Genomic DNA, 288,358 nt, shown 5'->3' on the forward strand with positions numbered 1-288,358 from the left:
GCAGCAGAATGAAATGCGGCCTCAGGCCAGCCTCGCCATTCTTACGTTGGAGGCCGCTGATGGCGACCCTGTGTCAGTGTATCTTGTAGAAAGTCCTCTTCTGTTTTCAGTCTCATTAACTTTAGGAAGCATGACATCCATGGATGTATTTCTCCCGACAACATGTCTAGCATGCATTAGGAAAAGTTTCTCCATCCATGCCTCCAACGAGCATCCGGGCTGTACTTCATCCACAAAAGGTTTATTTGTCCTTTTGACAGTCTATAGGATCTGCAATATTCTTTGCCAGTACCATAATTCAAATGCATTGAAATGCCTCCGAAGTGGACGGCCTAATCCTTCTTCATATCATCTTCTGTGTCTGGAAGCTCGGCTGAAACCTGTTCATTTTGTGTCACCCCACTGGTATTTGAAATACCAGACACATATCTGTCAGCATCATAGCAACAAGAAAGCTACCACAATATAACACATCAACCGAGAAGTGGTGGAGAAGCAAGGAATGTAAGAGCTGGCAAAGGTATGATAGACTTCAATTGCCAGAATCTAATGACGTTGGCGAGTTTTCCAATCCTCCTTTCTGCTGGCAGTGGGCGGTTCAGCTTTTAAAAAGTGGGGGAAAAAAGGTAAGTACTTTAGCTCTATAAGGAATGGGTTAAATAATACATAGGCAGAGTTCTAGTGAACTCTTTCTTGTGGTCAGACCACTCCCCTGTGTGTTGTCAAGACTTAGGGGAGAGATCACAGGGTTGGTGGATCTATTTGCACTCTTTTCTTTTTCTTTTTGGGCTTGGGGTAGAGTTATAACCTGAGGTGGTGTTAGAAACTTAACTCTTAACTCTATTTTCCTGGGATTCTGAGTATCCAGATCAAAAGGTTTTATTATAACTGCTTATAACTTAAAAACAAACAAACAAACAAGCAGATTTATCAGCATATACTTCATATACTATACAATTTAAATGGTCAAACATAGTATGAAGATGTGTGCAGTAATCACCGCACAAAATTTCAGAACATTTTCTTCCCAATTCATTGTTAGCTTCCCATTTTCTGCCATCCTCCCGTCTTGTACCCCCACATCTACCAATTCTGGATTTCATCTAATAAAATCATATAAAACACCAACAGGAAACAAACAAAACAGACACAAAAACCCAACAACAATAAAGTGGAGTTGGAGGCCAGCAGACAGCAGATTTTGCCCCCAAGTAAGATGAGCAAGCTGGCCCACAGGTGAGGTGGTGCCCCAGCAGCAGAGCAACAAAGCAGTTCCCGAAGGAGCCTCAAGCTCTAGCAAGGCACAGCTTGGCTACACCATCCACAGGTTGGCTTGACCCCCAGGTAGCACAGCACAGGGTTGAAGCCAAAGAGCGAGCTCTGGTAGTAGAGTACTGGTCCATCACCAGGACGAAAAAGAGGAAGCATCCAGCCTCGCAAAGCCATCTATCTTGGTCGCTCCCCAATCCAGCTTCAACTTGAGTAAATTCAGCCCTCAGGTTCCTACAGGAACATCCTTGGCACTAAAAGCCTAATTACCACAGTCTCCCCCTTACCAACTTGTCATTTGTACACAATTCACTAGCCAGATATAATTTCCAGACATTAATGAAATCATACTTACATCTACATAATATAGCTAGAATACATATAAATGTAAAACACTAAATCTGTTTGTATCTACTAGATTATACATGAACAAGGGAAAGATATTCAGTAAGCACATGTAAAGAAGAAATACTGACAATCATAGGAGTGGAGAATGTATAGGCATTTGGGCTACTTCTTCATGCCTTCATGCCTTCAGGTCCTATTCTAGCCCAATTTTGCATATACCACTTTCATTTAATGATGGCGGGTTGCGTATGTTTAAGTTTATGACTCTGGGGTCAGTTCAGGCCTCATGGTGACTTGGTGGATTCCTGGGACTCCCAGACCTGGAGAGACAGGAAAGTTTCCCTGCCTAGAGGCTTGGGAAAGACTCTTGCCCTGCTAATGCTCTGAAGTCAGATGATTAGCCTCTATAACTGAGACAATACAGTGTTGTTGCTTAAAACCACAGAGCATAGCCAGCCTGGGGACACATGGTTTTTGAAGGCTACCCTTATGGTTGCTGCGCTGCCACATAAATGAAGAACTCTGGGTTCACTCCATTTAACCTCAAGACATAAATACCTTTTAGATTCATGAGTGAAATGAACAGGCATGGTGTATATCATGAAGACTAATTTGGGTCAGTTTAAAACAGATACTTCTGAAAAACTTCACAGGAATAAATGCAGTCATGTTGGCCTGTTAGCAAACCCATGTTGAAGAAGTAATCTAGGACTAGTATATGGTTCTAGGTCAATGATCTCACTAGATCCAAAGGATTCTAAAATTGAAAAGTGGGATTGAAGGCCCAGGTTAGGCCCAAAGAATGTTGATATCAATAAAGTGTGAATTGGTGTGGATCAATTCCTGGCATTCACATTCAGTTCCCAATGTAGCGGAACCGTTATCTGGAAACATGACTAGAGAGTTTATGAAAGAAGACTCTGGCCACAGACACTTTTTGGCTTGAGTAAGCCAGAAAAGCCATAAGCACAGCATTTTTCACAAGATTGTATTTCATTGTTTGGACATCTGGCTAATCTGCTGAAAACATATATTTGTGAATAATATACAAGAAGCCTTTCTTTTTGGTAAATACTTGACTAGAGGTTTATTTTTGTGTTCGTTGTGAATGCTATTTGATTTCAGCAATAATATTGTTTCCCATTCTCTTAGCTTATATCAAGGGTGCAAGAAGACCCATGTTTATTGTTACATCGCAATTGCTTCTATGTTTTAATAAGTTGCTCTTAGAAAACAAACTAGGAAGCCACATGCATTGTTTCTGTATGTCTCCAACTGTGTGGAAAATTAACATTTGAAACCTCAGTATATTACATATAAATAAACATACCCCATTCATCTCACAGGTAGCTCTGATGTCTTTTTGGATAAATGACTGGATCAAGTAGTAAAGCAATAGACAAAAGATTTGCCTCTGAAAGAGTGTTCTGCTAGAAGCTGCTATTTCTCTTTGTTTGGTTACTGTATTAACAACATATTTCTCATTTACATTCTGAAACACATTCATTTTTCTTCCAGATTGAGCTGTTTCTCTAATCCAATCTGTGTCTGTAGGTGGCAGCGATCCTTCACCTTCAAAGTGTGTGGATTTAAATGTATTGAATTGCAAATGGAAGATGAATTTATGAAATAAAAATAAACCTTGGGAATTTTTTTGTGTGTTTTCAGGAAAGGTCGCCTAGTTTCATGAAAGTATAAGCTTATTTTGTTCAAATCATGTTGGGAGCGGTAGGGTAAATGATTTGCCAGTCTTAAAGGCATCCCGCCTTGTTTTGGACCTTGGATGTAGGTGGATTCCTTATGAATAATTGGCATCTGTTCTTAGTACACCACAAACAAAATAACAGACCCAGTGCGCACTGTGTTTCCTCCCTGCCTTCTTCCACAATGTCATTGATAGCCAAATAATAGTATGTAGAAAAAACTTTTATACACACACATGCATACATACATATTCCTTTACATGTAGAACATGTTCTAGAAAGAATAATTGTTTATGACATCATTCATACTGTCATCAGTGCTGTAGTGATTCTATGGATTCCTTAAGTATAGTCTGTTATAACAGTGTTACTAAGGCTCAAGTGTTTCTTTTTCCCACAGAATCCATGATTTAATCTCCAACTTAATAGGAGACATAAATTGCAAAATTTTATTCAGCATCTAACTCTCTACAAATATTTCTCTCTTTTTTTGTTTTTGTGGATGTTGAGTTTCATTGAATTTATTCTTCATAGCCACACCATGTAGCCGATCAGGACTGAAACAGGGTTTTCTAGCTTCTACAGTATATAATAACAGCGATATATTATAGACAGAAGACAGCCCGATCTTTTCCCCAAAGAGTTGCTGGGTAAGTTCAAGCTTCTAACTTTTTAACTACTGATCAAGTGCTTAATTTTGTACCAGTAGGGCTACTTTTCTTCATTGTTAACCAAACCAAATGGTGACGTTTATTGTAATTCATAGTGAACCTAAAGAACAGAGACTAGCCTTACATGGTTTCCAAGTCTGTAATCTTTACAGAAGCAAACTGTCAACTCTTTCTCCCTAGGAGCAGATGGTGGGTTTGAATTTCCAACCATTTGATTAGCAACTAGCACTCAAGAATTTATCCAGAGAATCACCAGGACTCCTTTTCTTTAGTTTAAAGAAGACCAAAATAATATCAACTAGTAGCCATCCCCAAATTAATTATGGTAACTAAATAATACCAAGGCATGTTCAGGACGTGCTAGGAAAAATGGTAACGGTGCACCTTCCTGGACTGCTTGCAATGCGTATTATTAGTAGCTCTTTAGATAGTTTGGCTTATTTACACACAAGTGCTTTACTCACTAGGCATTACCTTTTTCCATATACTCTAAGACGAATTTTTCAGATTTTAACAATTTAAAAATCCAAACTTGTCTTAAAATGATTACTTCCTACAATTTGTACCTGTAAGGCATGAGTTGGGATGATAGGTAAATTATTACTGACAGTAGTGAAACAATCAAAGTCGTCATTTCCCCAAAATGCAGAATAGATGTCAGAAATTAGGAAGAAAATTCCAGGAACAACCAATGAAGCATATTTTAACTCATAAGAATCAAATACTTGTTGTTTTGAGGAAGAGAAATAATGACTTAGACATGTTTTCCCTGTACCTGAAGCTAGAGGAAAATATATTCTGGTTCTAAAATTGTAAAGCCAAATAAAGATTCCAGTACAAATGACTTTTAATAATTGTATGTATTTCTTATCAGAAATGTAATACCACCAACTCATTTGATAGCTCTACAGATAAGGAAAAAGACAGTCGTTAATGGACCTGATTCAAAAAATAATTTGGATGACCAATAAGCACATGGAATGTTGGTTACCACCACTAATCATAAGGAAAAAACAAATTGAAACCACAATGGGAAAACATTTTATTTTCACTAAGGTGACTTTTATTTGAAAAATAGAGAACAACTAATTTTGGTGAGAATGTAGGGAATTTGGGTCTTTATCAATTGTTGGTGAAACAGCTATAGAAAGGAATTCATCTCATTAAGGGCCTTCCTTTTTATTTTTTTGACTCTGTTTTACCAACACAATGTCCTTCTTCATCGGCTGGCGTCTCCTGATAACACTGAACACGTTATGCTGAGTGGAATGTCAGACAAGAGAAAAAATACAAAGCGGCTTTAAAGAGATCATGGAAACATGGAATGAAAAGATAATGGAATTTTGCCATGAAACTTTTGAAATTCCGATGTCTTTTATGATCCCACTGTTTACAATGCACAAAATATCTACCTTTCTACCTTACACTAAAATGGGGTGAGGGAGTTATTTAGCTAAGGGCTACTGGTTTTTGCTCTAAGGAGTCCTGGTGGTATAGTGGTTATGCGCTGGACCGTAATCCTCATGGCTGGCAGTTTGAAACCACTGGCAGATCTTCAGTACAAAGACTGGGCTTTCTACTACAGTAAACAATGACTGCTTCAGAAACCCATAGGCAGGGTCACAATGAGTAGGCATTGACTCAAAGGGAAGAAATTTTGTTTAGATTAGAGTTTCTGTTAAGGTGTATGGCAAATATTTGAAATTTCTAGGGCTGATGATTGTATAACATGGCAGATATAATTAACAGTTTACATCTAAAAATTCAGTTGTACAAATCATTGAACTGGTAAATATGTTGTATATAGTTTCCAATAATCTTCCTTTAAAAGTGAATTCTTAGTTGAAATCTGAATGTGAAGAAATTTTAGAAAATTGAAGCATATTTACTTTGCTTACATTATAAATGTATATATATGTGTGTATATATATGTATTTGTGTGTATATATACATGTGTGTGTATATACACTCTGAATCTGTCATTACTGTCATTTTCATGACCTTTGTGTGTGTGTCACACACACACACAAAGGTCATGAAAATGACAGTAATGACAGAGAGAATCAAAATGGATACAAGAAGAGACTCGGAAGCTTGCTTTTGATGATAGGATAGCTAACACAAATGGGAGAAATGATGATGTAAAGGAGCTGAACAGACAGTTTCAAAGCAGCCTTGAGAAAACAAAGTATTATAAGGAAATGTCCAAATATATTGACTTGGAAAATCCAAATGGAAGAACACACTCAGCATATCTGAAGCATAAAGGATGGAAGAAAAAAAATTCAAGCCTTGAGTTGTAATATAAAGTCAGGTAAGTAGTCGAAAAACTTGCTTCACCTGCAGGACCCATCCCTACGTTCATCCCAAACTTTCATTACTGCAGCAGGCACTGCATCTTGATTCATCTCTGGCTCTTGTGCAGAAACATCACGTATGATTGCACAGGTTATGTCTCTTTTTAATTGGTTCTGTTCGTCTGTCTATTTTTAATCAGTTTAGATTCTACAGAGGAATGTGGATGAAAGATTAATTCCCTCATCTCCCTATATATTTGCCTTACTAAGTATATGCCAGAAGAACAAAGATATTTCATTTTAGGTTCATTAGGAAAAAAAACAACAACTATATAAAGAGAATGTAAAACATCTTTCTTGCTATGTCTTCTAATGAAATATGACTTGCAGAAAACCTATTAAAATGAGAATTGTGCTTTGGGGTCTTTATAATACATGTATAGTAGAAATGATATCAGACTTTTGGGTCTTCAAAGGAACACATAAAAGCAAGTTTTTATCAATACAATATTTTTCTTTTAAGTATTATGTGAAAGTCTCATTCCACACAAGTATGTTGCTCTAAAAATGAATAGAAATTGTATATTTTCACTGTAAAGTATACTTTACTAGACAAATATATAATTCAGCTTTTTATGGGGTAAATTTACTCCTAAATTTTTGAAACAGAAACTTATAATTGGTATACTTTAATTTTGAACATCATATCTCTTTCCAAGGTTACACCAATAATTGAAATTCATAGTAGTCTTCTTTTTAGTAAATTCAACCAGCCAATCAATAAACAAACAAATAATAAATATATTTTATTGTAGCTCTAGAAGCACAGGAGAACAAGTTTGGTATAAATATTTGCTATGTAATTTACATATACGCTTTGTCCTCTGATTTCAACTTGCATTTGTTACAGAATTGTTAATCAATGGTATACGTCAATCCAAGTTATTGTAGCAATGATTTAAATCAATACAAGTTACTATGTCAATGATGTGTATCAATAGCACTGAGAGCATCATTGGTTATGTGATTATATAGCAGGTGATTTCCAGTACGACTTTCCATCATTTTCAAGTGTAGCACACAATTTAATGGAGACAATTATTATTTTCCTTTCACCATGTTTCTGCCATATGTAAAATTATATTAAGTACTATAATCCATAATAAGAAAATGTTATTGGTTAAGCCTTTAAAAAGTAAATTGTAGGAGAAATTAATATCAAATGCCGTCATACTTACTGTTTGCTTTCCTTTATCTCAGAAATCATCTGACATGCATTAGACACAGTCCATAATTTGGCAAATGCAACTTTTGGAAAAGCTGCAATGGGGAAATAAATGGAAATTAGAGGAGATAATATATACATATTATAAAACTTAATGAAAGCCCTACACATAAATGTATACTTAACAGCAATTGGGACCCTTTTCTTGGGCACAAATATTCTGATATTTGAAGAAAATTGAAAAAGGGGGTTGCTTGATCAATGGTAATATTTATGGGGAAACAGGTTCTTCCATTGATATGCCTTTATTTAATATTCCACAAATTTTATGACAACTGAAGTGGCACATAGGAAAACTTGATATTCTTCTTTTCTACAAAGTCCCACACTAGTTATCAAAGCTTCCCATCAAATGTATCTGGAAAAGAATGGGTTGACAGTAGTGTACAGTCATGTGATTTTTAAAGAAAAACAATGACAACGTAAGGTGTGACCCGTGCAGCTGTGGATCGAACCAGGACCTCACAATCAGTAGTTTTTTTTCCCTGTTAATGTAAAGGAAGATCAGAACTCTTATAAGTGCCCATTCACATTGCCGACTCCTTAAGGAAGATACTGCTTTCTGGTCACTGTGTGGTTTTTGAAATATCAACAGTCTCCTCACTACTGATGATTTCTGTGCCATGGCTCTCACATTAAATTGAACTTCTACATAAATGGTAAAAGATATGGTTTGTATCCGAGTTATACATAGTGCACCTCTCTACTGAAACACAACAACAACAAATTAAAGGGCCTCTTCCAGGTACACCACAATATTGTTTACAGACACAGGGAAAAATCAGGTTTTGCGTCCGGGTGGGGCAGTGGGTTATGACTTTGGCTGCAAACTACCAGGTCAGCCAGCCGTGGTTAAGCGCTAGCCATTCTGAGGGAGAAAGACGGAGCTTTCTACTCCCATGAAGAGTTACAGGGTCGGAAGGAAGCCCACAGGGCACATCTTGTCTGCCCTACCAGCCAGCTGCGAGTCAGACTGACTCAATGTCGGGGAGTTTGATTTTGAACTTTTGATGTGTGTTGCAAAGGAGCTTCCATTTGCTGTTGTGAAACAGTTTACGTGCATCAACATCCTAATGGAATACATTTCATAGGGGTTAGTATCTACCGATTAAAATCAGGAGACTGCCCTTACCTACTTAAGATAAGCAAGGAGAGTTGATATTTTTGTTACACCATAGGGATTTAAAAAACCTCTGCATTTTTGTTCAGTAACATCTCCGTGCTTTTCACTGGACGCAGTCATTCCTGCTTGTGCCATTGGACCCCTCCTTTCTTGTACATTTGGACCCACAATTGACAGGTTGACACACTGGCACCTCTACCAGGCTCCCGTTATCTGACTGGAGCTGTGTGTGCACCTTTAATGAAGAGTTTGTAATTTTACTAATTAATGGACAACCTGGGTGTGAATGGTGTGTGTGTGTGACTTTGCTGATAAGAATAAAGACTGGCATTAATTATCTAATAGCCCAGGGGTCATGGTTTTATCACTGCTCACTATTTAGTACTGCGTCTGCTTCCAGGCATAGCTGCAGGATTTGAGTGGATTTGACCGAGAGTAAAATATTTCCTGAGAACATTGATAATCACATGTTCATAGTCCACACATTCATCCCTTCCACTCAGAACTCTTCCTTGATGATTTCAAAGGTCCCATACTCTTTGCAGGAGAAGAGTTCTGTGTAAGAGACGTAATTGGGATGAGCCTGGCATGGGAAACACTGGTCAGATGGGCTCGTGCTAATGCGCTGATTAAGAGGAAATAGGATTCAAGAAAATGTTAACACAATGCTTCTGTCCACGCTCCTAAAAATATTTTGAAAGCTTCATAATTTCTTACTCCCAGATGTTAAAATCAGGGCTTTCTTGTACACAGGAAATGCTAGAGGAACTACTAAGATTAAATTTGCGTAGTCACTTGTTTTTGTTTTGTATCAATTTCTAACTCTCTTCTGTTAATCACTGATAACAGGCATCCCATATTTGGGACCATATTCGTTATTATCGACAAATACTTCAGGAATATAAAAGCAGATAAAACTGAAAGCAGTTTGAATTTACTCATCTAGTGTTTATTTCACATTAACTGACCTAATTGAGAATTGACTTTTTTGGGAGTTGCAAAAGGTCAATGAAATTCCTTCAGGAAAATCTCAGATCTGGAAGTTTCTTTGAAGTTGGCATGATTAAAAATCCCTCTACCCTTTTTATTTTATTAGTATATAATTTTTCAATGTATGTAATATTGTTACTAACAATAACTCAATATATAGTATCTTTCATCAGCTATAGCGTGTTTTTAACCTTAATATTCATATTAAATACAATATCATTTATGATCTGGTTATCTGGCATGCCTGTTCACCATTGAGACTAATTGGATTCTCAAAAATGAAAACTTCATGTACCAAATTTGTAATGCGAAATCTATATTTTGAATTAAAAATAAAACTCAGTAACTTTCAGTGGATGTTTTATATTGCTCGTGGGTAGTTTTTGAAATGCATGCAGCTTCTGTATTATTGGCCCTGGAGATATAGTGATGCATATAAATGTAGCTACTTTAGCATCCATACCCAAGTGTTGCAAACTACTGCAAAATGAATGCCTTTAAAGCACAGAAATTCATTTTCTCAATGAGCTGGAAGGTATAAGTTATATTTAGTAGTATCAGCTTTGTTGATTCCTTCTGAGAACTATGAGAAAGGAACTGCCCCATGCCTCTCATTGTTTCTAGAAGTTGTAGCAATTCATGGTATCCCTGGACTGTTTGGAGATGTAGCTACCTCTGCCATTATATGGCATCGATCCTAATGTGTAACTTTCTGTTCTGTAATATACAACTCAGAAAGGGTTATGATCAAGAATTAACTTTTCCAGTATGACCTTTAATTGAAAACAAAGACCTTTTTCAAAACACATTAATCTGTACAGGGCTGAAGACATGAACCAATCTGTAAGGACAGAGTTGGAGAACGTCACACATGAAAGCCATATAAGACCAGCGAAATAATCAATACCAGCTAACATCTCAAGCCTCATTAATGGAAATCAGTTCAAACCATCAGTGGGGGGAGTTAATTAAATGTTTGACCAATATGACCTGAAAATTTTATTATAAATATCTAAATTGTCCATGTGGAAAAAGTTTTCCAGCCCTAGTTTAGAGGAAGACAATTCAATCTATAATGCCTGTCTTCGATGAGCTGAAGGACTAGGTAATGCCTGGCTACCACCCGACCGGATTTCCTGCCTGAAGGGAATCCTAATAGAAGGTAACAGAAAAGAGCGGGAGAAAGCACAGCTAAAAACCACAGAAAGGCCAGGGTGAGTGCTCTGACAGAGACCGGGGGAACCTCCAACATTGGGAGCCCCAGATACCCTGCCGGGAACCTCCAACATTGGGAGCCCCAGATACCCTGCCGGGCTGGCCCGGAACTCCTCTGCAAGGCTCAAATTTGAGTGAGACAAAAGACAGGACTACGTGTGAACACCACCACCAGGAGGTTCATGCTCCTGAGAACAATCGACCGTGTGAGATCAACATAGCATTTGTCCGGAGGTAAAGCTCAGAAAGCAGGTAAAGATAGGAAAGAAGGATTAATGGAAATGAAGGATGTGGGAAGAGTGTTTTTACATTGTGGGGATTACAGTCAATATCACTAAAGAAAACATATATGAATCCTTGAAGGGAAAACCAATCTGTTCTTTAAACTTTCACCCTGAACACAATAAATAAATAAATAATGTTTGGTGAAAAATATGCTTCCACTTAAGCAGGTGCACACTCCGCAAACAAGTTAGTAAAAGACACCATCTATTAGAAGGTGAACAATACAATGGAGAAAAATGAGGCCGAGACAGGTATTCAGCAATAGGCAAGGGGCTAGGGCCTGGGTGGCTAGGACTTGGTCACCTAAAGTATCACTGAGAATGTTCCAAAATACGTGACCTTAGAGACACAGGTAACATATCATTTAAGCAAGGATGTAAGAGCAGTGACAGATGATTCATGAGACTCTAAGGAGGCTGCAGTGTGAATTCCATGCTATAAGGAGAACTCTGAGATGCTTTTATAACATGAGTAGATAATGACTTTGCAGTGTGACTATTCATACCGCAGTGACGTCTCACCTCTGAAGAATGAAGCGTATATGCCCTAAACCTGTTTATGTGCCCACAGCTTAAGCACAACTCTTCCTACTGCACATAGGTTTGTTAAAAGTCTAGGGAAAGGGATTTGGAGAATGTTTTGAATCAGGTTCCAAGCAGATACTTTCCTTACAGAACACCAGCAGAATGATGACAATTGTGTCCCAAATGGATTTTAATTTATATGAGATTTGTTTAGTTTTTATAACTTCTTAATATTTTAATATGAAGATCAAGCAAAATAGTATGTGTGTCAGGGTTGGATATATATATATGTATATATATATGTATATATATATATATATATATTCCACTATGTATGGATGCAACATTAAATATTCTATGGTCAGATAAGTTTAGGGATGATCAATCAATACTCAAATGAAGTTAATTCCTAAAATCTGTTCAACAAAAATAGCATTGTAAAATGATCAGCAAATGTCTGCTTGCGAGGAATTAGTAGAAATATAGATGGATTTTGAAAATGTTTAGAAGAGAATTTAGGGATCTTAGATATAAGGATATTTTGTTTTTCATTTGAGAGGCTGGAGCTCTGAGTAGGTGACACAGAACACACATGGATGCCAGATATTCTTGTAACTGCGAAACAGAAGTCTCATTGTAGAGAAGGCTCTGTACCAGGATAGAAGAGAATGATTCGTAGGCTATTATTCTGTGTTTAAACTGGGCCCGAGTTTGTCTGGGAGCTTGGAGTGGAGCAGACACTGCAGGTAATTTATATGAGTCGGGAGACAAAGAGCCAAGTAGTCCATTAACCTGCACATGGATTTCTGAGAGTTATTTATAAGGAGGAAGAGCTTTTTCAGTGTGTATCCTTGGGAAGTGAAAAACTTCAGGAGGGGGGAAAAAAAACCCTTCCTGGTGATAATTTCAAGTGAGTCGAATTTAGAAGAAGTAGACCATTGACTTATAAATAGTTTGGCAGACCTCGGTTGCATCCATTTGGGGTAATTAAACTTAATCCATTTAGGATGCAGTCCTCTTTTATTTGTTGGTATTTTAGGAACTGGTTTCTATTTACAGAGGTAAGTGGAATGGCCACATATTTTGTACAATCATTAAACTGTTTATAGTAAAGTCATTATGGCACCGCCATCGTAAACAAATTAGTCTATTCAAATGGACTAAAACGTGGCGATATTGTTCAATTTGGGGATGAGTGAAGATTGTCTTTGCCTTAAGTCAGTGCGTAGATAAAGTAGATTCATAATATATTCTGTTGCTTAAATCTACTTTCTGAAGGACCTGGGAGGGTGATACAATGGCTTTCTCTGTTCAATCCAAGAAATATCATGAAAGTACTCCCCAACCCCAGCCCGCCCCCAGTGCAACTCAAGTCCATGAATGCGCTATTAGTCCACGAGTCCTTTATCAGACTCGCATAGCCGCGAGCAGTGGTACAGATTTCGGGGAGAGCACAGGCTGGGCGGTGCAGAGCTGCGTGGATCCAAGGTCGGCGTGGATCCAAGGTCGGCGGAGACTTGGCAGGGCTTCAGCAGCTGCCAGGGTGACCAGGCAGGAGGAGGGGAGAAGGGGGAGGCAGAGGGGAAGAATGGCACACCCCTAGGAAGATAGCATCAGGTTGTGACCTGATTGGTAGGGTTGACTCCACCCCTATCTAGTTGTGTCCAATTGGCCAAAAAATTTAAAAAATTAAAAATCATCTGACTACCACAGCTTCCCAAGGGATCTGGTGGGTCAGTTACATGAAAGATAGAGACATCCACTCAGCAGAATATGGTGATTGTGAGTGGTTCGCCCTTGGAGTCCCTAAAAGTGTCTTCCCATGAAGAATCCCTGAAGGACACAGGAAGATCTCAGGGACCTAAAATAAAAAGGTCTTAAGAAAAATAAAACTTCACTGGCAATACAAAGAGAAGTAAAATGGAGCTGACGTTTCATTGTTGTTGTTTTTCACAACAACAATTCACCAGAATATGCTCTGAGGAGGCCAAAGTATGTTCTATTAGATTTTCACTGCAAAACCATACCCCTATTGACCCTGCTACCCTGGTTTGCCACTTCAAAATTCTTTTTGTTCCCAAATGCAAAGGACATTTAAAAGGAACACGATTAAGTATTTTGAGGGTGCCTAAACTGCCATTTTTATGTGGTATAAATTGAAGAGCACAGAATCCTTTGGATTACTGAGAATTAGGGGTAAAAACATCAATTTCAGAAGTTGATAAACCTACTCAAAGAGAAACATCAACACAAGTCAGACACACATACCTTAGAATAATCAGTATTTGAGAGCAAGATGGTGGCGTTAGTCCAAGGACAGTGTTTAGAGGGTTAGGCAAGAAGGAGGCGTCAAGTTAGAAACTCAAGAAGTGTGTGTGAGTACTGTTGTGTGGAGATGGTTGCCACGGAGGAGTTGAAGCAAAATCTGTGCAGATTGTTGAGTGTAAAATTGAATGTCCTATTTTATCATTCACCCAATTTAAAATAAAATAAATGTAGACACTTCAATGGTCTGCCAAGAGACCAAAGCTTCACATTTTGGTATGGTTGCCTCATATGATTGTGATTTTGTAGCTGTAGGAAGGATATTAATTGGACATCCCTTTACGGAAGTGCCGCAGGGAGGAGATGAGCCAGTCAGGGTGCGATGTAGCAGCGATGAAACATACAACTTTCCTCTAGTTCCTCAATGCTTCCTCCCCCACTATCATGATCCCAATTCTACCTTACAAATCTGGCTAGACCAGAGGATGTACACTGGTACAGATAGGAACTGAAAACACAGGGAATCCAGGGCAGATGATCCCTTCAAGACCAGTGGTGAGAGTGGCAACTGGGAGGGTGGAGGGAGGGTGGGGTGAAAAGAGGGAATTGATTACAAGGATCTACATATAATCCCCTCCCTGGGGGATGGACAACAGGAAAGTGGGTGAAGGGTGACGTTGGATAGTGCAAGATATGACAAAATAATTTATAAATTAACAAGGATTCATGAGGGAGGGGAGAGGGGGGAGCTAGGGGAAAATAAGGAGCTGATGCCAGGGGCTTAAGTGGAAAGCAAATGGTTTGAGAACGATGAGGAAAATGAATGTAAAAATGTGCTATACACAATTGTTGTATGTATGGATTATGATAACAGTTGTATGAGCCCCTAATAAAATGATTTAAAACAAATAAACAAACAAAAACCATAAGTATTTAACAAGTAGTGTAAATGAATGTGTGGTGTATCCATCTCTTTGAGAACTAGAATGTCAGTCCTACAAAGATGAGGGGAAATAGACAACATGGATATTTTAATAGGGAAGAAGCGAATTTGAAAGAAAGAAAATATAGTAAATAATAATTTTCTATTGTCTAACTTATCGATAAAGATTCATGATACCAGGTTGGATTGGTTTTGGTCTGGTAACAGAATGGTTGGAGATTAAAACCCACTAGTTACTCTGCATGAGAAAAATGGGACAGTCTGATTCTATAAAGATGTATAGCCCCAGTAACAATTTGGGGGCCTGTCTGTCCTGCAGCATCACTATGAGTTCTCTTGACTCAATGGCAAGCGATTTCGTTTTGTACCTGCCCGCCCTCCCCACCCCATGAACCAGTTTGTTAGGAGCCCTGGTGATGTTGAATGCTAACTTGGTAACTGCAAAACAACAGTCCCTCCGTGGTACAAACACAGGCTTTCTGCAATCTTAGAAGCTGACAGGGGCACTTCCACTGGGCCCTGTATTGATTTGATGGCACCAAGTTGAGTTTTTGAGCAATTGCCCAGTTTCTCATCTACTAAATAGGAATACTATGGTAACTGCTTCATAAACTTATTTTTCCTGAATACAATTTATAAATTATTCTATACACATAATGTGCCTAGAGCATAGTAAGTTCTTAAAAGCCTATTATCAAGCTATTTTATCATCAGAGGTATTATATATTTTATTTGAATTTAGACAGTTGTATATCTAAAAGAGTTGTATTACAAAAGATCTACCCTCATATATAGTCTTGGTATTGAAGGTGAGTTATTTTGAGATTCATTTTTAGAAACTAGGCACATGTCGAGATCTACTATTAATTGAAGTATTCCATTTGATTAATAAAATTTCTTCAAGGAATCATAAACTTCAATAAGCAATTTGCCAAAAATTCCTTCTATTGTAAGCTGTGATTTTCTAGAAAGACAGCCTGGAGAATTCAGCAGATAGGTGGTCTCAGGGATCACTACTGAATTTCAGGTGTAGAAGCCCCCTTCTTTATTTAGTTAGGTGATGGTAGTTTCAGACCCCTGATCTTGCAGACTACAGCCCAATGAATAACCACTAAGCCACCAGGAATCCTTCTTTATGATTAGACAGTGTAGTATGTTCATATGAACCACTATTTAAAGTGTGAGATGAGACTACTTTAGCTGAAAATTCATTTCATTTGTATACAAAATTCTAAACTCCAAACTCACTCCCTGTTAGTTGAGTCTAACTCATAGCGGCCCTCTAAGACCGGGCACACCTGCCCTGTGTATTTCTGAGACTGTAACCCCCTCCCCTGTAGTTTTATTCAGATATATAACAGGCCATATGCATCCATAATTCAGTCATATTTAAGAGTTGTATATACATCACACAGTTCTAGAAATCCTTCCCTATACTTATATCTATTATTCACCCTTAATTTCTCTCCACCCTCTCATCCCCAGTAAGCCAGACACTAATTACTGTCTCCATCCATCCATCTATCAATCCATCCATCCATCCATCCATCCATCCATCCATCCATCCATCCATCCTGTGCTCCAGATACTGTAAAACATACTAAGACCAAAAAAAGACAAAAAATGAAAACAGCAAATGTATTTTTAAGAAAGAAGAAAGAAAAGCCAACTACAATAATCAGGCAAACAAGAAAAAAACCCTTTATTGAGAAAAAAAAAGCAGGAAATATGGAAAAAGGGAATGAATCCTAAATGGGTCAAGAGGGAGATCGAAGATATAACATAATTGACTACCATAGTGTGAACTAATGTAAAGTGATTAATTCAAGAATGGAAAAGAATGTTTCTTTAAGGTGTGTTGGCCTACAGACTATCCATTGCTAGTCTGACAGAACTTTCTCTCTCTGATTTCACGGTGCATGGTTTATGTTGCCTGACGTGCAGATCTGACATGCAAGCTGGCAGCAGTCTCCAGCCTGTTGCCTGACCTATGCATTTTGGACGTGCTAGGCCCCCCATGGGAGCCCTGGTGGGGTATTGTGGATGCATTCAGCTCCAATCCACAAAGTCAGAGAGGGCTTTTCACTCCCTTGAAAATTTAACAGTTTCAGAAACAGGGGCAGTTCTACCCTGTCCTATAAGGTTGCTATGAGTCAGCATCTACTCAATAGCAGTGAATTGCAGTTCCCTGAGTGTATCTGTGTCTCTACATATTGCCTATTTATCTAGACCAAAGAGCTTTACATGTTTGTGGAAAAGCCCCATTATCTGAGTAGTAAAATACTTTATCCATTCTCTAAAACTTCCAGTTTCCCACTAACTTTTGGAACTCCCATTTAATTTATTTATGTTTTTTTATGTGTTTCCAGATAACCATGATTGGAAACAAACCTGTTTTATTAACCAAATAAAGCTTCTCTATGATTGATAAAACACACATAGTAGACAAACAGGGATGGAGCAATGAAGGAAAGGAAACAAGGAGCTGGCCGTGATCAGCCAGAGAACATGTTATTTGTGCATCTTTCACTTAAGGTGTGTTAAAACACTGATGCATTTTTAAAAGGTGTATTTAAATTGTACACTTGAAAGTGTCTTTAATTCTGCTTTACTGTTTGTATTATTATCACTTTTAATGAGATCCTTTATATACTAGTGGCTTCATATTAGCCAGGTTTTCAATGATCAAATTGCTCCTGTTCCCCTTGTTCTTTGCTGATTGAGAATACCATAATGTGATTAGTTTCAAATGGATATAAGAATAATATAGATGGGATTTCTGAGTCCTACCTAGGGTTTCCTCAATAAGAGGCTCCAGACCTAATTATAGGGACTGAAAGCCTTTGCTGACCTAGAGAATGAGAGGAAAACTAAAATTGTGGCAACAGTTTCTCCAATGGTCAAATTATCGTAAGATGCTCAAATATTTTAGTGGAGAGAATAACGAAATAGGGACTATGGATTCTAGCCCTATTTCTAATATACTTGGTAGTTGAATTATCATAACTATCCAAAATGACGTTAAATAAAGGTACCATTTTTGTTATTTTTGTACTATTTAAAATATTTTAATGATGTATACTCTTCCTTAGATAATCTCATTATAAATTAAGAAAAAGTCTGATTAGGTTAGAGAACTCTTCTTAAAATGCATCTCACGAGGGTTCATCTTACATATTTGCGCATGCTGTCAGGACACACTGGTGTGCGGAAGAAGACACCACGCTTGGGAAAGCCGCCCCAAAGCACAGACGCGGAGGGCGCCAAGGAGATGGGTTGCCGCAGTGCTTGCTACAGTGGTCGCGAGCACAGGGACAACTGTGAGGTGGCTCAGAACCTGGCAGTGCTTCGTTCTGCGGTGCATGCGTTCATTACGGGTCAGAACTGCCTAGATGGGACCTAAGAACAGAAGTACAGCAACAGCAAGATGCATTGTGAGCAGCAATGATCGTGAAGGCTTTTTGAAAATGGAAATGTTTGGAATCCTCGTGTAGAGGTTTGTTTCAAGAATTGTAGGACAGAGTTCAAGGTGGTCATATTTACTAAACATGGAATCATTTGGATGCAGGGAGGGCATTAACACTCCCCTGAGAAATATCTTTTGAGGATTCAAAAATACTGTTCAAATTTATCTTTTCTAGCATAACTGCCACTGAGTTACGATGGTGAGTGTAGCATGGATTGAGGGTTCCATCGGAGCCAGCAAAGTTCTGCGTGTTTTACATGCATTGACCTCGATAATCTTTCATTCCTCCTATAAATTCCAGTGCCTCTTATTAACATTAAATCCCCAAGAGTTGGACACTGCTCTGATCACCTTATTGGTGAGTAACAAGTAATAACTTCAAGCCAGCTGTCTATGAGTTGTGGATCTATGAGAAATACATAATTCCAAGCCTCTTAAATTAGTGTTTTCATCTGTGTATTAGGAGCAAAAGAGAATCCTGGGAGAATTCATGGAGAATGGGCTTGGAGCAGAATGAATGACCAATTACCCATCTCCCCCTTCCCACTCCCACACCCACCCACTCATCCACCCAACACACACACACACACCCACACACACACACACACACACACACACTCACACACACGGAACTTCTCACATTATGGTTTTGTTCTTTCAAATACCCTGGACAGGCACTGTCATTTTTCATTTTCTTTTCTGATGCACATAGAGCTCACCCATTTCCCTCTACTCTGTACATTGCCAGTGGAAAAAAACAAAGGATTAAATCTAGTAGTTATAGCAATAAGTGATCATTTCCTTTTTACTTTTATTTTTCTAATAAGAGTTTCAGAACACATTAAAAAATCAAAACAATATAGTGATATTTGGAGCCAGATTAGGAGAAATCTGGGCTTAATTTTCTGAAAAGAAGCTGAATAGGGGAAATGTATTTCTTTACAAAATACATAAACTCACTACCCTGCCATCGAGTCGATGCAAACTCATAGTGACCCACAGGGCAGGAGGGAACTGCTCTGGTGAGTTTTCAGGATGATCGTTCTTTAGGGGAGTAGAAAGCCCAGTCTTTCTTTAGGGGAGTAGAAAGCCCAGTCTTTCTTCCAAGGAGAAGCTGGTGGTTTCAAACTGCTGACCTTGTTGATCATAGCCCAATGGGTAGCCACTACACCACCAGAGCTCCTTTCAAAATATATAAGGTTATCATTTCACCGGTGTTTTTCTTTCTAAATTGTGTGTGTGTGTGTGTGTGTGTGTGTGTGTGTGTGTGTGTGTCTGTTAGAGCCGTCCCCTATTAATAAGCCTATTGGTGATAGTGGAAATACACATTTACTTCAATTATGGGATTTATGGAGTCTAATGAACAGAATCAGCAGGGAGGCAGTGGTGAGGGTTAGGACAACCAAGATGGAAAGGGAAAGCTAATCTGTCTTGAAGCATCAATTAAGTTTAATGTTTTGAATAAATGGACAATCTCAAAACGATTAGCTTGACTGAAATTGCACATTTAAATGTTTCTATTTTGCCGTCTAAGCCCTTGACAAATGAAACAATAACCCTGACTTTAGTTTGCAAATGAAATGCTCTCATTGATTTTTTCCTCTCATAAAGTGTCTACCATTGAATACGATTATGCGCTCCACTATTGAAGCTTACTCCTTTACGGGCTCCCGAAGCTCTTAAATTCACACACCTGTCTTCTCGCAGGAGCGGTGGTGTCAGCGTTTCTTTTCTCAGTTCCTGATCGGTCCCTGTATCCTGCTCTCATTGCCCATCGATGTTTGTCTCTTCATCTGGTTTTAAAAATGACCATTTATTTTTAAACTACTGATAGCAATATTTAACCACTAGAGCTTTTAATTACACACGCTGTTACAAGCAGAGCACATTCAGAGTTGGGGACAAAGAAGCTCGGGGCGCAGGAAACCGGAAACAAACCAGCAAATGCTCTTACCTTTGCCTGCGATGTGCTGCCAACTTCACAGCACAGGAAGGAACCCCAAGGCCAATATTTGCAGCACCTGAGGGCATCCAGTCTGTTTTCAGCACGGGTAACCTGAGGATGTAATTGACATGTTCAGTGTGATGCAAGAATAAATCCACAAGAATGACAACCACACAGAAATCTGCTCCCTAGTCCAATTAGGAACTTCAATCAGATGGTTCTTCTAGTTTACATTTGGGCAAATTTCGGGGTTGTTATCGGTTTCTGTGCTTGTGGAATGAATATTCAGATTACATCACTCGTCTCAATTCCTGAGATGACAGGTAGTGATTTAACATACCTTATTCATTTTAGAAACTCCTCAAAAATATTAAATTCTGCTATGATTTCAGGCAGCGTTTATTAAGTACCGAAAGTATGCTGTGTTCACCACGTTGTCCTTGCGCCTTGTATTTGCATAATATATTCATTTCTTCTGAGCAACATCATCCAATATTCACGTGGTCAAGGTCAGCGAATACAAATGTCAGGAGGCCCATAAGAAAATTAGATCACTGACAGTTTCCTGTGTAAAAGAAACAAAGTTCACCCAGCTAAGTCCTGGGACTAGAGTTTGGCTCCGAGTTCGTTCTTAGTCTCAGAAATAGTCAATGGATGAAAATATTCATAAACTTATTTCTTAAAGATAAGCACAATACATAGTTTTGTATATTTCATTATTATTTATTTTTTATGCGCATGAAGGGTAAGTTAAACAAATAGGATTTGAGAGGTGGTGGTTAAAAAACTAATTTATGTCTCATCAACCCCTGTTACATTTACTCTCTTGATTACTTATTTATCTACCCAAGATGAAATCTTAGGAATCTGCTTAGTCTTTCTAGTAACATGGAAACACATAAGAGTCCAACATAATCTCTTTTCATGGTTTCTGTCACTCTTGCACTGTATGTGATACATCAGTAGTCTACTTGCACAGATGTAATTTGGTACCATACGTGGATCCAAGAGTGGTATCGGAGACAATGTCTGACCTATGACTTCAAAAGAGCACAATCAAAATAATTAGTCCAAGGCTGTTCCTATGAAGCACATGTCAAACTCGCCTCAACTCTCCAACCCTTTCACCAATTCGAACACCAGCCATTCCTCTCACAACACTTTCTTCTGCTCAGATGGATTTGATGTGAGTTCAGTGACCACATATAACTCAGTCAGGGCTCCTGATTTGGGGGTTTCTTGGGGAAGGTATCCATTTATAATTTAAGATTAGAAATACTCATGGTCAATGTGAATGAGGAGTAGAGTGGAGTGGAGACTCAAAGCCCATCTGTGGACAATTGGACGTCCCCTCACAGAAGGATCGCAAGGAAGAGATGACCCCGTCGGAGTACAAAATAGCACCAACAAAACATACACAACTTTCCTCTAGTTCTTTAATGTCCCCCACCCCATATCATGACCTCAATTTTACTTGACAAATCAGGCTAGATCAGGGCATGTACACGGGTACAGATAAGAGCTTGCAGCACAGAGAATCCTGGACAGATAAATAATGAGAGTAGCAATACCAGGAGGAAAGGGCACTGATCACAATGATGGACATATAACCACCTTCCAGGGGGACAAAGCACAGAAAAGTTGATGAAGGGACACAGCAGACTGTGGGAGACAAGAAAAAAATAATTTATAAACTATCAAGGGTTCATGAGAGAGGGAGGGGCTGTGGGGTGTGTGCTGATACCAAGGGCTCAAGTAGAAAAAAATATTTTGAAATGATTATGGCAACATATGTACAAATATGCTTGACACAAAGGATGTAGGTATGGTTTGTGATAAGAGCCCCCAATAAAATGATTTAAATAAAGGAAAGAATAAAGAAATATCATGGTATAGATCTTTATTCAGGATAGCCTTTTTGTCAGTCATGCCAGCTGGCACCCCTCTGTTTGGTTCAAGACGTCTCAAGGGATTGTACCTGCTTTGACAAATGTACCTACAATAATTAAGTTCCCCTTTTGCTAGTAAGCCTTGGCCCAAAGGCTTAGGTCTAGTTCAGTGGGCTGGCAAACAACAATATCCCCACTCCCACCCTGCCCTGAACCTACTACCTTAAGAGATGGGAGGCAGTCTCCTATAGAGCAAGACTTACCGAAAGCATTCAGTGTCTTTGTTCCGTGCATGGGGAGCCTATTATTTGTCTCAGGATCTTATTTCTGCTATCACTAAAGGCCACTGCTTCTCTGCCACTTCACTGCCACCTGTGATGCCACTGCTCTCTGTCTCTTGGATTGATAACATTCACTACAGGAATTTCAGGGTCCAAATTAAATGCTCCTGGTAGGGGGATTCCAGTTCCTGAATCAAGAGATGGCTTATTTGAACTAAAGCATGGTGGCGAAACTGACTTTATAACTGATTTGCTTCATCCAATCCACATCTACCTCATTTAAATTATTATCAAGCTGTCAATCCTCGTGGATCACCACAAATACCTCACATTTGCAGAGTCACATTTGACAGCGTCTCTGGATGGCACAGAGGGCTCAATGCTCAGCGACTAACCCTAAGCAGGTAGCTCAGATCCATCCTGAGGATCCTCAGAGAAAGACATGGTGAGCTACGTTCCATCAGTCACAGCCTGGAAACCCCCTGCCAGGGTTTCAGTTACTAGTACACTGTGAAACAATGAGGTAAACATGAGTCGGAGTCTACCCTACAGCAATGTTTCTTTCATTTAATTTTCAAAATAACTATGAAGTTCAGTTGTTTTAAACTTCAGTGCTTTGCATTTATTTTTGATCTGGAGAATTAGCATCACAAATGATCATATTTTCTTTGAAAAGACACATTTTTCTGTTTCATGTATTATTCAGGGAGCAGAACTCCAATGATAATGGTAAGCAACTATAGCAAATGCAAGTGTTGTTAAGTGTCCGTGACTTGGTCCCTACTCACAGCGATGCTAACTACAACTCTGTGTACATCAGAACACTACGGGGATGAAGATCCAGGATTTAAGCTTCAAGTATGGATTACAATTCAGTGTAAAATGCACCAGAATTCTCACAACTCAACCCATATGTGGGATAAGTGGAGAAAAGGTTGAAGTTGTCGAGGAGTTTGTCTTGCTTGACTCCGCAATCAACACTCATGGAAGCAGCAGTCAAGAGATCAAACAACATTGCATTGAGCCAATCTTCTGTATAAGACCTAGTTACGTTGTTGGAAAGCAGTGAGGTGACATCGAGGACTAAGGGACACCTAACCCAAGTCACATAATTTTCAATTGCCTCATATGCATGTGAAAATTGAACATTAAATAAGGAAGACTGAACAATAATCAATGTGTTTGAAATATGGACTGCTAAAATGACTAACAAATCTATCTGGGAGGAAATAAGGTCAAAGTGCTTGTTCAAGGCAAGGATGTTAAAACTTGGTCCCATGTGCTTTGGACATGTCAGGGAGACTAGTCCCTGAAGAAGGACATCGTGCTTGGTAGAGTGGAGACACAGAAGAAGGGAAGGCCTTCAACAAGAACACAGTGGCTGAACCATGAGCTCAAGCACAGCAATAGTGGTATTAGCCTGGAGAGGGTTTCGTTCTGTTGTGCAAAGGGTCGCTAAGGGCAGGAATAGACTGGATGTTACCCAACAACAACAGCATTTTAAGTATTGTATTTCAGCTCTAGTGTACTTGTTTTAATTTTCTTCAGCTTCAATCTGAATTTACCTATGAGAAAGTGATAGTTTATTTCACAGTCAGCCCTTGGCTAGGTTTTAGCTTCTGATATTGAACTTCTCCATTGTGTCTTCCAATAGATGTATTCAATTTAAAATATGGGTATTCCATCTAGATAAGTCTATGTCTATAGGCATCTTTTGTGTTGCTGGTAAAAAAGGTATGTGCTAGGAACAAGTCGTTGGTCTAACAGAATGCAATCGTGTGGTCTCCAGCTTCATTTCTATCGCAAAGACCATGTTTTCCAATTACTATTCTTTCTTTGTGTTTTCTACTTAGCATTCCAATTGGCAGCAATTCATCAAGCATCTCGATTGCATGTTTGATCAATTTCAGACAGAAGAGTTTGGTAGAATTCTTCAATTTCTTTTTCACTATCTTTTGGGATTGGTGCATAAGTTTAAATAATAGTTGGATTGTTTGGATCTTTTTCTTGGTGAGTAGACATTATCCTTACACAGACAGCATTGTGCTTCAAGATAAATCTTGCAATGTCTTTATAAATGATGAATGCTATGCCAGTCTTCTTAATTTGCCCTTTCTAGCACAGTAAACTATTTGGCTTTCTGATTCAAAATGGCCAATATCAGTCCAGTTCATCTCACCACCACCTAGAATATTGATCTTTAGCTTTCCATTTCATTCTTGACAAATTACTTTTTCTCTTGATTCATACGTCTCATCGTCTCATCTTCTAAGTGCCAGTTATTAGTCAAAGTTTTCTGCCGTTTCTTCTTATTTTTGAATTGTGCCACATCAGCAAATGGACGTCCCAAGGCTTTGGTTCCACAGCCTTTTGTCCACCCGTGTCATTGTGACCGAGCCTATTTTCAGAAGGTGGGTTTTCTCGCTCCTAGTTTGGTGTCCCAGAGACTCATCTTCTGGCCCTGTTTCTCACGGTGTTCTGCTTCTATGCATGACATTTTCATTAACTGACAATAGTTTGCTGCTCTCTGTAGGATTTTCAGTTGCTAATTCCTGTGAAGTGGGCAGCCTGTTCCTAGTCTGGAAGCTCTTTTTGAGACCTGTTCACTTTGGGCGACTCTGTTGGGGTATGAAAGAAATCCTAGCAACATAGCCTTCAGAATCACAGTAATACCCATGCCCCCCAGTATGACAAAACGAGAGACAAGTGGTGGTATTTTCAGATTATTTCTATAGTATATCTATCTGTTTTCATTTTATTAATGACTGTATATTTAATTTTATTCTGAGGGTCACATTTCTAATTTTGTGGTATTTGTTTCTAGTTCTTGAATTATCTTTTCTTTGTGGTATTTTTATTTTGCTTTTACTTTTTGTTTTTATTTTTCAATATAGTGTGGAATTCAATTATTTTCTTTAATGTAAGAATGAATAAAGCTAAAACTTGGGAAACCTGTGTAAGTACCTGTAGCTAGTTGCCAGTGCTCTGGGTTGATCGGCAGGAAGGCGCCTGGATTCCCGGGAATGATACTATTATCATTCAAGGGTCTTTGTTCTTTGACTTTTCTAATGCACTATCTATTATATTTTCCTTTTTGGTTTAGGACATCTATAGCAATTAATCATGCTTCCTGTACGTCTATAGAGCACTATTTTCTTCTTTCTTGGTAAGGACAGATTTTATCGTTCTAGCTAGTTGGGCTTTCGTTCTCTCGGTGTGGCGCAGGCTGTGGCAGGGTGTTCCATTTCCTTTCAGTACACATTGCAATCGAGTAAGGAGTAATGATTTTCTCAGAATTTCAGCTAGAGGGAAGGTTTATGTGACTATTGCCTGTTTAAAACACTACCAGCATGTCGGCAATTTTGCAGTATATTAATTTAAGGCTGAGGAACAATTTTTCTCTCTATCCTTCTATCTGCTATTTCTGATAGAATATTATAATAATATCTAGATGCTTTTAATGCCACCAACATATATATTTCTGTGATACACTCCTCATATCCAAGATACAAAATTATATTTTCACTATCCACTCAGGTTTTACTTATTAGTTTATGTAAAACATTGAAATGAATTTTATAGCAATTATTACGATTACGTTTAAAAATATGCAATATAATGCATGATATAAAGCACAACATGTATTTATTTTGTTTCCATTTTGTATTTTAACCTCTATAGATAAGCTTATGAGAAATAGATTTCATTTTTAGATCATTAGAAAATGCATTAACTACATTTCTTACCACAAGTCAGTCACTGTCTTATTAAAATCATGCCACTTGGCAAAAATCTATATTTTAATATCCTTTGCCTTGAAATTGTTTCTTCTTTATTTAAAAACATAAGATTTATAATTTTGTGATATGAAGAAGTGTTTAAGATAAACAATATGCATTTTATAATAGACAGTATGAAGGTAATCCAAGTTTTTCAATATGCACTTTTCTTAAAGTACAGGATTGGTCTCATAGTTGATATTCTGTGACAAAGGGCCATAAAAATTCTCCACGATAACATCTTTGTCTTGAAATCCATGAGCTAGGTCATCATTTACTCTGAATTCATTTTCAAGTGACATGTACATGAAGTGATATATCGATATCTGTAAGAATTAGAATACCTAGTGGCACAGTGAGTTAAGCACTGAGCTGAAAATTCTAATCCATCAGACACTCCACCGGAGAAACCTGAATCAGTGTCCTTTCCTAAAGATGTGTGGAAACATACAAACATCCTGTAGAGTCGTTCTATTCTGTCTCGTATGGTTACTTTGAGTTGGTGTTGCCTTGACAGCAGTTAGTTGGCTTTGATTTAGTTTATGGGATAAAAAATAACACAAATCATTTATATATAAATAATTGTATACACATTTATAAATTCATAAACGAACACATTTAGTATATATGCATATTTCCATCTATGCATATTTAATACATAATTGATATATAGGCATATCTAATCAATTATTTGAAATTTTCTGAATAGATCAATGGATGTGAAGCCTAGTTTGAAGTGATTCAGATATTCTTAAGGAATCTCCAGGGGGGCTGGGGGGTGAGCCTTGGACAGCGAACTGCCAAGAAGGTAGTTTAAAGAGGATATCTGCTCCCCTAAATATTTACAGGCTCTGAAACACTATATTGTTTTTATTCAGTGCCCTGGGTTTGGTTGCAACCCATATCAAAACTATGCTTGACAAAACAAAACACTGCCAGTCCTGGGCCAGCCTCATGACAGTTCCTACACCTGAATCCATGGTAGCAGCCACTGCGTCCATTCATTAATTGAGGGCCTTCTCTTCTGTGTCCTTCTGCTTTATCAAGCATGATGTGCTTCTCCAGGCACTGGTCTCTCCAGACAATCTGTTCAAAGGATGTAAGATAAGAACTTGCCGTTCTGGCCTGTGAGGATCGCTCTGGCCACACTTCTTCCAACACAGACCGTTGTCCTTTGAGCAGCCCATGTGGCTCTCTGTGTTCTTCTCCGGGACCGTAATTCAAACATATCAGTTCTTCTTCAGTCCTCCTTTCTCAATGTGCAACTTTCACATGAACATGAAACCCTTGAAAACACCAGGTCGTGGGTCAGGAACACCTTATTCTTCCAAACAGTGTTAGATTTTAATAGTCTAAAGAGGTCTTGTGCAGCAGATTTCTCAAATGCATCTTAGCTTTTGATCTCTTGACTTCTGCTTCTATGAACCTTGATTGTGATCCAAGCAAGACAAAGTAGTTAACAACTTCAAAATGTTCTCCGTTTATCATGATGTTTCCCATTGGTCCAGGTGTGAGCATTGTGGTCTTCTTTACACCGAGTCACAATCCACACTGAAGGCCGCGATCCTGGATTCTCATCGGAGAGTGCTTCAACTCCTCTTCATGTTCACAGGCTAAGTTGTGTCATCTACATATCTCCCATGGAATAAGTCTTTTTCCAATCCTGATGCCACATTCTTCTTCATATAATCCAGTGTCTCTGATTATGTACAGACCATATCAGGTTGCTCACAGAAACACTATATCAGGTTGTTATGAGTTGGGATCAATTTGAAACTAGTGTTTTGTTGTGATTGTTTTAATGAATCAGAATGGACTCCACGGCAGTTATACGTAGTAAATCACGGTATTTATAGAACATGTTTAACGTGGATTTAAGAAACCAGAGTAATATAAAGAACCCCATGTTGCATGGATGACCACATTTCTTTTACTATCTTCTATCACTCATGCTATTTTGAAGTAAATCCCAGACACATAATTGTATTGATAAACATTTAAGTTTGTATCTATAAAAGATGATTCTTTTCTAAAACTTTTTGGACATGCAGAGTACCTGAACTAAACTTCAACCAATCTCTTGATATAAATTAGCCAGTCAATGATTATATTTCTAATGTTCTCATACATATCATTATTTTATATTCTAATTTGATTGGGATAGAAATAAGGACTATATATTTTAATTTGTTGTTAATGTTTAAAATTGTCGTTAGCATTTATTCACCTCCTGGAAATTTGATTGCTGATGAATCTGAGTCATTTGTCACATTTCTACACAATGTGGCTATTGCTAACTACCTAACAGTGGTGTAATTATTTTTCAAAGGTCTCAGTATTTCCTCTAATTTTTTTCTTTACCATTTGTTTCCCAAATCAGAATTGCCATACTTGTTCAGTGTTAATGCTACCTTAATAGAAGTATATAATAAGAATTTCAGCCTAAAAAATCCTCATAGTTCCTTCATTAAAATTTACTTTTTTGTTTTCTTATTTATGAGGTTTCAGAAAATATTAATAAATAAGGTTTACTTGAGAATATATTGAAGCATTTTCAAAAAATTAGTTTATTCGGGATCTACTTAACTTCTGTTTACATTCTTATCCTTGATTTTGTTATTATGGAGCACTGATTAGAGTAATGTAGATGGTCTCTGATAAATACAATCATGTGTATATTTGTCTGGCTCAACAGGTTCCATATGGAAAATATTTGCCTTGCTTTTTATGAATTCTTGATTAATTGGGATGCTGTGGGTACTTACCATGGTAAGGTAGAGGAATTCAATTATCGCATGTTTTAATTCTCTCAGCTTTCATGTAGTGTATTAATTCAGAAGTATTTAATTCTGGTACATCTTTATCTGAGAAAGACTTATGATCTTTTGAACATTAATTTTCATATTTTCTGTATCTACATTCACAAATGATGTTTTTTTCTGGTTTCATATACTGACATCTCCTATTTTCCATTATTACTTTTATTATAGCTATATATTAATACTATTTATTCTCATTTTATTTTTGATTTTTAAAATACTTTTATTAGGAGCTCTTACATCTCTTACCACAATCCATACATTCCTCTAATGTGTCAAGCACATTTGCACATATGCCGCCATCATCATTTTCAAAGCATTCTCTTCCCACTTGTGTCCCTGATATCAGCTCAAGTGATATCTTCCTCTTCCCTCTCCTGCCCGCACCCCCTAACAAACCCTTGATAAAGTATAGATTATTTTTTCCATAGCATATATCATCCTTCACCCACTTTTCTGTTCGTCCCCCTGGGAGGTAGTTCTAGATTGGTCCTTGTGATTGATTCCTCCTTTGTCCCCCACCCTCCTTTAATCCTCCTGGTATCTCTACCCTCCTTTTTGGCCCTGAGGGATTTATCTATCCTGGATTCCCTGTGTTTGGGGCTCTTATCTGTAGCAGTGTGCACACTCTGGTCTAATCCAATTTGTAAGGTAGGATTGATGTTATGATAGTGATGTGGAAGAAGCACCAAAGAGCTAGAGGAAAGTTGTGTGTTTCATCAGTGCTACACTGTACCCTGCCTGGCTCATTTCTTCCCTGTGACCCCTCAGTGAGGGGATGTCCAATTATCTACAGATGGGCATTAGGTTTCCACTCCATGGCCCACCCCTATTCACCTTGGGTTTGGTTTTATTCTGGGTCTTAGATGCCTGTGTGATCACAAGGTGCCAATATTAATACTATTGATGATAGTAGAATGAAATATAGCTGTTATTTCTGACAGAGTCAGATTGGTTTTTTCTTGCGTCATTCTTAAGTCAGAGTTATAAAAATATCAGTGATTTTTTTGGTAAAACAGCTCAACCACATTCATTTATGAGTAAAGTCTATGTCTGTTTGGCTAACTCAAGGGCACAGAAAGTGATCTCAAGTGAAATAATCATTCAGAGAAGAAGCAGATGCAGAGTGATTCAGCAGGGTTGTTCCTGGTGGTGCTAGCTCTGCCTTCAAGTCCTCTCATGTAAGAGACAGGATATTTTTACAGCCAAGCATCGCTGATACAGTCGTTCCAAAAACAAGCTTTGATTTCGTGAGTGATCATGTCCATTTACAGGAACGTGGATAAGTATCGAACCTTCCTTTTATATATAAAAAAATTAACAATAGTCTCAATAGCCAGATTCTCATTCTTGAGGAGAATGTGAAGTTAGAACTCAGATGTTTTAAAACATTTCTCTGCTCCCTGATTTCCAATATTTTAGCCAAACCTCAAATTTGATTGCATATATCCGAGAACATTTTCCTAGATATTATAAATATATCTAAACATGACTATATGAATAGGTTATAAGGCAGTAATAATGCTTCTGAACACTTACTAGATTTCTCATTACTTTTTCACTCTATGGAGAGCCTTGTAGATTTTTAATAAAATTAGCACATATACCCAGAAAGGGGAAAGAAGCAAGAAGAAAAGAAACAGCAAACATTGGCAGACAGTAAATCCATCTCTCTCCATGCTTATATGGAAGTTATATTACTCCAAATGTATCATCTGGGGAAATTATCACTGCTAAAATATAGTCATCTAATGAGGTCAATGTATTTTGCAACATAACCTCCAAACAACATGCATAAAAATATGAAACAATTCAGAGAGTTTTTGATGACAGCTATTCCTTTATACTTCAAGCACTGCAACAACACAGTTCAAGAGCTTTGGGAATTAGTCTGCAAAGTCCCCAAACCATAAGAGGCATGTCCGTATTTTTTATTTATCCAGAGTTTGAAGTCAAGGAAAAATGAGTGATTCAGAAACTAAAACTAGGTTTGAATATTATCACTATCTTTCCACTAATTAGTAATGTGATGTTGGGAAGATAAATGTATCTTTTTAGACATCTTCTATGAAATTTATATAAAATAATAATGTTTATCTTGCAGAGTTATTGGTAAATTAATTAAATGATTTAGGAAAGTGCTCATATGACATGCACTAACTCTTCAATTATGTTAACTTTATTATCAATGTTATACTTGTTATACTCGATTGTATAGAGTAATTAATCAGTTAATTGCTCCCTACATATATTTTCATAATAAAGTTCCAATTCTACAGAGGGTAAAGCTTTAATATTTTTGAAATTTATTAATTTTAACATGTACCACTTATTATTAACCAAATATTAGTTTTTTCTCAATGAATATCTAACAACTGAGATTACCAATATTATATATTCATACTGTCACTTACATATGAGATGTAAGGAAGGATGAATCAGATGAATGGTGAATGGGTTTGCTTTTTACCCAAAGAATTACATTCCTTTATCTCTATCTCTATCTTGATTTAGAAACTTGATAGATATATAGATGGATGATAGGTAGATATATTGATACAGACCAAAACGGATAGATATTTAATTTTACTAACCTATATGTCAGATAAGAGTGCTTGAAAATGTTTCTAGAAAATGTTCATTATATTTCAATTCCATTCCACCACAAACGTTTTGAAATTCTCATATTTTAGTTTTATTCCATTTGGTTAGTAGTAATCTGAACTCAGATAATTATATTTCAAATAGAACTACTGTGTTATTTATATAATAAACATTCTGCCCTCAATTTAAGTTGTTGCCTTTTCACATACGGAATTTTGTTAAAATTGCCATTTTTTTAAATTGTAGGAGTTATATTGTGAGATAATGCTTAGCCTGCACCACAATACATTTATATAAAACCAACAGGAAGGAAACAGAAAGAAACCAGCAACAATGCCAAAAAAAAACATCTTCAATTGTAAAGGAGGCAAATAATATTAAAAATGGAAACATTTTTCAAGTAGGTCAAGAGGAAGATCAAAACAACATACCTGTTCATGTAGAATAGTTTATACAATGAATTGTAACCAGAAATAAGTTTTACTTTTACAAAATAATCTAGAAAGCCTCGTTCAAGCAGATGAAAACTTGTTTTTAAGTGTTGATTTCGAGGTCGAGAGGTGAGTTCCGAAAACCCAGGTGCCTGTTCAGGGTGTCCAAAAGTCATTGGCAAGCATCTTGAAGAGTGCAGAACAATCACATGAGCCATTATGAAAGTTTGAAACACTGAAAACAGCTGAAGAAAAGGCCAGGAAAGATGCACCAACGATGTTTCCCCATCACAATTCCCATGCATCAAGGTAGCAAGGGATGTCTTATAAGAATTTACTTGGGGAATCGTATCCTAGGTACCCTGTGTCCCTAACCTTGCCCTTCGGACATCTTTTTGTACCAAAAACTCAAAGAATACTAAAAATGAAACCAATTTGAATCTTTCAAGGATGCCGAATTGTTTCAATTGAATTGTGCAGAGATGAAAGTATCATCTTGCAGGATATATAGACCTAGATGAAGGATTTGTTGAGAAATAATAGCTTCTTATTTTGATATTTCTGTTCAATAAATGTTTATGATTCTTAGCAATGCTTTTGGTTTGCCCTTATATTTGATGTCTTCTATCTCTAACTACATCACATTTTTATTATTTAAATGTAAATACTACACTTTAGCAAATACAAAATGTGTACTATACACTTTTTTTACAAAGTGTATGTTTAAAAATACAAATACAAAAAGCAAGTGATGAGTTATAAAAAGTACACACTTGGAAAACAAATTGTATTTTATGCATATTATGCTTGTTTATTAGACAAAAAGTTGACATACTTGAATTTTCTACTGTAGAGATTTACTATTGGTTTTACATGTGTTACTTAAGACACTAAAATTTTCTACCTAATTATTATATGTGCCAGTCTAGGTAAATTAGAGAAACAAATCCACAAAAACTCATATACATACATATATATATGTATATATATGAGAGTTTTATATAAAGGTTAAGTGTACATTAAAAAAGAATTCCAACCTAGTGCTGTCCGGGCCCATAAGTCTAAAATTAGCCCATATATCTGACACCAATGCACAAAGTCTCCTCAATCTCACAAAACACACTAAATGATGCCAACTGCAGGAGGAAAGTCGAGTCAGTGGATGTGTAAGCATCTCAGCGCTGGCAGGGGTCTCCACACAGCTGCTTCACCACCTAGGGCTGCATCAGGGTAGGTCCATGTGGCTTCTCCTTGGGGATGTCTTTCAGGAAGTGAGCCTTGCCAGCTGAAGCAGGGAACTGGCTCAGGCAGATGCACTCTGGTCCAACCATCACAAAGCAAGAGACCCGAGAACAAGAAAGGTGAGGCTCACCAAGCCATTTATCTCTCCACCCTTGAATTAATCCCTCATGTGTTTATTGGTGACACAATAAACCTTAACGATCTCATTATAGCTTACAATTTCATACATTTTAGTATATAAGAATACCTTATAAACAATGTATAAAGAAGTATTCAGGGAAAACATTTTATCAGAGAATGATAGCTTCACATTTCTAAACCACACATAAAATTTAGTCCTAAGAACTTTTAAAAATGTAATGAATTAAATCAATTTGGGCAAATTTTACTGGAGTCTTAATGACTTTTTTTGAGTAAGGAATAATGCTAGCTTACTTAAGAGTTATTTATTGAATATGAACATGAAAAATGTAATTCTAATTAATTTACATTTGTCTCAAGAACTGAATTTAATGCAATTTATCTATTTCTCCAAATGAATTTACTTGTAACACTATTATAAATGGATGGTTTTTAGGACAGACACCTAATCAATAGAATTTCTATCTGCAGCAATGACTTGATATGTAATTTTTGTTGTAATTTTAAAAGATTCTTTTCCCCAACTTTTCAAGATGGATCTGTATGTTCATTTATGATATTAAAATGATTCTGAAGTATTAAACTCTGACTTAAAAACTCACAGCTATTGATTCGATGCCAAATCATAGTGACTCGCTAGGACAGGGTAGTCCTCCCACTCTGAGTTTTTGAGATTGTCGTTCTCAGTGGAGTGGAAAGTTCTTTCTCTGATGGAGCAGCTGGTGGTTTCAGATTGCTGATTTTTCAGATTGCAGTTGAAAGGGTAACCACCATGTCACCAGGACTAAAGTATTAGTTGACATGAATTTGGTTAGATCATGTATGAGACATATAGTTATAACACTATTGTAGAGAAAATGTAAACTGTATTTAGTTTATGATTAAAAACAATTTGTGAATGATACCTTTATAGTGAGCCCCATGGAAACCCTGTTCAGTGTTACTAATGCTTGTGCACACCATCGTAAATGGTACCCAAGTAAAATGCAGTTTTCTGTGCTATAGGGTCACTGTGAGTCACAGTGGATTCAATTGCACTTGGTTTGGTTGGTGTATTTGGGTTTTTTTTTTTGTGAGATCTTATAACACTGAAACTATTCTGGAAGAATTTCCCATGTGTAATAACAGAAAAATAGTAATCACAAGAGGTCAAGCAGAAGTATGAACAAACGAAGGTAAACTGGTAAAATCAAGCTGTCGATAGTAATAAAAACATACCCAAACCCCAAACCAACTTTGCTGCACTGAGTAAATTCTGGCCCATCGTGATCCCACATGGTTTTCACGGCTATCAGTCTTTACCAAGGCAGATAGCCTCATCTTTCACCCCATGAAATATGGACATGAGATTATTTATTTCCAACTGTGAAAATATGGTCATGTATTCCACAGCTATTATGTGAAGGTGACATATTGAAGCTCAGGGAACTGAAAAGTAAATGATTGACATATCTCTATGACTTAGATTTCAGGCACCCTGGTGGTGGTCGTTAAGGGATCAACTGCTAACTGAAAGGTTCACAATAGAACCTAGGAGCTCCTCTGTGCTTTGGGTGATACATTCAGCCCTGAAGAGTCTGCGTAACAAGTCTACTCTGTCCCGTAGGGTTGCTATGGGTCAGAATTTGACCCAGCAGCCATGAGTTTGGTTGGATTTTTGATATGATCTAGAGAGTTATAAGATTTTGACATTAATTAAAAGATCCTATAAGTCAATCAATCCCTCTAGTTTTTTTCACATGTCTTAAAAATTAAATCAACGCCCATGGGAAAATAAATTTAGATATCAAATTTTTCTACTTACACTATTGCATCGTTATATTTATCTTTTCCTAAAATTGAAGTTCTGGATTGTACAATAATCAGAGTAGAAAATGTAATGTCATCGGTCATCTGTAATTGATAAGCTCTTTTCAGTGTGTTAGAGCTTATTAATAATTAATTGAAAAATTCCAAGAAGCTTTCACAAACAAGGCTTAGTTGTTATGGTTTATGAGACATGGTGAAGCTTTTAAAAACATCCATGCCAGAAATATTGAAACCATTGACATAAACAAATGCTATGATTACTGCTGCAAAAAACATAATACTGGGATTTTCAGGGGTTTGTGGTCCTGCAATTAATTCCTTTTGATATTATGGATTGCAAATTTGAATTGTCAAAAGGCAACAAAAGGGACTGATTTCTCTAATTAGATAATATATTTAGAAACTTCAGAATGTTAAAAAAAATTTTTAACAGCAGCTTGGTGGGTAAATATGTATATTTACCTAATAGGATTTGTTTAGTCTACAAATTGAGATTCCAAGAGGGCTAATTAAAATAGAAAAACTAAACTTGATTTCTTTTTTGTTCTTTCTCCGTCTGTTGATTCATTTGTTTCACTTGTTCAGTGTGGAAATCTCATTTTAGCTCGATGTACTTTAGGAATATCAAATGTGTTCTATGATCATAAAAAGAAACACATTGAGACCGATAAAGTATAAAATTGCACTATCACAGTAACGACTTTTCAGGATGCTGCTAGTTTGAAAACACTTGATAGATTCCCTGTCTGTGTCCAGATAAAAGGATGCTCAGAGTGGCCTGGTCTCAATGTTCTATAAAAGGTCGTAATTGGAGACTTGTCACTTTAACTCATCCCCAGGGTCATGTTAGGACCATGTCTTCCTTGAATATTTTTGTTACAGTGATACTTGCCTTACATTTATTAACAAAATGGAAAATCAGTTGTGCTCCATGAACTGAGTTCACCCTGCAGGCAAGCAGGCCCCTTGAAGCTCAAGGCTTTCATGCAAAAGCTTTCTGTTTGTGCTGTGCTTGTGCTTGTGCTGTGCTTGCTTGTGCTGTGCTGTGCTGTGCTTGTGCTGTGCTGTGCTTGTGCTGTGCTTGTGCTGTGCATGTGCTTGTGCTGTGCTGTGCATGTGCTGTGCTTGTGCTGTGCTTGTGCTGTGCTTGTGCTGTCCTGTGCTTGTGCTGTGCTTGTGCTGTGCTGTGCTTGTGCTGTGCTGTGCTTGTGCTGTGCTGTGCTGTGCTGTGCTGTGCTGTGCTTGTGCTGTGCTGTGCTTGTGCTTGTGCTTGTGCTGTGCTGTGCTGTGCTGTGCTTGTGCTTGTGCTGTGCTGTGCTTGTGCTTGTGCTTGTGCTGTGCTGTGCTTGTGCTGTGCTTGTGCTGTGCTGTGCTGTGCTTGTGCTGTGCTGTGCTGTGCTTGTGCTGTGCTTGTGCTTGTGCTGTGCTGTGCTTGTGCTGTGCTTGTGCTGTGCTTGTGCTGTGCTGTGCTTGTGCTGTGCTGTGCTGTGCTTGTGCTGTGCTGTGCTTGTGCTGTGCTTGTGCTGTGCATGTGCTTGTGCTGTGCTGTGCTGTGCTTGTGCTGTGCTGTGCTTGTGCTGTGCTGTGCTTGTGCTTGTGCTGTGCTTGTGCTGTGCTGTGCTGTGCTTGTGCTGTGCTGTGCTTGCTTGTGCTGTGCTGTGCTTGTGCTGTGCTTGTTCTGTGCTCTGCTTGTGCTGTGCTTGTGCTGTGCTTGTTCTGTGCTCTGCTTGTGCTGTGCTTGTGCTGTGCTTGTGCTTGTGCTGTGCTGTGCTTGTGCTGTGCTTGTGCTGTGCTGTGCTTGTGCTTGTGCTGTGCTGTGCTTGTGTTGTGCTTGTGCTGTGCTTGTGTTGTGCTTGTGCTTGTGCTTGTGCTTGTGCTGTGCTGTGCTGTGCTTGTGCTTGTGCTTGTGCTGTGCTGTGCTGTGCATTTGCTCTTTTTCTAAACCTGACACAATGGTTAAATTTTATGGTGAAGGATAACAGAAGTCACGGAGAAAACAATTAAGCTACTATCAGACAGAATGCAATTACCTTTAAAAATTCCTAAATAAGAACAATAAAGTACTGGTTCCTGTTTCAGATATTATAGATATCGTTTGAATGGGATTATTTTTCTGGATTAAGGATTCAATTTAATCAGTTATACAAGGAAATTGATGAATAGAAAAGAGTATAAGGAAATTAAGGCCAGGCCAATTGAGTAATGTAAAAATTGCAACTCATTGCCTTTAAGTTGATGCTGACTCATAACAACCCTGTCTTAGACGCTATAATTCTTTATTGGCACAGATTGTCTCAGCTTCTTCCCTTAAAACCTTTGGTGGGTTTGAAATAACAACCTTTCCGTTAGCAGTGCTATGTTTACCTGACAGGCTCATAATGGCTCTTTAATTCAAATATATATAAAATTTTTAGGTTTTTATATTCAATGTGGTAGTTGATTTAGTTCAATAAAGTAGACACATGAGGGAATTACAGATTATTCTCCTTAAAATAATAGGTAATTTTCCTTAAGGAGATTAAAAATACAACAAAAATTGAAATTAAAGTTTTGTGTAGCATGGTTTTTTTTGTGTGTTTAGCATAAGTCATTTATAAAGAGTATTTCAGAAGTCATAAAAATCATTTTTTACATATTCCTTTGCTTGCTTTCCAAATCAGGGAACCAAGAAAAAAATGCGTAAAATTAGTACTTCTTATTTGTCAAGGGCTGCCAATTCAATGGCAGAGTGCAAACAATTTGTTTTCTTAGAAATGTAAGTGTTGTGATCATTTTTAATATCAGATAGCATTCACAGGATAAACATCATAGTATTTCTTGAAGAACAAGTTAAACATTTCTGAGGTGTTTTGTCTTCCCAGAAATTTTGCTGGTTCAATTTGCTTTTTTTAAAAAAAATAGTTTTTTATTTTCTCCTGGTGGTGGTGGTTACATCTCATACCAGTGGAAAAGGAGAGAAAGTGATAAAAGTTTCATGAGTTCATTAAAGGTTTACGAGCACCGCAGTGCCTGGCAAACTAGTTGCTGCTATAATCCCCTGCAGTAGTTCTGGTCGGACAGCATCGTATTCATTATGGGATAAGGGATTGGGGAAGGAGAATGCAAAGGGACAAAGGAGGTGCCAAAGCCACACACTAATATGATATTTAGACTTGGAGGTCCCTGTGCTGCCATGTGTAACTTCACAAACACGATGGAAGACAAAATAGGAGTCTTGGAACTTAACACCAAGCTCGCCAACCTATAGAACATCATAGGGAATCGTTCACGGCTAAATCTACTAAGAAGAGGCACTGTTTGCTAATTTCAGCATCAAACTTAAAACTGATGGATACATTTATTAATTAGATCTTAAAACAATTACAAAGGGGCACCCACCTATTTTTTTCCAAAGCAATGTTTTTAAGGGTTTTTTACAAAACAACCTCATCACCTTCAAAGTACACTCCATTACACTTAACCTATTTGTCATAGCTGTGATTCCGTTCCTGGAAACATTTTTCAGACTCATCTGTTTCTTCGCCTCTTCTACGTCATCGAATCCCTGTCTTTTCAAGTACCTCTGCATTCAAAGAAACAAGAAGCCACATGGAGCCAGGTCAGGTAAATAACGTTCCGTGGCAAAAGAGACATACTGTTTTACGTCTTGCCAAAAACTGAAGCCCTGAGATAGCTGTGTGAGCAGGCGCATTGTTGTGGTGGCAAAACCAGTCCCTCATGTTCCATCTTCAGAACTTTTTTGTAGCACACCCTTATGCAATATTTTCACAACCTCTAAATAGAAAGTTTGGTTAATGGTCTGACCTAGTGGAATGAACTCCAAATGTACAACAGGTCAACATTTTCAAACATTCAGGAAGTTGACAGACATCCAGAAGGAGGTTTGTCTTCAATGGACATTTCACCTTTTGAAACTAGTTTTTTTCATAGCCCATCCTTGTCAGTTGTATTTAACATGACAACGGTTTCTGTAGTTTTTACCAAGTAGGAAACAAAATTTTATAGCAGCATGATGTTCTCTTAAATCAGCCAATAACAAAAAAATGAGCTTTGAACAAAACAGTTTTTATGAAAAAATTCACTGTGACTTCCTAGATGACACCACTGGGTGCACTAACTCAGAATGGGTTGCTTGATGCTATCCTAGTGGGGAAAAAATGCATACTATGGAAACTCTGCTCTTCCCAATGCAATTCAATTTGGGGGGATACCCCATCATAAACTTATTTAACTTGCATATGCTTAAATGTACCTACAAATGCCCACAGATAAGTTCCCCCATGAAATTGGCAGTATATGGTTTTATTCACTATTACGTGTCTGTCAGTTTTCTGCACTGTAGTGATTGGTTTATTGCTGTGATAGTAGAAGTTATGCCACCAAGATTGAAAATATTGAGTTTCCCCTGATGGACAAGGTTCAGCAGAGCTTCCAGACTAAGACAGACCAGTCTTGAAGACTGGGTATATACTTCTGGGGGGTAGGGGGGAACTGGCCAATGAAAATCTGATGAATAGTAATAGTTAAAAAGAACATTTCAAGATCTATCCTGAAGTAAAATGCAATTCATGAAAGGATATTATCCATATTCCTACAAGGAAGACCAGTTTATATGAATATTATTTGAATGTGCAGCCTAAATACTAATTCCAAAGATGAAGAAATTAGAGTTTTACCAGTTTCTGCACTGTAAAATTGATCAAAAATGCAATCAAGTTGCACTGATAATTACTGATGATTGGAATTTGAAAGTTAGAAATAAATATGAATCAGTAGATGAATAAGAAATTGCTGAGTCACATGATAGAAATGTGCAAAACAGATGGCTTATTCATTACAAATATGTTTTTCAACAAGTTAGACTACAATTACACATGTGAACTTGGCTGGATGAAACTCTTTCAGAGAACTTTGGCCCCATCTGCGGGGGAAGACTATGGAGAAGCTCGAATATCAGCAGTCAAAACAAGGCCTGGACTTTACTGCCGTAGAGAACATCAAGTTGATGATCTGCAAGTTCAGGTTGAAACAGAAGAAAATTAAATCCTGTCCACTCAAGACAACATATGTATGTCCTTGAATTTAAATTTAGAGATCCCACCTAAATTTAGAGACCATCTCAGGAATAGATTTGCCTTCTGGAACAAATTAAGTGAGTGAAGACCAGATAAGTTTGGTAATGATATCTAGGACATTATTCATTAAGAATCATTAAGGTAATTAAAAAGATGGGGTAAAAAAGGACCAAAAATATATATTAGAAAAAACGTATAGAAGATTGCTTTAGAGCTTTTAGAAGTTTAAGTAAAAGGAAAATAATGAGGAAGCAAAAGATTTGAAAGATTTCCAAGGTCATTTTGAAGAAAGACACCAGTAAAGTCCTGTAATGAAATGGGGAAAAACCTGGACTTTAAAAATTAAAAGGCAAAAACATGAAAGAACCACATAAACCTGCCTTTGGTCTTGAGTTACCATCTTGAAGGATTCTGTGGGTGAAATATGGAATGATACAGGAAGCCATAAATAAAGATGGATGGAATACAGGGCCACTGACGCAAAAACAATTAGTCGATATCCATGTAAGAAGGTATTATCATAGGATTATGATTTCATGACATTAAAGGGGAAAAAATCCAAGCTGCACTGAAGGCATTAGTGTAACACAAGACTCCAGAAATTGATACATTAAATGTCTCCAGAAACTGAAGCACTGCTAAAATGTTCACTCCTCTATAACAAAAATTGAGAGACAGATATTTGGCCAACCAAATAGAAAAGATCTATATTGGTGTACATTTTGAAGAATAGTAATTCAATATAATGTGGAAGTTATTGAGCAATTCTGTGCTCTGTCTCATGCTCACCTACTGCTTTTCCTACATTCTACAGACAATGATCTCAATTATAGGATTATCATGTAGGTAAGAAATGCTCAGGATGCAGTATTCAGTCTGGACACATTATCAAATTTTTTCTGGACTGCTAATACATGCCACAAAGACATAGTATTCTGCTACAAATAGCAATGTGAAGGCATTCAGTCCAAGCCTGTGGGTCAGCTAACCCAGATCCCCAATAAGTTTCCCAGAGGCAGCTCCACCACCTGGTTCACCAAGACCAAATTCTTCAATTATGCTCCCAGAGGCACCCGACTCTACAGGCCAGCCTACTGCTCAAAGCACTCAGCTTGCCTTGCTGTGTGGGCTGATAAACCCATCACCCTGTCTCATGAACTGGCGCCTGGTTCTGCGGTTGCTACCCATCTGCCACGTCTCAGATTTCACGGTGCAGCAATGTCCAGGCTCAGAGGACGCACCCCACTCCAGTCCTGGCTCCTGCACCGCAGAGGGCGCATTTTGTGCCCAGGGAGATGAGAACAAAAGTGAATTCTGTTAGTTACACGTGAATCCTATTGGCATTTTCCCTTACCTATGTATTCAGCCCACTCAGGAAAAGATCCTTTCCTGGGAGTTAGAGACTCTGGCTATAAGACCACATTAAATAATGGATTGCCAAATACAGTGTCATTAATATAATATGCAAATTCTCCCCAAAAGACAAATAGCAACAGTTGCAACAGTCCTTCAGAGGAAAGTAACAAAAAATGAAGCCAGATTCTAGAAAGGGCCCGGGTTAGAGATGTCATTGCTAGTATCCGATGGATCTTGGCGGAAGGAAAGAATGCTGTGGAAACGCTTACCTGTATTTTATTGGCTATCTAAACGCACCCAAGCGTGTGGCTCATAGGTGATTCCGGATTACTTTGCAAAGCCTGGGAGTTCCAGAACGCTTCATTGTGCTCTTGCGGAACGTGTGCATAGACTGAAACATACCTGTACACGGAGCAAAAGGAGGCTGCATGGTTTAAAGTCAGGAAAGGAGTGTGACAAGAATGTAACTTCTAACTATATTTTTCAATTTGCTAGCTGAGAAATCATCTGAGAAGTAAATATGTGAAGAAAGCAACATCAGGATTGGAGGAAGACTCGTTGACATTATGTAATATACAGATGGGATGAGCTTACTTGCTGAAAATAAAGATGACCTAAATCCTTTATTGATGAAGATGGAAGACTGCATCGATATGGATTATATTCATCATAAAGAAACCCCTCACAAACGGGCCAACATGCAGCATCATATACAGAAAAGAGAGGGTTGAATCGTCAAGGGTTTTATTTTAATTGTATACACAATCAGAGATCAACATCCATCTAAACAGCAATTAGAAAACCCGGGCAAATCTGCTGCAAAAGATCTCATTAAAGTGTGAAAAAGTGAAGATGTGACTTTGACTAATAAGTTGCTCCCGACATAAGCCAAAGTATTCTCAATCATCGCATCTGCATGCCAAAGGAAGACAATGTAGAAAAAATGACTGAGGAAAAATTGATACTTGCAAATATGGTTGATGAAGAATATTAAACATATCACTGACTGCTAGAATAATGAATAGATCTGGTATGAAAAAGTAAAGCCTTAGAAGTGAGGATGGTGAGACTTCGTCTCTTGGACTTTGGACATGTAATCATTGTGGACGATCTCTGGTTAATAATAGCATGTTTTGTGTAATGTATGCTCAGGAAAAATGAAATGGATTTATCCCGTAGTTGAAAAATGTGGTCAAACAGAGTGTGAGGATAGGGCAGGACGTGGAGAGTGCAGAAATGCTTTTTTCTATTGGTCTATGTGAAGTGCTAGTTTGCTAGGCTTTGGAATTGCCTAAATGGCAGCTAACAATTGTTTTATTAATGTAATCCTAAACCTAACTGTCCTTATGTATGCAGGGGACCAGGGACACAGGTCTCTCCTTACAATATGTTTAAGGACACTCTATGAAGAAGTATTTGCAAAGGACAGAGCTGCTGAAAACCTTACGCAGCGCTCACAGTGTCCTTATTGTGAACCACAGTGAAACCTGTGCAAATTGTGTGACTCTGTTGACCTTTGAGATACCAATTTCATAACTTCACTGCAACGCATAAGCCACTACGCTATGACAAGCTGACAAGGTTAATCCTCAATGTCCTGAGAGCTCCTGTCATGCTCACCCACAGAGACCCAAAATGGCGATGCTGTCTGAAGTCAACTGGTATGGCACCTTGCTCTATCTCCTCCCTCATTTATCATGTTTTTGTTTGTTTGTTTGTTTACACACCCAGTGGTTATCTAATTTTTCATCCTTTCATTTCATGCGTAGGTGGCCAGTATTTTCATCTGTATTTGCTTCACATGGTTTCTTGAGTTATCATTTTAGAAGCATTAAATAGATTTTTTCACTGAGAGAAAATCTTGTCCCAAAGCCTCCCCCATAAGGTTTTTTATGAAGATTAATTAGAAAATCTCTTTGAAATAATTAACAAAGAGGTACAGCAGTGAAATAAATAATGAATAGATTTGCAAAACATAGTATTGTTCCCATGTCTCCTATATTTGAAAAACTATCAAAATCAATTAGAGGACCAAAGAGTCACTATTCAATTTTCCAAAATTAAAATTAGTTTAGAAGTACCTAATATAGTAAAACATTGAGATTAGCAGCATTTTAATGTCCTATTATTGAGTAAAATATGTTTATTAAAGACAAGTTAACATTAACGTAATTTTGTAAATATGCAACAACATGTGTTTTTGTAAGTAGAAGATTCAATCTATTTTGTGTAAATAACTTCCTTTTAGGTATTGTCTATATTAATATAAGCTATATATGTAGTAGATTATTTTTCTACTACAAAGGCTGTTAGCATAGAGATATAGTAAGAACTCATCCCACTCAAACTTATGGCTGTTATTTATCTACTTTTTATTCATTATGTTAGAAATTAAACAGATGGAATTTATTAAAGTAGCCCTATATCATCCATTCTTCTGATAGTTAATATAATGTAAGAAAAGATATATCTGACTGTCGTATATTGTCAACTGAAATCTAAGACTGAATTTTGTAGAGCATGAGCATATTTTTAATTAATTAATTTGTTATTCAATCATTTTATTGGGGGCTCATACAACTCCTATCACAATCCATCCACCATCCATTGTGTCAAGCACATTTGCACATTTGTTGCCATCATCATTCTCAAAACACTTGCATTCTACTTGAGCCCTAGGTATCAGCTCTTCATTTTACCTAACCATCATGAACACTTGATAATTTATAAATTATTATTTTCTTGTCATATCTCACACTCTCCGATGTCTCCTTTCACCACTTTTCTGTTGTCCATCCCCCAGGGAGGAGGGTATATGTAGATCCTTGTAATCGGTTCCCCCTTTCTACACCACCTTCCCTCCACCCTCCAGGTATCGCCACTCTCACCACTGATCCTGAAGGGATCATATGTCCTGGATTCCCTGTGTTTCCAGTTCTTATCTGTAACAGTGTCCATCTTCTTGTGTAGCCAGATTTGTAAAGTAGAATTGGGGTCATGATAGTGGGAGGTGGGGAGTGGAGGAAGCATTTGGGAACCAGAGGAAAGTTGTATGTTTCATCATTGCTACACTGCATCCTGACTGGCTCTTCTCCTCCCCATGACCCTTTTGTAAGGGGAAGTCCAGTTGCCTACAGATGGGTCTTGTGTCCCCAATCTGCATTCCCCCTCTTTCACAATGATTTTATTTTTTTTGTTCTTTTATGCCTGATACCTGATGCCTTCAACATCTTGGGATCACACAGGCTGGTGTGCGTCTTCTATGTGGGCTTTGTTGCTTCTGAGCTAAATGGCCATTTGTTTACTTTCAAGTCTTTAAGACCCTGGACATTATATCTTTCGATAGCCGGGTACTATCAGCTTTCTTCAACACATTTGCTTATGCACCCATTTGTCTTCAATGATCTTATCGGGAAGGTGAGCACACAATGCTATGAGGGTTTTTTCTTTGATGTCTGATACCTGATCCCTTTGACACCTCATGATCACCCATTTGTCTTCAGTGATCATGTTGGGAAGGTGAGCATCATGGAATGACAGTTTAATAGAACAAAGTGTTTTTGCATTGAGGGAGTACTTAAGTGGAGGCCCAATGTCCATCTGCTACCTTAATATTAAACCTATAAATATATGCACATAGATCTACTTTCCAATCCTCATATATAAATATATTTACAAATGAACATAACTTTATTTAATCTCTATAAATGCCCGTTGCCTCCTAGTTCTTTCCTCTATGTCCTTTGACTTTCCCCTTGTCCCACTAACATGCTCAGCTTCCATTTGGGTTTCAGTATTCCTATCGATTACATTACCCTTGATCACACACTACCAGGCCTCCTACACCCTCCTCACCACTGATTTGGATCACTTGTTATTCCCTTTTCCCTGGGTTTGTTAACACCATTTCCTTTTCCCCCACTTCCCCTTCTCTCATGTCCCCCCAAACCGTCAGTCTCATTGTTTTCTCCTCCAGATTGTTCATCCAGCCTATATTATTTAGACAGATCTGAGGACATAATAACATGCACAAAAACAAGACAGAGCAAAACAAAGCAATAAAAAAAACATGGGTAACAACAAAAAAAAGCCAATGACAAAACAACAACAAAAAATAAAATTCTGTAGTTAGTTCAAGGACTCTTTGTTAGCCTTTCGGCGTGTTTTCCGGTTGAGTCTGATGGAGTGCCAAGCCCTGTCACCAAAGTCTATTTTTGGTATTCCCTGGGGACTTTGTTGCTCTGTTCCCCTTGCTGTTCCATTACGCACCCTTAATGTTTTGCCTCGGTGTGATGGGATCAGATCAGGCAGAATTCCCACACTGTGTCTCCTATGTTGTCCCCTGTAGAGCTATAGGTCAGTGAAGGATGTCATGTCTCATAGTGGGGCCAGCCATATGGTCTTCTCTGTGGATTGGCAGTTCTGAGTGGGACTATCATCCTCATGGCTTGGTGGACCAGGATGTGCTCCACTCTCTCTTCCTCCGCCATCATTTGCTCCCATGTGCTCTGATCAGACATGTCCCTCTCCCTGAGCTGCAGCTTCAGTGCTGTCCTCTGAAATACATTCTTCTGTGGGGAGGGGCAGGTGTTCATGTAGTTGGGATTGGAACCAGCCCCTCAGATCTCTCCACTTGTTCCCTACTGCATGCTGGTATGTTGTATTCACATCTTGGTGCACCGGGTTGAAGTCTGGTCCCTCTTTCCCTGTGGAGATATAAACAATACCTTCCCCTTGGGTAGGTTAGTGCTCTGTTTCCCTGCTACCCATTTCATTTCCCACCCCCCTTTTTTTTTAGTTGGCTACCATATGTATCCCTGGATTTGGTCTGACCCCTGCCATATAACCTGGTCCTTACCCCAGGAAGGTTTGTATACAGTAGATTTTTCCCTATGCCACTTTTGCATTTGTTTAAGCTTATCTCAGTGGACTCATGTTGTACTTGTCCTTTTGTGCTTGGCTTACGGTGCTTGGCATGATTTCCTCCAGTTCTTCCAATGCAAGCAATGTGCTTCATATGTTCATCACTACTTCTTAGCAATGTGTAGTACTCCATTGTATGTATGTACCACAGTTTGGTATCCATTTGTCAGGTAGTGGATATTTGGGTTTCTTACTCCTTGCAATTGTGAACTGTGCCGTGATGAACATTGGAGCACAGATGTCTGGCCACGGTTTGTTTCTCACCTCTTCTGGGTATATGTCCCATAGGGGGATTGCTGAGTCACATGGTAGCTTGATTTCTATGTTTTAGATATCGCCAGATCAATTTCCTTAGTGGCTCTACATACTAACAGGTTCATCAGCAGTGGATGAGAGTTCCTGTCTCCCCACAGCCTCTCCAACACTTGTTGCTTTCTGATTTTTTGAATTGGGTTATCTTTGAGGTTGTTAGGTGGTATCTCATTGTTGTTTTAATTTGCATTTCTCTTATGGCTAAAGATCGGGAACATTTCCTCATATGTTTATTGACCATTCAGATTTCTGACCCTGTGAAACTTCTGTTCAGGTCCATTGTCCACCTCCTCTGTGAGCAATTAGTTGTTTTTTGGTTTTGTTTTTTTCTTTTTGGAAGCTAACAAAGTATTGTAGATTTTAGTAATAAGGCCTTTGTCTGATGTGTCATTGCTAAAGATGTTTTCCCAGTCTTTGGGCTCTCTTATTACTCTCTTGGTGAATTCTTTTGATGTACACAGGTGTTTTATCTTCAGTATATCCCACTTGGCAATTTGTGCCTCCTCTGTGTTTGTGTCCTTTCCTATTTCTGATAGCCTGTGTATTCCCTGCGCCAAAGTTCTCAGGTTTGTCCCAATTCCCTCATTTATGACCCTAATAATTTGGGGTTTTACTTGAAGGTCTGTGATCCACCTTGAGTTTATGCTTGTGCATGGAGTGAGATAAGGGTCTTGCTTCATTTCTCTGAAGGTAGATATCCCTATTTTCCAGCACCACTTGTTAAAAAGGGCATATGCTTCCCATTGGATAATTTTTGGGGCCCTTATCAAAGATCAGTTGTCTGTGTGCTGTTGATTTTATTTCTAGGTTTTCAGTTCTTTTCCATTGGTCTGAGTGTCTGTCATTATACCAATACCATGCAGTTTTGACAACTGTGGCTGTATATTATGTGCCAAAGTCAGGTAAAGCAAGCCCTCCCACTGTGTCCTTTTTCTTGAGAGTTCTCTGCTAATTCTGGGCTTCTTCCCTCTCCATATGAAGTTGGTAATCAGTTTTTCCATTTCTTTGAAAAAAGATGAGGGTAATTGTATCGGGATTCCATTAAACTTATATAGTACCTTGGGCAGAACTGACATCTTTACTATATTGAGTCTTCCAATCCATGAGCATGGGACATTCTTCCTTTGTTGAGGCCATTCTTGGTTTCTTGTAATAGTGTTCTGTAGTTTTCCTCATATAGATTTTTTGCTCTTTTATTCAGGTATATGCTATATATTTCAATTTTTGCTGGCTATTGTGAATAGTACCACCTTTTTATCTCCTCTTTAGTGGCCTTATCATATATATCTACATCTATATCTATATATCAGTCTGATGGACTTCTGTTTGTTGATCTTATACCCTGACACTCTGCCAAATTCCTCTATTGCTTCCAGTACTCCTCTTGTGGAGATTTTGGGATTTCCCATATATAAAATCATATAATCTGCAAAAACTGATAGTTTTACCTCCTCCTTCTCCAGGCTTTCTTTTCTAAGCTGTTAGCTTAACCCTCCAATATGATGTTAAATAAGAGTGCGGACAAGGAGCATCCTTGTCTGGTTCACCTTTTCAGTGAGATTGTGTGTGTCTTTTCTCTCTTGACTACCACATTGGCTTTGGTTTTTCATATATAGCTTGTGTTGTCTTGAGGAATTTTCCTTCCATTCCTATCTTCTTGAGCATATTAGCACATTTTTTACCACATTCTATACCTAGTCTGAGAACAAATTATTACTGAAAAATATGATTACTTCTGTAAAAGCACATTTGAGCCCTTTTAACTATAATATTTGAAGATACTATAAAATAAACCTCCCCAACTCAAATTCAAGTTCCAGCAAATAATTAATTCTTATTTATTTAATTTGAAATCCTCCTTTATTTCCAAATCACAGAACTTGGCTTTATATATAGTTCACAATAGGTGATGTTTTATTGAATAAACAATGAAATGTTGCAAGTGTTTTAAAATGAGAAATTTGCAATATATGAAAAAGTTTGTGTACTGATTATAGCAATACTGGCCATATAAAGCTCAGTTCTCATTTTATACACTTTAATTATCTGCTATATAAATATAGCACCCTATATTTAAAATTAGTGTAATAGCAATTAAAAACTCAGAAGAAATTAAACAAAGAAAATAATGTCAAGACCACAATAGGCTAGAAATATTTGGTATAGCTTATTTTAAGCAAAATATTATGAAATATTGATTTTCTTTAATGAATGTGGTAGAAGTGTTCTGCCATTTTCATAAAAGCATTATAATTAGTCAAATAATTTTTCTGGGCTATATTTCGAGTTAATTTCCACTTTGAAGGCAATTAAAGTAAATAATACGCCAGCTCTCACAAATGTGTGCCTTCCTTGGTATTCTCCTGGTGGTTGCTACTGATTAGGCCACTAGACTATTACTCATGTCATTTAATATAATTGTTTTATTAATTAAATTAAATCCTACAAGCAATATCTAGTCAATCTACTTTCTGACTCTATAGTTTATCTTATCCTAAAAATTCTTATAATTGAATTCATAATGTAAGGCCTTTTGCAACTTTACCTTCTATGTTTGACCACTGTAAAAGTACATGTTTTTATATTGTGCCCTAAATTAGGAGGAAACGTGCTAAAAATAATAATATTGAATGTAACTTATTTCTAAGGACAACACTGTCGTCATTTCAGGAACACAAATATAAGTGGTTACACTTGAGTTGCTAATGACAAGGTTAGCATTTCAACCCCATCAACTGATTCCCAGGACCAAAAAGAGGCTTGTGGCTTGGGTGGATAAATTTAGTCTCAGAACTCCCAAATAGCAATACTTCTCTGTCCTCTAGGTTTATTATAAGCCTTAATAAAGTTAATGGCAGTAGAGTGGTAGTGATAATTCTTCTCCCAAGTAATTTTTCCTCTCTTCTGTCATTTTGGCCTACTGTTGTGGCTTGGGCATTGCTGTGATGCTCTAACCTGTGCCATTGGTATCTCAAATACCAGCAGGGTCTCCCAAGATGAATAGATTTCAGAGGAACTTACAAAGTAAAATATATTAGGAATATCTTAGGAACAGGCTGCCTACCTTTAAGGAATTAAATACAAAACTTTATGAAGTAGCAGAACATTATCTAAGAGTATCACCTTAGGGTGGATGGAGTCAAAGTACTATCAAGGAGGGACTGTCTCCTGAAAGTAGTCGCATTGTTAATGGCATGGGTGGAGTAAGATGTTGAACTTTCATTTGTTGAAGGAAAATTTCTTAAAATGAAAAGGGATAACTCCAAACATCTATAAATCATTGGAACATGGAATGCATGAGGTACAGCTCTAGGAGAATTGGAAATTCTCAAAAGTAAAATGGAATGAATAAAGTTTGATATACTACCTTCAGTGAGCTAAAATAAATTGATATTGGCTATTTTGGGTCAGATAAATGTATAGTGTACTCTACTGGAGTTACAAATTGAAGGGCCATCATGTCTCCCTTCCTGTTAAAAAGAACATTTCATAAGCTCTCTTAGAGTACAATGCTGTTTGTGGAGTGATGATATATCTATACACCTAAAAGGAAGTTTTGTTAACACATCATTATTCAAATTTATGTACCAACCACTAAAGCTAATGATGAAAAAGTCAAGGAATTCTATCAACTGATGTCTGACATTGATAAAATATTCAAATAAGGTGCTTTTTAAACTTTTGGTGATTGAAATGCAGTAGTTGGTAACCATGGCCGTGGTGACAGAAACGAAGCTGGTGATAGTACAGAAGAAGTTTTCAGGATGAACAACTCCTTTGCAAATGCCATTTTTTTTAGCAAAATAAACAGTGACTGTCCACAGGCATCTAACAATGTAGAATACACAGGAATCTACTTGGCCACATCTATGGGAAGAGACTATCAAGAAATTTCAGCAGCCAGTCAATATTAAGAGCCATAACAACAGCAAAATAAGGTCAGGGACCACAGGTGGAACAAGTCATCAATTGCACAAATGTCAACTCAGGCTTATACAAACTGAAGAAAACTCAAACCCATCTATAAGACCCAAATAGTATCTTGAGTATATCCTATTGGAATGTAAATATTATATTAAAATAATTTTTATGTATTGAAAACTAGTGAGGAAACATCAGATCAATTGTGGGATAGTATGAAGAGCATCTTCTATAAAAAGGCATAAGGTCAGTAAAAAAAAAGGAAGAAGAGAAAATGATGGGTGTTAGAATAGACTGAAACTTTCTCTTAAAGGTACAGTGGCCAAAGCAAATGGAAGAAATGATAAAGTAAAAGAGCTAAAAAGAACATTTCAAAAATATTATTCTGAAACAAGTAAAGACCTCGAACTAAAAAAACAAAAAGGAAAAGCGGACTCTTCATTTCTCAAGCTGAAAGAACTAAAGAAAAAGGCAAGCCTTGAGCTGCAATATTGAAAAATTTTGTAAGTAAACGGTTGCTTGATGCAGAAAGCATAAAAAAATGAAGATAATATACAGTCACTGTTCCCCAAAGGATTGGTCAACCTTCAATTCATCAAAAAGGCAGCATTTGATTAGGAATCAATGTAACGAAGAAAGTCCAAGCTTCAATGACTGCATTCCCATAAAACAATGCTCCAGGAATTGATGGAATATTAAATGAAACGTTTCAACAACCTGGTGACGTACTGAGAGTATTTACTTTTCCAAGCCAAGAAATGGAAAATACAGCTAGTGAGCCACCTGACTGGGAGACTCCCTGTTCTTGTCCTTCCCAAGGAAAGGTGACTGGAGAGAATTTAGAAAATGCTGAATAATATCTTTGTCATGTGTGCAGGGAAGTTTTTGTTGAGGAAAATTTCTTAAAAATTTAAAAGCAGGAGTATATCTACAGGGAGTTGCCATAAATTCAAGCCAGATTCAGAAGAGAACATGGAAAGAGGGATATCATTGCTGATGTCAGTTGGATCTTGGATAAAAACAGAACACATTAGAGAAATATAATTGTGTTTTATTTACTACGTAGTAGTCCTTCAACTGTGTGGATCATAAAAAACAAAAGGTAATACGGTGAAGAATGAGAACTCCAGAGCACTTCCCTTTGCTCATATAAATCCTGTACATAGATTAAGAGGCAGTCACTGGGACAGAAGAGGATATTGCATGGTTTAAATTCAGGAAACGTAGGCCTCAGGAATGTATCCTTCCACCATATGTATTCAATCTGTTTACTGAACAAATAACCTGAGAAGCTGTGAAGAATATGGCATCAGGATTGGGGAAAGACTTAACAGCCTGGCATGTGCATATGATATAACCCTGCCTGAAGTACTTGATGAAAATCAAAGACTGTAACCTTCAGTACGAATTACAACTCAATGTAAATAAAACCAATATGTTCACAAATGAATCAGTAGATCGCATCATGATAAATAGAAAACAACACACCGAAGTTGCCAAACATTTCATCTTTAGGGGGCTCTGCATATGTTTTGGATCTTTAATATGATCCGTCTACCAACAAAACAAAACAAACAAAACACTGTCTTAGAAGAAATACTACCAGAATGTTTCTTTGAAGCAATGATGAAGAGACTTTGTCTCATGGTCCCTGAAAAAATTCAAGAACATCAGTGATCTGAATTGATTCAATGGACTGTAACCATGGCCTTAAATATAACAATAAAACTCTAAGCACTTGTATATTTAGATTTTCCAAATCACTCTGATTATGTTCTCACCTATCTTGTAACTTCTATAAACTTTGCTGAAACTTCTCATTTGATACTTTTCTTGTTTGTATTATATATCTCTCCCTTATACTTTCTGATCATCGTGATCCTGCAGGACAGAGTAGACTGATTCCCATGGATTTTGAAGGTGAGGTTTAATGGAACAGATTGAATCATTACTCCCTTGTGGAGCTGGTTTTTACGACTGACCGGGAGCAGCACTACACCGACTTGCCGTACCTCCAAGGTTCTGTGAGTTGGAATGGACTGAGGCAGTGGTTTGTGTTTTTTAAGTATCCTCTACAGGAGCCCTTAAGGCACAGTGGTCTTGCCTTGTGCTTCTAAATGAAAGTTGTGAGCTCAAACCTACCAGTTGTTTCACAGGAGAAAAAAAAATGATGCATCTGCTTTTGTAAAGACATCCAGCCTTGAAATCCAGTGGAGCAGTTCTCTGTCTTCTAGGGTCACAATGAATCAGAATTGACCCAGTGAAGTGGGTTTGGGTTTCGCATTTAATTTATACCTTCTAAGCTACTGAATAGAAAGCACTATATTGTGTTCATTTAAATTTACTCCCTTATGACCTTAAAATGATAGAACCCCCTGTTGTATGGGAAATTGAGGAGAAGAATGAGAATTGTGAAATCATTATTATGCACAGCTGTGGTGTACATCCGGTTGCAACAGTCAAATTGTAGGACTAAAATAGATTCTGTATACTCACAGAACCCCAATGCCAAGTGCTTCAGATCATAGGCAGGCATCAGAGCCAAGGTGAATGGTGTATTTACCAAGTAGGTCAGGGTGTAAGCTGACCACAAACCCAATATGCAATTCCCTAGCAGATGGAACCAGAAATATCAAATTCAAACATACCCAGCTTGGGCAAATGTTGTGCACGAGAGAACTGATACAGAAAGCCAGGGGGGATAAAATCTAAATTAGAGGCGAGATCAGCCATGGAGTTGTCCTTTCCTTCAAACATGATTTCCAGAACTTTGGTCTATGGATTTACAATGTGGTTTAGCTGTAATATGTAGCATCACAGTGACCAAGCATTGCACTGTACTTAATGACAAAGATATGTACCAAGTAGTAATAAAGCATCCATGAACCAAATGGATCTTCATGAGACAACACACACACACACACACAAACACACACACACATTTTCAATATTTATGGCTACAGTCCCCAAGTAAACTAGAGGAGAGGCCTCAGGAGGATGAGGAAAGATCTACGCCCTATTTTAGTTTCACAGAGATATCATAAAATTGGATGTCTGGGACTCTTCAGTGTTCTGACCAGTCTATCTCAGCCTCCTTGTGGTTTTGCTAAATTCTAAGTGAGGCCTGTGTAACGTGTTTGTTAGCGGAACAGAGTAAAGGCGCAGCGGTGCATCTTGTTCACGGTATGAGTCTAAACAATGGCTGTGGACCCAGCTTTCTCCTGGTTCCCAGCCCTGGGAAATCGTCAACTTCTTTTATTTTTTCTTTTCACTATCTGAGAGATCACATTTTTGCCGTATTTTTTAACCCATCACTGCTATAAGCTCTATCTTTCTGAAAAATTCTGGACTCACACCAGCTACCTCACCCATATTAAAATTTAGCTCCTAGAAGTTTCACTCGTAGGAGTGAAAGACTTGGTAGCTTCCAAAAATGGCATGAGCATCTATTTAGGATATATCTCTATAGATTAATATGCATATATGTGAGTTTAATGAAATAAACTCACTTGGAATGGTGCTTCTGTGCATAATCTTTGTAACTCCCACAAAATGACTAGGTAGGATCACACAGATCATGCGTAGCAGACTCAATCAAAGGGACTAGATAGTTTGCCAGTCTGCTAGGTATTAAGGGAATGATCTTAGAATCAGGAACCAAGAATCTTATGGTCGAAAAAATAGAGCTAGGAGTAAAGTGGGTCTAAGATCACTACTTGGAGGGGCGGCCAGAAGAGCCACTCAAGACCTCAGGAGAAAGCAGAGGAATAGCACAGAGATCACGGGACAAATGATGGGCTTCCTGGCCCACATTGTTGTTGTTGGGTGTTGCTGAGTTGGTTCTGACTCACAGAAATCCTATTTCCAACAGAATGAACCACTGGCTGGTCCTGCACCATCCTTGCAGCCACTGACCATGTGCCCAGGTCATGGAACAAATACAGTTGAGTACCTTTGGGCAGGAGGCTGTCTTTCTGAATGTACCACTTGCTGGAGCAGGGCAGAGCCCAAAGACCTTGCGGTTCTTAGTCGGAGGACCCGGGAGAAACAGGCCTACAAGCATGCCTGAGAAGAGGCACTACAGACAAGAGAACTCTACCCTTAACTTTTGGGCATCTGTTAGCTTCCCTAATAAGTGTCACCATTGTGAGTATTGTCTGTGATGGATTGTCAGACACACCACAAAAGGAGAGTGCTGTAGGAAAGACAGTTGGTGCCAACATTGGGTCAAGGAAGTTCCTGGGTAGAGACATGATTGATTTCTCCCAGATGAGAACCAAGATTGTGCAGATGTAAAGCTAGATTTCCCTTCTCTTTCCCATAGCCAGTGGAAGTCAGACATGGCCTCCTGCGTGTCATTTCCCCAATGAGCTTCACGGAGGTCACTTCTCTGGGGAACCTGATTTTATGAGCTATAATAATTTTAATCTGATTGAGCAATTGTGTTGAAACGTAACTCTCTGCAGTGAAGTGAAATTACTTGGTATGGTTCTTCTATCCATAGTCTCTGCAGCTCCTTTCAAATGACCAGGTAGGAACATGCAAATCAAGTGAAAAGGACTCTGCGGGGGATCTTGGTCAGTTTTGCCAGTCCTCCACGTATGCATTGAGTCATCAAAGAAGTAGGAGGAGGAACAGCGAAAACAATCAAAAATGTGTCACGAGTGAGCATGTCTGAGGCTCCTGCATGGAGAGGTAGCAGAGGGGCCGCTGAGACCATGACCTGTAACAGAAGAGCAGGGGAGGCGTGAGACAGAGCTATGAGGCAGATGGGCAGGCTTCTAGGTCCATTGAACAGGGGAGTGCCATTGGGAAGGATGGGGTGCCCTTAAGGCATTTCTCAGCACTGAAGGAGCGTTGTAACAGTTTGTTGAGCAGGGAAGAGGCCAAGGGGTCTTATAGCTGAGATAAGAAAGACAGAGAGACCTGCCTGCCAGTATGACTAAGAGAGTCAGAGCTGTGGATTAAGAGAGTCATAGCTGAGAGTCATAGTGTTTTCTGATCCTGAGTTGTTACCTATTAATCAGCCTAAGAAACCCATATAATTGTGAATATTGTCTAATGTTCTGTGTGGCCACTGCTACAGATTATTGAACCAACAGAGAAACAAGATGTCTTGGGAAGGAGGTTTGGGGTTAGAATATAGTAAAAAATGTTGGAAGGTGAAGTCTGTCCAATTTCTGTCTCATAAAACAGGTTCTCTTCTCTCTTGTATAGCAAGAAATAGTTGAATTTGCACACCATTTGTTAACTCTACTATTGCTATGTCTTCTTGGTGGAGCTTTAGTGACTATAAGTCTATAGCCTTCATTTGATAATTCTTGCAACTCATGAACACTTGATTTCCTTGAAAAGGTTCAAATGAGTGTATAGAAATTGATCAGGCTGATGGCCATGTTATTGTCCCCTGATCATGTTGGGAGAATGTATTCGTGTATGGATGTGTGTTTACGATGCATTTCATGAAGGAAATATGCTCAGAGAGAGGTTTATGTATCTGTGATTATTATGTTACCTTGCCCAAATATGTTTTGATAACATTCAGAGCTGCCCAAATATATATCATTCAAACAAATTTCTTACAACATATTTTAACATTTTACACTCTTATCCAAAGGCTCATTTTTACATACTTGGCAAAAAATAGACAAAAGCTGTGTCCCACTGTAAGAAGAGGCTTCTGTAAAATGCTCAATGTCTCTGAAAGTTGTAGACCAGGTGTTGGGTGGTCGCTTTAATTAAGGAAACTGTTGCACTATACATTACAGTTCCCTATACTACACAATTACAGATATCAATTTCCATTAGTTTACAATTTCCAGGTGAAGAATTTTTACAAAATTAGTATAAAGTCAAAGCTGTTCACTTAATTAATTACTCTATTTGGTATATATGCTAGGTAGAAATCTAAAATTATTCCAACCTAAGTAGAGACAACATCCTTGGAAATCCACAGGGGCAGGTCGATCCTCTCTTATAGGTCCCTTGAGTCAGAATCAACTCAATGGCACTGAGTTTTGTTTTGGTTTGAGCAATGAACAGTTAGACACATAGTACTGATGTTAGCTGGCCTAGTTGAACCGCTCAGTGAAAGAGTCGAAGACCATTCTAACAAATTCTGGTGTTACAGAACCAAGTCATTGTAACCATAATACTGCATGGAAAGGTGCTAAGTGATTACAGATAGGGATATGGGGAGATGTAGTGTGTTCTGCATTTATTTTAATATTGCCTATTATGACTTCTTCATAGAGACTGAATAAGAAAGCACATAGAGAGATGAACTATGACTGAGAAAAGAAGCTGCCTTTGATAATGTTAGACCCTGCTCCCCTCTGGATTTCTTCAACACACATCTTGAGTTTGAGAAAAATACTCTTGCATAAGGTTGCTTTTTTTCCATAAGGCTACTGCTCCAGTGTATGTGCCTAAAGATCAACAATGAGAAATGAATCTCTGCTGATGTGTGCTTGGGTTCTCCTAATTAAGTACAACATAGTCACCATAGTATGATAAGCATTCTAATATTTCATTATGATCTCCCTTTTCAGGAAATGTTTGTTGTTATTGTTCTTCCCCTCAGAGGAGCCATCTAATCTTCCAGTACCCAAGGATGTAAGAGAATTTAAACAAATAAACTAATGTGAGTATTTTCTAAACCAAGAAGGAAACAAAAATTTAATCAAAGAGAAAATCATGGTGTCCTTGAAAGTTTCTTTATTGTTTTACTTTTGTCCTTGAAATTAGATTCCTCAGTTTCTTTCTCTTTCTCATCCTGATTTCTTCCTCAGCTTCTCAGTTAGTATTCCTAGGGCCCAAGGCTTGCTTTAAAAAAAAATTCAAGAGCTTTATCTCTGCACAGAGTGTAAATTAGCTTTTTTCCCTTCAATCTCAGTATCACCCAACTGTGTCCTCCAGCATCAGTGCTCAGTACTTCAATCACACTGCGCTTGCCTGTTGTTGATAATTTCAAGGCAGTTCTGTCACACCTGGGTGGTGATCAGATCCAATTCTCTCTCCCCCTTTCCTTGTATCTGTGTCTTCCACGTGCCTATTAGATGCTGTTCTTTTCCTACAGGGTAACTATTTAAAGCTACACTGACTGTGTCTCCTGGAGAAGTTTTCTGAAGTGTTTAGCTTTTTTTTTTTTTTTTTAAAGAAAAGCCATTGACTAAATCATAGTGATTCTTTTAACTTGGAAGATTCCAAATTTGGGATGCATAGTTCTATTTGTGTTTGAGGTCAATGTTTTAACTCTACCGTAACATCTAAAAGCAGTGTGAGATTACTTTCTCAGGGAGAATCTGTGACTTATAGGAATATATGTAATGCAAAAGAGAAATAGGGAGAGGAAACTCGCTACCTTCTTAGAATATTAAATAAAAAATGTGCTTGAAGTTGGAAAATTTCCCTTCTTGAAATGATCTCTGATGTGTTCCTCTTATTAAAGTAACAAAGTTGGGCCATCATGATGCAACCGTGTTAGAACATTTCTCCAGATATATAACTCTTTGAAGAAGTCCTTATGTTATCACAAGGGGATTGATTATTTGATTCTTAAAGTTCAATGGTGGTTAATGTCGAACTTTTCAAAGTTCCTATGACCTTTAAATGAAAATTAACTGCACGGAAACACTTTGAAGTTCTGCCTGGTTCTTTGAGTAGATCTACTCTGTTTTATGTAAGTGCATTTTTCTCATTGTTGTCCACCCAAATATGTGAATTACTATGAGCCCCCAAATAGCTTAGAATGGAATATTTGAGAAATAATACATGTGTTCAAGATATTTTTTATGACTCAACAAATAATTGAGAGTTTAAGGGTAAAGGATCTAGTTTCCTAAAGCCTGTTTCCTTATGCCTAAAAATTCACATAATTCTTACTCTACATTTTAAAGACAACATAGTGTTCAAAATGGAATATTCATGAAATCACATAACATTCATAAGTATTATGTGATGTGTGTATTATCAATAGAATATTTTTAAACATTTTATTAGGGGCTCATACAACTCTTATCACAATCCATACATATATATACATCAATTGTATAAAGCACATCCGTACATTCTTTGCCCTAATCATTTTCAAAGCATTTGCTCTCCACTTAAGCCTTTTGCATCAGGTCCTCTTTTTTTTTCCCCTCCCTCCCCGCTGCGCCCTCCCTCATGAGTCCTTGATAATTCACAGATTGTTATTTTGTCATATCTTGCCCTATCCGGAGTCTCCCTCCCCCACCCCCTTCTCTGCCGTCCATCTCACAGGGAGGAGGTCACATGTGGATCCTTGTAATCAGTTCCCCGTTTCCAACCCACTCACCCTCCATATTTTTATACCTCATGAAGTTTTGGACATATATTTAAAAATTAGAACTTCTGGGAAACCAGTCTTTCTTGTGTAGATTTCTCTAAAATAGACATATTCTTTTTCCTTCCATTTGTTTTCTAGACTTGTTTTTCACTTAAGACCTTGGATTATTTATAAGTAATATATACTCATATTTCCTGCTATGAGAACCTATTTTACCATGAATTGCTTTTTACTGTTTCTATTTGTCCATATGTCCATTTACTAAACTACCAATGTTTTATACACTCTTGAAATAAAATGTATCATATTTAGGAATTAGATAGACTATTTCACTATATGTAAATTAAAATTAATTATTTGAAATGTCTTTGGTTTATAGGCATGGGTTTTGTACTATTTAATTTAGGAGAATAATACAAATAAACCTGACTTAGTCTGGGTTTTCTATAGAAAATAAAACAAATGGAGTTTATATGTGTATACATAACAATAAATTTATATCAAGAAAATGGCTCACACAGTTGTAAAATTGGGCAAGTTCATGTCCAAACAAGTTCCAAGTTAGTGGATCAGATGATAGGCTGGAGGTTTCTGAATTGAGTAGGTCTGGGCCTAATAACCCAACATCAGCGGGAAGAAAACAGGCTTGCTGGTGCAGAGGGAACTAAATCCACCATCCCCAGGCCAAGCTTGTGGCTTTGGAGGCAAGTGAATTCCAGGTCATTAGGACAAATGGCAGACCATGGATGACTCCCAGATGGTGGTTCAAAGAACAGGAGGTTGATGATTCAGATGTATGACTCAGATCAAGCAAAAAGCAAGTAACATTTCTCTCAGTATCCATTGAAATTGGAAGCTGGCCCAAACCTCAAGGAACCATCCTTTCAATGGATTGAATTGGGCTGTGATCGGAGCAGCTTTGAGAAGAATGGGAATTCCAGAATCTTCATGTCCTCATGATGAATGTGTAACATGGATCAAGAGTCAATTGTGTAGACAGAATAAAGGAATACTGCCTGGTTAATAAGAAAGGGGAGCATCAGGCTGGTATCCTCCCCCCATGTTCCAACTGTATGCACAGCATATCATCAGAGAAGTTGGGTTATATGAAGATGAATGAGATATTGGAAGAAGGCTTATTAATAACCTGAAATATGCAGATGATACAACCTGGCTTGCTGAAAGTGAGGAGAACTTGGGTCACCAGCTGATGAAGGTTAAGGGTTGCAGCCTTCACTATGATTACAACTCAGTGTAAGGAGACCCAAATCTTCACAACGAGACCAAAACATCAAATGGGGAAAGAGTTGAAATTGTCAAGAATTTCATTTTGCTTGGATTCAAAGTCAAGGCTCATGGGAGTAGGAGTCAAGAGATCAAAAGACACCTCGCATTAGGCAAATCGGTTGCTCAAGACCCCTTTAGAGTGTTGGTAAGCCAGCATGGTTATGTTGAGGCCTAAGGTGTGCACGACTCAAATGCTGGTGTTTTTAATTGCTTTCTATGCATGTGCAAGTTGTCCATTGAATAAAGAAAACCAAAGAGGAATTGATATGTTTGAATTGTGGTGCCGGAGAAGAATATTGAAAGTACTATTCACTTCCAAAAGAACAAGTATGTTTTAGAAGAAGTAACGCTAGACTGCTCCTTACAGGCAAGGATGGCAAAACTTTGTGTCATATACTTTGGACGTAGGGACCTGAGAGACCAGTCCTTTGAAAGGATAAAGTAGAGGGACAATGAAAAAGAGGAAAACCCAGAAGGAGGCAGACTGACACCGTAGCTAGAACAATTGACTCAACCACAGGAACACTTTTAAGAATGGTGTAGAATTAGGCAATGTTCCATTTAGTGGTGCATAGTTTCACTATGGGTTGGAACTGAATTCATGGTACCCGATGACAACAACAACAACAACAATATCCCACCCAAATATTTTTACAACTCATTGGCTGATCATTGAAGATCTCCTTATGGAGTAGATTGCTTTGCGATAGGTCACATGCTAAGATGTGATTAATAGGTCTCACTGACAAACCACTGAAAACGCTGGTAGAGTCAAGTTGACACAAAACCTACTATCACAAAACTGTCTTTATTAATAGTCATTTTTAAGAAATCATTTTTTCTCCAAAGAGTTTCGACCTTCTTTAAATAACAAATCTTGTACTGTGAATATAAATAATACAAATTGTGGCCATTCAGTTAGACTTTCCCTGGTTTTTGTGCTTAAACTTCATTTCACTTTATTGTGAATATTTCCTTCTTAAATTTCCATATATCATTACTTGGGTGTCCATTCCATTCAATTCATTTTGTTTAACAGTATTTATTTATCCCACTCCTAGACACTAAACAAACCAAAAGCACTGTTACCAAGTTGAAATCCCATCCCTATAGGACACAGTACAATATTCCGTAGATTTTCCAAGGTTATAAGTTGTGAAACAAGCATAATAACATCTTCTTCCTAGAGAATGTCTAGTGTATTTGAACCTCTGACCTTTCAGTTCAGAGCCTATCGCTCCATCCATAATATTATAAGGCTTTAATCTGTGTAAAAATCAAAGGTTAAAACTGGATGTCGCAAGTTTGTGGGAGTGGAAGTAGGGAGAGTGAATTGCAAGGAGAGTCACTGGCTAAGGGTAGGTAGAATTGGTTATATAATTGTTTTGTGTGTATTACTGTGAATTTTACGCTGAAGAAAATGTCTAACTATAATGTTATTATTTTTATGTGTTATTTCACTTTGAAGATAGTCCCAGAATTTGAAAGCATTAAACACAGCAGCTATTTAACTCGTATTCTTATCTATTAATAAGATCTTTATGGTAACATTTTGAGTAAAAGCAGAGTCTAATAAAGAGCTGAGATATGTTTTTGCTTATTCATATATTACATGGTTTTCCTCTTTAAAAAGACTAGATATTTTAATACATTTCTTAAAACTCAAGGGATTGTTTAACTAACTAGTAAAATTCTACAAAAATAATCATGCATGACATTGCTTTGCTAATTTACATTAAGACTGCAGAGGAGAAATTTAAGTAACCAAATATGTCAGCTTGGATGTTTCAAAATAAAATTTAGAGCATATTGATGTACATACTGCATTGCTGTATTAATTCTCAAATGTCATAATAAGCATTATTGTATAAAGATTATCAATATTTTATTTCAATAAATTTTCATCTAAATTAACTGGTAATTTCTAAAAGCATATGTGTACCTTTGCTTGTTTGTGGTTAGGTGCTATCAATTTGGCTTGGATGCATAGTGACTCTGTGCACAAAGAGAACAGTGCTGTGCATTCTTCTCAAGCGTTGTTCCATTTCGACCCTTTCTTGCAGTCACTGTACCGACTCATTATGCTGAGAGTCTTATTCTTCATCGCTGACCCTCACTTTACGAAATATGAAGTCCTTTCCTAAGGAATGGTCTCTTCTGACAACATGCCCAAAGGAAATGAGACAAAATTGTACACCCTTTCTTCTAAGGAGCATATTCTTTCCATGACAAATGTATTCGTTCTTCTCTCAGTTCATGATATTTCAATATTCCCTGCTAAAACTTTAATCTAAATCCAATCACTTTTCTCCAGTAGTCTTGCTTATTGAATTTCATCTTTGCAGCTATTGAACATACCATGACGTGGTTAAGGAACACCTTAGGTTTCAAAATGACATCTTTACTCTTAATACTTTAAAGAGGCCTTGTGCCCAATTCAAGTACTTAGATTTTTTGACTGCTCCTTCTACAAGCATTGATTGTGGATTCAAGTAAAATTAAGATGTTGAAAAATCAACCTTTTATCCTTTTAGCATTATCTTCTTTTGTTCATGTTAGAAATATTTTTGTTTCTAGTACACTTAGTTGTAATCCATACAGGAAGATGTCATCTTTGATTTTCATCTGTAAGTAAAATTACTACTTATTTTAGCAATCAGGGCTGTGTCATCTGCACATGATAGGTTGTTAATAGGTCTTCCTCCCAGTCCTGATGTCATATTCTCTTATAGTCCAGCGATTAGGATGGTTTGCTCAGCATACAGACTGAATCGAATAAGATGGCAAAATGATACAACCTGGTCACAGTTTTTCTGATTTTAAACGATATACTATCCCCTTGATCTCTTCCAGTGACTCCCTCCTGGTCTCTATATACCTTCTGCTTGAATCCAAAACAGTTCTGAAATTCCCATTCTTCACACTGATGGCCATAGTGTGCTATGATCCACCCAGTCATGCCTTTGCACAGCCATTAAAATACAAATAAATGTTTCTATTGTTCTCTGCTTTCCATTCAAGTCCATCTCACAACATTCCACACCCTCTGCTGAGTCTGCCTTAAATTTCTGGCAGTCCTTTGACAATGTTGAAATCATACATTTCTTCCAAACTACACTTACAGCCATCGAGTCAATGCTGACTCCTTTGACCTCCTGTGGGCTTTTGGCTTCTAAGACTGTAACTGTTTACGGAGTAGAAAGCCGTCTTTCTCCCGTGGAGCTGCTGGTGGTTTCCAACTGCTGACCATGTGGATCGCAGTCCAGTGTGCAACCATGACACCACCAGGGATCCTATACATTTCTTAGGATATACTGAAAATATTTGGTGATTATATTTATAATTTTAGGACAGCAAGAAACAAAGTAAAAATCATTGTAAGCTAAAGTTTTAATTCTAAAATGTATTTTATAGATAGACAGAAATGATCCATCCATTCAAATGTCTATCACTATTGACTGGGCACCCTGACTTGTCCTTATGATTCAAAATTTATGCAATATAGCTGAGGATTTTGAGTGCCTCATTGAAATGAAGCAGATAAATGTATGATTGTATTTTTTTTCAGTGTAGTAGTACCATGTGTAAAGTTAATATTCTCACAATCAACTGAATATCAATGGGAAAGAAGAAGAGAAATATCTCTGTGAATGGTGGGAAAATAATCTGCATGCTACCCCCTCAATTAACATATGTCATGTAATGAATGCAGGAAAGGAAAATGTATGTCGATTCTTTTCTCTCCTGTGTTTTATCAATGGGTAATATTTCATAATGCTGAATGTGAAAGTGCTATCTATATATTCATGTTATGCTTATGTATAAGTATATATATTATGTATGCATGTATGTAAATATGTGCTTATTAATACATACAAGGTTTTAAAAAATTTGTGAAAAATTGGGATTAAAAGATAATGACTATTGTCCATGAAACCAGGATTCTTAATGATGCTGTCTAGTTGGCTTTGGATTGCTAAATCCGTCTGTTTTTCTTCAGAAGAAAGTTGAAGCCATTTGCTTCCCTATAACAGGGTTGTTGTTAGTCAGAATCAACTCTGTGGCATGTTTTGTTTGTTTTTAATTTGTGTGGTATGTGTGTGTGTTTGTGTATATATATCCACATATATGTAAATACACATACAAAATATACTCATTTTACCCAACTTAGTCCTATGTGTAACAAAATGATGCTCAAGTAAAGAAATAATATTTTTTCCTAGAATTTGAGGGAAGTCTGTTTTACTGAATATTTAAGGATTATTGTGTCAGTCTATAATGCAGAAACTTCCTAATGGAGTTTTTTGGTTAATTTCATATTTTTGTTATTTTCACCTTATTCTCTAATTTATTGTTTTTGTTCTCATTTTGAAGCCTAGTCATTGAATGCGCTACCACCATAGAATAGTAGAAATTAAACTACATAGACTTGTAGCAAGTTATGTGTCCATTCGCAATTGACATGAGAAGGTATGAAAATATGGAAAGGAACTATCCATTGGCCTCACTTGGTCAGCCTTACGGGAGCGAGATCTCACAGAGTACACAACATGGGAAATGGAGGATATGTTGAACTGCAAGTCAAGTTGGAACAAGTCTTTGTGGACAGAGAGAAGCAGCTTGTGGAAATGCAGGCTCTATCTGATGAGTACGGCTTTCAGCATGGAAGATTGGCAAGAACGAAGAAGAGAAACTGGGGAAATTTGATACAGAACTCTTAACACTTCACTAAAATATTTTTACTTTATGCTCTAAGAAGTGAAAATACATGCCAAGTTGGAGGATGGGTAGAGACATATGTAAACAGCCTTCAAAAGGTTGTAAACAGATCCCATTATCTTTTAATTAGATCTTTTCACAAACATTTTCAAGGCTCTCTACACAAGATGGTTTTGATATCAATACAGTAGAAAGTAAAAGAATAAGTCTTTGAAATTGTATTTGTTAAATTGAAAGAAGCAGAAAGCTGTGGAAGTGAAAAGTAAAAAAGAAGGTGGATGGCATAAGGCATATTTTTCTAAGAGAAATGTTTTCATATCTTATAAGTGGGGCATTGAAAGTCACTTGGTATAATAAGAAATGTTACTACTAGAAGTAATTATTATGGGTGAAACAAAATTGAAACCAGGGAGAAAAATGACGAAGACCTTGAAATAGAGATAATTGAAGTATATGCGTACAAGAAAGAAGAAAATGGAGAATGTCTTTGATGATGGAAGGGGAGAAAATACCTCTGTTGGGATTGGTAACTCAGAAACACGTGGGGTAAAAAGAGATGTCTGATCAGAGATTTCCAACGACAATATGATTGCATCACTTTAACCCTTCTCAGCAAATGTAGGTGAAATTTCACAAGAAAGCAGGAGTGCTGATGAATCTCAAGACTGATACAGAAGTGGGTGGGTGGAAGCAGTTATAATAACTAGATTCTCAACTTCTTTTATTTTTTTAAAATCACTGTGTAGTGTGAGATTTGTGAAGCTTAAACTGTATATTTAACAAAATCACATTCATTCAATTGAACTAACTTCAGGGAAGGCAAAAATATCCAATTTTTAAAAATATATAAATTCACAAAATTATTTACTTTAGCTTAATAATGAAAAATCAATAAGATCAATAAAATCAGTAAGATCAATATCGGAGCAAACAAGAGGCCCCAAATCTTAGCTATCTACTTTATACAAAATGTTGCTGTTAACCTTTGAACCTTAGTAAGGCTTAGTCTAACTTTCTAAGATAAGCCCCACCCTGTGCCTGGGGTGCTCAAGGACATTTGCGTTTGAAAAGACTTGCTGAAAGAGCTGTTGGCAGACTGAGGAGGGGGAAAATGACCCATTGGCAATTCTGGATTTTGAACTAGTGATTTTCTCCAGAAGCTGTAAAAATCTGGCGTTCTGAAAGAACTCTCCTCTAGGATTGAAAGTTAAAGAGAGCCTGCAGGCACCTGAAAACTCACTAGGGACCACCTGGATCCACTTGAGTGGAAGTGCGAGAAAAGCAGTGCTAGAGAGACAGCTTGAGTCTGGCCACTGGCATCCATGCTGTGGACCTGGTTCAAAGGAACTAGAGGAGCGATGAGTGTGGGTTGGCTGGTCTGAAGTATAAAGAGTTGTACATCACCCGAGCCTATGGCATGACCTTGCCCAAGTGGGTTAGGGTTATTGAGAAATTGTGAACATGTCCATGTTTGAAAGGTAAGGCAGCCAGTGAGCACCCTAGTGAGGCTAACCAAGACAGTCCCCATTGAGTTGACCAGCCAGATGTGGATACTATTTTTGAGCCTGTGAATTGGTACATATTGCTGATGACTATATGGATCGCCCATCCTGATTTGACTTTGGTTATAAATGTGGACTCACAAGGTTCCAAATGGAATGAAGTTTCTTCACATTAAAGCTGATGCTTGTCTCCTCACAGTTGGGATATACTCTGGGTGGATATAAATGGGCAGTATATAAATTGGATACTAGAAATTGAGGGGATAAAGGCATGAAGTGACTGGCTTAAAAACTTTAATGGGTGCGGGAATATACTGATATAGGATTATGGTTTAGGTGCTAACATAATTGCAATTAATAAGGATCTAACATTTTTGTTTTATTTGCTTATAGAGTATTATGTTTAAATGAGGTTGGCACATTTTCAGTTATATGCATTTTAGTTTTATCTTGTTAGGTACAAATATGATGTTACTATTGTCTTTATTTTAAAATTATATATGACTGAAGAATTGTGTATAAGTGCCAAGTATGAAAGGGTTGGACTGTGATAATTTTTAGTGCGTGTGCTAACATGGCACCTCTAAGAAGATATGGGTGGAGTTTAGCCTGTCAAATAGGTCACAGCTTGATGACCTGCTTTGAAGCTGTGACCAAGATAAATGCCTCCCCTTCCCCAGCCCCCACCTTCACCTTTCTGGTGACAAGCCAGGTGGAGACCTGCCAGAGCCCTGTGAAGCTTCCACCACCATTAGATCCACAAGACTTTGTATCTACCAGCCAGTGCTCTTCCTGCATTCTGCATCATAGCATGTGGTTTTGTGAGCCTGAGGAGGGATTTAAGAACTAATATTAGACTTATGGACTAGTATTCAACTTATGTAATTACTCTGGACTGGGCTGAGATGTTTGCTTAGTATATAGCTACTTATTGATATAAAATTCTCTATTACAGATATATGTTTGTCACTGAATTTGTTTCTCTAGTAAACCTGGCCTAACACAATATCATTTATGAAAAAAAGCAAATTATAATTTATGAAGAAAGCAGAAGGTCCTAAAAAAGACAGGAAAGATCAAAGTGGATGTCAGAAGAGACTCTGGAGCTTACGCTTAATCACAGAGTAGCTAAAGCAAATGGAAGAAATGATGAAGTCAATTTCAAAGGCTGCTTAAGAAGATAAAGTCAAATATTATAATGAAATGTATGAAGACCTAGAGTTTGAAAACCAAATAGGAAGAACATGCTCAATATATCTAAACTGAAATAAATGAAGGAAAAATGCAAGCCTTGAGTTGCAATATTGAAAGGTTCTATGGGCAACAATATCCAATGCTTCAGAAAGCATCCAAAGCAAATGGAAAGAATGCACAGTCACTGTACTAAAAAGAACTGACATTCCACCATTTCAGAAGTACTTCCACAAGATGGAAGTACTTCCTTGTTTATGCCAGGAAATTTGGAAAACAGCTTTTGGGCCAACTGAATGCATAGAATATCAGAGTTGGTTGTTTACTTGTGTGCGGCCCACTCAACAAAACAAAAGTAAACAAACAGCTTTCCTGTATTCTGTGCTTTCAGCTGTCTGACATAAGCGATGCGATCCCTTGTACCACTGTCTCTTCCAAATCTGCCTGAATCTCTAGCAGCTCTCTGTCGGTGTACACAGACAACCACCGTGGGATGATCCGCAGAATATCACTTACATGTGATAGTCATAATATTGTTCTATAGTTTGAGCATCCTGTTGGGGCACCTTTCTTTGAAATAGGTACAACAATGGATCACTTTTAGTCAGTTGACCAAATAGCTGTTTTCCAAATTGCCTGGAAATAACTTGTAAGTGCTTCCGGTGCTTCATAGCAAACTGTGGATGGCCTTGGGAAGAATGGGGATCCCAGAACATTGCATTATGCTCATGTGCACTGCTGCATGGATCGAGAAGTAGTGCAAACAAAACACGGAGATTCTACAGTTTAAAATCAGAAAAGGCGTACATTATGGCTGTATCTTCTCACCATACTAATTCAGTCTGTATGTAGAGCAAATCATCAGAGGGTGGTTCGTATGAAGAAGAATGTGGCATCAGGATTGGAAAAGGCTTATTAACAGCTTGCAATATGCAGATGAAGCATCCTTTCTTGCTGAAAGTAAGGAGGAATTGATGTATTTTCTGATGAAGACAAAAGATTGCAGCCTTCAGTATTGATTACCATTCAATATAAAGAATATGCAAATCATCACAACAGGATCAATAGTAACAACATGTTAAGTAGACAAAAGGTTAAAGCTGTGAAGGATTTGGTTTTGCTTGGCTCCACAATCAGTGCCCAGGGAAGCAGCAGTCAAGAGATCAAAAGATGAGCTGAGTTAGATAAATCCTCTGCACAAGACCTCTTTAGCAAATTGAAGTGCAAGGATGCTACTTTGTGAATTAAGGTGTACATGACCCCAGCCATGGTGTTTCCCGTTGCCTCATCTGCTTGTGGAAGTTAGATACGGAACAAGGAAGACCAAAGACGGATCGGTGTGTTTTAATCATTTTGGGGCTGGCGAAGAATCATGAAAGCACCGTGGGCTGCTGAAAGTAAAATCCGAGCCTTCTTGGAAGAAGGAAAACCAGAGTGAGTGCTCCCTAGAGGCTAGGAAGGCCAAGCTTCCTCTTCATACTTTGGAAATAAGGTCCGGAGAGACCAGCCCCAGAGAAAGACATCATGATTGCTCAAGTGGAGGGGCAGTAAAGAGAGGAAGATCCTTGATGAGATGCACAGAGCCAGTGGCTCCCACAATGAGCTTTGGCATGGAAACAATTGCAAAGCTGTGAGATAGTTAACGTTTATTGTGCCAACCTGGCCAATGAACACATGTGGGATTAATTGAAGGGCGGAGGGATAAATGGCTTGGTGAGCCTCGCCTCTCTTGTCTTTTGCTCTGTGATCATTGGATCAGTATGCGGCTGCCTTGCTAGTTCTGTGCCTCAATTTTCAAGCTACACTATCTGTGGGACATCTAACTCGTGGACTGTGTTACTGTAATTTGAGGTTCCTTCAAGACCTGCTTCGCCACACCATAGGAACTTCTATCTCTTCAGCTGGGGACTCTCAGACCCTGTCATCTGGCTGACTGTTGGTGACCTGCCTTGCTGTTTGCGGCCTGGGCCCGGACTGCTTGAATTGCTCTACAGAGGACTACCTGGCGGCCCTCGAGACTTGAAGGACTGCCAGCGTCTCACAGCTGCCTCATGGGAGTAAGTTGCACTGAGCCATTTGTACTACTTTATAGCTTGTTTATTTTTTATGTTATATATCTATATAAATAGATATTTATAACATTATTAGCATTCTGATTTTGTTTCTCTAGAGAACCCTGTCTAACATAGGATGGCACAGGATGAGGCAGTGTTTTGTTCAGTTGTGCATAGGGTCGATACGGGCAGGACAAATATAACTGCACATAACAGCCACAAAACAAATACATACATTTCCATGGAGTGCTCAGATGCAAACTCATGACCTAAGAAAGTAATATATATAGATGATATTTCAACTGGACTAAAGGTAACAAAATAAACCAAACTGTATTTTAGCTAAAATATTTAACAAGTTAATTCCTCTCTCTTGTTGGTGAGAGATTAAATGATTACTTTTAGAAAACTTATCACCAATTATTAAGATAAGCATATATACATCTTATGATATAAATGTTATTATGTATTTACCAAAGATAAGTTAAAATACATGTCCACCAAAAAAGCTTGCACAGAACACCCACTGTAATTCTAATTATAAGGCCCCTCATGCAAATAATCTAAATATCCATCAATAGAAAAAATAACTACTGATAATTACTGATAGGTGTACAGTAACATGAGCAAATCACACACACACACACACACCCAAAAAACAAAAATGCTAACACTGAAATTTAGGTACCTGTTATGAATTTTTCAAAATCAGGCCAAACTAACCTATAGTAATTAAAATAAGAGTTCTGAGTGTTTATGGAGAAGCATAAAGAGCACATGAAGAGAGCTTCTGGGTAAATGAAAATGCTCTGTTTATTGTTTGGAGGGTTATTTATTTACTTGTGTTTTATTGTCAACATTTATTGATGTGTGTGCTTAAAATATTTCCATTTTGCTAAGTAGAGTTTTACCTAAAAAAAAGGTAGGAATAGTGATATAGTACCTGCCTGTAGGAGAAGAGTCAAAATAAAAACAAAATCATAAAAACATGGATATATTATGTATTCCTGCAATCAACTTTCTTTACAATTATATGTGGATAAAATTGTATTATAGGATACTATATAAACATTTATAGTATAAGTAATACATTCTCAAGTCTTGACATAGCGAAATGAAATGTTTGTGCATATCTCAGCACAAAAGTCACGTCTTGAATATTGACTCAAGATGAAGAAAGAGAATTATAGTGCTGTGAATTATTTAATATAGTCTTCAAACCATAATCTCTGAAACTCACACCAAACATTTTCCCCCTGATGAGTCTTGATAAGAGATGGTAGAGGACAATAATGATAGGATCATATGATTCAGTTGTGTGTGATTTTCACAAGTGATGCGATCAATAATTTTGTAATGCTCTTTCACATTTTTGAGTGTTCGGTTTATTCACTTCAAACACACATCTAGCAATCTTAAAATTAACTTAAGCTGTTAGCTACAAGGGTACTACAAGGTTAAGTCAGCATCTTATCAGTTACTGACCCTTAGTCCTGTTAGGCATTGCCTTCATCAGTGACTCACCTGGGGAGAGCTGGAGAGAGCTGATGTTGATGTCTCTTCCTTAGTTCCCAGCTCTCTGAGTCCAGTCTTTCTACCTGGGCCTCTTATAGGAAGTCTTGCTGGGTGATGGAGCTTCTGTCTCTTTATAGAAGTCTGTCTGGGGCTGCTGCTGCTGCTCATTCCCTTCCTCCTGCTTTGCATCAGCTGAGTAGGCCAGACTTCCCCTCCACGCAGTTTTTGCAGAACTCTATGGCTTATGCCCAATAAAAGATCAATCTGAATAAAAATTATTGATAGAAAGGCAAAATTCAGTGGGATAGCAAAAAGGTGGGTAGGTTTAGAATATATTAGATAACAGAAGAAACATCTTTGTAGTATTCTGTTATCATTGCACCCAAAGTCCTTAATGGTTGGGTAGGTGTCCCTTAAATTGTCCCCAGTAACCTAGCTCTTCCCTTTATCACACTTCTTAACTCATCTTTTGTAATTCCTCATACATGTATATAACTTGTGTCAATTGAAAATAACTCAAAAATTATATAAAAAATAGTTTAGGAACTAGGTGTCAAATAATTTTATTTTTGCTATCAATTACAGTAAACCGGTAGTTTTTGCCTGACGTTCAGCATTAAGATGAGATGTGAAGGCTCATCTAGGCTCATGGCAAAAGAATATCATGATGGATATAAATATCTGCAAAGTGGACACAAAGGGAGCATATAATTGGGAGAGACTAGATTAGAGGACATCTCCGCTTTGAGGTGTATATTTTTAATAGCACTTTTCTAGAGCAATATCTTTTCTTAAATGGCTTCATCACTGTGTCAGATGATGGAAAATACTGTCCACCAGAGAAAATTTTCAGCGTCTTGCAGAATTGTGCACATTAGATTATTGTCTCTCTGTAGTTTTTCAAACTGTTGGTCTCAACTTATGAATGAGACATGACATCAATTTCATGGACTGTAACTATCATATTTTATTGAACATAATATAAAATCTGAAGTTCAAATTACATGTACTCACATCTTTAGTTAACTATGCTATAACATCTATTACTATGGGAAAGTATCTAGAATGTTCATAATCTTCTAAATTTTAGAACATACCTAGTAGAGTGACTTTAAACAAAAAATATTTATTAGTACTATGAATTATGCACCGAAGGTATTCTGAGAACTGAGGCATAGACTAAGGCATGTACATCAAAACTGTCATACTAATATTGTAATTTCCTAAGTACAAGACCAAAATAATCACCATAAGATTTTAACCTGAAAAGTTATTAATGACTAGCTCTTGTGCTCTGAGTTTTAGGTTAATAGAGTAATTTGGGATATACTTGTGAGGTGTACACGTTCAGATGGACAAACCAGAATGAGGCACAGATCCCATAGACAAACTCAACTCCAGGAGGATGCTCTCCAGAAGGCTGAGTAGTGAGGAGAAGACAACAGTTCATCTAGGTTCAAAGCTGTGACTCTACTATAGGAACGCTGTTTATGCCTTAAAGTGACAGATCATTTCTGGGAAGATTACTTAAGCAGAATGTCTCCCGCCAAAGACATCATCACTTCAGGGCCTTGTGAGTCAACTCAAGTCCATCAGTTAGAAACTGACCCCGGCATGCTCTGAGACTTCTGGGATGTCTCTGGAGATATCTTCACGCTGAGAGCATTCATCAAGTAAACGAGGGCTCTGGGAACCATAACATACTCGCTTCAAGAGGTAATGCCTGTGGGAACATCTTGATATTACTGTTTGGCTGAAGAGAAAAGCACAGGTCTTCCCCAGAGACTCTGCTCAGCAGTCATTTCCATCTATAAGGGATGTTTTACAGCTGTGCCAGGGACGTAGAGAGAAGTTGTGAGGCTGCTTTAGCATTTCTACCATAGAATGACAGTGACAGTGCTTCCAATCTGGGCAATGCTTTTATTCAAACTTAGCCTCCTGCGTGCCAAGCACTATTTTCCTATTTCCCAGTATGTTTATGGGATGCAAAGGTTAAATGTCTGCCTTTAGGAAATGCTGGTGGTTGTACCTTAACATTTCTGGAAGAATGATTCTCATTTCTGCATGGCACTTCGCACTAGGCTGAAGCTAGAAGGGAAAAAACAAAATATTCTACCACTGGACTACTTGTTCTATGAGAGAGAACTGAGAAATGGTGTGTGTAATGGCAGCGTTGTTTTGGAAATTATGGGAGCTTTATGTAAAGATTAATATCTTAGCTTCAGAGGTTACAAAGGGTGTGTTTAACACATTGGAGGAGATAAGTCATTTTCTAAGAATGAAGTGAGAAGTTGCTGATTTATACTATCCATTACATCAGTGGTGCTCAACCTTCCTGGTGCTGCAACCCTTTCATACAGTTCCTCATGTTGTGGTGACCCCCAACCATAAAATGATTTTCATTGCTACTTCATAACTATAATTTTGCTACTGTTATGAATTGCAATGTAAATATCTGATATGCAGGATGTGTTTTCATTGTTACAAATTGAACATAATGAAAGCATAGTGATTAAACACAAAAACAATATGTATTTATATATTAAAAATATTGATTTCTAATTAAAAATAAATGAAATTTTGTCTTGAAGCATGGTGTCGCATGGGTAACAGTCTTCACACCGGTTACTCATATGTGGGCGTATCTGCATGTGGGCGGACTCGGCTGGAGACAGCTAGAGGCATGGTCTCTCTGTTCCTAAGACCATCCGAAATATGTGTTTTCCAGTGTTCTTAGATGACCCTTGTAAAAGGGTCAGTTGACCCCCCAAAGGGGTTGCAACTCACAGGTTGAGAACCATTGCCTTATATGGACTCTACCATGACTGGATTTATATGGACGATACAGGACTGTAATATGTTCTCTTGTGTATAAGATCATCATGAGCTGGCATTAATTAAGTCTGTAACTGTGACCTTTTTAGCACTAACAAACATTGTAGTTTTGAGATCTTTCACATAGATATATTAATATAAAAATATACTTTAGATCATATCTATGAGGGGACACACACACACACACACACACACACACACACACACACGTACCGCCTAAACTCAAAATTGCTGCACTAGGTGGGGCAGAGCTTTTACAGTACATGTTTTTCCTGCTAGGCAAGCATCAAGCACTCACTCTGAGTTAGTGCACCCAGTGGCATCTCTTGTGAAGAAGCTCTCTGGTTAGTGAATACTATTTTTATAAAAGCAATTTCACTTGAGATTCATTTTTTGTGATGGCCAATTTAAGAGAACAGCGTGTGGCGGTGAAATTACGTTTCTTGCTTGGGAAAAATGCCACAGCAACTGTTGTGAAGAACTCAAGTGTACAAGTGGTTATCTCTTTTCAAAAAAGGTGCAACGTCAATTAATTATAAACCACATTCTGGATGTCCATCAACTTCCTGATTTGACAAAATTGTCCACTTGTAATGCATTTGGAGTTTCTTCCACCAGGTCAGACTGTTGGCCAAGCTTTCTATTTAGAGTTTTTTTTTTTAAAGATTGTGTGACAAAACAGGCCTGATATGTGGCAGACAGACAACTGGTTTTGCCACCACGACAATACAACATACCTGCTTACTCAGCGATCTCAGTGCACCGGTATTTGGACATAAAACAGCAGGTCTTCATTGATCTCACTCTATGCAATCTTATGTTTCTATGAAAGCAGAGGGTCATGAAAGGACAGCCATTTGACAACATAGAAAAGATGAAGGAAAACAAACACGGGAGGTGCTGGCATTTATCCAAACAGTTGAGTTTGAAGAACGTTTCCAAGAGTGAAATTTAAGATTTGACAAATGTATTAAGTGTAATGGAGAGTACGTTGAAGGTGATAAAGTTGTTTTGTAAATGAAATTTAAATACATAGCATAAAAAATCCATTTTGAGGGGTACCCAGAGATAGATGATAGATAGATGATAGAGAATTGATTACAGTCATAACTGACTTTCTTACAATGAAGGAAGAAGAAAAGATTTTATGTGCAATGTAAGGACTGACCATGGAATTGTTTGTTTCACAGATATATAAAATATATATATGCCATAAATTTTTTGTGAGACGGGAAAGTCTAGCAATAAATGCCCCCTCTGTTTCCCTGTCCGCCTTAAGAATTCCTCAGTTAGCTCTTTAATTTCCCCACAAACAATCTCTGCTTTGCCCTCTACTGCAGCCCAACCCTGAAGAGAAGTGGGAAGTATTTATCAGTTTCACACTGCTGATATTCCCTAGAATGCCTTCCTCCGTGCCGTCATGCCTTGTTTGAGATACCCTAGGGATTCCCCTCTCTCTCTCTCTCTTTCTGTGTGTGCCTGCCTTCATGGGTGACCTCATGAGAGTTGTCAGGGTCCTGCCATATTTCCACTGGCTTCGTTTCATGTGATTCTGCACACACTAGCCTGTGTTCTTCCTGTGTCATCTTTATGTGTTATCAGCCTGCAGCTATATGAGTTTGAAGAGGGTTCCAGCTATCATCGGACCTGTGGACTTGAAGTGGACTGGGCTGGAATGCTTTCTTGATATTGTTACTCATTGAGATAAAGTCCCTTCTTATGTATGTATCAGTGTCACTTGTTCTGACTTTAGACAACAAAGCCTAGTATAGTTTTACTGAGGTATTTAAAATTATTTATTTCAAACTTCACCTGGCCTGATGATCTCAGTAAAAACATCTGAAATTCTTTATCATTCTCCAGTAGAAACCTATTTTCTCATTTCTCTGACTCAATTGTTCTACTTTGGTTATTCATTTCCTATAAGAGTGAGTTGCCAAATGAAAATGGTAATCACATGCTTAGAACACCAACAGAACACCGGTTGTCCGAAGCAAAGACCCCTCGATATCGGGGACAAGAATACAGGGAACCTGAGCTGTGGACGAGAACTAGATGACACAAAATGGAATTGATACCAGCTCCAGTGTACGGAAACAAAGCTCAGTCAGGGTCACGGGGCAACCATGTGCAAGGCTAATGAAGCTATGAGACCTCTACTTCAATATCTTCATTAATATCTGTCTCCTAATGTGCCCTTCTCTGTGATTGAACTCTATTATCTTTTTTTTAAACAATTTATTAGGGGCTCATACAACTCTTATCACAGTCCATACATATACATACATCAATTGTATAAAGCACATCTATACATTCTTTGCCCTAATCATTTTCTTTTTTTTCTCCTCTTTTTTTACATTTTATTAGGGACTCATACAAATCTTATCATAATCCGTACATATACATACATCAATTGTATAAAGCACATCCATACATTCCCTTGCCCAGAACTCTATTATCTTGATGGGTCTCGGGTTACACTCTCTTTCTAGTGAACTACGTGGAGATTGGCGTCATCGCACGTTTGCTATACACACCCTTTATGCACCAGGATCCCATCGGAGTGGCTACTGGACAAGTATGGATTATATTACTAGATAACAAAGGTCTGATCCATTTTGAGAAAATCAGCTTGTGTGCCCAGGTGTGCTGTTCCAGCAACCCCAGCCAAGGAGGATAAGAATGCTCGGCGCTATCATTTTCTTTCTTAACCAAAGTAGATCTAACTGAGGAAGAATATATGAAGGAATCAGAGAAGTAATACTTATTTGGATGATGTCAATACAAACATCTATGGAGAGGTGTGACAATTTCCTTCTTACACGAGACTAAGTTTAGGAATTTAGGGAAGAAAAATCTTGGACATGTAAACATGCATGGATCTGTGATAGAAAAATTTTAAAAATGCATATTTTTGAATGTTAACATTATTTTATGCTTATTTTAATGATCACAATTATGCAATGAAATGTTTGATTTATATCCTAAAAAATCTCAAAAATAATTAGAGTACAATGGCTCAATAAAGACTAGATGTAAGGCACTAGGTTTATTATGTGTGGATGCAGATATTGTTTGACTCTTCACTGTGGGAAAAAATCATTCAAGAATTTGTTAAGAGCAAAAAAAATTAAAAGCTTTAACTAACATGTGGGACAGAAAATATCTACAATGAAATATACTTATTTGCATTAGTGTTTCATTGCAGATTATTTAGTAACTTTTATGGTAGACTTTCAATTGTCCAATTTGATTATAACATTTATTAGGAAACATATAAAAATGAAGTATGAGTTATTTAAAGAAACATAGGTGAATGTCATTTTTTTTGTTTGTGGCATATCAATAAAATTTTATACTCTATGTTGATTCACTAAGCTTCATTGACTCATTTTATGTATTTTAGGATATGTAGAATAACCTATTTGTGGAAAATGTGGTATCTAATAATTTTTTAACCCTAAAGTCACTAAATTTTTATAATCCAATTCCTCCCATTCCATTAATTGGTATGATTCATATTTTTGGTCAATTACTGATATTGCAATCACTTTTTAAAAGCAGTTACACCATAACTAGCTAAGAAATACACATAGGTTGTGTGTGTGTGTGTGTGTGTGTAATCTCATATGAATGCGTGAGAATGAAAGAGGGCACTGTCGATTATCAGTGTTTAGGGTCCTCATCTGCCTAACTACATCCACTAGCTGTCATCTTCCAATTTGTTTTAGTATAGTGACGTCTATGTTGCTGTAAAGTTGGAATTTATCCTAATTGTATTTTGAATATGAATATATCATGGATAGGTTTCAGTAGAGCTCAGGTGAAAGCAGAATAGGAAGAAAAATCTGGCAAAAACTACCTTTAAAATTAGCAAACAAAGTCTTTCTGGATCACTGTAGAATATTGTTTATCCCGTTTACTTTCAGCATGTCATCAGAATAAGTCAATCACAGAGGGAGATAGCAGTCTTGGTGAAGCAGAGTCAGCAAGAGCGAGGGAGACCTCCATGATGTGGATTGGCAGAATAGGCATAAGATAAACTGCAGCATGCCAGCAATGGTGAATGCTTGACAATGTCTCATTCTGTGTGCGCATACGTTGGAGCTGAATTGATGCCAGCTATTTCCCTGTTTATTTAAGCATCTCAGTTGAATCTGCCAACTTGACTAAAGGTTCACATGGGTGGGGTGAGGGTTGGGGGATTTGGAGGGGGAGAAGGTGAGGGAAAGGAAGCGGTGCACCAATGACAACAGGGACAGGGACTAGAAAGGGATCTAAAAGTGATGGTAAGGAGTGGATAGTGTTCCTGGTCATGCTTGATTAATTGAAATCTACCTGAGAGAATCACAGAGAGGCAAATGATGGGTGAATATGATAGTTGGGCAGGAGGAAAGAAAAGAAATAGAGGAAAGAATGAGAAACTGAAAGTTATAAATATAGATATGTAGACGTGTAAACATACAAAGGTAGGTGTATTTGTCTATGTGTGCACACACACACAAATACAAGGGAGCAAAGAGACTTCGGGCCTCTATTTTAATCTTACCTTAGTACAAGAATGACTTGTTCTAATAATGTGGCAATAATGATACTCACCTTCTTGACAAGATGGCTGAAGACAAAATAGGTGCATAAGCAAGTGATAAGAAAGCTGATGGTACCCTTCTATTAAAAGATATAGGGTCTTGGGTCTTAAAGACTTGAAGTTAAACAAGTGACCATCTAGCAGGGAAGCAACAAAGTCCACATGGAAGAAGCACATAAGCCTGTGTTTTCAACAGGTGTTAAGGGGAATAGGTATCAGAAGTTCAAAAACAAGCAACCAAGTTGATGTGAAGGAGCATAGAAAAAGTGGAGACCCCAAACCACCTACAAGATTATTAAGATAATTGGACAATCCCTCACAGAAGGGCCACATGGAAGGGGTGATATATCCAGGGTACAGTATAGCACAGTTGAAACACATAACTATCCTCTAGTTTTTTAATATTTCCTTCCCCTATTATTATGGTTTTAGTTTTACCTCATTAATCTTGTTAGACCTGCATATGTTCATGTGTATGATTAAGATCGTTTGATGCATGAAATCCAAGCTAGATAAACCCTTTAGGAGCTGTCATGGGAACAACGATTCTCTGAGGGTACAGAAAGAGACCGGAGAAGTGGGGAGGGAAAACTGATAGCAATGATGACAATAGAACCCACTGAAGGGAAATGAACAACAGAATGGCAGGTGAACAGATACATTGGACGGTGAAAGATAAGAGGTGGGGGGAGGGGAGAAATAACAGTGATGATGATATTTAATATAAGAACAAGGGCTCTTGGGGAGAGCTCGGGTAAAGGGGAGCGGTACCCAAGAGTGCACGAAAGACATGTTTTTGAAAATGATGGTGGCAACAGTCTAGTAATCATGCTTACTCTAATTGAACTATGGATTGTTATACTATCTGTAGAGCTCTCAATAAAATGGAAAAAAACCCTGCTTGACCAAAAAATACAAATCATAACATTAAAGTATGTATTAAATGAAAATGTTAATTAAATATCAAAAGGCATGAAAACATATAATGTGCAATGGGAGGAATGTTTTATTTAATAATTTTGGATACAGTTGGTAGATCGTTTTACTAGAAAATGTAAAGATGTAAGGGACATATCCATATGTCGTGGTCCATTAAATTTATTAAGTGGTTAATGGTAATAAGGGAGAAAGACTGGCCTTGTGTGTAGCTGAGTTTGTACCTTTTGCTTATGACCTGTTTAACATTTTAGAATCACTTATAATTAGGTGGTAACATCACGTTTGTGTATGTCACATACGTTTGTGTATTTTTCCCTTTTTTCATAAAGATGCTGGGTGTACCGTATTTTGTGAGGACAGCACTCTGAGAGTGCCTCTCCTTTCTAGCCATAGGGATTGTACATTCCAAGGAAAAGTATCCATGACCCAGTCTCTATAACAGGAAATTCCAGCGGGGAGGACAATTTGGAATGCTCCAGGAAGGAAATAAATGCTTTCTTCTCAAATGTGTCATTTTGTATTAGTAGAAGGAGGACAGGTTGAGAATTATTGTGTGTATACCTGGAATTAAATTTCCAACGCTTTGAATGCCCATCCTTTACCGTGGAGCCGTGTGCCCTGAAGTTTATCCAGCGATAGCATTTTCTGCCACAATAAATATAGGTTGAGGGAAGTTCATCACAGCCACGCGCCTTCTTTATTGAACCAAATGAAGGATCATCCATTGCACAGATAACAAAGCAATCAAGACAGAAACAATTTTTAGGCTTAAATGGAAGGCGGTGAACATGCTAGCTGAAAACTGTGTGGCAGAAGAAAACACTAAAATTAATGGGTGGGTCTATTCTTGCCTGGAAGCAGTAGATTTCAATATTATGAGGCGCCTTTCTGAAGTGGACAAGTTGAGAGTACACGTTGTGCAGATACATTATGAAATTTTGATCCATGAAACATAAGTGATTATTTTCTCTCTCCAGAGTTTTCGCTCATTATGCATATGCATGGCTCTGTATATCCATAGGGAAGAAGGGAGGGGATTGTAAACAACAAGAAAACAAAGGATTCACTTTATGCCACTGCAACAATGATTTTGAGGTTAGGGCTAATATAAACGGTTTAACAAAATTCAAGTTGACATATTCGCAAATCACTGAAGCTTTGAAATACAGTTATAAAAATGTTTCTCCACATTAAATCAAACAAGCAAAAACCACACCAGTGTTCAGATGGATTAAGGCCACGAAGATCTTCCAAATGAATTCAGGAAGAGAGGTCAGCTCAGAAAGTTAGGGCCACTTGTCTTGTTTCTCTTTAATTCCAAAGGTGTCAACTTGTTAGTCTTTCTTAAAGAATACAAGGTGATCATGGCTTAATAGGAAGACATTTTAAGAGAACAGAAAACAAAAATAGTAAGAAAAAGGTGAGAAAATTTGAGTTGAGTTTAGTTGTGGGTTTTGTTTTGTTTTCCCTTCATGACAATGTACCTGCTCATTCCTGGAGTACAGCAAAGGATTCCCTACAAGAATTTCACTGGGAAACCTGAACCATTCGCCTACAGCCCTGACCCTGCCTCATCAGAACTTTTTAAAGGAACATAACTTATATTTCTTAAGGATCGCCAAATTTCTGTTTTGAAATGGTATAAACCAGAGCTCAGAATTATTTGAAAAAAGATTTGAACTGGAAACACTGCCTATGCATAGACCTATGTGGACAAAAGATAGCTTCATATTTTGACATTTTTGTTTAATAAGTTCTATGAATTTGTAGCAGTGCTTTTTAAATTCCTATTATGTTATTAAAATGGTGGCTTAAACGGAACACTAGATATATAATTTTGGGTAAGTCACCTAGTGGAGTTATATAAAAAATGACTGGAAATAATATTCGAAAGGGGAACGCATATCTTCTTTTGTGAGTGTGAGATAGCATAATAAGGTTTCCTATGCTTGCAAGTGGGGCTAGGGGGAGTTCGTTGGTAGACCTCTCTGTAATGGCAGAACATGGTTTCATTTCCGGTAAATGGACTTAAAGTGCAGCAACCAGGCCTACAGCAGTTGAAGTTGTGTGTTGCTAATCAAGTTTCAGTTAATCTCCCAAACTAAGATACATGAGGAAGAAAGACCTCATTATCTACTTTTAACGCTCGCTCAACAGTCAATCATGAGGACGACAAAATGGTCAGTGGGGCATCATTTGTTTCTGTTTTGCACTGCTTTACAACGGGCCTGGGGTTTTCCTGGAGGAAGCTGATATCTCATCAGCACTGATACTAATTTCCAAAGTTGCTACTTTCAATTTTCTGTGACATACTCAGCAGAGGTCTGGTATATCTCTTGAAGTGTTTTTTTTTTAAAACTAAAAACTTTCTTAGCAAATTATTTTCTCCAACTTAAATAAAAAAAACAATTCCAGTGGCATTATATGCATACAAAATAAATATTTGGTGGGATAAACAGGTTAATCATGGACTGTTGCTTAATCATTCTTCCTGAGTTAGAGCCAAATTAAATGTGAGCATGCGGGTGATAAACTAAATGTAATAATCGATTATGTCATAGTTGATTTTGGTGATGTCATTGTAAAGACAACATTATTTCAGAGCTGTCGAAAGATCAACATTTGGTGACTATAACTTTAATTTGGGGAAGATTATGTGTACTAAAAACTAAAAAATGTTCTTGAGAAAATAATTAGTATCAGAGATTTTTGTTATTAGGTACTGTGAGTGAACTTGAACTCACATGATGCCATGCAACAAAGCAGAACTTCCCCATGAGCTTTTCCAGGCTGTCTTTCACAGGGGAGCACATTGCCAGGTCTTTCTCAGTTGGAACCACTGATGGGTTTGAACTGACTGCATTTAGAAACAGTGCAGTGCATTTGATGTCAGATATGGGAGATGAATGCATGTGAATTGATTACTTAGAGGTAATGAATGATAGGAGAGAAGAAGAGATGGATTTGAGCAGAAAAGATAGTAAAAAAGATTTATGAGGAGTTACACAAAGGTACTCAAGGAATATATATATATATATTTATATATTTATACAGAGTAGAAATAATCATTAGATGTAGAGGAACAGATACCTGAGTTTATATTTTTGTTCTGCTACTTTGTGACAAATATTTAACCTTTCTTAATCTTTCTAGTTTGGTGAACATTGTGATCTCTAATGAAAATTCTTTCCTTTATCTTTTTGAGACTTACAAAACACCAACTTTAAAACTATAGCTTGATTTGTATTCATTTTCTCCTTACAATGAACATAGAAGATGTAAAGATTTCACAAGTCCTGAGTTGACAAAATAGACAATAAACACATTTTATAAATTAAAATATACATTTATATAAATGCTCTTATTCTTAAATAAACATCCATAAACAGTTAATTTTCTTTTCTTTCCAGTTCACTACCTTTCCCAAATCATTTGAATGTGTCATTGAAAATGGAAGAGAAATTGTTTTCTTTGACTCATATTCAGTTAATGGGAGACACCATTGAGGGGAAATAATACTTCAAAGTCATCTATAAGACAAGGAGCCATCTAAGTGAGATGTCAACTAAGTCCACACCATCATCAGTGACTGAAGGATTAGAACCCATACAATCCAAAGTCAGTATCAGAGCCTAAATTGTGAAAGTCTCGTGTGTAGGAGGTGATGAAGGACAGCGGGAGCCCAAGATTCATTTGTGGAACTCTATAGGAATCAGCCTCTCGAGAGCCCTGCCCCCCTCCTCTAAAATTGAGTGATAGGAGGAAGGTGGTCACTAAACAGTTTGGGAGAGAGGCGAATAGAAGATCAAAGGCATAAATCTGACTGGAACAGTTAAAACTTTGTCAGCAGATCCTACCTATGATGCAGGCTGGACCTGATCTGGTCCAAAATGTTCTGTTTTTTTGGTTGTGTATTATCTACTTTGGATTTTGTTCATAATACAGTGTATCTCAGAGATTCTGTCAGCGTAGATCATCCTCTTGAAGCTGTGTTACATGTTTTTCCATTGTTAAATATGTGAAACCCAGACCTGATGAACCTAGAGGGACAACTAGAAGAAGGGGTTTTGTGGGAGGGGGTACAGTTATGGTGGGGGGCAAGAGGGAGACAATGGGGATCCATGGAGAAAAAGAAGTTTGGAAACAGATTGTGGTAGCAATTGTACAATTCTGCTCATGTTTGAAATATGGTATGACAGGATATATGTATTAAATCGCAACTAATAATTTTTAAAAATCAGCTATAATTTTAGAACTCCATAAATTACATATTATCCTTCTTTGATTTCTGTGAACTGTTTGTTGTTTTTCCTCCCACCCACAATCAGCATGTTTATTCAGATTGACATTTATTTCCAGTGAATTAATAACTCCTTCAGACACTTAGGCAATTATCCACGTTTTAGAAGAATTTTAATAATATAAAGTATATATTAGACAAAGTTCATAGCACATTTTTGGTTCTTTGACACAAATTAGCACGAGCTGTTTAGCACTTTGAGGGTGAGAACCTCTACCAACAGAAGTGCCACAAATGTGAGAGACTCAATTAGAACAGTAACACGGTCATTCCGAGATACTGACAGATTCAGAATTTTCCTTTCTGATGGACAGTTAGGAATGTACTATTTCGCATCAAAGCCCTCTTTGGGTGATCTAATACTACAGGAACAAAAATCCCACCAGTGGGCCACTTTCACACACCAGTGCCTGTGCTCTCCATTCAGGAGAGTGGAAACCTGAATTCAGGACAGGGGCCTTGGTGGCTTGGTGGTACTCTCGGTCCCTTTTATCTTAATGTAACCCTGATCCTTATTTTGTTCATCTGCATTTTTTCTCAGAAAAATAGAGAACTCAAAGTCCATTCTCAATTAATATTGTTTTATGACCATAACAGAGAAAACCCATTCCCAAATGGGATTAGGAGCACTCTAGTGGTTAAAATGAAAAATCTTATTAGGATTCGAATTTGAATCCAGAAGAATCTCAATTAAGCTTATTTTGGAAGTAAATTCTTTCAGATGAGAGGAGAAATCTGGTAAAGTTGCTGGAATTGATTAGATGGCTGTGAGCTTGCTTTGGCTTTGGATCCCTTCAGAACGATATATCCTTCAGCAATGGCTCTGAGTACCAACTATCTCCCTGAGGCGGTTTTGATTTCAAGTTGACATTAAAAAGGGAAAATGCAAACATATCTTGAGAAAGAACCAAATTATTGGAAGGTACTGTCGTAGCTTTGGAAATACAACACACTGTATATGTCTGTGGGTTTGTTGGATTTTTTATTTATATCTTAGTTATCTACTTATTTTATTTGTAAATATTCTCTGATAAAAGGAGCAAACCCTGCCATACAAACTCAGGGATGTCACTACTTTATGAGGATGTGTGAGAAATGAGGACTAGATGTATTTAAAATGTAAATAACTTCCAGGGACAATGGACTCATAAGCACAGTGAGTCTTTTCAATAACTCAAACTCATAGGAAGTGACTTATTTTTCCATCTTTCCCATAATTCTTCTTGGGGTAAAGTGAACTGAGGTAAAGGGCACATCCTTTCTTGACTTTAGTAACATGCATACTGAGCACAATCAAGGAAGCAGAACTTTTTAAAGGCAAACCGATTCCTGACATTTCTTAGAATCCCTCACTCTGAATCAAAATCGGCTTTGTGAGTCTGCTTTGAGTCCAGTTAGAGGGGAAGACTCAAGTTGAGTTCCAACCCAGAAATTGCATTTTTCAGTCTCTCTCTTTGTCGGAGACTCTATAATTAACTAGATATTCCATTTAAGAGATTTACTATCGAGTTTGTTTGTCATAGATATTTAAACCGGTAGTGTCAGCCTGAGTTCCCAGAGCGCTCTATTAATAATTAAATATGGCAGTTTAGTCGACCCAGTGATGGAAGAAACTCCTGACGAACGTTCTCTCCCAAGATGGCAGTCACTAAAACGCTACGGAACAAGTGTACTTCGGGTCTATGAGGTCATCGTCAGTTGAAATAGGTTGTTTTTCCTTGAATTTGTTTTTTGTTTGTCTTTTGAGTGTCATGTCATTCTATGAGAGCAGTGGGGGGAAAGCTACTAAGATGTTTTCAAAATTTAAGAACTGATTTAAATTAATAACATAAATGTAGAAAATAAATCTTTTATTTTTGCAAACACCCATTTACCCAGATACAACTTATTAGATATTAAATATTTTTGAAGAAGCTGGGGGCACAAAACAAATAGATAACAAAAATATTCATTGGAAACATGCACTTTATTAAGTGGCATGTTTGGGTAAACATGATTTAGAAAATGTGTAAATTTCATATAAATTGAATTTTCCATGCAACCACACATATTTGATAATGTCAAAGCATTCAGAGTGATTTGGTTGACTTTTCATTTATTTAAAATGTATTGAGTGTTTTCTGTATGGCCAGAAATTGTGCTAAATCTTTTACAAATATTAAGTCATTTATTCATCCTGTTAATTCTTAGGAATAGAAATTATCCTTGTAATCCTTTCTTAATATAATGTAGAAAAACCCTGATTATCAGCAAAGTGACTTAAATATATAGATTATTATTGAAGTGACTCTCATACAAAAAGTAATATAGTACAATGATCTCTAATTGAAATGAGATTTATATTTAAAAAGTAATTTATGAGAAAATTGAAAAAGTCAGAATCTCTCATCCACTTGTGCAGAACTCTGAGCAAAGACACAGACGCATTTGTTTGTACAAGAAGTAAGGTCAGCGTGATGAAATTGTGTATAACATTTTGTTGGATGGTTTAATGTTTTAAAACTTATGTTGCGTTTAATGGCAAACTAGAATGAATGCATCTTTAAAAATGTCAGATTGCTGAATCATGGAGAGGCAATCTCCCTAAAATACTCAAAGGAGATTATTAAGAGAAGCAGAGGCTTGTGATATTTAGCATCTCTTTATTCTCAACAAACCAAAACAAAAAGACAACCTCAAAGTGATCTGAGAATTAGTCCAGAATACGAGATATTATACACAAGTTTTCATAAGAATATGAGATATTATACACAAATTTTCATAGTCTCTTAAATAAGTACTTCTCATCTTAACTTGCCAATGGAACTGAAGACTGAAAAACAATTCAGAACAATTGGCAACTACTTAGAAACTTAAATATATACAAACCATATGACATGCATTACCACATTGAAGACCAGACAGAAAGGATCCACAAAAAACTGGCTATTTAAGGGTTGTTGGGTGTGGCAGTTCATAATCTGGTGTCAGTTTAAGGGTTCAAAGTGAAAGGGTGCTGCCTAGGCTGCCAATGAGGCCTCTGTGTGGGCATGACCTTCTCCTGAGGATTCTGGGAACTCTTGTATTCGTCCTTGGAGTCAGGAGACACACTCTCTTCACTCCCCATGAGACATCTCTGTGGAGAAAACACATGGAGAGATGCTGATGGAGCCAGACCTCTGGAGCTAGAGAAGCCATATTTAGACTCCTGTCAGCGCTGAGATGCTTACAACACTAGATCCACAAGACTCCCCACCCACTGGCTTGTGATCTCCCTGCATTCGGCAACATTGTATGTGTTTCTGGAGTCTGAAGAGGACATCATGGGAGTGGGTCTAGAGAAACAAAATCATAAATATAGGCTCCTCAAATTGGCTCTCCAGCCTGATTACTCTTAAAAGCACTGACAATGCTGTCTCTACCCCAATAGGCATGGATAAGTCTGCCACTCTTACTAGAGTGGGTGGTGTTAATGCATGGGGTGAAGTTTCAAAGTCAATATCCACAGTATCACCACTGATAGACGATGTGCTGGTGAGAGGAGAGGCTCTGGGTGGTCGTGTGTTTGATATTTTCCAGCTCTTTTGTCAGGATAAGAAGTATAGGGAAGCTGGTTGGCTGGTCCTCTTAGAAGAGAAAATGTCATCAAGAAAAGGGATATCTCAGAAGCACGTCTCCAGTGCTGAATAACAGACCTCAAAGCTTCTGCACGTGCTACAAAGGAGAGTCTTCTCTCCTAGTTATAGAGCTGACATTGCCAAAAACCAAATCCAGATCTCAGCATAGGCATAGCTGAATGACAGCATCAGTTGAATTGCAGGTCTAGAACAGTGCCTGATATTAAAGTAAGGACATTAATCAGAAAGAATTGTGACCCTGAAACATGGGATGGGAACATATGGGCTGATGACCCAGAAGAGGAGGATATTGAGCCCCTGGAGTCAATTGAGACACCCCAATCAATAGATCCACCCCTCCCGCCTGACGGAATTAATCCATTATCATTAAAATAGCTCACACCTTAGCAAATTAACCAAACTGTTCAAGCTGAAATGTCAGGTGGGGCTGCATCTGTAGCATTGCCTGGGGGAGATGCCTTATAAGACATTGCTGAGAGCACCCAGGAAACACCCCACAACCCATAATTTCCTCAAGACCTGTAACTAGAATTAAGTCTCAGAAAGCTCCTAACGGTGAGGTTTAGATGATGACTCAGGAAGTAGTGTGCTATCCTCATAAAAGATCTAAACTTTTCTAATACCTACAAGCAGAAGCCTGGGGAATATCCCTGGGAAGGTTACTATGGGTGTGGGATACTGATGCAAGGAATGTAACATTAGACCAGTCAGAGTTTCTTGATATGGGCCCCTAAGCACGGATTCTTCTTTGAATGTCTCAGAAAGAGGGGTTAAGAGAGGATGTAATTGCTTATTTCGTTGGTTCACTAATTTGAGGTACCTCACCTTCCTTGGTACACTGTAGAAGAAGGCATCCAAAAGCTTAGGGAAATTGGTGTGTTGGAATGGATCTATCAGAATAATCCTATAGGCCCAAAGAGGGAGTGTCCTGAGGGACAGACCTTTCACCATAATCATAAGGAACAAGTTTGTGAAATGGGCCCCAGCATCTCTGAAAACTCCTGTCATTGCTATTTTATGTGCACCAGGATCAACAGGAGGAAACACCCTAAGTGAACTCCAACATTTGCCTACAATTGGGGCTGACTGGGTCCCATGGTGGTAGAGGACAGGTGTCAGCACTAAGTCAACAGAGACAGGGTAGGTGTGGTTTTAGTAATGGACAACAAGGTTTCTGTAGTAATCAAAGCAACCTGTGTTGTGTGGGTTTCTGGTATTGGCTACTTAGCCACAGTGTCCCTAAGAGTGAAATAGATTGGAAACCTACTAAATATTGATGTGATCTATACAGGTAGAAGAATGCTTGATCAGGTGAATAGCAGAATAGAGAATCATGGCCGCTCAATCAATTCCTAGACCAAATCCAGGTTATAGACCCTCAACCCCTTGAAGGAGGGAAGGCTTTGAAGATGGACCCTGCCACGTCATTAAAGGTTACACTGTTAGTTTTTCTTCTAGCCATCCCCAAAGGGACATACAATCTTTCACAAGAGTGACTGTTCATTGGGGGGAAGGAAATAATCAAACTCTTCAGAGATTATGGGACACTGGCTCTGAAATGACAGTAATTCCAGGAGACCCAAAATGTTTTGAAGACCTGCCAGTCAGTGTGGGGATATATGGAGGTCAAGTTATCAATGGAGTTTTAGCTCAGGTACGCCTCACCATGGGTCCAGTAGGCCCCCTTAACCTTCCTGTTATTATTTCCCTGTTTCAGAATGTACCATTAAAATAGACATACTTAGTAACTGGCAGAACCCTCATATTGGATCCCTGAAATGTGGAATAAAGGCTATCATGGTAGGAAAGGCCAAGTGGACACCTTTAGAACTGCCATTGCCTAGTAAAGAATAAACCAAAAGCAGTACCGCATTCCTGGAGGGATTGCAGAGACCAGTGCCACCATCAAAGACTTGAAAGATGCAGGGGTGCTGGTTCCTCCCACATCCCCACTGAACTCACCTATTTGGCCTGTAAGGAAGACAGAAGGATCCTGGAGAATGACAGTGGATTATCCTAAATTTACCAGGTGGTGACACCAATTCAACTGCTGTTTCAGATATGATTTCATTGCTTGAGCAAATGAATACTTCTCCTGGTACTTGGTATGCAGCTATTGATCTGGCCAATGGCATCTTCTAAATACCAGCCTTGAAGGCCCATCAGAAGCAGTTTACCTTCAGATAGCAGGGGCAACAGTACACTTTCACACCTCTCCTCCAGGGTACATCAACTCTTCTGCCCTGTGACATAAGTTAGTCTGAAGGGAACTTGATTGCCTGTCTTGTCTTTAAAATGTCATGCTGATCCATTATATTGATGACATTATGCTGATTGGATCCACTGATATGTATCAAAGACTGGATTCATTGGTACAATATCTGCGTGCAAGAGCTTGGGAAGTCAACCCAACAGAAGTTCAGGCACCCTCCATCGCAGTAAAATGTCTAGGGGTCCAGGGCATGTTGAGACATTCCTACTAAAGTGAAGAATCCGCAGTTTCTTGTATACATATGAGTGTGTCTATGAATTTGTTTCTCTAGTCTACCCAGACTAATGCAGTGGGTTTTTGAACAGCACCCAAAGCATTGCAGATAGCAATGCATAGCAATGTGGTTGTAAATAAAAAAATAAACACAATGAACAATTAATGCACATATAGATATAAAACACATTTCTAAGTCAAAGAAGCAAGGCACCAAGGAAGAAAGTAATATTACGTGATACTATTTATGAAATTCTCAAGGATAATGACAGTGAGGGAGAACAGGTAAGTGACTGCCTAAAAGCTGTGGGTGGCTCACTGCAAAGGAGCAGGAGAAAAGGATTTTGGCATTAGAAATCTTCATCTTGACTGTGGTGAGGTTCTATAATTCCTGCCAGAACTGTTTGAATTGTACATTTACATGGATATGTTTTGTGCATAAAGTAAAATGTAGCCAATTCGTATGATCCTTCCAGCTATAATTCTGTATGTGATGCACCATAATTTGGGGCTCCACACCTTGGTTATACGCCCTCTTTGGAGGATGGTTTGGAGTAGATCAGCTCGGCAGGTTTCTGAGACGATAAGTCTTTACAGGAGCAGAAAGATTGATCTTTCCCTTTGGGGGACCTGTTTGGTTCAAATGGTTGTGAATGTGACAAACAGCGCAGTGTGCGACCAGTAACCAATAGAGCTCAAAATAAGGTATTCTTAGAGAGAGTCGATGAAAAAATCCTAGTAATCAAGTGCTAACCAAAATCAAAGAATTCTTTATCACCTTTCACAACTACTATAGTGCCGTCTGTCTAAAATTTTCTATATTCTTAAAGTAATGTTTGTAGGATTTGCTACATAGTGTTAGTATTTAATGACTAAGGCAATTGCCATTATTTTCCCAAATATAAATGGTGATTGTGGAAATTTTCTGATATTTTAAATTCCCACAGATGAACAGCTAAGACAATTATTGTGAAAGATCACCCAAAACTTTATCAATCATTATTAATTGAGAATGAACTGAGGTAAAATAAATTACTTTGAAGAATTTAGGAGTAAGTGATAGAATATTCAAATTCTTAAGCCCAAGGATTAAACCTGCAATCTCTTCTTGGATGTAGTAGACAATGAAACAGAGATGGGCAAAAACCATTATTTCAGTAGACTTTTGGTGATGATGCAAAGGTAAATAAAAATATTGCTGTAAAATAATAGAAACATTTATTCAACAAAGTCAAAATGTGATACTGAACCATCCGTCTATGTCCACACACTTCTCCAGGCAGGCTGCCTTTCCAGCTCTCTTACCTTCTCCTACCGCAAGCATTCTGAGCTTGCTGATTTCTCTGAAACGTTGACTTCTTTGAAATGTTCTTTGAATTTTGGAACACAGAGAAGTCTGACGAGGGCAAGATCAGGACCATAGGCTGGATAGAGTAGGATTTCCCAGGGAAATTCTGATCAGAGCTATTCTCAAAGAATAAGCTACTTACATGTTGGACTCCATTGTCTTGATGGAAACAAATTCCTCTAGCAACTTTCTTGTTTTCTCCTCTCAATAATGGGATTTTCTAGGTTTTATTTAATTCTTCCTAATAAAATCCCATGATCACCTTGTATCCTAGGGAAAATCTATCCATATTACCCCTGTGGGGGCCTAAGAAACCGTTGCTGTGACCATCAGAACTGTGTTCCTCTATCTTAAATTTATCTAGCCACGTATACATTTATCTGGCAGTGTAAGCCATTGCTTTAATACAGCCTACTATTCGAAAGGACCCTGGAGAAACCAGGACCGCGTGTTACTCAGCAATTTTGTCTTTAGCCATCCACTCATCACAGAAATATCTTTAAACATGTTTTGCAATGTGCTCCTGTGTCCATTTAGCATCTCAGAAGCCCTATGGGCAGTTCTATTCGGTACTACAGGTGCTCCAGAAGCCAGAATTTGGCTTCACTGTATTGGGTGTGGTGATAAATTAATGATTTCAACATGCCTTCTACCTCAATGTATCTTAACATATATTCTGCCTCAAGTATATGATACAAAATGAGAGTCCATCATAATTCCCTAATGAAGATGTTTTATTAAAGGCTCTTAACCATTAAATAGCTGAAGCTCAGGAAATATCCCCAACTGATAAAGAAGCATAGTTCTATTGAGCGAAGTATTTGCTGTCTGCTCTAAATGTTCTCCACTGAGAACAGACTTATATGGAAAAATGTGATGTAATGAAAATGTTAAGTATGAGGTAGATGAGCCAAGATCACCGATGGTGGGGAAGGAATTTTGCTGGGTGCTTTATAGTGCTTGGTTAGAATAGAGATGTGAAACTATGAAAATACTTGTGTGCACAATGCAGTTAGTGAGATATTTAAATGACTGTTAGATGAATAACCATGGCAATTCCCTTCTCCAAAATGGAACAGTGTATAGTCAGCCAATCAATCCTATCTTTTTATCGTATATGTGTAGGCATTTTACTAGGGAATAAAAAAGCTATTGTAACTTTAGGGAATTTAAAATACAATTTCATATATGGAATTTTATTAAAAGAAACATCACCAAAGAAATCTTCCTCCCATAAGTGAGCTTTCTTTTGTACACTTGAATAATCTAATTGAAAAATTGTGTGTAGTATTGCAGTCTATGATATATCACAGCCCTGCCAGTTTTCTTTGATTGAGCTGGTGTTTGTTTAAGGAGTACAAACTCTTGGTTTAGTTTAGTCAATTAGAAAAGTAAGTTTGATGTAAGAAAAATTAAAATAATGCTAAAATAAATTGTGGAACAGTTATTTTCAATTAAAGTATAACTGAACCAACTATAAGCCATGTGTGAGGAATATTGCAGTATGTGTGACCTTATAGGAATTTTGCAAACAAAAAATAAAGATTACTAAATTCTCTCTTTTCACAGAATCATAAGTTTTCTTTCACATACAGTCCGTAAAGATGTCTTCTGACATTTGTATTTTTCTTATTCGTAGGCAATCATATGAATTCTGATCCAAACTATCATGCTTTGGAAAGGAAAATAGCATACTAACCAAATGAAACAATACATTAAAAAGATCTATCCAGGAGAGATCAAATGTACTGTAGGGTCATCCTATTACCTACTCATAAACTATCTGAGACATTATAAATACACCCTTTATGTCAACACTCAGCTGTTTGAAATTGACTCCTGAAATACATCAATTCTTTTTCATTCCACTGCCCTACACACAAGAAGCCCCGGTAGAACAGGAAGTTCCCACTGGGCTCCTAACTGAAAAGTCAGCAGGTCTGAGTCCTGATTCACTCTGCAGAAGAACGATGGGCTTTCCCTCCCTGATAACAGTTAGTCTCAGGGACTCACAGGGGCAGCTCTACTGTGTCCTACGGGGTCACTAAGAGTCAGAATGGATTCGATGACAGTGAGTTGTTTGAGTTCATCTTACGCAAAACTTACGACTGTTCTTCATTGCCATATCGTGCCATTCAAGATTCCATTATTTAGCCCAGATTTCCATTTCCATATGATTCATTCTCCTCTGCCCCAACATATAACAAATTCATAAAACCAAACTGGATTGGCACCGTTCTATTATTTCGCTGCCCAATGTGTATGATTATATTGTTTCATCCATCTAGGATTTACATATGCACTTCTCATTTATATTTTTATTCAAATTAAAATAATTTTAATTCTTGACTCATCTTCCTGAATTATATTTGCATATTTTTCTTGATATGCCTACATAAACAGGATGAGTGCTTTACCTTGTGTTAGCCTTGTTATATATATGTATTATATTCTTATTTTAGTCTTTTGTCATGCATTTCATTAATATAACTTTCAAAGTACTTTATAAGCTCCTTATGAATTATGTACTTTAGAACACATATTACTACATGAAAAACAAGTCAATTCTGATTCATAGTGAACCTGTAAGACAAACCAGAACTGCCTCTGTGGGCTCCCAAAGCTGTACATCTTTATGGGAGCAGAAATCATCTTCCTCCTGTAGAACTGTTTGGGGCTTTAAATGTTGGCCTTAGGCTTAGCGGCCCCATGTGTAACTCACTACGTTTCAGTGCTCCGGTATCACCACATAGTATTTTGTTTGGCTTTTTTTGGTTGTTATACATTGAACAAAACTACCCAAAGTTCTAGCCAGTTTCAGAAGATGACATGAAAGGAAGGATGCCATCTAGTACAGCAGAGACCATAGATACTCGTGTATAAGACACATTTTCAGCACATTTTTAATGTAGTTTTTGTGGTAAAGGTAGGTGCCTCACTGATAGTCGAGTCGACATACTCAAGTATTTATGGTACATTGGCTGAAAGCAGAGACTATCAGAAAGCTGTTTCCCTGTGTGTTCTCAACTATATGAAGGTTTTCTACTGTGTGGACTGTAACAAGGGAGGAATGAATCGCAACTAGAGAATGTCAGAACGCCTAATTGTGTCCATGCCGAAAATATAGTCACTTTATTTAGAACAGAGGACTCAGAATTTCCATCCTTTCCCCCTGCAGTCTTATACTGAACAAATAACAGTTTGACAGTGCTAGGAAGAATGAGGCATCAGGATTGGAGGGAGATACACTAACATTCTGTGATTTATAGGTAATAGAGCTTGTTTGTCAAAATTGAAGATAACTAAGAGCAATTGTTGCTGAAAATAAAACACCATAGTTGTCTGCATGAAATGTAGTGGAATATGAAGGAAAAATCCTCACAATTGCTCTTGAGTGGGGTAAAAATTTGAAGTGTGAAAAAAGGAATTTAAAATTTGTGTAGATTTGCTTTTGAATGTCTACTTGAAGTGGCCTATTACATAGATTGTTTTTTAGCATTTACAAATGTATGGAATTATTCCAAAGAACCCTGTGAATTCTTTTTTAAGAGTGTTAAACTTTATTTTGGCAAATTGTTGTTGTTAGTTTATGAGCGATTGAGTCTGTTCTGACTCATAGAGACACAATGCACAGCAGAACAAAACACTGCACGGCCTGCACCGTCCTCACGATGGTTCCCATGGCTGAGCGCATTGTTGCAGCCACTGTGCCAGTCCGTCTCCTTGAAGACCTTCCTCCTGGCCCTGCCCCTCCACTTGGCCCAGCATAATGTCCTTCTCCAGGGACCAGTCCCCCTGCCAACGCGGCCCAGGCATATAAGATGAAGTCTTGGATCCTTGCCTCTAAGAGCAGTCTGGCCATATTTCTTCCATGGAACATTCAATATTCTTTTCTACCACCACAATGCAAATGCAACCATTCTTCTACAGTCATCCTTTCTCTTTTAAAATTATTTTATTGGGGGCTCTTATAGCTCTTATCACAGTCCATCCACCCATCCATTGTGACAAGCACATTTGTACATATGTTGCCATCATCATTTTCAAAACATTTTCTTTCCAGCTGAGCCCTTCATCCTTTTTCAGTTTTCAACTTTCACATGCTTATGAGGCAATGGAAAATACTGTGGCTTGGGTCACATACACCTTAGTCCTCAAAGTAACATTCTCGCTTTTCAACACTCTAAAGAGGTCTTGTGCAGAAGATTTACACAATACCTCTCATGTTTTGATCTCTTGAATGCTGTTTCTAGGAGCATTGATTGTGGAACCAGGAAAAGCTAAATCATTGACAACTTTAGCCTTTTCTACATTTTTCATGATGTCACCTATTGATTCAATTATGAGGATTTTTGTCTTTTTTTAAAACATTTTATTAGGGGCTCATACAACTCTTATCACAATCCATACATATACATACATCAATTGTATAAAGCACATCTGCACATTCCCTGCCCCAATTGAGTCTTATCCATACTGAAGGCTACAATCCTTGTAGCTTTCCTGGGTAAATCAGCAGATAATGTCTGTGCTGTGACAAAAGGGTTCCAACTCTAGGTAGATTTTTTGCTTGTGTTACTAAATATTTCCTGCATGTAGAGTTGATCAATTTACCACATAGGCCAGAATGTGGATACAGTGACATTCTTCTTGTTATCCAGCTGTTTTATGTCTAAACCTCCATTGCCATTGCCTGGCCAGATAGACATGAGCAAACCTCCAGACCCAGCATGGTTAGACCGTTCCATGCTTTTCTACAGAACTAGCTTAGATGAACTGTTTTCTAGCTTCTGTCAATACTGCCAAGGCAGCCGTGGCTGAGTTGCAGAAATATTTCCCTTCCTGTGGAAGGTCTGGCTTCAGTTTCTGGCCCATGTACCACAGAAGCAGACGTCACCCATGCCTTAGTGGAATTGCATCTTGCCATGATGCCAAACATGTTCTAGCACAACTTTGAAAATTCGGTGGGCTAGGAAAAATAATTTGGTGATCTATTACTAAACCAGACAGTGTTTTAGCCTAGGCTTTCTAGAGAAGTGAAATTAATAACATACATGTGGTGTGCGCACACACACATACACAGGGAAAGAGAAAGATAAGAGTGAGAAGGGAATTTGGTCCAAGAAAATGACTCACATAATTGTGGAAGCAGGTAAATCCAGTCCCATTTAAGTCTGTGTGTCTGATATTAAGCTTACGGCTTCTGCAGATTCTCATTGCTGTAGAGGTTCAGGAAGCAGGAAGCAGGAAGTACAACCAGGAGGGAAGAAAACAATTAGGAAGCAGGAAAACCACAGGCTGATGCATGTAGAGGCAGATGAACCCAATGTCAGCAGGTCAGGCTGGTGGGTCCAAAGTCTGAGAAATATAAAGTTAGCAAGTCAATAGCAAGCTGTTGATGGCTCCCAGGTTCAGCGGGCACTATGGTGGACCACTAACCTAAATCCAAAGAATTGGAGGTTGATGAGCCGTATTCAGGATCCAGACCCAACAAGAAGTCAACAAGCTCTATACAGAGTCTACTTATACAAGAAGTAAGCCACATCCTCCCACCCCCTGCAAAACTTCATCATGATTCTGTCCTGAGTAAGGGGGTCGTATTCCAGAATAATCTTCTTATAAAGATTAGATGCTCACAGAAGATGCCATTATGGTGCTGATCATACTGTGTTAAGCCACATCATGATGTATTAGTAGGCCAAATCTGTGAGTTACCTGGCTCAGCTAAATTGACACAAAACCAAATATCACAAGAAGGAATTTGTTTCACTTTGGATGGGATTGTCTATGGTCAAGGACTACCAGGCAGCAGCTAACAGCCAAACATATTTTCTTTCTTTCTTAATCCACGGTTTATCTCATCAATAATAATATGAGGCACTTTCAAATGTAACATGTCAGAGGAAATCTACAATGAAGGAAATATTACTTACTGAATTATTTTATTATCATGGGAAGTGGAAAGAGTAGTCTTTTTGATGATCACTTGGGGAGTTATTGGGAATGATTAGCAAGTGGTAAGCTCCGTGTATTTTTAGGTACCGGTAATTTCCTAGCAGGATTCAGAAGGGGGTACCAAGGCAACCCCAAAAATCAGCCCGTTCTCTATGTTACTGTCTTCACTGTCCAATGGTGACGTTGCTGTAATGAGAGGTGTTGATGGTATAACGCGCATTTGAGAAGGCTCCATTATTTCCCCGCAGCTGGCTTTTGAGAGATATAAATTCCACTAATATGGGAAATCCAAATGTGATGTTTTCCACCCCCACCCCCATGTAATATGACTCATTAGGACAAGCAGCCATGCTTGCGTTTTGAAATTGCCCAGTGACCTACATTAGCATGACAGGCACAGGGAACACGCTTCAAAACTCAGAAAAACAGCGTTCAACTTAATGGTGTCTATACAATGATTAATAAGTAGATGCCTAGCCACAGCCTCTATGTTTCCCTGTTCAACCCTTGTAAAATTAGCTCCTTTTATCTAATCACATCGACAAATAGAAATAATTTTATCCCCACTTATCTAAAGACAGGAGCCCTGGAAAGATAGCACTCATGTATTGGGCTAACTGCAAATTCAGCAGTTTGAAACCACTAGCCTCTCCTCTGGAGAAAGATGAGGTTTGTCTACTCCTAGAAAGAGTTATCGTCTCAGAAACCCACAAGGGCAGAGCAAGCCTGCCCTTCAGGATTGATGTGAGTCAGAATGGACTTGGTGGCAATGAATTAGTTAGTTGAATTAATCATGTAGGCATCATTGTTATTAGTGTAAATGTTCTGCTTTTTATTGTAATGTGTAACCTCTATTGCCAATCAATCAGCATTTATTTGTTGCAAGGTGGACGTTAATTAAATTGTTACATCTTAGTTGCAGTCGGGGTCCTGTGCTAAATTCAGTTATTAATCAAAATAGAATGCTAACCTTCGGGACCTTACAGTCTAGGACAGAGAACCCTTTATGCATACAAATAATAATTCCAAAAGCTCAGAGCTGTAGCATTTATTCTGAAAAATTGGGAAAACAAATTATCACTGGTTCTTTATTATATTCAGAAAAAAGTAGGCGATACCCTTGACTAAAAGTTTTATCATTCTACCTTGGAGACTGAGTTTTCCATTTTCTGTCAGTGCATTGAATTGCCAAGAATGGGAGCCTAGGGGAGAGAGCTATTTCTGTAGTTGAATCCATTAATGAGTTTTAATGGATATAAATGTTGTAGCTGGAACCTCTTTTAGGCAAATTATAGAAAGCAAATCGATCAACCTAGGAAGAGTGAAAAGAGGTGGAGGTTGAAGATTATTACCAAGTAAAGGGGGAAATAAAAAAAAAAGAAATTCTCCCATAAAATGGTGATAATGTAAGGCTTTGATGATAAGAACAGAAGACATGATCTTAAAGCAAAACAGTTTATAAAAAAGTCATCAAGTTAATTCCAACTCAGCACCACTGCACATAGGTCAGAAGAGAAACAGAGTTTTCCTGGCTGTGATCTTTGTGTGTGTGTGTGTGTGTGTGTGTGTGTGTCCAACGAGTAGATTCAGACCACCTTTTATTATTGTTTGTTAACATCAGAGAACACACCTTTTGGACCTTTCTGAGCCTGCAGGAAGTGGATCATACATGTTTAGGAGATTTTAATGCCAAGCGTTGAAGTACAGAATGATGGCATTCAAGAAACCCTCTTCTAAAACACAAACTTAGAAACATCTCTTTTAATTACTTCATAATTTTGGTAGTAAGTCTCTTGTCAAAATAATGGAATTTGAGATACAGTCTTTTAGGATTTTGTTAAGAGAAAAAGGAGAGCAGAAATTAGGATGGGACAGAGCAGGGATAAAAAATATCCAAGCCAGAGATTGTTGTCATTGAGTCATTGTGATTCATAGAGACCCCGTGGGACAAAGGAGACTTTCTCTCTAGGGGGCAGTTCTCAACCTTCCTAATGCAGGGACCCTTTCATACAGTTCCTTATGTTGTGATGACTCCAAACCATAAAATGATTTTTGTTGCCACTTCATCACTGTCATTTTGCTACTGTTATGAATTGGGCGACCCCTGTGAAAGGGTCCTTTGACCCCCCAAAGGGGTCATCACCCACGGGTTGAGAACCACTGCTCTAGGTTTCCGTGTCTGTGAACCTTTTATGGGAGCAGACAGTCTTATCTCCCTTCTCTAAAATGTTTGGTGGGTTTGAACCACAGACATTGACCCTACTGTGCCACTAGTTTCCTTGGAAATGATAATTGAAGGAAATCACTTAAAAATGTATTTCTAAAAAGGCCACCAGACCTCAAATATGTCAAGTTAGTAAAAGAAATGTAGAATTTCACCGGTTATGGTTTGGGAGTCTCTTAAAATAGTTTAACTGGGTATAAAAATAGAGCACAAGTAAGAAGCCTTAGGTAATGTCTGTGCTATAAAAAATATCTGGGTTAAGGCAGAAGGGACATCTAAGAGTCAGACCGAGCTTGAGTGTTTGCGCCGTGATCTTCAGCTGTGGACGCTGCTGCCCAGAAAATTCCTGAGCGGTTTCTTCTTCAGATTGGGTGCCTTCTGGTCTATTTTCCACAAGTGATGTTTTCATTTAAGACTTTTTATTAAGTGTTTCTTTAATGGGTGTCCTGTAAGGATTGTAAAGTCAGGGGCAGGCCCGGTGGCTTTTTTTCATAAACAATATACATGGAAATGATAGTAATTTTTTTCTACTCATCATGCTTTACCACAATCTAATTTAATCTTCAATCCATGTGAAATAGTTTCTTCTTTATAGACATACGATAGGAAGTTATTTGCCCCTAATTAATGAATTCAGTTGTCAACATTCTAAACTTCAATGTACAAAATTAAATATTGTAGACAATACATAAGGAGCTCCAGGGAGGCACTGGTCAAGCAAAGGGCTGTTGGCTGAAGCCGTGCTGGATTGGACCCTGCCCTGTTCATGTTCTGAGAGAGAGCAGGCCCTCTGCCTGTGCCGAGATTACAGCAGTTGCACTCTGTCCTGTGGGTCAACATGAATCTAATGGATTCAATCGCACACACTGGGTAGGCTACAAGGCATTTACCCTAGACTAGCGATTTCCCTTTTCTTACTTTTTCACCCAGAATGCATATAAATGGGATTTGCATGAACCACATTTAGCACAGAGGAATGAATATGGCCACATATAATTTAAATAAGTTATTCATATGGTATCGTCAAATGCTAGTCTTTTATCAGTCACATATTTTGATAAAATCTTTATGTGCTAAAGATGATTTTTAAAAATCAGTTCCCATTAATAGTGAAGGTCATTGTCAATTTTAGAATTTTTTAAAACTTCTTTATTTCTACTACTGACAATCATAATGCTATGCCTGTAATAATTGAGATATTCTGCACTATAGTTCTCTTATATAGATATTGCACTTTTATTTTACTGATGAAGAAACAAGCATGGAGGGAATTAGATAATTCTCTCAAGCCATCTAGCAAACATGCACGTGAACATAAGCAGTCTAACTCCATGTTCATATTTTTATGCATCAGATTGTTAAACACATGCTTATATGTTGCCATGTATTAACTTCCAGAAGTGACAATACATAAAAAAATTTTCTCACAAATCATTTAATGCATACCTAGTAAGTGTCTAATTATCTTGAAGACTGGTGATATACACACAGGATACAATAGTGTAGTGGTTATATCTCAGGCTGCTAAATGCATGTGAGCAGTCCAGAACTACCGAATGCTCCTTGGGAGAAAGACTGCCTTTCTCCTTCTAGTTTCAGTCTGAGAAACCCACAAGGGAAGCTCTTTCCTGTCCGATGGGGACACCAAGAGTCTATATCTCTTTTGGCAGGGAGTTTTACTTTTTGACCTTTTGTAAGACACACACCTTACTATCGTCAAGACCGCTCCTGTGAGTCCCTTAAAATGAACATTTCTGGGCAAGACTCTCAATTATATTTTTACTACATGGAAGATTCAGATGTCTCTGTGGCCACTGTATAACAGAGCAGGTAGCTGTGCTGAAAATACACTGGTTCAAGTATATGTCTGCTTTCTTGTATAGGTCGTTACAACACTTAAAATGAAAGGTTCTCCCCACCCCCAACCGCAACTCCCCCAGTTACTGATAACACAAGGAGAAAAATCCCCTATACTCACTCTTCACCTACTTCCATCCTCTCATTAACTTTGCCTTTGGGAGGTGGAGTGTCCGATGTGCCCGCACCGTTCAGACCTGTCCATCTCTTTGTGGTGAGCTGCTAGTTAGGAGCTGGGCTCTTCTGCTCAGTAATCTCTGCTCCTGAGGAGGAGACACGCTGTTAGGACTACATGAAAGTGCCCTTTAGGGTTGCCCTTCAGTATTAACGTATCTGTTTAGCCAACAGGCCACCAGCACCTCTTCAAACAGATCTCTCTCTTCCCAAGGGTTTGGGGTAAAAATCTCCAATAGCCCATTGTCATCAAGTCAAACCTGACCCCTAGAGAGTCTTTGCTGGATTTCCAATCCTGTACATACTTACTGGAGCAGACAGCCTCAACTTTTCCCCTGAAGAATAGCTGATGCGCTTGTACCTCTCATAGTAGCCCGACATCAAATCCATTAAGTCATGTTCAACCCTACAACCATTCACTAAATGTAAGTCTACTTAAAAATGGGAACAAGTGGTCAAGTATTAAAAATAATTATTCTCTTCTAAATATTGAAAATCTTCTAACAGTTGCCATGCATAAAAAATAAAATGTATAGACATATATAACAATTTTGTGTATTATATATTCAGTATGTATTTAAAATATTATATATGTATATATTAGAGTAGTGAAGAGTAATAGCTAAATTCTTTTCTGTTTCTCTCCTATAAATTTTCAGTGTTTTAAAATTAAAATGCTCAGAATCACCTGATATAAACCAACTGCATGATATCCAAGATCACATAAAAACAGATGACAAACTATTGGGGACACCAGTTACAGCAAATGTATTAGTTAAAAGGAATTATATATTTGCCATAGATCGTTTCCGTCCATGTCTGTAGGCTAGCTTCTCCAGTTGTTGCTTTAGGGAAGTGCTACCTCGATGGTCTCCACTCACAGCAACCCTATTCTCAACAGAGAAGACATTACCCAAACCTGCTACATCCTCAACATCGTTCTTGTGTTTGAGTCCATTGGCACAGGCACTGGGTCATGCTATCTTGTCAAGGGCCTGGCTCTTTTGCACTGCCCTTCCAACTTATGAAGCATCATGTCCGAGATAGTTAAAGCTTATTGTGCCAACCTGGCTAATAAACACATGTGGCGTTAACTGTAGAGCGGAGAGATAAATGCTCCGTGAGTCTTGCCTTTTGAGTTCTTGGGTCTCTTGCTTTCTTATGGTCAGACCAGGGTGCAGCTGCCTTAGCCTGTTCCCTGCTTCAGCTGGCAAGGCTCGCTTCCTGCAAGACATCCCAGAGGAGAAGACGCATGGACCTACCCCAATGCAGCCCTGGATGCTGGAGCAGCCATGTGGAGACCCCTCCCAGTGCTGAGATGTTTACACACTCACTGACTTGGTTTTCCTCCTGCAGTCGGCATCACTGTATGTGTTTTGTGAGATGGAAGAGGACTTTGTGGATTGATGTCGGAAATATGGTTCAGGTTGGACTTGTGGGCTTGGCCAGCAATGGTTTGGGATGTTTACTTGATATGCACTCATCCTTTATAGAAAACTCTCTCTTATACATGTTTCTGTGGATTTTTTTTTCTCTAAAGTACCCAGACTAATACAATGTCCTCCTACAGAAACTGGTCTCTGTTGACAACATATCCAAAGTATGTAAGGGGAAGTGTTGCCATCCTTGCCTCTGAGGAGCACTTCAGTTGTGCTTCTTCCAAGACAGATTTGGCTTTTTTTGGCAGTTCATGGTAATTTCAATACAATTTTCCAGCACCATAGTTCCGATGCATGGTCTTTGTAATCAATATTCAACTTTCACATGTGTATGCGGCACTAGAAAATACCATGACTTGAGTGAAACACACTGTGGTAGTTACATAATCTGGTGTCATTTGGAGGATGAGAGTGAAGGGGTGGAGTCTAGTCTGTCAATCAAGTCATAGCCAATGAGGCCTCTGTGTGGGCATGGCCTTCTCCTGAGGATGCTGCGAACTCCTGAATTATCCTCCTTGGAGGTGGGAGATATTTTATCTCTCTGCTCACTTCCTGAGAGATGCTCTACTTACAAGACACATGGCACTATGCTGATTGACAGTGTGCCCTGGGAACCGGAAGAGCTACATAGAGACCCCTACCAGTGCTAAGATGTTTCTACCACCATTGGATCCAAAAGATTTAGCACCCACTGGCCTGTCATCTTCCTGCATTCAGGATCATTGCATGTGCATCATGAGTCTAATGAGGACTTTATCAATTGATGTTATACATGTGGGCTAATATTCGACTTATGGTCCTGATCTGCACTGGGCTGGAATTTGTTCTCAATATTCAATTGCTCTTGTATATAAACCTCTTTCCTATATACATATGAATGTCCATGAATTTTTTTCTCTAGTCCACCGGACTAACATACATACCTTAGACCTCAAGGCACCACTCCTGCTTTCCAATGCTTTCAGAGGTCTGTGCATCAAATTTTCCCAATGCAGTGTATCATTTGATCCCGTGATTGCTGTGTCTGTGAACATATACTGTGGATCCAGGCTATCTATCTATCTATCTATCTATCTATCTATCTATCTATCTATCTATCTCTTAGTCAACTTTAATCTTTTCTCCATTTATGCACAGTTGTTCATATAAACCAGCTTCTTTGATTATTTGCTCAGTGTACAGATTGGACAAGTATGGTTAGAAGCGGCGACACTGGTATGCACCTTTCCTGATTTAAAACATCAAAAGATTCTCTGGACTGGATTAAATGAAGAAGATTGGAGGAAAGTTTATTAACAACCTATACCATTCAGATAACATTCAACATACCGCTACCTTGCTTCCTGAAAGTGAAGAGGATTTCAGACACTTGCGGATGAAGATCAAGGCTTACAACCTTCTGTGTGGATGACACCCAATACAAAAGACCAGAATGCTCACAGCTAAATGAATGGGTCTACCATGGTATTGGAAAAAAGATTGAAGGTGGCAAGGATTTTGTCTTGTGTCAATCTACAATAAATGTTCACGGAAGCGGCAGTCGAGAGACAGAAAGATGTGTTGCGTTAGGTAAGTTTGCTGCACAAGATCTCTTTAGACTTTTGGAAAGCAAGGATGCTACTTTGAAGACTAAAGTGGGCCTGACCCAAACGATGGTATTTTTAATTGCCTCATAAGCATGTGAAATTGGGACATTGAATAAAGAAGACAAAAGAAGAATTGATGCATTTGAATTGTGCTACTGGAGAACAATTACAGTCCCCAGGACTGCCAACAAAGGACAAACAAGTCTGTGTCCTGTAAGAGGCACAGCCAGAGTGCTCTTTAGAGGCAGGGATCGTGAAACCTTGTCTTACATACTTTGGGTGTGTAGTCAGGAGAGTAAAGTCCCTGGATAAGGGCATCATGCTTGGTAATGCAAAAGGGCAGTAATAGAGAGCAAGGCCCTAATGGTGATAAATTGACTCAGTGCCTGCAACAATGGGCTCAGCCATAGGAACAATTGTGAGGATGACAAAGGACCATGGAGTGTTTTGTTCTGCTGTGGACAGGATTGCTATGGGTAGTAATGCCTTGATGGCACCTAAAGATAAAACATAGGCACAATATTGAGTAATTCAGGAAGCATCAAATGAAGTTGGAAACAATACACAAAGTTACTGTATCAGACAGAACTAGTTGACATTCAACCATTTCAAGAGGCAGCAACTATTTTTTTTGAGGTAGCAACTATTTAAAGAGTAAGAACCAATGGTACTGAAAGAAGACCAAGCTTCACAGAAAACATTAGCCAAAAAGAAGGCTCCAAGATTGAGGAAATACCAATTAAAATGTTTCATTAACCTGATGAAGCACTAGAACCACTTACTCATCTAGTCCAGGAAATTTTGAAGAAATTACTTTCTTCAGTAGATGGGCTCATCTCTATAGTAACTCTACTTCCAGTGCCTTCGTGTAAGTTTTATTTTTCAAATTGTACCTATGTTATAAAGTTTATAACTCATAGATTTTGAGTGCAGTATCGTAATTATTTAAAAGGGATCATTAAGTAGGCTGGCTAAGGTGAAAATACTGTACAATGAGCTTGTATTCAACTCTGGCAATAAAGGCAAATGAAGTATTCTCTGCTATAGAGCCAGAGGAAATGGGACTTCATTGTTTGCCTTTATCCTGAAAGTAGTAGTGACTGTTTTGGTTCCGTGGCATCTGTTTTCTGTATAAAACTCACTACTGTGAAATTGGTTCTACCTAATGGTGACCTTATAGGTACAGGACAAAGTAAAATGGCTCTGTGGTTCTGTGAGACTGTGAATGTTTATGGGGGAAGAAAACCTTACATTTCTCCTGTGGAAGGACTGTTTTCTTTTTGTTTGTTTTTGTTTTGTCATGTTTTGGGGGGTGGGTTTATTTTTTGAAATGCCAACCTTGTAGCTTACACCAAATGTATCATTCACTTTGGGATCAGGACGTCTATGCCTTTAGTGTAGAGGTATGAGATTTATATTGCTACACATAGCAGCCATGTGGTGTCATTGAAAACATACTGAATTCAAGTGCTCGTCTGTTGTAGTTACATAATTTCATGTCAACTTAATAAAGTGAAGGGTTAGACTTTAGACTGTCCATCAGGTCATAGCCTGGTGATGCCTCCTGGTGGGCGTGACCTTCTCATGAGGATTCAGAGGACTCCCTTCCTTTCTCCCTGGAGGCGGGCCACACTCTCTCTTTGCCATGGTATTCCTGTTGACTAGCCACGTGGAGACTTGTACCAGGGCTGCGACGTCTTCCACATTTGGCATCATCACATGTGCTGCGTGAGTCTGAAGAGGAATTTATGCACTTGTAATGGACATGTGGGTTAATATCAGACTTAAGGACTTGATCTGAACTGGGCTGAGCTGTTTTCTCAATATATAATTGTTTTTTTATATATAAAGCTCTCTCTTTATGTATATGAATGATTCTGAATTTGTTTCTCTAGTCAACATGGTCTAATTAGTCTGGGTGACCTAGAGAAACAAATTTATATACAATTGCTTTTGTATATAAAGCTCTTTGTTATACACATATGAGTATCTATGAATTCCTCTTCAGACTCTCCTTTGTGCCTCCAAATGAGGTCATCAAGCTGTGATCTGATTGACAGACTAAACTGTACCCCTTCACTCTTTAGTCTCAAATTGACAACAGATTATGAAAGAACCACACACATCTTCCAAGCTGAAAGGCAAATGAATAGTATTCATTATAGTGTTGATTTATAAAGCAACTGTGTACCAAATCAAGGTGATTTAATTTGCTTAGATTTTTCTGGCAATCATACATCTCAACTCAGAAAGGAAATACTTTTTCTTTCTTATTTTTCTGAATAGAACCTAACAACAAACAAAAAGAAAACATCCAATTTGAATTCAATGCAAGTTTTCCTATGCTAATATTTTAAGGTATCCTACAAAAGTACTGGCCAGATTGAAGCATCTTTAATTGGAGTAATTCTATTGAAACAAAATCTAATCATTTTGCCTCTAGAATTTGATCACTAGACAATGAAATGCAAAAGCTGAAGGAAGATATAACTCTATTTATAGTGGGGCTATGTGAAAAGGAAGGTGTTTAATCACGGAAAGACCAAGCATGTCACCTACTTGTCTCTCATGCCAGTGCAAGGGTGCTCCCTCTGGCACAAGCACACTCTTGCTCTCTCTCTTTTTTTCTGTTCAGTTCAAAAGCGAGTGATGCCAGATGTTAGCTGATGAAAAATATTTTGCTATTTTCTTCACTTGAAGTCAGATTTCTTTTTCCTACTCTATGAATCTCTCCATTTCTTTAATCTCTCCATTCCTTTCTCTAACATAAAGTGGTCAAAATTTAACAAATTATCATTAACTTCAGCTTATAATGAGTTAAAAATTGATTACATGCTGCACCAGATATTTATTAAGAAGTCACTTTGAACAGGATATCACACCAGGGTCAATAAGATCCCAATGTAGAATCCAAATATTTATATTTTTATTTGTATAAACATATATTTTTTCATAAAATGTTATGAAAACACAGTAGTCATAAAAATTTAATAAATTATATTATATTTTAATTATCCAATAGGATATGTTATACATTGTCTTGGGTCAGGTTCCTTAGAGAAGCAAAATAACTGAAGCTTTATACACACACAAAAATTTATATCAAGGATTTGGCTACCATAATCATAGACCAGGACAATTTCCATATCTGTAGTCTGAAGGTTTCTCCTGATTTACTACAAGGCTGTTGAACCCAAGATATGATCCTCAGAGGGCAGGCTTCTGGCTATAGAGGTGAATTAATCCAAAGTTGGAGAGTCAGATGGCAGAAGCTGTTGAAGACTACCAAGATCAGCCGCCAGTACAGCAAGTCACTGGTTTAGGTCTAAAGAACCAGAGATCAAATAATGAACCAGGAGCAAGCTCCAATGCTAATAAAAAGCAAGCATTTTGTGCTACTGTAGTCCCTTAAACTGGAAGCAGGTCACATTCCCAAGGAAATCCCATCATATCTTAACTGCCAAAATACTGAGAATCCTAGTCAAGTCAAGGTGACACAAAATCTCAACAACATGTAAGTAAATTCATGAATGAAGCAAATGATATGGCAATAAAAATTAATGTGCAATGGTCTATTGTGGTATTAAGGAGCATGGGTTTTAGGGGAAACAAAATTTCCTGAGAGGGTGAAAAATTATATGGAGATATAAGGTTTGTAGAGGTTACAGATAGGGTAAGGTAAACAAAACAATAATAGCCTAGCCAAAGATTACTAATATAGTCAGAAATCCCATATCCATAGATAGCAGCCAAGCCAGGTTAAAAATATGCTGTCCACATGCCTTTTGCTAACTAGCTCATGTTTTATAAGCCCCAGAAATGAAATTAACCCCGGTAATGCAGCGATGCATCATCATCATGCCAGTGATGGCAGCATGTTTGGGCTGTTTATGAGTAAGGGTGGGAGCTGGACACTATAATATGACAGCATCCACCGCAGAGGGACATAAAAGCACTCAATACAGCAGCTATTGCTGTATTTTTGGTAATTATTATTAAATGTTACCAGTCCTAAATGCATACTGAGACTACAATATCATAACAAATCTCACTGCCATCAAGTCAATGTGGACACAGAGTGACCATATAGGTCAGAGTAGAATTTTCCCTGTGTTTCCCAAACTAACTATATACAAGAGTAGAAACCCCATCTTTCTCAGGGGAAGCAGCTGGTGGTTGTAAACTGTGGACCTTGCCGATCACAGGCAAACTCTTACTGTGAGACCAAGGCTCCTTCCCACAGGGAATAAGAACAAGGAGAGGTCCATGTCGTCAACAAGAGTTTGTACTAGGATGTAAACAAAGCAAGAGTCAGATAATAGAGGGTATTAACAGGAAGTCGATCCTGAAGGATACACAGGATTTGAATAATGAGGAAAGGAAGTGTATTATGTTATTCCAGGAAGTGGCGGTATGACTACAGGTAGGTAAGTAGAAGTGAATGAGATCGATGTGAAGTGGGGAGACAGGAACCTAAGCCAACTAGAACAGTTCTCTGGCAGGTTTTGACAAATCAGCTCAGCAATCCCAGTGGAAGCTGAGTGGAGAGAGTTGTGTTTCCATAGTAGGGGGTTGATTTATTGCATAAAGGGAAGCCTTTGTGGCAATTTCCCACCGGTCCAACATCTCCTTTGTTTGAAGTTTAAGGACAGTGCCGCAGACATTGTTCAAGGGTCTGGCAGCCTCAGATGTCATCAATTTTCCTTTTAGCTAGTGTTAAAAGGGTTTCTTTTAGCTAATATTTCTTTTTCTTCAGCAATCTTGGTAGTACATTTCTTCCTTCATATTTGTCTTCTGATTTAAAAAAAAGCTATCACAGCAAACCCCTCTGCTAGGTGTCCTTTCATTTATAAAATGCCTTGTTACAATACAAAGCTTGTTCCATTAGTCTTTCAAATTTTGTCATGATATAAATCAGTTCTGATTGCGACATGTTTTTTTTTTTTGCAAGTAGAAACCATGAAAACATAAGCAAGTTACCGCAGCAAGTTGTGGCATACTGAAGTTTGCAAAACACATCAATTTGTGAAGTCCACATTGGATGTCTGTATGGAACTGCTAACTGCAAAGCCAGCAGTTTAAATCTAAAACAATAATGACAACAACTTGAAAAATCTATCTACATATCTGCATATTTTTAACTTAGTCATTTTTTCTCTTAAATATCCTAAAGAAATCACAGGATAAATGAAAAAAATAAACATTAGTCACAAAGTTGTTCCACTCAGTATTCTTTATTACAGTAAAATTAAAATATATTGCATGAGATACATCCATATTTAAATAAAGCATGGTACTGTCTGGTATTCAATAAAGTGCTAATCATAAAATCAGTGGTTTAAGCCCACCAGTCACTCCACAGGAGAACGAGGAGGCTATTGGCTCCTATAATGATTTACAGCCTTGGAAACGCTGGACAGTAGTTCTCCTCTGTCATATAGGTCACTGTGAGCCAGAGTTGACACGACAGTAGTGAGTTTGGGTTTTGTTCTAGTTGTAAAACAATAGAGAGGTCTGAGGGGCTAGTCCAAATCCCAACTATGTGGACAGCACTCCCTCCCTACAGAATTCACGTCAGAGGGCATCACTGAAGCTGTAGCTCAGGGAGAGGGACATGTCTGATCAGAGCACACAGGAGCAAATGAAGGGGGAGGAAGAGAGAGTGGAGCGTATCTGGGCCCACTCAGTCCTGAGGATGATATTCGTGCTCAAAGCCATCAAAGCACAGAGAAGACCATAGCGCTGGCTCCACTATGAGACAACACATCCCTCACTGACCCATAGCCCTATGAGGGTTAACACTGGAGACACAATGTGGGAATTGTGCCCAATCTGGCCCCATCACACTGAGGCGAAACACTAAGGGCGTGCGACAGAACAGCAAGGGAAGCAGAGCAAGGAAGTCCCCAGGGAATACCAAAAATAGACTTTGGAGCCAGGGCTTGGCACCTGATCAGGCTACACCAGAAAACACTGCTGAAGGTCAACAAATAGACCTGGAATTATTTACAGGCTTCTCTCTCTTTTTTTGTCATTGTTTTTCATTTGTTGTTGCTGTGGCTTTGTTTTCTTTTGTTGCTTTGTTTTGCTCTGTCTTGTTTTTTGTGCGTATTATTATCTCTGCAGGTCTATCTAGATAAGATAGGAGGGATAAACAATCTGGAGTAGAAAAAAACAACAATGGGCCCGGCAGTTCCATGGGGACATGGGAGAGGAGGAGGAAGTGTGAAGGAAGTGGGTGTTAACAAACCCAGGGACAAGGGAACAACAAGTGATCCAAAATTGATGGTGACAAGGGTACAGGAGGCCTGGTAGGGCCTGATCAAGCACAATGTAACCGAATTACTGAAACCCAAATGAAGGCTGAGCATGATAGTGGGACAAGAGGAAAGTAAAAGGAAATAGAGGAAAGAAGTAGGAGGCAAAGGGCATTTCTAGAGGTCTAAATGCAGGCATGTATATATGTAAATATATTTATATATGATGATAGGGAAATAAATCTATGTGCATATATATATATATATATATGTTTATGATTAAGGTAGCAGATGCACATTGGGGCTCCAATCAAGCCCTCCGTCAATGCAAGAACATTTTGTTCTATTAAACTGGCATTCCACAATGCTCACCTTCCTGAAAAAGTTGCTGAATGCAAAGCAGCTGCATAGCAAATGTGGTGAAGAAAGCTGATGGTGCCTGGCTATCAAAAGAGATAGTCTCTGGGGTCTTTAGGAGCCCATCGAGCTGAGAAGCAACAAAGCCCACATGGAAGAAGCACATCAGTCTGTGTGATCGTGAAGTTTTGATAAGATCAGGTATCAAACAACAACAAAAAAATCATATCATTATGAATGTGAGGGAGTGTGGAGAAAAGACCCAAAGCTCGTCTGGAGGCAACTGGACATTCCCTTATACATGGGTCACGGGGAGGAGCCGAGTAAGTCAGGGTGCAGTGTAGCAATAATGAAACATACAACTTTCCTCTCCTTCTTTAATGCCCCCCCCTATCATCCCAGTTCTACCTTACAAATCTGGCTAGACCAAAGTATGTACACTGGTAAAGATAAGAGCTGGAAACACAGGGAAGCTAGGACAGATAAACTTTTCAGAACCATTAATGAGAGTAGTGATACTAGGAGAATAAGGGAAAGGTGGTGGAGAAAGGTGGAACTGATCACAATGATCCTCATATAACCCCTTTCCTGAGGGACGGCCAACAGAAAAGTGGGTGAAGGGAGCCATGGGTCAGTGTAAGATATCAAAAAAATTATAATTTATTAATTATCAAGGGTTCATGAGGAGGGAGAATGGGGGAGGGAAGGGGAGAATGAGCTGATACCAAGGGCTCAAGGAGAAGGAAAGTGTCTTGAGAATTCTGATGGCAATAAATGTACAAATGTGCTTGACACAATGGATGGATGTATGGATTATGATAAGAGTTGCACGAGCTCCCAATTAAATGATTTTTATAGAAAGATGATATAAGGTTTATCTTTTTAAAAAGTGTGATGCATTTAGCTTGTTTTGTTCTAGATGAAGGTCACACAGATTTATGATTTTTAATAGGAAATATATTGAATTAAACTTTATAGAAACCAAAATTAACCCCTTAATTTCTTCTCTAACTCCTCCTACTCTAATAATTGCCTCTGCTTTTGATCTCACGTGAATCCTCAGTACAGCAGTGCACTGAAACACTGGCAGTCAGTGAGAGACTCAGCAAGATAAATCATGTCTCCATTGAAAACTGTATGTCTACACCTGCGTTCTTTTGCCATGTGATGTTGGTGCACCTGTTATTAGGAGGTAGGATCTCTTCACCTATCACCTTAAAACTAGGCTATATCATAAAATCCCTTGTGGAAGAAAACATTGAGTTTATGTTCAGGACCTATAATTTAGTTTTTAAATAAACCTTAGATATTACACAAAAAACACAAGTAACCAAGGATAAAATAAAGGAAATGTCAAAACTGACAAAATATGTCCAAGAAAGTAAAGAGACAATCACATAGAGGAGGACCATTTATTGAATAAGGATTTAGCATTTATAATATGTAAAGTACTCCTACATTTTACCAGCAAAAAAGCTAACACAACTGAAATGTCAGCAAATACCTGTAGATATTTCACTATTGAAGATATGAAAGTTACCAATAACCACCTGAGAAGATAATTATCAGAATTTTCCATTAATACATCTGCTATAACATATACTCTGACTCACTGATACTGTAGGACAGAACACTATAGGACATATTCTTTGGCTTTCAGAGATTGTAAATCTTTACAGAAACAAACAGTCTTACTTACCTCCTAAAGTGCAGTTGGTGGGTTTGAAATGCTGACCTGGAAATTAGTAGAGCAATGCTTAAACTATTGTGCCAGGAGGACTCTTTCTCACTGTCATCGAGCCAATTCTACTCATCGCAAACCTACTGGACAGGGTAGAACTGTCCCTATGAGTTTATAAGACTATCATTTTTATGAGGAAAAAAGTCTCAACAAATAGTGACTGAATGGCAATATGGGTTATACAATACAGTAAAAAACCAGAACATTTACATTAACAACTATTACACCCATATGATTAGCTAAAACTAACTCACACCAGCGAGTCAACTGTGATTGATGGTGACCCGATAGAGCAGGGTTGAACTTCCCTTCTGGGTTTCCAGGACTGTAGCTCTTCACAGGCATAGAAAGCCCTATCGTTGTCCTGAGCAGAGGCTTGTGGTCTTGAACTGCCAACCAGTCTGTTTCAGTCCAACATGTTACCGCTATGTATGGAGGATCCTTCATTAAGGAATTTCAAGCTACAATGAGATACTACTTCACCCCAACTAGAGGAAGAGGTATTTTTAAAAAGTATACATACAGGACAAATAAAGAGCAAAAAGAATAATAAATAAACATAGATATGTTGGGGAGAATTAAGAGATATCTGTAACCTCACTAACTGCTGCAGCTGGGAATGCTAATGGTTGTGGAAACAATTTAGTGCTTTTTCAGAAATTAAGCATGACACTATCATGTAATCTTATAATAACACTTCTAGTTCTATACCTGAGATACCGGTAAACTGCAAGAATGTAAAGAGAGCTGTACACACCCATGCTCATTGCAGCATTTTCCAAAATATCCTAACCATTGTCCATCAACAGATAACTGAGTAAATACGTGGTATACACACACAATGGAATATACAGTACTCTGATGTAGCAAGAAATGCTATCCTAACACATGCCACCAGATGAGTGAATCTTGAAAATTCAATGAATAAAATAATCCAAAAGGACAAATATTCTATGATTCTCCAGTATGAGACAGAATAAATGAAAAAGAATCAGACATAAGATCGTAGAAAGACTTGTTCGAATGCACAATACGCACATGGCACAACCTTGTTTGCAGAACACCAAGAGGTCTTGCAGCACCTTCTGATGAAAATTACAAGATGCAGCCATCATTGTGCATTACATCTTAGCATAAAGAAAACAAATTTTTTTATAATGGGGCCAATAAACAGTTTCTTGATAAACAGAGAAAATATTGAAGTTGTCAAGGATTTCATTTTACTTTGATCCACAATCAATAAAAGCAACAATTAAGAAATCAAACCACATATTGAACTGGGGGAGTCTGTGGCAAAAGGCCTCGTTAGAGTGTTAAACAGCAAACATGTGACTTTGAAAACTAAACCATGGCCTTTTCAGTTGTCTCATGTGCAGAAACATCTAGGCAATGAATCTTGAAGACCTCAGATTTCTTGTTAGGTTGTGATTAGATGCCATTGCGTGGATTCAGACCCACCGCGACCCTGTGCACAGAACGAAACCACTGGCCGGACCTCTGCCATCCGCACGATTGCTCTTCTGCTGGAGTACATTGTGGCAGTCACTGTCATTCCAACTGTTGCGGGTGTTCCTCTCTTTGGTTTCCCCTCTACTGAGTCAAGTGTGATGTCCTCCTTCAGGGACTAGACTCACCTGCAACATGTCCAAAAGTGAGTAAGGAAGCTTTGCGGTCCTTGCCTCGCAGGAGCACACTGGCTTCACTTCTTCTTAGCCACATTATGTTGTCCTTTCTACAGTCTATTCTACTTGCAGTAGTTTTCACCAGCGCCACAAGACTTGGGGATTTTGAATTATTTGCAGAGGAAGACTATTAAATAGATCATTGACTTTCAGATCAGGGAACAACAAAGTTGTCTTGGAAACAGTTTAGTAAGAATGTTTCTTAGAAGGAAGGATGGTAAGAGTTCATCTCATGTAGTTGCTGTAGATTGTTAGGAAAGATCAGTTCCTGCAGAAAGACCTTAACCCTTCCAGAGCAGTGGTTCTCAATCTGTGGGTCGCGGCCCCTTTGGGGAGGGGGGGGGTGTTGGTAAACAAACCTTTCATATGGGTTGCTCAATTTGTAACAGTAGCAAAGATACAGTTATGAAGGAGCAACGAAAATAATGTTAAGATTGTGGCGTCACCACAACATGAGGAACTGTATTACAGGGTTGCGGTATTAGAAAGGCTGAGAACTGCTGTTCTAGAGGGTCATCACAAAAGAGCAGGAGTGATAGAAAATGTGGCAATGACTATTTTTCACCATACTTGTTTAATCTCATCAAATTATACATATGAAAAATGTTGAACTGCTAAATGTATGGCGGCAGACACTTGAGTGAAGTCAAACTAGACCAGCATGAGAACTGCTCTCGTTGCTGACCCAAAGGGTGCTTTTGCTTTTCAAGTGTTTTAAAACATAAGCCATAGCTCGCTAACATATATGTTCAGTGTTTGACAAAATAATTTCCCATTGGCATTATTCAGTCCAGTCTGTGTTTGTAATTATAATCAATGTGAGTCATTTTAATTATCTGCCATTTATGGTACTTAAAAATCTATAATAGATATACCACTTTTATGTATATATATTTTATCCTCATTTTTATATCTTAAATTGTATTTGTAAATGGATATACTGAATATATATCAGGCATAGAATATTGGTTCCTACTACTCAATCATATAAACTCCAAAACCAAATTCAGTGCCATTGAGTCGAGTCTGATTAATGGTGACCCAATAGAACAGGGCAGAACTGTTCTTTGGGTTTCAGAGACTATTTACCATGTTATTTTCTTAAAATGAATTTTTGACTGAGAAAGGGACAAAATTGCCCACTTCTAATGAACAGAAATGTATGAGTCATGTATGGTGACCTTAATTAAAAGCAAAAAGTCTTTGAGGACTATAAAAAATAATATGGGATGATGTTACCATATTCAAGATCCAGATGCACATTCTCAGTAATAAACAATGGAATCTTATTATCCATCCCACCAGACAGATGCCTGCCCAACCCCCACCTCTAGACAGAACTGGGGACACAATGACAGATGCTTGTTCTTGAACTCTACATTTTGAGATTCCACAGGGGCTGCTGTAACACCAGAATCATGCCATCTTGCTGTCATTGCATTTTTCTCCTGTGTTTTCTGGTGCACTCCCATGAAGACGTGGGAAACTTCACTCCTACCACATTTATCAATGCTCTTTAATAATTGCTTATTTTAGTTCCTAATTACTTGTCCATGAATTTGAAGTCATTATGCTCCTTCTAAATATTATCAATGAATTCATTTGAGTTAACTTTACCATTGACACTTCTACAAAGTTTATATAATTGTTTACATTGTTATGAATATTTGTAAACTGAGATCATACTAATTATACAGGGCTATATAGTCCTTTAATAGTAATACTTTAGTGTATTATTTTAATATAATAATGAAGATAAAATATCATTTAAAAATATGATTTAAAAGGACTCAACTCTACTAAATGTATAGCTCTCTTGAGCAATTTATAATTACTAGATATTGTCCCAGTAGGAATTGATATTTCAAATATTGTATTAAGTATTTTTCTTCAAAATTAATGTCTTTTCTTATTTTGGAATAGTTTCAAATTTGTATACCAATGTTGCCACTTCTATACCTTTCAATAAAAATATTCTACTAACTCTGCTTTCTCCCATCAATAAACAAAATAAATAAATCAATACATGTAGGAATGGATACATGGGTAAGATAAAAAAACAGTCAAAAGTGAGGAAGGCATCAAAGTGGTTTGTAAAACTTTTATCATAAAGTGTACTAGTAAACTTTCTTAATAGCATGCTGTATTTCTTATGACTTATATTTTTAATAAAAGCAAATGTGGTTCAAATAAATAGTATAAAAGAGAAAGATTTCTAATCACTCTTTCACTTTCCCAATTTCAAGTGTGACATTCTATAACTATATAATGAAGAAATATATACTTTTTAATTTAAAATATTCTAGTATAATATTTAATTTTCAATTTCTTATAATGAATGTTAGGATGTCAGAAGAGACCCTGAAGCTTGCTCTTGAACACAGAGTATCTAAATTGAATGGAAGATACAATGAATAAAAGCTAAACAGAAATTTTCAAAAGGCAGCTACAGAAGACAAAACAAGGATTATAAAGAAATGTTCAAAGATCTGGTGTCAGAAAAGCAAAAAAATAAGTACACACTCAGCATATCTCAAGCTGAAAGAATTCAAAAAAATGTAGCTTCAAGTTTCAGTACAGAAGGACTCAGTGGGCTAAATATTGAACAACTCAGGAAGTCTCAAAAGATGAAAAGAATGCACAGGTCACTGCGCCCAAATAGAATTGGACAACATCCAAGCATTTTCAAGAGGATGCGGATAATCGGGAACCAATGGTGTTGACGGAAGAAACCTAAGCATTATTAGCCAAACACTAGACACCAGGAATTGGCAGAATATCAGTTGAAATGTTATAAACACAAACAAAAAAACAACAACCAATACTCTATTAAGAGAATCCAATAGTCTATACTAAGACTTTCAAATGTAAATGGTCAACAGATTGGAAGAGATCCATCTTTGTACAAGGATGACTCAACAGATTGAAGGAATGGAACAACAATATACTTAATGTTATATCCAAGTAAAATTGTATTGAGGTAATTCTGAAATGGTTGCAACAGGCTATCCACATGGAACTGCCAGAAATTCAAATCAGATTATGAAGAGGACGTCGAACGAGGGAGAATACTGATGACGTCAGAAAGCATACAATCCCAGAAAGGTGTTTACTTTTGTTTTATTAACTATGCAGAAGTATCTAAATTGAAAAGAATGGGAATTCCTGAGCACGTTATTATGCTCATGCTGAAACTGTACAGGGAACAAAAGATACTCCTTTTTCACATAGCAAAATAATACTGCATGGTTTAAAATCAGGATAGGTGTGTGTCGAATCTGCATCTTGTCATTGTACTAGTTCATTCAGTTCAAAAAACCCAATAAACAGGCCTGTATAGAAAAGAAAGGAGCTTTAGGTTTGGAAGAAAGCTTATTATCAACTACATGGATGACACAAACTTGCCCTTTGAAAATTCATAAGATTTGAAGCACTTACTAATGACACTCAAAGATGGCAGCCTTCGGTATGGATTACAACTCAAAAGGTGCCAAGGTACCAGGTATAAGGCATCATGCAAAAAAAAAAGATATAAGTGTGTGTATATATGTGTATATGTGTGTATATGTATATATATACCATATTAAATGAAGGGGGAAGTGCAGAGTGGAGACCCAAGGCCCAAGTGTTGGCCAATGGAGATCCCCTCATAGAGGGGTTTAGGAGAGGAGAAGGGTTAATTAGGGTGCGAGGTAGTACTGATGAAGAACACAGCTTTCCCCCAGATCCTGGATGCTTCCTCCCCCCAACTACCATGATCCGAATTCTACCTTGCAGGGCTGGATAGGACAGAGGCTGTACACTGGTACATATGAGGGCTGGAGGTACAGGGAATCCAGGGTGGATGATACCTTCAGGACCAAGGGTGTGAGGGACGATGCTGGGAGAGTAGAGGGTGAGTGGGTTGGAAAGGGGGAACTGATTACAAGGATCCACATGTGACCTCTTCCCTGGGAGAGGGACAGCAGAGAAGGGGGGAAGGGAGACTCCGGATAGGGCAAGATATGACAAAATAGCGATGTATAAATTACCAAGGGCACATGAGGGAGGGGGGAAAGGGGAGGGAGGGAAAAAAAAAAGAGGACCTGATGCAAGGGGCTTAAGTGGAGAGCAAATGCCTTGAGAATGATTGGGGCAGGGAATGTATGGATGTGCTTTATACAATTGATGTATGTATATGTATGGATTGTGATAAGAGTTGTATGAGTCCCTAATAAAATGTAAAAAAAGAAAAAAAAAAGAAAGCAACACGACCAATACATAGCATCATGATAAATGGAGACAAGAATGGAGTCACGTGGGTCTCCTTTTGCTTAGATCCACAATTGACATTCATGGAAGGAACAGCATAACCATTTGAACACATCTGCTCCACAAGAACCTCTTTAATGTGTTGAAATGAAGGATGTAATTTTAAGAAGTAGTTGAACCTGACCCAATCATAATATTTTAGTTACCTCATTTGCATGTGAAAATTGGACCATGATAAGATTAGAGAAGAATTGACACTTTTGAGTTATGGTGTTGGTGAAACATACAGTTCTATGGACTGCTAGAAAAAGAAAATATCCATTTTGGGAGTACAGTCAAAATGCTTTGTAGACACGAGGGCGTATTTTGCATACGCTATCAGGAGAGACCAGTTGCTGGAAAAGGACATCATGATTCATAAAGTGTAAGGGAAGTGAACAAGAAAAAATACACTCAAGGAGACGGATAGATACATTGGCTGCAACAATGGGCTTGAGCTGAACAATAACCAGGAGTGAACATTGGGTCTGTACATTGGGTCTCTGTGAGTCAGAACTAACTCACTGTATAGCACAACTACAGCAACAACGGACTGCACCAAGAATGAGCTGTTAGCTTTTGAACTTGTACAGTCAGAATGCTCCTTCGAAGAGAGGATGTTGAGATTTCATCTCAAGTACACTGAGCAATTTATCAGGAGAACTCCGTTTTTAGAATAGAACATTTTGCTTGGTAAAATGGAAGTTCATCAAAAGAAAAGAAAAGAAAGGCACTAATTAAGATGTATTAACACAGTGGCTGCAAGACAAGACGCAAACATAAAAACTGAGAATTCTACAGGGCTGAGCAGTGTTTCCTCCTCTTCTACAAGCTGTGTACATGAGTTGGAATCTAATTATACAACAAGGAGAAATTCCCTTTGGGAAAGATTGAAGCTAATATTTTATATATTTTGAGGGATGTTCATCCAACATAGGTTATTAGCACTTAATTGGAGTGGTACACCCATTTGGATTCCTAGATATTTCACATATATTTTTGTGGTAAGAAAGAGCTCAAGAGTTTAACGGTGAAATAACCACCTCTTTTTTACCTCGATTCCAGCAATAACCTGTAAGAAGGATGTTTATTGCCATCATCCCTTCTTCATATGTTCTCCTTACTCATTGAATGAGTAGAGAATTTTCTGTTCAGCAGCTCAATTTTACCATGGACTCAGTGGTGACACATAGTATCAACTTATGTTCACTATCCCAGAATAATCATTAAGGTCACAGAAGCTATTATCAAGGTCAAAAAATGGTCCTGATAGTGACTATTATTATTATTGCTGTGAACTTAGATAACAAAGCTACAGTGACACCAGAATTTAATTCTGTGTGTCAAAAAAGAATCAACCTATAGACATCCAGAATAATCAAGGACTTTGTTTTAAAGGGTTAAAAAAACATAAGCTTACTAAAAATTTTTATCTATTTAGTTTCCATGATGTGTATATGTGTATGTGTGTTTCCTTAGACATTAGTATATTATCTTATTTTTAGAAAAAAATGCATATTTTTAAAATGGCAGCATGTTAGATTTTGGCAGACAATGTCTGGTACCCATTTGTTATTAGAGTATATAATTCCCGGGATTGTCCATTTTTAGCATTTCTACAGATTTACTTCTGAACTGGACAGTAAGTACTTGAGTCCAGAGACCTTGTTTTGTGTTTCATTGTGGTTGTTTCCGACTGTCCAGTCAATTCTGACCCAAGGTAACCCCACAGGTGCAGAGTGAAACTTCCTTAGGAGGCTTTCATGGCTGTGACCATTTAGAAGCTAATTGTCAGGTGGTTCCAGGTAGATCCCAATGGTCAACCTTTCTGTTCCTAGTAGAGCACTTAAGCATGAGTGCCATGCAGGGATCCCTCCGAATAACAAGTCTAACCTGAGTAATAAGCACAGTGACCAAATAACTCCCATTTATGGTGTTTTTACTTTGTTGAGGCACACTTATTTTATGTATGTCTTGAAATTTTAAAATCATTCTAAGGGTTAGCGATGCTTCCATTTTACGGATGATGGAATTGCAGCGATAAATGGCTCCTCAGTATCACAGGTTAACACAGAAAAAAAATCTATACAAAAAGTGCGATTGTAGGTCAGCTCCTTTGGATGAGAGCATCAGCAGCCACTGGGAAGGCAGCAGCGGTAATGCTAACAGTGTGCTGTGCACTTCCCTTCTCTCCAGCGGCAATGCTAACACTTCCCTTCTCTCCAGTAGATAGCTCATATCTGAAACGCCTCTTGTTCCTGTTTTCACCCCTAACAGCCTGCAACCTCTCAGGCATGCTTTCCTGGATGAAGGATGAACAGGAGTGTCATTGTGCCCCCTAACTGTAGCCCAATTCTGGAGGATCGCTGCTTTGTAAGAGGAATGTGGAAGTTGGAGGTTTTTGGCTTATGGGAACCGCTAAGTGCAGAAACATTATGAAGAGTTGTCGTTGTACATACTTGGTAATGATTTGTAATATTTGCTGAAATACATATTCTCATGGTAGAGCAATGACACAGGTAATAAACTGTGTATCTAAGAATACAGAAACCATAACAGCTAGTCTTTTCATGCACACTTGATTTCCCTGATTTTTCTTATTAAGCATTGCTTTGTATCTCACTGCAGCATGAACTTAACCAATCAACTGGTATATTAATGTTCTCTCATGATACTTCTTAATTCTACATTTGCTTAGAATAAACTGTGCTTCTGCTTTATAGCTGACAATATCGCTTAGCAATCAGGTAAGGAGAAGAAAGCAGAAACACACAGAAAGGACATTGGAAGGGTGATTGAAACCAGTGAACTAGAGATAAACTCGTGTCAATTCTCTCTCTTGTAGTAATGAGTTATAAGCACATCAACACATTTTATGAAGCACAAAATAGCATTCTACAAAGGTGTTTCCCATGTTGTATCAAATGTCTTGCTAATCCTAACTCAATCATTCTATAAGTGACAAATGATAGAATACGGGAAATTTTATTTCAAGTTTTTTAAAATACAAATGATAAAAGGATCAAAGTCACTGGCATTTTTGGTTTATAAGTTAATTTATTTATCTTTCTAGTTAAATTCTGTGAACGAGTTCTCGACTTAGTTTGAGTTTTTGTTCTAAGAAGCTTCTTCACTAGGAGAGCAGAAGAGTGGCCCATGAAGGTGGGATTTCCTATTGGCATTGTTCTTCATCAGCAATTAAGGCCATGAAAATGATCACTAGACAAGAAAAGTAAAATTTATTTGGAATCATATTTCAAAGTGCAGTTACAGATAATAATCTCTCTTGTGTAATCCCCCAAAAGACATTTTCTATATAGCCAGTAAATATTAGAGCAATGCAGTTTTGGAATGGAGTGTTTCTCTTTAAAGATTGAAAAATTGCCATTTTGGATGTATGTAAATATATGTTAATCAAGAAGAATTGCCAAGGACTAAGATTTACATATGGTTCACATTCATGACACTATAGTCAGACTGGCAAACAAAAGAGGACCATAGTTATGTAGTACAAATATCTCCTTCCTTTTTAAAAAAAGGATTCGGTGTAGGAAGTAGAATCTGGTGTTAATATTGTAATTTATCTGGAAACTTTTCAATTAAAAGGAAAGCTTTTTCCAAATTTAAAATTCTACATTTTCATAATTTTTCTATTAAAAGTAGATGTGTCCATCAAGAAATGAGGGTAAACCTTTATTAAAGACATGCTGTTCACTCAGTGGAGATAATGGAGTGGAAACAGACTGAACACCTGGCTAGGAGTCTGAGGTCTTGCATGTAGATTGACCTCTGCCAGTAATATTGGTGTCAACAATTTGGACACTCACATTGTCTGTGTTTCCTTTTAACAAATATTTTGATTGAAAACCTGACACCCGGGAAGGAAAACAACAGCTCAATAATTAGTGTAGTTCTGTGGATACATGGATTGCACTTTCATCTCTGTACAGGTAGTCCGGCCAGTTCCAAACATAGTTGATTCAGTTGTGCTGAAGTAGAAGCTTTCTGGGTCCTGAGTGTACCTGCTTGAGAGCCCATCCTGACTGCGCTGCCATGAGTTGAGTGGGACTCATGGCAATGCTACAGGACAAGGTAGCGCTGCCCCTACGGGCTTCCAAGACCATGGTTGTTTAAGGGAGGAGAAAGCCTCACTTTTCTTTTGCAAAAAACTCACTCACAAAATAGTTGGAGTTCAAGTTAATTTATAAAAGGGGGGAGGGGTACGAATGATATAATCTCTATCCCAAAAGATAACCAGAGTGATTAAAAAGTCTCCATACAAAAAGGGCATTATTTTCAAGCATTTTCCCAAAATCTTCTAATACAATCCAGGTAGTTTTTTCTGCTCCGGAGAAGAAATCATGAAATCATAACCTACTTTTTTTTAAAATGTTTATCAGGTTACTATGTATAATTTCCATAAATTGAAAATCTATTGCTATAATTGGTGGAGTTCATAGAGTTCCTTTCCCATGTGTGTGACTTTATGTCCCTCTCTATCTTACTCATTATAAATGCTACTCTAAAGGGATTAGGGTGAAAGCCCACCTGAATCCAGTGTGTCTTTATTAAGTAATGATCTGCAAAGAGAAGCTTTATTTCCCTGAACGTGGTCACATTTATGAGATCTGGAGTTCGGATTCCAATGTACTTTGAAGGGGACACATTTAATCCCTTACCATATAAGAGCAGATAGAAATACATAGGAAATGCAAACCCTAAATTTAGGCTGAAGAATTCTAAGTTGTTGATCATTTTAGGTTACAATTATTAAATCAACTTGAAGGATTTGAGTTGTTCTCTTAAATTAGCTCCCAGGGGAAATCATGCTCATTTGTTGAGGTTCTTAAAGTATTCTATTTCATTGGCAATCTAACCCATTTTCTTTTCTACCTTAAACATAAACAAAGAGCAATAACGATAGCAAATAAATTAACAAAATCTCTCAAAGAATCATAGCTATAACATAACTAACTTCCAACATGATATATTACTGCTTTTAAATGACATGAAATTTACTTAAATGTTTCACACAATGCTTCAATAACTTAAAGAATTATAGATCAAATAATACATAAATTATTTTAATAATTTTAATTGCTTGTTGTATGACAGGTTTGAAAACATCCTCCTGTAGTTTTTTTTTGTTGATTTTTAAATAGCAAGCCTATAATTCCCAATTGGAATCAAATATATTTATTGGAATCAAATGTATTTTTTAAGTTCTTAAAAAGATTAGTCATCTAAATCTGGCCCTAAAAACCAAACCGGATGTTCCCTGAAGAAATGTCAACATGAAACACTAGCTCTGACCTACCTTGGAACTAGTCTTTTTTTTCTAGAGAGGGAAAATAAAGTGAGCATGTTTCTTTTTCCACCTTCCTGATGTGTTCTATTTTGAGTAAGAAGACCGTCTTTGCATTTAAAGTTTTTCTTCAAATTGGTTACTCATTTCAGAACTTAAATTACTGGGAATCAAAACATAAAATGATAAATAAATAAAAAGCCCGCCTGTATTTGAAGGGCACCTGCCTAAAGAGTCACAGGTTTCCAGCATCTATTCTGTTTCTTGCAAATGCTGCATTTTGAATCTGTTTGGCAACCACTTGCATAACAAGAGCAGGTGGCTTGCAAGACTCATTCCGTTACAGGTTACACATTTAAGAAAGGTTGTTCAAAACAGTCTTTTTGGTGGAGATGAATTTATATTCGTTGGATGTTTTGGTTATTAGGTACAGAAGATCAAACCCATATGCCTTAAATAGCATGGGCTTTTTATTGGCTCTCCAACCCAAACATCCAGAAATAGAGCAGACTTCAGTCAAAGCACGAGAAGCCCGCACTCCCCATTTTCCCCATTCCTCCTTATTTCTACCTGCCCGCTTTGTTTAGTGAGAATCTTGTACATCTACAAAGGCTGCCAGTTTTGCTTACACATCCAATGTGTCACGTATGGCCACGGCCAGTCATAATTGAGCACATGTCCCAGGCGTTCTCTCATGAAACCATCTAAAAGTGCTCAGAGTGCTCGATTTATTTGGCCCAATTAGTTGCTGTTCTTCATTCAGATCTGAGTCAAATACTTTTCCTTAAGCAATCTCAATAGTGAAAAATACTTAGAAGCCCTTTGTCATAAGGGAACGGGGGTGATGATGTCTGACCTTCTTTATCTTCACAAGGGAGGAAAAGTCCAAAGTCAGCTAAAGACTGCTTCCGCCGAGGTAGGATCAGCCATACCTCCAAGCTTGTTCCTATTTGGCCAATTATGAGGCCAAATATCACTCACACTTCCCAGCCAGGTCCCATAATTCATTGCAATGTCGGTACAGAACTCAAAAAACAAACTCACAATTAAGGGATTTATTAAGGAAGCTAACAAGGTACAATTCAGGATTATAAATCTTCAGGATACAGGTCTTTGGTCAGGACAGCTTCTTTTGTACACTTCCAGAGGCGGGCCTCTCTTCATCCTTGGCCTCCACAGTGCTAAGGCAATGTTACGAAACACCTTAGGTGTATGAGACCCAAAGGGCACGCTCTGCAGTCCCGAGACGCAAGAATGCCTCAGTGTACAGGCACCCAGCTCCAGTTCCCTGATCAGCATACCGACCTCTGCCAATTCAGTGCATGGAATCACTGCTCTGGAATGAGCCTTGTGCTTGATGGCGCTCAACGGTTTTTGCTCCAAAGGCAGAGAAAACCTCCCCCTCTGTCTTGTGTCTGGAACATGGTTCTGCAACCATATCTCTACCATCCATTTTTTTGCCACATTGCTGGTGTCACAGCCTTCTGCACATTGATCTCGCGGTCAGAATGACACACTGAAAGCTTGACTGTCCTTTCTGGGTCCCAGCAGAAAGAGATGCCCTCTTTCTGCTTCTGAAATGGACTCACTGCACAACAGAATGGCAAAATCAATCACCAGCCTAGAGTTCCAAGATTTTGCAATAGCAATTAACCCTGTTGATAATCACTGCCATTTAAATGACACAATCTTCTCAGCGCCTCCTCACCTTCTCTAATTCCGACTCATTGGGAAAATGCCAATGGTAGGGTTAAAAATTATGGCTGGAAGAGTTAGATAAGACATTAAACCACACCTTTAGATCTGAGTAAATCCTGCGCAAACTTCCTGGGTGATACAGAATCAGGGCAAAGTCATATGCTCGCCATGACCACTTCAGAGATCTCCTGTCTTCATAATTCTTATCAAGTGCAATAAGCCTCTCCTCTAAAAATATGCAAATGTGGGCTTCATGTATTCACAGAAATATATTTTAAAATATTAAATATAAATAGGTCTAATTGTCATGTTTACAGATAAGGAAACTGATATTCAAGATGATTAAATAGTTTGAATGAATGCAGCAGAGCTGGAATCTGTATCACCGACTCCAAGTTCATTATGCTTTATTGTACAACTGCAATTTTTATTCAATGCGTACAGATCTTAGCTATTCCAAGTGGCCTATTGGAAAGTGTCTTTTTCGCACCCAACTTCAAATGGGATCTCTTCCAAGATTAATATTGTTATTATTCTAATAAAATAATTCTCTCTTTATATTATGTACTCTCATAGCATTTGGATCTCAAACATCCTCTATTTGTTACAAAATTTATTTTTTATTTTAATCTGATTTTCACCACTAGATTTGAGGTTCTTGAGCAAAACAGCTAAATCCTATGCAATTTTTATAATATTCAAAGCACTGACTGAAAGTTTATTGTAGAAATGTTTAAATATATGTATAAATAAGTGAAAGAAAATAAAGCTGTGGGCAAAAATTTGCCTTAGGAAATGGTGTTTCAAGTGATTTTTAGGAATAGATATTCTCCCCTTTGTATGATTTGCCAGAATCACATGGCCCGTGAGCATTTGGTCTATCCCCAAGTGGAACCTTGCCTTGTTTTCACTGCTGATAATGAAGATGCCCATCCTCCCTTTCCACGATGTCGTTGATTTGATTCCTATGTATGTCAGACCGTGAGCTCCACATGCACAGTCACCGTGGTAGTCCCATAATCTGTTGTCAATTTGAGACTTCAGAGTGAAGGGGTAGAGGTTAGCCTGTCAATCAGGTCACAGCTTGATAACCTCATTTGGAGGTGCCAAGAAGATAAATAGCTTGCTGGAGGCAGGGTATATGTTCATTCCCATGAGACATTACTAAGCACAAGCCTGATGGAGCTACATGTATGCAGCCAGAACTCAGAGGCTGTAGGAGCCATGTGGAGACCCACACCAGTGCTGAGATGCTTCTACCACCACTGGATCCATAAGAACTTCCACCCACTGGCCTGTGATCTTCTATATTCAATGTCAATACATGTGTTTCATGAGTCTAAAGAGAAATTTATGGACTTAATCTGGGCTGGGTTGGGATGTTTTCTCAATATTCAATTGCTCTTGTATATAAAGCTCTTTCTTATACACATATGAGTATCTATGAATTTGTTTCTCTAGTCTACCCAGATTGACACAGTCACCCTTTTGTTAAAGGTATTTTCCTTGAATAAATTGCTGGTCTGCAACATTCTATCATGTGCTCGCCAGAATCATTTCTATCACCTCGACCATATTCGCCATTCCTGCTTCTTAGTTTCTAACTTCCTCATTCCATTCACCGAAAGTTATCAATTCATCTTGATTACATGTTTGATAAATTTCACTACACAGTAGCTGTACCAGATCTTTGATTTTTTTTTTCATTTTTGTCATTAGTGGTTGCAATGGAAATCTGAGTAATTGTCTTCCTGTAAGTGTATGGCTATTATTCAATCATTGTGAAAGACCAAGAAAAATCTTGAAATCTTAATGAAAGTAACAGTATTTTGATTCATTCAATAATTCCTATCAAAGCAGTCTATATAAGTGTCTGACTCAAAATAGCACATACCAGTTCATTTTATCTCACCAATTCCTCGGACATTGGTCTTGTTATTTTCCATTGTGTTTTTCACATCTACCACTCTATATGACATGTGGAAATATTAATAGATGTTTCAGCAAGTTTATATTGAAGATGAAGAAAAGAAAAACAAATGCATGTCAGTCAAAGTACCGTCTTGAGTATTTCAAACCAAACTCACTGCCGTTAAATTGATTCCCACTCAAAACAAACTCATAGGACCAAGTAGGACTGCCCTGCCCCTGTGAGTTTCTGGGATTGTAGCTCTTTTCTGATATTGTAATTTATGGGAGTCAAAAGCCTCACCTTCCTCCAACAAAGCACTTGGTGGTTTTGAACTACTGACCATCTTGCAGTTTTCAGCCCAGCACACTGTATCAGGAGGTCTTGAGTATAACTCACCTCAATATAGATATCGCTTCAAACACAGATTTGAAGTAGCTGACAAAAGAAGGGAAGGAAACTGATTTTTAAGTACTATATAAGCCACTATTAAATATCTAGTCTATGATTCTTTTACTTTGTTTATTATGTGTTAGATTACATTGAGTAATTATTTCTTTCTAATAATGGGCCATCCTTACATACCTAGTATGAAGTTGGTGACAATATGTTAATTTTTGATATGTTGGTAGATTTTATCAGGATTTTGTTGAGGTTTCTTGCATCGATTTTTGTAGGGATATTTATCAGAATTTTCTTCTTTTTTGACATCTTTGCCTAGTTTCATATCAAAGTTATGCTTAATTTATAAAATAAATTCAGAAGTATTCCTGTTGAATTATTTTTGTTCTCTGGAATAGTGTGAATAGTATGAAAATAATTGATGTTATGTCTTCTGTGAATGTACGATAAGATGAAAAGAATGCACAAAGTCCCTGTGCCAAAAGAGTTGAGTGCTATTCAAATATTTCAAGAAGTAGCCTATGATCAAGAACTGAAGGTACTGAATGAATAACTTCAACATGAATTAAAGCATTAGCAAAAAGAAATGTCCAAGAATTGAGCAACTACAAATAAAAGATTGCAGTAAATACAGGCAGCATTGGAGATTTTCACTTGCCATGTTAAGAAATTTATCAGACAAGTAATTAGATGATAACGGAATTTGTGCCCATTCCAAGGAAATGGTGCTTTAACAGAAACTAGACATAATTAAACAATATCAGTATCACAAGCAAGACAGGTTTTGACGTAGGGAAGATCCTAACTTACAGCCAGATCTGGAAGATATGGAATAGGGAAATCATTGCTGATGTGATACGTACCTTTATTGAAAGAAGAAAATACGGGGCAGATGGTTATCGTTTTAAAATTGACTATGCAAAGGAATTTGCTGTGTGGATCACAACAAATGGTGGCTAACAGTGTGACAGATGGAAATTCCAGAATATTTCATTGTAGTGAAGCAGAGCCTACATGTCGACTGTGATAGCAAGATGGCATAGCCACCTTTGTTAAAAACAAGGAAGGCTTAAACTCCTACACAAATCAAAGACTACCACCAGCAGTGTGAATTACAGGCTTCCCTGAAATAAAGCGATCTTTCAAGAGTCTGGTGACACAGTGGGTTATGCAGTGGGCTGCTAACGACAAGGTCAGCAGTTTAACATTGCCTTGCTTTTGCCCCAGGAGAAAGATGAGGCTTTCTACTCCCCCGTAGAGCTAACTGCTCAGAGATCCACAGGTTCAGTGCTACTATGCACTATCAGGTTTCCTTGAGTTGATGCTCAATGACAGTGACTTTGGGTGGTCCTGGTCCTCGGACTGGGATAGTTCTTGATAAATTCAAAATTGTTTTTGAATTTTGAAATTGTTTTTATTATGAAGAGAAACTGTATCTTCCAAGGAAGAGTCAAAACTATAGTAACACGAGCTGTTTTGAGATGAATCTCAGGTTTATTACTAAGCCACATAATTAAAAATATATGGAAGTGAGTTAAATTAAAGAGAGGCAAATTAAGGCATATTTACATGTGCCCCATCCATATATCAAAATTACCCTATGATAACTTAGACAAGGGGGCACATACGTAGCTACATAGAAGATGTCTAAAATTTAGCTGCTTTCTTTGTCATTTTAGTACCAAATATCATAACCAGCACCTGCCAAGATAATTTTTTTTCTAATTCTCTAAACTAGCTTTCCCTACAGCATTAGAATTTGCCAACAAAATGTAAAGGAAAATTATTCTGAGAATTCACTATGTAGAAACAAACAGCTGCTTTTTCACACTTCACCCTTTAATAAATGTTCTTATTTTCCTGTAGTTATCATTACACTCTGTCAAAAAATGGATTTAACTATTAATATATTTTCAACAACATAAGCTTGGACATAAAAATAAGACCCACAAATAAAGAATGGGGTGTTATAATGGCCAACATGATGAAACAGTGTGGCTTCAAGCCCCCTGTATGATTCTATGTTTTCAGCGCTTTGGTCATTCATAATCCTTTTTGCTTTAGAATTCACCCTTTCCACACTTCATCTAAGTGAGAAGGTGTTTCTTTTGGAAACCTCTAAGAAAAATAATCCTTTCAGTTATTTTGAATTATGAAGGGATGGGTGCCCCAGTAACTGAAATGACTGCACAAAACCGTTTCAAATCTGGCATGTGGCAGAGCTTCCCAAGTCGGAGTTGCAAGGAATGAGAAGAAAGTCGGCCAAAGAGGCCGGATGAAACAGCAGTTTCTAAGTGCCTGGTTGGCATTTAATGAAGTTTGATTCAAAGTTAAAAGAGACATTGTCATTACTTGTGCTTTACTTCTGAATAAAATACTTAAGGGCATAATATTCTTATAGAATGGTAATTGGAATTTTGATGAATTGTGGGAGAAATGATCTGCCTGAATATCATCCAAAAGTACACTTTTGATGGCGCTTAATGCTAGACAAGAAGACAGAATGCTCACACATTTTTTCAGAAATCCTCAAATCTCGCAGCCCGTCTTACTCCCTTCTTCCTCAACACTTTGAATCTTGGAAGAATCCATTCTACCATATTCTTTTTCTAATGGAAGTAAGCATAAGCCAACAATCTCATTTTTATTTTCCTGTGTCATATATGAATTAATATTCTCTACTTCTCCAGATGTTAGTATCCATTGTAATAGTTACAGGTATATAGAACTCACAGACAAAATTCATGATTAAAGGGTTTATCAAAGAAGTTAACAAGCCTTAATGCCAGTATGAAAGGCTTTGGACTGAGTTGTTTATCATGCATCTTATAAAATTATTTCCAGTCAGGAATAAACGCACCAAGGGGGTACCACTCCAGTAAAAGGCTCAGTCTCATAGCCTTCAACTGCAGCTCCGGGATCAGCAAATCCAGCTCCCTGAAGCAAGAGCCAAGAGGCACCCCATGCAATACACTTTCTGATGTGAGCAGCCCATCCACCGGCACTCATCTCCGACAAAGTTCTGCTTCTATTCTTTAGGCCTCTGTATGGGACACTGCTTAGAAGTTTTGCATTAGGTTTGTTGGTTTTCTTCCTGGGAAGGGAGTCCTTCCTCATAGTCTGTTCTCTGTGGGGGACCCTGCAGGCTTTTGAAATACCATTATCGTAGCTTCCAGCAGCACAGAAGCACAGTAGCCACAGCAGTCTGACTAACTGACAGACTATTGGTTTGGCAGTTCAAAATTTTAGGATAAAATATTTTATCATTTAGAGCGATCGAAGAGATTATTTAGTTTGGGATCAGTGGGATGTACTTATATCTGCTTTTTAATAGAAAGACAATGTCACTGTTTATAGGAATTGAAGGTATTTTATACAAACATAGCTTTTACCCCTGTATTTTAACTAGAAATTTTAGATAAATTAGATCAGAAGTATCTTTGATATTCATTCAACTTTTTCCATCTTTATTCTTCTCATGATTAAGGTAAAAATTAATGTATTTTAGAAATAAAGGAAATGTGTAATTCTGTATATTCACAATATCATACTCTGAGTGAAAGAGTCTCTCTACAATGTTTAAGTAAATATAAGTCTTCCAGGTTTACTTTTAGATTCTTATTAACTTGCTCAATGTTAGTTTCAAATTTTAGAAAAAGAAAATGCTTTTTTAAATGAACTCCAGACAAATTGCCTTTATCAAACATTTTTAAAAGGAGGGTGAGTGGGTTGGAAAGGGGGAACTGATTACAAGGAGCCACATGTGACCTCTTCCCTGGGAGAGGGACAGCAGAGAAGGGGGGAAGGGAGACCCCGAATAGGGCAAGATATGACAAAATAACGAGGTATAAATTACCAAGGGCATATGAGGGAGGGGGGAAAGGGGAGGGAGGGGGGGAAAAAAGAGGACCTGATGCAAGGGGCTTAAGTGGAGAGCAAATGCCTTGAGAATGATTGGGGCAGGGAATGTATGGATGTGCTTTATACAATTGATGTATGTATATGTATGGACTGTGGTAAGAGTTGTATGAGTCCCTAATAAAATGTAAAAGAAGAAAAGAGAAAAAAATGATTAGGGCAAAGACTGTACAGATGTGCTTTATACAATTGATGTATGTATATGTATGAACTGTGAAAAGAATTGTATCAGCCCCAATAAATTGTTAAAAAAAAATAAAATAAAATAAAAGGAGGGAATTAAAGGTTACTTGTATTATTTGTGATAAAAATGTGAAAGAAGGAATATGAACCCAATGTTAAAAACGACAACAGAAATGTCCTGCTATGTCAGCTCTGGGCAATTATGTGCCCCGAACTCCACGCTGAACCAATCTAAGCCAGAGACAAGCACAGCAAAGTGTTTGTTCCCTCCTTGTAAGCAGCAGCAGTGGCACTGTGGGGTAAGCGTCAGGCTGTTAAATACAAGGTCATCAATCCAAAGCTCCTTGGGCACTCTGTGAGAAAGACATTTACATGCTTGGAAAAAGTATGTACGAGAATCGTTGTGCACGGGGTATATTCAATGGCAGTCGTTTTGAAGTTGGGGGTGCATTTCCACAGTCTGAGTTACCGAGTGCGACCACAAGCTATGGTTCAGTTTCTGGGAGTTCATCTAATGTGCTCGAACCTTAGAAAAAGTACTGAGCAGAGTGAAAGCAAATGTAATTAAAGCTGTGTTCTCTTGTTTGAGGATTCACACATGTGGTGATTAGCTTTATATGGCAATGTTGCTAAATTATAATATCCAGTTTGTTAATCAAATATTTTTATTTGAAGATATTTTACAGATATACTTAGTATCTACAGTCATTTGGTCATTGACCTAAAGTAAAGAAAATCACTCTTGAGAATATGTATGGCCTTCAATCAAGTAGATGGGGAACTGAGCCCAATTCTGTCCTGAAATAATCTAAACAGGAGACAAGAACAATACATTTGTGTGAAAAATGAGCTTCTCTACAGAGACATTGTCTCATGGGTATAACCATCAAATTTATCTGAATTTCCTGTCTACCCAAATAATTTCAGATGCATTATTCCAGATTCCTGCGAGTCAATTGTTTAAAACAATTTTATTATTCCAGTTCTTTGTAGATCCCTATTAGTTATAACACATAATGATATTTATGCCTTACATAGTTTAAAAAATTTGCTAAGGCTTGCAATTAAGTTTTGTGAAATGATATGTATATAAATGAACTATAATATGAATGACAATTCAAGGCATTAAATATTTACCTTAAATTTTATAGTAATTATTAATAAACTAATCATTATTGCAATGATGATTACCTTCCAAGTAAACTACCATATTAGTTCATGTTATTACACCAATCAGAAATTATATAATCATGAAGGAAATATCAGTAGTATAAGAAAGAAGTAATTTCTATGGATAGATGGAAAAACACAATTAACACCTCTTAGCCTGATCTTACAGGAGAAAGACAGGCTTCCTGCTTATATAGAGTTACAATCTTGAAAACTCACAGGGCCTGTGGTACCAGGTCCTCCAGGGTTGCTATGAGTCAGGAAACAATTGAGTGATGGTGAGTTTGCTTGTTTGGTTATGGATATCTTGGGATTTATAACTAACTATGATTTTATGATAAGAAAGATGCAGAATGAACCAATTAGCACAAGCACAATTGGAATTGTCCAAAAATTGAGGAAATTCCAACTGACTAGAATTCTACAGACTGTAGCTATTAAGTATTAAGACACAAAACATATTAATAAATGAAGACAAGAATCCATAAAAGTTACTGTGCATGGGAATGAAATATCTTTATTATTTTAGCACTGAAATTATATTAGTATATATCGGTTGGAGCCTGACAACTCCAAATGAAATAACACAGATTGGATGAAGATGACACTATTCAGTATGGGACTTATGAAGAAACTATTAGGACGGCTATCTGTCCACTGGTGTTTCTAACTAAATATTAGCTTCAAATTATGAAATAGAGATAAATTAATAGTTTTAACCTTCATGTGACAAAAGAGCATACATTCTGATATTTTGATGTAACTGTGAATTGTGTGGAGCCCTGTTGACATATTGGTTAGACGTTGGGTTGCTCACTACAAAGTTTGAAGTTCAAGACCACCAGCTGAACCAAGGGGGAAAGATGAAGCTTTCTACTCCTGAGAACTGTTACAATCTTGGAAACCCACAGGGTAGTTCTACTCTGTCTGAAAGGGTCACTGGGAGTTGGAATAAATGTGCTGGCAGTGATTTGGGTTTTATGACTTAAGGATTATGTGCGAGGCTGCTAAGTGTAAGGTCAGCAGTTTGACTCACAGTTGTCCCCTGGGAGAAGGTGAAGATTTCCACTCCTGTAAACTGCTAGAAAGCCCAAGGGGAAGTTCTACTCTGCCCTGTAAGTCATCAGAATTGATTCAGTGGTATTGAGTTGTTGTTTTTGTATCACATTTAAAGAGAATTACTGACTCAAGCCACACTCTTACATTCCATTATATACACCCTTATCTTTCCGTACAGGCATTTTTCCATACTTTGTAGATGTTGCAAGTGTTTCTGTTGTCTCATATATTAAGAAAAACCAGAATTCTTAAATATCCGATCCACATATATAATGTTTCATTTGATTTACACCATGTGAAAAAAACGAGTTTTTAAAGGTTATCTCAGAGGTATTATGCCATTGGGGTTACTGTCTTGAAGTTGAGTTATATGTTCTTCTGTTTTTTGGTATATTAAACCTAGAATTGAAGAACCTATAAGGACAGCAAGTAGAATCAGAGTTTGGGGGTGGGGTACAGTCGTGGTGGTGGTGGTGGTGGTGGTGGTGTGTGTGTGTGTAAAAAGGAGACAATGTCAAGGAGTCCAGGAGGAAAAAGAATGTTTGGGTTGTATAATACTGCTGGATACAATTGAACTATGGAGTGATACGATATATGTATGGACACCCAATTAATAATCAATTTTTAAAGAAAAATTAGTTTGAACACCCTTGTTTTCTTCTTAAATGTATTTTGAGCTTAGGAACAGGAAAAGGTTAAAAGAACAAGAGCAGAACTGTAAGTGGATGGGGTAAAGTTTCTCAATAAAAATTTCATACATTTGCCTTTGCTCTTCCTAAAGAATGAGAATATATATTGTCCTGACAGAGGAGGAACAATCCTCCGTGTACCGAAGATTCTGTATTGTGATTTCTATCCTTACAGTAGCTAAACACTTGCTGTGATTCAGTAAGGAACTTTAATCTTTTGTTTAACCAAATATGTATGCTTAGGATTTTATTATGGTTTATTCTGCTTAGGGTTTTTCCACTGCCACTTAAGTTATGATTATATAATTTTCCTGAAATGCTGCTGAAACAAATATTTTCAAATTAATCATTGCAGCGTGGAAAAAGTTCATGTAATTTATATGTGTGGAAATGCCATCTTCATCTGTTCATAAGAAAATAAAATGTTTTCATTGGCAAAGCCTATATTTGGCAAAATACATAATTTAGTGAATCTTTAGAAATAGCAATGAGAATAGGTGTTCATAGGGGGCAAGGTGGGGTGAGTAAACATCAAGAGTTCATGAAGGAAGAACGTGTTTTGAAACTTATCGAGGTAGAAGTTGTACAATCCTGACTGATGTGGTTGAACTGTAGGGAATAGTATGATGTCTCTACTAGCTCCTAATAAAATGGTTTGAAAATACATAAAAATCACGTTATCTCAAAAAAGTTTATATGCAATGTTTTCAAATCAAGAAGTACTTACAGATGAAGATCATGTTCAATGTATCAGTGATAATTTTCAACATATTCATTACATTGAAATGTCAGAGAATACATGTTTCGTACACTTAAATATCAAATCCATCTTTCTCAGTATTCTTAACTATGGAATCAGTAACTGCTCCCTGACTCACTTTGCTGGATCATGCTCCTATATTTAATCACCATATTGTATACCTTCCTGCTTGTTAAGTCAGGGCTCTTTCCAAGTATTTTAATTACTCTGTGAGTTGTATTTTTTAGGCAATCATTCAAGAATCCACAGCAATGTTTAATTTGCATAGTTTGAAATGGGTATCGTCTCTCTAAATTTTGTAACATGGTGCCTAAAGCATTTTAATGTATGGTTGTAATAAGATACATTGTAAAGGATTGAGAAATAATAATTTGAGAATTTCCCATTTGCTTCTGATTCTTATATGAACTACCCCTACATAAAATAACATCATTCTGTTTGCTCATTTGCTTTACTGGCATGAACAATCCTAAATTTAAGAGTCCGTTTTTAAAGTTTGTTTGACCTTTATTTTGAAGGTGGAGTTCTGAATTACACATTTAACTGAGTTCATTAGACAATAAAAGAAAGTCTCCAAGTTTCAGTAGATTAAGTCCCAATCTCTTGTACCCTAGTAAGTCAGTCCTTTTTAAGATAGTTATTGTGAATATATAAAATATTTGATAGTCTCCTAAATGATTTATAACAAATTATATACATTATGCTAGCATAAAAGCCGTTAACATCTAACACTAAATTTTATAGTATCTGATATTTGAAAATAAATCAATTAGTTTTTCAATGTGAAAGTTCTGGATGTGCAAGTTTCTTTCTTCTATCCAAATGAAACAATGAATCAGAACAGGAAAGATGGTACTTTTTCATTGGCATTAAGTGGCATTTAAGGATTAAGGATCACTTGGGTCTGAATTATTGCTGCTCTAGCACACTAATCTCTACTTATATGACTTCCTGTCATATAATAAGTGCCCCAATGTGACCTGCGTGTGATTAATGGTATGGAAACAGTGCTGCCTGTTAGGAGTGTTCGGATTTTCTCACCTGGGCTAAACATTTTATCATACATATATTTGTGCTCTAGAGTGAGTACAGTGTTTCTGTGTTTATCCAAGTGAATCCTGTGTACCTTCCAAAATCCAGTTTCGACTATAATATAGTTTCTGTACTTTTAGGAAATATACCCTAAGCCTTGCTTTACAGTAGGATCATGAAATATTTACTGAATGCCTTCCTATTTATTGGAAATGGTTTGGACTTAGGTGGTATTTGTGTTTGGGCTCCAATGTCTGCTCTAGTATGCATACTGCCATCCGTTTCCCCTCCGGGCAGCTATGTCGCAGTAGTCTGTCCCCATTCCTTTAAGACAGTGTGGGAGGTGTTTTATCCTCCTGCAGGGGGTTGTGCCCTGGGATCTCAAGACAGAGATTATCTGAGAGGCAAGTAGCATTTAGCAGCTTCCTTACTGCTATTCTTCTTCAAGTAAAAGGATAAAACACTTTTACCACCACTGATGAATCTTTGGGGCTGAAAGAATGTTGTTAAAATGACAGCAACAACAATGGTGATTTTTCTGAGTATATACTTTACAGAGTGATAATTATGATGTAAGCTCAAGGTTCTTTTGCCTTCCTGACTTACTCCTTAATAGAAGCGTGGGCGTAACTGTGACACTGCAAAGCATTTTCCACTTTGGTCACCTCTGAAAGAAAGAAATTCCCCTAAAGATATTTTTAGTGGTTTTGGTCTATTTTAGTCAATTTTTAAATTGTCAGCATTGGTTAAATTAACTTTTTGGAAAAATGAGGTAAAATTATGACTGAAATGTGTTTTCTTTCAATGACAGTGACAGATAGACTGTGGAAGTGTTTTTTCATGAACTCTATGCCCTTTAATATCATCTACTCCTCATATATCCTTTGTCACATCCTTTTCATAACGGGACCCTAGAACATGACTGTGCTATACTAGTCAGAGGAATAATAAAGGTGAAGCCACTGGAGGGTTACAATAACTAACAAGGGAGTTGAATGTACTTGATTAAAATACCCAATTATGTACTTACCATTTAACCTTGTAATTTACCAGATATTTGCTTTTCTCCAAACCTTTGTCCTTGTCATCAATCTCCGTGCCTGTAATTTTGGCGAGCAGCAATCAGGATCCCAGACCAACCAACATACCCCACCTTCTCTTCTTTGCTTCATTCTCATGAATGTTCATTGTGGATTTTTGATGTTTGATTTCTAATAGTTTGCAAATTAAAAATTATTTCAATGGAAACATTCATACCAAGCTAGCTTAAATATTAATAAAAATTCTCCTTCAAATTTTCTTTGATTTTTTCCAAGCCCTTTATATATTATTTGACTGTCAATGAAATACAGAAATAGATCTCATAAAGCTAAATGATAAAGATGCAGGGCATCTTCTCAATTTAATTAAGACATTTATACAACTAAGATTATTTCCTTTTTCTTCTTCCCTTCCTTCCTCCCTTCCTTAGTGTTCCCTGCTTCTCCTTTCCCTCTGTCTTCTTTCATCTATGGCTAATTTCACTCTATAACGAACTTGCCTTGAAATTTCTGAAATCACATATTTTGAGTGAAGGGTTTCCACCACTTGTCTATTAGGGTTTTTTTAAACTGTGGCAGCGTGTGAGTTGCTCTTATGGTAGAAGATATGTCACTAATCTTTCAAATGTCAGCGCCCAAAATGAGCCGATTTCAGTGGAGTATTTGGAATAGGAATGGGCCTAGACGAAGGAATTGTCTCCCCACTTCAGAGGAAATTGTCACTTCAAATAATGTGCAGACACAGGTGGCCTAATGCCTAGAAGCAGAACATTGCATTGCATCGTGCTCATGTAGAATTTGTACCTGGAATAAGAGGCAATTGTGCAAATGGAATAAGGGCACACTGCATGGTTTAAAAATCAGGAAACGTGTGCTTTAGGTTGTGTGCTTTCACCATATTTATTCAATCTGTATGCTGAGCAAATGATCAGAGAAGCTGAATTCTATGGAGAGTGTGGCATCAGGATTGGTGGAGGAGTCTAATTACAAGATTCAATAGACACATGAAATCTCTCTGCTTGCGGAGAGTGAAGAGGACCTGAAGCATTTACTGGTGAAGATCAGTATGGATTTTAGACTTCAGTATTGATTGCAACTCAAGATAAAGAAGACCAGAATTCTCACAACTGGACCAATAGGTAACATCATGAAAAATGAAGAAAATGATTGTCAAGTATAATGTCTTGCTCGGATCCACAATAAATGCTCATGGAAGATCCATTGCGTTAGGTAAATCTGCTGCATACAATCTCTATAGAGTATTGAACAGCAAGGATGCTACTTTCAGGACCAAGTTGGATCTGAACGGTGGTAATTATATAATCATTTGAGGATTAAAAAAGTAGGGGTGGAGTCTAGCCTGTCAATCACATAGAAGCCAATGAGGCCTCTGTGTGGGCATGGCTTTCTCCTGAGAATTCTGGGAAATCCGGTATTTCCAACTTGGAGGTGGGAGATTCTCTGCTCGCACCTTGGGAGACATAGCAGCTGACAAGATACATGGACGCACCCTGATGCAGACCTGGGTGGTGGAGAAGCCATGCAGAGACCCCTGCCAGTGCTGAGATGTTTCCAATACCACTGGATCCGAAGACTTTCTAACCACTGGCCTGTGATCTTCTACATTCAGCATCATTGCATGTGTTTCATGAGTCCGAAGAGGACTTTATAGATTGGTATCAGACATATGGGCTAATATCGGACTTATCGATCTGATTTGGACTGGGCTGGGTTGTTTTCTGAAAGTTCAATTGCTCTTGTATATAAATCTCTCTCACTTACACATAGGCGTGTCCATGCATGGATTTGTTTCTTTAGTCTACCCAGACTAACACATGACCCAAGCCATGGTATTTTTCATTGCCTCATATGCGAGGAAAAGTTGGCCTTAAAAAAAGACCAAAGAAGAATCAAGACTTTTGACTCATGGTGCAGGAAATGAATATTGTGAATACCTAGGACTATGAAGAGAACAAATACCTGGGAAGAAATAAGGCCAGTGTGCTTAAAGGGAAGGATGGCAAGACTTGCTCTTACATACTTTGGACATATTGTCAGGAGAGACCAGTCCCTGGAGAAACGTCATCAATCTACTCACAATTCTCCTGTTTAAAAAAAAACATCTGTTACAGATTTGAATTGTGTCCTCAAAAAAGACACATTTCCATTGTCTGCCTAGCTATCATCTATCACAGTCTCTGTGACATGACTGGGTATGGAAACAGGGCCTTTCAAGATGTTCTCTGTTAGTACAACATGAGCTCATGCTGGAGTGGGGGTGGCTTCGAATTCTATAGGGTTGCGGAAGATACATATAAACCGCAGAGACGGAGCAAGGACACGCGTTACTGCAGCTTCAAGAAGAAAAACCACGTGGTGCTATCAAGAACTAAGAGAGAGGAATTGGGCAGATTTTGTGTTAGAATATTCAGGAGGAATCAATATGCACAATACTCTGTTTTGGACAGCCAATTTCCTGAGATATGACCGGAGTCTGTGGTATTGTTATAGGACCTCTATGTTCAATTGTATTTTGCCACTTAAATATTGATGGATAACCCCTTAGTAAATATTTTCAAATCCAACTTTTCTAGTAATGTATCCTTTCTTATTCAAATTTCTTCACTTGAAAGATTCAAAGTTTTATTAACAAACTTTGTCAGATTTTACAATCTTCGTTCCCTCAGACTCCCATCTCATAGATTACATCCAGAGAGTCTATGGAAATTTTCTGAATAACAATGAAGAAACCTATTAGTCTAAACATACATTTATCAATATCTGCATGGACTTCTGAGACCAATCTGTGCTTGAAATCCAAATAGGTCTTACAACACTTTAAGCTCAACTTTTTTGAAAGCATGTGGTACTTTGATTGCTTAGAATATTTGTAATTGGTTTCTTTGCAAAATTCCATAATAAATTTTCTTTTCGAAATAGTCTTCACAGTAAAATGACTTCAAAATAGCTAATATCTATGTATTGATTATGACATGCTTCACTCAATACACACACATACACACACACACACACACACACCCTGACATAGCATGTGCCTATCCATTGGGGACTCACTAAGGAAAAGAAGCACCTTTGTACTTGATTTGCAAATATAAGAACTTCCTAAACACCAGATTACTTTATTATTGAAAATATTATATTTCTCTAAACCTTTATTATATTTTTATTAAACAATTAACCTAACATATAATTTGCATATGCAAATTCTAGTGCATGTAACCCAAACAAGTTTGTAGGTGGTTATATATTTTGAGTAACATGTATTCCCTGAAGCACTATGACCTTTTTCATGCATATTTAATTCCTCCATAAATATAAGATTGATAGATATTACAGACATTAAATGTTGCTAGAAAACTCCTTAGTAGCTAATTTAAGATAGGCCTTCTCTAGTAATGCCTCTTCTTTGATTCAAATTGCTTCACTTGGGGAATTTACAATGAAAAAGTATAATCTCTAAGTTTTTTTCAATGTGTTCTTAACCTTGATTAAAAGGAAGAGGCACTCCCCATAATGACAACCAGCACTTATTTTATAATAACTGCTTAATGTATCAGAGAAAAATTTGATAACAAGAGGAATGTTGTCATCCTTTCCCAAGGACAGTAGTCACTTACTTGTGTACAGTGGGCTGTGCACTCCCACACAGGCCACATGAAGACAGTCCCATGTATCTGTTAGAACGTGGGGCTGCTTACTATACATTTCAACTCTCATCTTTAGATCACAAATTGAAACTTGCAGAATTATATATGCACTTTACTATTATGCACAGTTAGACCAATGTTTTCTTCATAATTGATATTTCAAGTTTCATATAAGTCACACACATGCAACCTGGAAGGAGCAGTGTCTCAATTCGTCAGGGGTATGTGGTGAAAAATGCTCTATGTCAAGGCCTTAGCCGCTGTGTTCCAGGTAATAAGTCAGAGGTGTCAAGAGGGGGGACAGCATGGAAACCAGGCTTGTGAACATTTCTCCAGTAACCTATTGAGTTTTCTCTGATATTTGTCTTGCTCTTAGAATCACTGGGATTTCTGGTCTTAAAAGGCTCTAACCAATAAATATCATTTGTCTATTAACAGTAATATGTTTGTAGTTTTTTTGTTTTTGTTTTGTTTCGTTCTGGTGGGTGAGTTGCTTGTAGGTAGTGCTTGGCTGGTTTGTCAGTTTGTCTTATGTTGATGACTATCGTGTATTGCTGTGAGGTTGGAAATTCTGTCACCAGTATTGAACAGGTTTCAACAGAGTTTCCAGAAGAGGATATGAAGATATAATAGAGAAACCATTTCTGAAGAGCTACCCATCGAGGCCTTACAAACAGCAGTGGAATATTACCTGATTTAGTGCTGGAAAAGGAGTCCCTCAGGTTGCAAGGGTTTTCAAAATTAAAATGTAGAAATGCTGGCCCCATAAAATATAGTCTACCATAATACTGTGGATGGAGGAATACTTAGAGACCCTTGGTTGTTGGTGGGATACAAATCAAAATGTAGAGAACCCACCTCAAATAGCTATTAGTAACCAGAATGTGGCATGTACTAAGTATGATTCAAAGGAAATTGAAAATCATCAACAGTGAGGTAGATCATGTAGCAATCAATATCCTAGGCATGAGTGAGATGAAATAGACTAGCATTGCCTTTTTAATCAGATGGTCAAATAAATTAATTAATATGCTGGGAATGACAAATTTTTAAAAAAGGACATTTTAATAACTATCTTGAAATATAGTGCTCTATATTACAAAATAATATGTAGATGCTTACAAAGAAGACTATTTAATATGAATACTACTCACATTTATGTATAGGTCACTGAAGCTATTAAGAAATTGAAAAGTTTTTTTCAGTTTGAAATTGATATAATATGCATTCAGGATGCATTGATAATTACCAGTGATTGGAAAACAAACTTCGGAAAAAAAGAAGTATCAAAAGTATACATGTGTAGCTCGGTGATGGAAACAAAGCTGGGTATCCTATTATAGAATTTTACAAGATCAAAGACTTCTTCATTGTAAATACCAACTTTTCTGCTGTACATTTGGTCCTCTCTGTTTTCAACACACAGAAGATAAATTTGTGTGGACAAAATGGAGAAGCTCAGTATAGTGAGTCAGTGGTTGACTATGGAAAAGACAATAAATTACTCATACATAAAATTGGGTGGAAGCTGAAGAAAATTAAAACAAATATACAAGTGCCAAAATATTGCCATGAGCATATCCCACCTGAATTTAGAGAATAGATCGAGGATAGATTTGACTTACTAAACAATACTGATGAAAGACCATATATGTTTTTGATGACACCTTAGATGAAAAAGAACAAAATAATAACAAAACAGAAAAGTGTCAAAGCATATGTCAAAAGAGACCCTGAAATTAGCTGTTGAATGCAGCAAAGCTAAAGTAAATGGGAAAATATAAAGTAAAAAGACTGAACAGAAAATTTCCAAGTTCAGCTCAAAAAGGCAAAGTAAAACATTATAATGAAAATTACAAAGACCTGGAGAATGGAAAAAAACAAGCACAGTGTTTCTCAAGATGGAGAAATTGAAAAAAAATCAAGCCTCAAGTGGGAATCTTGAGCCTATAGACAAAATATTGACAGATGCAGGACGCATCAGAAGAAAAATAAATGACACAACACCATTATACCTAGAATAATTTGTCAACATTCAACCATTTTGAAGGTAGCAAATGACCAAGAAACATTGGTAAAGATGGTAAAATCCAACCTGCACTGAAGGCATTACTGTAAAACAAGGCTGGAGGAGTTGATTGAATATAAATTGAAATGCGCAACACACTAGTCTACTTTGGGAAGCACTGATTATGCTAAGAAATTTGGAAGACAACTACCTAGCCAACTGATTGAAATATATCTATGTTCACGCACATTCTTTAAAAAGGCCACTCAGTAGGATGCAGGAATTACTGAATAATATAATTAATGCCACATGCGAGTACAATTTTCCTGAACACAATTTTTAAAATGGTTCCATCTGTACATGCAGAGGGAGGTGACAGATATTAAACTGGATTTCATAAACAAAAGGACATGGGAAGAGCCATATCATCGCTAGTGTTAGATCTTAGCTGAAAATAGGGAATAAAAAAGATATTGACTTGCATTACTAACTATACAAACCCATTTACCTGTGTGGGTCATAGCAAACCCGGGATAACAATGGAACAAATGGGAGTTCCAGAACACTTCATTGTGAAAGCTAGACATTGAATAAGGAAGACTGAAGAATTGACGCATTGGAATTATGGTGCTGGCAGAGAATTTTGAAAGTCCCATGGACTGCCAAAGAACTAACAGGTCTGTTTTGGAACACAATGCACCTTAGAGGCAAGGACGCATCACACACACTCCGGACAGACTATAAGGAGAGACCTGTTCCCAGAGAGGAGTATCATGCTTGGTAAAGTAGAGGGTAAATGAAAAAGAGGAAGACCTTGTATATGAGAGATTGACACAGTGGCTCAAACAAGAGCATCCTTGTGTGGGTAGGGCACGACAAGGCAGTGTTTCTTGTTCTGTGGTCCATTGGGTTGCTAATAGAACCCACTAGACAGCACCTCATCATGAGCTTCAATACTATAGTGTCTGACTAGCGGAACACTGTGACTGTTACAAACTACTGTTTGCAGAGTAAGTAAAGTGTGTTAAATAACAAACCAAGAGTGGATATGAATTTAGATGAACTTGTCATAATTATACTTTGCAAATATGATTTATGCCACGTTAAAATAGCGGTATGTAAAGTAAAGCAGGTGTCAATGCAATGCCGAAGCACCTTGTTCCGCTAATTAAGTGTTGTCCTGTGCTCCTTCATTACATTTTTATATCTAGCCCAATCTCTTCATTTCCACCAACAATGTGCTCCCTTCACTAAATGTAACAAAACAATTTTACTACTCTTATCATGGTCCACCCTCTTCTAATGCAGCATCGTTGGCAAACAGCTATCTAACGTTCTGCAAGGTCACTCTTGTAAATGCTCTTACTAAAATATCCCAATTAATCTTATTTCTAAAAAATAAATTCTAGGGACCTTAGCTGATATGACAGGATGTACCTTAGCATTAACATGCACTTTTCATGATATTTTTGAGTCAACTAGGCCTCCATGCTAACAAAGAACCTACTAAGCACTCTACAAATACTTTCCATTTTTCAAGTACAATTCCGTAGAGTGAACAATCCATTTCTCTTTTCTCTTGCCAGTGTTCAAGATTAGCAAAACATAGACATGATTAGTGCATTGATATAATTTTAGTCACACAAGGAGACAGAACAAGATCCAATTACCATGTGGACACCATTCTCCCACGGTCTGAGTGTCTCCTCTCACGGCCAGGGCAAAGCAGTCATTCCATCCCTGTACTGTTCGGGTAGCAGTTGAATGTGAAGAGACCCTGTTCCCACCCGCCTGGAAAATTTAGAGAAATGAGACTGACTAGGTATCATATGGAACCAATGCAGGAACATGAGTCAGAGAACATTTCCGTGTGCCTAGAAGAGGAAGAAAGGTTTGTCGATAATGAAAGGTACTGGGAGAGAAACCTGATCCCCTGCCGCATGCCAGAATGGTCTAGGTCAATAGGCTCTGTGATGGCTCCGATGGGAGATGTAAAGATAGACTCTCTTCTCAGCATCTTCAATATCCAAATGGTGCTTAAGCATTGTATCGATATCTGCTTCATTTAGATACCACTATTTTAAAACTACATAAATCATCTTTTCAAAGTATAATTATAAGAGGTTAAACAAAATTCATAACCACTCATGCTTTGTTATTTAATATTTACCTACACTACAAATTATCTAATACTGTACAATGAGTTTGTTTTTACAGTGTATGGCTATCTTTTTTCCACTTATTAAATAAAGATTTGGTGTATAATATGCTTATTGTAATATTTCCAATTAAGTGGTTTGAGCTAAACCAGTTTGTTGATTTTCAAAGAGGAAGGGAATTATATTAAATTCCTTGGAAATCTGTTTACTTATTAGCCGGGTGCTGCACAGGAAGTAACTCCCTTAGGGTTAAATTAGCCATTTTCCTTCTCCCTGAAAAATTAGATATTGCCTGGGTAAATAATCCAAGAAAATTACTCAGTTATTCACATTTTCAAGTGAAAATAACACAATAGAAACTACATGAAAGTTCTAGAAAAATAAAGGTGACAGAAACAGAAAATATTTTTAGTGCAATGTAAACCAAAGTGATGTATATTATCTACTCTAGAACCAAGTGATTCAAAGATGTCTGGGGTCATAGGTCAAAGCATGTTCAATTGTTTAAATTTTTGAATTTATTTTGGAATTGCTTGATAGAGCTTATGTGTTTGATTAATTGGGGATATTAAAATTTGTTTTGCAAACTTTCAGGCGGTGGGTATTTTTTTCTCTCGTAAATACGATGACAAATTTTCTTTCATCCTTTCAGACAATTTTTGGGTCTAAGAGCAGAGAGGGATGTGGGAATTGAGAGCATAATGATAATTAATTTGATTAATTACCTCATTATGGCCTTGGTTTTCCAACTCCCTCTGTGAGTGAGACAGAGCCAAACTGTAAGTTTTCTGAAATATTATAGGTATCAAATTTCATGTGGGTACTTTTTGAAGAACATTAAAAATCTTGTGAATAATCTCACCTAAGCAAACTCAGCATACAGTAAAGGGGAAATAATGACTATCCTCTTAAAACCAGCTGGCGTCTTTGAATTCGTCCTGTAATGTTTTATTTCCTCTTGAATCAAGTGACAAGATCCTAGTGTTATTTTCTCTTATAGGAGAAAAGGCATGCTGAGCTTCTCTGTGCCAGCCCTGTTCACTGTGAGACCACAGTCCAGCCCAAACTTTCAGCTTCAAATGATTTGCAGTTTGTTTCTTAAATGTGTAAATGTCAGCCTCATGAATTAGACTTGAGGGGTAACATTGAGCAGGGATTCCAAAGTTTGGATGTAAGGCGCAAGACAATTTGTATGTGGATGTAGTGGCCTGCTTTCAGTACACTGTATAAACCCTGGAAAGTGTTTAGGCTAAAATGAAAGAAAAAATACTCATTTTTTTTAGCTAATAGCTTGCATACCATTTTGTCTAGCATGATTTATTGCTGTCTCTATGTGCTGTTATGTATTAGTGTACTTTGGGCTAAAAGATTTTCAGGCCTATAAAAATATCTATTTTCCAATCGGCTCTGGTGAACTATCATCATTGTGAGACTTCATTTACTCAGCAATCAACACCTTTCCCTACTTTCTATTGCTTCTTCTTTGACATTGATTCACATAAAATCTAAAATACGCATTTCTTGATAAAACCTTAAAACAGAGCAAAATCGCATTGATAGAACATCCTTACAAAAATGACACGATAGAGCTCTGATTTCAAATAAGATGAACCACCCACCGATCTAGTTCAGCTGAAATAAGAAGGCATGATCTCCTGCCCCTTTCCCTGTATTGATTGAAATGATCCAGTGGTTAGAGAGGACTCCGAGTGAAGTTCTATCAAGTTGGGTGTTAGACAGCAAAAAGATGAGAATTTGAAATTAAGTTTTTAAGGATATAGGAAAGGAAAACCCACCTCTGATTTCAACACAAAAACAAGCATATAAGAAACAGTCCATCTCAACAAACATAGACGGAACAGTGAAATATTTCAAACTAACAAAACTAGTTTTCATTTAATTTTAAGTTTTTATCTTAGTTTTCAATTTACCAACTCAATGTTCAAGTGGAAATTTGTGTGGACCTGGCATGTTGTCAAACTCATTGACCTTATCACCATGATAGCCCTAACCCTGTTAAAGAGGGCAGTATATAATTAAATGCTGTATAGAAACTGTGCCTAAATTTTGTCTGGGATAAACTGACTGATAGCATCATCAACATGGGTGTGCATATGCATAAGTATAAAAGTCATTTTTTTATTCTTTCTCCACAAAAAAATCCATGTTTTATAGTTTGCCTAGTGTTCATGAACTCTCTTACACTTCATTCTGGGCAAATAATTGGATAATTCCCTCTCCAGTTGGGAATAAACTGCACATGGGGCTGACTTCTAGTGACCAGGATGTGGTTATAGCACTTTCAAGTCTATGGCATAGACGTCGACAATGTCTTTGGCTCACTTCATTCTCTGGCCCGTCTCTTTGTCTTGGTGAAATAAAGTGACTTGGATACTAGCTGTAGAGGGGATGGGGCCCCAAGATGTGAGAAGCCTTGGTTCCTGAATCGTTGCCTAGAGAATTATTCCAGTGCCTAGATATATTTTAGACTTCATTTAAATGAGACTTAAACCACTGAACTATGTATTTAATTTTACAATGACTATTGCTATCTTAATTATTACATGCCATTATACTACAATACTTAACAATGCTAGCTTTTAAAGTAACGAGGGTTAGCTTAATTGACATACCATCTCATTGTCTGTTTTACTGTCAGTGCTATTTGTAGCCATCAAAGTTGGCCAAATAAATTTAACATATCTCGAAAGGGACTTTGTCTTAAATGTGTCTTTCACTTCAACGCATTCAACTCGAAGAAAGAGTTGCAGTCTCAGAAACCCACCGAGGCAGTTCGACTCTGTCCTGTGGGGTCTCAATGAGTTAGAATTGATATGTTGGCTTGTTTTTTGTGGTCTCATGATTGGACTATTGCATAATTTCCAGATTTTTTCACTTGCTTTTCCCTTGCCATGTATTTTCAACACCATAGCTAAAATACCTATTTCAACTTAAGCCTGAACATATCCCGTTTGCATTAAAACAACAATAAACTCATCTGTAGCTATTATTTACAGAATAGCACCCTAATATCATAAAATAGTAGTTAATATGCACATATATAATTAAATAATAGTAGATAACTTAATAATTTGTGCCACTTAAGGGCTCCTATCATATGCCATGCATGGTTAAATATAGTTTGTATGTATATTTCTTATATTAACTTGATAATTTATTATATAGCCTATAATGTAGACTCTGGCTCTACTGTCAGAATTAGCTGAAACAAAGCAAGACTGAGTAGTCTCTCTAAACACGTCCCTCCTCTTCTAAGAATGGACCGTAAGTCCAATCTTTCTTTCCTGTGTAACTTCTGATAGTGAAGTGCTGATTAGTTTAAGAATCGTTTCACTCATCAATATTCTCTGAGAGTAAGAGTAGTGGTCGATCTGTTTTCTCCGAGCTTGGCAATCCACTCTCAGCACTTACTGAACCCAGCTGAGAGCAGGTGGTTGCAATCTGCAGCAGTTTTACTGAATTATTTTCCTTCACTTTGCAAGCTCTGCTTTCTCAGGTTCAATGACACTGCACCTGAGAAATCATCAGCATGCGAAGACACGTGTACTTGACTCTGGTAAACATGGCTCCTGCTTAAAAAAATAAGAACTCCACCAGACAGCACTTTCCTTTGTAGAATTTGTCACTCATCATTTCACGGTTGTGTTTCTTTGGAAACATAGAGCTTGTTTTGTTTCATATTTTAAAGTTGTCACTGATCCAGTGAAGATTCACAGGTGTGGGGATTTAAATGGTAATGATTGACCTGCCCACCCACAGAGAATTCTAACTAGAAAATTAAGGCCATCGCCACTGTTAGCCTGCTTGATTGCTCTATCCACCACGCAGTCATGAGCTTGTAAATGTTTAGCATGCCATAGGGAGGTCCTTATCATTTTTCTGCAAAATATACTAGGGAATCTTATTATCCTGTGATTAAAAATAGCAAATCATGACAGGCTAAATGATTTATTTTAGTGGTGTTGAAAGTAATTTGTCAGGAAGACACTTGATTTTTTCCTACCCAAATTTGCCAAGCAGCTAGAGGACCTTCACCTGCTGATTTGACAAACAGCAATGTTGCAGTCAGTCACTGTCAATATGTGGCACATGACATTGACATTCTGTAATACTTTGACACCTCTTTCTGATCAGGAAGAAAATAATGCTTAATTAGGGTCATGTTTCCATAATTTCTTGATTAAAATTTCCTACAACAATCTTGATTCCTCTCCCCAAATCTAACTAGAATCCCCATAAGAAGGTTTAGCCATTTGTAATTTCACCATTTATGAGTACTATTCGAGAGAACACTAAATTGAAGGTTTTAGGGATGATCAAACATACAGTTACATGAAAATATACCACATAGAAAATCACAACTGCCAAGCCATAAAAATCATTGGTTTATATTGGTGAAAATATAGGACACTTCCAAACTCAGAGTGCTTATTTTCTGATGGTATGTGTTGGGGTGGTGGTGGTGGTGGGGTGTTGGCGTTGTGGTGGTGGTGGTGGTGAGTGAGTATAGGTAGAGATATAGTATAGGTAGTTTTATGACAGAAAATTAAGACTCACTGCCATTGAGACATTTCCAACTTGGAATGACTCTATAGGTCAGGGGGGACATGACTGCCTCTGAGTTTCTGAGACTGTACTTTTTAAAAGAATAGGAAACCGAATCTTTTTCCTGTGGAGTGGTTGGCAGTTTTGAACGGTGGACCTTGCAGTGAGCAGTCCAATGTGTAACTGCTATGTCATCAGGGCTCATTGCAACTCACAGTTGGAATGGGCTGATGGAGAAATTGAGTTGCATGAGCTGTAAGTGACAAGGAATTATGGTTGCGGTGTTATCTGTTGGTTCTCAATATTGATGAGTTGATCTTTTATGGCTATCTCTGGTGAAAAGGTGATTATAAAATATAGAGACCTATTTATGGAAGGATCACACAAAACTGTACACACCACATAGTAAAGTAATTTTGCCAAAGAGAACTGTACAGTTCTCAAAATCATTGGCTCACAATTTGGAACACCAGGAGAAATCATATAAATATAATAAAATTCTAAAAGAAAATATATACATAGATTTTTTCCTCCTCAAATAATCCTTTCATATTTAAATTTGTCCATTTTGGGTATCTATTTACTTATGTGGATACTCATAAAAAGCCAAAGTTGCTCAATGTTTAAATAAAATCTTCTTTAAAATCTAACTTTTGCTTTTCAAATACTAGGTTTTAATGTTGTTTCTTTCTCAAAAACCAATATTTTTAATTAGTAATATATGTACTGATTTTTAAAAGGCAAGTTATTTTTAGTAATTAATAGATGGCCAGCACAGAAGCCATTTGCATACCCTTCTTTACACAACAAGTACAGGTGAAACACTACCTTCCCTAAAAGAAAATTTCTTTATCCACAACTCAGTCTTCATATCTCTGTGACTGCGTTTCACAAGGACTATTCTGTACTTATATTTGTGGTTTGCCTCTAGAAGGAAAGAATTTTAGAATTAATATCCATAGATATTTATTTGTGTGCAAATGAAAGTTTACACGTACTAATAAATGGAACACAGGAGGGAGTATCCCCACCCCACCCCCCAATAAAAAACAACAACAACACAATAATTAAATGGAAAAAGCTCCGCTGGGCAGAGCTTTCAAATTACACATTTTTCCCACTGGGCAAGCATGGAGCAACTTGCTCTGAGTTAGTGCACCCAGTGACGTAGCATGGGAAGGTTCTCAAATTCATGGCATTGCTACTGCCATTATTGTTCCTGAGGAGTTTATCTACTCTGGATTCTGTGTGTCGAGCCTCTTATCTGTAACAGTGTACATGCACCAGTCTATCTGGATTTTGAAGGGAGTACTGGAGTCATGCTAGTAGGCTGTAGGGTGTGGGGATCATTAAAGAGCTAGAAGAATGTTGTGTGTTTTGTTGGTGCTATACTGCACCCTGGCTGACTCATCTCTTTCTTGTGACCCTTCTGTGAGAGATGTCCAATTTAGTATCTTAGCAAGATGATTGGGTGTGTATGGTCTAACAATCTAAGATGATGTCTTTAATGCAATAATGTTTTCTATACTTGGGATAATCATTTTAGTACCAATTAGAGCAATATATACAAAACATTAATTCAACACCCTTGATATTTTTTACCTCGATTAATCTTTTTTATTAATATCAATAAAAAGGTAGCAGGTGAAGTGAAAATATATTGCTTGTGTTTAGATAATTTATATTTCGAGATATGTTTTATCAATACTCTTTCGATATTTTTACAGGTATCTTAAGCATGTTTAGCTACAAATATGTATGTGTCTATATATGTATGTGAGTATTATATCTTAATAAATTTGACCCAAATAAAATAAAGCAATTTTATTTATTTATAAAGACATTAAACGTAATGTTTTAGAGATTATTCATTTATTGTCATCAATCAGTGCAATAGCATTAAATGCAGACAATGGAACCACATTTGGAGTTTATAGATGTATTTATATGGGTTTAATAGACTCCCAAAATTTGACTGCATCTGATGCACATGGCAATGGATGAATTCACATTCTTCTACTTGATGTCTTTAGCTAGTTGGGAAGTTGGGGTGGTCCTGAGAGCAGGTGCTGCCGATTTAGCATTTGTCTAATTAGACTTCTCCACAACAGAAAGTGTTGTGTGGTCTAGAAACTATTGCATACTTAGAAAACCTTTCTAAAATAATGAGGACAAAGCCTACTTCTGTCATTTTCCCTTTTTCAAGTTTAACCTTTTATGTAATATGTGCAAACTTCTCTGAAAGGTTTTATTTAGGAATGATGCATGGCTCATGTTTTTTTGTTGTTGTTGTTGGTTTGATGTTTGCTTTTCTGAAGACTACAACTATATTGATTTGGTAATTTCTTAAGAATTCCATCTGAACCCTATTGAGTCAGTGAATTAGATAATGTGAACAGAAGATTAAATTGAAATTCAAAAGAAGTAAAAGATTTCTTAGGTTCCAGTGAAGTAAATTCATAATTCAATACTAAATTTCTAGATGTGTAAGGATACTTAGAATTTAAAATTTTTCAAATGAAAATCTAAAATTGAATTTTTAAATCTGTGTTCTCAGAACTCATGTTCACACTGGTTTACAAGTTCCTTCAAAATATGTGAGGGAAAGTTTTATTGCTTGATTTATCTTATTTGTTTATTTTAAACATGTCTTAGGTTTCATATTTTATCAATAGGCAATACGCCACACATTAGAAATCCAGTGAATTAAAAATTATATTTTTTCATATCAATTCTGTTTGAATAAATTATTTTCTAATATGATCAATTATTATTTTAATAGCATTTTTAAAGGTAGGACTTTTCTCAGTATGGGAAAGAGAGATTTGGATAACTATGCAATTAATTTGAAATTCCAATTCAAATATTGCAACAAACTCGCTGTCTCATCTTGTGTATAACTTAAACTTTCTTAGTCTGATCCTCTGAAAATGAGTCTGAACTAGGGCTGATGTCACCCAGTGTGGTCCTTCATGTTACCCGCACCCCATGGACCCCTCCTGTACCAGCCACGCAGAATCTTTAGTAAGATCTATTCTGCATTTAACCATAGAATACATTATAAATATTGTTGTAAATGATTTACCTGTTATGCGGCTTAGATCACAATATGGATACTAACAGCAGAATTCTGATAGAACCTCACGACGTTGAATGCAAGATTTGCCAGGGGGCTTCAAAAGTTCATGGAGAGGAATTAAAAGATAGTAGAAAACCTTCCATGAAGATTTTTAAGGTCTTTCATATTACTTATATTATTAGTACCCTAGCAGAATTGTCCTTTTTGTTTTTCTCCTCCTTGTCCACTTGTTGCTATTTCATACTCATTTTGTTGATATGGTTTCACAAAGAATAATTGCAGTATTAGAGCTCCATCAGGAAATTTGATAGAATCAGTAACTATAAGAAGAGTAGGAGGAACAAAATGATAGTTTATGCTTTTAGCATGTTCAGATTGAAGTTCATAATTTGGTAAGTCATTGTAATTGAGTAACAATGACATCTCTGGGTGGATCATTTTCGAAGGTTCAAAAATAAAGAAGCATAGAGTTTTAACCTTCTCTGGGGTGTATTGATCCATGCAAGCTGGACTTTCATAAAAATAATATTTTTATTAAAAATTACTTCTGCTAAAACACCGTACAAAAAATTTTGTAGACAGTCATATTGGTGTCTCCCTTTCTGACAATGTTTCCTGATGTGGTCCACACCTACCACCTTGACCTTGGATCAAGTTTAGTTTCTTATAATCTCTATTCTACCTTAAAATATATGATTGATGATGCTTCTCATGAGTCTGTGGAGGTTACACAACTTCATGGAAACCCTATACGAAGGCACTGTGAATTGCCATACCTCGACGGCAGTGGGTTTGCAGTGAGATAGGCAAGAGAAGCGTAGCGGGTCTGGCAGAGAAGAAATGTTAGGGAGCTAGATCGAGGGACAGGGGTTGTACCTCCCACGCCTGCAAAAGCCCCCAAAAAGGAGTTTGGAAGGAAATCAGGCAGCCATTAGACACCTCTGATGATCCCAAACTGAGTATGGGACTACTCAAGCCCCTGAGCCAGGTGGTGGGAAGTATACCTGGGCAGTCCAAAGGAGGGCCAGGCTCATGACCTCACCTCTTTGGGCTTTCTTAGCCTATGCGGGCAATCAATACCATCAACCACGCCTCCCCAGCGAGAGGTTTTTAAAACCTTGGCTGTGGGACAACCTCTTTCACTTTCACCCTGTTCCTGGTCTGGGGCAGGTTGGAGGGTGGGGGCGCACACTCACAGCCTGGGTATGCCCCGGAAGGGCTTGCCCTGGGCCTTCTTCTGGCTCACAGCCTCTGGTCCCATATGCTCTTAACCTCTGGAGTTCTTGGGCTCCGGACCTCCAGGGATCACTGCCCCTACAGCACCCCCAACTTTAAAAACCTGAAATGTCTCTGCCCTCATGAAAACCCACGTGCATTACAAAATGGGCTTCAGCATGAATTCTTTCACAGTGCGAAGCAAGAACCAAGGTATAACCCACGCCAGAAACCTTACAGAAATGCTTATCAAATGCTAGCTACTATTCAATTAGGCTCAAATCTTATCTACTGTACATACTCGTGTGGGAGCTGAGGAATTCAGCACATCCTTTATGCAGTTTTTGTGGTAAAATTAGGTGCCTCCCTGATATTCAGGTAGGTTTAAACTCGAGTATATATGGTAATCTGTGTTTTCGAATGCTCATTAAATATAAGTATTTCTCCTTCATTATTATTACTAAAGAAAACTGCTATTAGTTCCTAATCAACAAGCCATATTCAACTCGAGTACATGTATGGGAAACTGAGGCCCTGGAAGGAAGGTATCAATAATCTATTTTCTGCTCTTGTGACTACAACACTAGAGTAGTGTTAGAGGAAAATTCTCCACAGTCAGGAGGCCATAGAAAGACCTGATAGTACATGTCTCTGTGTAGAAAGTGTTTCTCCACAACTGTCCTCCATTAAGATGCTAAGGTAAAGCTGTCTCATACAGGCCTCCGGCTCCTTGCTACTCAGCTTAGAGATGCCTCTCTGGGAGAGCAGGCAGCTTTCCCTTGTCTGGATCAAACTATCCCTTTGTCTCTTTGTGTCTGATACTCATCCATGCTTATCCGGAACTGTCCTCTGAAGTAACTCAGGATATCCCAGATTCACATTTTGTATGTGAGTTATGTACTCATAATTATGTATGCCTATTATCTGTGTGTGGGGGGAGGCTTGTACGACTCCCTCTTAAATAAACTCGGTCTCTCTTACTCCTATTGAACATCAGCATGCCCCTGTGCCTCCCTTGTCTGTCTGCTTTATTATGTTTAATTGCACACGCTGCTCCTAAGGACTGGTTTGATTGTGGGCCTGGCTCCCATATGCATAATTGATAGATTTTTTAAAAATCCTCATATAGCCGTGAAATAAATTATCTGCATTTCTATACTAATTACACAGAAAGAAACACTTAAATATATCTTTGGAAAAAACTATATGCATAGTGTAGTTCTGTGACCTGGAGCATTTCACAGGGCACACTTTCCTTAATCAGCATTGTAGAATCATAAAAAAGCATTTTCTGAGGTATAGTTGTTAGGTAGCAAAATAGGGACAGGGGAGTTGTCCCTCTCCATGCCTGGAGGAGGTTCTCAGCCAGACAAAAAGACTACTGGGAATGCACCAATTCAAGCCTGGGCAAGGTGGGCAGTGTACCTGGGTGGCCCAAAATAGGCCCTGTGGGGTTAATTTAGCCAATGGGGTCAACCAATACCTTTAACCATGCCTCCCAGCCAAAGGCCCTAAAAACCAGGGCCGCGAGACTGCCTGATTTTTTTCTTCTCCTTCCACTCGGCTGTGCCACGGTCTCTCTGGCCTCAGGCTACTGTCACAAGTAGGTGTGTGGTCCCACAGGCTTGCCCGTGATGGTAAAACCTGACATTTCTTCTGTTCTTTATGAAAACTCATGTGGATCACAAACCAGGCTTCAGATTGAATTTCTTCTCATGCAAGGGCAAGAATCAAGGTGTTTCTCACGTGAGAACCTTAACACAGTGTTATAAGTTCCTCTCAAATTTAGTACCAATCACGACAACATTGTGTGCATCAATCAAACTTTTTTCAGGTGCTGCATCATCCTCACAATTCATATACCAAGCCTGTAGTTGTGGATATTACACCCTCAACACCACAATGAGTATCTTTCATGCCACCTTTGAGCCTCTACTTCATCAAACATGGTGTCTCCTTCTATCGCTTGATCCTTCATCTTGATGTGTGTAGATAAAACAAATGGAACAGTATTCTGTTGTGATCCCCATGAGGTTTCTATTGGCACATTTTGGGAAGTAAGCCACCTGGATTTTCTTCCTACCATGTCTTAGTCGAGTTGTCCAGATGAACCATTCCCACCCTGGGTGGGCTCGCAGGTATGTGGAATGCTGTTTGCATAGTTCCCACAATCATAGCACAGGCAAGCCGCCACAGGCTCCCAAACTGACAGCATGGTGCGGGCTGATATGTGCGATTTATCTAATTATTTGTACTCCTTCAAGAAAACAGGGACATCATGAAAGACAAGATATTGTTTGTATGTATGTATGCATATATATATAGTTTCGTATGTACATAAGTACCTGAAATAATATTTAAGAACTTATTTCAGAAAATACCTAAACACTGTGTGGTGCAGACATTTAAGAGTATTTAGATCAGAGTAGCAGAGTGAATATTCTAAAATGCCCTTACGCTGTAAAACGCACAGATGCTGGGTAAATTATGACCGTACATTTTTATATCATTGCTTAGTCCAGAAGAAAATAAGCCACCAGACTCGGGGTTAGTTTAGAAGCCTGAATAGCAGGGGGGCCAGTGGGAGGGGTGGGTTCTCTCATGCTCATGGGTTCCCAAAAGTGACTCCTTGGTAGTTTTTCCTGGCGGGCAAGGGCACTACAATCACATACAAATCATAAAATACAACACTTACCAAAACAAATTCCCACAATCTTGTTTCAAATAATCACATAGTATGACATTTCACATTGTGCTACATAGAATATATTTCGGCTGCATATATATTAGGTCAAATGTGAACCCAAAGTTTCATTAATAAAACACATATTCTTTTCTATTGACAACATTTCATCGAAAATATTTTGCTTATATTAATATTTGTCCTATCAAAAGTTTCTAGGTCTGTGGTTCATCATATTCTTTTGGCAATAAACCTTTTAAAAAGAAATCCCACAATTCCAGAGTGCTTTTGTGTTAGTAATATTTTAAAGAGGGATATCTGGCTTTGAAATACCTCTTTTCCCCTTCACCACAAATCATGTAATCAATGCAAATAGATGGGCCATGCTCATTGATTGAAAACTAGACAAATTGACTAGCTGGGCAAGTCCACAAACGGTGGTACTGAAGGAAGTTAAAGTTTTGAGAAGGAATTGGAAAGGTGTCAAAGGATGTCGGATACCAAGCACAGACATCATCCCCTTGGCATTCAAAGATTTATTTGCATTTTTAAATGTGTGCCCAGAAGCAGGTGTCATTAATGTTTATGTAAGCCGCAGGAGTTCAATGGGCTAAAGAAACAGTTGGATCACCCACGGGTCAGCATTCTAGCCGATCATGCTTGTCAGCAGTTTAATTTTCAACATATCACTTTGTTAAATGCCATTGGGGAGACTTTGAGTATTTGTTTTGTTCTGATGAGCCATGATTCAGAGTAAAGCAAATAAGCAATGTGTCAGAAAAGAAGGGGCTCTTGTAAACAACAGTAGTTTGTTCACAGAGCTTTCAATGGGTTCCTTTCTATCAAGTTCACATTTACTGAGCCACGTTTCCTAAGGCAACCTTCCTGAAACAGCCATTTTCAACTTTTGGTGGCTTGTAATCAAGCGCCTTCCATGTTCACCTCATACTAATGAAATCCCTTTGTGCAAGTCAAATATCTTGGCGTTTGATTAAAATTCTCAAATGCAGAAATACTGAGCTTCATCACTCAGATGCATGGGATTATTGTTGTATTTCTGCAGAGAAATGGAATTTAAGAAATTATTTCATAAAATACCTAAATCTTGTTTAATTCAGACTCATATTTCTAAAAGAATGGTACACTGAGGTCTTGAAATGGTATAGATTTTTAAAATTCATTGCTGATTAATAGTGTGATAGTTTATTGTGCCAGCCTGGCTGATAAACACAAGTAGGATTAATTGAAGGGCAGAGGGATAAATGGCTTGGTGAGGCTCGCCTTGCTTGTCTCTTGCTCTTTAATCATCAGACCTGCGTGCGGCTGCCTTGCTTGGTCTGTGCCTCAATTTAAAGGGGTACACTACCTGTGGGATGCCTAGCCTGTGGACTGTGTCACTGTAAGCTAAGGTCCCTTTAAGCCCACATGATTGGAATGTTCTGCTCTGGAACTGAGGACAGACAGTTGGTGACATTTGGTGACCTGCCTTGCTGTTTGTTGCCTGGGTATATATAGCCCAGCTCTCTCTACAGAAAGGGACTGGCAACTGGTGACTCTCAAGACTTAAAGGACTGCTAGTGTCTCACTGCTTTATAATTTAACTGTTAATTTCTTGTTTTATCTATCAGTATATAATTTAACGGTTCATTTCTTGTGTTATATATCTATCTTTATAAATATATTTATATATAATTACTAGCAATCTGGTTTTGTCTCTAAAGAACCCTGTGCAACACAAATAAATATCATCATAAACATAGAAAAGGTTAAAGTCATATTTTATCTTGCTGGATCCACAATCACTTCTCATGGAAGCAGCAGTCTAGAGATCAAATGAGTCCTTGCCTTGGGTAAATCTGCTGCTCAAGAGGTTCTTGAAAGTGTTGAAGAGCAAGGATAAGATATTAAACAAGATCACACACACACACAAAGTGAACCCAGGATAAGAGCAAGTGTTGAAGAGCAATATAAGATATTAAACAAGATCACACACACACACACACACACACACACACACAAAGTGAACCAAGTACTCTTGTGTTAGACCGGGTTGACTAGAGAAACAAATTGAGAGACACTCATATGTGTGTAAGAGAGAACTTTATATCAAAGAGTAATTAATTGTATATTGAGAAAACATCCCAGTCCAGATCAAGTCCTTAAGTCCAATACTAGCTCATATATCTGATACCAGTGTATAAGTTCCTCTTCAGACTCACACAGTGCATACAATGATGCTGAATGCAGGAAGACCATCGGCCAGTAGGTGGAAAGGCTTGTGGATCCAATGGTAGTGGAAACATCTCTTCTCATCACTGGCATTGGTCTTCATGTGGCTCCTCCACCTCCAGGGCTCTGGCTCCATCAACATAGCTCCATGTGGCTTGTCAACAGGAATGTCTCACAGGGAAACAAGCAGAGAGTGTATCTGGCTTTCAGTGAGCTATTTACCTCCTTTGTGCCTCCAAATGAGGTCATCAAGCTACAACCTGATTGACAGGCTAGACTCCACCCCTTCACAAGTTGACAGGAAGTTATGCAACTGCCATGACTGTCAAACTGAATTTGACTCATTGTGACATTAAGACAGAATAGAATGGTCCATAGCGTTTCTAAGTTTGTAAGGCTTACATATTATATGTATGCTGAGAAAATTATCTAAGGATATGAACTATAGGAAAAAGAATATGACATCAGAATCAGAACAAGGCTTATAGAAAACCTTTGCTATGCAGATGACATAACCTAGTTTGCTGAAAATGAGGAGAACTTGAAGCACTTGTTGATGAAGATCAATGACTGCAGTCTTCCGTATGGATCATAAGTCAATGTGAAAACCAAAATCGTCACAATTAGATTAACGGTGCCATTATGATACACAGAAAAGATAGGATTTGCCAAGGATTTCATCTTGCTTATATCTCTCCTCAGTCCTCACAGGAGCAGCAGTGAAGAAATCAAATGATGTATTTCTTTAGGCAAATATGTTGCACTAGACCTTTCTAAAGTGTGAGGCACCAGGAGGTCACTTTGAGTGATAAGGTGTGCTTCAGGCAAGCCATGGTATTTTCAATCACCTATTGTGCGTGTGAAACTTGGGCATTGAATAAAGAAGACCAAAGAAGAATCGGTGCAGTTAAGTAACGGTGCTGATGAGGAACATTGAAAGTACCACGAAGTTCCAGAAGAAGAAGCACATCTGCCTTGGAAGACACACAGCCAGCCAGAATTCTACTTAGATGTCAGACTTTCTCTCACGTATTTTCAATATGTTATAGGAAATGTTTCAGGGGAGATCCTTCCCTGACAAAGAGCATCATGCTTGGTAAAATAGAAAGGCAGTGAATAAGAGGAAATCCACGATAAAATGGATTGACAGTGTAGCTCCAATGATAGGTTCCACCATAACAATTGGGAGGTTGGTGCACAGCCAGGCAATGATTCGTTTGCTTCTAATAGGGTGTCTTTGACTCAGAGCCAAGTCGATGGCCCCTGTCAATCACCACAGCAATCTTTACGGAAGGCGACTGCCTCGCCTTTCTTCTATGGAGGCACTGGCGTGTTCAAACACTAATATTTAGGTTAGCAATGGCGTGCTTTCCACACTGTTCCCACCTGGATCTTTTAATGGAGATCACCAACCGTCTCTCTATCACAGGTTGTCAAGTGCTACCTGGTCAGTTTCAACTCACAGTGGCCCTGTGGCCAGCAGAGAAAACCACTGCCCGGACCTGCACCATCTCACAAGAGTTCTTGGCTTCAGCCCCTGGTTGCAGCCACTGTGTCCATGCATCTTGTAGAGGGACTTACCCTTTCTTGCTGCCCCTCAACTTAACCAAACAGGATATCCTTCTCCAGGATGGGTCTCACCATTCTTGCCACTAAGAAGCCTTCTGGGTATACTTCTTCCATATCCCATACAATTCTGCCAATTGTTGTTGTTGTTCCCTGCTGGTCGGCTGGTTATGTCTCAGAGAGACAGCCCTGCTTGGTTCTAAGCCAATGTCTTCAGTCTAGTCCCTGTTTCAATCTGTTTAATTGAGGGTCGTCCTTTTCTTTTCCCCCATACTTTATCACGCATGATGTCCTTCTCATGGACTAGTCCCTCCTGTTAACATATCTGATGTTTGTGAGCTGGTTTCACCATGCTCATTTCAAAGAGGCAGTCTGTCTAGAGTAAGTCCAAGACATATTTGCTCATTCTTTTGACAGTCCAAGGTAATTTCAATAAATATAATTCAAATGGATCAATTCTTCATTGAGCTTTGCCACTCATTACCCAACTTTGACATACATATGAGGCAAATGAGTACCCCATAACTTGGGTCAGTCCACCTTAGACTTAATGTGACAACCTTGTTCTTCGACAGTTTAAAGGGGTGTTGGCCAGTAAATTCACACAATTTAATAAATACCTGATTTCTTGACTTCTGATTCTATCAGCATTGATTATGGATCCAAGCAAAATGAAATCTTTAACAATGTCAATCTGTTCTCTTTTATTAGGATGACATCTATTGGTCCAGTTGTGAGGATTCTGGTGTTTTTTCACTGAGTTGCACCTGTACTGAAGTCTGTAATCTTAGATATTTATCAAAAAATATTTCAAGTACTCCTTACTGATCCCATATTAAATATAAGTACAATTTCATGAATAAACACACTTTATAAAGAAATTTTAAAACTAGTTTTATGTTCTGTTTAATATTGTATAAAATCCTTAATAGCTGTTTTTAAAATCATGATTGGCTTCTCTTATATGACTTTAAAATTAGCTTGTATATCATATCTCCTGGTGCATTTAATCTTTTGCTACATATGATCTGTTCTCATGGATATATATATATATAAAGAAAATCCAGTTAAAAAGAAGATAGAAAAACTAAAATTTATTTTTAAATAACCGTTGGTACTGTTCCTTAACACGACTGCAAAGAACCAACAGAAGCCAAACTCACTGACATCAAGTCAGTGCTATTTCATAGCAATTCCTTCTGGGATTCTGAAACTCTAACTGTTCAGAGGAGTAAAAAGCCCAAGCTTTCTCCCACAGAGCTGCTCGTGGTTTTGAACTGCAGACCATGAAGATGGCAACCAAACCTGAAACCACTGCACCACAAGGGCTTCTAATATCACTACATGACTCCATAAATTTAGGGGTATCCAATGCATAATATAACATCATATATATCAATATTTTGTTTTTGTTCTTGTTGCCTCTTCTTGAATCAGTCACTCAGTCTTTGTTACCCAGTTTTGTAGAATTGTGCTCTATAGTGTTTTCTTTCTTTCTCGCTTTCTTTCTTTTCTCTCTCTCTCTCTCTTTCTTGCTTTGAAGTTTCTAAACTTTAATAAATGGATAATCATGGCTTTGCTTCCTTGAAATTGCTTGTGTCACCCAGGCTCTTTTCATTAGAAAATCATTCTTGAGTAAAAGATTCATTGAAGATACATCAATGAACTGTAATATAACATATTTTTATATTATTAAATGAAAATCCCTTGACTGGATATTTTATTCAAGACTGATTTTATGACATGATCCATCGGTGATTTGAAACATACTGAGTTACTGACTTATGCAGATTTTTCAAATCTTGATACCATTGATTAAATTTCAAAAATGCTAATTTTTTCTTGAAATCTTAAACGTCATCTTGGGAAACAGACGCATCTTTTGTTGGTGACATGTTAATTTCATTAGTTTTCAAGAAAATAATTTCTAAATAACAAGTTTGAATAAGTAAATAATAATTTCAAGGAAAAATTAAGTTCTATGCAAAAAAGGCATGCTTAAAAGTCTATGAATTCAATAAAATGTGTAATTTTCACTTCATTGGTTACATCATAGAGTAAAACTATTTATTTAAGCATTTACTATTTCTTCATAATACTTTATTATGTTTCTGGTGAAAATCTGTACCAAATCGTGTTCCCATTCGCTGCTTTACTCGGCTGCTTAGTGGCATTAGTCCCACTTGGATAAGGGTCAATGTTCTCCTTCGGTGCGTTCTTGTCCCTGCGTTTCCAGTATCCTACTTTCCTCTACTTTCTTATCTTATCAACTCTGCTTAGAGTAATTGCTCATCTTTTGTCCTCATGTAGATTATTTTTTAAGGGAACCCTGGCCTTGTGGGTCATACTTGTTATTTTATTAGCCAAGTTGTCATTTCATTCATAGATCACTTCAAGGGATAGTTTCTTTTCTGGTTTAAAAAAGTATCTCATGATTGGATAAATCTTCTGTATAAGACCTCTTTAAATTGTTAAAAGTCAAGGTTGTTCCTCTGCGGACAAAGGAGTGTCTGATAAAAAATGTTATTTTCGGTCACTTCCTATGTGTGTGGAAGTTGAACATCACATAAGGAAGACAAGAGAAAAATTGATGCTGTGAATGATGGTGTTGGCATGGAACACTGAAAATACTTAGGCTGACAAAGGAACAAACACATCTGTCTTGCATGAAGTACAACCAGAAAGATCCTTAAAATCAAGAATAGGGAGACTTTGTCTCAAGTGCATTGGACATGGTCGAGAGAGACCAGCCCATGGAGAAGGACATGATGCTTGGTCCAGCAGAGGGCCAGTGGAAGTGAGGAAGGTCTCCACAAGGTGGACTGGCACCATCACGCCAACAATGTGGCGATGTGGCTCAGACAGAGCAACCTTTGTGAGGATGTCACAGGGCCAGCCTCTTTCGTTCTGTTGTGCTTGGGATCCCTACACGCTGGAGCCAACTCAAAGGCACCTAACAACAAAACATCTTTGAGAGTTCGCCACTCTAAATTGGACCAATAATTCTAGACTTTGTAATATTGTTCGTAATTTTCTTCTCTTCTGTGTTGGCGCATCTATTGTGGCTCTGGCAAGCGCAGTACCAATATCAGCAGCTGGGCACATCCTAGTCTTTCTGGACTCAGGGTAGATGAGGTTATAGCTTGTGTCTGCCATTAGCCTATGAACTAGTTTCTTCTCTGAAACTTTGGTTTCCTTTTGCTGTTAAACCCTTGCTCATAATGCTTAGAAACAAGCCTCTGTACCTTCTCTTTCGCAAGCTAAGACCTTATATATTACTTATTGCATTAAGATGTAGGATGTAAAACGTGTGGTGCCAATGGATTGAGCTGTTCCATAAAACTGAGAATTCAAGCCTTCAAAGCCAGAAAATGCTCTTTTGAAAGTGTTCAGTTTTGCCTGATACATATCTATGATTGTTCCCTATGATCAATTCACCTGCATATCTGTAAGTACATGCATATACAAGTACAGTTGTAATTAGAATAGGGTGTACAACACACTCATGTCACAGCTCTAGTGCAATCAATTAAAATAAAGTATCCTAAGTGCATGACTGCTTAAGTGGTCACTATGGTAAAGATGGCTTCGTTTTTGCTGAGTGTTTATCTTGCATCTGGCCATGGGCCTTCTGTTCTGTGCACTGGAGCCAACCACTTGTCCCATTCCCTGCTGACCCTGAGTGGTCCGTGCCTTGCCTTCTGTCGTGCCGACCTTCAATTCATTAGACTCTGCATTCTGTGACTTTTCTGCTAAGCTTGGATTCATCATTCCCTGCATCTATTCAAGTCAGGGGAGGCTTCCTGTCTAACACCTGACCGATTGACTTAAAGCCTGCCTGTACTTAGACTGTGTACTTCTATGACTGTGTGAGTCAAGAGCTTGATATAAATTTCTCTCTCTCTCTCTCTCATATATTTATATATTCCACTACCACTACTGCTTCTCTAGAGACATAGTCTAAGGGAAATAAGCCTCATTCTGCTGATTTACTTATCTATTTTTGAACATGTAAACAGCTTCTTTTTTCTAATTTATTTATTTTGCTACTGGAAAACATGCTGTAATTAATGTAAGTGTACATGTGTCTATTTGCATTACTCCTATTAGGTCTCTGGAATCTATAGCTGTTAGTGAGATCGCTAGATCGTAAGGTAGTTTTCTTTGTAGTTTTGTGAGGCAATAGCATATCATTTCCATAATGGTTATATCATTATAGTCACAAAGGCAATGAATAGGGTGTTAGTATCTCTACATCTTTGACAACCAGTTGTCTATATTAAAAAAAATCTAGCAGGGCCGTTTTAGCTAGTGGCTCGCTACTGTTAAAGGGGCGCTGGTGGTATAGTGCTTAAGCATTGGGCTGCGATAGGCATGGTTGGCAGTTTAAAACCAGGAACCCACAGGGGGTCGCCATGAGTCAGTGTTGATTCAATAGCAATGGGTGTGTTTTATTGTTGTTGTTACTACTATTATTATATGGTATTTCTCTGTTGTCTTTATTTGCATCTGTCTAATGGTCAACATTTTGGAGCATCTTCTTAGGGGCCTATTGCTTAATGTGTTTCTTCTATGATGCAGTGTCTGTTCATGTTCTTTGTCTAATTTTCAGTTGGTTAATTTTTTTGAAATGTTGTGGAGATATTTTATATCTATTAGAGGTTAGGATATTTGTATATATTACTCCCAAAGAGTTTCCCCAATATGTGTGCTTTATTTTTAGTCTTGTGGTACATCTTTTGATGAGCAGTGTTTATGTTCTATGACGCATCAATGATCTACTTTGTCTTCTTGTGTTTATGCATTTAGAGTTATCTTACTATACTTTGTTCTAGGAATTTTATAATTTTAGGTTTTACACATATGTTTCTGATTCATTTGGAATTTTTTTTGCATGTGGCGTGATTTATGGGCCCTATTTTGTTTTCTGGCAAAGGATGTGCAGTTTTTCTCTGGTAGTGTTGTGGGTTATGTATCAGGCTGCCAGCTGCCAGCTCAGAAACCCACAGGAGCAGTTCTACCCAGCATCACTATGAGTCAGAACCAACAAATTGGCAGTGACAAGAAATCTATATATATTTCCTTATATTATGGATCTAATCTGGACTCTATGTCAGTGGTTATAACTCTAGTATGAAGGTGTTCTTTGCTATACTAATGGACAGGATTAAGTTCTGGCTTTAGTAAAGGGTCCCAGTTATTGTATCGGTGGCATCAACATAAGAACAATTGTGAGAAAGGCACAGGACCAGACAGTGTTTCCATCTGTTGTACGTAGATGGAGCCATTTTCAGTTGGAACTGTCTTGATGACACCTGACAACAACAGCAACAACAGCAACATTAGAAGAGGTGAATCACATCACATGCCCCTTCCTTGGGAGTGAGCTCAGCTAACAAACAAAAGCTCCATCCCAAAGCCATTCTGCTGTGTACAAGAGGCCCCTTGAGGCCAGTGAGGAAGCCCAGGGCCATCAGAAGAGCACCTTGCAGAGCTATGTGAAGTGGAGATTTCTGAGAGCAGAGGAACCAGAGATGGCTAGGAGGGTCAGAGGTGCAATGCCAAGACTATGTGGTATCTCACCCAGCAGCTTTCAGGCTTCTGGTTCCCAGAAGCAAAGATTAAGGGAACACTGAACGGAGCAGCTGAGGAACAGAGGAAAACTTGGCTGTTGCTGGGGAGAGGAGTTGTGGTGGGCCACTAACTGTCCCCTTACTGTTTACTAATTCTAATTTGTGGCAACCTAACTACCCTAATAAGCTCCCCTTAACTGGAGTAACACCTGTGAATTCAGTGTGGCCATTGCCATGGATTATCAAAATTTAGGAAAGAAGCAGAATGGCATGGGAGAGACAGGAAGTGTGCAGAAGGCTGGAGGGTGAAGGCATGTCTGAGCCCTGTCTGTGGCAATGGGAAAGCCAGACGAGATCAGCTATGACCTTCCATACCACTTACTCCACACATTTAGTTACCTGTTTTAATTTTGAAATGTGGAACTAACCTTGTATATCTGGTAATAATTCTGTTTGATGGTGGTATATATTTTTCTTTTTGATGTGTTTTTAATTCTATCAGATATAATTTTGTTGAAAAATTTTGCATGTCTATGAAGAACATCTCCTTTTTGTGATATTTTGCTTGGTTTAGTAATGGAGTAAAACTAACGTCACAGAATTTGTACAGAGTATTCCTACTCCTGCTAAATTTTTGAATAGTTTGAGTAATGTTGGTGCTGCATCTTTGAAACCATCTGGTCTGGGGCTTTTTGTTTCCGTCAGACTTTTTTTCTGTATCTCTTCTAGTTTTTTAAATTAATACTTTCATTGGCTTATACTTAATATATCATACAACTTGATCAGTTGATCATAAGAAGAGTCCTGCAAACATCATCATAATCCGTTTCAGAATGTTTTCTTCTCTTGCTCATTGTGGTTACCTTCCCACTTAACCTCCCCTGTTATGCCTCTAGGTACTTCTTACCCAGTTACTGTCTCTATATATGAAGTGGTGCCCCCCAACACCCAGAACTGCCCTACACAGAGCAGGGTTTTCATAGGAGGCATAATAGGCTAGGTGAGCAACAAGCAACTCACTCTGAGTTAGTGCACCCAGGGGTGTCCCCTGGGAAGGTTCTCTCTCGTCACAGTGAATTTTTTTGTAAAAGCAGTTTTGCTTGAACCTCATTTTTTATGAGGCTGATTTAAGAGAACAGCATGCAGCTGTGAAAATTGTTTCCTGCTCAAAGAAAAATGCCACAGAAACTGTTGTGATGTTGAACACAGCTTACAAAGGCAGCGCTGTGGGAGAAACACAAGTGTATGAGTGATTTTCTTAATGTTTTGAAAATGATGACGGCAACACATGTACTAATGTGCTTGGCACAATGTATGTATGTATTGTGATCAGAACTGTATTAGCTCCCATTAAAATGATTTTTTTAAATGTGTGGTTTTCTTTCAAAAGAGGTGAAATGTCGGTTGATGAAAAAATGCATTCTGGATATCTGCCAACTTCCTGAACATTTGAAAATGCCAATTTGTAGTGTATTTGGAGTTCATTCCATTAGGACAGACTGTTCATCAAGCTTGTTATTTAGAAGTTCTGAAAATACTGTAACAGTGTGCAACAATAAAGACCTGATATGTGGCAGACAGGGGACTTGTTTTGCCAATATGACAATGCGTCTGCTCACACACCCATCTCAGCGCACCAGTTTGGGGAAAAATACAGCATGCCGCTCTTGCCCACGTACCTTACTCACCTGACCTCACTCTGTGCGACTTCTCTTTGTTTTCTCAAATGAAGAGGGACAGGAAAGGACAGTGATTTGACGATGTAAAAGATTTGAAGAAAAATCGAGTGAGGTGTTGTCAGTCATCCAAATGGATGAGTTTGAAAAATGTTTCCAAGAATGGAATCACCCATTTGACAAATACATTAAATGTGATTGAGAGTACTTTAAAGGTGATGAGGTTGTTTTGAAAAAATATTAAATACATATCTTGAAAAAATTCCTTTTTTAACTACCCCTCTGGATGTGTCTATCTTGGATTTCATATACAGAAAATAATACAAATGAAAAACAACTAGAGAAAACATAGACAAAGCTCAATAAAAAAAGAAAGCAGAAAATATTAAAAACTGAAACAGCTTTAAAACAAATCAAAATGGTGATCACATGATAAAGTATTACATTTTTACCAAATAACATCCGCCATAATCAACTTTGCAAGACTCGCTGTTAGTAGCAAGACTATCCCCATCCCTGACGATGCTGAGAGGGAATTCACTGTAGGTTGAATCCATGTGGAGGCCTTGCAAATGGATTTGGAATTCCACACTCCTCCGCAGACAAGGTGTTCATAATTCAATCTCTGATACCATTCTCTACTTTGATTTGCATTTCATTATTTATAATCCTTGGATCACACAGAACGGTGTGCTTCTTTCATGTGGATGTAGCTGATACCCCTCTTGGATAGTTGTGTTTTTGGAGTAAAGCTTTTGAGATCCCAGATGGTATTCCTTCTTATAAGCAGATATCTGCTTCCTTCACACACTTTGCTGTAGGGCCCATATCTTCAGTGACCTCTTCATGGGGGAAAGTATTGAGTAGGACTATTTCACAAGAACTAGTTATTCCTTTATAAGGGCTAGAATTAAGAATAAGGCCCAAATCAGTTTATATCTCTATGGTATCATGACTGATTAATTTTTTCAAACAGAAAATTACAGCCCTTGGCTCTTTCGTCCTGGGTCCTGGAGTCTCTTGTCTCAGCAAGGTTCAATAGCACTCACTCACAGTCTCTATACTCTCCTGTGCTCATTCCTAAGTGCTTGACTTTTGAATCCCTGGATCTACTTTGTGCCAGCAAAATCGATTTTTGTCTGTTAGCACCTATCTGCCAGCTCCCCACAAGCCAGAGTACATCAAGCCTCTGGTCTCCACAGCCAGCACATCCCTGAGATTTTGCTGACCCTGCTTCTCTTGCCAATCATTTATAACTCATCTCCGCTTTCCAATACTTCTGCTGGCTGGAGCTCTGAGCTCTCATTCAGTGCCTGCCTGTTTTTATTTACTGTTCTGTGTGTTAGTGCCGGGGGTAAATGTTAGTGGCTGTTTAGTCCCTCATCTTGGTCTATATCCTAAGCTTTTTTTATATACTTAATTTGCTGTTTTCTCTGGTGATGATTAATAAACTTGCTAGTAGTGCAGTTTGGTACTACTGCCTTGAATTGTGCCTTGATTCTCAAAACGTTGCCCAATGTTGTTTTTATATCATTATAAAAATGCCAACAGATGGTAAATGGTCAATAATCTATTAATATTATTATGAATATAATTTTGAACAGTGGTAACCCTTGAAATTGTGTAAGAGACTCCTTAGTATCCCATTGACAGTGAGTGTGTGTATCTGTGTGTTCAAGGAGCAATGTAAGGCTCTACCTGTTCTGTTAAAGTATTATTATAGTTTGAAGTGTAACATGGAAAATATATTTTTAGCTTCCTTCGTTTTACTTACAATAATTATAATTTAAAAGAATGTGCATTATTTAGCATAGCACTAGTTTTACAGTGCTTAAAATGCTTGGCTGCTAAATAAGGGCTCTGGAGTTACATCCCCAGCCCAAGTCACTGTGTGGGATAAAGAGAATGGCAGGCTGTGGCTATAAGCATCAAGTTTTACTCCAGTCAATAGGATCACTATGAATAGTACTTGGCTCAAAGCAATACCTTTCTGTGCTGTGTGTAGGCATGCATATTTAGGTGTATCTGTGTGTGCATAGCTATGTGAGTGGGTGTGTTCAGAGCATACACTGTTTCAGACTTGCTTCTAGATCATTCCCCTCACGGTCATGGTTATTCGTTTTTTAAGAGACCACATTATGTTCTTCCCCTTTTTCTCTTTTGCTTTTTATTGCTGAACATTACACTACAAGTTAGTTATCTATCAATTTATGGATAATTGTCATATTTCTAGTTTAGAGGCTCATTTAACTAAAATTTCTTGAAATACTCTTGTGCAGAATTTTTAATGTATCATAACTCTTATTCACTTGAGTAAATTCTAGAAGTGGAAGGCAGGGCATCAGGTTATTTAAGTGATTAACTTTAGAAGAAACTACCAGACTTTTTGCAAAATGCTTTTACCATTTTGCATCCAGATTATGAATACATATGACTTTTTATTGTGCTATATTCTTTCTTCTCTAACAATTAATGTATTTGGTACTTTTACATTATATTGTAATTTGGTGTTTTCAATTCTATTGCAAAAAGAACACTTTTTTGGTAGATGAGATATTTTAACTGTTGATGAAGGAGAACAAGTCCTTTGAAAGTTATTAAAAATAATATGGATGATAAATTAATTTGGTATGGTATATGATATATGATTTGGATCTGTCTTGAAGATCAAGGAGCCTAAGTGGTGTAATGGTTTAGTTCTTGGTTGCTAACCAAGGTCAGCAGTTTAAATCACCATGCACTCTGTTGAAGAAAGATGTAGTAGTCTGATTCTGTAAATATTGACAGCTTTGGAAGTCTTATGAGCAGGTCTAGCTTATCTCACAGGGCCACTATGAGTCTGCAGTCAATAGAGAGAAATTGTTTGTTTTTCTTATTTGAAGGATTACATGGGTTTCTTATAATTGTTTTCATGTGATGAGTAACCTCGATTGCTTTTTAATGACTAACTGACATTACTTAGATCACAGGGTAAAGTTCACTGTATTATGTGATTCTTTAAAAATATATTATTTATTGGGATGTAATACATATATCATTCTATAATTCAATTACAGAAGAATTGTGCATTGCTACCACTATCAGTTTCCATATCATTTTTTCTACATGAATACCTTGACATGGTCTCTCCACGCCACCATCACCACTCTACCCCACCCCCAAAAAGCCCCACCGTATTCTATTTGCTGTCTCCATATGTCCATCAATCATTCCTGGGTTTTGTATTTGGAAAATGAAAGAACATACACCACAACTTCAAGAGGGCGACCCCCAATGACATAATATTCCCAAGATGTCTGCTAATATGTACAATCAAAAACAAACAAAACACTACAAACCAAAAATATAGAGAATTTTGTAAATGAGATTAGGCCCAGTTTGCATGATAGGGGGGATCTGCTGACAAAGTTTTATGCCTTTGATATTCTACACTCAACTCTTCCGGCGCTCTGTTTAATCAGCACTTTCCTCCTAGCCCTCCATTGTGGACAGAGGGAGTGCACTGGAGGCTTATTGGCTCCTAGTTCCACAATTGAATCATGGGCTCCCACTGACATCCAGAGCCGTCTGCACACCAGATTCTCCCACTTTAGGCTCAGATACTAAGGCCTCCTTCGAACTTGGATTATATGACTGACACGTACGGTGTGCGTTTCCATGTGGACTTAGTTGGCATCTCCCTTAGATGGCGTCTTAATTGGAGATGAGCCTTTAAGACCACAGATGCTTTTTATCCGATAGCCAGGCACCATCTAATTTCGTCCGCATTTTGCTATAGCACCTGTCTCCTCCGAGTTTCTTCCGGATGGCTAATATCCAGCAGGGCCACAATGTAAGAAGTAATCATTCTTAAATTGGAGCTAGGATTTATTGTATGCCCCAAACCCATTCCAAGATATATGTTTTTATTTTGTTTTTGATTCTTTTAATGTCATTACTTAGGATTTGATACAAATGTCATGTCATTCCATAGTGCAAACACATCGAGCAGAATTGTACCATTGCTTCCATCCTCAGTTTCCAAACATTCTTTTTCTTCTTGGACTCCTTGGCATTGGCTCCTGTGCACCACTGCTGAACTGCAGCCCCTGAAACATTTGTTCTACTTCCTATCCCTGTAGGATCATCAGTCCTGGGGTTCATTTACTAAAACACAGGAAAACCTATATCACAACTTCAAGAGAGTAACCCTTAATGACATGACACCAGTCTTTCTGCCCTGGAGATGCTGGTGGTCTTGAACCGTAGACCATGTGGCTCGCTGTCCAAAGTGTAACTACTTCACCCTCAGGACACCTCTTACGTATTTTCATATGTACCATATGATGTTAATTATACCTCGGCAAGCCGTATATCTCTCAGCAATCCGCTTATCTCAGTAATAATTTTCTGTCATGGTCCCCGTGTATTTTTCTTGTTACGCCGAATGCCATAAACCTTGAATAACATCATGGCACTCATAAGAGGCGCTACCAGTGACGCTGGCAGTGTTCCCAAGAAGCAGAGAAAAGTCATGACACTACAACAAAAATATATTTAGTATTATTGAAACATACACTGTGATCTGCAGCTGTAGTTGCTTGCCATTTTAAAATGAAATTAATCTGGCATATAAATTTTCTTTTAAAAAAGGAACTTTTTTTAAAAGAAAAAAATGTGTGAAAATCACTTCATCTATGCCAGCAGCATGAAAAGTTGTACTTTTAGTGAAATATCCTTTTGTGTCATGTTGAACGTGCTGCTTTGATGTGGTTGTAGTATATGATATATAGAACTGATAAAAATTATGTTAATTTACTGAATTATCATATATGTTTCTAATGGTAAAATTTTTAGGGAGTCAAAATTAATACGCAGATATTTTACAGGTGAGGGTGATCTTTAATCCCCACACGGTCCAGTGGCAAGTCTAATGACCATAAGTTTATTTTCAGAATTAAATGTGCTCAGAACATTTTATTCCGTAAACAACATATTCCTGAATCCCTCTTGTGTGAATTTATCATGCATCTAGTCTCCCTGATTTCAAACAGACTTGTACAAGGAACTGTTGATGCCTATCTTCCTGACAGAATGCCAGGTTAGTGGAAAATAAAACCAACCTCTTGACTTTGCACAAAATGTGTTGGTTTGAGTTTTTGGAAATGTCCAGTCAGCACTTAGGTTTCCTGAACCGCTTTGTAAAACCCAAAGGAGTGCTCTCCAAGAGGGTGATTTTGAGGGGCCATTGAACACAGAACATTTTTTCAATTACAGAAACACCTGCACTGCATGGCTTTATGCTGATCTGTTGTGAGCATTTTACAGAGTGTTTAATAGTCCTTCAAATCCCGCATTCTGCAATCTGAGACAGGCTAGGGGTGTTGCTGGCATGCTGAGACCTATAGGAAGTTTCTCAGTGGGGTTAATTTGATACCCTACCCACAATTTAGAATGTTTGGCCTGGTACATTCTCAAATGCCACCCAGAGACACTCTAAGTAAGCACCCCGCCCCCTGTGTATTGGCTTTTTTTTGGGGGGGGGGGTAATGAATTATTTTCTTATTCACAGTGAGAAACGTCTTTTGGAAAAAAGCAATGACTCAGCTCTACAGTAGAGAAGAAATTATTTACATGGGCAAGAGCCCCTGCTAAGAGCTTGTAAAGATCTTGCAGCAGCTCTCTCTGGACCCCTCCTCCCCCCACTGCTTCCCCCCCCTCCTTCTTTGGGAACTGTGTGGTTCAGGTACGGCCATGAATTTTGAAATATTTTTTGAGCATCTATTGCTTAAAATAAACGTGTGCTTGGTTGCCAGAAGACCTGACAATAATTACCGTGGTTGTTCCTGTTTACCCTGGGAGAGATGCGGTGCTCACAGTGGCACTGCGAGAGGTGGGCTTTCAGCCAGTAAGCAGGGAATCAGGAATAGAAAGTTTATCTGTATTTGTGCAGTGGTTATAAAAAGAAAAACCACTTTTAAAGTGCTGTACTGGCATTTTTTAAACCCTGCTAACTGTACTTTAAAATATCCTTTGAAGGAAAACATTAATGCGGTGGTATTGCTTGCTTTTCTAGAGACAAAAACCGCATCTGGCAAATTTTTCCAGTTTTGTTGTTGCCACTTAACATTTTTAAGGATAGTTGGTCATGAGATACAATGCAGAATATGGCCTAAATGTTTTCCTTTTATAAGTCATCAAAGCATGCATGTAAACTAACAATTTTACAAAAATTCTTGTAGCCAAAGGCTCTACCAAGCCGCATTCCTTAGTGTTTTTGATTTTCATTAAAAAAGAAACAAAAAGGCCAACATATGAGGTAGGTGCCGATGTAATTATAAATATGTCAGTAATTTTTCTATGATTTCATTCAAATCAGAATTTTTATTCTTCAGCAATGTTTAAAACCACTGAGAAGTTGTGCATTAACCACTTACCTTTATGGAGTGTTTGAAAATACATTGTAGGAAAGAAAAAGTTACATTGGGGATTTACCAATAAACTATCACTGTTAAAGAAAACAAAAATCCTCACAACTTGGCTAATACACAATATCAGGATAAGCTTATACCACAATGACATTGTCAAAATTTTCATTTTACTGTTTCTGTAATCAATGGCTATTGCTTTAGACAAATTGCAGAGGGAAAAAAAGACCTTTTAATGTTAAAGAAATAAAGATATCATTTTGAAGACGAATGTGAGTCTCACCCAATGACCGCCTCCACTGTAAAGGTGGATAGTGAACAAGGAGACTGGAGAAGAGCTGATCCCATGGAGTTGTGCTAATAAGGATCGTGAAGACACACCGCAGAGGGATGAACACTGCTGCATTGCAGGTACAGGCAACACGGACAACATTCTTAAGAATGGAGCGTGACACGGTTCTCCTTACCCACAGGGAGCGCACTATTGGGAGGGACCAGTGGTAGGAGAAGGAGCAGGTAAGTGAAAAGTTGGAGATCCTTAACAGGGGCTGCAGCAATGGCCAGAGGGACATAGTGAGGACAGCAGGGGGATGGCAGGACAAAAGGCTAGGAGAGATGCAAAAGCAATTAACAACATAACAGCAACCCCCTGCTGCACTGCTCTGAAATACAAATCACATTAGCAGTCAAAACACAAAGAGCAAAATGTGCATGAATGTAGATGCTGGCATAAAGGTCATTGGGGTCTAATAAATACAGAACTCCATTTCAGCATTGACTGTGCTATGAAAACAGTTGTGTATTAAGAGATTGTGTCCTATTAATAGTTGTGTCCCGGTCCCTCTGCTCTAATACAGACATCATGACAAGTGCCCACTTACACTGACAGAACGCTGCTGCGGCCTCATTTGTTTCCACAATAGACTTAATTTTGTTTACATGTGAGTCAGGTATTTTGCAGGTAAAACAGGATTTTGAGTTACAACATTAACTCTTTCAAGCCATTTTACTGCATAGATCGAAGTAGTCATTCATTTACTGACCTTTTTCTTTTAGTGGGAGTGTTTATGGACTGCGGATCACACAGTGTCCACTATAAAGCTTAACTGGCGCCTAATGTATCACTTAGGATAAAAAGTACCAAATCAACTATAAGAGAATGTGAGATTCTAAGCTGTTACATGGACTATGTCTCCTTGCAGATGTTTTCAAGTCAATCTTGCCTCCAGGGCTCTGTGATCACCACTGCTTGCTCTTCTCTTCATCTATTTGTCAGCTCTGTGTCCAACAAGCTAGACATTGAAGAAGGTAACAATTAAGAGCGTCATCAAAAACTTAAGGAACAGAAGTGGTTAATCTGATGCAGAGGCAATGTTGCTGTGCTAGCAAACTGTTTTTTGGTTGTGCCTATCATTTAACCTAGTGCACTCTTCTCTCTTTTTAGACGTTTTTCCCCACTAAGCAATTATAATTGCAGTAGCACTCAATATAGCTCATCCTACAATTGAAATATATCAAGGTTATATCTGTGTTCATTCAATGATAATTTTATCAGAAGCATCTTGAATAAAAAAGAGTTTTGAAAATAGCATTTGCTAATGAGTTTTTTTACTCATTGTTGCACATTTATGATGGAATTTGATGTATATTTAGAAGGAAAAAATTCTGCCATTACCATATATCCAAATAAGGACATAGATCTCACAATGTGGGGATTTAGTAAAATGCAATGAAAATTGCAGCTTCCATGTCTGTTCCTTCTCAGGGTGATCAGCAGGAAAGGAAGTTTTGGTTAGATACTGGCTAGAGGAAGAAATAACTGACATCGATCCAAGTATGACATCGGGCCTTTACACACTGACTTTACACAGTCACCTGGAATAAATAGTGGTTGTGGTGGACATCTCTGACCTCCTCTGACTCCGCTCTTGTTACGAGGCAGGTGCCAGACCAGCCTCCACCATCTATCCTTCCCTCATTGTGGTACCAAACTCACACTGATTGCTATTAATTCCATCTCGTGGTAGCCCCTGTGTTATAACATGCAGACTGCCTCATCATGGTTGATGCACTGTAATCTGTACAGAAAAGGATCTCCAGGCCTTTCTTCCTCTGTGTAGCTGAGTGAATTTAATCTTCAGTCTGTATAAAAGTTTAGTCAAATGGAAATTGTTCATGCCACCTTTAACTGTGATCAAAAGTGTATTGAAAACCCTTTCACTTTGATTAGGCACTGACCTAGCCTATACGACATTGTTAGGACTCTAATTTTAAAGGCAAGAAAGCTGGGCTATTTTCAACCCTCAAGACATTGGAAGATGGAATCCATGTAATACTTGTTTCCTGACTGAAAAGTATATATTTAGTAAAATTGGGAACTTTAACATTTCAATAGTTCATAATCGTATTGGTATCTACAAGAATCAATGCATTGATTTGAGGGTAAAATAAGCTCTGCCAGTAGTAATCTCTTGTTTGGGCATAAATGTCGCAGAGATTCTATTAGATGACTGAGACACCATTGTACCTGTTCATTGTAGTTAATACTACTATAGGAGCTCTAGTCTTTAGTTTCTCACTAAAAAGTCGGTGGTTCAAACTCAGCAGCCCCTCGGAATGAAAAAGCGGAGGCAATCTCCATCGGGAAGGATTTACAACCTCAGAAACCTTAAGGAACAGCTCTATTCTGTCCTTGCGGGTCATTGATCACCTGCACTCTGTCCTTTAGAGTCTCCATGAGTCTGAATCAACTGAATGGCAATTGGTTTGATTCTGTTATAATAAGATTCTGGATCACTCTATACAGCATTGAGGTATGAGTAATTTACAATGAAAGTAATACTACATTTTACTATATATTATCCAAGCAGAGACAATAGCAAGGTAGCTTCATACATAAAATAATTGGAATTATGTCCCCAGAATATGCTGTGGGGACCCAGGGGAAAATATGTATATTTTTATACATGTGTGAGACACTAGAAAAGTCACACAAACCTAGGAGGAAACCAGGGAGCATTCTGAATGGGAAACACTACACAAAGGTAACTCGTGTTTGGGAAAATGAAATCTGTGCTCTGAGAAGTGAAACTTTCATCCTAAAGAGCTAAATGTCATATAATATACTTATTTGTGCAATTTACTATTAATGACATATGTTTGTAATATAAGTTAAATCACCAAATATTCATGAAATACTTGCCAGAAATGCATAAGTAACAAAAAGTCCTACAATTTACTGGAAACCTAAGGTCAGGTATAGCTATTTGTTTGCTTCCAAAACAATTTGACTTTCTTTCAGATTTCATCTTGCTGGGTTAACCAAGTGAACTAGAAATATTGCTGACATGCACACAGCACATCCAGTCTGACCTGTTCCTATGAACTTGATAGGAGCTGGACTAAGAAGGCAAAGATTTTAGAATCATTTTCAGGGTTTCCAATTTTGAAGCTATTATCTCTGCACGATAAGGCGGAGCACAAATGAAAATCTGGGACTAGGCGACCTAAGAGAAGAGAGCGTGCTTCTTGGAATTACTGTACAGATTTTTGAGGTCCTAGGAGGACAAATCCAGAAAAAAAATTTTTGTATGTAATATATTTATTGAAGCCCTGGGGTTAAATGATAGGTTCAGGATGAATAGATACTTTGGAACAGCTCAGAGGTCCCCCGGCTCTTAAAGTTCCTTGATTCTATACTTAACCTTTCGAACTTTCTAAAAGTATACTGCACACAAGTAGCTCCCTTGAAAATTCCCATATTGAAAATAAAATCTAAAATTACACAGCAAATTATGACTCAGTGCCCATGTCCAAAACATACATATGAGGCTTTTGAAGAGGGGATGCACCTGGGAAAAGAATGCTGGCTACATGTGGAGCCTGGGAGACGCAGAGCTGCATTTGAAATATGCTTTTTGCTCAAGTAGGAGGATATGGCTTTCACATAGGTGTGTTTTTCCAGTCTTTGGAGTGAATGCAACTTATTATTTTTCTAACCACTGCCTACCATTTCCTGTTTGCATATATTTATTTTATTACTGAGAATTATTTTTGCTGATATGTTGTTTTCAATAACAACATTTTAATGCTTCAGTGTTCTGCATAGTCAAGTCTGTGTTCTGCAAAAGAACAGAAGTTAGATTTCAGTCTGCATGAGGAACCATTTCAAAGTATTGGTTGTTCCATGGAAAGCATAAACTAAATTTTAGAGCCACCAAAGTCTTGTCCTATGTTGAATTATCTACAGTAGATTACACCAGTGACCCTCACATAGATGATAGTTAGATGGTAGATAGATAGATGGTAGATAGAGAGATAGATAGATAGATAGATGGATAGATTGATAGTTGGATGTAGCTACATACACAGATATATATGTATATATATATATATATATATATATATATATATATATATATATATATATATATATATATATATACACACACACACACATATAACTTAAGAAAATTACTCACACAAATATTGAGGCTGGCAAGTTCCAAGTGTCTATGTGTCATCAGGTTACAGACATATCCTTCATTTAACTGACTCATTCATTTAACTGCAGAGATCGATGAAGCTGACATAAGCATGTCTGGCTGTACAGGCAAATGAATCTAATTTTGCCAGGCAAGATGCTACATTTCTGGTTACAGAGGTAAATGAATCCAAAGCAGGCATGTAAGATGGCAGGATATTGGGTATACAGATGAATGAAACCAAAGTCAGCAAATAAGAGGGCGGGTTGCTAATGACTCCTAAAATCAGGAGGCAATAAGGCAGGCTGCTGGCTAAAGTCCAAGGAATAAGAGGCCATAATTTTGTCTGTATCTTTCCCCATCTTCTCATATGAAGATGTATCAGAAAAAGTCATTTGGTGAGAATAGCAGACTATGGCTAGAAGAGCCATATGAAACAATTCACTGCCAGGCAGCCTTCCATAATGATTTTATTACATCCTTACCTCATACATCTCCTTTGCAAAAAGCCATAATCTAGATTTCTATTATTTCAACCATTGACAATAACACCAAGTTTTCTTTTCAATTCCTCTTTTTTATTTTATTATAATACTGAATTATACTATATAGTATAATTCTACTCCAATAGTACATGTAATTTAAATTTTGCTAAATATCATTCAATAATGGGAGAAAGATGAGGCATTCTACTCCTATAGTACATGTAATCTAAATTTTGCTAAATATCATTTAACAATGGTTACAGCAGTATTGATACATGAAATTGCCAGAAATTCAAGCCATATTCAAAAGACGACATGGAAATAGGGTTATCAATGTTAAAATCAGGTGGATCTTGGCTGAAATGTTTATCTCTGATTATGCAAAGGTATTTGAATGTGTAGATTTTAACCAACTATGGATAACATTGAGAATCGGAAATCCAGAACACCATTTGTGCTTATTTGGAACTGGTACATAGATCAAAAAATAGTTGTCTGAAAAGAACAAGAGAGTAGACATAGTTTAAAGCTATAAAAAGTGTCTGTCATGATGGTATTCTTGCACCATACAGTCTTGGTGGTGATGGAGCTGTAGTGTCATTGCTGTAAGCGACATGGGGACACACAGCGACCTATAGCAACCTTATGGAAGACAAAACGAAGCAATGCCCTGTCCTCCACTGTCCTCACAATTGTTCCCACACTTCAGCCCATCGTTAACGTGGAGATGTTACTTCATTGCCTTGAGTGCCTTCCTCTTTTTCTGGCATCCCTCTGCATTGCTGAACGGATGGCCTTCTCCAGGGAGCTGTCTCTCCTGACAACATGTCTCAAGTATACAAGACAAAGTCTTGCCATCCTTGCTTCTAAGGAGCACTCTGTCCGTGCTTCTTCCAAAGCAGAGTGCCAAGTCCTTTTAGGCTTCCTTGGCACTTTCAAAATTCTTCTTCAGCACCACACCACAAATGCAGCGGTTCGCCTTCGATCTTCCTTTATTCAGAGTGCCAGGTTCACATGCCTAAGAGGCGAATGAAACATGCTGTGGCGTGAGTCAGGTGCAGTTTATTTCGTCCTAAAAGCCACATCCTGGCTTTTGAATACTCTAAAGAAGTCTTCAGTGGCAGATATACACGATGCAGCTCGTTGTTCGATCTCTTGCCTGCTGCTTCCATGAGCATCGATTGTGGATCAAGCAAGACAACATCCTTGACAACTTCAAACTTTTCTCTCTTTATTTTGATGTTACATATTGATCCAATTGTAGGGATTTGGTTCTTCTTTACATTGGGTTTTAATCCATACTGATGACAAAAATCCTTTATCTTCATCAAAAATTCTTCAAGTTCTCCTTGCTTTCAGCAAGTGAGGTTGGTCATCCGCATTTTGAAGGGTGTTAATAATTTTTCTTCCAGTTCTGATTCCATACGCTTCTTCATATAATCCAGCTTCATTGATGGTGTGTCCATTATACAGTTTGAACAAATATGATGAGAGCCTACAACCCTGATACACATAATTCCTGATTTTAAATCATGTAATATTCCCTATTTCCATTTGCATAACTGCCTCTTGATCCATGTACAAGTCCCCTGTGAACACAATGAAGGGGTCTGGTATTCTAATTATCCATAGCTTGTTATTATCCACACAGTCAAATCCCTTGGCAAACTCAATAAAACAGAAGCAAACATCCTTATGATATTCTTTGCTTTGAGCCAAGTTCCATCTGATATCAACAGTGATCTTTGTTCTACATCCTATTCTGAACCTGGCCTGAACCTCTGTCAGCTCATTATCCCTGTGCTGCTACAATCACTGTTGGATGGTCTTCAGCAAAAGTTTACTTTCATGTGACATCAGTGATATTGTTGTAGAAATTTAGTATTCTGTTAGGACACCTTCTTTTGGAACAGATACAAACATGGATCTCTTCCAGGCAGTTGGCCGAGTGATTGTCTTCCAAATTTCCTGGCACAGACAAGTCAGTGCTTTCAGTGCGTCATCAGGTTGTTGAAACATTTTAATTCGTATTTCATCTATCCCTGGAGCTTTGTTTTTGGATAATGCTTTCACAGCAGTTTGAAGTTTGTGCTCAAGCACCAGTAGTTCTTTAACGTAGGTTACCTGCCACAATGGTGGAATATCGACTAACTTCTTTTGCTGCGGTGTCTCTGGATTTTTTCCATCTTCTTCGGATGCTTCCTATAGCATTCATATTTTGCCCATAAAACCTTTAAATATTGCAACGTGAGGCTTGGGTTGTTTTTGTGTTTTCGTTCTTTCACTTTCAGATATTCGATTGTGCGCTTCCCCTTTTGGTTTCGAATTTAGGTCGTTGCACATTTCATTACAATATCTGGCTTTCTCTTCTGGAGCTTCTCTTTGAAAGTGTCGGTTCCTCTCTGACTTCAATCTTCCATTGACTTTAGGGACTCTGGGATGAAGCACAAGTTTCAGTGTCTCTTCTGACATTCACCTTGATCGTTTTTTTTTCTTTAATTTTCTGTCTTTTTAATGACTTTCTTCATGAACAATGATTTTGATGTACTCCCACAACTCATCAGGTCTTTTGTCATTAGTATTCAATACACAAATCTGTTCTTGAGATGTTCTCAACATTCAGGTGAGTTAGACTCAAGATTGTATTTCATCCGGTTGACTTTCTTTAATACTCTTCCGCTTTAGCTTTTATTACACTGGGAGACATTTCTGATCTGTTCCAAGCAAGTCCCTCCCTAAACTGAGCTGCTGATATTGAACTTCTCTTTAGTTTCTTCCTACTTTAGTACTCAATTTGATTTCTGTGTATCCCATCTGGAGAAGTTCACATATAGAGTCACCTTTAATGTTGTTGAAAAAAAGGTATTTGCTATGTACAAGTCATTGGTATTGGAAAATTCTATCATGCCGTCTCCAGCTTTGTTTCTATCATTAAGTGTATACATTTCAACTACTATTTCTTCCTTTTGGTTTACAATTTTTGCATTCCTATTGCAAGTAATCATCAATGCATCTTGATTGCTTGTTTGATCAATTTTCAATGGAACACATTTGTAGAATTCCTGAATATTATCATCATTACTTTTGTGGTTGGCACATTAATTTAAATAATTGTTCTATTGATTGGATTTCCTTGAAGGCAATAGATATAATCTAATCACAAGCAGTATTATACTTCAAGATTGATTTCAAATGTCATTTTTGAAAATGAATGCCAAGTGATTCCTCTATATTGTGTTATTCTTGCATAGTAAATCATATGCATTTCTGATTCAAAATGGGCAGTACCAACTTGTTTCAGCTCATTAACATCTAGGATATGCATATTTATGCATTTCATTTCATGTTTAATGACTTATAATTTTCCTAGTTTCATGCTTTGCACATTCCAAGTTACTATCATTAGATTTTTGCAGCAGTTTAGTCTTACCTTGTTTCATGTTACATCATCAAATGAAAATCTGGCAGGCTCCACTCCACAGGCTTTGCCTTACTCACGTCACCATGTTCTACTTCCTTAGAGAAATGCACTCCTGCACTGTTTGGTATGCATTGACCTCCAAGCTGAAGGGCAGTCATCTGCCAGCACTCTGTGACAATATTCTGCTTCTATACATTAGGGTATCAGTATCTGACAATGCTTTGAAACTATGCATAACATTTTCAGTGGTCCTTCATCTGAAGTGGGCAATGGAATTCTTCATTGTCTCTTCTTAGTCTGGAAACTGCTGAACCCTGTTCACACTGGGTCCCCCTGTTGGCATTTGAAATATCAGTGACATAGCTTTCGGCATTATATAAGCCACAACAGTGTGACGGGCTGACGGACAGTGGTAGCTCTCTGATTTAGCTCTCTCCTGTTCCTTATCTCCCTTCACTTTCTCCTTTTCTACTGCACGTCAGCAGCATAGTCTCTGTATTTCTCCTCAAACCCACTGACCATGTCAGACTGATAGCGCTGTGTTTCTTCCTAAGCTGCTCTCTTGCACAACTCTCTCCTATTGATACAGAAAGCAGTTTATTCAACAATCTTCCAATGAAGTTTTTTGATTAGCACATTTATGTACATTTTATGTTTTCATAGTCCACACTGCACACACACACACACACACAGAATAAATGAGACCAGATACATGGAGCTTCATAAAGTTCATAGAAACCTGAATTTAAAAGATAATGGATTTTTCCCATGAATTTTTGAAGTCCTTCTTATCTTTTCTTTAGTGTGTTCACTGCCTATACTCAGCTTAGTGCTTGGTCTAAAGTACCATATATTTCTATCAAGCCAAAATTAATTTATGACAATCTCATATATGCCAGAATAGGTCTGTAAGATCCTAACAAAATTAGGTAGAAAAATGAAATTACATTTAAATAACATATTTGAAATAACTGTATGTGTGTACATGAAAGAGCTGAAAAGTTATGTGAAAATATAAAACTAAGGAAGGAATTATAATAAAAAACATGATTATAGAAAAATGGTTTTTAGTCAAACACTAACAAAATACAGATCTGAATTTTTAAACTTTTATTTAGATTGTCACCTTTGTACATATCCCAAGTTCAAAGCAGCAGAAGTCAACTTATGATATTGCTTCATCAAGGAAGATTTCTTGTTCTACTACATTCTAACCACTATGATTTATAGAGCAGTGTTATGGATCATTTATTATTCAAAGCAATTTATAATTCTCTCCACTCACAAATATTAATTTTTTAGGGGAAATGGTGAGTTTTTAAGTTCTCTTGGCTTCTTATGATTGGCTTATAATAATTTTAGCATTACAGAAGAAGAAGGTATAAAAGAAAGAGTGAGCAAAACTACTGAACCCAGCTCAAGCCCCTCTTCCCTGCAGTAATCGTGTTTAAATATCATGGCCAGAGTAGATTCCGTTTTAAAAATTGGATTGAACAAAATTTACAAAATGTATGTTTGTCAATTTGACATTGAGTCTGGAAAACCCTTCTATTATTCCATGTAGCGAGTAGAAATGGAACTCGTTATGAAGCAATTTAACACACACTCCAAACCAAATCCATTGCCACAGAGTCCATTAGGATTCATAGTTCCCTCCAGGACAACATAGAACTTCCCCTTGGGTCCCGAGACTGGACCGCTTTTCCTAGAAAACTCGGGGTTCTCCCAAGGATCAGCTGGTAGTTTGGCATGGCTGAGCTCCAGGCTGGTAACCCAGCCCCTAACCCACTGGACTCCCAGGGCTCCTTGAAAGAGACTTCTTGTCGCGAGGTTCTGTTGAGGTGCTTCTGACGCATTGTGGCCCTATGTACAACAAATGGCTCACTTCCTGGTCGTGAAGCCTCCTTGGTGATTGTTCTTAGGTTTGTGTCCAGAGCTTTTGTCCGATTCATAGTTCCCTCCAGGACAACATAGAACTTCCCCTTGGGTCCCGAGACTGGACCGCTTTTCCTAGAAAACTCGGGGTTCTCCCAAGGATCAGCTGGTAGTTTGGCATGGCTGAGCTCCAGGCTGGTAACCCAGCCCCTATCCCACTGGACTCCCAGGGCTCCTTGAAAGAGACTTCTTGTCGCGAGGTTCTGTTGAGGTGCTTCTGACGCATTGTGGCCCTACGTACAACAAATGGCTCACTTCCTGGTCGTGAAGCCTCCTTGGTGATTGTTCTTAGGTTTGTGTCCAGAGCTTTTGTCCCCGTGCCCATCCTTCATGTCAAAGGTCTCCTTTTCCGCTGACCTGCTACTTTACCAATCATCATGTCCTCCGCCAGGGACTGGTTTCTCCTTATAACATGTACAATCCACTAAAGAGTCATACATTTAAACCACGGTGCCTTTGAAAAAATCAGACTTTGCTACATCCATGTAGTTACTTAATTAGAATGCCTTCTGGCCCGTTTTTTATATGTGAGCTAAGCCTGAACATTTTGTATTGTCATGTGACAGTACAATCTTCCTGCAGCAAATGCAGACTTGTCATTGGTTTATTTACTTTTAATTTACATATTATTATATTACACCTTTATATTCATATAAAATTAATAGGAACATGTCTATTGGGGAAATCTGAGTTGTCACGCTTTCATAAAACTGTGACAAAGTTATAAATCACCAGATGTCCTTCGAAAAAGACTGTAGTCTTCATAGGGTACTCATTAGACTGACGTTAGTTGACAGTGCATTAAATCAAGAGAGAAAATAACAAAATTAAAATACAGATAAATGCTTGGAAATGAACCATTGAAGCTGTGTCTAAGGGAAGTGGATAATTAGGAATTAACAGTATATAATTCCCCAGAAAAGCAGCATGCACTGACTCCTATTTATTTAGTACATGTGACTGAGAGGGGTCCTGGTGGTGTAGTACTTGTGCGGTGGCTGCTAACTTCAAGGGGGGTGGGGGGGGGGGAGTTGGAAACCACCAGCTACTGCCCAGGAGGAAGATGGGGCCTTCTGCTCTCATGAAGAGTTGGTCTAGGAAACTCACAGGGACAGTTGTACTGGGTTCTTTTTTTTTTCCCTCTGTCAATTCACTCTTTATCTTTTTTGCTTTAAAATGTATATACCCTCTCTTTTATAGACTATGTTATAAATACAATTTGTTTCTTTTATGGCATATTTTTATACATAACACTGTAATTCAGTAAAATTCATTTTAGAATGTTGTGAAAAATAAAAATTTAATTGGTTATGAATAACAGGTAGTTCCATATACATTTATTGACTAGCTTTTCCCTTACTCAGTGATTTCACATCCTTTCTTTTTGTACATTTACACTCAAGCACTCATATGTACATGCACATATAAAGTCTATCTCTAGTCTACCTAAGCTGCACACCATATGACAATCCCAATTTCTGTACTGGGTTCTATAGGGTCCCTATGAGTTGCCATCTACTCGATGGCAGTGAGTTTGGTTTTTGTTTCAAAATATGTAGTATGCTTTTTAATTTAGAAATACTGGAAATGCATATAAACTTATGAGCATGCAGCTAGATGAATTATTGTGTAATGAACATACCTATCCAATTTGCAACCACATTAAGAAATACAGCATTGCTAGTAATCCTAAATCTTTCTTTATAAACTAAGACTAGTTTTGCTGAATTTCAATACTTGCACATGTGGGGCCATATAGTGTATGTGTTTGTGTTGTCCTTCATTTCTGCCTTCTCATCCCACCTTCCCTTTGCCCTTCCTACTTCTGTCTGACCTCCTCTCTATTTCCCTCCTCCTCTCTCTTCACCGCTATTTCTTGATTGGATTATTTACCCCACCCAACACTATCACTTTTTCTTTAGATTTATCCATGTTATTGTGAGATTGCATGTTTCATATGTTCATTTATTTTCTATACTATAGAGTAATACATTATGCAAAAACATCACAATCTCTCTGTATTTAGTGTAAGAGATATTACATTTTGTTTCAAACTTGGGCAATTCAATAAAATGCTAACTAAAAACTATGCTGCACATCACTTTGATGTACTCTTGTATACATTTCTGTATATTTCTACATGTGCAATTCCAGGGACATAAAGTTGTAAATATTTTGAATTTTAGTTATTAATAAAGATGGCTTTCAAAAGTAGATTTGCAGTTTAACCATTGTGCCATACTTTTACCAACATCTCGTGTTAGCATTTTTAATTGTATTAATGCTGGCAAATATGTAATAGTTTTCACTTTTGTTTTAACTTCTGTATCCCCTATTAAATATGGGGTTGAATATTTTTTACATTTAACATCCTTTTGTATATTCTTAGTGAGAAATATATTATCAAATCTTTTCACATAATTCTTTTTTAGTAGTATGTTGAATGATTTGTAGGTATTATTTTTATTTATGAATACTTGTCTGAATTATATAAATGGAAATTCTGAAACCTTCATAAATTATATGTATTGAAATATCTTCTTCCAATATGTTTCTGTACATCCCATTCTTGGTTTTCCTTATCATTCAGTCTCTCTGATTTTTTGTACAGGAAAGCTGCTCTGATATAGGATTCTCAACAGGCAGGGTGTTTCATGTTCAGAAATTATTATATTTAATGTGGGTCAAATTATTCATCTTTATTATAACCATCATTATTCTTACTGAATTACACATGTGACTTTTCCTGAAATGGAAATTTTCTTTAATAAATCTCTTTACTGAAATAAAGATAAATATTTAAATGTCTTGATTTTTCAGTAAAATTAATGCTGTGTATTTCAGTGAAGAAAAATAATTTTGCTTCAAAACCCTGAAGACATTTTTCTGTTAACTTTTTTATATATTTATGTATATTACATACATTTAAAATCAATATGGGATTGATTTTTCAGAAATTTCATTGTTAATTAGGTGTCTTTGGATGAATGTGCCCTTTTGATCTTAGAGAGTTGGTTATTCTAACAGAGGGGTGAGTTCAATTTCAGACTTGAAGAGTGACTAAGGGCCATAGTCCTGGAAATACAACCAGTATTGATCCAACCTGTAAGCCTGATCATTTTATGAATATACATTCTGTTCTACATTTTTCCTCATTCTTTCACAATCTATCATATAGAGTTGCCATGGGTCAATATTGATGCTATAGTATTGAGCTGGTTTGCTTTTCTATCCAAGACCTTGTAATGATATCCTTCACAGAGCAGTTAGCAAAGGTAGCCAGACATCACCTAGTTCTGATCTCAGAGGGTGGAAACTGATGTTTGCATGATTCATTAGTCCCTTGGACTAATTATTTCCTCATATCTCTCAATTTCCATCATCATCCTTCTGTCGAACACCTTAGATGGCTGTGTGCAAGCGTTGAGACCACAATTGTTTACAGAAGTATGAATTAGACCATTGTCTTCATGCATTGTGTTATACCAATTTGCTCATGTGTCCCCTAGACTATGGTCCCAATCCTCCAGACCCTGAAATTAACTTTTGCAAATATTGTAAAGTAGGGATTATAGCCTATTTACTTTAATTAAGGTATACATTTTACAGCATTCAATTTTTTTTCTTATTTCTACTTCTGTACATTTCCACTTTCATTATAAATCAAATGTTCTTATATGTAAAGGTCTGTTTCTAGATTCTCAACTCTAGTGCTTCATTTATTAGTATCCTCATGCTGGTTTAATATGGCAGCTTTGTAATGAGTCTTGTTATTGGGTACAGTAAGCCTTTTGTCTTTGTTCTTCAAAATTGTCTTGGCTAGTCTTATTTTCCTACAAACTTTTGAATTACTTTATTATACTTCTACAAAAAGTCCTTAGAAATGTTGTTGAGATTTTATTGAATCCATAAATCATGTCTGAAAAAAGAAATTATGCCTTTACAATATTGAAACTTGAAATCCAGAAATATAATTTGCCATTTATTTGTCCTATTTAAATTTCTCAAAATGATATCTTAAGTTTTATAGTATAGCTCCTGCATATATTTTGCTAGATTTATTCCAAGATATTTTGATTATTTTGAAACTCTTATAGTTATCTTTGGAATATTATATCTTCTGATTTTTAATGTTAAATATAAAAAATTCCTTTATGATAACTTTCAGCAGTAAAATTTAGAGGAGCTGAATATTTTATTAACTTCAGTTTCTACTTTCCACTCTTTGAATTTTGAAAATTCCTTCACCTTTTAACATGAAATATTTCAAGAAAATCCAAAAATTCTGTTGTTAGGTGTGCTAGGAAAGTAAGGACAAATTGGGTAATTCCACTGTCATAAATTTTCTCTCAAAACTTTCTTCAAATATCTGCCTTAATCCACAGGCTACCTGAATCCATATAAGAATTATCCTATCAGCTTTCAACTCTTCAGATGCATAATACTTTGAAGAACATCTAATAGTGTTGATGTGAGAAGGACTGTCACTGCCATTTTACTTATGACATACTTTCAATCCCACTTGGGACAGGACCTATAACAATAGAATTAGGATACATTTTGTGTTAGTCTGGGGAAACTCGAAAATCAAATCCAGACAATGCATATGTATGTAAGAAAGAGCTTTATATCAAGGAGTAATTGTATATTAAGAAAGCATCCCAGCCCAGTCCAATTCAAGTCCCTAAGTCTGATATTAGCCCATATGTCTGATACCAGTCTATAAATTCCTCTTAAAACTCACACAACAGATGAAATGATGTCAAATGCAGGAAGATCACAGGCCAGTGGGTGGAAAGTCTGTGGACTCAGTGGCAGTGGAAGGATCTCAGCTCTGGCAGGGGTCTCCACCTGGTTGCTTCAGCTCCAGGGCACTAATGTAGCTCCATGCGTCTTCTCAAAGGGAATGTCTCGCAGAAAGGGTGTGTGTGTCCCACCTCCAGTGAGTTATTTCTCTCCTTAGTGCCTCCAAATGAGGTCATCAAGCTGCGACCTGATTGACAGGCTAACCTCCACCCTTCACTCCTCCGTCTCAAATAGACAAAAGATTATGTAACTACCACACACATTTATTGGAACTAGCCCCATGTGTATCAAATGATAAGACGTAAATTAAATCCTAAAAACACATACAATATTTCACTAAGGGTGAGCACGCAGAATGAAAGCACTCACTTGTCTACTCAGCTGTCCTCAGTGCCTGGGGTTCTTAATGCCCGTGACAGTACTTCTGTGGGATGTTAGTTTTGTCTCATCTTAACCAGACCACGTCAAGTGAGTTGCTTTCAAGTCCTGCTGATTCATGGGGATGTTGGAGGACAAAATAGAATACCCCCATTGGCTTTCCAAGGCTGTGATATTAAAGCAACCACCAGCTACAGCCTTTTATCACGAGGTGACTATTCCACTGCATTTGAATCAACGAGTGGGTCAGAACACAGCCCTCCCCGGTAGCAGAGGATTGATTGCTTACCCATTGCACCAACAGTGCTCCTTCTCATTCCCTCCGTTGCTGGTTCAATGTTTGTGAAATTCCTGGGTTTGTTGTTTCCACGCGTCTTTCAATTTTCATTTCTGCCTTCTCTGCAGAGCACCTCAGATGGGGGCTCACAAATTGCTATGACACAGTATGTAGAACTGCCTTCCAACTCTTCCCAAGATGTTGCGGTCCACTTGGTTCAAAACGTGGAGAGAGAAAAAATGACCATAAGCAAACTCATACAAACACTAAAGACCAGTGTCCTCCTTTATGAACAATTTAATTAAGCAATATATAATATTGCTTGATCAAATAATATGTTTTCTATCAGGACTATTGGTTGACTAACTTTCAAAACCAATGTATTTCCCAATATCAATTTACATATAATCACTTGATCATACATATATATGTATGTAACAGGATGGCATTTCTCTCACTCAACCTATTTGGTGAGCAGATCTTTAGAGAAGCTGGATTATATAAAGAAGAATGCAGCATCAGGAATGTAGGAAGGATTATTAACAACCTGCTGTATGCCTGTGACACAACCTTGCTCACTGGAAGTGAGGAGGACTTGAAACACTTGCCGATGAACATCAAGGATTTTAGCCTTCAACATAAATTACAATTCAGTGTAAGGAAGACCAAATCCCTACAACTGGACTAATAGATAACACGATAAATAGAGAAAAAGTTGAAGTTGTCAAGGATTTTGTCTTGCTTGGTTCCGCAATCAATGTTCATAGAAGTCAAGAGATCAAAAGACACATTGCTGCACAAGACCTCCTTAGAGTATTGAAAAATAAGGACCTTTCTTTTAGGACTAAGGTGTGCCTGCCCCTAACCATGACATTTTCAATTGTTTCAAATGCATATGGAAGTTGCACTTTTCAAAAAAACAGACTGAAGAAGAATCAACACATTTGCAATGCGCTGCTGCAGGAGGATATTGGAAGTACCACGGACTGCTATAAAAGCAAACAAACCTGTCTTGGAACAGGTCGGGCCAGAATTCTCCAAATAGGCGAAGGCAGCAAGACTTGGTCTCACACACTTTGGACACGTTGGCAGGAGAGACCAGTCCCTGGAGAAGGACAGCCTAGCTGGTCAAGTATCCAACATGACAATAATAAAAGAAGGCTCCGAGGAGACAGATTGACACAGTGGCTGCGACATTGGGCTTGGGCGTTCGAACAATTGTGAGACTGGCATGGGGTGCTGTAGTGTTTTGTCTGTTGTGAGTAATGTCTCCATGGGTCAGAACTGACACAGTGGCACCTAACAACAGCAATAAACAGGTACAATGTACAGATGTCCTTTCCACAATTGTTGTATGTATGGATTGTGATCAGAGTTCGATGAGCCCCAAATAAAACATTTAGAAAAATAAACAGGTACAGTTCCCCAATGCAGAGGAGTAGTTTTCCCCAGTTCTACAGGGTAGCTATAATTAAAAGTGATTGTTGGTTGCTTTGTTTTTTAACATCTATGCATGTACCAATGGCCCAATTGGCTTTCTGGCTTTTAATATCTACTAAACATAGAATTTAACTTGAGGGATCATGGAATACATTAGTGAAAAAAAACATTATTCCTTTTCTACATATCATGTAACAAACCAAAGCCAAAGTCTTTGTTGTGGAGTTGATGTAGACTCCTAGTGACCTTGTAGGACAAGGTTGAACTGTCCCTGTGAATTTCCAAGACTCTAACTGATAACACGTGTAGAAATCACCATTGGTTTCTTGCAGAGTGCCTGGTGGTTTCAGAGTATTGACATTGAGGATCACTGCCCAATGTGTAACCCCTTAACTAGTAGGGCTCCATGTATCATGTAACAACTCTTGTTCAATGATTTTGTTATAATTTTAATTACGCCCAAAATGTGTAATTAGGAGAACACTGGGCAGAAGGTCTAGTTCAACTTCAGAACTCATCTTTTGTAGGCCAGGGACATTCATATTTATATTTTGATTATTTTCTAACATCCATTAACAGTGTAACTGCTCATTTTGAATAAGGCTTTGTATTTGTAAATGCAAGTTCTACATCTATATTATACGAGTGAGTCATAACAACAAGGTACTTTGAAGACCAAAGTCCTCACTGCTATTGAGTCCATTCTACCTGATATTGACTCTGTTTCGAGTTTCTGGGAATTTGCAGATCTTTACGGGAACAGACAGCCTTATCTCTGTCCAAAAGATCAACTCATGGGTTTGAATCACCAACTATTTAGTTAGCAATACAACACTTACTGGACAGCAGAAACTGGGAAAGAGAGTCATACTATGACAGTTTCATAAATGAGATCAGTAAGGAAGTATCAGGTAATTAACTAAAGTGGAACTTGAACACCAATGATTGCTTATTGCTACATGTGTAAAACCAAAGCATAACATTTGTGAATTGGATGAATTTTAATATGTGAAAGGGGGAAGCAAAGATTTTCGCAGTAGCTATATATTCTAAAATAATGACTTAATACCCTACTCATGAACCTACTTAATGCTACCAAGTCAAAGAATTATTTCCTTCTCTCCTAGCAGTTTCGGCCCCTTCTTAAAGAGTAAACAACCAGAGACCTGATTTAAAGCACTATTTCTTGTTACTTAAATCACCTGGGCCAATCATACTAGTCTCCCTGGAATTGGAATTTGGTGGATGCCCCATTTAGAAGCAGTACACAAAAATGAGAGAAAGACACTGGGGCATACCCGAGTAAGACTATTTAGAATTGCATTCACTTTACTCAGGTTGCTGCTAGACCACGAGCCACGTGGTTGCTGCAACTTGTGGTAAGAAATGTGCCTGCCTGGTCCCACCTGCCATCTCAGTCCTGTCCAGCCCAAAGCTCCACATGACTTGCATAGAAAAGCTTCATGTTTCTTGCCACACACCAGCATTGCAAATTAGGCATTATTGAAATTTGTCACAAAAGAAAGTTAAAACTTAAAGAATTTGAACAGGTTGTCAACAATACCACAACTCAGAAGGGGCACAACCTGACACCAGGTTTTAAAATAGCAATAACAAGAAACACTTTTTCAAAAGACAGAAGGCTCGATTACATTGGTATTAATTTATAATGATGGATTGTTATTGAATAGTCATAACAGTGTGGGCAATGTATGATTATATTTTACATAGAAAATGAAAGTGTATCAATTGAAGCGAATTTTGTGGTAATTGTTGGGTCTTTGAGTTGATTTTTGAGACATGGTGACACCATATGACAGAGGCAAATTGCCCTATTGAGTATTCATGGCTGTTAATGTTTACAGGAGTATATTGTCAGTTCTTTCTCATTTGGGAGCTGAGAAGTTTCAAAGTGTCAACCTTTTAGTAGCAATGAACTCTTAACCATTGTTCAAACAAATTCCTTTGAAGTTTAATAATCAAAATGGATTTTGTTTTCCTCCATGATCTAGCGGTTGCAGTTGCTACCATTTACTTTTGGTGCGCATATGTCCCGAACCACCCGTCTTCAAAGGACTATTTTCTAGAAGAGGATAGCCTTATTTAAAAGTTGAACAAACTGTTATGGTTGATAGCAAAGATAAGAATCCTACACTAGAAAAATTTAGAAGGAGGAAATGATAAATATAAGAAGATGTTCTCTTATCCCGTCTTTGAAAGCCACTTCTCACACAGACGTCGATAGCTATGGTTTATCATTAATTTCATTATGTTTCTGGAGGGGTTTATGTTGTAATTTAGAAGTCCTTGGCCTTAGTTACAATTTTATGACTACCTGAAGACTTTCTGAAGTACATAATTTTTATAAAGCAATCGATTCCAAGCATTAGATGAGACCAAGGGTCATTCACTCGCTCATCTCCTTTCTGAAAGAAGTACTTTCATGGAGCTTTTAGAGACTGTGGGGATGTATATGAAACCATTTTCTTGTACTACTGGAACTGCTTCTCCTAGGTGACTATTAATTTATTATGCCAATTACATAATTAATGACACGACAAGGTACGAAGAATAACACATGAATGCATGTTTTAGTATTTGATTACTTTTCATAAGGTTATATCATTTTATGATTTTCTCTGCCCAGGCACAAACTATACAAAGTATCTATAATGCCTAAATTCATTTCTATATAAGTATACACATGGTATACCTCAAACATAACTCACTCACTGATATCGAATCTATGCCAACTCATAGTAACCCCATAGAAAGAGGCAGAACTGTGCCTTTGAGTTTCTGCAACTAACCTGTTTATGGGAGTTTATGCCCATCTTTCTCCTATAGAGGGGCTGGTAGTTTTGAACTGCTGATCTTGTAGGTTACAACCCAACTCATAACCACCACACCTTCACTAAACATCTTAGTAAAATCTTTTAGGGAGGAAACACATCAATAGTAGTAGTGGTTGTTGTTAGCTACCATCGAGTCAGTTGTGACTCATAAAAATATTATGTACAACAGAAGAAAACCCTATCCAGCCGTGCCATCCTCACAGTAGTTCCCATACCTGAGTGCATTGTTGCAGACACATTATCAATCCATCTCTTGAGAGCCTTCCTCTTTGTCGCTGCCCCTCCACTTTACCAAGCATGAAGTCCTCTAGGGACTGATCTCTCCTGACATGTCCAAATATGTAAGAAGTCTCGCCATCCTTGCCTCCAAGGAGCCCCCTGGCCTTGCTTCTTCCAAAATAGATCAGTGTGTCCTCTCAGCAGTCCATGGCACTTTCAATGTTCTTCTCTGGAATCCCAATTCAATTGCATTGATTCTTAGTCGGTCTTCTTTATTCAATGTCCAAATTTCATATCCATGAGGCAATTGAAAATACCATGGCTTGGCTCAGGCACATCTTAGTCCTCAAGAGACATCCTTGTTCCTCAGTACTCTAAGGAGGTTTTGTATAGATTTACCTAATGCAATACATCTCTTAATCTATTGACTACTGATTCCATAAGCATTGATTGTGGATTCAAGCAAGACAAAATCCTTGACAGCCTCTTCATGTATCATGATGATGTGACTATAGGTCCAGTTGTGAGGATGTTGGTTTCTTTACGTACGTGGCTGCAATCCTTGGTCTTCATTAGCAAATCCTTCAAGTCATCCTTACTTTCAGCAAGCAAAATTGTGTCATCTCCTTATCGTAGGTTGTTAATAGGACTTCATCCAATCCTGATGACACATTCTTCTTCATCTAAGCCAGCTTCTCTGATGATTTGTTCAGTATCAGATTGAATATGTATGGTGAGAGGTTACAACCCTGACACATACCTTTCCTGATTTTAAACCATGCTGTATTCTCTTGTTCTGTTTCCACAGCTGCCTCTCAATGCATGTACAAGTTTCACATGAGCACGATTAATTGCTCTGGAGTTTCCATTCTTTTTGATGTTATCTGTAGTTTGTTATGACCCATACAGTCCAATGCCATGGCATAGTGAATAAAACACATGTAAATGTCTTTCTGGTATTCTCTGCTTTTAGCCAAGATCCATCTAACATCAACAATGGTATCCCTTGTTCCACGGCCTCTACTGGATACTACCCAAACCTCTGATTTCCCTGTCAATGTACTGCTATAATTGTTGTTAGATGACTTTATTAAAATTTGACTTGAATGTGATATCAATGATACTGTTCTAAAAATTGAGCATTCTATTGGACGAACTTTTTTTTTTTTGAATGGGTACAGCTATGGCTCTGTACCCATTGGCAGCTGGCCAAACTGATGTCTCCCAATTGTCCTAGATGATAAAGTGCTTTATCATGTTGTTGTAACATTTCAGTTGGCATTCTATCAATTCCTGGGGCCTTGTTTTTGCTAATGCTTTGGGTCAGCTTCAATATCTCCCTTCAACACTATTGGTTCTTGCTCATATGCTACCTCCTGAAATGCTGGAATGTTGGCTAGGTCTTTTTTGGTGAGTCTGTGCATTCTTTCCATCTTTTCTTGATGCTTTCTCTATCATTCAGGAGTAGTTACAGAGTTAGAAAAAGTTTTAATAAGACATATCATATGTAAAATAAGGAAAACAAAAATGTTAATATGAATATTTATAAAACAAAATCAATACACAACCTTATCAGATTAAAATATTCTAGCAACTTGAAGATCTTTCTGTGTCTTTGACATATTTTATTTGTCTATCTTGATCTGGGGTTAATCACCTAGATAACAATCCCAATCCTCAATTATATAGCATCATTAAAATTATAATTATATCTATGTTATAATGAAAATTGTTAGCTTTATACTATATGTCATTCATAGTGATGTGGACATTGGCATCTGTGTTACTCTTCTTACAGACAGGTAGGTGGTGTGAAAAGGTTGCCATTTTCCATCATGGTACTCTGAATATTTTCCTTCAGTGTCCTGTTACATGAAATAGTTTATCTAGGTAGATGATTCCCAATTATTTTCCAAATAATAAAATGTACATTTTCCCATGGTGTTGGTATGCATAATTGAAGGTGTTTTATGGAGAAGGATCACAAAGCCAGGGACTCTGTCTACCCACATCCAGGCTCATGCTCTCTGGGAGATGAGACAAATCTGAATCACATCTTTAAGCTATTCATAACATTTCACAGGATAATTAAGAAAAAATCATGATGTGTTTGGGAAGTGAACATTGTTAAGGTTCATTTGGTTGTTTGAAAACAATTTGCCACTTCCAACCATGATGCTCTGAATTATGCTAATGTTCCAAGTAGTTGTATTAAAACAGCAGAAGGAAACAGATACCTGAATTACGGTAGCCTCTCAACAAGATATGGAGCCTTGGTGGTGGTGTATTATGTGCATGGTTGCGATTCACATGGTTGGCAGTTCAAAACTAGCAGCAGCTCAGCAGGCTGAGTTTTTTCAACAAGATGGGCTGATACAGTGACTGCAGACGACAAGCTTCAACTTACATTAACTTTGATTATGAGAAGAACTCAGGGCTGAGCAGTGTTTTATTCTGTTACACAGAGTGTAACTATGAGTCAGAACAGACTCAATGGCCCTTAACAACAGCAATGATGCAAGAGAGACTAATAAATGGATGTTTGTAAACCTATAGTCAAAGAAACCACAGCTTGTCAGCTCGTTGTACTGTGGTGGCTTGTGTGTTGAAGTCCGAAACTATGTAAATGATATTTTAAACATCAGCAGGATCATCCAAGTTTAATGGGTTTCAGCAGAGATTTCAGACAAAGACTTCAAAGAAGGAATAGGCTGTTTCCTTCTAAGAGATCACCTACCGACAGCCTTGTGGATAGCAGTGGAGCAGTGTTCGATAGAGCAGTAGAAGAGGACTCCCCAGGTTTGAAGGCACCCCAAATGCAACAGGGGAAGATTCTCCACCTCAAAGAATCTCCTCTTCCTCCTCCTCCTGTTCACCCTAATGACATAGACGCAGTGAAGGTTTGGGGATTTCCTTTTGCTGATGGTAATGACTAAAAATGAAACAACCCGGTGACAATATTAAAAAGAGGAGGCCCCTCAATGAGATAATTGGATAACTGGCTGCAACAATGGATCAAGTACAACAATTGGGAGGAGAGTGCAGGGCTGGACAGAGCTCTGTTCTACTGTGCATGGGGTACTAGGCATAACCGAGTTTACCGTGAGTTCTGACTCAATGAGTACTAACAACAGGCAAACTGCAGACGAGACAAAGAAAACGTCCATGCTACAGAGACCTGTGAGCTGACTTTCAGGGTAGGAAAGGAAAATAAAAGGAATGAAGCAGTTAAGGAAATTTAGAGACAAAAGTTGTATGAGCTTTGTCATAGCTGGCATGATATGGGGCTTAATTAGAGAGGCACCAATGAATTCCGAGATCCTTCAGGACGGAAACTAAAGAATGAACAACCTGGAATTTACCTTCTTCATGAATCCACGAGTGTCACCCATTGGCTAATCTGATCTGGAAATTCAAAATTACGAAAACCACCAAGGCAGAACACACATATACATAGTGTTTGGGAATGGCATTGAACAAACATCTCAGGAATCATCTCAATGTACATTGATACTAGAAAACTGTGCTAATGTGAAACATGTACATAGAGTAAGAGGGAGTCTTCCAAAGAGAGCAAGAATATACTGACTTTTAAAAACAAAATGTTTGCATTGGGATGTGATGTCACTGTATTTATGTAAACTCTATGCTGATCAAATAATCTGAGAAGGTAAGAAGATGAAGCCAGCACCAGGATTAGAGGCAGTTATAGCTGATATCATTTTACTTGCTGAAAATAAAGAGGAATTGAAGCATTTGCTAATGAAGAGTCATACAAATTTAGGATGGATTATAAATCAACATAAAACAATTAAAATCCACATAAATGAGCCACTATTCAACATAATGATAAATAGAAAATATTGAACGTATGAAGAAGTTCATTATACTTTGATCCACAATCAATGCTCATGGTATAAACAGTCAAAACAACCAAGCAATGCTGTAAATGATGCTCCTAAAGTTTTAAAAGGCAAAGATTAATTTACCCCTGATCCAAGTCATGATACTTCATTTACCGCTTACGTTTAGCAAAAAATAAAAAAGACCAGACTGAAAAAGAAATACTGCTTTTGAGTTATGGCATTGGTAAAGCATGTTAAATATATCATAGAATGGCACAAGATCTAACACAAAAGTATCTCTTATAATGAAGAAAAACTGCAACAATACTCCTTCAAAGCGCGGATGGCAAGATGACATCTCACATACCATGGGCAATTTATCAGTGGGAAGCAGTACCCTGAGGCCATCAGCCTTGGGAATGTGTTGGATAAAGGACTTCCAAAGTGGCTGCAACGATGGGATTACACATGGCTGTAGGGATGACTCAGACAGATTTCAGTCTTTGATGCCATTGAATAATAATTGTTGCATCTTTATGAGCCTGAACACACTGGATAGTAACTTTTAACAATAGAAATGTATAAATGTTTCTGTTGTCCCATATGATTGCCAGTACTTTATATTTTGCAATAATTACATATGATATCTACACCCTCTTTCCATTTATTTATATATTAAAATAATTTAATATAGACTTGAAAAACCTGCCCTCGAGAGCTGCCAGATATCAGAATTCACTAGATGGCAGGGAGTTTGTTTGTTCTTGGTGTTACCTTAACTAATATTCTCTATTATATCTAGATTATAATATTCATTGCAATTACTGCACAGAATTCACAGATAATATTCATGATTTAGGGATTTATGAAGAAAGTTAACAACTTATAATACAAGTGAGAAATGCCTACTCCAGAGTTGCTCATCAGGATATGTTACTAAGTTCTTCCAGGCTGATAGTAAATGCCTAAAGGGCTTGTTTTTCCCCTGTAAACCTCCATATGACAGCATGTGGTCATGCTTTATAGTTCAGTAATCCAGCTCTCTTGGTTAAGTGTCCAGATCCACCCCATTCAAGTAAACCTCAAGGCACTCAGTCTCACGTGTGTGGATCAGCAATCCCAGCTTCTCCAATAGAGTGCCCAGATGAACCCCACTCTAGAAGCCAGCATCCTGCCCACAAGCACTCCCTCTACTTGCGCCATGGACTGGGAAGTCCAACATTCTGTATCATAGTCTGGCTCCTGGATCTGATGTTATTCCTCTGATGTCACAGCCGTCTTCTGGATCCAGAAGGTTTGTTGTTGATATCGAGGTCCACACGATAAGCTACATATCAGCCTCTTATGGATAGTGTCATCTGGCCTCCTACTCTCAGAAGGCTCATTTTATACACAAAGGGACGTCAATCCCAATGATTCCTGTGAACATTTACTCATAGATATTCCTACTAGTGTCTCTACATCTCCACTTTATTACCAAGACATTAGCTGAAAAATGTCGCTTGGCAGAAGTTACAGACTTTGGCTGTAAGAGGCACATTAAACAATTCACTGCTTCTCAATATACAAGTATATCTATCTCTATATATTTAAGACTTTATGACACTTTGGAGCTTCCCTTTTCAAAGATATACTTTCCTATATGCTGCAAAAGCTATATTTTACTCTCTCATCTACACAGGCTGAATTCTAAGAGAATTATATAACCACTTTTCTTTTCATACAATATTTATAAATTTATAGTGTTTTCATTTACAAATAGATTAATATTGAGTACCATAAAAGTTTATTTAAAGATAGTTATTGTCTTTTCAACAACATAAAAGGTAACTATACACATACACCTCTCCAGATAAAGCACACAGATATCAAGTTGACTACAATTGTGGAAGAGATGCTGGAGAGCCTCCATATGAGGAGGTAAAATCAAGGTCAGTGTCTTGCTGTGGAACACGTCATCAATTGCTCATATGTGAATTCATATTGGAGTTGACAAAAAAATTTTAAATCATTTTATTAGGGGCTCATACAACTCTTATCACCGTCCATACATACATCAATTGTGTAAAGCACATTTGTACATTCATTGCCTTGATCATTCTCAAAACATTTGCTCTCCATGTAAGCCCCTGATATCAGTTCCTCATTTTTCCCCTCCCTCCCCGCTCCCCTCTCCCTCATGAGCCCTTCATAATTTATTAATTATTATATTGTCATATCTTGCCCTGTCCGACATCTCCCTTTACCCACTTTTCTGATGGGCGTCCCCTAGGGAGGAGGGTGACAAAAATTTTAAAAGTCCACAAGAGCCAAAATTATTACTCCCCACCTGCATCAATCCAGCCACCCCCCTAACTACTCCCCCCCCCTGAGAAGAATGCACTACAGAGGCCAACAGTAAAGATCCAGCCCTGAAAGATGGGTAGGTGTGCCCAGGCCACATAGGAGCAAATTAAGAGAGAGAGAGAGAGAGAGAGAGAGAGAAAGAGAAGGGAAGAGAGAGAGAGAGAAAGAGAGAGAGAGAGAGAGAGAGAGAGAGAGAGAGAGAGAGAGAGAGAGAGAGAGAGAGAGATTGGGCAGTATCCAGGCTGACCAAGCTTTGAGGATGACATTCCCACTCAGAGCAGCCAATGCACAGAGAGAGAGAGTTGGCCTCATCACGAGACAGGCCATCATCGTACTGACGCACAGTGCTATGGTGACAGCACCAGAGACACAGTGTAGGAGTTGTGCCTGGCCTGAGCCCCCACTGCAGAGTGGAACAAGAAGGCAGTGCACCCGAGCAGCAAGGGGAACAAAGCAACAAAATCCCTGAGGAATTCTGACAATAGACTTGGGACTCAAGAGGTAGGGCTTGGCACTGCATCAGACCTGATCAGACAATATCCATATGGGTCAGCAGACAGACCTGGAACTATCCATAGGCTATTTTTGTATAAGATAGGCAGGATAAGCAATACCAGGGAGAAAACAACAGGACCTACAGTTGGGAGGTACAGGAGAGTGGAGAAGGTGAGGGAAAGGGAGGGGGGAGCCAACAAACCCAGGGACAAGGGAACAACAAGAGTTCTAAAGTCGATGGCAAGGAGAACATAGAATGCCTGGTGGGATTAGAACAAGTGCAATCTAGCCGAGAGGAAATGCAGAGAGCCAAATGAACGTCGAGCAAGATAGTGGGACAGGAGGAAAGTAAGGGAACTAGAGGAAAGACCTAAGAGCTATAAACATAGGCATGTACATATGTAAATATATTAATATTAATGATATGGATGAAGGTCTATGTACATATATTTATGTTAAGTATTAAGGTAGCAGACAGACATTGAGCCTCTACTCAAGTCCTCCCTCAACGCAAGAGCACTTTGTTCTAACAAGCTGGCATTCTGTGATGGTCACCCTTCTAACACAATCAATGAAGATGAAATGGGTGCATAAGCTTCTGTGGTGAAGAAAACTGATGGTGTACAGCTATTACAACATTTAGCATCTGGGGTTTAAAAGGATTGAAGTTAAACAAGGAGTCATCTAGCAGGGAAGCACCAAAGCCCACCTGGAAGAGGCAAACCAACTCCTGTGATCACGAGGTACAGACAGGATCAGGTATCAGGCATCAGAAGACCCAAAACAAAAAAACTATTTTGATGCAAATGAGAAGGGTTGGAATGGAGACCCAAAGCCCATCTGTAGACAAGTGGACATCCCCTCAGAAGGGTCACAAGGAAGAGACGAGCCAGCCCAGGGTGCATCTAGAACCATGGAACACACAACATTCCTCTAGTTCTTTAATGCTTCTTCCCCCCAAGATCATGACCTCAAATCTGGCTAGACCAGAGCAAGTACACTGGTACGGATAAGAGCTCTCAAAACATGAAATCTATGACAGATAAACCCCTCAGGACCAATAATGAGAATAGCAATACCCTGAGTGTAGGGGAAGTTGGGGGGAGAAGGGGAATACAAGGGGAACAAATCACAATAATTGATGAATGTTTGTCACACGCAGGGGTACAAACTACAGAAACATGGGTGAAGGGAGACAGTGGGTGGTGTAAAATAGTAAAATAAAAATAGTTTATAAAGTATCAAGGGTTCACAGGAGTTAGAGGGTCAGAGAGGAAGGGGAAAAAAGAAGAGTTGATACCCAGGGTTCAAGTAGAAAGAAAATATTTTGGAAATGATGATGGAAACACATGCACAAATGTGCTGGATACAACTGATGTATGGATTGTGATAAGAACTGTAAGAGCCCCAAATATAAAATGTGCAAAGACCAAAAATTAGAAGGCCAAAAATGAACACTCAACATATTACAAACTAAAAAAAAAAAAAAAAACATCAACATGAAGTCAAGCGTCCACTTGCAATCTTGAAAGACATGATAGGCAAAGTATTGAATGTTAAAGAAGTGTCAACAGAAGATGTAAGGATTACAAAGAATCACTTACCAAAAAGTTGGTTGGAATACAATCATTTGAAGAGATAGTGTGTGATAAAGAACCAATGGAGCTGAAAGAAGTCTAAGCTTCACTGAAAGCTTTGACCCAAACTAAGTTTCCATAAGTTGATGGAATACCAATTAAAATGCTTCAATAAGCCAGTGAAGTGCTAGATGCACTTACTCATCTGTGCAAATGACTTTGGAAGTCACTACTTTACCAACTGACTAAAAAACAGACCCATATTTGTACCCATTCCAAAAAAAGGTGACTCCACAGAATGCTCAAATTATAGAACAATATCATTGATATTATATGCATGTAAAACTTCACTGAAGATCATCCTACAATAGTTGCTGAAGTACATTGACAGGGAGCTGCTAGAAGTTCAGGTCAGATTCAGAAGAGGATATTATTGTTGATAGATAGCAGACAGATCTTGGCTGAAAGAAGAGAACATCAGAAATATGCTTATTTGTGTCTTATTGAATATGTAAATGTATTTAACTGTGTCGGATCATAGCAAACTATGTGTAGCCTTGAAAGAATGTGAATTCAAGAACACTTTATTGGGCTGAGGTGGAGCCTACACACTGATCAGGAAGCAGCTGTATGAACAGTAAAAGGGACTACTGTCTGGTTTAAATCAGGAAAGTATGAGTCATGGTTTTAATCAATCTGTATGCTGAACAAATAATCAGAAACTGAACTATATGAAGAAAAATGTGGCATCAGATTGGTGGAAGGCTTATTAACAACCTGCAATATGTAGATCACACAAGTATGCTTTCTGAAAATGAGGAGGACTTGACGCACTTGCTGAGGAAGATAAAAGATTATAGTCTTCAGTATGGATTACAACTCAATGTAAAGAAAATCCAAATCCTCGTAACTGGATCAATAGGTCACATCATAGTAAATGGGAAAAGATTGAAATTGCCAAGGAGTTCATCTTGCATGCATCTACAATCAAGGCTCATGGAAGCAGGAGTCAAGAGATCAACTTACATTGAGTTGGGTAAATCTTCAGCCAAAAGTCTCCTCAAAGTAAGGAAAAGGAGGCATGCTAATTTGAGGCCTAAGGTGTACCAGGCCCAGCCAAGGTGTTTTCAATCGCTTCATCTGCATTTGAAAAATTGGGCATTGTGTAAAAAAAACCTGAGGAAGAATTAATGCATTTGATTTACTGTGCTGATGAAGAACCTTGAAAGTACCAGAGACCGCCAAAAGAACCAACACACCTGTCCCAGAAGAAATACAAGCAGAATGGTGAGACTCCAACTCGTGTATTTTGGCCAAACACAAAATAATAATGTGTTGAGTAGTCCTACTATTGGTGAACAATAAAAAATGGTGAACCATTACTAAGGAAAAAAGATATAGCTGGGTTTTTTTGTTTTTAATCATTTTAGTGGGGGCTCGTACAACTCTTTTCACAACCCATCCATCAATCCATCCATTGTGTCTCAAGCACATTTGTACATCTGTTACCATCATCATTCTCAAAACAGTTGCTCTCTATTTGAGCCCTTGGTATCAGTTCCTCACTTTTTGCCTCCCTCCCTACACCCCTATCTCAGGAACCCTAGATAATTTATAAATTATTATTTTGTCATGTCTTACATTGTCTGACATCTCCCTTCCACCACTTTTCCATTGTCTGTCCCCCAGTGAGGAGGTTATACATTGATCCTTGTAAATGGTTTCCCCTTTCTACCCCTTCCTGCCACCCTCCCGGTTTCACCATTCTCACCACTGTCCCTGAAGGGATTATCTGTCCTGGATTCCCTGTGTTTCCAGTTCCTATCTGTACCAGTGTACATGCTCAGATCTAGCCAGATTGGTAAAGTAGAATTGGGCTCATGATAGTGGGGGAGAGGAAACAATTAAGAACTAGAGGAAAGTTGTGTGTTTTATTATTGGTATAATGTACCCTGACTGGCTCGTCTCCTCCCCACGACCCTTCTGTAAGGGGATGTCCAGTTGCCTAAACATGGGCTTTGGGTCTCCAATCTGCACTCCCCCTCATTCACAATGATAAGATTTTTTTTTTGTTCTTTGATGCCTGATAACTGATCCCTTTGATACCACATGGTCACACAGGCTGGTGTGCTTCTTGCATGTGGGTTTTGTTGCTTCTCCGCTAGATGGCTGCTTATTTACCTTCAAGCCTCTAAGACCCCAGATGCTGATATAGGTGTTTCTAATGTAAAAGAGTTCTAAGGGTTTTTCCTTACCACAGAAATTCTTCTTATTTTTTGTAATTTTTTACATGAAAAATTCATGGATTTAATGGTCATTTGATTGGCATATTTAAAAGGTTACAAGATAATTCTTTATGATAGAATATTTTAAATAAAATCTACTGCTTTGTAAATGGCAAACTGAGCTGACAAATATGTGCAAGTCAAAATTGGTCTCTTACTGCTTGACGAGAGCATATTGGTTGACAGAAATATAAAAAGTCTTACTCAAAATTCCATGTTTAATTTTAATTACTCATGAATAGCTAAATATGATAACATCTCTTATGTTAATTTAATCTTTCCCATTTGGTAATAATTTTGCAATAAAATTAAACTGAATTGAAATATCTATCTGAGGAAGATATTTGGCAATGATGGAAATTATTATTTTCTTTCCTAAAACGGATAAATTGTGAATAGAACATAATTTATCACAATGTAATTTTTTTTCTCAAAAATGAGACAAAGAAGCATTATAATGCATTCGCTTTCCATTATGCCTTTTTCATCAGATATTTTGCCACATTATGAGCTCCTACAGGGAAATCATTATCTTTCTTATAAGGAAAAATATGAGGCAAGTCACCATTTCATTACTTTTATTTCAAAAAGCTAAATGATTTAAAATATATCCCTTGGAGAGCACCATCTTTGTGTTTCTGGGCTTTCACAGGCACTATGAGCCTTAGCTATAATTCATTCTGAAAGCCAAAAATGAGGTAAAGTCATGTTTACCAGATTTAACCTTGTTCATTTTATTGGTTCAAACAAATCCATTGAATATGTGCGAAGAAGATTATGCCTATTCAGAAAAATGCGATGTAAGTTCCTTCGTAGGATTCATGTATACACATAATAGTTTTTATGGATTATGACCGAAAGCCTAGGATTCCATGCTTATTACTGTGAGGCACTAAATAAATACAATAGCAGCAATATATGTACAGTGAAGACAGGTTAACATAGAATGTTCTCTTGAGAGTGAATGTATCATAATGTAGTGGATTTGGGAGCAAAGCAAAAATAGTGTACCAAATTTGTTTCTGATACTGTGACTATTGGACAATTATTTAAAATAACAGTTCCTGTGTCATTGATGCTGTTTTGTACTGTCCAGATCCCCATTTTGCAATTGAAATTTTCTCCCAGACTCAATTTTTTGCCCACAAACTGGTCTCAACTGCCAAACCTGGCTGAATTGACTCTCCTAAAAGTTGGGAGCATAGCTCAGAGGTATGCATTTGACTGAAGATAAAAAGAATGATCTAACTCAAGGTCGCATGCCTCTCTAGCGATAGACATTAGCGTGTCTGCAGTCCTCTTTGGATTTGAGAATTGGCATTTTTCACACTCAGGTATATTAATCTGCTTCAGCACCAAGGTAGTATACAGGTTATCAACATTGAACTAGGCCCATATCAGAAAAGGCTTTGCAACAAGTGCACGATCATTTTAGCAAGTTTTCCCATCTCTTAAGCCACCTCCCCTTAAGGTATTAGGGCTATCAATGTTAGGGCTATGTAGTGTTTACGACAAGAGTCAATGAGAGAATCACAACTGGAAGAAGGGAATGCCAAATGCATTGGAGTATTACACACTGCTTACAGAGGCAATCGGCATGGTGCTGGAAAAGACTTGAAAGTATCATGCGCTGTCAAAAGAACAAAGGAACTTCACTGTAGATTTCTATGAGTTTACTCTGTCGACTTGAACAATTAATCCAACACTTTAGTTAAAGGAGGAGAGAGAAAGATTTACTGTTTATTTAATTTTTCTTTTCTTCCTAGAATTTTGTAACTTTTTATGTAGATTGGCATGCTTAGTTGTGTAATGTGTTTCTCAATATAGGAAAAAATCATAATACATTATTTCATTTTTTGTTTTTCTTCATAAGATGACTCATGTACTAAGTATGCTTTACTTCAGGACATAAACACAATTCATAAGATAGAATTAAATTTTGGTTTTATTAGAACTGATGCTATAAGCTATCATAACTCACACTGATATATCATCAGAAAACTTTATTAAAATTTTAAATGCTTCAGAAAAAATATTGCCAGAATTTATTTAAAATATGAAAAACAAACAAACAAAATAAATGAATACCTTGTAACATATTTTTAAATTCCCTCATGCAGTCTTGATTGTATGCCCTTTGTAAAAGCACTTTGGTTCATTTGGAAACAAATCTTTAAGAAATTTCTTTTTCAGTTATGAAGGTCACTTTTGAGTTATGGGTCAAGATTTTTTATTTTGAACCCATTTTTTCTTTAACTGAATTCACTTCATAACAAGGTTGAAGTCAACAAATAGTTGTAAAAATAGAGCTATCAAATGTTCCACTTGATATATGAAATGTAAAAACATACAAATTTAAGATAATCTAACAGTATATTATGAAGGAAAAATTACCTTTTAAAAACAAAATACTTTTAAAAATAATTTAAAGGGACAATAAAAATAGACCAACTCTAAATATTAAAAAGTGAATAAAATACTAATAGATTGTTAATAAAAGAAGGTTTAATATCGAATGCTTATCCTGTTCTGTGTCATACTCACTTAATTCTTTAGAAAATAACCCCAAATTATTTTTCCTGTGTATTAGGTGGCTATTTACATCTTCCATTAGACTAACTCTGTTCATTGGGAATCTTTTGATCTCTTCATGCCTTCTTGTTCTTGAGCCTCATATGGTGCTATCACAAATAAGTCTTTTACCATGAGCAAATCTTTAAAAGTAATTTTTAATTAATATAAAATACATTGAATACAAATTGTTTAGTCAATTTAAAAGTGATTTATAAGTGGTAACTGTTAGTAAATAAATTGATAGACATTTAAACTTATTTTTAATCTTCAAGAACTTTATTAAAATAAAGCAGTGAAACAATGCTATATAAATCATACACCAAAGTCTAATAAATTTTCTATACAACATCTAGTTTGATGTAAAATACATAGTATTTTTATGAAAGCAATTTTTATAAAAATAAAATATAATTATCAAATAAGAAACAAAAATGTAACTATGAAAGGAGCCCCCAAATTTCTTGGTAATTGGATAGAAAATTCTATCAAATTTTTCCATGAACTTTTTGAAGACCATGTATCACATATGCATATATCTATGTTTATGTATATGAGTAGTTACCTATCGTACTTATAGCCTCTGTTGTAAGAACAAAGGAAGAGCAGTTCATATGAGGTTGACTTCAGACTTGGAAGCACAGAGAAGATATTAAAGAGAAAGGAAAATAAGGTAAAGCTTAGAGGAAAAATCCACTTCCATGAAAGCCTCAGAGGTTCATCCCCATAATTTCATTATGAGTGAAGAACTCACTTTTAAACTTTGTTCTAAGTTCGGTCTTTAATTTCTTTGTGCACTTTACTTTGTTACATATGTAAATTAACTATTTAAAACTATCTAAATCTGCACAAACAACTTTAAACTGTTGAACACAAGGATGTTACTTTGAGGACAAATGTGACCAAGGCCAGTGTATTTCAATGGCCTTATATGCATGTGAAAGATGGATATTGAGGAAAGCAGACCTATAAAAAATCAATATAATGTGACTTTGGCAAAGAATATTGAAAGCACATTTTGGACTGCCAAAAGACAACTCAAAGTTTCCTTAGAAACAAGGTGGGTTAGATGTCTTCTCACATACTTTGGACATGTTAAATGAAATGGTAACTTTTCCCCAGAATAACTCCTATTATCAAGTGTGTTATCTTGGGCTCTCTCAAGAAGAAAACCCTTAATGTTAATACTAGGAGGTACCCCTTCCAAAGTAGAGAAAAAAAGCCACTGGGCAGAAAATTAGTAGTACGCATTTTTCCTGTTAGGCAAGCATAGAGCAACTAATTCTGATTTAGTGCATCCAGCGGTGTCTCCTGGGAAGGTTCTCGTTGGTCACAGTGAAATTTCCTAAAAGTGATTTAACTGGAACCTCACTTTTCGTGATGGCTGACTTAAAGTGGCTGTTAAATCTTGTTTCCTGATCAGGAAAAATTTCACAGAACTTGTAATATTGAACACAGCTTACAAGGACAGCACTATGAAAAAAACTCAAGTGTACAGTGGTTTTCTCATTTCAAACAAGGTGAATGTTAACTGATGACAAACCTCATTCTGGATGTCAATGAACTCCTCAAACAGATGAAAAGATTGAAAAAAAATTGTGCGCTTGTGCTCGAAGAATAGCCAACTCATATTGGTTTATGGCACTGACTACTTAGGCACTGTGATCATAGGAGTGAAATATATTGAAAACTTATTAAACATTTACTTGACCTGTACAAGCAAAAAAATTCCAAATGTGGGAAAGAGCAATCGAACTCCAATAGTCAGAATCTAGAGACATAGCCCCTCAATCAATACTCAAACTTGAGCCAGTTTATAGGTTCACATCTCTTTGAATGCCAGGGAATCTCTTAGAAGGACCCCACCTTCCCAAACCCCACTGCACCACCAGAGGTTTATACTGTTAGTTTTTCTCTCTTCTTCCCCGAAGAGATCTTCAACCTTCCACAAGAGTGATTGTTAAATTGGGATAAGGAAACCATCAGAATTTTTGTGGATTGCTGTAGATCTGAATTGACATTAATCACAGTACTTTCATAATTATTTGAAGGGAGTGTATGGAGGTTGTAGTTACATAATCTGCTTTCAATTGGAGACTTAAGAGTGAAGGGGTGGAGTTTAGCCAATCAGGTGGCAGCTTGATGAGCTCATTTGGAAACACTAAGATGATAAATAGCTTGCTGGAGGCAGAACACACGCTCACTGAGAGACGTTCCTATTGAGAGAACATGAAGCTATGCTAGAGCCCTGGAGCTGAGCCACATGGAGACCCCTGCCAGCCATGTGGATCCATGTGGAGACCCCTGCCAGCACTGCAATCCTTCCACTGCCAATGGAACCACAAGACTTTCCACCTACTGGTCTGCGATCTTCCTGCTTTTAGCATCCTTGCAGGTATTTTGTGAGTCTGAAGAGGAATGTATAGATTGATACTGGCTATATGGGCTAATATACTTACAGACTTGATATGGACTGGGCTGGGATGTTTTCTCAATATTTAATTGCTCTTGTTTATAAAGCTCTTTCTTATACACATGAATGTCCATGGATTTGTTTCTCTAGTCTACCCAGACTAACACAGAGGTCAAGTTATTAATAGGGGTTTTAGCTCAGATTCATTTCACAGTGGGTCCAGCGTCACTGCTCCCATCTTGTAGTTTCTTCAGTTCCTGAACTGAGAAATGGAAATGGCCATACTTAGCAGCTGACAGAATCCCACACTGGCTCCCATAAATGTAGAATAAAGGCGGCTATGATAGGAAAAGCCAAGTGGAAACTAAGAGAGCTATCACTGCCTAGGAAACAAATGAAGAGCAACACTGCCTTCCTGGAGCCATTGTAGAGGTCAGTGCAATCGTCATGTTCTTTAATGATGCAGGAATAGTGGTTCCAACATAATCCCATTTTCCTCACCTATTTGGCCTGCTCAAAAATCAGATGGATTGTGGCAAATGACTGTATATTGCTTTAAACTTAACCAAATGGTAACTCCAATTGAAACTGCTCTTCCACATGTGCTTTTGTTGCTTGAGAAAAATAATACCTGTCCTGGTGTAAAGCTGTTCTAGTTTCAAAGGCCCACCAGAAGCAATTTTCCCTGCTAACAAGGGCAGCAATACACTTCTATAGCCCTTTCTCAAGGTTATATCAACTCTCTAGAGCAGGGGTGCTCAAAACAATGATCACGAGCTACTAATTGATTACAAATGTAGTGTGGGTATATCACATGGCATTAAAAAATTAGATGTAAGCCTATCATCAAGCCTGTCACTTAATTGATATACAGTGCAGCCAATCAGATGCAATCTTAGGTGTCAAACGCATGTGCAAACAACTGTCCTAAGTGCTGCAAAACTGACAAGTTAAGTTATCACCAATTTTTAGATCTTGTTTTTTTCCTCTTAAAAGTAAGAAAGGGTATTAAAATGAGTGGGGGAGCTGGACCAAGTAAGAAGACAAACACGTATCACTTTCATACGGAATGGGAGATTTTGACACTACAAGCCAACCTTCAACTGAAGTCCGGAGCACAAGAACGGTTCTGGAACTTCCTTGCAGAGGGAAAGTTCTAAAACATGAGGAACTGTGCTACCTCCTTGACTGCATTGTTCAGACCTACTTATTTATGTGGGTCAGCCTTTTCCCACATAAAGATCATTAAATCCAAGTACCATTTCACCAGGACCGATGATCATTTGGAAGTATGCTCGAGGCTGGCTGTGAGCAGCTACTGCCCGGACTTTGCATCCCTGGCTAATTCCATTCAGTGCAAGTCAACATAGTAAGCTCAGGTAATGACAAAAATGTACATAGTTAATTGTGTTCTGTTGTGCAATATGGACTGATGCAGTTATGCAAGGTACATAAACATACACTGCACATATAAAGAATTACAGTTATGAATAAACGTGATAAATAAATAAAATTTATGTTTTGCATTTTTGTAGTTGGTAGGTCATTGTGACTTGATCATTGAATAAGTAGCTTGCATGCTGAAAAAATGTGAGCACCCCTGCTCGAGGACTATGCCATGGTTTAGTCTGGAGGGACCTTGATCAACGTTCTCTTCCACAAAATGTCACACTGGTCCATAATACTACATTGCTAATATTGTGCCGATTGGCCCTACTAAAGCAGAAGTACAATGACTTTATACTTAGTGGTAGCATGTAAGTGTGCTAGAGGGTGGGGAATTAACCCATCAAAAGTTGAGTTGCTCCGCCTCACTCAGTGAAATTTCTAGGATTCCAGTGGTGTAGGGACTGGTCAAGATATCCCTACTAATGTGAAAGGTAAACTAGTGCATCTGCCTCTTTGGACTGTGGAGGGATCACATCCCTCCTTTGAATGTGCTATTTCAGCCTATGTATCAAGTGACTTGTAAGGCTTCAGACTTGATCGGACACAGAAAAAGAGGAGGCTCTTCAACAGATCCGGCCTGCCATACCAGCTGCTCTGCCACTCCGGCCTTATGGTCCAGCAGATACAGTGGTGCTCCAGGTGTTATGGCGGCTAGAGATGTGTTTTAGAGTCGTTTACAGACCTCTGTTGGTGAGTCACAGTGCAGAGCACCAGGATTTTAGAGAAAAGCTCTGCTATATACTGCAGAAAACTACCCTCCTTTTTCTAAAACAGGATTTTTGCTGTTACTGGACCTTAGTGAAGACTGACCATTTAACCATGGTCCATAATATCACCATGCAGCCCAAATTACCCATTATGAAATGGATGTTGTCTGGCTCACAGAATCATAAAGTTGGATGTGCACACAGCACACCCTCATTAAATGGAGCAGACCAGAAAGTACCAGCAAGCTTCATGAAGAAAGAGTGCAAAGGCCCGTGGTCTCCACTCCTGTCCTAATATAGTCTCCCTCGCTGTTGGACCTATGGTCCATAGAGGGTTCTATAAAATGAGTTGACTGAGGAACAGAAAGCCCATGCTTGGATTACTGTTGACCAGCTGCAGAAATCAGGACTGAAATGGTTAGGAGCAATTTTTGTATTATGCACCAAACATTTTGTTTTGTTTACTTATAAAATTGTAGATGAAAATGAAGTTAGTTCATTTTTATTTGTATATGTGTATTAGTTGTATCATGTCAGGTACAAGTATGGTTTCATAATTGTCTTTAGTAATTATGTATAGTTAAAGGGTAGTATAGAAGTGTTCAATTGGCACAGAGCTGTCTGTCGTGGTTAGGCATTATGGGAAGGAGTAATTAAAACCAGAAACCCAGAGTGGCGGTGGGAGGAGTGATGCTACATTGAGGAGACTACAGTCAAGGAGATGGAACATTCTGTGCATGAACTGATGATAGTAAAGCTGCACGGGCTAATGCTCTGTTCTGCAAGTCTTCATTTAATTCCATTGAAACTTCAAGAACAAAACCACAAATGCAAATGATCACACATACCAGCAACATGTAATTCATATGTGAAAAATGTGGTAGTCACATAATCTGTTGTCTACTTGAGTCTTAAGATGGAAGGGGTGGAGTTTAGCCTGTCAGTCAGGCCGCAGCTTGATGACCTCATCTGGAGGCACTAAGGAGATAAATAGCTCAGTGCGGGCTAGACACACACTCACTCCCTACAAGACGCTCTGCTTGGTCTTTCTGCTGACAAGACACATGAGCTATGCTAGAGCCCTGGAGCTGGAAGAGTCACAGGGAGACCCTTTCAAGATCTGAAATGGATGCTTCCACCACCACTGGATCCACAAGACTTTCCACCCACTAGCCTGTGGTGTTCCTGCATTCAGCATCAATGCATGTTTTGGGTGAGTTTAAAGAGGACTGTATAGGTTGGTATCAGACATATGGCCTAAAATTGGACTTATGAACTTGCTCTTGACTGGGCTGGGATGATTTCTTAATGTTCAATTACTTTTTATATACACAGCTCTTTCTTATACACATGTGCGTGTCTATGAATTTGTTTCTCTAGTCTACCGGACTAACACAAAGGGCTTAGTGAAAAATCCTGAATCACATGATCTCTGAAGTCCAAGACTTTCTCTAAAACAATATATAATTCTGATATTCCTAAATTACTTCCTCTATCAAGGATCCACAATTAATTTCATTGAAAGCAGCAATGGAAAAGACAAATAAGTTATTGCATTGGGAAAATCTTTGGCAAAAGACCTTTTAAGAGTATTGTAACACAAGCCATTTTAGGAATAGGCTGTACCTAATCTAATCCTAGTATTTGTGATCAGTTCATACAAAGGCACATAGAAGACATGGGATAAAAAAAGACTGAGAAAATAAATTGAAAACTTCAAATTGTGGTCTTGGTGAACTATGAGAAAAATGAAGAAAATCAATTTTCATAATTAATTAAAAAGACATTTAAACCTAAATAGAACAAATTAAAAGTCACAAGTTTAGTGTGTAAGACTGGTGAATAGGAATCAGTGGCATTTTCATATGACAGCAGAATCAATTTAGAAACCATTTTAGAAAATAGAAGCCTCAAATCTATCTTGGAAACAAAAATACCTAGTAATAAATTTGACACTGTGAACACAGAATGGTGGAAAATGTTCCAAGAAGCATTATTGAAGACCATAAATAAGACTCGGATCAGTGGACCAAAACCAAACCAAACTCACTGCCATCAAGTCAATGCCAACACACAGCGACCCAATTGGACAGGACAGGGTCATCTTCTATGAGTTTCTGAGATGTAACCCTTCACTGGGGTAGAGAGCCCCATTGATCTACAAGAAGAGGTGGATAGATGTGACAAATTATTAAACATAGTGTTTTTAATATTTTAATATTAACATTAACTTTTTATTATATTCTAAAACTTACAGCATATATGCCAAATTAATTAAAAATAATATGGAGAGTAGAGAATTAAGCATCAGACAAATTTGAAGATAAGTATATTTCCTTTTATAACAGTACATCATAATCCAATAGTAATTTTGTCAGTGTAGTATTGGCACAAGAATAAAAAGACAAAAGGAATACAAAGAGATCGATATGGAAATTTCTCAGATTAGAGGTGGTATTAAAATTGAGAAAGGAAGGCATTATTGTGGGCTATGTAGTTATTCAAATAAAATTAACTAAATTGTATTCCTAATTGTCTCTAAAATAAAATCTATTTCATGTAGAATAAAGAACTAAATGTACTATGTACCATTACAAAAAATTTAGGAGAAAATGTTTGCAAATGAAAGTAGAAATTGGATAATTTATAAAGAGACACTAATTGCAAAACAATTAAAATTATTAAGTCTAAAACATTACTAAGAGAAAAGAAAATATCATGCTAAAGTGAAAGTAAGACCTTACCACAGGAGATGTTTATAATTAATATACAAGTATTAGTATTTAGAAAATATAGAAAACTATATTAAAGCAATATGCAAAAGTACCAATCCACAGAAAAGAGAACAAATGATAAATATATGTAATTTACAGAAACATATATCTAAACTATGGAAATTTTCAGTGGCACAAACAGTTAAGGACTTAACTACTAGCCCAAACATGTCACAATTCAAATTCACCTAGGTGTACTTTCAAAGATAAGCTTTATAATCTCTTTCCAAAAGTTGACAGCCTTTAAAATTCTATGGGGATCCTTGCCTCTGCACATGCAAGGTCACTGGGCTGGAATTGACTCAATGGCAATCTATAACCACCTATCTTAAGTGAGATTTTATTTGTAGGCAAAAATACATATTTTGTCATTTAAAAAATGATAAGTGATGGTAAATGTATGAAGCAATAAGAAATCTCAAACTGTTTGCAAGCGTGTTAGTTGGAATCAAAGTTTGTAGAGCAATTAATTAGTTAATCTCAAAGTGAAGAAGCCAAAATTCAGTAGTCACTCTACAACATTACTTCCATATTTCTTATTTAGAGGACATCAAAGTACAGTCAGAATAGTTTTTATAATATAATGATGAAAATGGAAGATGTTTAAAATTCATAAAGAGAGACTGTAAATGGGGACTTGAGCATGGTTAAAGTTTTAAAACCAAGTTAAGGAACACCAAAGCTAGTTTGAATATTGTTACATAAATTATTATGATATTTATATAAAAGTTAACTAGGCAGAAAATTGTCTGCTCTGTTTTATAGATAAACACACATACTTGAAGCATAAAAATATTCATGAAGAATATTTTGAAAACAGAATGGTGGTTACCTTTGAGGAACTTAAAAAGGTCATGTCTTGCCCTTTTCTTTTTTAAAACCTTTTATTGAAGGCTCTTACAGTTCTTTTAACAATCCATACATCAATTTTATCAAGCACTTTTGTGCATACGTTGCCATCTTTATTTTCTAGGCATTTCTGTTGAATCCTAGGTGTCAGCTCCTCTTTATTCCACCCTTTCCCTCACCCTCTTGGCCCCTTGATAAATTATTTTTTTTAAAGCTTATACTGACTGCTGTCTCCCTTCCCCCACAGTTTCTGTTGTTCATCCCCCTGGAGGCAGGGAGGGTGGGATTGTGTGTTGATCATCATGATCAGTACCCTCTTCCTCCCCTCCTCTCTTGACTTTTCCCTGCCCTCCTGGTATCACTACTACCATTCCTGTTCCTGGATTCTATGTGTCGTGAGCTCTTGTCTCATCCATACCCTTGCACATGCTCCGGACTAACCCGCAGGGAAAGCAGTACTAGGGTCATGACACTAGGGATGAAGATGCCTCAAGGAACTAGAGTGGTATTGTGTGTTTTATCAGTGCTTTTCTGCACCCTCATTGACTCATCCCTTCCCTGTGACCCCTCTGGGATGGCCCATTGCCTACAGATGGGCTTTGGGTCTCTGCTCTGACATCCTTCATTCTCAACAGTATGTTTGTTTGTTTGTTTATTTTGGGTCCTCTGATGCCTGTTATCTGGTCCCAATGATACCTCATGATCACAAAGGCTAGTGTGCTTCTTCCATGTGGGCTTGTTACTTCTCTACTAGATGGCCGCTTGTTTAACTTCAAGTATTTATGATCCAAGACATTATATATTTTGATAGCTGGACACCATCCACTTTCTTTGCCGTATTTGCTTATGCACCCATTTTGTCTTCAGCGATTGTGCTGGGACGGAGAACATCTCAGAATGCCCAGTTGTAAGAAAGTGTTCTTGCATTGAGGGATGACATGAGCAGAAGCTCGCAGTCCATTCGTAACCTCAGTGTATTGCCATATAAATATTTTTACATGGGTCAATACCTCTATTGTTATGAATTAATATATAAATATATGTAAATGCCTAAGTTTGTGGCTCTATCCTTATCTTTGTTTCCTAGATCATTCCTGTTTCCTTTCACTTTTCTCCTGCCCCATCATCATGCTCACACTCTTAGTAATTCCTCTCAGCTATAATGATGCTGCTCCTACTCCTTCAGGATCTCTACGTCCTCCTGGTTGTTGATTTTCATTCCCTAGTTGTTACCTGTCTATGGTATCGCTTGCTCACCACTTCCTTCCCCTACCTTCTGCTCCCCCCAGTCTCTCAGGGTCCGTTGGTGCTGTTGTTTTCTCTGAGAGATTGCTTCCCATGCCTATCTTATAGATGTAAGTAGGTAAACTAACATTGACAGAGACCAAACAAAAAGAAAACAAAAGTTTGAAAAAATAAATTAAAAACAATTATCTTTCCCTTTTGTCAGAAAGCATACAACGAAATGAAATGAAATAAGTTGTAACCTAACTGATCTATTTTCAGAAAGAGCAAAATAATATCTATTTGTATGTAAAAGGGAATTAAGCTCTTCTGATAAATAATATGGTTGAATTTGAAACTTGATGGGCTGTAAAAATATTGGTGGACAGAAAATATATATGTTTCTGCAGATAGATTTCTCTTCAAGGAAAGAGAATAAAGGTTTTTTCCTCTCCATGATTCCCATGTAGATTTATTAAAAATTATCTGGCTACCTGTTATTGAGAACTAAAAAAATTGGTTTTATGTGATAAAATCAGTCAGTGCAAAGATATTTTTGCAAAAAATTTTTTAAAATATTCTTTACTTTAATCAACCTTCAAGTAAATAGAATGAGTCCTTTCATTTGTATTCAACTCCACAGCCATCAATAATATGCTGTTTTATAGTACCTTAATTCCTTTTGAGCCAACTTTCTCCACTTGATCAAATTGCAAGTAAATGGATCTAATTAAGAAATTTATCCTAAATGATCAATGACTCTATTTTTACCTTGTCCAAAATAAGTACCCACCATTAGTAACATGTCATTATCCCAAGGAATTTCATATTCACTATTAAATGGAGAGTGATCATATTGAAAACATTAGAGTGTATAAGTATCATTTAGTTTGGAGGAAAATTAATAAATTGTCTTTTCTAGAGATTTTTAAAACTACTGATTGAAAAGCAAATGTTCAAAGAACTGAAAGCCTGTAATTGAACTGACTGATTTTTCTGCATAAAAAATATGAGCCTGTAATACATTTTAAGGTAATCTATTTTTCCCTCTGTACAACCTAATTATTTTGTGGGAAAATAACTATTTGATATTTATATTTAAAGAACATTTCATGGAACAGCTTAAAATTCTACATCACAAGTAATGACTCACTGAAATCCAATAAGGAATTAGAAAAATGGACAGTTTGTAATATCCCATTTTAACTAATGAGAGGTTTAGAGCAACATGTTATATCCAACTGTGCCTTCATCATCAATTCTTCAAGCAAGATTTTCCTAAGATGGGTGCTAGTAATTTGCTTTTAGTTTGGGTTATATTCTGTAGTTCCTATTAGATTATACAAGTATACAAGCACTATTTCTTCCCAATTATCCTTTAAGCTTCCAGTTGGCAGTGACAGTATTTGTATTTGTTTAGCATTGAAACTTCAATTATGCTTTTCATTCAAGCATGAAATAAACCAGAGAGTTTTCTATGTATATGCCAACTCATAGAATAATCAGATAAATCTTGTAAGGTACTACTGTTATCCATCCCAATTTACAGATGAAGAAAGAGAGGCATCAGAAATTAAATAATTTGCCCTAAGTCATACAGTTGCCAAGAAGGAAGACCAGATAATGAAGACTGTTCATGTTTATTTAGATCCAGATAATAGAAATTGTTCACGAATGAGAAATTGCTACAAAAAAGCTTTCTGTCCTACCAGAGACATCATAGGAAAAACAAAATGAGGAGGAAGAGCAAAATGTATGAAACATCTGCTTTTAAAAATTGGAAAATGAGATGTATGAAGCTGTTATCTTTAAAGGAAAATAAATCAAGGTGAGATCAATCTCTAAAAATGTAGGCTTTGCGCCTGTAAGTGAACATACAACTGAAGTGCCTGAGAATTACCCCTAAAAACATTTAGCTAAGTTAAGGACACAAGAATCAGTGTTTAGGAGTATCAAACAACAAACAGACAGGAAGCAACTCACTGCCATCAAATCCCTTCTGACTCATGACGACCCAGTAGCCCAGGGTAGGATTGCCATTGTGAGTTTGAGTTGCTTGCTCTGTGAGTTTTGGGCTACCACGCTTTAAGGGAGTAGAACTCTGTGTCTTCTCCTGCGGAGCTGGTTGGTGGTTTCCATGCAGATGTTGAGGTAAGAAGCCCACCCTGTAACCACTTTACCTCCAGAGGTCCTTACCAGTACAAAGTAGATAGAAAATCTGAAACCTAGTTTCCATATAAAAGGGGAAGATACTCTAAGAAAGGGCTCCTGAGAGCATGTATGGGATTTTCCAGACTCTGCTTCTTACTGGTCTGTGTATGCTTTGGAAAATGCTCTAAGAAAGCTTAAAAGAACACCTGGAAGTGAAAGTACAATAACCAGGAAACTAAAGTCAAATAATGGGAATAACTGAGAATTCTTCAAGTTTTTACCTGCTAGGATTGAAACAATTTAGTGAATACTAGAGTCATTAAATGGAGAACCCCAAAGCATATCTTAGTTATGTGACTAAACAACTCAAAGTAAAAGGTGATTCCAGATTCACCATTAATACACTTGTTTTAAAATATTCATAATTAATATATATATTCAGACCATAACAAAAAACCCTTAAAGAAACATGATATATTTTAGTCCTTAACAGTGCAAATTCCATAATGCCCATCATACTGGTTATGTAAAAACAGGCAATATTAATAAAACTAAAATAGTAGAGACATGCTAAAATGACAAGATGGGAATTAGAATATGAGAAAATTTAAAGGGCCCCCATTTTTGACAATTTTAAGGAAAATGTAAATTTATTGAATGGAAACATAAGATGTAAATAAATCACATAAATCTGCCTGGGATTAAAAAGTAAAATATCTGAAATGAAATGTTATATTGTGTAATTAATGACCATTCAAAAACTGCAGAAGGAAATGTCTGTTAACTTGAAGACATAGTAATAGAAACTATGTAAAAATAAGGCACAGAGAGGAAAAATGAACAAGAGAATAATAAGTATGCAAAAAGGAGAACTTCGGTACCTTGAACAAAGAAACTGAGCGTGTCTATTAGCCCTAGTCTACCTAGAACTTGAGGACAAAGAACAATATGTTTGCAGACCCTACAGAGGCAGAGACAACACTCACCTGAAATCAAAACTCCTGAGGCTCCAGAATCGTGACAAAATATATTTTGTTCCTCAAAGTCACCTACTTTTAGATATTTTGGACTGGCAGCTCTAGCAAACTAAGGCAAATGATATTTAATGCTTCATTTTATAAATGGCAAGCATTTGAGTCATGTGTTCTGGTGTTGTATTTGCTTTTCTATATATGTAATACTTTATAATGGTCCTTTTTATTTCTTTCTAAAAAAAGAATTTATTCTGGGTTGTCCTAGGCTTTTGAGACATCTGAGTTACGACTAAACTTACTTACATTGGACCAGAACACCATTATAAATCAGGGGCTACTTATACTAAAGACAAGCATAATGTTGCAGCACATACATGTAATTTATAACCTGTCAGATCTATGAAGATACTAATGTGAAAAAAATCATAAGGAAAGCTAAACAAAATGAGGCACTCAAATTACATCAGCACCAATGTATGAACGAGTCACCGCAATGGAACTATCTGTTCAGTCAGCCCTGAGTATCTTTGGGAGATTAGATCCAGTATCTCCTACGAATAATGAAATCACGGGATGGTCATGTCCCATATTTAAAATGATGCTGTATTTGCCACTGACTTACACATCCTCCTCCATAATTTAAACCATTTCTAGATTACTTACAATAGCTAATACAATGTGAATGCTTATATATATAGATATATATATCACTTTATGCTACCTTGAAGGACCATTTACACTGATTAATTGGTTTTTAGGTGCCATTTTTTGGGGGGAGGTTAAAATTGCCAAGTGCATTTATGTAAATCAGCGGAGGCCAAACCCAGGAATGCCGAAGGTTAATTACACGTACTAAATTTTCAAAACTCAGTGGGACATATACCACTTTATTTTTAGCCCTATGTTTTTGGGTGAAGGGTTAATAGTTCTGCATTTCTATTTTAAAGGGAATTTTTAAAACTGGAGAATTATATCTTTATAATATTATATTCTTTATAATAAGTGGATTTGAAATATTTTAGGAACAAACAAGATTTATTTCATTTTTTATCTGTTAAAGTAGTTAGAAATCAATATTTCATCATAACTGGACGAGCCCGTATCAGTCCTTAAAGAGTTTAATCTATAGCCACTAAATGTACTTAACAAGTTTCAGTTGTTTTATTGACTTTCATTCCATTGAAATTATGTTCAAAAATAATATAAATAAATGGTCAAAATATTTCCTGAAATCTAAATAACTTGTATTATTAAATCAACTAAATAAAAACGTAGGTCTCTACCTATTTGGACTATAATAATATTAATAAATATATGTGTACATATATACATGTATATTCAGTTTTAAATATGGACCAGAAAGAATTGAGCTCAATTTATTATTTGTAAAAAGGAAAACAAAACAAAAAAGGCAAGATTAAATTATATGAAAAACACAAAGTCATTTAGGACAGGGAATATTTAGGACATGATTCAAAGAACCCCAAGTGGCAATTTTGTCATTCCTCTCATTTTTATCTATTTTCTATAAAATTGATAAAATATATGACAGGGAAAAAGAAAATAGCAGTAATTTTAAGAAGTATGTTGATAAAGATCTAGCAAGCAATTAAAGGTAGGGATCTAACATCTATTTAATCCATTGAAAATTATACCAAATATTCTCAATTATCTTTAATTTTGTTTAATCCATCATTATTTATATCTTTGATATATTATTTTGGTACCCTAAACAGTTGGTATGGGAAATCACTGTTTTTCCTCCCTCTCTCACTCAAGTGGGGCACCCAAAAAACCCCGGAATTGCACTGGGTGGAGCAGAGCTTTCTTAATATGCATTTTCCCAGGTGAGCATCAAGCAACCTGCTCTGAGCTAGTGCACCCAGTGGCGTCACCTAGGAAGGTTCTCTCTTGTCACAATGAATTTTTTCATAAACACAGTTTCACTTGAACCTCATTTTTGTGATGGCCAATTTAAGAGAACAGCATGTAGCTGTGACCTTTAGTTTCCTTTTGGGGAACAATGCTGCAGAAACTGTTGTGATGTTGATCACAGTTTACAAGATCAGCTCTATCGAAAAGAACCGAAGTGTATGAATGGCTTTCTCATTTCAAAAAGGTGAAATGTTGATTGATGACAAACCTTCTTCTGGACATCTATCAACTTCTTGAATGGACAAAATGCCGAATGGTAGTGTATTTGGAGTTAATCCCACCAAGTCAGACTGTTAATCCAGTTTTCTATTTAGAGGTTCTGAAAAGATTGCATAACAGTGTGTGACAAAAAGGCCTGATTTGTGGCCGACAGAGACTTATTTTGCCACCACGACAAAGCACCTGGTCATGTAAAAACAGCATGCCTCTCTCACCCCACAAAAATTACTCACCTGACCTCATTCTATAGGACTTCCTTTTGTTTCTGCAAATGAAGACGCTCTTGAAAAGCAGCTTTGACAAATTAGAAGAGGTAAAGGAAAAAAAACAAAGGATGTGGTGCCAGCCATCCAAACAGATGAGTTTAAAAGGTATTTCCAATTATGGAATCATAGATTTGACAAATGTTTGAAGTGTAATGGAGACTAATTTGAAGGTGATAAGGTTGTTTTGTAGAAAAATTTGAATATATAGTTTTGGGGAACAAAATCCTATTTTGGGGGGAGATATTTCCCCTCATATACTTTCTATATATACTCTCTATATATATTCCATGTATTCTCTCACTATTCCATATATATGGAATATATATAGATATATAGTGTAAAATTCATGTCTGATATGGCAGAGGCAGCAGAGGCCGCAGCAGCGAGTGTGAGACGCAGCAGCGGACTCATCCTCTGACCACGATCACAAGGCTGAGATGTTCGAAAACCAGAGAAAGGCACCTCCAAAATGGATCAGAATATATATTGTAAACAAAATAACTAAATGGTTAAGGTTTTGCAACTTTTTAAGTCTCCTAAAAAATTAAGTATTGCCTGTGAATTTGAGGTGGCTGTGACCAGGAATCACCAAACCCAGCAGAGAAGTAGAGCATTGTGGGAGAAATTGTTGATGTCAACAGTGTTAAGGAAAAATATATGTCTGGCCTCTGTCTCTGGCAATTGGACTTAACACTCCTATGGAGCTGAATTCTTTTCCCTGCTGAAGCAAACAAAAACGTTCAAACCAAACTCATGCTATTGAGTCAATGCTGACTCACAGTGACCCCCTATAGGTTTCCCACACTGTGTTCATCGAGCAGAAATCCATCTTCCTCCCGCTGAGCTACTGGTGGTTTCAAACTGTTGACGGTGTGGATAGCAGCCAAATGCATAGCCACTGCACTATGAGAGTGGCATTCAATCTTTATTACAGCACTTAAAATAAGTAGCATATTCCTGTAATATATATTTTTTATTTGTGGAAACCGTGGTACGGGATGATTCCATTACTTATGAAATAGCTTCAGGAAGGATGAGGTGAGGGATTGGAACTCTCAAAACTTCCTAGTATAAATTGTATAACTGATATGTTAAAGTTTGATGGTCCTTCAGAAAATCTTAAATAGAACTTCTGTGTGACCCCTCAATCCCATTCTTAGGGATATACCCTAAGGAGATGAAATTAGGGGCTCAAAAAGAAGTTTATATGCCAATGTCTATTGAAACATTATTCATAAGAGCCCAGGTGTCTAGAAACAGATGAATAGATATGCCAGATGTGGTAAACGTATAAGACAACAGTGTTCAGTCACAGAGTGAAATAAGTTCTAGTATATGCTACCTCATGGATGGAATCTTAGGAAGCTTACTCTGAGTGAGGAATACAGACACAATAGGATGAATATTGCCTAATCCTATTTAAAAGACATATGAATTAGGCAAATACATAGAGACCAGTGTAAATTATTGGCTCTCTGAGGTTGGGGAAATATTGAAATATGGAGCTAAAAAGATATTATCCATAAATCTTGGTTAATTTGTTAAAGAGAAGTTTTCTTCTTTCCCCCTAAATTTCTTATATTTTACAATATCCATATAATTACTTTATGAACTCTAAAACCTTCTCTACAATAATGCACCAACATCTAATTATATACAAGGCAATAGCTGGGGAGAGGGCTCCTGTATTCTTGTCTAAGTAATAATCATCTACTCCCTGAAACTTAAGGGATAATCAAAATGAGAGAATTGTACATGTTTTGAGAATAATTTAAGAGAAATAAAGACAGAGTTTTATTAAGTAGTTTAGAATGTGAGGTGCCACTTAAGAATTTTGTCAACTGTTTTAAATCTTTCACTTTGGCAACACTAGTGTATTAGGTGACCTGAAACCACTAATATCTATTTTAAAGCAAATCATTAATTCCCTGGAGAATTTGGCTCAGAGCCAAATGTTGGCACTAGTTGACCAGCACACATCAGCAAGAGCACCCGCTTGCTTGGGACTCAAGAAGAAGAACTTAGTAAGACAAGAGTATAAGTATTAAAAAAAAAAAGATTAAGAAAGGTTATGATCCTCTTAGAGACCCCAAGAGATGTGAAAACACTAACACGTGTACTATGATCCACTAAGAAAATGTTTTCACTGTGCCCTGAGACAATGGGAGCCCCAGTGCGGTCCTGTCGTGTAGAGCGTAAGTAGCGAAATAAACAGCAGTGCAATTGAAAGAACTTGCTCTCTGAGGTCAGATTCAGTAAAACCCTGTGACTAGCTAATAGTGGACAAGTCATGGAGCCTTACAATGAATTCTCAATCCCAGCAGGGAGGTCGTGTTGCGAGAAAGGGTTGGCGTCAGAACAGAATAAAGCTAAGAAATTCAAAGGATGAAGGTATGTCTGATTTCTGCCTTGTGATAATTTGATTTAGGCTGTTATGGAATTGGATTCTTCTTCTCCCTGCTGAATCCAGAGGAGGTCACTTATTGTCTCTGCACCATTTTCTCACTCATACCATATATTTTATAGCACTATAAAATAAGTAATATAATTATCTGATTGCTTCATTTGTGGAAAATATGGTGTAGGGTGATTCAATTATCTATGAAAATAGTGTTGAAATGAATGAAAAGGAATCGAAACTCTCAAAATAAAGAAAGGAAGGAAGGAAGAAAAGGTAAAAAAGGACTTAAATCATCTTTTATTATTTTTAAAAGTTGAATTCAGCTGATCCATGGCTCTGTTGTCAGAAGGGTTGCTGTGAATTGATTCAATCATCCTGGCTTCATCCAACAGGCTCGCTGCTCTGTCTCATTACACCAGGGCTGCATATTGTTAAAATGTTATGGGCCTATCCTGACACTGTGAGTTGTATAAATACTGTCATCTTTACCCAAGCTGTACAAAAAATGGAATGCTCTCTCAAAACAGACTTACTTTTTACACCGCTGTCAATGCTTATGTCATTACACTCAGTGTATAAATTACATGGAATAAATTTACTCTTCCCAAATGTTTCAACAAAGGATAAAATTAGGAATTATGATATCTCTCTTCCATTATACTAAGACATAGACTTGTTTTTCTGACCCTTGCTTGTGTCTAATTTTCTTTATAAACAACAAAAGACAATACCATAATAAAGACAATTGCAGTGCATGAGCTGAATAAAATAAAGAACAATGTAAAAATTTTAATTATGGAACTTTTAAAAGTGAATATGCTCTTTAGAAATGTTCAGAGTTCTTTTAAAACAATAAATGAACTATGCAATTAAATCATTAATTTGTCAAAATTCCCACACATTCACTGTGTTTTAAGCATTGTACCGCTAAGTAGAGGGTCAGCTGTTCAAACCCAATAGGAGCTCTGATGCAGAAAGATGAGGCTGTCTGATCTCATAATGATTTATAGGCTCTATGTAGGGTTACTATAAGTTGTAGGAGGGGCAGGGAAAAAGAGAAAGACCCACAAGATGGGTTCACACAGTGGCTGCAACAATGGGCTAAAGAATATGAACAATTGTGAGGACACACATACATACATATTATATGCTTTTTAACATATATACATTTTTTTCCTCTAAAAAACTTAATTGGTTCTGAAGACCAGGCGGTACTTTGCTCTGTTGTATGTAGGGTCACTGTGAATTGGATCTGACTACAGCACCTAACAAGAAGAACAAAAACCATATGTCCTTATTTCCAGGCATTTTTGAGCAAAAGAACTACAAAATTGACAGGCGCACACTATCTATCCACAAATATAAGGGAACAAACAAAAGATTTCACCCTGGACTGTGTGCTAATGAAAATAGGCTGCATTATTTTGTTACACTAATTTTAAGATCAATGAAATATTCAAATCTGATCATGTTATTTTATTTTGAAAAATACACTCAAATAACAAACAAAAACACACAACAATTTAATTGTCATCAAGTTGATTCCTACTAAGAGTGATGCTATAGAACAGGGTAGATGTATTCCTGTGGGTTTCTGATTGTACTCTTAGAGGATTAGAACGTCTTAACTTTCTCTCACAGAGCATTTGATGATTTTGAACTCCTGACCTGGAGGTTAGCAGCTAACACATTACCACTACACCATCAGATTTCTAGAACATATTACACAAAATTTTATTCCAAATAGTAAATAGATTGCATTTATATTGTACAAAAAAGGACAATTGGGTGTGGAATAAGCATGAGATTTTAAATATGAAAAGTCAATTTACTTAGTACTCGTATGACTTTAAGTTTAAAAAATGAGACTAATTTTATGTATGTCCTTGGTTATTCTAAGAATAATACATAGAAACATAATTCAATTATGTTATTATAACCCACATGCATTTGCATTATTATTTTAATCATTATAGTCCCCTGAGAATCCAGAAGAAAAATCTCTCTCTCTGTCTCTCTGTCCCTCTCTCTCTATATATATATGCAGATAGATAGATAGATAGATAGATAGATAGATAGATAGATAGATAGATAGAGATATCATATATATCAATATCAGTTTAGGTGGTTTGGATGATTCCTGTAATACTAATTTGAGAGCAAGAATGTGAAGTATCAGTTACTGATATGGCTTCTACTTCAAAAATTGCCTCTGTGTGTCTACTACAACTACCATAATTATTGCATATTTCTGTTGTTGATGTTAGTTTCCAGTGAGTAAGTTCTGACTTATAAAGATCCTCTGTCTAACAGAACAAAACAGTCAAGCCTGGAATTATCCTGACAATCATGCCCATTTTTGAGTCCCTTCTTGTAGCTACTGCACCAATCCACCTTGTTGGTGACCTTGTCATTTTTTCTTTGTTAACGGACCCTCTAATTTATCAAGAGTTATGTCCTTCTTTGGGGTAGGTCAAAAGTCTCATCATCCAAGTTTCTATGGAGCATACTGCCTTTATTTCTTCCAACACAGATGTGTTTATTCCTAATTCTAAATACTCAACAATTTACCATGGAAAATATTGCAAAAGAATGTAACAAAAAGTATGTGTGGTATTTACATAATCTGTTGTCACCTTGAGACTATTCAGAGTGAAGGGGTGGGGTTTAGCCTGTCAGTCAGGTCCCAGCTAGATGACCTCATTTGTAGGCAGTAAGCTCACCAGAGGCAGGACACACCCTCATTCCCTGCAAGACATTCCTGTTGACAAGCCACATGGAGTTATGCTGATGGCAGCCAGAACCTTGGAGCTGGAGGAGCCACGTGGAGACCCACTCTGCTACCACTGGATCCACAAGACTTTCCATACACTGGGCTGTGATCTTCCTGAACGAGGCATCATTGCATGATTGTGTGAGTCTCAGGAGGAATTTCTGGGCCAGTACAGGATATAAAGGCTAATGTCAGACTACTGGATGTGATCTGGACTGACTGGGATGTTTCTTAATGTGCAACTACTCTTTCTATAAAGCCCTTTCCTGTACACAGATGAATGTCTGTGAATTTGTTTGTCTGCCCTACCCAGACTAGCACAGTATGTTACAAGAAAATAAAACAAAAGAAAGACAAATCATTATATTTACTGAAGTAAAGGAGAGCACTTACTTGACAGTCTTAGTCAAACGTAGCCAGGAGTTGATATTTATGGCCCTTTATGGTCTAGGATGTATGATTATTCAGTGGTTCTTGAGTGGCTTGGACTCACTGGGATTCTATAGAAATTAAAATCTAAAAGTTGGTGGATTGGTATATCCACACGGAGAGGGTATTGATATGAATCTAAGCTCTTTTAGTTGGTTCACAGTCTTCTCTAACAAAAGAAAGTATTGACTCAACTGATGAAGATACTTTTGCTTATTGTTAGTAGTTTTTACTCTACTGCTGGAATAGTATTTTCAAAACCATGAGTATGAAGAAATAAGGAACAATTAGACTACTGATTTGGATGTTTCAGAGCAAAAACCTATTAAAAGAGGATTGAATAATGCAGCAATCAAAATGGTTATTAACAAATAAAGTATTAAATTTATATATGCATGTATAAATAAGATGATCAAGTGAAATGTATATATGGTATAGATACTACATATTAATAAAAGAAGCTTATGGCTTGGTCAGCATTAGAACTGACATAGAAGTTTATATATTTTTTCATCTCAGACACTTGATTGATTCTAAAGGAGTAAATCATCTGATCAGAGCTCCCTAGGTAGAGGTGGGATTGGATAAGAGGTGATTATTTCTAAGTATTTGTCTTTGCGTCAGAGGTGTCCAAGTCTGGATATTAGATTCTATTTACACTATATCCCTATGTATCAGGGAAGTCATCAGAAAAGGCTTAGAGGGAAAATTAACAATATTTCTTTTTAAATATCTACATGCCATCGCTCCACCTGCCATTTATGCTATTTTTCCTATTGCTCATTTTTATTTATCCATCCCATGAGATTATAAATAATGACTTTCTGAAAATTAATGTTGCTACACTCAGACATATATCATTTATAAACAATTTTTGGAAGTAATATTTTGCATAGTAGCGTCAGATAGTCGCTATAAGAAGATAGCAATCAGTGTCAGTTCAATCTGGTTTCACTGCTAGACTTGCACTACCCATTCATGTGCCCAAAAATGTAGCTGAGCCTTCGTTTTCCCCGCTCTAAAATGGGAATAATGACTTTGATCATGGGCTATTGTGGAAATAAATGAAATCCTGAAGATCAATTTCTTAATATTTAGTAATATTTCAGATCAGGTGGTGTAGTAGTTGTAGTACAGATCACAAGATAATGTAAATCTTTGAAATTTATCAAATAGAGTAATTTAAATATTTCATAAAAGAATAATTGATCAGTCAGCAATATTGGTCAACATTCTTAAGCCATGTCATTTATATTTCATTCATAAATAGCAAGAGATGATTTCAGAATCAGATTTATGTTAAGTCAGGAAAGCCTAATTGTTTTAATTTATGGTATTTTATATATTAATAATAGTTAATTAATTTAAATAGATATGTATGACCAAAATAAACTGGATTTATTGTATGCCTGTTTTCAAAAATATAGAATCAAACATAAACACTTATAAAATGAGTATTGAGCAATTTCAGGACATACTGTTTTGCTTTTTTTCTGACACACTACTTTTGGAAAAGTATGTTTTAAGAAATGCACATTTTATTCATTTTGATAACCTTGGGGCTGTGAAAAGAAACTCATATTCAAATAGCAATACTGTGAAAACTGGAGGCTCCAGGGCTAGAGAAAGATTCAGAAAGACACAGGAAAAATCAAGTACTTATTGGCTAGGCAAGCTGGGATGTCTTTTCTGTTGAAGGGTGTTAGGCTGTTTGGAAAGCCATAGGAACATACGGTCAACTGTGTAAATATCAACATCTCTCTGAGAAAGAAAACAGAAAGTGAACTTGTTGTTATGATACATTTTCATTTAAGATACTTAAAAATAGTTGTAACATACTTTTACATGTCCTGAATGCAGAGTCGATTGCTAATTGTTTAGAGCAGTGGTTCTCAAACTTCCTAACGCTGTGACATTTTACTACAGTTCCTCAGGTTGTGGTGACCCCAACCATAAAATTATTTTTGTTGCTACTTCATAACTGCAATTTTGCTACTGTTATGAATCATAATGTAAATATCTGATATGCAGGATATATTTTCATTTTTACAAATTGAACATAATTAAAACATAGTGATTAATCATAAATAATATCTGATTATATTTAGTGAAATATTTATTTCTAATTACAAATATGTGAAATTTTATCTTGAAGCATGGTGTAGCATGGTATTCATGCCTGGTATGTGTATGTGGGAGTATCTGCATGTGGGCAGACCTGGTATCTCAGTTCCTATAACCATCGGAATATGTGTTTTCCAATGGTCTTAGGTGACCACTGTGAAAGAGTCATTTGACCCAGGGTTGTGACCCACAGGTTGTGAACCACCACTGTAGGGTATTTTAGTTGGAATCTGAGTTTGGGAGTATTTCTTAAAATAAAAAATAAAAAAAAACATTCTTCGTAAGCATCCACTTGGGTGCAAACACTTTCCATTTTCATCACCTGTAATTTCCACTTAAAAAATTTCACCAAAGGCAAAAAATAACAACCATGAAAAAACAACTAAAAACAAAGTGTAATACACAAACTAAATTAAATTAAACACAAACATAAAAATTGTTCAATTACCATCCTTTATTTTTGAGAATTTATGGATGCTTGTTGAAATTAGTTCTGTTTCTACCTTGTCCCATGATTTCTATTTCCTTTTAAAATATTTAAAATGCATAACAACAAATACTTAAGCAAATTTATTGGTAAATCACATGAACTTGTTTTGTAGATCACTAAATTATTGAACTAATTTTGAATAAAGAACGTATTCATAAAATAATAAAGGCTTTCATACTATAAAGTTTATGTCTCATATAGTTCATAATAAAGCTTAACATTTGAAAATTATGAAGAGTAGCATACTGAAGCAAAAGAAAAAACAATTTCAGTAATAATCATGACAACCCCAAATTGTACAGTGTTAGACACAGTGTAGTGCCAAGCAGCATGTCTATCACTACATGGCCTCCACTCTTTAAGAGCACTCAAATGTCCTGTGAAAAACACCTGTATCCACAATGAGTGACATTTTTGGTATCCTCAACAATGATTTTACCTTTTTGAATAAGGTATCAAGAGACAATGTCTGTTTCCTGCAATCAAAGAAATTATTACTTTTTTCATACATTGGCACACATCGGGGGGCGTGGGGAGACATTTGATCAGGCTCCCCAAGAACTAAATATTCCATAAGCTCTCATTCTTCTGTAACCAAATCATGGCACCCAAATGCCCATGTGTGGAAAGTATTGTCTAACTGATATACCTGTTGTTTGCTTTGCCTGCTTCAACACTGCATTTTCATCACTCTTAATACTTATAAAGATGAGATGTCACTCTCACTCCAAGTAAAATGAGTGTCTAAAACATCTCGCTGTGATCCACTGTGCCATAGCTGTGATTTAACACCACCAGAACCATCTCTGCCGCCCTAAACCTGAGCTGTCACACAACAAAGTTGTGAAGTGTGCTCACATTGTGCATTGTTCCTAGAGAGCCCAGAGGCCACTGGGGGTCAGGGGTCAGGGTCAGGGGCAGGGGGCAAAGGCAATAGTAACTCTTATAAATAGCTCATTAAATACTGTGTCCTTGTGATCAGAACCTGAAAACACATTAACACATGGAAAGTAGATTTTATTTGTTGCAACAAGTGGACAATATACAACAGGTGAGCCAGACCCTTCTGTCTCAAAAAGCTGTCTGGAAAGATAATGACCTTGCCATGTCTCCTCCTTTTGTGCCATGGATGAGAGACATAAAAGGGACAGATAAGCAACATACCATGCACCTGTTACCTTTTGGCTTTGGGAAACTGTTCCAGGAGGTATCGTTTCCCACACTTGCCCTCCACCTGGATTGTGGCTAAGGAAAACAATGGGAGCTCTCCTCTACCACTTTCTCCTTGGCCAGGGAGCTCCACTTAAGTGGATTATAAATGTGTGCAATCTGTGCCCCACGGCAACATGGCTGAGAAGATACAGAAAACTGCTCTCTGCTATTTTACAGCCCACCATGCATGCCCAATTATGCCTCTCTCTTTTTAAGTCTTGTACAACTCTTAGCACAATCCATACATACATCCATTGTGTCAAGCACATTTGTACATTTGTGGCCATCATCATTCTCAAAACATTTGCTTTCTACTTGAGGCCTTGGTATCAGCTCCTCATTTTCCCCTCCCTCCCGGCTTCCCCCTCCCTCATGAAACCCTGATAATTTATAATTTATTATTAGTCATATTACACTGTCTGATGTCTTCCTTCACCCTCTTTTCTGTTGTCTGTCCCTCGGGGAGGAGGTTATATGTAGATCTTTGTAATCTGTTCACCCTTTCTACCCCACCTTCCCTCCACCCTCCCAGTATTGCCACTCTCACCGCTGGTCCTGAAGGGATCATCTGTCCTGGATTCCTTGTTTCCAGTGTCTATCTATACCAGTGTACATCCTCCGGTCTAGCTAGATTTGTAAGATAAAGGAAAGTTGTATGTTTCATTGTTGCTTCACTGCACCCTGACTGGCTGGTCTCCTTCCCATGACCCTTCTGTCAGGGGATGTACAGTTCCCTAAAGATGGACTTTGGGTCCCTAATCTGCACTCACTCTCATTCACAATGATATGACTTTTTGTTCCTTGATGCCTGATACCAGATCCCTTTGTAGTCACACAGGCTGGTGTGCTTCTTCCATGTGGGCTTGTTGTTTCTGAGCTAGATGGCTGCTTGTTTACCTTCAAGCCTATAAGACCCCAGACACTATATCTTTTGATAGCCAGGTACCATCAGCTTTTTTCACCACATTTTCTTATGTACCCATTTGCCTTCAGTAATTGTGTCAGGAAGGTGAGCACCATGGAATGCCAGGTTAAGAGAAGAAAGTATTATTGCATTGAGGGAGTTTTTGAGTGGAGGCCCAATGTCCATCTGCTACCTTAATACTAAACCTACAAATATATGCACATAGATCTATTTCCCCATCATCACATATAAATATATTTACATATGTACATACCTGTATTTAGACCTCTATAAATGCCCTTTACCTCCTAGTTCTTTCCTCTAGTTCCTTTTACTTTCCTCTTGTCCCACTATCATGCTGAGCCTTTATTTGGGTTTCAATAGTTCCTCTCGGGTAAATTACACTTGCTCAAGCTCTACCAGACCTCTTACACCCTCTTCACCACCAATTTTGGATCATTTGCTGTTCCCTTGTCCCTGGGTTTGTTAACACCATTTCCTTTCCCCCACCTCTCCCTCTCTCATGGCCCCCCTGAACCGTTGGTCCATTATTTTCTCCTCCAGATTGTTTATCCAGGTATGCTCCCTTCTCAATTTGCTCCATTTTGGGGGTTCAGACCATGCTGCTTGTCCACCATGTGACCCCAGAAATGTCCTCTGTCGCAGTCTGCTCCAGTAAGGGGACAGTGTGACATGTGCTGTTGTCAGTTGTCCAGTTCCCTCTGTATCCCATTAGCTCCCCACAGGGATGTCATTCTAGTGCACCAGCTTGGAGTCCACTCTGACTGTCTCTCTCTTCCTCCCTCCTGGCCTGCCTCCATGTGGGTGTGGCATGCTGGCCTCTCTTCCCAACATGTAGGTTCAGTTCTACTCTCCATCACACCCACTTCCAGGAAGGGGTCAGTTTGGCTCTGCTTGGGGCCAGCTCTGTAGGTCTCTCTGTTCATGCATCCTTCCATGTGGTCATGCTGTCCTCATGGTTTGGTGCATCATGGTTAGGGTCTGCATGTCCACTCCTGATTCTGTAGAGGCAAGACCAGTGCTCTCCCCCTGAGTGGGTTAGTGCCCTGCTCCCTCTGTCATCATCTCATTTTGGCCTCCCCCTCTTCTCCCTCCCTCCTCTCCCCTTTCCCCTTTTTTTGTGTTGGATCAACATGTTCCTCCTTGGGTTTGGTCCAACCTCCTTTGCTAAGACACATCAGGTCTCAGTGGTGGGCGCTGGGCAAGTGGTGGTGGTAAGGATAGTTTTTTCTATGACCTAAAGATGCCGGCAGGGAGAGGCACAAAGAAAAGCTTTCCACGGGCTTTATCGTTATATAACTGCTGGTCTTATTGGTGTAAGGAACCTTGAGGAGTAGCCCTCTGTGTGCAAAGGTTCCTTTTGTCAAAGAACATATGATTGTTTCTGTTCTTTTTGTTTGGAATCAGACTCTGACTATTATCTATAATGGATTTATGTAAGATGTCGTGCAACCTAAATTTAGATTTGAAGATGATTTGTATGGTGGCCTACTTTATTAAGATACAGGGATAAATTAAGATAGTGTTTTCTCATCTGTGTTCTCACATTGATTTTCTGATAGTCAGACTTTTAAAATACTGCTAAAGTCAATTTGGGGATGTTTACCTCTGCTTTCCTTCTTTTTAAAAGACTACTTTGCCACATTTGAAGTAATTCTTGTGATTTTTTATTGGATTTTATTTGAAAAATAAACTTTGATTTAAATATTACTGATAAATACTATCCCCGAGTTGTTAGTATATTGGTAAACTCAGAATAATATTCATTACATCTTCATTAAATATTTACTAAGAGTGGATTTGATTAATAAGGTAGAGTAAAATTTCTTAATATGGCTCTTCTATCCAAGTCTGTAACTCACACAAGGTGATTGGGTGGCACTCTGCGTACAGGGCATATGTAACACGGATAGAGGGATTGGTCAGTTTTCCTGCCAACTTCTATCCTGCCCCTCAACCCCTTACCCTCTACCTCCAGAAGGATGTTTTCTTCATATTGTGTCCAGAAACTATAGATAGTTTTTCTTTTTGTATTATTTTCTTATATGACTACATAATGGGTACAAGTCATGACTTTGATGCTGCTCTACAAATTCACAAGGAACCCTAGTGGTGTTGTGCTCACAAGTTGGGCTGTGATCCGCATGGTCAGCAGTTCAAAACCACCAGCAGCTCCTTGGGACAAAGACAGGGCTTTCTACTCCCATCAACAGTTATGCCTCAGAAACCCACAGGGGCTCACTGATAGTGAGTTTGATTTTGGGTTTTATAGAAATTAATATGATTTAAAAAGCATCATGTCTATTCCTTTTATGAGCTTCAAATCTATATTTCCTTTCTGTCATCTCTATATTCCTTCTTCATCTTTCCTTTTCTCTGGAAATATTTCCCCAGTACCACATAAAACAGCTTAAAAGACAAGAAAATAGAGTTCATTGATTTAAGCAAAATCTTCAAAATAATGCTCATAATTACACTTATTTCTGATGTATATACTTACTTTCCTTTTTATTTCTGGGATTGTACTGGCTTCTTTGGGAAACTAAGGTGTCAATTAATGCATCTATCCACACCTAAGAAGTCCTGATGGATTAATGGGTTAAACTTTTTTTTGCTGCTAAGTGCTGCAAGGTTAAAAACTAAACAAAACACATTGCCCTCAAGTCAATGTTGACTGATAGTCACACACAGCGACCCCTGTGAGTTTCTAAGAGTGTAACAGTGACGGGAGTAGAAAGCCCAGTCTTCCTCTCACTGGGATGCTGGTGGTTTTGAACTGCGGACCATGTAGATCACAGATCAACTCGTAACCACTGCAGAAACAGACTGTCTGTGAAATACTAATCCCTGAAGGTGTTCGTTAGAAAACAAAATCCTCTGATCATATAAGGGTGCAAACTACTACACATTACAGTAGCATCTAGAGATTTACAATGTACATTACTACATCCTAAAGACTCTAAAATTTATAGAAGAATATTTAATTTGGTTCATGTCTTTAAAAAAACTATTTAATGATGTTCTTCATTTTATTCAATTCCTCTTAGGTAAAATGTTTCTTTGAAATACCAAAATAGAAACGCATTGAAGATCCCCTTTTGGGGAAAATGTTTGGGGTAGATTTTCCTATACGCTCAAGAGAATTCTGGTATGCATCAACAAGAGATCTTCTGATTACAAGACCGATGTCAGCCCAAATAGCTGAAGTAGTCAAGGGAATTCAATAGAAGAACACACAAATAATGGGAGAATGTATTAGGACCACTGAAATAAAGTAAAACTATCCTGTAGAATACTAGAATAGGAAGATTCTGTCTTCATCTTACACGTCTGCCTAAGGTAATGCTTAAGTATGGCATGAGCCTCTGTTTGTATATTTGTTTAGTTCACAAGGGGGGAAGCATGACTATAACAAATTTCAAGGTTATGTATTCTTGTTCAATTTACTGAGAGACAATAAAATCTTTCTTGGTTCCACTATGACATTTTGGTAGAAATAACTATTTTCCCCAGCCAGAATAAGAGACATATCTCTGGATAAATTCCCTATGGCCAAAGAAAAATAGTTATCTTATTAAAACATGACTGCTCCTGCTGTAACGTGGAAATGAGTAGGAAAGACTGAAGTCACTCCTAAAACTGAGGCTCTAAACAGATTTGGTCAATAAAAGTGTTGACAAACAAGTGGTAAATAAGTATTTGATCAATACGAACTTTTATAGACTATAGAATAGCCTTATTTTGGTAATTAGAAAGGAATGTTATCCAATATTTTGATACACATTTGATGCTAGGTCCTGGTAATTTTATATTTACCATAAGTCTGAGGCATTTGGGAGCATTTCCTGTTAAGAATAGAAAAGAAAATGACTTGGCTACTATTCCAGAGAGTTTTTATATAGCTTTCTTGATTGATCCCAAATGTCACTGAATGTAATAGAGTATTTGGAAAGTACTTAACCTTAAAGATAATTAATTCTGGGCCTCATGGCTTTAAGTCTTGGAACCATGCCTTTAAATATCTCACTTGATTTTCCAGGCAATAGGCAAACATGATGGGCTTTTTATTAGTCTGTTGGAGGCAAGTCAATCACTGTCTCTTGGCTCCATTTTACTGTCAACTTATCAATAGTATGGTCATCGCAGTGGAAAGCTTGTTTCAAGTTAGCTCCTTCATAAGGGCAAGAACCCCTTATGTTAATTCACTGTACATATTGAAGTAAATTGTGCATTAGGAATATATTTTTTCCTAAATCATATTATTTGTATGCTCTTTAGGGAGGTAAATGTTCTCTAAAACTCAAATTGATGCCACTAATTTCATTAAGTGTATTTAATTTCAAACATTAGTTAAACTTGCCATATAACTAAATAACTACACATGTCCCATTATAAATAGGTTAAGCTTATGGAAAAGGAAGTAAGAGTCACTTTCGAATGTTGAAACATGTCTTTCCCAAACTACATGGCAGACTAGATAGCCTCCAGCTCTCCTCCCAACCTGATCATTTAATGTAACCCAGTGTCCTGTTATAATGGGATTTTTCTAAAGGACACATTTTCTAAAAGGTGTTAACATAGGGATTAGTAGGTGTTTATTTTTCTAATTTATATACTCCTCCTAAGAAAGTCTGGTGACATCGTGACGAAATGCTCACTGGCTGAAAGGTTAGCAATGCGAACCCCCTGAGTCACTCTGTGCAGTTTGGATAAGGAGAAGGTAACCTGCTTCCAACCTCGGAAGCTCGATGGGGCAGTTCCACTCTGTCCCACAGGGTTGCTATGAGTTGGAGCAACTTGGTGGGAGTGTTTATATCTCTTCAAAACCATACTTGATGCAGACATTCCTTTTGTTCAAGGTTTAACCTCCTTTATATGCCTAAAATTTGCATCAGCAGCTTTTCAAATAGGTGAATTAGGACCAATTAAACATGATTAATAATGTGGTTCTAATTTGAATCCCATCGAGAGGAGCTAGACTTCAGCTTTACTCCTTAAGTGAAACCTTCATTTCAAATTAAGTGTTCATAATCACCAAAATAATGGCAACAGCATTCATCAATTTCTTTCTGTTTGCTAAATTGCACGCATTTCTAAGAGAGATCCTGGTGGTGTAGTGGATTATGCATTGGGATGCTAAGCATAAGGTCAGCAGTTCGAAATTATCTGCTACTCAACAGGAGAAAGATGAGGTTTTCTGCTCCTGTAAAGATTTACATCCTTAAAACCCACAGGGGCAGTCCTGCTCCTTTGCAGACGGTAGCTATCAGTTCGAATTAACTCTAGGGCAGTAATATAGCTCTGACTGTGTTTGACTGCTACCTGTAGGTGAAGGTTAAGTTCATCAAGACAGTCAAGATTAGAAGATTAGAGTGAGGAAATATCATCAATAAAATAAGTAATTTGGGGAAAAAATTGCAGTGTAAAAGTCGTGCATCAGCCAGAATTCAAGTTCAGCTTTAGTATGTACAATGTATATAAAAGATAGTGAGATAGTTAAGGATAAACACATGTGGGATTAATTGAAGGGCAGAGAATTAAATGGATCGTTGCGCCTCCTCTTTCTAGTTCTTAGGTCTCTTACTTTCTGATGGTGGGAGCAGGGTGCAGCTACCTTAGCCAGTTGCCTGCTTCAGTTGGAAAGACTCACTTCCTGTAAGACATCCCCATGGAGAAGCCATATTAACCTACCCTGTAGAAGCCCTGGGTGCTGGAGCAACTGTGTGGAGACCCCTGCCAGTGCTGAGATGCTTGCACACTCAATAACTCAGCTTTCCTCCTGCAGTCGGCATCATTGTGCGTGTTTTATGAGATTGAGGAGGACTGTCATTGTGTGTGTTTTGTGAGATTGAGGAGAACTTTGTAGATTGGTGTTGGACATAAGGGCTAATGTTAGATTTATGGATTGGATAGCACTGGGTTAGGATACTCTTTTAATGTACACTTACCCTTTATACAAAACTCTCTCTTATACATATGAGTTTCTGTAGATTTCTTTGCATAGTTTACCCAGACTAACACAGTTAGCTTCAGGTTTTATTATTTTATTTTTTTCTGTCTCCTGCCATGTATGTTCTGTTCTCACATCTTATCACAATTAGCTCTCTTATTCAGATTTTAGTTCAAATATCTTCCAGAGAGACTTTCCCTGGTTACCCATCTAAAAATGCATCCCTCCCTCTTTATTAATTTTCTCACTTGACCAAGTAATAAGTTATTTTTGTGAGCTTTTCATCATTTATCTCTTTGGCTTGTATTGTAGGAAGAATAAAAGCAAGAACCTTTTATGCAATTCGCTACTATACCTGAGCACATGTGATAGGCTGATTACATGAATTACATGAATACATAAATAAATTAAATTAGTCACTAGGTAGAAGATCAGTGGGGAGAAAAGTCTAAAGTCATAAGAAAAGGTCTTGCATGCCAGGAAAAGATGTTCATTAATGCAGTGCTCCTGGAGGGGCTATGCCTGTGGGTTGGTGTCCAGGATCTTTGCTTCCTGACACCTGGTTGCTAAGGAGAGGCTGAATTAAAGCCTGGAAAGCTAAGTGGAAGGAACCATTCCAGAAGAGACCGCAATTGCTGTGGCAAACGGTGCAAGTGCTTGCGTAAGGGATGTGACGTCAGAATTAGGAGGAGGAACATGGGGAGCTAGAGGGTCAGAATCTGGTGGCTGATTCAATGTCCAAAGCAAACATTAGCTAGAATAATCTCGCTGGTTTCTGAGCTGAAGAAATGAGAAAACAATATTTGCATCGCCAATTTCAGTTTATAAGACTGGCAATAGATGAAATAAAATTGGGTTTATTTGGAAACCCAGTTCTTGAGGCAAGGAGAGAGATATAACTACTGTCAGGTTATATTCAAATCAGTTAACAACCAGTTCACTGCCTTACATGACTGTTTTCAGTATGAAAAATAAAAGCATAATACTGAAATGTAGTTGGTCATTTCATACAGTTAATATTTAAATAAGAACAATAAAAGGTACGAAAAACTGGATTATAGTAAGAGAAAGTTTTAAAGTATTAATGAAAAAGTATTAACTAAGACCAAACAAAAAACAACATAGGTGTGAAGGATTTCTTTATTGCTCCTAGCTTGGCCTGCTCATTGGTAATATTCTTCACTTTTGTGTGAACATCATTGGTTGTGTGATTTATCCTTAATCATCCTTCTCTGTAAAAGTAGGATTCAATATCTTTAGAGTTGGGCCAATTAGACAATAGTCGTCATGCTTGTTAGATTAGAAATAGGCTGCTTCTCTTCTCTGAGCGTATTGAAAAATCCCCTTTGCATTTCTGTTGAGCTTGCAGCAATTGTTCTGATAATATTTTTAGCTCTTTGAGCCCTTCCCAAAATTGCATAACTCACTCATCTGTCACGGGAATAACACATAATGCAACAAATGACAGCGTGGCACCTTCTGCTTGTTCGGCCCTTATTTTCTTGTTCTTATCTGTTTGTTTCCTGAAGTAACGAATGCAAAGAAAAAAAAAGAAATCAAAATGTAGCATTTTGTCAAAAGCCTAACAAGCTATATGTGATGAATAAATAAACATTGCAAGCATGGCTCCATCTCATTTTTTAGACATATGGATGGAATGGAGCTTACTATCGGTGCTCAGCGCACACTGTTGTTAAAAAGCTTAAGGAAGGTAAATGGGCGGTTGCCACTTTGCGCGGAGGCCCCTTAGAACCCTGCTGACAAGTGACGTTTTAGCAACCAGTTCGCTGAAGTCAACAAACAATTAGGCCTTGGTTCTGCCAAACTTGCAAACCAGCCGAATCCCTCCATGGACAACAGTCTCATATTTGAAGTGAAGACTTTTCAACCATAAGCCATCTTCCCAGTAAGAAAGCCTCTCCAGTCTGGTTAGGGATTTAACTTCTTAGATTTAAGGGAGATACACAATCTGATATCACACACTCCACTCTTTTTCTCAGATCACATGCTCCTGATGCCACACATTCTCCTGGTACGTAGTATCTGTGTAGGTTCATACACATCTCTCAGATATCTGTCTCCCTTAGATATGAGGTATCTTGATCCAAGTGTATTAAGGAGACACTTTAACATGACTTCATTCACTCAACTGCAGCCAGTCAGCCTGGACTCCTGGTTTGTCTTCCCCACCCAAGACTCATGCTTTTCTTTCCAACTCAACCTCCTTGGTTCATTAGTATGGGTTTATTTACTTTCCTACTGGGCACCATCTAAAGTCAAGTCTAGTGTGATAGTGAAGATAAAGACTGGTTAGATCAACTGCTGTGTACTCATGATGTCGGTGGCCTGCATTATCCAGGCTGAAAATGACTTGAGACGGTGATATTTTGAGACAATTAACATAGCAATGGCACAGCCAGTAATGGGTGAGCTCATAAATTAGGATGAGAAACAGAAGAAGGTAAAGAACTGAGTCCCCATTCCAATATAAGACCATCTTCCTACTTCTCTCCTGAACTTAAGAGCTTCCAAATAAATATATGCTCATATTTTTAAAATTGACATCATCATAAACTCAAACTGTTGTCACTCAAATCTGTCCATTGAAATAAAGTGGAGACAATTGAAATAAAGATGCAAAAGAAATAGATTAATGCGAAAGAAATAGAAAATGGTTTTGATTATGTGCTTTGACAGTAATGAAGAGAGACTAAGTTTATCATGGACAGTTTAATTTAATTCCATATGAAAAGTCAGTGTTTCTGTTGGACAAAATTTTAAAAGAATAACCAAGTTTTCCTATAAAATATAAGTTAGCACAGTTCAGAAATTCTACAATTTATCTTCATTTCTGAGTTTAGCTGTTGAATTCAATTGTATTCCAAGATTTTGCCATAAAATGACCTAAAGGTGAGTTACTCCATTCTCTGACATATGCTTGGATGTGTCTGTCTAAATGTTAATGCTTTAAGTAATATGGTCTTGTCATTTCTATTAGAATTGTATCACTATAACCATTTCTTTAAAAAGATATTGCTTTATTTTGAATATGGATACTTCTTACAATAACTATTTTTGGCTCTCATTTATTTATGATACATGGAATAAGCTTAAATGTCATCCGACAGGTATTTACATAGAATCCAGGCTTATTTCTTTGGGGAAATGTAAGAGTTTCATTGTGTCTCAAACTTATAAAAGATTCGGGTTCACAAAGACACCAGTAATGGCAGAGAAATTGGGTTTTCGAGTCTGGAACTCCCCAGAGGCTCCCACTCTGATAACGCACAGAGCAGAATGGCTGCCTTGGAGAATTTGCGTGCTAAAGCGCTTGCTTCTACACTTACACACTTGTAAGATGGTCTGCCGTGAATTGTATAAGATAGAAATTTAAAGAGAAATTCAAAATTTATATTTCTCAGATTTAGCAAATTATAAGTAAATATTGGAATAGAAAAAAAGTTTAAATCAGGAATTAAAGTACTGAGAATGCAAACATGTAGAATGGTTTAAACATAAGTCTTTCTACAGTATATCTTCAAGATTGGCTGCTTTTAGTTGAGTCTTACTTTTTCAACTACCTTTTATAATTACAAGGATGTTATGCTTAATAAAACCTTTTTATAGTTATATGGGTTAAAATTTACAGAGCAGGTTGGTTTTCTATTCAACAATCCATACAGATTCTGTTTCATGCCATAAATTACAATCCATGCAATGGAACAGCGCTCACCTCACTTCTTCCCTGGACTTCCCAAGTCCATTCATTCTTTCCCATCTCATCGTTCCTCCTAGAAAATGCTCTATTTTTACCTGCAATAGTTGGTCAAGCTGAGGAGAGCATACCCACCTGCTGCCATGGCTCACTCTATAGACCAGTATACTGGGTGACAGAGATTTGAGTTGTGGGGATAAATTCACTTACAGCCACGTGAACTGACTGAGGGTTATCTTCTGAGGATTTCTGCCCGTCTTTTCCACAACCATTCCAGAGAAATCGGTAGTGTTAGCCAGGATCTGTCTTATTTTCATTGCAGGGTGATGGAGACTTGGGTGTACATGGTATAATTTCTTTCCTGCATCTTTGATTTTTCCCCACTCTTCTTTGCTCTGGACAGGGGAGGACTCAATAGTTGCACTTTAAATAGTAATTCTCAAGCATTGGAGAACCCAGTTGCTAAGTAGAAAGCACAACCTATTTTTGTGCGCCCTGTAGTGCCATTTTACCTTGATATCGTCTGAGCCCCTGGTCCTGAGCCAATGTCTCCTTTCCTCAAAGTGTGTAGTTATGGATATGAAGTGTTCAAAAGCTTTGCTCCCTCTATGCTCTGGTATATTCACAGATATATGTACATCATATATAAATGCACAATGGAAATATTCTGTATCATATATGGATCATATACAATATTTATTATAAATTACATATATTATATACCTCATATAAAATGTATAGGATAGGATATAGCATTATATATAATATATATGGCAGAATACATCTGGATGTAGTCTCAATGTAACAACTTTTATCACATGAATCTAAGTATTGGGTCTTAATTTGTAAACAAATGTGGAACAGGCTTGACTCCATATCTTCTACATGTTCTGTTTTAGGCATCATTTTGCTGTGCATGAATTTTGGAGATGTGATATTCCATTTAAGTTCTCACATGCCAATTGAATGAATTATTTTTATACCCATGGGCTGTCTTCCAATTTATTTTCTAGTTTTTTGATACTCTGCTTCTACAAACCAGTTTCTTCTAAAAAAAACCAAACTTCTGCTATATGTCAATGTTATATATTTCCTTTCCAGCAATGTTACTAGAGTTTAGGTTTGGTATGGCTTAGTGAAAATTAAATTTGACAGCTTATCATGTAAATATCTTTTCTAAATACTCTTGTCTTTACCAAAGACATTGGGAAAGACAGGTAGTCAAATGAAAGGGAAGTGTTGTTTGGATAAACATATGAGCTTTAGTCAAAAGATTATTTACCTTAGACAATTGTGGTCTGGGCTTGCATGTAAAACAACTTTTACTCTGGTCTTTAAAAATTACATTACTTTTGGAATTTAAAAAGTACTTACAGGCTTTATCTATTTTTACCAAACACTTTCCTTTGATATCAAAGCATCAGTCAAAATCTGCTCAGTATCTTGACCTTTTTCTCTCACCTGTATGCCTAGTGATTGCACTATGGTATGATTTTAGATCTAAGCATCTGTTTTATGTTTGAATAGAATTCCTGAGAATATCAACATTGCTGTTCATTTTAACTTCAGAACATTGGCTTGCTGTATAAGAGAGGAAACTATCACGCTCTCGTCTACTATTTTCTGAGGGTGAAAAGCCTCTTAGAGACCCCTCTCTGCAAAGGAAATGATTTCAAGAAACTAGGGTTTAAGTGTGTTCTTCACAGTATGTTTGGTGATAGCATATGGCTAGTGCAGACTGAGAAAAATCAATATATTAAGAATAAAGACCAGTTTTATAATTGAAGATGGTAGAAAAAGATCTTCAACAGAAAGCTAGTGTTTAGACAAAAGCTAAAGTGTAAACTATACAGAGCACAGTGTGGAGTGCCTAGGTATCAATATTTAATCAACACAATTGTTAAAAAAGAGGCACTAGGTCGTGGGCTGAAATAATATATGTAAACATTACAGCATATAGGATTATTCTCTGAAATATCCTCCTCAGATATTCTGATTAAGTTTTTTTATTATGCTTATTTATATTTTGTTTGTTTATTTAAATGAGTCTTTAAAATATATATTAGATTAAGTTATCCTGAAGGAAATGCTATACCTTATAAGGAAAATTATAAATGTATTCAAGCATATTTCTAGAAATTCACTGTAATATCAAATGTCGGAAAAAAATCAAATGTTGGGATAAACTTTTAGATCTAATTACTGATTTGCAGGTAAGTGGTAAGAATAATATGTCCAAAATAGACAAATTATAGGGATATAATTAATGAAGTCCAAACTGACAAACTGATAGATATTACAGAACAAAAGACACAATGTCTTTAACAAATAAATTACAGAGGGCAGATAAAGTTATGAAAAAGTCTATATGTTAAAACAAGTTTAAGAATACTTTCAGTGTGTGAAATGTAGTTTGATCTTAATGCAAACTTTAAAGTACTTTTTTAATGTGGTCATAAATAAAATATGAAGATATTGTTAAACTTGAATATTTACTGCCTATTTTAATATGAAATTGTCTTAATGCTTTTTCAGTGTGAAAATCATGCTGTGTTCATGAGTTCAAATTTTGTAATCTCTTTAGATATATGTTGTAAAATATCTATTGATAAAATATTTCTTTAAAACAAACTCTTATTATCTGGTACTTCACATTTATAATCGTGAAAAATTTGTTGTCTATTTTGTTCATGAAAAATATATCCCTGGCAGTAACCAGTAGTAACACATGCTAGGGTAGAAAGTTATGATAGTTAAGTTTACGGGTCAATTTGTCTGGTCATGATTTCAGTGGATTAGCAGTTATAGAATGATATAATTTGCCAATTATATAAGGATGTATATATCCTTCATTTTGTGATATGATATGGTATGTTTCATTTTCCCATAATGCAAATGTTTGCATAATGACCTGGTCTTTGGAGCGTAGTCATATCACTAAGTGAAGAGTGGGTATAGGTCTGGAACTGAAGAAATTCATGGGAGTTTCAAGTAAACCATATTTTCATGTGCTGTTGGGTAAGTGTTGTTTTGTGATTCTCTAATTTCACTCATTATAATGCTTTCCAGATCCCTCCATGTCATGAAGTCTTCAATGATTTCAACGACGTTTTCAAGGATGCATAGTATTCCCTATGGATATAAATCTTTTGTTTGTTAAAAAAATCCATTCTTCTGCTGATGGGTAGGGATTTGGGCTGTTTACAGTTTCTTGTTTTGTGAATTATGCTGCAATGAAAATGGGAAAGCAGACATCTGCTCTGCTCTTATTTCTTGGGGGTATCTCTTCAGCAATGGTATGCCTCAGTCATGAGATATATCTACTGCTAGTTGTCTTAGGAAATACCTTGTCGATTTCCAAAGTTGTACATATTAACAAGGCCACCAGCCGTGTATGAGAGTTCAAATCTCTCCATGTCCTCTTTCGAATTTATTGTTCTGTTTGTTTGTTTTGTTTTCCTTAAAACTGGGCTATGATTGTGGGTGTAAGATAATATCTCATAGTTGTTTTGATTCGGTTTCTCTGATAGCTAGCAATTGAGAGTATTTACTTTTCTTTGAGAATTGTCTAATCAGGTACTTTCTCCACCTTTTTAAAAAAAATCACTTTATTAGGAGCTCTTACTACTTATGACAATACATCCATCCATCCATTGTTGTCTAGCACATTAGTACATATATTGCCATCGTCATTCTCAAAACATTTGCTTTCTTTATTTTATTTTAACTTTAACATTTTATTAGGGACTCATACAACTCTTATCACAATCCATACAGATACATACATCAATTGTATGAAGCACATCTGTACATTCTTTGCCCTAATCATTTTCAAAGCATTTGCTCTCCACTTAAGCCCTTTGCATCAAGTCCTCTTTTTTCCCCTCCCATCCTGCTCCTGCTCCCTCATGAGCCCATGATAATTTATAAATTATTATTTTGTCATACCTTGCCCTATCTGGCATCTCCCTTCGCCCCCTTTTCTGTTGACTGTCCCCCAGGGAGGAGGTCACATGTATATCCTTGTAATCGGTACCCCCTTTCCAACCCACTCTCCCTCTACCCTCCCAGTATAGCCCCTCACATCCCTGGTTCTGAAGGTATCATCCATCCTGGATTCCCTGTGCCTCCAGCTCCTATATGCACCATTGTACAACCTCTGCTCTATCCAGGCTTGCAATGTAGAATTCGGATCATGGTAGTGGGGGCGAGGGGGGGAGGAAGCATTTAGGAACTGGAGGAAAGCTGCATTCTTCATCGGTGCTATGTCGCACCCTGACTGACTCATCTCCTCCTCTAGATCCCTCTGTGAGGGGATCTCCAGTTCTTGTGGTATTGCACAATTCTTCAGATTTTAGTATTTAGTGCTTTGTCTGTTATATCAGTGCTCTCTGTCTTTTCCCATTCCGTGTCCACTCTTTTACTCTATTGATCATATATTTTGATGTACACAAATGTTTCATTTTAATAGATCCCAGTTATCTATTTTATCTTCCATGGTGTTTGCTTCCTTTGTTATATCTAGCAGACCATGCATTGCCCAGCTTAGGGCCCTTTGGTTTGTCCCCATTTTCTTGTTAACGACCCTGATAGCTTTGGATTTTATATTTAGGTCTCTGATCCAGTTTGAATTTGTGTTTGGGCACAAGGTAAGGTATGGTCCGGTTTCATTCTTCTGCAGAAGGATATCCAGTTTTCCAGCACTGTTTGTTGAAAAGAACAGCCCCTTCCCATTTAATGCTTACTAGGCCTTTGTGGAAAACCAGCTCTCTGGAGGCAGATGCTTTTATGTCTGGGTTTGCTGACCTGTTCTGTTGGTCTATGTGCCGGACCGATCATTATACCAGATCCAAGCTGTTTTTTGACAACTGTATCTGTGTCGTCGATTTTGAGGTCAGGTAGTGCTTCCATTTCTTATTGAAAGGTTTATATGAAAAAAGAAAACAAAACATAGTCTTGTGGATTTTTCAATGAAGAAATAAAGTAAGTGAAACTTTAGTCAGGGAGAAGGGTAGGTTGTTGTTCTGAGAAGTAAAACCATAATACTTATGGTTTTAAATAAACATCAAAAAATATTAGTTGAGACAATTTGAGCAAAAAGTATAATAAATGTGAAGAACCATATAGGAGCATCTATTAATATAAATATATACATGTTTTGCTTTTTTCGTGGTTGCTGATTTCTCTGTGGGTGTAGTAATTGTCCTAATAAATATGTATACACTATCATTTTGAAAAATGACCTAATTTCAAATTTTATGAAACCATAAAATTGCAGATTTAAGAAAAAATTGGATTTTTCAAAAACAGAGCTATGGTTTTCTTTGAAGAAAAATAAGATTAAAGCAAATAGGCACATGGGCACTATCTTGATTGTTGTGATGGTTTCATGGGTATATAAATATGTCAAAAATATCACATTGTACATGTTAAATATACATGGTTTATGGCACATCAATAAAACAGGCACATTGAAGTCTATCTTTAACACAAAGATAGACTGTCCTGAAGTCGTCCTTGGTGGTGTCTTTGAAAACAAAGATCATAGTAAGTCACCCAATTATGGAGATATCCTGATCAGTTTTATAATGGCCATCATAGTGAAGGAATTTTTAATGAGGTTACACAAAATGAAAAAGTTATTAATCAATGTATAAAGACCAGGAATTTAAATATTTTAAAATAAATGTATGTTCACTAGAGCAAATTATAGACACCCAATTAATCTAAATCTGTATGAGCTTGTGTCCAAATAGACAGCTAGAAAACAATAATAGTATTTTCATCTGTGAAACTATTTTACATTATTTAAAGCAATGAAGTTATTACTAGATGATGTCCACTCCTAGGAATTAGCCACAGTGGATGACAAACTGTATCACTTGCTATATGAGATTTTTTCTTGAGGTGACAACTTGATTAATTTAAGGCCACGGGAAACTCTCATTCAGTTTTCTTGGGTGCTGTTAGAGAAAGAAAAGAAATGCAAGGCTTTATAGATCATATTAATTGTGTCATGTAATTATGTCAAATTCTTAATATTCTCTCAGGGTTTTTTTGTAGATTGATTACATAAGATTTTCTACATAGATAATCCTATCATCTGTAACAAATCAGCATGCCTGTTTTAAGTTTTTTATTTTGCCTCCTTTTCATGGCCCAGATTTTCTTTATAAAGTTGGATAGCATTACTGAGCAGTGTCAACAGCACATAGCTTTGTCTGTAAATCTTTGAGAGGCAACATTTATCTTTTGTTAATATTAATAGTAGCTATATGGTTTAACTCCAGATCATTCATCAAGCTGAGAATATTATCTTATAATTTAGGTGCTGAGCTGTTTGTTGTTCATCTTTTATCACTGCTGTGAAACACTGCCCTGGCTGGCCCGCTACAGGAGCACAACCAGTGATGCTTCCATAGACATATATACAAAGAAGTTGATCTCAAAGAAATGGTCCACACGGTGATAGATGCTGACAAGTGCCAATTCCATATGTCAAGTCTCAGACTAGATGTTTCTCCTGACTCCGATCAGCAGGTTGGATGGAAGGATTTGGGTTGCAAAAGCAACATGATAAGCTGGTAGGTGGTTGACAACTCCTAAGGTTGGCAAGACAGATGGTAGGTCTCTGACCCACATCTGAAAAACTGGATGTCAGAAGATGAATCCAGGCACAAAAAAGCACACAAGTTTCTCCAGACCATCTGGATATATTTGAAACATATCAAACTACCAAGAACACTCCCTTTTCATTGACTCACTGTTCATAGCAGATATCAATGTAGATGTAATTACATTTAAGATATCATCATGGGATGGCTATATCTTAGCCATATAATGACTACATTATATACGATATTGGCATGGGGGGTGACTGTATCTTTACTGCCAAACCATAGAAATCCTGGCCCAGCCAAATTGACACACAATCTTAGCTATCAATAATGCTCCTGTGGAGTTACTGCGTTTTATTCTTTTATCTATTATATCTTGGTTTCCTTGGGCTGCCATCGGCAATTGCTACAAAGAGTGTGGCTCTAAAGAGTAGACATTTGTACTCTCGTGGTTCTGATTGTTTGCATAAATGGTTTGGGAGGATGCATATTTGACCCCTTCTGGCTTCTCCATGGCAAACGTCAGACGGTCCTCCAATCGCCATACTTCTTTGCCTATTCTGGTACCATTCCTCCCATAGCACTCTGTTACTATGTTGGGTTCAGTAATGTATGCAATGACCCCACGGAACTCACAGGCAAAGTTCACAACTATGGGAGTCTAATAGGGAAGCTACCAGGCTACCGTATGCCAGGTCCTGTATAAAGTAAGGACACATGCGTTGGTTCACCTCTCCTCTGCCAGTTGTCAAATCTCTTTCCAGTTTTCCATATCTCAGCCACGTGGTTCCTTGGCCTTTGCCTTTGTGGACCAGGAAGTTGGAGCCTGCCTATTATTCTTCCTCAGACTGGCAATTGAAGTGATGCTTCCAAACATGTGGCATCTTCTGAAAGCACATGCTGTGCTTTGTGATGCTATTGTATGTTTCCATAGTCAATGATTCTGTCACATTTTCTGATGTTTTAGCTACAATAATATACTAACTAGTATTTGTAACCTATATAAATAAGTTTTGTGAGATTGGAGTAATAAACAAATGGAGGTTAAAAAAAGGGCTTTGGGAGAAGGATACTATGAAATATTCTCTGGTTGATACCATATTTAGCATTATCACTGTCTGTATAATAAATTAAGTTCATGAAACTGGATAACTTTGAGTGCTTTGGAGAAATAAAGATACCATCATCTCCTCACACATTACTCTAAACAAAGGAAGGAGAGATTTAAATCTAGAAGTTAAAATATAAAAACTTAAAAGCAAGCCCATGTTACAGTAGTACTGACCTGGTAATTTGCTGCTCGGGGGCCCTGTGACCTGGTATGTTGACCAATGAGCTGCTAAACACAGGGAAGCAGTGCAGTGTGAGTTCCCCAGGTGTTCCGCTGGGGAGGGAATCTTTCACTTCTGTAAATAACCCAAAGGGAAAGCTCTGCTGCATCCTAAGGGGGTTACTGCGAGTGGGATTCAACTATCTGCCCTGGCATTGATTTCTGACAGAGTAATCCTAGAGGGAAGAGCACAATTGCCCGTTGGGGATTTTGAGACCATGAATCTTTGTAGGCAGAGACAGTCTCCTCTTTCACCCACAGGGCAGCTGGTGGGTTTGAACCACTGACTTTCGGTTGTCAGTCCAATGGGCGATGACCTCTCTCCCCAAGCTCCTTTAAACCTCCCGTGCCCACATGACTCCATACACATTACTGCCAAGTGGATTCCAACTCAAACAACCCAGTAGGATGGAACGGACCATCCCACACATCTCCTAACATCATAATCTACCACATCTTTTATTCTGGTAGCAGCTGGTTGGTTGATTTAACAAGAGCTTTTGGTTAGCTGCTGAGCACTTTAACCACTGTACAACCAGAGCTGCTCATCCAAAATTAACGTATAAAAAATGTACAAGACCAATTGTGAATGACTAGAAATATTTCAATATGGTTGTAAAGTTAATCCACAAGGACAGACAAGAATAAGAAAAAATACAGTTGAAAAAATATAAAGAATGAGACATAAACAGAAACTATTAAGAGATAATCATAAAGACCTTATATAAAAATAATATGAAAAAAGTCAGAATAAGATAGAATATGAGAATACCGTAAAACCAATCCCTGAAATAGACCTAAACCCCAAGCTCACTGTGATCCAAATGATCTTAACTTACTGTGAACCCGGAGGACAGAGTACATCTGATCCGCAGGGTTTTCAAAGCTGCGAGTCTTTACTGAAACGGATTAACACATCTTTCTCCTGCACAGTGTCTGGTGGCTTCCTTTCAGTTGGCAGCAGTCATTTACCGGCTATACCACTAGGGATCCTTGAAATAAATCTAAATTAAAGAATCATTACAAACCAAAAGGACATTGATTCATCCATTCTGTCTGGAAAATAGTAATTAATTTGAGAATCTTCCAAGGGATTATTCACCTAAGACAATAAAATAGCACCATTTACTGTGTTTCTATGTAGAAAAAAATTGTAAACATGATGAAAATGTTATGTGAATTGACTCTCTCTGGTGAAACATGATAAATTGTCTCATACTAGCCTAGTGATATATAATTGCAGCTGCGTTCCCAAATATGCATCAAAAGAGAGTGAAGGAAACATAGATATTTGCTGGGAGAGGTAAGGGGGTGATTATGCTATGAAAATAATTAAAAAGTAATTTCCATTAATGATCACGAAAAATAGTCATTAATATTTACAGAATATAATTATCCTTACTGCTAACCTATGCACTCTAGTTAAATTTGTTAGAACATCATAATTTATCTCAGTAAACACACATTAATGTCAAACCAAGACTTGGGAAAGGGATTTATAATGGAAAAAGAGGCTCTCCATTGGAGCATTTTAATTAAAAAGGACTATGCATTGCTTCACTTTTTCTCTTGGCAGGCACAACAGGACGACAATATGTTCATTTTTGACCTATGGAGATTTTGCATATGAATTTTGAAAAAAAGTCACATACTTATTAGAGTTTAACACATGAAAACAGAAAGTAATTAGAGTCCAGTTTCTTAGATTATCATTGAAGTAGGAAAGGAAACCAACAAATTCAAAATGCTAGGAAATCTAAAACATATTTTGTGTTTTTCCCAACAGTATGAGAAACAGTGGATAACTTACTTAAAATAGCAACTTCTGTGGAAAACTAAGGATATTAATGGGGAGACAGCAGCAGTATACATCATCATACTGCTAAAATAATTATAGGTTGTATTCAATTTTAAGTTGTCACTAATAACAGCCTTTTGTTACATGGGTCAATACTAATGTGTATCAAAGTTTTTTCTCTGCTTTAAAAATTGGCAAATAGTCACATAAAAAGATACAAAATTGGGGGAAATTATATATATATATATATATATATATATATCCCTTTCTTCAACATCCCCTCCTTCCCCCTCCTCAAATAAAATTGAGAATGCAGCTTGTATTGCAGCTATAAAGAGCTCAAGATATTGAAAATTAAACACTTTCCAATTAACCATTCATATACACTGATGGATTGTGGGTTTATCCATTTAAATAAACACTTTTAAAATTAATATCCTAGATTATAGCACTGAATGTCTTATGCTAAGAAGACTGAGAATAGTTCCCTGGAAGAAATAGAAGGGATATTTTTCAAGTTTAAATTGAATTTGGATGGATGGAGAAGTTGTGCGCACAGTCTTGATCTACATGGGACAGGAGGAGGCGGGGGAGGGGAGCAGTGAGTCAATAATGGCAGCGATGGGAGAATAGCAAGGGATCTAAAATTGTCCCGGGAGGAAGGAGGGTGTAGCATTCCTGGTAACATTGAACTGTATCCAAGAGTAATTACTCAGAGGTCAATGATTGGTAAACATGATAGTGGTGCAGGAGGAAAGAGGAAAAAGAAGAGGAAAGTACAAGAAAATAAAATTTATATGCATATGTAAAAATATAGATATGCATACATGTAAGTATATAAATATAGGTGCATTTGTATATATAAACAACAAAGAAGCAGACGGACCTTGGGTCTCTACTTAAAAATTACTTCAGAACAAGAACAGTTTGTTCTAATAATGTGGCAATGCATGATATTCACCATCCTGACATGATTGCTGAAGACAAAATGGGCACATAAGCAAATGTGGTGAAGAAAGACTTCTCAAGTTGGCTCTCCAGCCTGATTAGGCCTAACAGCACCGCTAATGCTATCTGAACCCCTACAGGCATGGATAGGTCTGCCACTCCTACTGAAGCAGGTGGTGGTCATCCCTGGGGTGAGGTCGCTAAGCTAATATCCACAGCATCACCACTAATAGACGATGTGCTGGTGAGAGTAGAGGCTCTGGGTGACTCTGTGCTTTACATTTTCCAGAGGGTGCCTGGCTATTAAAAGATACAGCATCTGGGGTCTTAAAGGCTTAAAGATAAACAAGCAATCATCCAGCAGGTAAGCAACACAGCCCACATGGAAGAAGCACACTAACCTGTGTGATCATACAATGTCCATGGGAATAGATAACAGAAATTCAAAAACAAAGCAAACTGTTCAAGCTGAAATGTCTTGTGGGGCTGCATCTATAGCATAGCCTGCGGGAGATGCCTTATAAGATATCACTGACAGTCCCAGGAAGCTCCCCACCCACCCATTATTTCCTCTGGACCTGTAACTAGAATTAAGTCTCAGAAAGCTCCTAAAGGCGAGGTTCAGAGGATAACCAAGGAAGAAGTGCGCTCTACTCATAAAGATCTGCTCGGGTTTTCTAATACCTACAAGCAGAAGCTTGGGGAATGTCCCTTGGAAGGTTAGTAAGGGTGTGGGATACTGATGCAAGGAATGTAACATTAGACCAGTCTGAGTTTCTTGATATGGGCCCCCAAGCACAGATTGTTCCTTCAATGTGTCAACAAGAGAAGTTAAGAGAGGATCTAATTGCTTATTTGGTTGGTTCACTGAATCATGGGCTGTCAGGTGGCCTAGAATAGACCAACTTGAGGTATCTGACCTACCTAGTTACACTGTAGAAGAAGGCATCCAAAAGCTTAAGGAAATTGGTGTGTTGGAATGGATCTATCAGGGTAATCCCATAGCCCCAAAGTGGGAGTGCCCTAAGGACATACCTTTGACCACAACCATTAGGAACAAGTTTGTGAAGTGGGCCCCCAGATCTCTGAAGACTCCTGTGATTGCTATTTTATGTACACCAGGATTAGCAGTAGGATCTTCCCTAGGTGAACTCTGACATTTGCCGGATTGGCACATGGTGCTAATTTGGCTGATTGGGCCCCTTGGTGGTAGAGGACAGGGATCAGCAATCAAGCAACAGAGCAGGGTGGACTTGGTTATCGTAATGGACAGCAAGGTTTCCATAGTAGTCAAAGCAGTCTGTCTCATGTGGACTTATGGCATTGGTTACTAAGCCACAGTGTCTCTAGGAGTGAAATTAATGGGAAACCTACTAAATATTTATGTCATACAGGCCGAAGAATGCTAGATCAGTGGAAGAGCAGAATAGATAGCTACGACCACTCAATCAATTCCCGTAACTGAGGCAGTTTACAGACCCAAAACCCCTTCAATGAAGGGAAGGCCAGGACCCTTTGAAGAAGGACCCTACATCACTGAAGGTCTGTGCTCTTAGTCTGACTTCTAGCCTTCCGCAAAGGGCCTTCCAACCTATCACAAGAGTGACTGTTCACTGGGGGGAAGGAATAATAAAACCTTGGGGAGACAGCATCTGTGTGCAAGAGGTTGGAAAATCAGCCCAACAAAGATTCAGAAACCCTCCACTGCAGTAAAATATCTAGGGGTCCCGTGGTGTGGGGCATGTCAAGACATTCCTACTGAAATGCCGAATAAGCTATTGCATCTGTCTCCCTCCCCCCAACGAAAGAGGTGGCACAATGCCTAGGGGGACTCTGTGGATTGGGGAGGCAACATAGGCATCATTGGGTGTTCTACTTTGACGTTTTTATCAAGTGACACAAAAGGCCTCCAATTCTGAGTGGGGCCCAGAATAAGAAAAGACTCTGTAACAGTTTCAGGCTGCCATGCAAGCTGATTTTCTACTGGGACCAGATGATCCAGCTGACCCAATGGTGCTAGAGGTGTCAGTTGTAGATAGAGATGCAGTGTGGAGTCTTTGGCAGACCCCTCTTGGTGAATCACAGTGTAGAACATTGGGATTTGGGGGTAAAGTCCTGCCATCCTATGCAGACACCTCCCCTTCTGAAATACAGCCGTTGGTCTGTTACTGAGCATTAGTGAAGACTGAATGCCTCACCATGGGCCACCAAGTCACCATGAGGCCTTAGCTGCCCATCATAATCTGGTATTATCTGACCCAGAGAGTCATAAAGTTGGACGTGTGCAGCAACACTCCGTTGTTAAATGGAAGTGGTATCTACGAGATCGGGCCACAGCAGGACCTGAAGGAACAAGTAAACTACATGAAGAAGTGGCCCAAATGCCAACAGTCTCCACTCCTGTCATATTGCCTCCTTTCTCCCAGTCTGCACCTATGGCCTCCTGGGGAGTTCCTTACCATACTTTAACTGAAGACCAAAAAAAGTCATGCTTGGTTTATGGATGGCTCTGCATGATATGCAGGTGCCACGCATAAGTGTACAGCAGCAGCACTACAGCCTCTTTTCTGGGATCTCCCTAAAGGACAGTGGGGAAGGGAAATCCTCCCAATGGGCAGAACTTTGAGCAGTGCACCTGACTGTTCAGTTTGCCTGGTAGGAGAAATGGCCAGATGTGAGACTGTATACTGATTCATGGGCTGTGGGTAATGGTTTGTCTGGATGGTCAGGGAACTGGAAGGAACATGATTGGAAAATTGCTGACAAGGATGTATGGGGAAGAGGTATGTGGATGGATCTCTCTGAATAGACAAAGAAAGTCATGATAATTGTGTCTTATGTGAATGCTTACCAAAGGGTTACCTCCGAAGAGGACTTTAACAATAAAGTGGATAAGATGACACGTGCTGTAGAGACTGGTCCTCTGCTTTCCTCTGCCACTCCTGTCATCACCCAATGGGCACGTCAATAAAGTGGACATGGTGGCAGGGATGGAGGTTATGCATGGGCACAGCAACATGGACTTCCACTCACCAAGGCTGACTTGGCCACTGCTGCTACTTAGTGTCCCATCTGCCAGCAGCAGAAACCAACATCAAGTCCAAGATATGGGACCATTCCTGTGGGAGATCAACCAGCAACTTGGTGGCAGGCGGTTTACCTAGGACCATTTCCATCATGGAGGGGATAGCATTTTGTTCTTACTGGAATAGACACCTACTCTGGATGTGAATTTACCTTCCCTGCACATCATGCTTCTTCAAAAACTACCATTCGTGGACTTACAGAATACCTTATCTACTTGCATGGCATCCCACGTAGCATTGCTTCAGATCAAGGAACTCAATTCACAGCAAATGCAGTGTGACAATAGGCCTATGGTCATGGAATCCACTGGTCATATCATATTCCTCATCACCCTGAAGCTGCTAGCTTCATAGAACAATGGAATGGCCTCCAAAGACACAATTACAGTGCCAGCTAGGTGGCAACAAGTTGCAGGCCTGGGGCAATGTTCTCTAGGAGGCTGAATACACTCTAAACCAGCAGCCAATAGATGGTGCTATGTTTCCAATAGCCAGAATTCACGGGTCCAGGAACCAAGGGATAGAAGCTGGAGCGGCACCACTCACTATTACTCCTAGTGATCCCCTTGCAGCATTTTTGCTTTTTGTCCCAGCAACCCTATGCGCTTCAGGCCTGGAGGTGCTGGTCCCAAAAGAAGGAACTCTCCCATCAAACAGCACCAATTCCACTGAACTGGCAGCTCAGAATGGCCCCTGGCCACTTTAGGCTTCTCATGTCTTTGAATCAACAGGTAAGAAAGGGTGTCACTGTACTGAGTTGTGTGATTAATCCTGATTATCAAGGAGAAATTGGACTGGTACTACATAATGGAGGTAAAGAAGAATATGTCTGGAATCTAGGAGATCCCGTAGGCTGTCTCTTAATACTGCCATGCCCTATGATTAAAGTAAATAATAAACTACAGCAACCCAATCCTGACAGGATATCTAATGACCTAGACCTCACAGAAATGAAGGTCTGAGTCACTGCACCAGGCAAAGAGCCACAGCCCACTGAGGTGCTAGCCCAGGGCACAGATAACATACAATGAGTAGTAGTAGAAGATAGTTCTACCTATCAATTACAACCATGTGACCAATTGAAAATGTGAGGTTTGTGCTTGTCAGTTTATTTTCTTTATATGCACTTATTGAATATATTTCCTTTGTCCATGTATGATGTAGCAAATACAATTAGATTCAGTGTGTTTTCATTTATATATATATATGATAGAGGTTGATGTTAAGTATAAGTGTGATTTCATTAATGTCTGGAAATTATATATTGCTAAAGAATGTGTATAGTTTCCAAGTTGGCAAGGAGTGGACTGTGATTGGTAGTTTTATTGTGCTAACCTGGTCAATAAGAACATGTGGGATTAATAAGGTCACAGTTTGATTGGAGGGCAAAGAGATAAATGGCTCCGCGAGCCCTGCCTCTCTCTTTTGTTCTCTGGTGATTGGACCAGTGTGTGGCTGCTAGTTCTCTACCTTGACTTATGAGATACACTACCTGTGGGACTGCCAACTTGTGGATCATGTTGCTAGAACTTGTGATTCCTTCGATACCTGTTTCACCATGCTGCTGGTGTGTACATAGCTTGAGCTAGGGACTGCCAAACTTGTCATCTTGCTGAGTGTTGGCGACCCACCATGCTGTTTGCTGTCTGTGGCCGGATTACCTGCATTGGCGTAAGGAAGACTCAGATGTCTGTTTCCTTGACCTTGGCTCAAGTGGCCCTCATGGGTTGAAGGACTTCCAGTATATTAACTGTTCTACAGAAAAGAGTTGAACGGAACCCTCTGTACTGCTGTGTGGGCTTGTTAGCTGTCATATTCCTTCATGCTGTGTAAATCTATATATATAATCATAAGGGACCTGGTTTTGTTTCACTAGAGAACCCCGTTTAACACAACCCTATAGTTATTTCATATTTCCTCCCCTTACTATTATGGTGTTAATTTTCCCTCATTAGTTTTGTTAGACTTGCGCATGCTCATCTGTATAAATGAGATCGTTCGAAACGTGAAATCCAAGATAGAGAAACTCTTTAAAAAACAGCAGTGGTAGTAAGGATTCCCTGAGGACCAGGAACAGAGAGGGAGAAGGGGGAAAGGGAAACTGAGAGCAACGGTGACTGTATACCTCCACGCAAGGGGAGCAAAATCAGAATTATAGGTGTATGGACACATTGGATGATATTAGATACAGAAAATATTAGCAATATATAATATAGCAATAAGGGTTCTTGGGAGGCTAGAGTATGGGAGGGAGGGTGATAAAGGTCAACTGATATTGAAGAGTTCAATAAGAAAGAAAATGTTTAAAAAAAAGAAAGAAAATATTTTTAAACTGATGGTTGCAGCAATTGTACATTGGCTCCAAGGCTTTTGTTTTGTTTTGTTTTGTGTTGTTTAACTTAAATGGGATCAGAACACTACTTTACAAGCCTGGCTAAACTTGCTTTAATCTCCAAATTGTTCTCTCTCTCTCCCCACCCCCACATATTTTAGATTAGCTTCAAGGATCACTACAAACTCTAGATTATCTTGTTTTAACATATAACTCTAGTCAATTGACTACATCCACACTGCAATTTACTGTAGTGCCTAGGCTCAATGAAAAATGTAAATTTAGAATTGAGCCACTCATTGTCAACAGGAGGGATTAAGGCAATTGATCCAGGTACTTACTATATGCCAATTACACTGTGATAAGCAGAATAAGAAGGTGATTGTGATAATTTTCCAACCCATATTAACTTTTATGCTTTATTTAATAAAAATAATGTCATTTTTCTTTTAATAACTTATTGTGAATTTGGTGAAGGCAGCAAGGCAGATAATCTGTTTTCTAGTCAGCAATTCACATACATTTTGTTTAATTGCCTTGATTAAAATATCATCAACGAGAGTCACTTATTTTTGTTTCCCATTCTTCTAAACTTTACCCTTCAATAAATATTGGACTTTGGAATTCAAATGGTTGATTTCCTAAGGTGTGCATATCTTACTAGTATTTCTCTCCTGTAGACCTATCTCTGAAGGCTCTGGTGGTGTAGTGGTTACTTGTTGGGCCGCAGTCCTGCAACAGTTGAAACCACTAGGATTTAGGAGAAAAATGGGCTTTCTACGTGCATCAATAGTCTCAGAAACCCACAGAGGTGTCTCTATGAGTCACCATTGACTTTACAGTAGTGAGGTTGGGTTGAGTTTTACTTTTTATGTTTATTTTTTGGAGAGCTATCTATAACTTTTTTGAGAGTTAAAATTGAGTCGTGGTGGTGAGTTCCCTTCCAGATCTGAAGGGTGACTGTCAGTGTCTCAAGGGTTCCACCATGGTCTGTCTGACCAGTCAGCCTAAACTCAACAACCAATAACAATTGCAGATGAGACCATTTAATGGGCATGCCCAAGGAAACTGTGTAAAATCACTCAGTAACAGACACTAGCCCTCTCAATATTTACATTTCAAAGCACCCCAAACCATTTATTTTCATGTTGCTGAAGTTGAATCTGTTCTGCTTCATAACGAGCCTATGGTCAACAGAAAGAAGCACACTCTGTGTCATTCTATCCTCACAATGGCTTTATGCTGGAGCCCATGGTTAAAGCCACTGTGTCAACTAACACAGCTTGACACTCTTCTTCTCCTTCACCGATCCTCTATCCTCTGCTTTATCATGCATGCTCCTTCCCCAGCCATGGCCAATTTCATTTTCCATCCAATGATGATGTCCAGGCAATGTTTGTTTTCCTATTCCACCTCAGGTTTTCAACTTGTAATTTTTCTAGATTTATGTGTTTACCTTCACATCCTGATTCTTAATGGCTACTTGCACCTGATTCTTCTCATTTTCAGTCATGGCACATCAGCAAATGAATATTCCAAACGTTTTGTTCAGATGCAGCAGTAAGGTTGACTTCAGTTTGGGGGAGTAGCACCTTCTCAGGCATATTTTGAGTGCTTTCCAGTCCAAGGGCCTCACCTTCCAGCACCGTGTTAGAAAACATTCTATGGCTACTCAGAAAGTTTTTAGTGTGTGATTTTTAAAAAGTGGTTCACTTGTTTGTTTTTCCTGGTTTGTCTTTGTCTGGAAACTCTGCTGAAACCTGTCCATCCAGCCAGTGGTTGAAATGCCAGTGGCATACCTCCCAGCACCGCAAGCATCTACAAAAAGCAGCAATTCAGCAAACTGCAGATGAGCAAGGGGTCTTGCTCTTTGCTAAATCTTCGTTATTCATAGATTTGTCAGCTCTCTTTCCAAGTCAAACAATAAGTCATCTATGTTCTTGCTTGGTTTGTTTTCTGTATAAGTCATTACTAACATAGTCCAGGACAATCCTATTAATATTTTACAAGATCATATCAATAACAAGAAGGGAGGGAGATTTTTTAGATACCAACTTGGAATTTAAGTAACCGCTTCATTAAAGAATTAAGGTTTTGTTGTTTCTTATTTTGTTTTGTTTTCCCCCCAAAATGAAGTCATTATAGACCAAGAAGATTTCCAAAAATTTACCAACCATATGGTGCACTAATGGACACAAAGAAGGCACACATGAATTGTGACATAATCGGTAATGCAATCTCACAATATGTGATATCCTAGTATCAAACCAATTTAATGACTTACAGTATACATTATGTTCTCATAGTTTGTTTTGCTTTCATTTGATTTTTATGTTTGCTCTTTAAGTAGGCCACTTAACATTAACATTTATCCTACTTTTATTAATTGTCTTTAGATTAAATAAGTCATTTATTCTCCCAAATCCTTCTATTCAGTATGTGCTGTATGGTTGACTTACACTCAACTCCTCTCAAGTCCATGCTGACTCATACTGACCAGGTAGGACATGGTAGAATTTCCCCGGTGAGTTTCTGAGAATGTTATAGGAGTAGAGGGCTGTGCCTTTCTCCACAGGAGTGGCTTCTGGTTTTTGTTGACCTTGCAGTTAGTAGCCCAATTCTTTTTTTTATTATTTTATTAGGGGCTCATACAACTCTTTTCACAATCCATGCATACATAATTTGTGTCCAGCACATTTGTGCATATGTTGCCATCATCATTCTCAAAACACCTGCTTTCTACTTGAGGCCTTGGTATCAGCTCCTCAATTCTCCCTCCCTCCCTGCTCTCCCCTCCCCTCTCTCACTGAAACCTTGATAATTTATAGTTATATTTTATCATATCTTACACCATCTGACATCTCCCTCACCCAGTTCTCCATTGTCCGTCCCCCAGGGAGGAGGTTATATGTAGACTTTGTTATCTGTTCCTCCATTCTTCCTCACCCTCCATCCACCCTTCCGATATCTCCACTCTCACCACTGATCCTGTGGGGCTCATCTGTCCTCGATTCCCTATATTTCCATTTCCTATCTGTGCCTGTGTACATCCTCCAGTCCAACCGGTTATGTAAGGCAGAATTGGGATCATGATAGTGGGGAGGGGGGGAGCATTTAAGAATTAGAAGAAAATTGTATATTTCATCGTTGCTACACTGCACTCTGACTGGCTCGTCACCTGCAGCCTTTCTGCAAGGGGATGTCCAATTTCCTCTAGATGGGCCCTGGGTCCCCAATCTCATTTTACCCTCATTCACAATGCTATGATTTAAAATTTGTTTGTTTCGTCTTTGATGCCTGATACCCGATCACTTCAATCCCTTCGATACCTTGTCATCTCACAGGCTGGTGTGCATGTCCCATGTGGGCTTTGTTGTTTATCAGTTAGATGGCCCCTTGTTTATCTTCCAGCCTATGGGACCCAAGATTCTATATATTTTGACAACTGGCCACCATCAGCTTTCAGCATTCGTGTCGGGGTAGGCTGGTGTGCTTCTTCCATGTGGGCTTTGTTGTTTCTTAGCTATATGGCCACCTGATTGTCTTCAAGCCTTTAAGACCCCAGATGCTATAGCATTTGATAGCCAACCATGATCAGCTTTCTTCACAACTTTGTTTAATAAAAGCACCCACTTTGTCCTTAGAGATCGAGTTGGGACAGACCGATGTGCTTCTTCCATGTAGGTTTTATTGTCTCTCAGGTAGATGGCTGTTTGTTTATCTTCAGGTCTTGAAGACTTCAGGTGCTATATCTTTTGGTAGCTGAGCACTATCAGCTTTCTTCACCACATTTGTCTGTGCACCCATTGTCATCAGCGATCGTGCCAGGCAGGTCAGCATCTCAGACTATCAAATTGTTAGAACAAAGTGTTCTTGTATTGAGAGAGTACTTGTGGATGGGCCCACTGTCCATCTATTTTCTTAATACTCAACCTATAAATGTATGTACATTTATTTCCCTCTTATCATATATAAATATATTTACAAGTTCATATGCCTGTATTTAAATCTCTATGACTATCCTTTGCTTCCAATTTCTTTCCTCCATTTCTTTGTACTTTCCTCTTGTCCCACTATCATGTTCTGCCTTCATTTGGGTTTTAGGAATTCCTCTTAGTTCCATTGCCCTTGATCCAGCCCTGCCAGACTTCCCACACCCTCCTTGACACTGATTTTGGACCACTTGTTATTCCCTTGCTCCTGGACTTGTTAGCACCTCCCCTATCCCCATGTCCCCCCAGAATTGTCATCCCATTGTCATCTAGCACATCCTGGCTCACCAAGCCCTGAGGACAATGTTCCTGTTCAGAACAGCAATGCACAGAGATGACCACAGGGCCGGCCCCACCATGGGGCACAGCGTTCCTTATTGACCGATAACACCACTGCGGACAACACTAGAGACAAACAGTGGAAATTGTGCCCGCCATGAGCTTACCATGCCAAAGCCAACCTCTGGGAGCATGCAGCAGGAGTAGTGGGGGAAGCAGAACAATGAAGTCCCCAGGGATAGAGGTGGTGCCAGAGCATGGCCCCCCATCAGACTTGACTGGAAGGCACCTGTGAAGGAAAACAAACAGACCCTGAACTATTCATACATTTATGTATGTGTGTATTATTGTTGTTGTAGCTATTATTTTACTTTCTGTTGTTGCTTCATGGTACTCAGTCTTGTGATAGTATGTAGCATGTCTACCTGGAAGGGATAGGCAATATAAACAAGCCAGAAGAGAGAACCAAGTGACTTTTTAAATGGAAACACGAGCCAGTGTTGACATTGGTAAGAGACTATGAGAGCAGATGCTGGAATAATAAACGTCTTGCATTATTTCATTTAGAGGAGGTTGCATAAATACTATCATAAAATGAAGTGCTTGGTGCAGTCTGAAAAATATGTCGTTGTCAAAGAAATGCCTTCTGTATTACAAGCAGGAGAACACAGATGAATTTTAGCACATAAATTTACTAAGGAGAATGTGGATGACATGATTTCTATGATATCTACAATTGTGAGACCTATTTCAAAAAGGTTGATCAAGTTCTATATGAAATCATAATCAATTCAGAAATCATTTGACGTAAATATAACTTCTGTAAATTACCATACAATCAAAAGCCGCAAAGAATCTATGATTATGGAGTCAATTTAGACTCATAGTGGCCTCGCCTGAGGAAAAGACTGCCTATCTATCCCACCCAGAGGGACTGGTCATCAAACATAAAGTTAACATGAGTATGATTTAAACATTCTGGCACTTTTCAATGGCACTAAAGTAAATGTGCCATGAAAATTAAAATTAAGTTACCCGAAAAATACCTTTATTTCCTTATTTAAAAATATACGTCCTTCATATTCATACTTACACACCTAACCACAGATTGAAGGATAAATTAATCTTTTTATGAATCACACAAAGATGATCAAAGTCTTTATCCTGATATTTTCTTGCCTTTGAAATAGGCATTCTGTCCATTCAAATGGAGTAGAAGTCACTTCTCCTACAATTCCAGTTTGTCCTGCTCTGAGAGTGTCTACAGTTAGTTCTCTTTGTGGGTTTATAAGAATGGATGGCTGTGTAAGCCCACCCGAGGGGAGCGCACAACAGTGCTGTGTGTGCATGGATATGTCGTGTGATGTACAATGTGGCAACAATGATGAGGGCTCCGGGGGGGGGGTGGGGGAGGGAACAGGGGAGCTGATCTTAAGAAGTTCAAGAAGAAAGAAAATGTTTTGAAACTGACTGTGGTAGCAATTTTCAAATGCTGCGTGATGTGATTGAAGTATGGAATGTTATGATATCTGAAAGCGCTCCCAATAAAATGATAAAGAAACTGGAATCTCCCTTTTTCATCCCTAAAACTTTCCTTACATCTATCTCCTTTATATTATATATACTTAAATTTTTCCATTTTAACAAGTTATTAAATATAATGCCAAATACTTCATTTACCTTATTTTAAAGATAAAATGAAGTGCCACTTTGGAGAATAAATGTCCAGATCAAAATATGAACTAGCTGTTTCTGAGATTAAACCCATAACATTGTCTATTACTATCGTGGGAAAGTAAAGAACATTTTAAAATGCAAAGTTGAATATGTGAACAACCAAGTAGGCAAATACCAAATGTATTATACTGTGGTTTTTTGTTTTGTTTTTGATATTAGATAATTACTACCATTTCTTATTTCCATGAAGTGAGTTACAAAGTCAAAAACAGATGGTATATTTTATGCTCATGAGATTTGAAGTCTGATATTCACTATTTATTTAAAATAATAAAAGCTTTTAACTGTCAGTTAAAATTTATAATTCAAGTAGTTTTGTACACATAATTACTATAGGTTAATAATTTTTTCAAGCCAGGATTAAGTTCCTAATACATTAATGCCTAAATCTGAGATAAAATTTAATTTCTTCAGGAAGTCTTATTTATGATATAAGAAAAATCATACCTGCTCAACATTCCAAATACCTAGAGCTATCTTCTTAAGGAAACACATTTATTGAAGAAGAGTGAAATTTTTATATACCTAGATCAGTATAAAATGATCATCATGATTTTTTTTAAACACAAGTTTTTTCTTTACTTTCCTTGGACATTTCTTTGGAATGTTGTGGTTGATCTGAGATCCGATTTACTTCCTAGTAACCTCCCCAATTCTTCCAGGTACATATATTTAATGAGTAGCTCATAATGCTTCCCTAATGATAGAAACCCCATTTTTGATGATGAGTGTATATTTAAAAGCATCTGGCTTCTATATAAGTAATACTGCAATGAGTATTGCTTTAAGTCATTACTAATTTAGAAACTCCCCATGTAGCCATTACATTTAGAAAATCATATCCATGAGAAAATATTTAATGTCGTTCTGGAACCTTCTTTCCTTGGCATTTATATCGGTGCAGCTCCCATAGAATATCAAAATATGCCACTTATTCAAGTAACTTTTAGAAAATGATAAAAATCGCCCAGAGAGTTACAATCATAGGCTGATAGAATGTACACTTCTTAGTTTTAAGTTAAGAACTTTTGATAGGGAGCCCGTTGTTAAAGAGGCGGCTTTCCTTAGATGTTTAAAAGCTTCCTTCGTGTGATGAGCACTCTGACAGCCCTGCTGGTGTTCTCTTTGCTTTGTTTTTCATAAGATTCGGGTTCATTACTTGCAAAATAACCCATTCTAATAGATTAAATTGACAAACTATTAAATAGACGAGAGTATTAGTTGTTGTTGGGTGCTGACGCACAGAGACCCCGTGACAGAGCCAAACCCTGCTGTTGCACACCATCCTCAGATCTGTACCTCTGAGCCTCTTGTGACACCCACTGTGTCATGCCATCTTGTTAAGGGCCGTCCCCCTTTTCCTCGACTTTCCCAAACATAATGTCCTCCTCCAGGGTCTAGTTCCCCCTGACAAGATATCCCAAGTACGTAAGAACAAGTCTCACCAGCCTTGCCGCCAAGGAGCGTTCTGGTTGTACTTCTTCCAAGACAGATTTGTTTGTCTTTTGGGAAGTCCATAATATTTTCAGTATTCTTCTCCAGCACCACAATTCAAATGATTAAATTCTTCTTCAGTCTTCCTTGGTCACTGTCCAACTTTCACATGCTCATGAGGCAGTTGAACACACCATGGCTTGGGTCAGGTGCGCTGGAGTTGTCGAAGTAGCATCCTTGCTTTCACTGTACAGAGGTCTCATGCAGCAGTTATATTGCAATGCATGGCTTCATCTCTTCCCTGCTGCTTGTATGTGCGTGGGTTTTGAGTCCATGTGTGACAAAATCCTTGACAGTTTCCAGTTTTTCTCCATCATTATGTATCTATTGGTCCAGTTATGACATTTTTTGTTTTCTTTACATTGAACTGTAATCCATTCTGAAATCTGCAATTCTTAGTTCTCATCAGCAAGTGTTTCTACTCCTCCTCGCTTTGAGCAAGCAGAGTTATGTCATTTACGCACCACCGGTTGTTAATAGGCCTTGCTTCAATCTGGATACCAGATTCTTCCTCATATAATCTAGGTGATCGGATGATTTGTTCAAATTACAGATTGAAAACGTGTAGTGAGAAGCTAACACCCCGATGCACACCTTTCCTGCTTTTAAGCCATGGAATAGTCCCTTGTTCTGTTTGCAAGATGCCTCTTGATCCATGTAAAAGTTCCGCATGAAAACTATGAAGTGTTCTGGAATTCTCATTCTTCTCAAGGGTATCCATAGTTGTTTTTTTTTAATAATCCACACAGTTGAATGCTTAAAGTCAATAAAACACAAATAAACATCTTGCTCCTATTCTCTGACCCGTCTGACATCAACAGTGATGTCCCTTATCCCATGCCCTCTTCTGCATCCAGCATGAAACCCAGGCAGCTCCCTGTTAATATACTGCTGCAACTGTTGTTCCATGATCTTCCATACAATTTACTTGCATGTTATAATAATGGTAGTGTTTGATAATTCCCACATTCTGTTGGATCAGCTTTCTTTGGATTGCTGGATCTCTTCTAGTCAGTTGGTAAAATATTTGTCTTCAAATACTATCATTCAAAATAACACAGGATCATCTGTGCTTAGTAGCTTTCAACAGAGTTTTCAGACTAAGACAAGACTAGGTAGAAAGAAGAGGCAGTCCACTTCTGAAAAGTTAGCCACTGAAAACATCATAGCAGAGAAATAGTATTTGATATATTGCAAAAAGATGAACAGTTCAGGGTAGAAGGCACTCAAAATACAAGTGGATAATTGCTGCTTCTTCCAAGTAGCCTCTATCTGAATGGCATAGATCCAATCTTTCCGGATCTTTATTTGCTGATGGTGCACAATTCAAAATGGGTAAGCAGAACTGCAAACATCCATTAATAATTAACACATGGACTGGACAAAGCATGAATACAAGTAAATTCGAAGTAGTCAAATGCCTTACTATGAATTACACCTCAATATAAAGAAAAAAGAGTTTTAAGAACTGGACCAATAAAAAACATGATAAACAAAGGAAGTATTTATATTGCTAAGTATTTTGTTTTACTTAGAGGTATAATCAATAAACCATTGAGCTGCCATTAAATCAGTAGTTAAAGAATCAAAAAGCAGGGGTGTTACTTTGAGGGCTAAGTTGTAATGACTGAACCTATGGTATTTTCAATTGCTTGTGAGAGTTGGGCATGGAATAAGGAAGACCACAGATGAATCACTCCATTTGAATAATGGTGCTGGTGGAGAATATTGAAAGTACCGTGGACACCCAAAAGAACCAACATATCTGTCTTGAAAGAAGTCTAGCATTGCTTAGAGAGTGTCAGATACTTTGAACCCAATATCAAGAGAGCTCTCACTCACTGACATGGAGTTGCCGTGATGTACACTCATTGCAACTCTGTAGAGAGGAGTGAACCTGCCCCTGTGAGTTCTGAGACTGTGGTCCTACAGGGGTAGAAAGACACATCTTTCTCCCGAGGAGAGGCTGGTGACTTTGAAGTACTTACTGATCATGCAATTAACAGCCCAATGTGTAACCACTACTCCACCAGGGATTTTAAAAAGAGACTCCAGTCTCTGGAATTGGACATCATGCGTGGTTAAGCAGGGGGTCGGCGAAAAAGAGGAAGACTCTCAACAGAATGGATTGACACAGTACCTGCAACAATGGGCTCAAGCATGAGAACAATTTTGAGAATGGCACAGGGCGTGGCTGTGTTTCCTGTTGTACAAAAGATTGCTGAGAGTCACAACTGATTGATTGACACGTAACATCAACAAAAACAACAAGGTGGTGTCATCTGCATATCAGAAGTTGCTAATGATTCTTCCTTCAATCTTGATTGCATGCTAATCTCCATACCTTCCATTTTGTCAATTTTGTCAGATTATTTCCTCAATATACAGATTGAATATGTGTGGTGGGGAAAAAAACTACCATATATACTCATGCATAAGCCGAGTTTTTCAGCACAAACAATGTCATCTGGTCAAGCCCGACTAATAAAATAAGAGGAAATCTCATGAAGCCTGACAGAGTTAATAGAAAAGTGGGTTCAAGATGCATGGGAAGACATTCCAGAAGACATGGTATGATGTGCCTTCCAGAAATGTAGTATTAGTAATGTTATGGATGGCAGTGAAGACTGCGCTTTGTATGTAAATGACAGCAGTGATGGTGATGACTGTGATCTCAGTGAAGACAGAATCTATGATGACCTCACACCAGCTGAAGCTCTGCATTGGGATACGGATGATGATGAGCAATCCAGTTTTGAAGGATTTTAACTCTTTTCCTTTTAGCTTGTTTGCTGATTGAGCTCAGGGAATAGTACTCTTAAGGTATCATTGTTGATACCTTATTGTTTTTGTTGAGCCTATTTTCAACTTACTGTGCTGGTTTATTAATGGTAAATATCTTGTTGTCATTTATTTATGCTTTTATTTAAAATACATATTTAATTGCATTACCCCATTGATGTCTCAATTTTTAATAATTTTATTTTCATTTGTTTTGATTATTGAAACTCAACAATAGATTCTGTTTTTTCCACCCTAGGTTTGTACTTGCATCAATCAGTTTTTCTGGTTTCCCAGGTAATAATTAGGTACCTCAGCTTATACTCGGGTCAGCTTATATTCGAGTATGTATGGTACATTATGTACCTTTGGTCTGGTTGACTGATTACCTCTTGGTATATGTTTTTGCATGATTTCCCTTCATCGTAGAATTTTAATGGTGAAAAATCTCTGTTGAGGACAAAAATTTTGATGGCTGAGTATGGAGAAATAGAGAGATAGTTTGGAAAGCCTCTATAATACAATCAATTATAGTAAAGTATTTTATTTAAACTTATACATGCACTTAGAATTATTTAGTTGGATAAACTGATGATCATCTACATAATGTATAGGTTCATGTGTTGAAATATATGATGTTTGAGTGGAATTATATATATATTTTTTTCAGTGATTATTGAAGTGACACCTAAAAGAATTAACAAATTGCATCCATTGCCCTGTCTGCCGTAATCTCCTCACATTGAGCTCCAGTAAAGAGAAGTCTTCGACTCAGTCTAGAGAGTCATTTTCCTGAGAGCCATTCTATTACTCTAGCACAAATTCTGCAGGTTACTGGTAGCAAATCCTGGGAGCTTGAGAGTCATTTACTTTGGACCTTCTTCTTAGATCCGGACAACCTTGATAAGAAGAGCCAATTTGACATCTTCATAGGGAACTAGAGCAGGCAAAAAAAGTTAGGTAGGACTTTGAAAGGTAGTGAAATTCCTGTGTCCTGAAATTGGGAGGCAAATCCCCTTGTTATGTACTAATAGGTCAACATTAACTGGTGAATAATAAAGACATTCAAGTTGAATTGTAAAGGACCTGGAAATGAACATAAAACACAGAACATGCTGGCCTATCTTTCTTACTTTCAATACAGACTGTTTTGACCTTTACACATCAGAAAAGCTCACTACGTTACCAGTGGTCTTACAGTTTGCCATATACTCTATCTCCAAATTTTAATAACTTCCTAAAAGACTAGATTATTCAATGAGAATACAATAGAAACTGTTCAATTCTTTTAATAAAGAAATTGAGAAAGAAAAAAAGCAGGTAAATTAACTTCAATAATATATTTTATTTACTCAAAATACTCAAATTGCATCTTTTAAAAATTATTAATGGAATATTTCACACTTTTTAATAGTAAATTCTTGAAATCTTGTGTATATTTTGAACTTAGAGCACATTTAAATAATCTTTTCCCCAGGTTGTGGGAATTTGTGACTTTTCACCCACTTGTCTCTGATCTTCCTGCATTCAGCATCATTGCATGTACTGCACAAATCTGAAGAGAAATTCATGGGCTGATATCAGACTCATAGGCTAATATTGAACTTATGGACTTGATCTGGATTGGGCTAGGGTATTTTATTGTTGCATAATTACTTCTTGGTATAAAGTTCTTTCTTACACATATATGATTGTCAATGAATTTGTTTCTCTAGTCAATCTGGACTAACACAGTAGGTTACTTAGAAGTGGGGTACTAGAGAAACAGTATGTTACGTTGGGAGTGGGGTACTAGAGAAACAAGTCATAAAGACGGAGAGTGGATGCCTGTTTGATCTCTACTTCAAGCTACTTTTTCTTCTTTGGATAGCCAGAGGTCAGATAGGGCCACCTTTCATTGTTTACTTGATTGTTTTCTGGAAAGAACATGAGAAGTTCAAGTTTGATTATTTGCTTTGGTTGGTGTCTTCATTTATTCCTGTTTGAAATGGTGAAAAGGAATGTGATTAATGTATATTTTGATCTCAGAGGGTGAAATTGCCCCTTGAATTTCTTAGAGATCATGCTGCAGTGAAAATGGCTGGCAGAAGTTCAAAATGGCTGACAGAAGTGCAAAATGGCTGGCAGAAGGCCCTGGCTTGATGTAGTCAGAGGCCTAAGGCCATATTTTATATCAATAGAATAGTTTTGATAAGGATCAAGATAAGATACATCAGGATTGAACTTGACTGTTTTAAGAATTGAGTTTAGGATATGACTGAACTAGTTGTAAACTATTTTTTGTGGGTTTTTTAAACTATTGTTACTGATATAGTTATTGATAGAAATGGTTATTAGGGACTATACAGAGTATGTAAGCTCTCTTTTTTGGCTACCAATTGGGTATAGGTCACACCTAGAAGAAGGCTCTGAAAAACTAAGTCCCACCCAGTGTCTTGGGTGCTCAGGGCATTAAAAATTAAAGGGACTTGCCTAGGGGACTGTTGACAGACTAAAAAGAAAATAACTCTTTGCCTTTTTAAATTTTGAACTAGTGTTTTAGAAGCTTAAAATACAGAGCTGTGAAGGAATTCTCTTCACAGGACTGAACATTAAAGGGAGACAGTGGACAGCCTGAAATGCTTGCTACATGATTCCCTGGATCTACTTGTTTAGTGGAAGTGGGAGAAATGCAATAATACAGAGACAGGTTAAGTTGGGCCACTGATACCCATGGGCTTGGTTCACAGGGTCTAGAGGAGAAGATGAGAGCAGGTTGGCTGGGCTAAAGTTCATGACCTAGCCCCATGGGCACCTGGCGATAAGGATACGTGAGGTAGCCCACAAGAGAGTTGATCAGAGCTCACAGAGATGAAGAGAAGAGTTTTGGGCCCATAAACAGGTGCATATTGGTGCTGACTTTATGGAAAGCTGAACTGATTTGACTTTGCTAATGACTGTGCACTCACAAGATTCCCACGAGATGATTCTTCACATCAAAGAATATAATTGTCCCTTCAGAGCACTGGGTGGATGTAAGTGGGCAGGATAGAAATTGGATATCCAAAATGTGGAGGATAAAGGCATGAAGTGGCTGGCTTACAAACTTTCATAGGGGGTAATATATTTCCAATGTTATAGGATTATGGTGTAGGTGTTCACATAATTGCCATTGTTAAGTATAGAATTTTTTTGTTTTGTTTGCTTACAGAATATTATGTTTAAATGATGCTGACACACTTTGAGTTATATGAATTTTAGTTTTATCCTTTTAGGCACAAATATGCTTCCAGTATTGTTTAAAGATTATGTATGGCTAAAGAGTTGTGTGAAGGTGTCAAGTTGACAAAGGGTAGTTTGTAGTTACATAATCATGTCAACTCGAGCATATTAAGAGTGAATGGGTAGAGGCTAGTCTGTCAATCAGATCACAGCCTGATAATGCCTCCTTGTGGGCATGGCCTGCTTGTGAGGATTCTGGGAACTTCCTCTCTTCCTCCCTGGAGGTAGGACACATACTCTCTCTGCTTCACATTATGTTGACAATCCATATGAAGCTATGCAGATGGCAGCCTGAGCCCTGTAGCTGAAGGAGTCACACCAATCCTGAGACGCATTCACAAGGCTTAGGTCCCCCTGGTGTGGGATTGTCCTGTATTCAGCATCATTGCATGTATTTTGTGAGTCCAAAGAGGAATATATAGACTGGTATCAGACATATGGGCTAATATTGGACTTATGGACTTGACCTGGACTGGGTTGGGATATTTTCTTAATATACAATTACTATTTGATATAAAGCTCTCTTAAACATAAATGAGTGACTCTGGATTTGTTTCTCTAGTTAAGCCAGATTAACACAGGATTTTATTTCATCTAGATATCCAAGATAAATACTGGCATCCCTGGGTTATTCCCCTTCACTAGTGCTGACTGCCAACAGAAAGGCTGGCATTCTGAGCTCACCTCTTAAGTCAGCGCTTCTCAAACTGTGGGTTACAGCCCCTTTGGGGTCAAATGACTCTTTCACAGGGGTCACTTGATTCATCACAGTAGCAAAATTACAGTGATGAAGTATCAACGAAAATAATTTTTTGATTGGGGTCACCATAACATGAGAAACTGTATTAAAGGGTCACAGCATTAAGAAGGTTGAGAACCACTGTCTTAAGATAAGGTTTATGATATACTTTCAAAAATTATATTTCCATAACAATTCTGCTTTGTATACAAGGGACCTCTAGGAATCAGAATGGATGGGAAGGCATCAGAAACAAAAAGATAAACAAGTGCTGGACGGCTGACCACAGGGGTGGCACTTTTGAGCCCACCAGTGTCTCTGCAGGCAGCGGAGAGATTAGGAAATCTGCTCCCATTTAAGTTTATTAAGCCAAGGAAACCCTTCATAGGGCCACTCTGAGTCTGATGCCACTCCATGGCAGTGGGTGTGAAAGCGAGATAGCAAGCAAATCATTCTTACATAAACTTTCCCTTTGAATATAGGAGTTTTCATTGAAGTCACTAGTATAAACTAATAAAATTATCTTAGTACTTCTAAAATATATTAATAATCACAATTTATCTTTATTGACACTAAAAGCCATCATTTTTAATTGGCAAACAACTCTCAGTAACAAAAACATGTCAGTACTTCAAAATAATGTAACTGAATGACAACCGGGCAGTAATCCAGTCCTCCTAGCTTTTACATCCCAGCAAATATATTTGCTCACTTCAATCCAGCCACCTGTGTTGTCTGTACTTTTGAAGTGCTAATGGATTTCAACTGAAAGAGAACTTTTCACTCAGATAAGAGATAAGCTTCTCAAAGGAGAGTTTGGTTCTTTGTTAGGATGATAGAAAAATATATCAGTGTTTTAAAATAAAAACAAAAAAGAATCAAGGTAAGGTGTAAACATAAATTATTTTCAATACTTGGATCCAAAAAAAATAACAAGGTGCAGTTATCCAGACATCTGCTTTTCTAATTGCATAATTTTAATATGAAATGATTGCAAACTGCTTTACTGAAAAAGCGCAGAATCCTTTAAGCTCTCTTTATCACCATCTATTCCTATAGTGACATCAAATTAAATTGTGACATCAAATTAAATTATAACATCATCGAGAAAAACTTGAAGGCCATATACACTTTAATTCACATTCTTTAAATTCAAATTTCCAAATATTAGGAGAAATTATTGGTGAAGCATATTCAAATAAAATATGTTGTGTAAAATTTGTTTTCTGGTTACATGTATTGGTTATAAAACATATGGTTTTTGAAATGCACATTAGGATATTGATAAATGAGTGCTTCTGGATATTACTTAAATCATTAGCTTTCTTAGAGGGCAAGTGTAAATCGTCATAATTACGTAAAACTGAATGGTGTACATAGTAATCAAACATTAGAAAGAAAAAAAAATAGTTCTTCCTATTAGTCCTCAGTGGGTATCTGATGTATTCCTCATAAGAAGAGGTAGCAGTATATTCTTGGGTTAATGAAAGGAAGAAAGAACTGCTTGGGTAGGATTGTGAGACTACAATAGTTCATTTTGATGTCCTTCATAAGCAGGACATACATGATGGAGAAAAGCATTCTGCAGAGCTTGAACTGTTGTATCTGGTTTATGACCATATGTTCTGTCATCATTAGCAAAGAATTGACCAGATGAAACATTTCTAGAATGATTTTCGCTAAAAGTCAGCTGTATCATTGAGTGGTGATTCAAGAGGAAAATAAAATGTATTACCTCTTACGAAAGTGGAAAAATTAATCAGTAATAACTTTTACAAAATCATTCACCATTCTGAATCATATTCCAATAAATCTTCTACTTTAGAAGTTACTTTTAGAAGTTATTTAAATAGTGTTGAATATTCCAAGCATGGAAACTACATATTTTGAAATAATTTGCTTATGATGCTAATTAATTATACATTTTATATATTTAGCTATAAATTTGGTTTTGAGTATATTTCAGAAAATGAGTCATTATCGCAGCCGTGCAACTTCTCTTTCCTAAACTTCAATATTATCCAGCTATAATGTTAAGATTTTTCAGGAATCCATGTTTACAGCGATATGACCATGAATTTAAAAAAAACATAACCTCATTCATGATGATTTTCTTTACAAATAAATCTTTCAATTCCCAACTGAGAAACTATTAAGCTTTTAAAATATATATTTCTTCATTGGCTTAGTTCCCTATTTACTAAACATTATTCATCCAAGGAGCCCTGGTGGTGTAGTGAGTTACTTGTTGGCTGCTAACTTTCATATTAGTGGTTCAAACTCACTAGCCTCTCTGAATGGAGAAAGTTGAAGCTTTCTCTTCCAGGCTACATTTATATCCTCAGAAACCCTTTGCCGTTTTGGAAAAAGTAGTATATATATTACTAATATATATATTAGATTTTAAAAACATATTACTTAATTATATGATTTTAATGATATACCATATATACTCGAATATAAGCCAACCCGAGTATAAGCCGAGGTACCTAATTATTACCTGGGAAACCAGAAAAACTGATTGACTCGAGTATAAGCCTAGGGTGGAAAATGCAGAAGCTATTGGTGAGTTTCAATAATCAAAACAAATGAAAATTACTAAAAATTGAGACATCAGTGGGGTAATGTTTTTAAATATTTATTTTAAATAAAACACATAAATAAAAGAAGTCATTTAACATTAGTAAACCAGCACAGTAAGTCGAAAATAGGTTCAACAAAAACAATAAGGTATCAACAATGATACCATACGAGCACTATTCCCTGAGCTCAATCAGCAACCAAGCTAAAAGGAAAAGAGTTAAAATCCCTCAAAACTGGATTCCTCATCATCATCATCCATATTCCAATGCAGAGCTTCAGCTGGTGTGAGGTCATCATAGACACTGGCCTCACTGAGATCGCCATCATCACCATCACTGCTGTCATTTTCATACAAAGCGTAGTCTTCACTGCCATCCATAGCATTACTAATACTACATTTCTGGAATGTCACACCATGTCTTCTGGAATGTCTTCCCATGCATCTCGAACCCACTTTGCTATTAACTCTATGTCAGGCTTCATGAGATTTCCTCCTTTTGTTAGTTGGGTTGACCAGATGACATCCATTCATGCCACATCCTTCGCACATCGTCTTTAAAAGGCTTATTCAAAGATACATCCAAAGGCTGCAGTATAGATGTGAGCGCACCTGGATTAATGGCTAAAGTAACTTTACTAGATTTTGCCAATTTTTTTTTATGTCATCTGGTAGGTGGACTCTGAAGATATCCCAAACAAGTAACAATGGCTTTTTCTTTGAGGCTGCTCCTGGTCGTCGGTTCCAAATTTCTTCCAGCCATTTTTTGTTCCGTCTTCATTCATTCAGCCTTTAACATATGCACGCACAGTAATTCTTGGTGGTAAATTGGCCTTTTTAGGCAAGGTCTTTCTTTTAAAAATAATGACAGGACGCAGTTTAGTTCCATTAGCCAAACATGATAGAACAGATGTAAAGTGTGTTTTTTTTAATTTCCTATGGTTTTGAGAAAAATGTTTTTTTCTCCTAAACTTGCCACAGTTCTGTTGCTTGGAAGATCAAAATCATGGCAATTTCATCCATATTCCTAATATCTGCCAGGTCATAATTATAAATCCTTCTTTGTTTTATAATAAATTACTGGAATGACACAGTAATTTTTTCTTCCAGGTTTTGTGGCAATTTCTGGGAAATCTTTGTTCTTTGTCTCAAACATAGTAGGCCAAACCTATTCATGAAGCAAGTACACCATCCTGCTGACGTAAAAAAATTTTTCAATGCCTGGTGCTTTTTATTTGTCATCCTTAGCCATTTGTAGAGCACGTATGCGGATTCCCATGAGTGTTATGCAGTAACCATTTTGATGACACTTCAAACCCATGTATGCAATTCACCCTCTAGAGCCTTATAAAAAGACGTTAAACCATAACCAGCTTTTTTAGCTTTTGGAATCTGTTCCAAGTCAGCCTTCATTTTCCACCACTCCCTCACTTGCTTTTCATCAACACAGAATTTCCTACTTGCAATACTGTTATTGCTGTCTTCTGCTCTTGACACAACCTTCATTTTGAAACCAGCCTCATGTGACCAGCTTTTTTGTTTTGGTTCAAGAGTATCATTTCTAATAGGATAAAAAAAAAGACTTTGAAAAAGAACTTTCATGGTAATGCTCCCTCCCCCATGATGTGTGCGTCTGGAGAAGGGGAGGGGGAGTCCATGTGGGTGGGGGATGCAGGATGTGAATTAACACAGACACCAGAGGGGAGAGACAGAGCACAGCCACAGGCACATCTTTACCAGTTCAGCTGCCACATAAGTGAGTCACTATGAGTGCTTCTGCGAATTGGAGCCGTCCATGTCGTAGGATGGCTCTGATTGGTTAGATGTAAGTAAACAAACATTCAAAGCCCTGCAGTGTCAGCGGGACTTTGAATGAACAGCGGAAAAATAGAAGCAATCACCCGCAAGATAAATGGGCTCTCGTCTGATACCTGGGGGGAGGGGGGGGACGGGCCCAGCGAAATGTTCCACCTCGCTGGGGTACCACTGACCTGTCTATATGCCGAACCCCAGCCTTTCAGCACATTCGTTGTGCTGAAAAACTCGACTTATACACAAGTATGTATGGTATATTACTTTTAATATATATTACTTAAGTATATATATTTAATTTAATTATATCTATATTTCTAATATATGTATTCAATTTTTAAAACTTCCCATTGCCTATGGTAACATGTTAATTATATAGGAGGTTTTCTTGTTCTGTTTTGTTTTGCTTTTCAGTTGCCCTCTAGCTTTCATTTTCCTGTGTTTTTCCATTTATTCTGCTTCCGAAGTTGACAAACTTGAGCATCCCCAGGGCTCTGCAGCCTGGAGGTGCTCACCCATTGATGTCTCTCCTGCTGATAGGAGGCTGACCTCTCTGCTCAGCGTTTTATTGTATGTTCTACTTGGTGTGCATTTTACTCATAGTTTTACTTATATATTTTCTTTGTTATTATCTCCACTCACACTTACACTGTGAATATTAATAATATTTTATCTTTTTCTCTACTAGAAGTGACTTTTATAAGGTCTGATATTTAAGTACGAACTTAATGGCTCAAACCCTCCAGCCACTTTGCTGGAGAAAAAAGAGAATATCTGCTACCTTAAAGATTGGCAGCCTCGAAACCATACATAAAGGTCACTAAGACTCAGCGACCACTCAATGGCACTGGGAACTGATTTTATTTTGTAATGATTTATGAGCAATAGATCAAAAGACTCACGGAACACTGGTGAGAATGCATTCAGATATGCCATGTCTACATCTATACTTATAGATAAATTTTGAAAATAGAATATAATTTGATTGATAGAATGATAGTAGTCTCTCTCATGGGATCCATCATTAGCAATAGTGAGCTATTATGTTGTGTATATTCTTACATACATTGTGTGTATACACTTTAAAAAACATTAAATTTCAAATTATCAGTATATCATATAAACAACATAATTTTATTTTAAAGTTTGTTTAATTTATGTTTTAGTTTCAATCTATTATGATTATGTCTTTTATTTTCATCATTTATTGAATTTGATTTTTTTGAATTATACATTGAATTGGATTTCCTTCAAGCATCAAATAATACCTCATTTCCATTCTTCTTAATTGCTTCTTAGCATTTTCCTTTTTAATTTTTGAATTGTTTATATTTTTACATCTTTCATTGGAAATGGGGGTTAAATTAGTTAAGGTATATAAAGCATTTAGCGCATTGTCTATCACAAAATCAAGTTTTTCTTTTAGTACTGATATTTTTTCTGGGTAGTATATACTTCTACTTTAACTACCCCCCACTTTTCAAAATATTGGTATTATCCTAATAATTATAAACTGACAACTTTACAAAATTTAATTTTAATCAACATCTTTACTGTTTACTTGAGCACAAAAATCCTATAATGCCTTGAATTTACTTACTGTAATAATTAATTATTTTCAACTATTCTTCTATTGTTTGCATTTTATTTTTAATCCCCTGAATTATTATTAATACTTAGATTCAAAAATTTCCCACTTTCAGATGAATTTTTCTTATGTTTACTTCCACTAACATGTCAGACATTACATCTTAATTACTTTCCTTGGGGGGAAAGGAGGTACTTCAAAATCTCCTTTAGAGAGAATCTATAGCTGAAAAAATTATCTTTAGAATTTACTTTTTGCTTTGGGGTTGCTTTCTGGAAATGGCTTTTGTTTAAATCTCAATTTTTAAATATGCTTTTTTTAAATAAACAATTTTAGGTTAATGGTTATCTGTTTTCTCCCCCACTAAAGATACCTGTTAAGATGTTTATGAAGATAAGTAAACATGCCTTGATTCTAATGTTCCAGTTCATGCATGTATGGATTTATTACAAACAGAAAGGGTTTATACGTATTGCTGTGATCAACATATTGCTGCAGACAAATTCTCTCGGTATTACACTTGTCTTATTCTTGTTGGTGTGCCCTCAACAGAATCCCTTTAAAGCAGTTGCTTCTGATGGGATCTGCTGGTCAGGTAAATTTAAGTTGAACATTCAGCTCAGTAGGTTATGTCAAATGAAATTTTGGAATTTCTAGGGGAGTGATATTGATGGTACAGAGGATGATCATGAGTAATTGTTAGGACAAAATTTTAAGGAAATTGAAAGCTGTTATTGATAAGTAAGTATGATAGTTAGGTTTATTGTGCCAGCCTGGCCCATAGGAACATGTGGGACTAATCCGATTGCAGTTTGATTGGAAGACAAAGAGATAAATGACTCTGAAAGGCCCATCCCCTCTTTCTTGCTCTTTGTTGATAATAGCATGCTGGAGTGTGCTACTGCTTTACCTAGTTCTCTGCCTCAACCTGTGAGCTACACCACCTGTGGGCCAAACCAACTCATAGATCATATGGCTAGACTTAAAGGTTCTTTGAGACCTGCTTCACCCCGCAACTGGTATATGTATTGCTTGAGCTTGAGACTGGTGGATCCTGTCACCTTTTAAATATCCCTTCCGGGTCTGCTTTGCTAAGCACCAGAGCTACTGACAGTTGGTGTCCCACCCTGCTGCTTGCTGCTTGCCTTGCATGAGGGAAATCTCTGCTATCTGCCCCCTTGATCTTGGGCCTTGCAGTCCAGTGAATGGAAGGATTTCATGTACATTGTTTCACAGAACTGGGTAGAACAGAAGCTTCCGTACTTCTATGTAGACTAATTAGCTGTTATATTCCTCTCACAGTATAAGCATATCCTCTTATATATAGAAAATCCTAAGTGTCCTGTTTTCATTTTTCTAGAGAACACTGCCTAGCAAGGTAAAGAAATAACCATTGAAGCGTGCCCTACCCCCACTATCCTTGTTATTCATCAAGCATAGAAAAGACTACCCTACAAGAAGTTCATTGGTAAATCTAGCCCATTTGCTCAAGAGCCCTGATCTTGCCCCTTCATAGATATTTTTGACCCCAATCTGATAAAGAAAAAGGATTTGAGTTCATCAAGGATGGCAAACTGATGTGTTAACATGATACATATTGAAAAGAGCAGAATTCTTTATGGAAGAGTTAGAGAGGTGGTGACAGCACCTTCAGAAGTATATAAACACATGCCAAGATATAATAGAGCTGTATTTTGATACGACAGTAATCAAAAGTCTGACTTTGTATCAGCAACAAAATATGGAAAGGATAAAGTAATCGTAATATAATGATAAAAATATTAAAGATGAATAAGAAAGAAAAAAACACCATTTGTATATAAAAGGCCAGGGAAGACATTTTTGTCAAAGAACAAGCAAGAAATATTTGCACTGAGAACATTATCAGGTTGGGTCAAGAGGGAAGTCAAATGACCAAGTACCAAGTTCAATCCAGTATAATCACAATTACAATGATCTCTATCTGATAGTAAAGCTGTTAGAGACCCTTGCCTGTGGCTGGAGTGGATCTGCCAGTGACTTAATCTGAGGAGACACTCTGCAGATTGGTTTGGGGCTCCAACTCTCTTCCATAGCCTTCTACAAAGTGAGTGTTCAAATTTAAGCTCTGATGCTTTTCCCTTTGTCCTTTGAATTTCGTCATTGTCATTTCCGGATCACACATGATGCTGTGTTTCTTCCATGTGGACTTAGTTGACCACTCACTTAGATGGCTGATTGTTTGAATACAAGCCTTTAAGACCTCAGACCTTATTCAGATTGTTATCCCGGTGCCATCTGCTTTCTTCACCCCACTTTGCTGTAGCACCCTTATCTTCAGTGATCATTTCAGGAAGGTGAGTATCAAACAGGGCCATGTTTTCAAAACTAGGTGTTCTCAGATAGGGGCGAGAGATCAGTGGAGGTCCAGAATCCATATTCTTATGCCTGCGATATGCACAGCTCAGGTTTACTTTGGTAGTCCTATTATGATGAAAACAAAACCCTGTAAGACCATTTACACCAACAACAGCCACAAACCAACCAGCAACAAACAAACAAACAAAAGGTAGGAAAAAGAAAACCCCACAGAAACATAGAAGTAGAACATTGTCAATCATCTTCCTAGGGTATGAGGCGAGTGCACTGATAACATCATCATTATGTCCAAGACACAGCTCTCCAAACACTGGTAGTAAGAGGAGCCTGTGCGAGTACAGTTCCACGTGCGCTGCATCCGTGAGTTGTTGTTCTATGCAGTTCGAACTCCCAATCGATTGAGCTCTGTTTACATTAAGTATGGGGATTGGTGCCCGGGGGAACTTTCTGGATCAATTCTTCCAAATTCAGATATCTGCCCAACAGATCTAACTTGTCCTAAGGCAACCTCTGTACTACTCTGTGAGTCTATCTGAGTCTCTGTCTGGTTTTTCATCAGGACCTCTGATTCTCTCTGGGTTAGAACTGCTTGTTTGCTCCTCTATGCATTCTGAGTTCTCCATTTTGGATTGACTTCTGTCACTCCAAATAATAAGTTTAAGTCCTAACCACTGTTACCTCTGAACATTACCTAGTTTGAAATAGTCTTTCATAAACTTATCAGTCAACATAACGTCACACCAGACATATTTGTATACATCCTAAGTCCATCTGACCGCTCTTTTCATAAGAGGAAAAAGATATGTAAATACAGACAGAGAAATGACACCATAAAACAACACAGTCACAACCTAGGAAAAACTGGAGGTGACACAATAAGGGATGAATATCCTTAAGCAGCTGAAAGGAACCAACCTATCAGAATCCTTGGTCTCCGAATCTCAGCCTTCAAAATTTGAAATAACATATTTCTGTTGTCAAAATCACTAATGGTGTCATATTTTGAATGTTTAAATATTTTATCAAAGTTATAAAAGAAATTCTTAATAGATATTGTTGTATTAGCAGGAAATTATTAGCCATAAACTTCAAAGTGACTGCATTTATGTTTAGAAATGTTCAGAAATGAAATTAGAAATAAAAATCCTTGGACTTTCATAGATCCATCCTAGACTATCATTTTTATCATTTAAAAATATTTTTAGTATCCAATTACAGTTTAGTATGTATAAATAAACATAATCATTATATATTGTCAAAACTTGATTAATGTTTTCATGAGAATATGCATTCTATTGAAAGGGAATTATCCTAGATGCAGATTATATATCAGAAATATTTAGCCTAAATAATCCTGTTTATAGTGTAAGTACTAGTTACATACAAAAATATACATTTTTAGTTTGGCAGAAACAAGCCATTATTTAGATTCTACATATATCTTCTATTTTGGGCAACAAATTAACCCTCCATGAAACTCTGCTACAAATTTTCATTGAAAACATAGGGTATTCAATGTAATTCTTTCCCAATTAAAATAAATTCTTAGAACTCATAATTTGTCATTTACTTAAGGAAGCAACCCCAAAACAGATTTTTTTTAAAAAATAGGCATTTAAATTTAAAATTTACTTTACTTATTTCATTAATATTTGTTTTACTTATTATTTAATTAATTTAACATTTTAAAATTTATTTTTAAAAATTAACAGTTTAAATATATTTTCCAAAAAAACAGTTTTTAATTTTTTTCAAATTTTAATTATTTCTTTATCACATTATTTATTAATTTAATTGGCCGATTCAATTACTTTATTTATTTAATTATCATTTTAAATGTATTTAAAAAAATTAACATTTAAAAAAATTCCAAAAAACTATGTACTTAAAAATTTTTACACAACGTTTTAACTTTCAAAATACTCTCCATTACACTTAAGTACATTTGTCAGCTCTGCAACTCCATTCTTAGAAACAGTTTTCACACTCATCTGTTTGGATGACTGACAGCACCTGCTTTTTCTTCCTTACCTCTTCTACAGCATCAAATGCTGCCTTCTTATGTTTCTCTGCATTTGCAAAACCAGAAACAAACAGAAGTCACACAGAACTGGGTCAGGTGAGATAGGTGCGTGGGGCAAGAGAGGCATGCTGTTTTTTGCCAAAAACTGATGCACTAAGATGGCTGCAGAGCAAGTGCCTCATTGTGGTGGCAAAACCAGTATTGTCTGCCACAAACCAGGCCTTTTGTTGTGGTTCAATGTTTTGCTATGTTTTCACAACCTCTGAATAGGAAGCTTGATTAACAGTCTCACCTGGTGGAACGAAATCCAAATGCACTATAAGTCCAGTTTTCATTCCTTTGGGAAGTCGAAGTTATGACAAATTGAGGTTTGTCATCAATTGATATTTCACTTGTGTTGAAATGAGAAAGCCATTCATACACTTGAGTTTTTCCCATAGTGCCGTCCTTGTAAGCTTTGCACAACATCATAACAGTTTCTGCAGCATCTTTCCTGAGCAGGAAACACAATTTCACAGTCTCACACTGTCTCTTAAATGGACCATCACAGAATATGAGGTTTGAGAAAAAGTGCACTTATGAAAAAATTCACTGTGTCCAGGGAGAACCTTCCCAGGCTTCACCACTGAGCGCTCTAACTTAGAGCGAGTTGCTGGATGTTCATCTAGTGGGGGAAAATGCATGCTACAAAAGCTCTGCTCCATCCGGCACAATTCTGAATTTGGGTGGGGGTACCCTTGTATAAACACAAATCCTTCCTGGATATAGCTTAGGAACCTTGGTGGCATAGTGGGTCACATGCTGTGCCACTAAACTGGAGGTCTGAAGGGGAGAGGTGTGGCTTTGTACTCCCTCAAGATTTATATTTTGATATAAAGTGACTTCATTTCTATTTAGAAATGATCAGAAATGAAATTAGCAATAAAATTCCTTGGACTTTCATAGGTCCATGCTAGACTGTCATAGACCTGCGTACGAACTCTTTACAGTGTTAAATAACAAGGATGCTACTTTGAAGACTGGTCTTCCTGCCCAAAGCCAAGCTACTTTCCATTGCCCCGGAGCCATGGGAAAGTTGGTCATTGGATAAGGAAGAGCGCAGAAGAATAAGTGCATTTGAATTACGGTGCTGGAAAAGAATATTGAAAGTACCAGGGACTATCAAAAGCACACGAACAAATCTTACTTGGAAGTAGTTTAGCCAGAAATATTGTGAGAGGCAAGTTTGAGGAGACGTCGTCTAATGTGCTTCAGAAATTTGTCCAGAGGATCCGTACCGGAGAAGGACGTCGTGCGTGGTAAAGCAGAGGGGCTGTGATAAAGAGGAAGGTCTTCAACAACATGCTTGATGCACTCTGGCGACAATGTGCTCAAACTAAGAATGACTCTGAGGATGACGCAGCACCAGGCGATGTTCCATTCTGGTGTATATGGGGTTTCTAAGAGTTGGAACGGAGTGGACAGAACCTAACAACTACAAAGATTTATAGTCTCAGGCACCCGCAAGGGCAGTTATACGCAAGGGTCTTGTAGGAAGGCTGCAAGTACACGGACTCAATGGCAGCGAGTTTGATTTTGTTTAATGAGGTGACTAAATTTTAAAGAGTCACAAATATATATTGCACATTTTTTAAATGCTGTGATAAAAAGTGTGAAGAAACAATTTAGGAATGGGAAAATATTTATTTGAGAAAATAAGCCTGAATATTATACTCAAAGAATAACTGAAGGCTTGCTGTAAGAGAAGAATATTTGAAAATTGTTGCTGGCAGAAAATAATAGCATGTGGATTATGTCCAAGAGAGAAAGAGCCTGGCATGTTCAAAGTATTAAAAACAGGCCTTGGGGTCCGGGATGGACTGAAAGAGAGGGATGATATGTGGCAGCAGATACTCAGGAAAGGTGGCACAAGCCAAAATCTGGCATCACAAGGAAGCTATGCTGTGAATTTTGAATATTCTGAATTCAAAATTTTACAATTTCTTTTCCTGAGAATTTTTCAATCATTACTACTTGGTTATACTCAGGTGATTTGTCTGAAACAGTTGACCTTAGACACACTTAAAAATAAAAGCACAACATAAACACACACACACACACAAACGCACACCACATGAGCAATGAAGCACTAGACAAAACTGGAACTTCATGGTTCCATGTATCTCTCCAAGAATGGGAAATTAAGTATTTTGCTAATGTTATAGTATTGTAGGGGAAATAAAACTTATCTCTGATTACTAATCAACAAATACAAGTGTTTCCCCATAGATTTTAAAGTAGATTAACCGTTAGCACCATTGTCCTTAAACTTGCTGGAAGTTTTATTTTTTTTGTAATTAAGTAAATTCATTGTATAGCTGAATATATTAATCTGTTAAAGAATATTTTTCCTTGTAGGTGTTTATTCTATAGCTCAGAAAGGCATTTGCCTGTTTATTCACTTACTATTAATTAATAATAGCCAAATAGAGAATATAAAACACATTCAAATTAGTTATGATATGTTTGTTTATAAATAGAAACATACACACAGAAAAACCATAATGATGTATGCATGTGGCTGATGACACGTACATCTATATTTTAAGTATAGTGACATATAGATTAGAAAGAGATTATAATTTGCTCTATAGAAATCTAGGGGTCATTCTCCCAGGAGGCTCATTAGCAACCCTGGAGGAGAGCTACTTTGTTATATTTATGGTATGTACACTTTCTCTCTAAATTTTATTAAGAGAAATATGATATTGTTGAACACAATAGTACTCTCTAGTTGGAATGTGTCTACTATCTCATCAGTCTATGAAGTTCAAAAGCACCAGACACTCCATTGGAGAAAGTCTAGACTTTCTCCTCCTGAAAAGATTTAGAGCCTTTGAAACCCACAGCGGGGCTCTACTCTGGTCAATAGTGTCATTCTGGTTCAGCTTTGACTCCATGGCAGCGAATTTTTTTTTATTTTGCTCTGTTTTTGTTTTCTTTTCTTCTGCTAAGGAGCAATCGCAGGGGATAGACTTTGTCCTAGGTTTAAAGAATGTCTTAGGGTAAAAGTCTCAGAGTCCTGTGCCCTCATCTTTTCCAGGTTGTCTGGCTTTTATTAATACTAATTTAAGTTTTGCTTCATTTTCCCTTCCATTCTATCAGACACTACCTATTGTGACTCCATCAAGCATGGTCAGTGCTGGTCACCGGGCACAGTATCAGTACTTGTGCAGTTGTGACTCCTATAAACAGTTTTGACTTTGACCTCTCAGTTACTTTTTTACTGCTTCGCTCTTGGTCACTAGAGGTTCATTGCTGTGTCGTAGAAGGCCACTCACCAGAGGTTTTTATTTGTGTTTTCTCCATAGCATTAGCCACTCAATTAATATTTTATTGTTGTGAGATATAAACCACACCTAAAAAGTTATAAAATGAGTATAACACCTTATAACTAGAAAAGCAGCACCCAGCCTAATTGGCCAACTGAGGGAGACAGTGAAATAAATGTATGTCTGTCATCATGGTCCTCACATCAGGAAATGTTCCCTGACCTCCCATCTCACAAGCTTTTAAGACCCAGGTATGATTCCCTTTATTACAGTGCACATCACTTGTGTGAACAATGAAATGCCACTTGACTGTGTGGTCCCATAATAAAATGAACACCTTAAAGATTAATATCAGAAGGCATCTGGTTATGACTGAGAATGATCCAAAAGTATGTATTAAATGACTGTAATTGCCTCTGCCCACAAAGTTGTAAAAACACAAGCCTATGAGTTGTGGAGGAAGCACTGAGAGCATAGTGGGTTACAGTTTAGATTTCTAACTGTAAGATTGGAGGTTCAAGCTCAGCAGTTGCTCCAAGAGAGAAAAATGAGGCTTTCTGCTCCTGTAAAGATGTACGGTCTCTCATAAAGAGTCACTCTGTTACCTTATAGAAGTAGTTTTTTAACTCCAAGTCAGGAATGGACATATGTAATATATGTATAAGGTACTTGGACTAAATTTTAAAAAATGTTTTAACATGAAACTTGGAGACATATGTGTCAGATAAGACAGA

This window comes from Tenrec ecaudatus, chromosome 8, assembly GCF_050624435.1.
Source record: "Tenrec ecaudatus isolate mTenEca1 chromosome 8, mTenEca1.hap1, whole genome shotgun sequence".
Taxonomy (NCBI): Eukaryota; Metazoa; Chordata; class Mammalia; order Afrosoricida; family Tenrecidae; genus Tenrec; species Tenrec ecaudatus.